The sequence below is a fragment of the Pongo abelii genome, chromosome 1 (assembly GCF_028885655.2).
Source record: "Pongo abelii isolate AG06213 chromosome 1, NHGRI_mPonAbe1-v2.0_pri, whole genome shotgun sequence".
NCBI lineage: Eukaryota > Metazoa > Chordata > Mammalia > Primates > Hominidae > Pongo > Pongo abelii.
Window position 1 is genome coordinate 57,212,466 of NC_071985.2, and position 288,358 is coordinate 57,500,823.

The window sequence follows — 288,358 nt, forward strand, 5'->3', positions numbered from 1 at the left end:
AAGCCAAAACAACACACCTAATTTATTCATCAATTCAATTGCCAAATATGCATATCCAGGCTGTCTTCGTTTTTTGGCAGACACAGAAAAATATTAACACATGATCTTAGCCTGTGAGGAATTTATAGTACAGCTGGGAAATGGATATTTAAGTGAGCTAAGTAGTTAACAACACATGATACACATGAATATAATTAATGTGTTACATTTTAACTGTAATCTGTACCAAAATAATGAAGAGATTAATTATAACTTTCACTCCAGTTAAAGTTTCCTGTTTGTTGTAAATATTGACTGAGTTACATTGAACCTGATTGGGATGAACTGATCACCAACCTGAAGTTGGATGTCTAATAAGAGTAGTCGCACACTGCCTGCGTGACCTGAGGGGTCCCCCTAATGGTTAAACAAGTCTCTGAAAGATGGCCAGGAAAAGGAATGTAGACAATGGTTAGGAGGTTAGAGTTGATATTAAGTCACTCCTAAACATCTACATATGTTTTATTCATTGTAGCTACATCTACAATGAATAAAAAACTTAACATTTGAAAAATTTATATTTGAAATATATTTGAAGTAAATATATATACGTAGTTGAAATTTAAGGTAATATGTAATTTTTTCATGTTGTTTTTTAAAGATACAATTTACACAGAATGAAATGCATAGATTCTGACTATTCAAGTCTCTGAATTTTGACAAAGGTACATATCCATGAAAACACCACTGAAAACAAGATATAGCACAATTCCATCCCTCCAGGAAGGTCCCTTTTGTCTGTTTTCAGTCAATATCTATCCTCATTCATCTACCCCAGACAGCCATTTTCTTATTTCTATCACCATAGATGAGTTTTGCCTGTTCTTGGGCTTCATATAAATGGGATGATGGAGTATGCATCCTTTTTTGTCTGGCTTTTTTTTTTTTTTCCATGCAGTATAGCATTTCTGAGCATTATCCATGTTGTATGTATGTATGAATATTTTGATCCTTTTTATGACAGTAGTTTTCCATGCATGACTGTAACATGTAGAATTCTCCAGAGAAATAGAACCAGTAAGATTGAATTTAAGAAATTGGTTGTCAGTTGTAGGGGCTTGGAAAGTATAAATCCATAGGGTAGGTCAGTGGACTGGAAACTCAAGCAACAGTTGATGTCCCTGTCTTCAGTCTGCAATATGCAGGGCAGACTAGTGAGCTGGAAACTCAGGCAGAATTTCTATGTTACAGTCTTGAGGCAGAATTCCTTTTTCTCCAGGACATCTCAACCTTTGCTTTTAAGGTATTCAACGATTGGCTGAAGGTGATGCACCTTTGAGAAGGTTGCCTCCTTTTCTCAAAGTCAACTAATTATATATGTTAACCACACCTATAAAATACCTTCATGGCAACATCCAGCCTGGTGTTTGACTAAACACCTGGGCATGGTAGTCTAGTTAACTTGTTACATAAAATGTAACCATCGCGATGACTGCCCATTCCGAAGTTAGTGGTCACTTGGGTTGTGTTATGGGCTGAATCATGTCACCAGAAAATTCTTATGTTTAAGTCCTAACTCCCAGTACCTTAGAATGTGACAGTATTTGTGACAGGTGACAGTGTGCTGGCAGCCATCACAGCCCCCGCTTGCTCCCGGAGCCTCCTCAGCCTTGGCGCCCACTCTGAAGAGCCCTTCAGCCCGCCAGTGCACTGTGGGAGCCCCTTTCTGGGCTGGCCAAGGCTGGAGCCGGCTCCCTCAGCTAGCAGGGAGGTGTGGAGGGAGAGGGAGAGGTGCCAGCGGGAACCAGGGCTGCCCGGGAGGCTTGCGGGCCAGCGCAAGTTCCGCGTGGGCGTGGGCTGGTTGGGGGGGGCCGCACTGGGAGCGCCGCCGGCCCCACCGCCAGGGGCAGTGAGGGGCTTAGCACCTGGGCCAGCAGCTGCTGTGCTCGACTTCTCGCCGGGCCTTAGCTGCCACCCCACGGGGCAGGGCTCGGGACCTGCAGCCCACCATGCCTGAGCCTCCCCCTACAGCCGTGGGCTCCTGTGCAGCCCCAGCCTCCTCGACAGTGCCACTCCCTACTCCACAGCGCCAGTCCCCAGCCCAAGGGCTGAGGAGTGCGGGAGCAGGGCACAGGACTGGCAGGCAGCTCCACCTGCGGCCCCAGTGTGGGATCCACTGGGTGAAGCCAGCTGGGCTCCTGAGTCTGGTGGGGACTTGGAGAACCTTTATGTCTAGCTAAGGGATTGTAAATACACTGATCAGTACTCTGTATCTAGCTCAAGGTTTGTAAACACACCAATCAGCACCTGTGTCTAGCTCAGGGTTTGTGAATGCACCAGTGGACACTCTGTATCTAGTTAATCTGGTGGGGACTTGGAGAACCTTTATGTCTAGCTAAGGGATTGTAAATGCACCAATCAGCACTCTGTGTCTAGCTTAGGGTTTGTGAATACACCAATAGACACTCTATCTAGCTAATCTAGTGGGGACATGGAGAACTTTTGTGTCTAGCTCAGGGATTGTAAATGGACCAATTGGCTCTCTGTAAAACAGACCAATCGGCTCTCTATAAAATGGACCAATCAGCAGGATGTGGGTGGGGCCAGATAAGAGAATAAAAGCAGGCTGCCCTAGCCAGCAGCGGCAACCAACTGGGGTCCCCTTCCACACTGTGGAAGCTTTCTTCTTTTGCTCTTTGCAATAAATCTTGCTACTGCTCACTCTTTGGGTCCACACTGCCTTTATGAGCTGTAACACTCACTGCGAATGTCTGCAGCTTCACTCCTGAAGCCAGCGAGACCATGATCCCACCAGGAGGAACGAACAACTCGCTGCCTTAAGAGCTGTACCACTCACCGCGAAGGTCTGCAGCTTCACTCCTGAAACTGGCAAAACCACGAACCGGAAGGAAGAAACTCCGAACACATCCGAACAACAGAAGGAACAAACTCCAGACGCACCGTCTTTAAGAACTGTAACACTCACTGCGAGGGTCCGCGGCTTCTTTCTTGAAGTCAGGGAGACCAAGAACCCACCAATTCCGGACACATTTGGAGATAGGGTCTTTATTTATTTATTTATTTTATTTTATTTTATTTTTTTTGCTCAATTTGCCTAACCCCTGCTAATTTATTTATTTATTTTTTTATTGTTATACTTTAAGTTTTAGGGTACATGTGCACAATGTGCAGGTTAGTTACATATGTATACACGTGCCATGATAGTGCGCTGCACCCACTAACTCATCATCTAGCATTAGGTATATCTCCCAATGCTATCCCTCCCACCTCCCGCCACCCCACAACAAAGAGATAATTTAGTTAAAGTAAAGTCATTAGGGTAGGCCCTAATGTAATACTGACCATTGCATGCACACACTAGGGGAATACCATGTAAACATACAGGGAAAAGACAGCCATCTGCAACTCAAGGAAAAAGGGCTTCGAAGAAACCAGCTCTGCTCACATCTTGATCTGGAACTTGTAGTTTTCAAAATTGTGAGGAAACAAATTTCTGTTGTTTATGGATCCTAGTCTGTGGTACATTGTTATGACTGTCCTAGAAAACTGATACAGCTTGTTTCCAGTTTTTGGCCGTAATGAATTAAGCTTCTATGAATATACACATTTGCTTAATGAACAAACTTTTTTTTTTTTTAGAATGAAATTGCTCTCTCATAGAGTAGGTGTTTGCTTTTATAATCCACTATGAAATAGTTATCTAAGGCAGTTCTAGTATTTTACAATTCCAGCAGCAATATATGAGAAGCGCAGGTGCTCTCCATCCTCAGCAATATTTGATTTTACCGATCACAGTGGGTTTGAAATATAGATCACTGTGGTTTTAATTTGCATTTACCTGATGAATAATGATGGTGAACAACTTTTCATATGCTCATTTTTACTAATACCTCCTTTATGAAGAAGATGCATTTTTGTGTGAATACATTTTTCCATTTTTTTTTGCAAAAGCTTGATAGTTTCAGCTCTTGTGATTAGGTCTGTGATTCATCTTAATATACAATATCTGGTCAAGTATTTGCTCATTTAAAAAAGTTTTAGATTTAGAGGAGTTCTTTGTGTATTCTGGATATACATCTTTTGCTAGTCATATGTGTTGCTGTTTTTGCCTTGCCTATTTATTTTCTACATGGTAACTTTTGATGAACAAAAACTTTTATGAAGTGTATATTTATGAAATACATATATTTTTTCTTTGGTGCTTTTCATATCCTGTTTAAGAAGTTTTTGCCAAAGTATATTAGTTTTATAGAGGTGCTGTAACAAAGCACTGTAAACTGGCTGGCTTACCAAAACAAAACTATTTATTCTCTTATAGTTCTGCAGGTACAAGTCTGAAATCCAGGAGTTTTCAGGGTTAGTTTATTTTGGAAGTTCTGAGGGAGAATCCATTTCATATGCTTCTCGTAACATCAGTGGTTATTGGGAATCATTGGCATTCCACTGTAATTTCTGCCTCTGTCTTCATAAGACATTCTCCCCTGTGTGTGTCTGTGTCTGTTCTCTTCATCTTATAAGGATCCAAATCATATTGGATTAGGGCCTGCCATACTCTAGTATGACCTCATTTTAACTTAACTAATTATATCTGAAAAGACTCTATTTCCGTCTAAGGTAATATTTATAAATATTTGAGGTTAGGACTTGAACATGTCCTTTTCAGAGATACATTTTAACTCACAAACTTCAGGTTACAAAAATATTTTTTCATTTTTCATAAAAGCTGATAGTTCCAGCCCTTATGAGTAGGTCTATGATTCATCTTAATAAACAAACATTTGTACTGAATGTGATTGTGATAGAAATCAAAGTTTAATGTTTTTCAAATATTTGTCGAGTAGTTGGAGGACTATTTGTTCTTATGCCCATATTAATCTGTCATGATCACAGTACCTTTGTATTAAGAACTATTTGTTCTTATGCCAATATTAAACTGTCATGATCACAGTACCTTTTTATGAAGTTTTGAAATTGAGTAGTATAAGTCCCCAACTTTATTCTTGTGTTTTAAGATCAATCAGACTAGTCTAGATCCTTTGCACTTCATATAAATTTTATAATCACTTTCATAATTTCTTCTAAAAAGCATACAGAGATTTTGATTGGGATTGTGTTGAATAGGTTAATTAGAGTAGAAAAAATGTATTAACAATAAGAAATTTTCTATGTTACATATATAAAATATCTATTTATTTAGGTCTTTATTTTTTCTCAGCAAGGTATTATTTTCAGTATAGAGATCTTTTCTATTCTTGTTAGATTTATTAATAGATATTTGATTTTTTATTTTATTATAAACAGTATTTTATTACATTTTATTATAAACAGTACTACTGTCTATAATAGTATGGACAAAATCAAATATCTACCAATAAATCTAACACAAATATAAAAGATCTCTACACAGAAATAATACTGTTTACTGCCAATATATGTCTATTTCCTCCTTTTTTTACTGCTATTGACAGCTTGTATTTTCTGTCTTTTTCATGGTCAATCTTGAGAGAGGTCAATCAATTTTATCAGTGTTTTCAAAGAACCACTTTTTGACTCTAATTATTGTTAGTTTTCTATTTAATTGGTCTGATTTAATTTTTATTATTTCCTTTCTTCTACTTTGGTTTTAATAGGGTCTTTTTTCCTAGCTTATTTAGATGAAAGGTTAAATAATTGATTCTAAATCTTTAAAAAATTCTCGTATCCATTTAAAGCTAAACATTTCTCCTAAGTACATTTTTAGCTGAATCCCACAAATTTCAACATATTATATTTTTTATTATCAGGTCCAAAATATTTTCTAATTTCCACATGATTTATTTATAATCTCTGTTATAGGATTGTTGTTTCATTTTTAAATATTTGGAGGCTTTTTTAGACTTACTGTTATTGATTCATAGTTTAATTCCATTGTGCTCAAAAAACATTCTATAAGTCTTTTAAGTTTTTGGGGTTTACTGAAATTTATTTTATAGTATTTCACGTGGTCTCTCTTGAAGAAAGTTCCATGTGCACTTGAAAAGAAAGTGTTTTATAAATGTCAGTTAAATCAAGTTGGTTGAGAGTATAGTTTAGACTGTTTATGTTGTTACTTATTTTTAAAACTCTACTTGTTCTTTTATGCACAAAAAGATTTTATAATCCCCAAGTATAGTTGTTGGTCTATTAGTACCTCTACTTCCATGATTTTTGTTTCACGTATTTTGAATTCTGTCATTAGATCCATATGCGTTTATGATTGTTAAATCTTCATGATGCACGGTCCCTTTTATTATTACCAAATATCTCTTTTAATATCTGTCTCCTTCCTTGCTTGCATTTCTTATCTGATATTAACATAGCCACACCGAATTTCATGTGCTCACCCTTTGCTTAGCACATATATATTTTTTCCTTTAAACTTTCACTTTTTATATTTATATTTAAGCTACAAGACTGGGTGTGGTGGTCGATGCCTGTAATCCCAAAACTTTGGGAGGCCAAGATGGGAGGATCACTTGAGACCAGGAGTTTGAGACCTGGTGGGATCTTGGCTCGCTGCAACCTCTGGCCCCCAGATTCCAGCGATTCTCCTGCTTCAGCCTCTCTAGTAGCTGGGATTACAGGCATGCACCACCATGCCTGGCTATTTTTTTAAATATTTAGTAGAGATGGGGTTTCACCACATTGGCCAGGCTTGTCTCAAATGCCTGATTTCAAGTGATCCACCCACCTCAGCCCCTCAAAGTGCTGGGATTATGGGCATGAGCTACTGAGCCTGGCCTCCATACTATTTTCTATAGAGGTTGAACTAATTTATATTCCCACCAACAGTATATAAGCATTCCCTTATCCCCACATCTACACCATCTTTTGTTTTTTGACTTTTTAATAGAAGCCATTCTGACTGATATAAGATGATATTTTAATGTGTTTTTAATTTGCATTTCTCTGGTGATTAGTGATATTGAGCACTTTTTCATGAGTTTGTTGGCCATTTGTATTTTTTCTTTTGAGAAACGTCTGTTCATGTCCTTTGCCCAGTTTTTAATGGGGTGGTTTGCTTTTTTCTTGAGTTATTTGAGTTCCTTGTGAATTCTGGATATTAGTCCTTTGCCAGGGACATAATTTGCAAATATTTTCCCCCGTTCTATAGGTAGTCTATTTATTTTGTTGATTATTTCTTTTGCTATCCAGAAGATTTTTAGTTTAGTTAAGTCCCATGTATCTATTTTTGTTTTTCTTGCTTTTGTTTTTGGGGTCTTTGTCATAAATTCTTTGCATAGGCTAATGCCCTGAAGAGATTTTCCTAAAATTCCTAACATTTCTTAAACTTAATTACCTCATAAATTCTTAACTCAATCTTTTGATTTGGTATTACATGTAGAGTAACATTAAAGAGGTAAATAATTATTAAAAACTTATTTTGGAACATTTTAAACATGTACTAAAGTTGACAATATAATGAATTCCTATCTACCCATCACCCAGCTCAACAATTATCAACGTTTTCCCATTCTTATTTATCTATACCCTATCTTATGTATGAGTTTTCTCTAGATTATTGTAAACCACATAACAGATATTGCATAATTTCACCTATAAATATTACAATATACATCTTTAATAGATAATTATAAAAATGGTTTAGCTTAGCAGTATTTCATCATGAATAACAACATTTTACAAATAATGTCACATCATCCGATAATTGGCTCAATGTTCTATTTTCTTCTTTTATCTAAAAACATGTCTTTTTACAGTTTTTTGAATCCAGATCCAAACACAGACCACATATTGTATTTAGTTAATATGTCTCTAAATGCCTTTTTAAAATAATGCCATATATTTGTTGAAGATACTAGTTTATTATTTTTCTACCTCTAGGTATGGTGGTTGTATCTCTATCACCCATATTTCCTGTAAGTTGATAATTTATAGACTTGATTAGATTCAGGTTCAACTTTGGAAGAAATACTTTATAGGTGGTGCTATACATAGTATCTTTCATCGCATCAGGGCATGTAGGGGGCATATTATTGAGTTTCACTTTTAGTGATGTTAAGATTGATCAGTAGGTTAATGTGTTGCTTGTTATATAGTGATGAGAGGCCAGATAATTTCATTACAGTTTGCCAATGGTGATTTACTAATTCTCTAATGTTTTTACATTTATTAGCTAGAATTCTTCCACGGAGAAGATTTTCATTAGGTATTTGGTTACTATTGCAGATTGATTTTCCCGAAAGGCAGACATTGAGACAGAGATAAGTGGAGGGCATTTAGTAAGCATTGCTTTTGGGATCAATTTTTTTAGAAGAGAGTTCAAGATGTTCAGGTACACCAACCTAGCTCTCCCTACCTCATGTGTCAAGATCATACTTTTTCCCAGACAGAAACCTGATGTTGGTGTTGCAGACCTGCCTTGGTTGGAAGTTTAACCTTTTTTGGAGTTTTGCTACTTTTATAGGCCTCGTCATCAGCTTTTACTGTACAGTCTGCCTTCCCACCTTAGGAGAAAAGACACGACTCCCCTTCCTCCAGTCTCTCTCTCTCTCGGACCAAGGTGACCTATGACTTTTACACTTAACTTTTATTTGTAAATTAATCACTCTTAGTTTTTATCTTTCTTCCCAGAGTGTTACTTGAGCTCACTCAAGTCTCCTTATCATTACTACTCCCCCATGTTTCACAGTTTCTGACACATTGCACTAGCTAATGCATTTCTCTTCAGCAGTGCACCAACCTATTGAAAATGTTACCATTTGCATTGCTATCTTGTGCCAGAGGCTATTTGTGCTCCACCTGCCATCAGCGGTAGGCTCCTCATTGCCAGGTCTGGAGCAGGTTAATTCAGCTCTAAACCCCTATTTTAGGTTTTTCTTTCTTGAACCACACATGACAATAACTGCTTGCAACAGGTTAGATTTCTTGGGATGCAAACTGTCATGGAGGTTAGCATCCAGGATACTGACTAGGGAGTGCCCTTGGGAACAGGAGTGGGCAGAGGGAGGAATTGACCTGTGATACAATTTCAGCAATGGCTTCAGCTGATCCCACAGAGAGTTTGGTGCTCTGGTAGACTTCTGAGTCATCTTCAGTTGAGAAAACAGGATTTTATACTGAACAGCTACCTTGGGAAAACAGCATGAAATACGCTACACACAGGAAAGGCAGAACAAACAATCCATAATGCTTTCTCTTTTTAAAATCAGTATTTGAAATTTTCTAGTAATTATCAAAGGTGACCAATGAGTGTGTATGTGTGTGTGTGTTTTGTTTTAGTATAATTAGTAATTTATGGATATATACGACCTTTCCAGTCATTTTTATTGTTGCTCCAACTGTTCCACAGTTTCGCCAGTGGGAGCTGCTCTAATTGGGTTCTCTGTCTCTTTGACATGTTCCCTGTAATCCTTGATTGCTTTCTTGCTTTTCAGCACAACAAGATGTTCCAGACTTATTCAACATATTGTCCAGCCAGTCCTGGAAACAATCAGTTCCCTGAGGACAGAATTAAAGTTTAGAGACCTGAATCTGGGCCCTAGAGGTGGTCATTACTACTGGTTTACCACTGCTTCTGTAGCTTTTCAGTGAAGAGGTAGTTATGTAATATGTATCTAAAAAAATAAATTCAAGTTATATATTTAAAAAATAAATTCAAGGTCTATATATTTTAGGAAAAGGAAAAATCGTGTTCATGTTGATATTTATATTTAAATATATGCTTAATTTATGTTGTTCTACCTTGATAATTCTATACCTCTATTATTTTTCTTTTATACCTTTTCTCCCCAAATTTTCTTATATTGACACTCTTGGTTCCTAATTACATGTACATACTTATTTATTTATCTTATACCATATACATATAGTAATTTCAAAATAACAATAGAAACATTATTATCATTAATAATAATGCTACCGAATAAAGCTTGTGATTTCTTTGTGGAGATTTTTATACTTGGGATATATCTCATTAGTGATAGTAAAAAAACCTGCGTTTTAAAGTCACTCGAAATAATTTTTCTCTGTGTGGTTTTGTCAACAATTTGATATGCAATTAGATCCCTTTGCTTCAAAAAATTTTGAGCGACTGCTTAGCTTTTAATTTTCAAATAATCACAGTTTTTGATTACATAGAGCATAAAGCATTTACAGGGTTCCAAAGTGTGTGTGTATGTGTATATATGTATACAGATATGTATACATGTCTATGTAAACACACACACACACACACACACATATTCCGAGACATCCATTTTCTGTCCCTGTGTCTTTTGCCATAAGTAACCATCCTAATAATTTTTATTTTATCATTCTATGGTTTCAAAATAAAAGCAAATTTATATTTATAGTCTTTATTTGAAAGTATTTCTTTAAATTCAAAAATCAGAAAAACTTTCAAACATTGTCTTATTTTGCTTGACCTGGACTTGTAATTAGACGACTATATCAGATAGAAGATTGCTTCATTTTGCAGTGTTTTAGAGCCAGAGAGTAGGACAACTTCTAATCAGAGACAGCAAGTACTATAAATCCTGAAGGAAATGTAAGTGGCATCTTATAAATGGAATATCAACTCATATTCATATAGTGATTTTCATTTTACACAGTAATTTCACTATGCATTTATTAATTTAATTTTCACAATAGCCTTATAAGTTTATCTCCATTTTAAAAATTTAAAAATGAGACATGGGATAAAAATGCCTTTCCCCAGGCCTTCCCAAGTTCACACAGCTAATTCTTGACAGAGGTAAGAGAAAAATTCAGGTCTTCTGCCTCTAACTCCACATCATATGATACTGCATCTCAAATTACTTGCAAATACATATGGAACTCCTGTGTGTCTTAAACCACATTTTCTGTAGTTGCCATAAGTTACTCCAAATGAGTGTTAGAATTAGAAAATTCTCTATTCCCTTTTAGGAGAGTCATGATACAAATTGACATTAATTAGTCTCTAAAACTTTATGTATTATTGGAATATGTTTAATTTTGTATTTCTTAATGCTTCCCAATTTTACAAGACCACAGAACATCCCTCTACCTACTCCCACCAAATCTGGACTAAACCTGAAAAGATATCAAAGGAGCATAGCTTTTTATTAAGTGTGAGTTAATCCACGAACGATAGCTTCAATCAGCAGTAATTTTCTTAACATAATTCATGCCTGAATATTATATTCAGTTTAGCTGGACATCTATGGCACACCATAAGCCAAATTTTGAAGATTATTCATGTTAGAATTGGATTCAGTCGATCCTTAGTGACTTAACAATCAGGCCTTAATTTAAACACACACACACATTGTTATTGACAGTATAGAAATACTGACTCATAGAAAAATTCACCCATATTTAGTTAGCAGATTAGCAGGAACAGCAGCAGCAGCAGCAGCAGCAGCTGGTCATGCTTCTGTGTGTTGCTAGCAACAAGAAACTATGACAGCAAGGCCCCAAACAGGAACCTTCTGCATTTTCTCATCTGTGATGAGGCACACTGATGCTGGGGATTAATGAGCCTGAAGATATAAAGCAGTGTTTACCATTGGAAAATGTCTCCTACACTAAAAGCAGAGGTAAGTATCAATGCAAACAGAGTGCAGCTATAAAGCCTTGATTTCTCTGGAAATTTATGTAGAAAGTAATACAAATAAATACTACAGTTACTTGAAATAACATGATATTCTTTATTGTCTTAATTTTTGTAATTTTTATGATGATTATTTTAAGTCAACTTGACATATTTTTAGAAAACAGAGAAAACTGTTTTGAAGAAAGAATAGGCACTTAGTAAACTGGATTTTTTTTTCTTTCTTAAATTCTAAAAATTTCCTTAAGAATTAAAAACTTTCAAGAAGTAGTTTTATAGAGAGGAAGAGAAAATCTCTGGAGAGTTACATGACACTCAGAGGGTAAAGGGTAAATTAAAAACATGTGTCATGGATGAATTCTTATAAACAATGGGGCAATTAATTACAGGATTGATTTTTTTCCTAAGGTAATTTAAATTTAGTCATCCATCAAGGACCATCAAATTATTGTTTACTGAGTACACAGGATCCTGGTGAGCTCTGTGGGAAATGAAACCCAGATGTGGGGAATTCTAGGTCCATAGTTGCTGCTCTCAGTGGGATGGCAGGCCAGCAGGATCACTAGCCATATGGTAATTATAACATTAGTATCTATACAAGTGTAACTACCAAGTCATTCATTAGATTAAAGCACTGAGTGCATGTGTTTGCTTGCTAGGGCTGCCATAACAAAGTATACCACAGACTGGGTGGCTTACACAATAGAAATTTATTTTCTCACAATTCTGGAGGCTAGAAGCCTTAGATGAAGGTGTTAGCAAGGTTGATTTCTTAAGAGGCCTCTCTCCTTGTCTTCACCTTGTGTATTCACATGGTCCTCCCTCTATACATGTTTATGCCCTAATTTTCTCTTCTGATTGGACATTAGTCATATTAGGGCCCACTTTGTTTATTTATTTTTAATTATCATCGCTTTAAAGACTCTATTTCTAAATGCATTCACATTCTGAGTTTTATAACTTCAACATGTGAATTTTGAGGGGACCTAACTCAGTTCATAATAGTGTATTTAAAAAACTAAAAGACGTTTGAAGAGGGAGATATGATGCAGCTTGAGGGAGTATAGTATCAATTCAAATATCAACCCCTTACCATAAAATATCTACGCTATGAATAGGCCAGCAGGCATGCAGGCTAGCAGGATGACAAGACATATGACATTGGCATGTTTGAAGGCCCAGACCCGTTTTCCAGAATAACAATTTGAATAGTATTCTATACAAATATGAATAGTATGCAAATATGAATATGAATAGAATACTATTTGTAGTATAGAATATTTTATGGTAAGGGGAGATATTTGAATTGAGCAGTGAACAAATGGAAGCCTTGAAAAGTTAGAGAAAAAGTGGAAAGAGGTTTTTCTAAAGGGAAGGCTGTATCATCAGAGGCCAGGGGAAATAAAGCCCCTGATGGGTCCAGGAGATGGATAATACCATAGTTTGCCTACAGGGGACATAGAAGGGAAGTAGGAGGTGAGAAACTGTTATCAGTTGCCCCTTCTGGGATATACCAGGAAAGACACACTTTCATCTGTACAGCATTCTTGTTCAGAATACATAAACTTTATCTGATCATCTAAAATATCCAAATTGTTATTCTGGGAAACAACTGGTCTGGGCCTTCAAATATGCCAATGCTGTGAAAAACAAAAGAGGCTGGGAAACTGTTCCAGGATAAAGGAGACTAAAGAGGCAACTAATTGCAGTGCATGATTAGTGATTGAATCTTAGGAAAACTTAAAAAAAATAAAAAGAGGCTGGGTACAGTGGCTCATGCCTACAATCTCAGAACTTTGGGAGGCCGATGCGGGCAGATCACTTGAGATCAGGAGTTCGAGATCAGCCTGGCCAACATGGCAAAAGCCCGTCTCTACTAAAAATACAAATATTAGCCAAGTGTGGTGGTGTGTGCCTGTAAAACCAGCTACTCGAGAGGCTGAGGCAGGAGAATCACTTGAATCCAGGAGGTGGAAGTTGCAGAGAGCCAAGGTCACACCATTGCATTCCAGCCTGGGCAACAGAATGAGATTCTGTCTAAAAAAAAAAAAAAAAGAGAGAAAGAAAGAAAGAAGCAAAAGATACAAAGGACATTATTGGCATAATTGGGAAAATTTGAAAATGAACTCTATATTACATTGTATGTTGTTTCCTCAATGAGATCATTGTATTATTGTTATATAGGAAAATGCCTTTTTTCTTAGGAGATATACACTTTGGTATTTAGGGATGAACTGCAAATAATTGTTAAATAATAAATAATAAATAACTGTAAATAATTGTTAAAGGGTTCAACACACACACACAAACACATACACACCATAAGGAAATCAAATATAGGAAAGACTTGGAACCAACCCAAATGTCCATCAATGATAGACTGGATTAAGAAAACGTGGCACATATACACCATGGAATACTATGCGGCCATAAAAAAGGATGAGTTCATGTCCTTTGTAGGGACATGGATGAAGCTGGAAACCATCATTCTTAGCAAACTATCACAAGGACAAAAAACCAAACACCATATGTTCTCACTCATAGGTGGGAATTGAACAAAGAGAACACTTGGACACAGGGTGGGGAACAACACACACTGGGGCCTGTCGTGGGGTGGGGGGAGGGAGGAGGGATAGCATTAGGAGATATACCTAATGTAAATGATGAGTTAATGTGTGCAGCACACCAACATGGCACATGTATACATATGTAACAAACCTGCACATTGTGCACATGTACCCTAGAACTTAAAGTATAATAAAAATAAAAATAAAATAAAAAAAAGGTTAACATTGAGGAATCAAGACAAGGAGTCTATGGATGTTATATTATTTTTGCATCTTTTCTGTTGATTTCAAAACTTTCAAAATAAAATGTGAAAGGAAAATGAATTTCATGCTAACATTTGTATGCTCACAGTTTTAAAGTTTACAATTTCTTGTATTTATTTGATCCTCATTGAACATCTGTTAGTAAATCACCTTATAGTCACTTCACTCTAAGTTTGTGGTGATTATTTTTGTGGAAGTATTGCTTTATGATCGTCATTAATAAATACGTTAATATAGTGTGATCTCATCATTTACCCTAAAAATGATTACTGAGTTTGGATAACTACATGCCAATTTATTTTCCTCTTAGGTAACAGTGTTGTGTAACACAGTAGTCTTCTAAAATGGTCTCAACATGTACCACCATTATAAAATATTTTCTTGCAAACTTATTTTTTAAGTTCTCATGAAACTGTGGTAGAATTTGTCATGAAGTAAAATTCAGTAAATATTCATTACATATGTATGATATGTCTATAACTCCACCAGGCATAGTTCCTGCCCTCAAGGAATTTATGCAATTACCAATATACAACTGGTCAGTTCACTCTAGGAAATATAAGGCAATAATGGGATGACATTTTTCATCTGCCTTAGGAATGAGTGATATGGTGTAATTTTCTGGTAACAGTGAGATTTGGAGAAAGACACTTTGATAAATTGCATTGAGGCCAAACATTTGAGTTGTTCCTAAGGAATATGGCTTCCAGAAACTTCTAGCAGTAGATAATTCTTTTAATTTAGAATGTAGTAAGTGTTTTAACCTTTATAATTTTATAGGAAAAGTTTTGGCCAAATCAGTTCTTTGGTAACCTATTTTCTGCTGGCATCTAGAAGGAATTCTTTTTCTAAATAAGCTTTCCACCTACTAAGTTGATTAATACCTGGTCAGACAGATATTTGTTTATTCTAGAGGAGTTAGTGGACATGCACTGACTCACTCACCCACTCATATTCTTCCCTAATGTGACCTTGAGCATGTGTTTTCAAGAGCACTGGTTGGGTCAGTGCCAGGCTAAACCATGGAATAAAACCAAGTAAAATGTTACACAATCTTAAGAGCTTGGCTGGGGAGACACCACACTCCAAATAATAAGTCTACTATTTTCTATGAAAATTATTAGAGTTTATTTAATCTAGTTTTACTTTCATGGGGACAGGGGAGAATTAGCATTAATAGAAAATTCATCTCACCATTCAATAGGGTACAAATAATGCAGCCATAAAATTGAAGCAAGATTGGCAGTAATGTAAATTCAAATCACTGTTCAACTTTCAGTGCAAACCTGTTAACCAAAGAGAATTGATCAGAAAGCAGACATAGTGGAATTATTTCTTAAAAATATTGTGGTGGCAGGCGCCTGTAGTCCTAGCTACTCAGGAGGCTGAGGCAGGAGAATCGCTTGAACCTGGGAGGTGGAGGTTGCAGTGAGCTGAGTTTATGCCACTGCACTCTAGCCTGGGCGACAGAGTGAGACTCTGTCTCAAAAATACACACACACACACACACACACACACATATATATCTAAATATATATATATATTTAGAACCCTGACCATTCCTAAATTAGAACACAGAGAAAGATAAATAATACTTACAGTTGTGAGGAGAAACTTCATAGACCGCATGAGTTTTCAGAAGCAGACTAACTGATGGGTCAAGCGTATTCTGTTGACTGCAGAGGAAGGGCTAGACCAGATGTAGCCCTGCCATGGAGAGTCCCAAAGCTAGATTGGTAGTGAAATGGGAGAGTTCCCTGATCCCCCTCACAGTACTTGCAACACGGGTGTGGCTCGCCTGTTCCATTGCCACCACTGTTCACTGCTTAAACCCCTGACAAGAGGGGGAGCATGCAGATGGGCATGTGTAGGAGCCGGGGTGAGTGCTTTGGGCTCCAGTCCCGTGGGTGGGTGCCTCCAGCTATTTTTGCCTTGCCATCTGCAGATGGCTTAAGTGTTACCAGCTCAGTGGTCCCTCTGCCTTTACAGAAGGGCAGAGGGCCAATGTGACAGCTTTCTGTATCCCAAGCTTTTGCCCAGCATCCCAGGAGAATTGAGCCTTCACAAGCCATGAATGTGGGGTTTTATTGAGTGGTGGAGGTGGCTCTCAGTAGGATGGATAGGGAGCTAGAAGGGGGATGGAGTGGAAAAATGACCTGACCCGGGAGTCTGGCCATCCAGCAGCTGAGCTCCTCTTCCACCATCCCCAGCCAAACTCCTCTCAGTGTTCAGAAATTCCTTCTCTTTTTTTCTCTGCTGTGCTGTTCCACTGTTTGTCTTTTTATCTCCTTGTCTCTTTGTCTGCTTGTCTGCTTCTGGAGCCTGGGGTTCGGAGTTTTTATGGGTACAGGATAGAGGGGCATGGCGGGCCAAAAGGCAGCTTTTTGGGTACAAAGACAGAAATGACTGTTCCCACTTAGGGCTGTGGGTCTCCAGGCTTAAGGGTGAAGCCTTTGCTGGGGAACTGCCCTCTTCTACTCAGTATTTCCCTATCTCCTGTCCATATCAGTAGCAAGTGCATCAAACGTGTTTTGAGGTGAAACATTACACACCAAGGAAGAGAACAGATATGGAAGACTAGAAAAGGCACAGTCTAAGGACATAGAAAGATGATTTTAATCTATATAATATTGAAAAATTACTAAATAATTTAATTTCAGAATGAAGATGCTGGGACTTCAGGTGGAATAATTTTAATTTATTATTTTCAACTCAGTTTTTATACTTATGTGTACCAATTATATAACTGATCTGTCCTGCTTCACCAACAACTTCTACGAAACAAGGTTATATTTATCAAGATATGCTATATAAACACATTAATATCGGACAAAATAGACTTTAAGGCAATACATATCACTAGAGATTAAGTAGACTACTTCATAATTACAAGAAGTTTAATTTAGCAAGTGGCAATATAAATTCTAATTTGGAATGGACAAACTATATGACATATATATGTATAAAAATGAGCAGAACTAGATTGAGAAATAATTAAATACACAGTGATATGGGAAGATTTCAAAGCAGCTTCCCCTAATGGTAATACAAACTTTGAAACTGCAAAATTCATATCCCTCTATCACACATAAACCATCTATAAATTTCGGTGCATTTAAAATAACAGTGTGTTCTCTGACCACAGTAAAAATAAAGTAAACCAGACCACAAAAAAGAAAACCAAACTGGAAACAGCCTGTATACTTGAAAATTAAAAAATGTGTTTATATAAAAACTATGAGAGAAAAAATCACAATGAAAATTAGGAATATCATGAAATACATAATAAAAGTACAACATGTAGAATTTGTGGGACTGTATTAAAGATGAGTTCAAAGAGAAATTTAAATTGAAAATCCTATATGTCTATATTTTACAGGAAAGTCTAAAAATCAATCACCAAGCGTCCATTTCATGGTGTTGAATGTAGGAAAAAAGAGCAAATTCAATCCAAAGGCTATAATAGAAACAAAAACAAGATAGCGGAAAAAAAGGAGTAGAACAAACACATAAACAAAGGCATCATCAAAGTTGCTAAATTTAAAATATTGATAAAATTGATAAAACTTTAATAAATATTATGTATAATTATAAATAAGTTCTCCATCTATTTCAATAAAAAGGCTAGGAGACTACTGTCATTAATTTAAGTCTTCATATACTGGAGGATATGTGGCAATGCAGTAGGAAGAAGAAATAAAAATAAAAATATAGCAAAGTAAGAAAATTGATATTATTTGCAGAACAGAGGATCATATATACAGAAAATTCAAGAGATTCTACACATAGTGAATATCAATTAATAAAAGAATTTAGCAAGTTAGATAACTTCAGCCATGTACAGAAATTGTATTTATATGTAACAGTAACAGTTAGAAATTAAAATTAGGATATTATTTAAAATAGTATAAAAATATTTACACACCTAACTCTAAATATGTTCAAGAACTCTGCATAGAAAAGTGTAAAATATCATTTAAAAGAATTAAAATAAGACTCAAATAAACAAAAAAAATAGAGGGACGTACTATATTCATAGGTTGTAAGACCCAATATTGTAAAGAGGACAGTTCTATGAAAATCATTTATTGCCATTCAATCAAAATTCCAACAGGTTCTTACTGTTTTGGGAATATTGTTTGTTAGGTTGTGTGCATATATGTGCATGTGTGAGTGTGTAAATAAAAAAAGTCTTCATTTCAAAGTCTGGAATCAATTATTTTACAAGTTTCAAACATTTTTCTAGTATCTTGAAAGTTTGTCGGCCCAAAGCACTGTGCCTACAACAACTAATAGGTAAAATGACCCATTTGGAGTTTGGGTCTTTGTATTCCCAGATTCATGATCCTCTTACTATGCTGCCTTCTCTCTCTGTTCTCATGAATATATATCATTTAATTATCTTGTTAATTTTAAAAACTAATGTATGTGTTGTTGAATGATTTTACTTTAAAATTTACATAAGTATGAGGTAGAAGATTGTGCTTACTAATTTTATATAACTATAAAGTTAAAATAAACATATAAACTTTTAACTGATATTTGTGTCCTTACATAGTAAGTATCTTTGTTCTTCTATTTTCATGTTTGAAAAATAACGGTTTCTACCCGTATTCAGAAAGCTCATTAAGAATTTACTGCTTTAGCTGGTACTGATTATTCACTGTATTTGTCTGCCCTCTAGTGATTTTAGAACAAAGTCTAAGGAAAAATTACCAGAGGTAAGAGTCAGTCGATTAGTTTTGCAGAAACTCTCATTATTTAGGTTTAACCTGGCTTCTTGTATAACACATTTCTAAATTTAGAAATCTACTACATGTCAATAACATAGACATTGGCATACAACAGTTTGATGCTGTTATAGTGTTATACTATGTGTGGATTAAGCTAAACGACTAATAAAATAATTTATATGTTGAAAAAATGAAAATGAATAAAAGGAATATATAATTATACACAAAATTTACTGGGCACCTACTCTCTGTGCTAAGCTCTTTTCATACATTATGTTATTTTATCTGTACAGCAGTTCCTCAAGAAGGTCCCTGTTTTATAGATAAGAAAATTCAGGCTTAGTGTGGTTAAGCAACTTGATTAAGGTCAAATACCAGATAATAATAATAATATTAATAGCTATATTTATCAAGCATTTTTTAGTGCCACAAAAAGGTGCTCTGTTAAGCACTTTGTATGTCTATATTAGTCAGTGCTCAGAATAGGAAACAGAAACCACTCTAGAGACTGGAAACAGAAGTGGGTTAATACTGCAAGTGAGATCTGACAATCAGTGGGAGGGCCAGAGAAGTCGGTTTTTGAGTGGATATTGTGGGATGACTGCCAAAACAATGTGGAACTGACTCATTAGGAGTGCCTGCTCTGAGGTCATTACTGCAGTGATGTCACAAATCTCAAAACACGGAAAAGTCTGAAATACGCATGCAAACTCTGTTGCACAGAAACCTGTTCCTACCACGCTGCTAGCCAGCAGGGACAGCCAAGTGTTCACGTCCAACTTCTCCCTCTGGTTGGCAGACACAATTCACACTCAGAGCCCTTGCTGCCAAGGAGTCTGCTAAATGTAGCGTTTATTTCCTCAGCTCCTATGTACAAAAAAGGAACATGGAAACGGGTGGGGTTGGCTGCTGGGAGCCAGTCAACCACACCCAGCATAACGCGTTATCCAATTTAGTCCTCATAGAGATTCATAGGATTGTTTCTCCATTTCGTAGAGGAAGAAATAGATGCACCGGCAAGTTAAATAATCTGCTAAATAAACAGGATAGGAACCTATGTCTCTCTTATTCCAAAGTGCAGCACATCTCACTATCTCAATATGACTACACTATGTTATCATTAATTCATTAATTCTATGTTAATGTTGAACATCTCTCCCTCAACCCCAACCAACACGCACACACACATTTTTTTTTTCATATGCTTCTTATCAGGATACAACCTAGATTCCAAGAAAAGTGAATTCAAGGTGCTGCTCTCCAGTTGTCTCCTGAGTGAGCTGTCCTCCTAGGCTTGGGATAAAAATATGCAGAATCAACGTACAGCCCTCCTGCATCTCATATTCTTGCGGGAATAATAAATATATTCTCTAATACATATGATTTGGCCTGAAAAAGGGAGCCAATGGCATTGCTGGCACTGGAATGTGACTGTAGCCGGCATACTTGGAGAAATCAAGGTGTATGATCTCAGCGCAGAGAAACATCATGTGGTGGTAAGGAAAGATGCCAAAACAGTAGATGCTATTCTTGTCTGTGCAGCTTGATTCACATAGCACCCCTCCGAACAGGCACATGCCACTGGCCCTCCACGACACTTGCTCACCAGACACTGTCCTTCCACTTCAGAAGGATACCGGATCCACATCAGGCCGTCTGACTTCTTACCTTGGGAATGAGAACCTTGACAGAGGAAGCCTCGGAACTGAAGGTAGTCAGATAGAAACATTTAGATGGCAGTCCTTGTAGCAGTCATATGCTTTAAGGAAATGCCACGATGCCTGCAGAGATTCCCAGAAGTGCCCTGGTTCTTGTCTTTTCTGAGATGCAATTGTTCACAACATTTTCCATCTTGAAACTGAAGCTTCGTTATCTGGGGTAAATACCCGCAGTTCATTGTCTCATACCAAGAAAATTTAGGACATAGACACACATTAGGATTTTAGGAGCGAAGGTTTAATAGGTGGAAGAAAGAGAAAGAACAGTTCTCTCTCTAGTGAGAGAGAGGGGCTTCCGAAGGGAAAAGGCCAAACCGTGGCAGAGTTTGCTGGATAAATCCAGGCTTGAGGAGGAGGTGTCTGATGTACGTAGGGCCCACAGATTGGTTTGATCAGGTGTGACATTTATGAAGTGGGCAGGGAAGGCTGGTCACCCCGCCCTAACCTTGTTATGCAAATGACCTTTCCATTTTAACCAGCGCCATCTTGGCTGCTCCTTACTGTACATTGGCTGGCAAAAAGAAGAGAAGATGGAGCCGCCATTTTGAACACGAATGGCACAACTGCTGGTATCTATGTCTGCAGCTTGATTTCACAGGCTGATTTTTGTTAGAAAAGAAAATGATTTGGGGCCTCTTTTCATTAAAAGCAAAACCTTACCAAAGACTCCAGTACCCTCACTATTTGCCTAAGTAATTTCTTCTTAACTCCTATATCAGAACTACTCTGAATTCTTCCTAGAAAACGTCTCCTTTTGTTTAAATTAGAGCCAGTTTTTAGTACCTGTTACCAAAGGTGGGAGACCATGCTGGTAAAAGAGGTAAAGAGATGAAGTGGTAACTTTTTTTTCCTGATGGTTCGCAGATGTGCTTTTCTGAGGAGTCCAATGAAAGACAGGCTATTTTATCATTATGCTTTTGAAGAGCTCACCCTCGCAGTTGGAATAACATGAAAATTGTCCAGGTATCACAGTCTACTTTTTAATATTTTCTAGCTGCCTATGGCAAAATTTAGGCCAGTTTCCTTCTCTGTGCCACCACAGCTGAGCATATTACTCTAGAAAGAGAATGTGAGCAACGGAGAGCTGCTTAAAATGCGGTGGTGAAGGTGGAAACGGGGATATAATTCTTTCCTTTACAGGGAGCTGGAACAACAAAAAGCAACCAGGAATCTAGGAAGAATAAGAACCCAGGAATGGAGTGAATACTTTTTTACTTTGTGCTCAGATTCTGTGGGTAAGCAGAAGGAGTTGTATGGATTTTGTTTTATTATTATTATTTACATGGCTGGTTGGAAACATTGGCCCTGTCCCTTGTTCTCATCCAAGTATGTATCAGAAGCACCTGGGAAGCGTTTTTAAAAAAACTCTTACACTGATGTTACGCCTTTGATGGTTGTGATTTAGTGCATCTGAGTGGATCAGAGTGGGGCTCAAAAAGGCATATTTTGATAATTCTTCCACATGATTCTGGTATTCACCCTAGTTGTTGATCATTAGCCTAAAATGGATAGTGCTGTGTTCTCTTCATGAGCGAGCAGCCAGAAGACAGAGTTGGGATAAGAAAGCTGAAAAAGATGATGCCATGAGTTAGTAATGTTGATATCTTGAATTAATAGTAGCTGATTTGAATTTTAGGAATTTGAGATTTAAGTGTCAGAATCAGGGATATAATATTAGGGAAAGTGATTTTTGCCTCTTTGAAAGGAAGCTGGCTTTTTTTTTTTTGGAGCGTTTATAAAGGAGCTAAAGTGCCCTCAAGTGGCCAATCTCTCAATTACATCTTAGTGAAAAAATTTTCTATGAAAAAGATGAGCAGAGAAGAAAAATAACCTTGGAACCCAGGATTTTTAATTTAAGATACTGGTAGTTGTGGCCTGAAAAGGAAATATGGATACAGAGAGGTGTGACTGTTATCTGAAATAACCTGCAAAAATTGGTGGTGAATTTTTTTTCCATACCCATACTTCCCGTGTGCTAGGGATATATATCACCTTAGAAGACCCACATTTTACTTTTAACTAGGTTTCTTATTGTAATCTAGACTATATTGTTACATGGACTCACATCCTTAGATTTACTTCCCATCAAAATGCACAATGATTAGATCTTCTGGGTTGATACTGAAAAGTAAGAGTCTTTATTTGTTTATAATGAAGATTATTCATTAATTTATCCAACAAGTATTAATTCAGCAGGTTTTTTTTTGTGCTAGTACAGCTCTGGACATTTGGGTAACACTGCTCAACTAGACCACAAAGACCTCTGACCTCAGTGATATGTATGGGGTGTATGTGGAGCATGTTTAGAGAGAAAACAATGCCCAATTACTGCCCAGCGTAACTCATCATCACTCCTCAATAATAAGCAAAATCAATATATATCATTTTAAATGTTTTGAAGGAAATAAAACTTGGAGAATATAGAATCTGATGTGTGTGCTGGCAACTTTAGGTAGGATTGACACAGATAGACTGAGGTGGCTTGAGTTGATATATGAAAGAAGAATGGTAGACTGTAGGGAAAATAGGGGAAAGAGCAATTCAGGTAGAGGAAAAAATCAGAGACGAAGATTTTGAGGAGGAAAATAACTGATCATGTTTATGAGAAGAGAAAAGAAACCAGAAATGCCAAGCACAGAGAAATGGGGCAAATGGATCAAGCTGAGGTAGACACGAAGAAGAGTTGCCCATTGTATTTTATTCCAAGTTATTTAGGAAGCCATTGAAGGCTTTTAAGCAGTGAGGTATGAAATGAGTCAATCAATCAGATAACATTTTTTAAAAAGTCACTCAAATACTGAGGGCAGTGTTGATTGGGGTGAAACAAGAAAAGAAACAAAGAGATCAGTTAGAAGGATATTGCACTAGTCCAGGCAAGACTAGATGCCAGTTTGAACTAGAATGGTAGAAATGGGGATGTCAAGAAATGGATATTTATCCAATATAAATATTTGAAGGAATGGATATTTGAGAAGTGGATTTGTATCCAAGATAATATTTGAGAGAAAAATTGACAGGTCTTGTTCATGAATTAAATCTAAGGGATAAGGGAAAGAGGGAATGACGATGACTGTAGTATTTAGGTAGAGCATGGTGCTGTTGATTGCTATAGGTAAAACAGAAACAGATGAGGTGGGAAAGTGAGAGTTCCCTTTTGGACTTGTTACTTTTAAGATGTATGCAGTGTATACACTAAAATGTCAACAGACAGCTAGCTCTAAGAGTTTAGCGCTCAGAACCGATTAAGAACTAGAGCTATACATTTGGCAATCAAAATCTATTCATATCATGTTATTTAACACTATGGAAACTAGTGAGATTATCTAGAAAGAGGTTAGAAAAACAAAAATAACCTGAATTGAGCCTGGGGAATTCTAACTTTTTGAAGTCTGGTGAATACAGTGAAGTCATCGAAGTAGATTGAAGTGACATATGGTTAAAAAAAACAAAAAAACCCCACGAAAAACAGAAGGTGTGATCTCTCAGAAGTAAAGGATAAAGTTTCAAGGAATGAGTGGCCACTTATGTGGATGCTACTGAATATGAAGTAAGAGAAGAATTGAAAAAGGCCCACTGAATTTGCCAACATGGGATTTTTTGAGATTTTGACAAGAACAATCTCAGAGGAGCGGTGTGGAGGAAAGGCAGACTGGAAGATGTTTGAAAACACGTTGGAACATCATCAAGAAGATAGATCAAGTACAAACTTCCGAGAATTTCGCCCTAATGGGCAGCAAAGAAATAGGTGATAACTTGACATTTTTCAAGTAATCTTTTCCCAAAAGGGAGTTACAAAAGATTGTTTTCATAGTCAGTGGACCAGCATCTCAATAAAGAAAAATATCAACAAAAAATTGATGATGTAGGAATGAAGTCATTAAGAAAGTTAAACTAGGTGATAAGCAGAGTCAAGTGGGACAGCAAGCCTTTAAACAGAAACAGGACACCTTTTACACACTACGAGCAGAAGAGACAGAGATTTGGGGTATATATGCAGATCATATTCATCTTTAGCTGATGCCACTTGACTATCTTTAAAAATCTTGTATTTTGAATTATAAGATATCACATTCTTTGCCAAAATTTCTTTATGCTATCCAAAATTTGGGAAACATTGGGCTAAACAATTTTTTTTAACTGTGGGACTCTTCGGACCCTTTAATTTGTGCGTGTGTATTGTGAATTTCCAAAAGAGAGTTTATAACATATAGCATTTCCCAAACTGATGTGATCACATAAACATTTTTTCTTGAACTATCCATTATACTTGTGGGAAGAAGTTTTCCAAGAAACATACTTTAAGAGATTCTAAATAAACAAGATGACTAGTGTTTATTTTGTTAAATTTAATTTTTTAGAGAGGAGTTTCTCTTTATATGCTTCGTCGTAAATCCTGTTTTTCTAGCACTCATACAAAATAAAGAGATTGGAGATAATATGGTGAGCTTGTAGACACATGTTATTTATAGTAATTTCTTGATCTTCCCTTAATAAACCTAACACTAATATCAAAAGGACTACTTTTAATCTGATATCAAAATATAAATAAAAATTTCTTTATTTACAAATAGAACTAAACATGTATCACAATTGCATGTCACTTATGCTTTGAATATAGTAAGATCTGGGAAAATCTCCTGCCTAATATATACTATAGCATCTTACAAAGAGAAGTCATTTTATACACATTTATTAAATAAGTAAATAAGTGTATGATTTCCCATTTACCTTGTCTATTTATTATTAAATAAAAAAGAAACCCAGTTCACATCCGCAATTTATAAATTTGAAGTATCTATCTGCTCTATTGCTATATTAAAATGGTAGCTTTTTTCTTTTTTTTTTTTTTGAGATGCTCTGTCGCCCAGGCTGTAGTGCAGTGGCGTGTTCTCGGCTCACTGCAAGCTCTGCCTCCCGGGTTCATGCCATTCTCCTGCCTCAGCCTCCCGAGTAGCCTGGCTAATTTTTTTGTATTTATTTTTAGTAGAGGTGGGGTTTTGCCGTGTTAGCCAGAACGGTCTCAATATCCTGACCTCGTGATCTGCCCGCCTTGGCCTCCTAAGGTGCTGGGATTACAGGCGTGAACCGTAGCAATTTTTTTTATGGTCAGAATATATTCCAGAATGGGTGAGAAGGAGAAAATAGCATTTTCCCTTCTCTAGATCAATCAAGAACCTTACTTCTTTTAAATGAAGAATTTAAGGAAGGCAGAAAAAGATGGCCAAATAAAACTATCCAGAAACTCCCCCCTCATACCCCTCGTAAAGGAACACCAAATTGCACAACTATCCATGCAAGAAAGCAATCTTATAAGGATAAAAATCAGATAAGTGATTATAGTGCTTGGTTTTAACATTGTATCAAAATAACAGACATTGAAGAGAGTGGGAAAGACAGTCTTGCATTGCCAACACCACCTCTCCCCAACCCCAGCAGTGCCATGGAGAGAGTATATTGAGTGCTTGGGGGAGGGAAAGTGAAGTGATTGTGGGAATTTGCGTTGGAACTTAGTTCTACCCTTTCACAGTGGAATACATATTACACATGGCAAAATTCTGCCAGTGCCCATGGAAGGAACGTTTAAAACAGCTTCAGCCAGAAGGGAAACTTCTGCCCCAAGAGTAGGGGCCTGAGCTCCAGCTAGCTCTACTACTGGCTGACTAAAGTGGCATGGGGTCTTGAATACATTTGAAAGGCAGTCAGACTACAAGGGCTGCAGTCCTTGGGCAAGTACTGGTGCTGTGCTGAGCTCAGAGCCAGTGACTTGAGGTGAACACAACCCAGTAAAACAACAGCTAGGGTGATGAGGAGAGTTTTTGTATCACCTCACCCCCAATGCTAGGCAGCACAGCATGGAAAAAGAGCTTCCTTCAGTTTGGGAGAAAGTAAGGGAGGAGAACAAGATACTCTGCCTGGTAATACAGAAAATTATCTTGTCTAAAATTCTCTTTTTTGGTTGTGTCTCGGCCAGGCTTTGGTATCAGGATGATGCTGGCCTCATAAAATGAGTTAGGGAGTATTCCCTCTTTTTCTATTGATTGGAATAGTTTCAGAAGGAATGGTACCAGCTCCTCCTTGTACCTCTGGTAGAATTCGGCTGTGAATCCATCTGGTCCTGGACTTTTTTTGGTTGGTAAGCTATTGATTATTGCCACAATTTCAGATCCTGTTATTGGTCTATTCAGAGATTCAACTTCTTCCTGGTTTAGTCTTGGGAGGGTGTATGTGTTGAGGAATTTATCCATTTCTTCTAGATTTTCTAGTTTATTTGTGTAGAGGTGTTTGTAGTATTCTCTGATGATAGTTTGTATTTCTGTGGGATCGGTGGTGATATCCCCTTTATCATTTTTTATTGCGTCTATTTGATTCTTCTCTTTTCTTTTTTATTAGTCTTGCTAGTCATCTATCAATTTTGTTGATGTTTTCAAAAAACCAGCTCCTGGATTCATTAATTTTTTGAAGGGTTTTTTGTGTCTCTATTTCCTTCAGTTCTGCTCTGATTTTAGTTATTTCTTGCCTTCTGCTAGCTTTTGAATGTGCTTGCTCTTGCTTTTCTAGTTCTTTTAATTGTGATGTTAGGGTGTCAATTTTGGATCTTTCCTGCTTTCTCTTGTAAGGCATTTCGTGCTATAAATTTCCCTCTACACACTGCTTTGAATGTGTCCCAGAGATTCTGGTATGTTGTGTCTTTGTTCTCGCTGGTTTCAAAGAACATCTTTATTTCTGCCTTCATTTCATTATGTATCCAGTAGTCATTCAGGAGCAGGTTGTTCAGTTTCCATGTAGTTGAGTGGTTTTGAGTGAGTTTCTTAATCCTGAGTTCTAGTTTGACTGTACTGTGGTCTGAGAGATAGTTTGTTATAATTTCTGTTCTTTTACATTTGCTGAGGAGAGCTTTACTTCCAAGTATGTGGTCACTTTTGGAATAGGTGTGGTGTGGTGCTGAAAAAAATGTATATTCTGTTGATTTGGGGTGGAGAGTTCTGTAGATGTCTATTAGGTCCACTTGGTGCGGAGCTGAGTTCAATTCCTGGGTATCCTTGTTAACTTTCTGTCTCGTTGATCTGTCTAACGTTGACAGTAGGGTGTTAAAGTCTCCCATCATTATTGTGTGGGAGTCTAAGTCTCTTTGTAGGTCACTAAGGACTTGCTTTATGAATCTGGGTGCTCCTGTATTGGGTGCATATATATTTAGGATAGCTAGCTCTTCTTGTTGAATTGATCCCTCTACCATTTTTAGACCAATATCCTTGATGAACATTGATGCAAAAATCCTCCATAAAATACTGGCAAACCGAATCCAGCAGCACATCAAAAAGCTTATCCACCATAATCAAGTGGGCTTCATCCCTGGGATGCAAGGCTGGTTCAACATATGTAAATCAATAAATGTAATCCATCATATAAACACAACCAAAGACAAAAACCACATGATCATCTCAATAGATGCAGAAAAGGCCTTTGACAAAATTCAACAATGCTTCATGCTAAAAACTCTCAATAAATTAGGTATTGATGGGATGTATCTCAAAATAATAAGAGCTATCTATGACAAACTCACAGCCAATATCATACTGAATGGGCAAAAACTGGAAGCATTCCCTTTGAAAACTGGCACAAGACAGGGATGCCCTGTCTCACCACTCCTATTCAACATAGTATTGGAAGTTCTGGCCAGGGCAATTAGGCAGGAGAAGGAAATAAAGGGTATTCAATTAGGAAAAGAGGAAGTCAAATTGTCCCTGTTTGCAGACGACATGATTGTATATCTAGAAAACCCAAATTTCTAGATTTTGTCTCAGCCCAAAATCTCCTTAAGCTGATAAGCAACTTCAGCAAAGTCCCAGGATACAAAATCAATGTACAAAAATCACAAGCATTCTTGTACACCAGTAACAGACAAGCAGAGAGCCAAATCATGAGTGAAATCCCATTCACAATTGCTTCAAAGAGAATAAAATACCTAGGAATCCAACTTACAAGCAACGTGAAGGACCTCTTCAAGGAGAACTACAAACCACTGCTCAATGAAATAGAAGAGGACACAAACAAATGGAAGAACATTCCATGCTCATGGGTAGGAAGAATCGATATCGTGAAAATGGCCATACTTCCCAAGGTAATTTATAGAGTCAATGCCATCCCCATCAAGCTACCAATGACTTTCTTCACAGAATTGGAAAAACCTACTTTAAAGTTCATATGGAACCAAAAGAGAGCCCACATTGCCAAGTCAATTGTAAGCCAAAAGAACAAAGCTGGAGGCATAATGCTACCCAACTTCAAACTATACTACAAGGCTACAGTAACCAAAACAGCATGGTACTGGTACCAAAACAGAGATATAGATCAATGGAACAAAACAGATCCCTCAGAAATAATGCCGCATATCTACAACCATCTGATCTTCGACAAACCTGACAAAAACAAGCAATGGGGAAAAGATTCCCTATTTAATAAATGGTGCTAGGAAACTGGGTAGCCATAAGTAGAAAGCTGAAACTGGATCCCTTCCTTACACCTTATACAAAAATTAATTCAAGATGGATTAAAGACTTACATGTTAGACCTAAAACCATAAAAACCCTAGAAGAAAACCTAGGCATTACCATTCAGGACATAGGCATGGGCAAGGACTTCATGTTTAAAACACCAAAAGCAATGGCAACAAAAGCCAAAATTGACAAATGGGATGTAATTAAACTAAAGAGCTTCTGCACAGCAGAAGAAACTACCATCAGAGTGAACAGGCAACGTACAGAATGGGAGAAAATTTTCACAACCTACTCATCTGACAAAGGGCTAATATCCAGAATCTACAATGAACTCCAAGAAATTTACAAGAAAAAAACAACCCCATCAAAAAGTGGTGAAGGATATGAACAGACTTCTCAAAAGAAGACGTTTGTGCAGCCAAAAAACACATGAAAAAATGCTCATCATCACTGGCCATCAGAGAAATGCAAATCAAAACCACAATGAGATACCATCTCACACCAGTTAGGATGGCGATCATTAAAAAGTCAGGAAACAACAGACGCTGGAGAGGATGTGGAGAAATAGGAACACTTTGACACTGTTGGTGGGACTGTAAACTAGTTCAACCCTTGTGGAAGTCAGTGTGGCGATTCCTCAGGGATCTAGAACTAGAAATACCATTTGACCCAGCCATCCCATTGCTGGGTATATACCCAAAGGATTATAAATCATGCTGCTATAAAGACACATGCACACGTATGTTTATTGCAGCACTATTCACAATAGCAAAGACTTGGGACCAACCCAAATGTCCAACAACGATAGACTGGATTAAGAAAATGTGGCACATGTATACCATGGAATACTATGCAGCCATAAAAAAAAGATGAGTTCATGTCCTTTGTAGGGACATGGATGAAACTGGAAGCCATCATTCTCAGCAAACTATCGCAAGGACAAAATACCAAACACTGCATGTTCTCACTCATAGGTGGGAATTGAACAATGAGAACACTTGGACACAGGAAGGGGAACATCACACTCTGGGGCCTGTTGTGGAGTGGGGGTAGGGGGGAGGGATAGCATTAGGAGATATACCTAATGCTAAATGACGAGTTAATGGGTGCAGCACACCAACATGGCACATGTATACATATGTAGCAAACCTGCACATTGTGCACATGTACCCTAAAACTTAAAGTATAATAATAATAAAATTAAAAAAAAGAAAATTATCTTGTATCTTACCTGAGCCCATTAAGTTGGTACAAGTCTGCAAGATTTGTAGGATTACCAGGTTTGGGGTGCACCCAGTGCAATATGGCGGCAGTGACCCAAAGACACTATGCACAATATGCAATTTCCTTTGAATACCTGGAGAACCTTCTCAAGAAGGATGGGTACAAACAAGTCCAAACATTGATGAACGTCCAGAAGTATCAAGACCATCCAGAAAACATGATCTCAATACATGAACTAAATTAGGAACCAATGACCAATCCCAGAGTGGCAGAGATATGTGATCTTTCAGACAGAGAATTCAAAGTAGCTATTTTGAGGAAGATCAGTGAACTCAGTGTAACACAGGAAAGGAATTCAGAGTTCTATCAGAGAAATTTAACAAAGAGATTAAAATATTTTTTGAAAATCAAGCAAAAATTCCAGAACTGAAAAATTCAGTTGAGAAACTAAAAAATGCATCATAGTTTATCAACAGCAGAATTAAGCAGAAGAAAGAATTAGTGAGTTTTAAGACAGACTGTATGAAGATACACAGAGAAGAAGAAAGAAAAAAGAATAAAAGGAAATGACGTGAAGCATATCGATTAGATCTGGAAAATATCCTCTAAAAACAAATCTAAGGGTTATAGATTTTAAAGACAAGGTAGAGAAAGAGATTGGGGTAGAAAGTTTATTTAAAGAAACAATAACACAGAACTTTCCAAACCTAAAGAAAGATATCAATATTCAGATACAAGAAGAGCATAGAACAACAAGGAGATTTAACCCAAATAAGACTATGATAAGGTATTTAATAATCTAACTCCCAAAGGTCAAGGATAAATAAAGGATCTAAAAGCAGCAAGAGAAAGGAAACAACATATAAAGGAGCTCCAATATGTGTGGCAACAGACTTCATAGTGGAAACCTGATGAGCCAGGAGAGATTGGCATGATATATTCAAAGTGATGAAGGAAAATAATCTTTATCTTTTATCAAATAATATTTTATCCAGTGAAAATAGCCTTCAAACATGAAGAAGAAATAAAGACTTTCATAGACAAACAAAAGCTGAGGGATTTTGTCAATACCATACCTGTCCTATAAGAAATTATAAAGAGGGTTCTTCAATCTGAAAGAGAAGGACATTAATGAGCAATAAGAAATCATCTAAAGGTACAAAAACTCACTGGTAACAGTAAGTATACAGACAAATACAAATATTCTAACACTGTAATTGTGGTGTGTAAACCACTCATATCTTGAGCAAGAAGACTAAAGACAAACTTATCAAAAATAATATCTACAACAACTTTTTAAGTGATAGTATAAAAAGATGTAAATAGAAACATAAAAAGGTAAAAAGTGGGAGGGGAGATAGAGTTAAACTATAGAGTTTCTACTAGTTTTCTCTTTGCTTCCCTGTTTGTTATCATTTTGTAATCAGAGTTATGTTGTCATCAGTTTAAAATAAGATGGTTCAATATATGCAAATCAATTATTGTGATACATCATACAAACAGAATGAACAAAAAGCATATCATCGTTTCAGTAGATGTTGAAAAAGCATTCAATAAAACTCAACATTCCTTCATGATAAAAACTCTCAAAGAACTGGGTATAGAAACAACATACCTCAAAACAATAAAAGTCATATGGACAGACCCACAGTTAGCATCATACTGAACAGGAAAGTCCAAAAGCCTTTTCTCTAAGATGTGGAACAGGACAAGAATGCTCACTTTCACCACTGTTATTTAACATAGTACTGGAATTTCTAGCTAGAGCAATTAGACAAAAGCAAGAAATGTAAGACATCCAAGTTGGAAAGTCAAATTATTCTTGTTGCAAACAATATAATCTTAATGTTTAGAAAAACCCAAAGACTCCATCAAAAAGTTATTAGCACTGATAAATTGAAATATAGCACTGATAAACAAATACTCAAATGCTACTGATTATTGTATGTTAATTTTGTTGATTAACATACAATAATCAGTAGCATTATAATATGTCAACAGTGAACACTCTGTAAAAGAAACTAAGGAAGTAATCCCACTGACAATATATACAAATAAAATTAATACCTAGGAATAAACTTAACCAGAGAAATGAAAGATACCTACAATGGAAACTATATAACATTGATGAAAGAAATTGAAGAGAACATGAAAATTGAAAAGATATTCCATGTTCATGGATTGGAATAATCAACTTTGTTAAAATGTTCATAGTACCCAAAGCAATCTACAGATTCAGTGCAATCCCTATAAAAATACCAATGACATTCATCATAGAAATAGAAAAAAATCCTAAAATTTATATGGAAACACAAAAGATCCAAAATAGCTACAGTCATCCTGAGCAAAAAGCACATTACCTCCTACTGTAATCAAATTATACTGCAGCATTATAATAACCAAAGCAGCATAATATATAAAAACAGACACAAAGTCTAGTGGAAAAGAATAGAGAATCCATAAATAAATTCAGACATTTACAGAGAACTATTTTTTTTGATAAAGATGCTAAGAACATACATCGGTGAAAGGATACATCTTCAATAAATGATGCTGGGAAAACTAGATATCCATATGCAGAGAAATGAAACTAGATCTCTATCTCTTGCCGTATATAAAAATCAAATCAAAATGGATTAAATATTTAAATCTAAGACCTTAAACTAAAGGAAAACATTGGGAAAACTCTCAAAGACATTGATCTGGGTAAAGATTTCTTGAGTAATACCTTAAAAGCACAGGAAACTACAGCAAAAATGGACAAATAGGATCATAACAATCTGAAAAGCCTCTGCACAGCAAAGGAAATAACAAAGTGAAGAGACAAGCCACAGAATGGTAGAAAATATTTGCAAACTACCCATCAGACAAGGGATTAAAACAAAAATGTCCAAGGAGTTCAAACAACTCAATAGAAAAAGAACAACTAATCAAATTTTCAAATGGGCAAAAGATCTGAAAAGACATTTCTCAAAAGAAGACATACAAATGACCAAGAGTATATAAAAAATGCTCAACATCATTAATCATCAGAGAAATACAAATTAAAACTACAATGAGATTTCATCTCACCCAGTTAAAATAGCTATTATCCAAAAGACAGGCAATAATAAATGCTGGCAAGGATGTGAAGAAACAGGAACCCGGGAACCCTTGTAAACTGTTGGTGGGAATGTAAATTAGTGCAGTCACATACAAAACAGTATAAAGCTATTTATAAGAACTAAAGCTTATAGAACTCCTTAAAGAACTAAAAATAAAGCTACCATATGATCCAGCAGTCACACTGGTAGGTATATATACAAAGAAAGGAAATCAGTATATCAAAGAGATATCTGTACTCCCACGTTTATTGCAGTATTATTCACAATAGCCAAGATTTAGAATCCACTTAAGTGTCCATCAATAGGTGAATGGATAAAGAAAATTTAGTATGCCTATGTAAATTGGAATATTATTCAGCAATTAAAAAGAATGAAAACATGTCATTTGCAACAACATGGATTGAACTGGAGGACACCATGTTAAATGAAGCCAGGCACAGAAAGACAAAATTCACATGTCTTCATTCATTTGTAGGAGCTAAAAATTAAAACAACTGAACTCACTGGGATAAAGAATTGAATGATAATTACCAGAAACTGGGAAGGGTAGTGGAGACAAGGGGTAGGGGGAAAGTGGGAATGATTGATGGGTACAAAAATATAGTTAGGTAGAATGAATAAGATCTAGTATTTGACAGCATAACAACGTTACTATAGTTAACAACAATTTATTGTGTATTTTAAAATAACTAAAAGAGTAAAATCGGAATATCCCTAACACAAAGAAATGATAAATGCTTGAGGTGATGGATACCTTAACTACCCTTATGTGATTGTTATACATTGCATGCCTGTATCAAAACAGCACATGTATCTCTTAAGTATACACATCTATTATGTACCCATAATAGTTAAAAATTAAAAATAAAAAAACTAAGAATTGAATTAATTAAATAGTAGCTGTGCAACTTGAGGTCTTGTTTTTAGATCCAAGGTAGAACCTCGCAAATTGATCTGCACATAGTAAAGAACCCAACAAATATTTGTTGAATTAATTAAACTTTTAAAAGGACCTGCCTTACATTGGCAAGGACTTCATGACTAAAGCAATGGCAACAAAAGCCAAAATAGACAAATGGGATCTAATTAAACGAGAGAGCTTCGGCATCGCAAAAGAAACCACCATCAGAGTGAACAGGCAACCTACAGAATGGGAGAAAATTTTTGCAATCTACCCATCTGAAAAAGGGCTAATATCCAGAATCTACAAAGAACTCAAACAAATGTATAAGAGAAAAACAAACAACCCCATCAAAAAATGGGCAAAGAATATGAACAGACACTTCTCAAAAGAAGACATTTATGCAGGCAACAGACACATGAAAAAAAATGCTCATCATCACTGGTCATCAGAGAAATGCAAATCAGAACCACAATGAGATACCATCTCATGCCAGTTAGAATGGCAATCATTAAAAAGTCAGGAAACAACAGATGCTGGAGAGGATGTGGAGAAATAGGAATGCTTTGACACAGTTAGTGGGAGTGTAAATTAGTTCAACCATTGTGGAAGACAGTGTGGTGATTCTTCAAGGATGTAAAACTCGAATTACCATTTGACCCAGCAATCCCATTACTGGGTATATACCTAAAGGATTATAAATCATGCTGCTATGAAGACACACGCACACATATGTTTATTGCAGCACTGTTCACAACAGCAAAGACTTGGAACCAACCCAAATGTCCATCAATGATAGACTGGATTAAGAAAATGTGGTACATATACACCATGGAATACTATGCAGCCTTAAAAAAGGATGAGTTCATGTCCTTTGCAGGGACATGGATGAAGCTGGAAACCATCATTCTCAGCAAACTATCACAAAGATAGAAAGCCAAACACCACATGTTCTCACTCATAGGTGGGAATTGAACAATGAGATCACTTGGACACAGGGTAGGGAACATCACACACTGGGGCCTGTTGGGGGCTGGGGGGCTGGGGGAGGGATAGCCATAGGAGAAATACCTAATGTAAATGATGAGTTGTTGGGTGCAGCAATCCAACATGGCACATGTATACCTATGTAACAAACCTGCACGTTGTGTACATATACCCTAAAACTTAAACTATAATAAAAAAAAGAAAAAGAAAAAAAAAGATGTAAAACCACGTCTGTGAATTTACATATCACCATGATGGGAACAACTTTTCATTAAAACGTTAAGGATACTGAAAAAAAAAAAAAAAAAAAAAGGACCTGCCTTAATTAAACTTAGCACAGAAAATTACTTATATTTCTTTCATTTCAGAAAATCCAGGAAGGCTCAATCACCCCAAGTAATATTCTCGAGAAGATCAGTAATATTTGAAATGCTACTTTAGAATCACTTATTTATTCATCAAATCTAGATGCACTATTTATTAGGTACAAGTCACTCTGCTTCGTGCTGGGAATACAAAAATAGTGGTTTACAGTCTGGTGCAGGGAGTCAGGTGTGCAGATAGCAATCACTTATTTTGTTGTATTTATTTTTTGACCAATGATCATCTGCCTTTTGTTTAGTGAATTCCTCTCCTCATCCTTCTTCTATTTCTTTCTTTATTTTCCTAAGTATTGCTCATTTTGGACAACGGGTTAGTTTTGAAGAAGAGTTGGGAGAGGTATCAGAGAGGAAGGTGGACTTGCGGTTTAAAAATTCAGACAGATTTCTCTAAGTGTTTTCTTATACTCTTCCATATTTTAGGGTAGCAGGATGGTCCCCTGGGGGGCTCTGTGAAGTCCACTGTGTCACCCACATGTGTGTTTTTCCAAATGTACACACGCAGGAGTGCTGAGATCTTTTCTTCTTTTCTAGCTGGTACAGAACTGCTTGTTATTTATATTTTATTTTCTATGCCGCCACTCTCACAGCATAGGAAGTTTTCTATATATTTCCTCTTTCAGTTCCACCTTCCCGGCCACTTCTTTGTAATACAAAGGCATCAGGGAGGCTCCCAATGCCTGTCCACCCACTGTAATCTTGCTATTCTAACAGGAGACCACTGTTTGTCTCTTAAGGTGCGATGCAACTAGAGCAAGCCCTGCCCTGAGCACTGTACCGGGGCTCTGCTCAGATCTCCTACAAGCAGTCAATGCCCTGGTCCAATTTTTACTGTACTTCAGAACTCATCTTCATATATTTACATTCAGAGTTATGAGCTTTTGTTAATTTTACTGAAGGTGTAGTGGTCTTTTCTGTTCTTCCCCTTGTTACTTTTGGATAGTTTCTAAGAAGAGAAAAGAAGAGTCAGAGACGTTGGCTCAGCCTTCTTTTCCCAGAATTTTCTCAAAAGACTTAAAATGTAGTCTTAGTGAGAGGGAGGGAAAGACGGAATGCTGAAAATTGTTGGTGATAGGAAATTAAAGTTTAAGATTTAAGAGGTGAAGGAATTTGAGATGGTGACACGTTCTAATTTCATCTCCATTCTATCAGAGGTAGAAAGGAGATGAAAAATAATGGAGATGAAGAAGTGAGGAAACTGTAGAGCAGGGATTTTTACTCCATCATTCAGGTAAAAATGGAAGGATAATTACAGTAATTGGGATTGGAGGAAAGATTGCGGATTATATAACAAAGTTTTCAGATAAAGTGCATTAACTGAAGCTAAGTGGTGAAAGAATACAAATGCAAGCATTATAATGCTGTGTTTAAGAGAGAAGCTGCAGCGCATGGCAGCTTAAGAGATGAATCGTTGTATAACAGACGTAGTGAGAAAGTGCAGGCTTAGGGTGGCAATGTCTGCATGCATCAGCAAGAGCTGGCTGGAATTTGAGAGGACAACAGATTACTGAAGATGCATCTCTGTGTTAGAAGAGATGGTTCCTGCTTTTAATTGAGTTACAAGAGCGTCAGCAGAATCTGGGTTCACGCTTTTCTAGGTATTTTTTATGATACACAGAAATTCTGCTAAAATCTGTGGGGGAATTTCTGATTTCATTAAATTTTCACAGTTGTATTTTTGCTGCTTCTTAATTAAGTAATAATAGAGTATGAAGAAAAATGCTATTGAAAGTAAAGATTGTGGCTGTTTCCTCCTCCTCATGGAATTGCTTAGTTTATCTCTGGGGAAGATGGTTCTTTTGTTAATAAAAGCACGGGGTAGGATTTGATATCATTTTTGCTTGAGAAATGCACGGCTAAGGATGCAGTTTGGATGGAGTAGCTGGGAAAAAGACAGACAATATAAAGTTAGAGGTATTTGGAGTTACTATGAGTAAATGAGAAGATAGCATTAAAAAGAAAAGTCAAAATAGAGAGGAGGAGCTCCTTAAGAGCATGTCAGAAGGAAAAGACTTATGGACACATCTAGGCGATGATGAACATGTCTGTGGCAGAGAAGTGATAACAAATATCTAGAAACAGTGATGACCTCTATTGAATTTGCAGTATTTCCTTCCTATTCAATACTTCCTCATCTGTTGCCATCAAGTTTCCACTGAACATTTTTTTTTAATTTAAAATAGGCTTGTGTTTCTTATAATTTGGGGAATTAAAAAAAAGATGTTGTTATGGTTATGACCAGATGCAGCTCTGTATGGCAGAAAGCTTGAAAGAACGTGGCTTAAATATGATGGGAAGCTTATTTGTTTCTCACATAAAGAATTCCAGGGAAAAGCAGTCCATAGCAGGTATGGTGACTCCATGGTCAGTCATCAGAAACCCATGCTCCTTCTAGATCTCCACTCTGCCACTCTGAGGGTGAAGCTCTCATCCTCGTGGCTCCCCATGTAGTCACTCCCACAGAACTTCTCATCTGCATTTCAGGGGATAAGACAGAGAAATGGAGGAAGAACATATTTTTTTCTTTCCTAATGAGGCTTTCTGGAAGTTCCACAGAACACTTCCATTTATGCAGAACTTTACACACATCTTACTGGCCAGTACGTAGAGATAAAGAAAATCGGAAAACATAGACTTTCAGCTGACTGCAATTTATGAAGGTCAAAATTAGGAGTCTATTATTTTGAAAGATAAGTTAAGAATGTGAATTTGAAAGGTGACAATGTGCCTCTGCCACAGAAAGATGAAATCCAGTATGAAGGGACATGGTGGGCCAAATGGGAACTGTGGCTGGGTGAGCTGGACAGCAGCAGGAAACCAAGCTGTGAAGTGAACTGACAGAAAATCAGCCCCACTCCAGCCCTAACCCCTCAACCCCACCCTTTAGAATGTGCAGGAATTTATTGGAGGACACTAGTACAATTGCTGTAGGATACACAGCAAGGGCTCAAGCCATTCTTCTTGAATATTCTATTTGATCTCAATAAGACTTACCTGTACCCAGGGGGCAGACATATGAATCATGGGCTAGGAAGTCCTCTTGTCCACTTCTTAGACTGTAACAGCTTAGATTTTACTTCACTGTCAGAACTCCTCTTTATACCCACCCATCCCACCTCCGATTTATACTTCTATATTCTGTCATCTGAAACATCTGTTTTGGTAAAAATATCTGATTAGGTACCTTTTAAAGTATTTCTAACAAACATCATCTCTTTTTTATTAAACAAATATATGTTATGTGAATTGAGGATTATTGCCAACACCTCGGCCAGTTATATAAGTGTTAATCTGTGAATCAAATTTCTGATTTTTATTGTTGATACCCTATTTGCAGGCTTTGCTTGGGCTATTCTGGATAAATACGAAGGGAGCATCAGGGTTTGTGTTAAGGTCTCTATATGGTTAAGGTTCCCAAAGGAAGGAGAAAAATACATGCAAAAATTATTCTCTCAGGCTCCTAAGCTGTGCTTCCGGAAAACAAAAGAAAAAAATTCTCTCTGAGGAGGGAAAAAGTCAAAAAACCTGTTTTTCAATTTGGGCCATGACAATAAAAATTGGTGTACGTGGTGGGTTGCCAGTACAATATTGGTGTAAAAGTCCCTTAGGCCTACTTCCACAAGACTTGTTTTGCAGTTTTGACAAAATGGCAGAAAAAGAGAGGGGTCCATAGATTTTTAATTTTATTACAATGAGATGTGTTTCAACTCTTTTGCAATAAAACGTGAGGGCCAGATTTTTTTTGACTGGCATAAATTGTAAATTAGTGGTACTATAACATTTAAAATTAAATAAATTTATTTATGGATATAATAGAAATCATGGTTAAAGGTAAATTTTGCTCAACAAAATCAGAAATTATCAAAACTTTTGGTTTCAGGACCCCCTTTATACTCTGAAACTCTACTAAAGACATCAAAAAAATTTATATATTTATATTTACAATAATATAAATTAATGTTTAAAAAATTTATATTAATTTATTTAAAAACAAATAATAATCCCATTACACACTAACTTAAATAATATATTTTAATGAAGTGACTGTATTTTTCAAATAAAAGTTTAGTGAGAAGAATGGCAGTGTTTTACATTTTTGCAAATCTCCTTAATATTGGGTCTAATAGACGACTGCTGGATTATTGTAACTGCTTCTGCATCCAATCTTTTTTGACATGTTGCTCTGTTTGAAGTAAATGAAGAAACTCCAGTCTTGCATACATGTATGTAGTTTAAAATGTAGGAATATTTTAATAGCTTTTAAAGATAGCTGTGAATAGTCTTCTTTGGAACTACATCCAAACTTGGCTATAGTAGTTTCTTCAAGGTTAATTGTAATGTAGAATCTAAAACTATCTCAATAAACTTCCCATGACATTAAAATCCACTGGTCTATTGTGTGATGTGAATGTTGATTCTGTAATATGATGCATTGAACACTTAGAGAATATTGTTATGCTGAGTTACACAGATCTTCCAAATGTTGATGAATTTCATTACACAATATCAAAAATTTCATCTATTAATATCACTACCAAAATTCATCAGGCAACTCTTTAAGTATTGGAAAGCTGTCAAGCTAATGGAAGCTTTCACTTGAAGCTTAAATTGTGCTATTGGCAATAAATACTGTCAGTTGTTTTCCTTAAGTGACAGGCTCATTTTGTTCATTTTTGAGGAAATGTCTGCCAAATAGCCAAGTCTGAATAACCACATTTATCTACAAGTTTTTCTTTTCAGTAAAAATTGTTTCACAAAATAGCAGCTAGTTCAGCTCATAACCTAATTGCACAAATGTTTTTTTTTTTTCTCACAACCATCATATTTCAGTATGCAACAGCAGGGCTTTATGTATACTTTCCATTTTATCACACAGAATGTTGAAAAGATAAGTACTCAAGGGTCCAGATTTAATAACACTAATACTTTTTGCTGTTTCACCAAGGACTTTTTAAAAATTTATTGTTTTATTTTTATTTTTTGGCAGAGTTTTGCTGTTGTTGCCCAGGCTGGAGTGCAATGGTGAGATCTCGGTTCACTGCAACCTCTGCCTCCCAGGTTCAAGCGATTTGCCTACCTCAGCCTCCCGAGTAGCTGGGATTGCAGGTGCCTGCCACCACACCTGGCTAATTTTTTGTATTTTTAGCAGAGACGAGGTTTCGCCATATTGGCCAGGGTGGTTTCGAACTCCTGACCTCAGGTGATCTGCCTGCCTTGGCCTCCCAAAGTGCTGGGATTACAGGTGTGAGCCACCACACCTGGCCAAGAACGTTCTTAAGTGAAAGTGGATGTATTGGCAGTGAGGAAAATAATAAACAGATTAATATCAAACCACTATACAGTTGGTACCACTGCATTGATTCATCTTAAAATGTCAGCTGTTGGACTCATCATTGTTTTGCACATTCAGTGTAAATCTCAACACAGTGAAAACAGCAAATAATCTTATTATTAAAATGGCTCTGAGGTTGCTGACCCCCTGAAATTGTCTTGGGGGACTCTCTGGGGTTTGCAGACCACATTTTGAGAACTGCTAAGCTAAAGTGTTCAAAGATATGATTCCACATAACTAGATACCATTGGATATTAGTGTTCAGTTCTTTTTTCGAACTCCTTGAAAGTTAATACAACACAAATTAATTTTTGTGTTCTTAATTGCAATCAAATAAATAGTTTAGTGAGCAAACTTATTTTGGTAATTGAAAATGTCTACTAGTGACAGAAATAGTTGAATATTATGTCTTCCCTGCTAATCCTCTTCCTTGAAGAATATAAATTATGGAGCAGCAGAAAGTAGACGATACTCTGAGTTCTGTCTTGAAAGATGATGGGTTAAGGAAAAAAATGCTGTTAATATATTATTTAAAATTATATCTGAATAACTATCACATTTTCTTCAATGACTCTTGATCTCTTATTCTTTTTAAAATTTATTTCAATCATTCATTATAACTATTAAGCCTCATTATCCAGTAAGATAGATTATTTCCATGCAGTGAGTATATATTACATATAGTAGGAATTGATTTTTTTTTCTTCTAGTTATCTGTGTTTCCCTTTTACTAGCCACAGGGCACAATTTTATCGGCGCGTCTATGGAGCTGTCTTTCAGCTTCCTTTGTTCACCTTCTCTTCTCTCCTGGAAACTTCACTTGCCATTCATTCTTCTTTGAAGTTGTCAGCTTCTTTCTGCCTCTCAGGTTTTCTCTCTCCTGAAGTGTGTTTGCAGAGCATACCCCAATCACCCGCGTCCTTTCCTGCCTAAGTAAAAATAAACCTACAGACCTTTATTTACTTCCCGATATTAACTGAAAGTCTACATGGGAGATATGAAACATTACATAGTTATCTCACTGCATCTTTCTTCTCCCCTGTTGGAGCTGAGTTGTTCCTATTCCATATGTTTTCTCGCCTCCTTGGGGTGCCATCACTTTCTCCCTTGCATTGCTGGTCTGTACTTCCTTTCTCATTCATTATAGATTCTCATGCTCCAGCTCTTGAACTTTTTATTTTTTAAATCACATATTTAATCACCATTCATTTTTTTTCCCATCTGCTATGGACTGAATTTTGAACCCCACTCCCAAATTCATATGTTGAACCCCTAATCCCTGGGGTGATGGTATTGAGAGATGTGGTCTTTGGGAGGTATTTAGGGTTAGATAACGTCATAAGGAGGGGGACCTCATGATGGGGTTAATGCCCTTATAGAAAGAAAGACCAGAGAGCTTGCTCTTCTTCTCTGTTAGCCATCTGAGGACACAGCAAGAAGGTGGCTCTCTGTAACCTAAGGAGAGAGCCTTCCCCCGAAAGTAACCGTGCCAGCAGGCTGATTGCAGACTTCCAGCCTTCAGAACTATGAGAAATAAGTACCTGTTGTTTAATCCACCAAGTTTGTGGTATTTTGTTATGGCAGCCTGGGCTGACGGAGACATCATCTATCTGGAAAATGCTCTTCCAATCTGTCAGTTCGACTGCTTACTTTTCCCGTGTCCACACTTGATCGAGCTGCTGAGCAAATCTCACATTTCCAAATGACTGGTGACACAATCTATTTCTACTCATCTTCAGCACTATCTAGCAGCCCTTGTAATCAGAATGTAGTTAGAATGGGAGAAATTAGTGGCTATTTTGATCCTTTTCTACTCTCTTCATACTTGTCTCTGTTTCCTGGTCCATTCTCAGAGCAGAGAATGGCTTCTGCCTTATTGGAGGAACCGTAAATAAACATATGGTGTGGAGAATCTGGACTGTTATCTTTGACTCTGTCACATTCTGACTGTGCAATGTTGGAAAAAGTATCTTCTCTCAAGTATTTTTTTCATCTGCAAACTGGGGAGGTATCAGTGTCAATGTCACAGGAAGTTCCGAGTATTAGATAAACTGATCACACTGATTGGGACGTAAAATATATTCAATTATTATTGATTGCTATGTTTGTTCATATTAAAAAATTGAAACCCTTTTAGGGGAATTCTCTCAAATTCTTGCCACTGCACCTTTAAATTTATCTATATCTATGTTTATTTTTTAACTTTCTCCTTCCGTTATAGTGCAATAAGAGTCCTTCCTCAACTTAAACACTCATTCTGCAGCAGTGCTGTGCCTTTGCGAGGTATTTGCTCCGTTAGTTTTACCCACTGCCTCCTCTCTTCTTCATCTTCTTCCTCAAGTGGAGCCTTCCCCTTAACCTTTAGACCTGTACAGGGTGGCTGATATTTTAATGTAAAGCTGTTTGTTTCCAACTCTCATTGCTCTATCTTGTTCTTTTTCTTAGAACCACCAATCCTCCTTCATCTGGCTAATGACTCATCACTAAAGATTCTGTTTAGATGTCACTTTATCGAGAAATACTTCTGTAATTACTGCAATTCTGCCTGGATGCCTTTCTACTGCGGTTCCTTAGAAAACTGCTCCTTCCTGTTAAAGCATGTATCATGCTGGAATTGCCTCATTGCTTGCTGGTGTCTCCAAAAATATTGCAAACTCTTTCAGGGTAAGGAACCTGTGTTTATCTCATTTACTATCATATATTCAATACCGTGCACAGTGCTTGGGATATACTAGGCATTCAATAACCATTTATTAACTGCGTAAAGAGAAACAGGTAAAGCTTATGAAACACAAGGAAGTTGAAAATGTTGGGGATATTTAAAAATCATTATTTTGACTACTTGCTAACTTACATATTATCCTGGAGCTCTGTTAGAATTTGTAAGATATATTATAAAAGTTAGCAAAATAGAGACCTGGTGGTGGAGAGGCCTAATGCTAATCCTATGTCAAATATAATTTGAGCAATTAAATGGTCAGTGCAATTTTATACTTGCTGAATTGCTTCTGCGTTTCTATCTGCAGTCAGACTTATTTCATCCAACGTAATAATGGTGAAAGGATTTGTACGAAGACTTTTCTTCTTGTTTCTGAATAATCCACAATAATATGTTTAAATTCCCCATATTCCAAATAGAACTCACCTTACTTATAAAGGGATTTTGGGATGTTCTGAGTATGATGCAGAATATATTGATGATGTTAAAAATGTTGGACCATTGAAAGAGGCAATAAGCCAAACTGTCCCACTCCTTTTGTTTTGTCATGAAAATGGGAAGAGCTTCTGACAGGGAACATCTTGAAGAACACAGTGTACTACTTTGACTCAGAAGATTTTATGAAAGCTGTGCTCTCTGAGTTAAAGTATATTGCCTGACTCCTAGGACACAGAGGATACCCTGTGACCAATAAACTGTTTTAACATTTTTTCAGTCATGGTCTCTGCTTCCTTTTTGAAATTATACCAGTCACAAAAAGCCATGATGACCATCATAAAAAAAAGTGGTGGGCTGATAGTTATATGTAGCCACAAACAAATAGCTCTCCCTGTTTTTATACATAGGGCTAGAACTTAATTATTACAACTTTCCATCATATAAATCTTAGCAACCTCAATGTTAAGGAAAGTTTTTCTTCTGGGGAAGAAGTATTGACATAGCCATTAGAGGGGAAAAAAGAGAAATGCTATAGCTTGATCAGGACCCATGAAATGCTCTCTTACTCAAGTGAGTCATTTGCAATTCAGTGATCCACATTCTGGTTTCATCCTAATATTCTTCTCCACCAGATACTCTGATAATATCACCTGTCTATCCTCCTACATGCAGGTCTTTTCTCCCCCTCCTCTTGAGAATAACAGAGAAAAGAAAGACAGATGTAATTCTCCTTATTGTGCTGTGTGTGTGAAAGTTGCAGAGGCACAGCATATAAAAAATGAAGAGGCTGGACCGATGACCATTGTCTCAGGGTACTTCCTTACAGTTCTCTGTCCTGACTTAATAATAAAATCACAGGAATATTATTTTTAATATTATCCTATTTATGATAATATATAAAAGAATGACATGTTATAGTACTTCTCTAACACTTTTTCTGAACCTAATACTTTTGCTGATTAATCAATACAAGTTTTAGTCAAAGTTCTTAATTTGCAATCCACAGATTTGGATGTGATTGTATCCCTGTAGGTAGCCTTGGTTTTTGTTTGTATACAGGTTCACTTTCCTTGGGCCACTTTATTGGATTGCCCAAGGATTTCAAGATTTGGAAAATATTAAGTATTGTTTATATCTCTTCATAAAGATTTATAAATATTGCTACAGATAAAGATATAGCTATAACTCTGCGAACTGTATGTTATATAGATATAGTATGTAGAGTATCAGTTAAATATGTGTGTATGTGTATATTGATGTGTGTGTGTTTACAGATATAAATACATTGGTACATATATGCTTACAATATCTAAACACATGCATATAATATCTATCAATATATAAAATTCTTGACATTTAGAGATGATCAAGAGTTTTACTGAAAAAGATCTTGAATATATTGAACATTTTTCTTGTAAGGAAACACAGATCAGAATAATTTTATACAGGGATCACTAGGATGAGAAATTGCTTGGAGAAAGAAAAAGAGGTACAGAAATAACTGGCAGTAAAATCAAAGCACATGAAAGAAAGAATAAAATCAACACCTTTTGTATAATTTCAATCATCTTACACTTTTCTTTGAATTTTATTCTTGGTTTGATTTTACTAAAATGACTATCAATGAATGGCCATGCCAATATTAACAATGAATGAACTAAACATAAATAATGAATTTAATTGCTGTCTTTCCATCACTCACCATGGACACATATTCATTTGGAATAAAATCAGGGCAAAACTAACTGAGATTTAATGCGATTTCTATATTTAACCCCCCCCCCACTACAACAAATACATAGAGAAAATCCTGAGAATATATTTATTCTCTGCTAGAAAATGGCAGAGAAAAATCCACCATCTTTTTATCATGAAAAATTTACTGATGAGTTCCACAAACAGTTTTGAGGGCCTAAGATGTGACAATGGAGTGCAAATTTTTTACAGATGCCTTAATTCGTTTTTTGACTGTGCTTTGGATTTATCATCTTTGTGGCTAGACAAGATAGAAATGTCCCAGGTGTTCACCAATTTTGCTCTCTATTTAGTTGGGCAAATGTTGTGTTGAACAATCCGGAGAATACATACTTTCAAAGGGTCTCTAAGCACAGTTTGTTCACAGTCAGTGATGCACTTTAGCCAGCAAGTGTTTAATTTCTAACTTAATAAAATTACCAAAATGTGGATCTTAAAATAGAGAGGTATTTAAGAAATGTCTCTTTGGGGAGTGATTGCTATCAACCGCACGTAAAGCACAACTGGATATTGCAATAGTACTTACTGTAAAAGAGCATCTGTTCCTGGGCCTATTAATCCTCTTGCTTATAAAAACCATCCACCCCTGAGTGCAAAGAGGAGAGTGGGGGTGGCAGAGCTCACTGCTGGAATCCTCAGGCGGGGAGGGCGCGGGCCATTGAGAGCATCCCTTAAAGCCACTTTAAGGCACTAAAGTCCAGCATCTGTTTGCTAATATTGTGTTTTCATTCTGCTAGGCCATGTCCAGTTTATTCAATCTAATGTAGATAATGAACATGAAATCTTTAGGGTGGCTAAGGACATTGCCTAATGAATATAAGAACCTTAGAAGGGGAAATGATGATAATGGATGGAGCAGTGTTCTTTGAATCACTAGACTAAATAAATTGGACATGACATAATAGCTTCCTGTTTTTGCCAGAGACTCACTCTGGCTCCTTAGAGAGAAATTCAATCACTTCTGTTTCGGTCAACTCTTTATCAGCTGTTAAACTATTTGATGAATAGCTCCAGCGAATATCCCCGGGCCTGGAATTTTTATGAATAGCTTAAGGTGCTTGTCTATATAACAGAAGAATTTAGAATGTTTTGGCTAAGCATATTTTCCTTGCCAAATCTTGTATCCAAAATTAATTGCAATCAACTGATGTGCCTAATTGGTGTCTTTTGAGACTTGCATTCATTTTCATTTTTATATTGCAGTGGACTAATAATGAAAACACATTGGGGGTGAAGAACACCACCAGTTTCCTCAAAGCTGAATCATCCTCTTTTAAGTAGATGATGCTTTTTAAAAATGGGAATATAATCTTCTGAAGTTCAAATTAGGTTCCCATTTAAATAACAGTAAAATAGTAAGTAGTTCTTATACAGTGCTTATTATCTGCTGAAGTTCTAAATGCTTTACATATGCTAATTCGTTTAATTTTCCACAAAACCTCTAGTCACAAAAACTCTATGAGGTAGATAAAATTAGTATCTCTGTTTTACAGATGAGGAACCAGATCCAGAGAGGTTTAGAACATATCCAAGATCACAGAGCTATCAGGTAGTGAAGTTATGATTTGAATTATAAAGCCTATGCTTTTTAACACTATGTTAGTACTTCCTCTCGAAAATTTATAATACCAGTTAGGATTATTCAGTGTTGCTGATTTACTATCTGGTAGCAGAAAGGATAAGTTGGAAAATATTAATGTCATTACTAAATAGAGGAATTAGCACGGAAATCCAGTGATATTTAACCCTGTTGATCACTTCCAATTAAAGATGTTTAATGCACATGACCTTATGCTTTTTTGAGGCTGCAAGTAACAGAGATAGGTTTGGTTACAGTGTGCGGTGAGGATTTTGATGAAGGAAGAACAAGAAATAGACTGAAAAGCTACATAGGCCCTATATTGAGAATGTAGCTGTAATTCTGTAGTCATGCCTTGAGAGAAGTGGAACTTTGTTCAGCATTCAGCATTACTCTGGTAATAACCTGGTTATCTTGTGTTGCCTCCAGGAGGATGAGTCCATCATGCTCTTCTCTTGAGCTCTGCTAGTTAATGCCTTTGTCTCTGTTTTGACTGCTTTTCCTTCTCCTGCTGCTAGCTGACTCTGTATTTATATGTTTCATATTCAAACTCCCTGAGAGAGAGAGTATTTGTTTTAGTTGAATTGTCACCATCCAGTCTAAGGGCATTTCTTATGAACAGAATCCTGTGACAATCCCCTGTAGATGGCTGCCTTAGGGTCCAACATCCACTCCTGCGTCAGACAGTTGCAGCCAAGATTGACAACCTATGCCTTAGAAATTCCTGGGGCCAATTCCCTCAGAAGAGAGCCAAGGGCAGTTAGACATTCAGCATGTTACGTCGAAACTGTGCTTACATATATTTTCACCCAAATTACTTAAATGCTAACCAGCCTAATAGCTTTTCTCAGTTAAGCTTGATATCAATTATAGTTAATAAAGTTCCTGTTTAAAATAAATGAAAGTAGTGTTTTCTAAACACATAATTCAGGTAAAATTATTAGCTAAGTATTAAACCTGAAGAAATATTCTACAGTTTGTATGAATGTAAACCTACACAGTCATCTTCCTAATCCTCACACTTATTTTCTTACAAAGATTTAAGAACAGAGAGCAGATGTGTCTCTCATTGAAGAACTAGAAGTTTAATGTTGAAGTAAATTCTTTCACATAAGCCTTAAATTATTCAATTCTGTTACTATTGGCTTCCTTTTATTTGGCTGTTAAAAAAAAGAAAGAATTACTCTGAAATTCTAGGGCACTACATGTCTTTCAAATTTTAAAGATTGCCAGCTCCAGTAAAAAGATACATTAAACAGAAAGGATTCAGTCCCTGCGGATGGTTATGTGTCCTCCTACGTGTGTTATTGCCTTGACTTAGTGATGGCACTTCCTGATGGATTATTCACCTAAGCTTCTCTCACTAGCAGGCATCTTGTATCCCCCCGTATTTTTGTGACAGTTTCATATGGCAGACCTCCGAACTGATCCTCGTGTAGTAAGGAAAATGATCAGTTGGGAAAAGAGGAGAAAACGAAAATGGGAATAAAAATGAATTGTGGTTAGCTGGAGTTTTCTCAGAAAACTGAGATACCAAGGTCAGAATTTTTTTAAAAAAACTTTACCTTCTTTTGTTAAAATTTGATATGTTTTGAAGTAACAGGTCTTCATTGATTTACTTCTTTATTCTTTACTTGATAGACAGATTCCAAACTCAATATGCCACTTCTTTTTTGTTACAAAGCATTTTATTTTTATGTTTGCCATTAAAAAATGTCTTCAGTACACTTTACCTGAATGCAAAACTGTGTTGTGCATTTCTTCCCCCTGCTGATCTCTGGCAATGTGTTGTGAATTGTCTATTGTACTAAATTCTGGCTGAACTTTGGTTCCAAGTAGCTTAGAGACAGCTCTGTGCTGCTCATTAGTGGAGATGTTTTTAAGCCCATGGTGTCAGGTAATGGAGAGGCTCGTGAAATATTTATAAGAAATAGAATAAACTGGATTAGGAGTTGGGAGTGCACCACTAAATTGAACCACAAGTTGAGGTGAGTCGCTTAACCCCTTAACCCTCAATGTCTTCATTGGTAAAAGGGGTAGATTCATATTTGTCCTCAGAGGTGGTTGTGAGTTTGAAACATTAGTACCAGCTGTTGGGGACATGATGCCATTTCTGGGCCATTTGAAAATACTGTTTTTATTAGTTGAATATAATTCCCTAAGAAAACTCTATTAGCTGAATAATGCATTGTTGGGAGAGAAATAGTCCAGTAAAACAGCTAACGTAGAGAGAATTTATCTTGAATTTAGCCGTGATACCACAGAATATCAGACTTTTATAGACAGAAAGGACTTTTGTAACTGAGTATATGCAGATTTTTATCTTAGATGCTATGGAGTTTTCATGTAGTTTCCTGAGAGACCCCAGGGATGTTATGGAAAAAAAGGAGATTGGATGTTTTCCTTCTCCATTTTAAAAAATGGAATTCAACAGTTTTCCACCAATTCTGTGTCTCCAAAAGATTTCAAATGAAGTATTTTGCCAAAAAATATGTGAAGATCCCTAATCATAGATCATGAATCATATTCAACATCCTCATTTACAGAATAAACTGATCTCCAAATCTGTCCCTAAATTATGCCAGCCTGTCATTTTAATTGACGAAAGAACTGTAGACTTTTTTAAAAATGTGCTTAAGATCCTACAGGGGTGTTTTTCAACCTTGGCTGCACATGGGAATCACCTTGAGAGATTTAAAAAAAAAAAAAAAAAAAATCTCAATGCCCAGGTGGCTTCCAGGCCAATTATATCAAGTCTCCACAGGTGATTCCAACGTGCAGCCAAAGTTGGAAACCACTGGCTTGGCAGGAGGGAGAGGTGACTCTGACTTAAGTTGGTAGGGAAGTGTTTATGGAGAAAGTAGTTTCTGAGTAGGATTTGAAAGATGGGCTGAATTTTGATAAGAAAAAACTTGGAAGCATTTAAAGTGATATAATAATTGGTTTCAGAGAGTAAAGAGTAGTTAATGTAGAGAGAGAGAGAATCAGAAGTATAGGATGACATTACGAATCAGAAATAAATTTAAATTTCAAATTCTGGCCCTATCATCTACTACCTGTATAAAGGTGGCCAAGTTACCTAATCTCTAAATCTTTTTAAATCCATCTATAAAATGAGAAATAAAAGCGCCCGCTGATAAGGTTTAATAAAGGCCAAATGAAAAAATTCACAGAAAGCGCTTCCCTCAATGTCGGGTAATAGAAAGTGCTCGATACATGGCTAATACCAAAACATTTTTACCAGCTGAATATCACTGAAAGTTAAGGAGAGCCACTAATGGAATTAAAGCATTTAGGGCCAGATTGTGGGAGCCTTGAATGCCGAGATAAGCAGATTTTTCTTTTCCCTTTTCTTTTCTCTGTCATTGAAGCCTGTTTTTGAGCACAAGGCCAAAGCAACCAAAGGAATATGTTGAGATCTGTGCAATGGCAGTGTGCAGGAATGATGCAAGAGAGCAGAAAGTGGAGGCCGGGAAACCAGCTAGGGAAGGTGTACAGTAGCCTAGGAATGGGCTCCTGAGTTATAACTGTTGAAATCTATGAGGAAAATTTGTAGATGAGATATGGTTCAGGAAAATTCAAGTAGAAGACAGTAACTGGCAGTAGGGAAATCTGAATGAAAGAAAAAAGTTAGTGACTTTAATATAGAAATAATGACAGAGAAGCCAAAACCTAGTTCAGACGAAAAGATAAGGAGTTCATTATAGACCTTTTAAGTCTGAGGTTGGGGCAGAACTGTTAAAAAGATGGGGAGCAGAGAGTGGAAATGTCATGTGAACATCAGGAGAAGGGTCAGGCATGACAAGAGAGTTTGGTATCACTCACCGTCATTGGCATTATGATTGATGGGATGAGAGTAAAATCTCACAGGAGGATTGGAAAGTCAGAGGAACACAAAAATCGTTCATATTTCACAAATGGCTCAAAATTTGCCTTTTACAACCCTCCTTTTCATTCTCTCTTCCCCTTTCCTGCCATTTAATATCTTCTCTTAATCACTCTTCCAAAACCTATTTACTGTTTCAGTCCCTCTAGAATGACACTCACTATTTCTAATTTTCTTCTATACAACTGAGATTTTGCATATTCTATTCTTCGTGACTGAAATGTTCTACCCTTCTTCTCTTGGGCTATTCTTCTAGGTCCTTCAAAACTGAGGTAATATTTTTTTCATCCTCTCTATAGCCTTATCTAATTTTACCAGTAACATTTTTCTTTTTTATTAACACTTTGTGTATATAAGTTACGTAAGTTAAAGTGTGATTTCATGTTTAGTTTGTTGTCTCTCCAACTAGATAGTAAGTTACCCCTAATATGTTAATTGATTTATAATCACAGATGTTTGACGACTTGTTGAATAAATGAATGAGTATTTCCCTCATATCTGTGTCAATACTCATGCTCTAAGCCTCTAGGGTGTCATCGGAAAATATATGAAAGTGTTTTGTTTTCTAATAAAGGCTGATAAATGCTGCTGGTATTTGACACATAAGACCCAGGAATGCTAAATATTCTGCAATGTATGAGACACTGCTTCACAGTGAATAATAATTTCTTTCTAAATGTCAAAAATGGATCACTAGGAATGCTGATCTAAGGAGTGGTAAGTAGCTACTACCAAGTAAAGCAATTGAAGTGGGCAAAGTCTTCCTCAATTGACAACATAGTCTGGTATATCCCTACTTGAGAGGCAGAAACAGGTGTGCAGTAGTTTTTAAGTACTCTGGGCAAGAGAGAAAAACACTGGGGGTAGGGAGTGATAAAGGAGTTTTAAATGAGTTCTTCTCTTGATACTATCATTAAATGACACCAGTATGCTCTTTTTTACTCTAAAATGTAAATTATACAATTTGATTAAACATTGGAAAAGATGGTACTGCAGATCTCAAAATAATCAACTGCTTGTTTAAATTCTTAGCCTCTTGACAGTTGCAAGAGGCAGTCAATATCATTTTTTAATATCCTCAGGATAGTGAAAAGTCCTCAAGAAGTGTTTTCTAATTAAAATTGTTTTGACTCCTTCTGAAATATAATTATTTAATGTATTTGTGTTGTAACAAAATTATATTGAATCAATGTCAGATGATCTCAAGAGCCAAAGAAAAATGAAAGAAAAAATGTTTTCTGTTTCATGAATTGTCTTAATTTGGATAGAATCATAGGATTATTCCATAGAATTTCATTGTCTTTTCACAGAGTTGTTTACCCAGTACCCCGTCAGACCTGCATATTTACTAAGTGGCTTTCTATGGTGCTATTTCCTATCTATTCATTAGGCATCTTCCCAAGTTCAAGGCAAAGGTTTTCCCCACTCTGAAGTCATTTAGTAAAAACACAGTATGAGCCAAAACAGCCTGTTTCTAAGAAGTCTATTATTTGGCCTCTCGCAGAAAAGACGGAACTGCTCTCAAGAGCACTATGAGAAGTGGGATATGCAGTCAGTGGTCACTCTTGTGTGCCATAGGATTTCTGAGGTGTGAATGCAGAGAAATGATCTACCTCCTAACAGTGCTGAACCATTGTTGCTGTGGCACTCTAGAAAATTCAGTGAGAAAAATAATTCATTGTATAGCCTTTTTCCAGGAACTGCTTCTAAAGCTTTCTCAAACAGATGATGTCATTCAGCTGGTCACCGAAAGGTGACTTTTTAAAAAAAAAAATCTCCTACAAAGATGATAAAATACAGACATTGTTCTCACTTCTAGAAAGGGTAATGTAACAATACATTGTGTCTGTATCTCAGCCCTAGGCTTGTCTTCAAAACACATACTAGAAATTAAGCCCCTTAAAAATGTCCACTTATTATTTGTTTTGTAAACCTAGTGGCGAATGATATTTCCGATCCCAATATAATGCTTAAGAAATAGTTCTTGAACAGATGCTGGCGTATAGTATTTTTAAAATTTTATTTTCTTTAAGTTCTGGGATACATGTGCAGAACGTGTAGGTTTGTTTCATAGGTATATGTGTGCCATGGTGGTTTGCTGCACCTATTTGACCCATTCTCTAGGTTTCCTCCCCTCATCCCCCACCCCCCAACAGGCCCAGTGTGTGTTATTCCGCTCACTGTGTCCCTGTGTTCTCATTGTTCAACTCCCACTTACGAGTGAGAACATGCAGTGTTTTGTTTTATGCTCCTGTGTTAGTTTATTGAGAATGATGGCTTCCAGCTTCATCCATGTCCCCAAAAAGAACATGATCTCATTCCTTTTTATGTCTGCGTAGTATTCCATGGTGTATATGTGCCACATTTTCTTAATCCAGTCTATCATTGATGGGCATTTGGGTTGGTTCCAAGTCTTTGCCATTGTAAATAGTGCTGCAGTAAACATATGTGTGCATATGTCTTTATAGTAGAATGATTTATAATCCTTTGGGTATATACCCAGTAATGGGATTGCTGAGTCAAATGTTATTTCTGGTTCTAGATCCTTGAGGAATTGCCACACTGTCTTCCACAATGGTTGAACTAATTTACATTCCCACCAACAGTGTAAAAGTGTTTCTTCTTCTCCACAGCCTCACCAGCATCCACTGTTTCTTGACTTTTTAATAATCAGCATTCTGACCGGCATGAGATGGTATCTCACTGTGGTTTTGATTTGCATTTCTCTAATGATCAGTGATGTTGAGCTTTTTTTCATATGTTTGATGGCTGCACAAATGTCTTCTTTCTAGAAGTGTCTGTTCATATCCCTTGCCCACTTTTTGATGAGGTTATTTTTTTCTTGTAATTTTTTTTTTAGTTCCTTGTAGATTCTGGATATAGTATTTTTAAAGTTTTCCACAGCAAATTAAAAAAATGGTATTTACCGGGACAGTGTCATATGAAAAGAAACCACAAGGTGGCGCCAGAATACCTAAAGTTACTGTGTTTACTGTTTTATTCTCTTCTAAGACAAGGATAGGGTAATGTTCTTTTAAAGGACATTTTTAGATTTTCATGTAAATGACTTAAAAACGGGATTAGAAATTTAAATTTTAAATATTTTCTGGGTCTGGGTACTATTTTGCTGTCAAATGTGAGAGCACACCTGGTAAGCATTTTAAACGACTAAACTGAGGAGCAAATCAGAAATGGAGGGCTGAAGAAGGGATGTGTGATCATAGCATTCCAGAGGCTGATGAAAATGTGACTGCTTTGCTCTAAACAACACAAAATCCATATATGTGTCTATTGACATGTGTGTATACGTGTGTATATACGTACATCCATTTATTGTGTATATTGATTTTACAAATACATTTTACACATATTATGTATAATATGTATGTCTTGTATAAAACATATAGTAGTATCTGTAATATATGTCATATGTAATGTTATCTATATATCATATAGCACACACACACATGCACCCACACAAAGCAGTAGATCATTTTCTTCAAAGGAACCTTGCTGAGTTATTTTGTGTTTCCACGCCTTTCCTGGAATTGCTGCCTGTCGCACATTCCTGTTCAGAGGCCACTCAAAAATTCCTTCCTTAGTAAAGCACTTCCTGACGCCTGCCCAGGTAAAACCTATTACTTGCTCTATAGTTTGTGCCCCATTGTTTCCTTACACAGTTTTATGTCAGCATCTATGCCTTTTCAGTGGACATATTTATTTTCTAACCTGCCATATTTTATTTAATTGTACAACCTTTGAGGAAAGAACTGTATCTTGTTTGCTTTTGCCTCTGAGAGCCTGGCACATAATGGGAATCTAAGAAATGCTTCATGAATGAATGTCAGGCATTTCATACTGACAGAGGAGAATGAAAAAAAAGCCACACAGAACACAGAATGTACTTTAAATAATGGTCCCAAAGTGAACATTTTCTAGCTAATATTGTTATGAATCACATTTAATCAATAACAGTGAGTATAAATTCATCATTAACTTGCTAATATCATGAATGTGAATATTATCATTAAATGATTACTATTCTTCCTATTTCTTGGGGTGTGGAGTAAAATAAACTAATTTTAATAGACATGAAGATTAGAGAGATAAACATTATCTTAACCACTTTGCATATTAACGTTAACTTGTACTTGCAAAACTCTCCATCTCCTCACTCACTGCATCTATAAACTGAACCAAATAAAATTAGACTCAACACTGATATTTCCATATGCTGGTTGGCACTCCCTCATCAGCTAGAAGTTTAAGTTTTAAGTTTTTTAAACCCCCTGTTTACAAACCTTCTGCTTATTTCCAAATAATGCTGCAATGCTAACATCTGAGCCAACAAGACTTACTTTTCAAGAACCAAATGCTCAGCTAAATAAAGACACAGTATCTTGGAGTTACGTGGGTTAATGAACACTTTTGTGAGTAGCTTAGTTTCTTTGAAGGAAAAGTGTTTCAGATAAATAAGTTTGTATTGTATAAAATTGGAATAATATTTTCAATGGCAACATTGTAACAAACAGTGTTTAAATTTCCATTGTAAAGCTGGAAAATGGAATTGACTAAGATCTCATTTCTGCTACATATCAATATGCTAAAATAACCCATACACACACTCACACCTGCACACACTTTCTATCTCCACTAATTAAGATCTTAAATGAGTTGAGACTAAAGACAGGTAATGATAATGCATTCTGACCAAACACAAAGTCTCCCACGATGTTCACTGGGCAAACTGAGAGGCAGCATAGAATCTGGGCACTGCAGCTCTAACTCTGCCATTTTCATGGACTTTTTCATGTTTTCTGACTTAAAAAATGAGCTATTTAACAATGAAAATCTAGAAGAGATATGAACATTTTCTGTGTCTTCAAAGGTGATCCTTATTCTTCCCAGGAATATGAGAAAAACTGTTTCTCCTTCACAATCTATGTAGATTTTGTAGAAAGAAATTTAAAAAATATAGATAGTAGACTCTTAAATCTATGCATATAAACCGTTGCTCTAAACATGGACAACACTAACTGCCACACATTTATTCTTTGCAGAAACAATCTCATGCATACTCTACTCTCTGTATCTCTCCTCTATTTCCTCTCCCATCCAGGAACATACATACATATTTTGGTTATTTCTTCCATACTTTTTGTACTTTTTTAAAATCCAGTTTTCTGTGCATGAGTCATGTATCACTTTGATGAATCATTTCCACAAAACTTTAACAATACAGATCTGTTTCTTTTATTAACAAAGTGTTTCAGATACCTTACTTCCAGAATAGAGGACAAATGGGTGATTTGTGAAAGTTCCCTCTCTTTCATTACACTACTTTTTGTTCTCTCTGCCTATACCTTTGGCTGGTTTTCAGATTAATACAATGTTAGGCACCCAGTGGCCACTTATTGAAAGTCTGATTAATGAATAAATGCACCATTTGCCCAGTTGTTGAATTAAGATTTTGAGATGAGAGCAGTTGTCACATATATGTGTTTTGACTTCTTACATTGTTTACAGAAATCTCAAAATATGGGTTATTTTATATATTCTTTTCATGTTTATTCAGTGCCTACCAGAATTTTCTTACCCAAAGGATGTATAATTACGCTGTCTTTACAATTTCTAATTCTGTAATTGTGTTTGAATGGTGACTGTATCATTTATTAGCTGTATTAATCATTTTTTTTCAGGCTGGGTTCCCTTTGTAAAATGCAGAGAATAATAACTGGCTAATAGGTTTCTCTAGAAGATTAAATGAAATTATATGATAAAAACTGTTAACAAACTTTATGCAGTCATTTATTGCTGCTTAATAAACCACTTCTAAAATTTAGTGGAATAAAATGAAAACTATTGTATTATGCTCATAGATTCTGTGGTTTAGGAACCGGGGATGTCTGGTACCTCAACCCAGAAGGCTCAAATAGCCAGGGATCCCTCAAATGCTGGTGGTGTAATCATGTGCAGAGTTCCTTATATACACACATAGTTGTAATGACTTGAATAACAAGCTCCTCTGTGGTGTCCACTGGGGATTCCACATGTGTTTCTTCCACCTGGTGTGTGCTTCTTGCAGCATGGTGACTGGGCTCCAAGAGGGAGTGTCTTCAGAGAGAGTATATGGAAAGCAAGCATTCCAAACGACGAGGTGGAAGATGTGTGGCTTTTCTGACCTAGCCTCAGACTTCACAGGAAGTCACTTTCCCTATGTTCTTTTAGTTACCAACTGTTCACTACATCCAGCCTAGATGCCAAGGAAAGGGGAACTAGACTTCATTTAAGAATGCGCAAGGTCACGTTGCAGGAGGACCTATGGGTGGAAGATATTTTTGTGGTCATCTTTGTAAAATGCAATCTGTGTAAATAGTGCTTGGCATATACTAAGTGATCAAAAACATTTTGCTATTATTGTAAAGGGTCCTATATAATTATAGTGTATACTTACAGATATATATATATATATATATATATATATATATATATATATTTGAGATGCAGTCTTGCTCTGTCGCCCAGGCTGGAGTGCAGTGGTACAATCTCTGCTCACTGTAACCTCCACCTCCCAGATTCAAATGATTCTCCTGCCTCAGTCTCCTGAGTAGCTGGGGATTACAGGTGTGTGCCACTGGGCCTGGCTAATTTTTATATTTTTAGTAGAGATGGGGTTTCACCATGTTGGTCAGGCTGGTCTTGAACTCCTGACCTTGTGATTATCCAGCCTCGGCCTCCCAAAGTGCTGGAATTACAGGCATGAGCCACCACACCTGGCCTACTTATGGATGCTTTTGTATTTGTAGTCTGAGCAATAGGCTCTGAATTTAATAACTCCGAATTCATCACCTGGGACAGTGACTTGCATACCTGGCTCTCAGTCATTATTCGTTGAATGAATATGAATGTTTTGGTGACTGAACTAGTTCTATCTCCTGATCACATATTTGAGTTATTGATCTTCAGTGCAACCTGACACCTTTTCCTGGAATGAGCTAGAAGAGTTTGTCCACTGAGATGACTAGAGCCTGTAGATTTGTGATTCTTACAAGGTGAGACAACGGTGCCCAGTTCTAGCCGGGTGCCTTCCCTTTATCTTTGGGTAACTTACGGCAACATTGTGAAGATGTTTCAGTCCTTTGAGGTTAGGAGGGACAGAACGTTTTCTTGTTTGGGCAATTTTTTGTGTATATGTGTTGTAACTTTATCTTAGTTTTCTTTGCCATTTCCTCACCTTAACTTGCCTTCCCCTATGATTCAGTCCTTGCTTTTGTTTTATTTGCTACTTAAACTTCCTGCCTTAGTAATCTTATCCAGTAACATGACCTTAAAAACCTGTCTGTGTGTATCTGCCTATCATTCTGTGAATCAATCAATCAATTGACTTATCAAAAACTGTCACATACACATAATTTCTAGTCCAGGCTGTCTACTCTACATCTTCACTTGTCCATCTTATAGCAATCTTAAATTTCATGTTTCCAGAAATAGATTTTCTGATTTTCCACTACCCTCAGGAACCCATCAACCTGCATCCAGAGACCTCCTTCCCCTTCTGTCTTTATACTTTCAGTTGCTCTGATTGAAAATTGTCTCATTATTTCTGCCTTCTCTTTTTCTCCTACTGTCTGATTCAATATGCATGGTAATTCTCTTGGCTCTGCCTTTAAAATACTTTGTCACCTTTCTCACATTCCACTGCTGTGGCTCTGATCCATTCCATTATCACCTCTCTCTCGTATTCTATTTTCTTAGTCTCCTCATTGGTCTCAGCACTTCTGCCTTTTCTTCCTGCTTTCTATTTTCAATGAAGTGGTCAGAATGATTTTTAAAAAATATAAACCAGTTCATGTTACTTCTTTATTTAAAACCCTCCTATCTTACTCAATATCTTTTTCTGTCTAACTCAGACCTCAAGTCAAAGTTCTTACAATGGCCTAAAACCCGAGAAATCCACACCTCATCCTCCACCACACACATCCCCATACGACTTTCTTCTTGGTTTTCTTCCCCATTCTTCACCGTATCTACACTGACCTTTTACCAAGCATGCTCCTGCTTCGGGGCTACTGCAATTGCTCTTTCCTCATCCTGAATTTCTCTTCTTCCAGGTAGTCCCAAGACTGGCTCTCTCATCTTCAGGCCATTGTACAAATGTCGCCTTTTCAATGAGTCCATCCTGATCATCCTATTTAAATCATAACTACTCCAACATTCTCTATCATCCCTCCCCGCTTTATTTTTCCCACAGCACTTTTTCACCATCTGACATTTATTTTAATTATTTTGTTTCTTGTTCATTCCCTTACCAGAAAGCAAATAGGATTTTCGTCTTTTTTTTTATTTAACTTAATCTCTCCCAGATCCTAGCACGATGCCTTTCTCAGGGACTCAGGAAATATTGATCAAATCAATGAGTAAATTAATAATATCCAAAATATAATTATATGTTTATATTCAAATGAAATAAACTTTGTCATCTATAAGATATTTATCAAAAGTATTACCCATCAAAAACAATATGTATTTTTTCCACAAGTTAGTTTTTTTAGTATTCTAAGTTTATTTCATGTTATTTTGCTTTCCTAAGAGTATTGACAGGCTATTGGTCCTTTATTAAATGTTTTGTGCTTATTGATGCAACTTTTCTAGTCAAATAACTTATGAATTTAAATTCCAGGAGAATCTGACTCAATTTGTATCTTCATTTAAATATATTATTATTAAAAATGAAAATGATTTGCATCATTTGGGATCTATTGTTATGTATTTTTAAAATATGATTTTGTAAGTTATTTTTTAACAAACACAGGGAAGTAGTGATTTCATCTGTAAGACAAATTGAGACCAAGTGTAGGCAATATTATAAAATTATAAATGTTCTGGTCTTATAAATATGCTTAATATAAAAATACTTGGCCAAGTGTGGATTGATTCTTCATGCTTAAAAATAAGATCAAGAAAATAATTTAGCAATCTTCTAAACCAAGGGTAGTAACAATTGTGAATTATATGTATCATGGAATTTAGATGTATAGTCTAGCTATGTGATCTGCTTTTTAAAAGCTTATATGAAGAACTGTGTAAATACTGCTATTTACTGAGCTTTCCAACGAATGAGGTGCTTTACCTCTGTGGATTTCTCTTAACAGCCAGAGAAAACATTATATGAACAAAACAAAATAAAACATTCATTTTGTTTCAAAGATGAACTGTTTTGCTATATTTAAGGGACTTATATTTGGTTCTGTCACTTTTGCTTTACTTTTAATTCAGTTATCAGTTTTGATACATTATTTGAATATGCTAAATTTAAATTTGAGTTGTAAATAAGACACAATTGGTTAAAATTTAGGAATATTGAAAACTGAGTAAACATTTATGAATTGGTTTATTATAATCACAAAGCTTGCATTAGAGAATTACAATGCATGTTTATTTCTACAATACGATTAATTTTCTGCGATGTTAGAAAAGTTTCTTAAGGTGATATACTTAATAAGGTGAATATAAGAAAAAATTTCTAATTCAGAAGGGATTATGCCCTGTTAGAGTATTCTTTAGGCAAATGATGCACTTTATAGCAGTGTATTAGTCCAGGTTCTCCAGACAGATAAAACCAATAGGATATATGGGTGGACGGGTAGATAGATGAATGGATAGACAGATGATAGGTAGATAAGAGGAGATTTATTAGGAAAATTTGCTTTTTTATTTATGGAGGCTTAGATGTCTCACAAAAACCTGTCTACAAGCTAGAGAACCAGAGAAACCAGTAGTATGGCTCAGTCCAAGTCTGAAGGCCTCAGAACTAGGGAAGTTAATGGTGTAATTCTCAGTCTGAGGCTGAAGACCTGATAACCCAGGGGAATGCTGGTACAAGTTACAGCGTCCAAAATCTGGAGAACCTGGAGTTCTGATGTGTAAGGGCAGGAAAAGAAGGATGTTCCAGCTCCAGAAGAGAGACAGAGAGAACAAATTTGTGCTCCAGAAGAGAAAGAGATAGAGAACAAATTTGCCTTTCCTTTGCCTTTTTGTTCCATCTAGGACCTCAGCTGATTGGTTGCTGTCCACCCATAGTGAGGGTGAATCTTAATCACTTAGTCCACTGATGTAAATGCCAATCTCTTCTGGAAACACCCTCATGGACAACCCAGGAATAATGCTTTAGCAGCTATGTGAGCATTCGTTAATCAAGCTGACCCCTAAAATTCACCACCACAAGCAGAATAACTAATGTTGTTGGACTACAACACAATCTAAACTGGGATTCAGACTATGTAAACATGAGCAGAGAACTGATGGGGGTGAATCATGAATGAATCACTAGGTGTTTCATTGAGCGGGGAACTCTGAAATCCCCTAGATGGTCCTAATAAGCAGAGACAAAGCCAGTCATGATGGGCTGTACTTCCCAACAAAGCCTTGGTCATTGTGGAAAGCAGTGGTCCTGAGTTCAGAGTGGTGGCTGGCATATGAGTTCACTCAAGGCTAATTGCTTGTGCCTGGGACTAGAAGGAAAAGTAAACAAAGACTTAACCACTTTTTTTACTAAAGACATTTTAAAATCTTGATAGAAAAGCAACATTGCCTTGGGATTTCTTACACAAAAGGGGATGAGAAATATTGGCCCATTTTACCAGAGCCCACTCTACAGCTTTGACATTTGAAAAGCCCAGTTGCAGATTTTGCTGCCCCATGAGAAAGAGTAAAGCAGCGTCTCAGAGCTTCTCTTTGAGTACAACCTTCAGAACTCTCAAAAGTATTTTGAAAAAGAAGCCTTGGCAATTATTTCGGATCCTGTGATGTAAGTGTTAACAACAGCATGAGAATTTGAGCTAATATTGTTTATATGACTTTGTTTGTTCCTGTGATGGTTAATTTTATTTGGCAACTTGACTGGGCTAAGGAATACCCAGACATGTGGTAAAACATTATTTCTGGGTGTGTCTATGAGGGTGTTTTCAGGAGAGATTAGCATATGAATTGATGTGCTGAGTGAAAAATCTACCCATACCAATGTTGGCAGGCATCCTCCAATCTTTTGAGGGCCTGTGTAGAAAAATAGGCAGAGAAAGGGCAAATACAGGCTTTCTCTGTTTGTTCTGGGATATCAACCTCCTCCTGCCTTTGGGCATTGGTGTTACTGGTTCTTAAGCATTTGGGCTTGAACTGGAGCTACACCACCAGCTTTCCTGGGTCTCCAGCTTGCAGTTAACAAATGGTGGAACTTCTCAGCCTCCATAATCTGGTGAGCCAATTCCTCATAATAAATCTCTTTGGATATATTTATACATATTCTATTAATTCTATTCTTCTGGAGAATCTTGACTGATACAGCCCCCATAAGCTGGTGAGGTCCAGGGAGAATCATATTGCACTAAAATCACAATAACAATTTCTGCTTTATGGGACTACACACAATAGCTGTATGGCTACTCACGTCTGGTATATAAGTTATTCAATACAAGTTTACTCAATGAGTAAATATTTAGAAATAATAGAATACTACCAGAGGGCTGAAGAACAAATCTACCTTCTTTGGAATGCAGGATTTATATTCTACGGACTGAGTGTGAAATCCATCAATGAGACTAGTTCTGTGATCTTGATAAATCATCTCCCTTCTTCATGCTTATTTTTCCTTGAGAGAGTATAAAATGGAGACCTCGTTAGGATCAGATTAGGTCATCGTTTTGCCACCATGTGATGTAATAAGAAAAATGCTGCAGAATGTTCCATGGTAACATCACTTCTCTTTTTTGTTCTTTCTTTAGGTCCTAAGTGTCAATTTTCATAAATTCAGGACTCTGACTTTGTATTTCTCTTTCCTTCAAATCCAACATTAATTTATGTATATGAATATATTCATATTTATTCAAATTTAACAGTAATATACATTTCCCCCATTTTTATGCTCTCTTTTTTAACAGCTTTATTGAAATACAATTTACATACCATAAAATTCACATTGTAAGACTACAATTCAGTGATCTTAGTAAATTTATAGTGTTGTGCAACCTTCATTACAATCCAATTTTAAAACTTTTCTATTTTTCCCAAAAGTTCCCTTGTGCCTGTTTACAGTTAATCCCCTTTTCTGCTGAGTGATATACAGTTAAGCACACGTATTACATCTTTCACAGATAATTACATTTATCCTCCACTTTAAAAAAGCTTCAGATATTAAAGAAGAGATATTGAAAGAATAAATTATTAACCAAGCAGGCTGAAATCAAGTAGCACAAGTGACTACTTAAAAAAAATGTTTCCACAGCGCAGCAGCTATAAGTATCTAATGTCTGATTTTTCTGATAATATCTAATAGGTATCTTTAACTCTCTGTCTGAGGTAGTATTCTAAGGTGTCAGTAGTGTTGGAAGAAGTGATCTACCCAGTAACAATTCTGGTGTGGATTTCTAAGAATGCTTCATATCTGCATAGAATGTCAAAAGAAACACACATATATTTTACCTCTTTCTTTGACATTTTTCTAACTATGTGATGTTGAATAAGCTATCTGAGGTCACTGAACTTGTTCCTCATCTGTAAAGTGGGAATAATATTGATTTTTCTTTTGTTGCTTCATAGGGTTGTTATAACAGTAAATAAAATGTCTATGAAAATATCTTGTAAACAATTCTACACATAGGTTAGTTTCCCCCTCATTATGAATAAGGACCAACTGTGTTTACAGTGAACTCATTTTACAAAGATCTAAAACTGAGTTGATGAATAAATGAGGTAAAGTATTTTTCATCTGTGTGTTTATAGACTCTGGTTCATTAAGTACATGGGTTGAAAGTAATTAACATCCATCAGAATTACATTTTCGCATAGCTTAAATGACTGAAATCTTAATATTAGTAGTGCATGTACAGAGTTTATTGAAATTTTAATATAATTCCATCTTTAAGTCCCAGAAATCTAATGTTTGACTTTTCTTGATGAAATTTGCCAAGAACTTTCACCTTTCCACTTGAGCAAGAATTTTAAGTTGCTAGTGGCACTCGGTGGGAAGCCTCCTACACAATGAGATTGCAGTTTCACACTCTGTCAAGGTTAAAAGCTCAATACTATCTTGTCATATAGGGCAGAAGCAAGCTATTAGAATTGTCTTTAAGTGGAAAGAAATGAAATGAGGAATTTATAAAATTCTCCAAATCCCACTTCTCAAACATCTTTTCTGTCAGATTCCTCTGCTTTTGAATGGAACCCATTGTTGATAAAACCATACAAGGCTTGTATTGCAGAGGTTTCTTTATCTTGTGCTTGACAGAGAAAAGACTCATTCTTTGCAGGCGTACATTGCACAGCTTGACAGTATTGAACATTGTAGATTTTAAGTTCTATTTAAGTATTAGTTCCCATTAGGTTGCCGTATTTAGAGGGTCAGCCGTCTTGGTATTGTTTGCAAAGAATATGATCATTCAAAAGAACTCAATTTAAAAGTACATGAAGACATCAACAAGAATTTTTCAAATACTCATTTATCACCATCATTGTCTCAGTAATTCTTTCATTAAAACTAAATCATAGATGAATAACGAATAATAAATAATTAATTATCCTTTTTGTTTGTCGATTGCTTTGATAAGAGAAACCTCCATTTTTCCCTTTTTCAGGTATTTTTAATTCTCTGGGTAAATATTTGTTTGCATGTTTTCATCTTTACTTTGGATTGATTTTTATTGATTTTTAAAATATTAATTTAAAAGTAAAATATAAATCATTTTCCATCACATTGAAAAATCAAACATTCATATCCTGGCTTACACAGCCTACATGATCTAACAGTGGCCTCCCCCAGCCTAATTTTCTGCCCTCGAGTTAAGCCATTTTTCAGCACAATTAAACTCCAGCCCTTCACTCCTTTTTTTTTTTGCTTGTCCTTCCTACTTGAAAAGCCTTAGCAGCCCTAGCACTACCAGTCTCCTCTTCCTGGAATGTTCATTGCTCTAATCATGCCATAGCTACTGTTGCAGATAAGTTTCCTAGGAAACAGGCTCTGAGGTGAAAATTAAGATGCAGAGAGTTTATCAGGGAGTGCTGTCAGGGTCAATGTTTTGCAAGACAGGAAAGCAAGATTAGGCACAAAGAGAAGTTGGGCTGCAACACAACCTCAGTAAAGTCCTTAAGTGGCCTCATAGGGAAATTGAGACCCCTAAGAGTTGTCTGGAGCTGGATCAAGGAGGTCAGGACTTTATTCTGCATCATTAATTGTTAGGGAGTGCAAGATGCTCATGGAAGGAGCGTGATTGGGCAAGAAAGCTCTTTCCAATAAAGAACATTTCCAGAGGGGCCTAATGACTGAGAGTTCTTAGTCAGCAGTACTTCCAGCAGTGAGCGGAATATCCACTCTAAGCGGATCTTCATAGGGTCCAGTCAGCTGCCTTTTTCTGTCTTTTTCAGATCTCAGCCTAAATGTCATCTATTCAGAAGGGCTTTTCATTTTCACTGTGGAAGATCCCCAGTGAGTTACACCCTGTCTGCCCCTCTCCTTAGCTGTGAGTGTTCTCATCAATAGGACATGGCAAAGGTGATGGGCTACCACTCCCATGATTATGTTAAGCCATATAAGGCTTTGCCTTAGCTGGCCAGGCAGGGTGGCTCATACCTGTAATCCCAGGTAATCAAACTGTATGTTTATTTAATCAACGACTCTTCATCCACCCTCACCCGCCACAATGAATGCACTATTCCCAGCTTCTTGTAACTATCATTCTACTCTCTACTTCTATGAGATCAATGATTGTAGCTCCTGTATGAGTAATAACATGCCTGTCTTTTTATGCCTGGCTTATTTCACTTTACATAATGACTTCCAGATCCATCCATGTTGCTGCATATGACAAGATTTCAGTGTTTTTTTTTAATGGCTGAATAGTACTTTATTGTGTATATATACTACATTTTCTTTATCCCCTTATCCATTGATGGACACTTAAGTTGATTCCATATCTTTGCCATCGTGAGGCTGCAATAAAAATGAGGGTACATGTATTACTTTGATATACTGATTTCCTTTCCTTTGGATAAATACCCAGTAGTGGAATTGCTAGATTTTATTCTAGTTCTAATTTTAGTCTTTGGAGAAATATCCATACTAGTTTCTATAATGGTGCTACTAATATACATTCCCATCAGTAGTATATGAGTTCCCTTTTTTTTGTGTCCTCATCAGTGCCTCTTATTTTGTGTATTTTCTGTAATAGTCATTCTAACTGGGTTAAGATGATACTTAATTGTGATTTTGATTTGCATTTCCCTGATGATTAGTGATGGTGAATGTTTTATCTTAAATACCTGCAGGCCATTTCTATGTCTTCTTTTAAGAAATGTCTGTTCATGTCCTTTGCTTCTTTTTAATAAGATTATTTGTTTTTATTTCTTTGCATTGTTTGAATTTCATGTATATTTGGATATTAGTCCCTTTCCAGATGAATATTTTGTAAATGTCATCTCCCATTCAACAAGTTGTCTCTTTACTTTGTTGATTGTTTGCTCTGTTGTGCAGAAAGTTTTTAGTTTAATATAATCCCATTTGTCTATTTTTGCTTTTGTTGCCTTTGTTTTTGACATGTTAGCTATAAAAATCTTTGCATAGACCAAAGTCCTGTAGTATATCACCTGTGTTTTCTTCTAGTCGTTTTATAATACCAGGTCTTATGTTTAAGTCTTTAATCCATTTTGAGTTGATTTTTGTATATGGTGAGATATAGAAGTCTAGTTCCATTCTTCTGCATATAATATCCAGTTTTTCCAACATCATTTATTGAAGAGGATATTCTTTCCTCAGTGTATGTTCTTGGCAGTTTTGTTGAAAATGAGTTGGTCATTAAGTGTGTGGATTTTTTGATGGGCTTTCTATCCTGTTCCATTGGTCTTTGTGTCTGTTTTTTTGTGCGTTTTTTTCCCTTTACTATATTGTTTTGGTTGTTCTAGTCTGTAATAAATTTTGAAGTCAGGTAGTATGATGTCTCCACCCTTGTTGTCTTTGTGCAAGATTTCTTTGGCTATTTGGGTTCTTTTTTGATTCTGTATCAATTTTAGTATTGCTTTTTCTATTGCTGTGAGAAGCGACATTGGTATTTAGATAGAGATTCAATTGAATCTGTAGATTGCTTTGTTAGTATGGTCATTTTAACAATATTAGCTCTTTTTATACATCATCATGAAAAGTTTTTCCATTTGTTTGCCTCCTCTTCAATTTTTTCATTAATGTTTTGTAGTTTTTCTTGTAGAGGTCTTTCACCTCATGATTATATTTATTCCTATTTTTTGTAGTTATTTAAAATGGGATCACTTCTTGCTTTCTTTTTCAACTATTTCATTATTGCTGTATAGAAACATTACTGATTTTTGCATGTGGACTTTTGTATTAGTCTATTTTCACACTGCTATAAAAATACTACCTGAGACTGGGTAATTAATTTATAAAGAAAAGAGGATTAATTGACTAACAGTTTTGCATGGCTGAGAAGGCCTCAAGAAACTTACAATCATGGCAGAGGTGAGTGGAAAGCAAGGCATATCTTACATGGTTGCAGGTGATAGAGAAAGCAAGCAGGGGAAAGGCTTGCTTATTAAACAATCAGATCTTATTAAACAATCAGATCTCTTGAGAACTCCTTCACTATCGTGAAACAAGCATGGGGGAACCACCCACATAATCATATCACCTCTCACCAGGTCCCTTCCTCAACATACGGGGATTACAATTAGGGATGAGTTTGGGTGGGGACACAGAGCCAAAACATATAGTTCCACCCCAACCCCTCCCAAATTTCATGTCCTTTTCACATTTCAAAACCGATTAGGTCTTCTCAACAGTTCCCCAAAGTCTTAACTCATTCCAGCATTGACTCAAAGTCCAAGTCCAAAGTCTTATTTGAGACAAGGCAAGTCCCTTTGGCCTATGCATCTGTAAAATCAAAAGCAAGTTAGTTACTTCCAAGATACAATGGGGGTACAGGTACTGGGTAAATCTTTCTATTCCAAATAGGAGAAACTGCCTAAAACAAAGGGGTCACAGGCTCCATGCAAGTCTAAAACCTGGCAGGGCAGTCATTAAATTTTAATGCTCTGAAATGGTCTCCTTTGAATCTATGTCTCACATTCAGAGCACACTGATGCAAGTTGTGGACTCCACGGCCTTGGGCAACTCTGGCCCTGTGGCTCTTGGGGGTACAGCCCTGCAGTTGCCTTCACCGGCTGGCATTGAGTGCCTGTGGCTTTTCCAGGGGCATGGTGCAAGCTGTTGGTGAATTTACCATTCTGAGGTCTGGAGGACAGTGATCCTCTTTCAAAGCTCCACTAGGCAGTGCCCCAGACAGGATTCTGTATGGGGGCTCCAACCCCACACTTTCCTTCCATACTGCCCTAGCAGAGGTTCTCCATGAGGTCTCCGCCCATGCTACTTCTGCCTGGACATCCAGGTGTTTCCATACATCCTTTGAAATTAGGCAAAGGCTCCCAAAGCTCAGCTCCTCTCCTCTGTGTACCTGCAGGCCCAACACCACGTGTAAGCCACTAAGGCTTGGGGCTTACACCCTCTGCAGGAATGGCCTGAGCTGTACATTGGCCCTTTATAGTCGCAGCTATAGCTGGAGCAGCTGGGACACACAGCACCAAGTCCTGAAGCTGCAGAGGGCAGCTGGGTCCTGGGCCTGGCCTATGAAACCATTTTTTCCTTCTAGGCTTCTGATAGGAGGGCCTGTCGTGTAAGTCTCTGGCATGCCTTGGAGAGATTTTCCCCATTGTCTTGGCTATTAATATTCAGCTCCTTAGTACTTACACAAATTTCTGCAACAGGCTTGAATTCCTCCTGAGAAAATGGATTTTTCTTTTCTACCACATGGTCAGGCTGCAAATTTACCAAATGTTTATGCTCTTCTTCCATTATAAATATAAGTTCCAATTTCAAAACAACTCTTTGTGAACATACATAACTAAACACTTTCATAATAAGCCAAGTCACCTCTTGAATGCTTTGCTGTTTAGAAATTTCTTCTGCCAGATACCCTAAATCATCTCTGTCAAGTTTAAAGTTTCATGGATCTCTAGGGTTTGGACAAAATGCTGCCAGTCTTTTCGCTAAAGCATAGCATAAGTGACCTTTACTCCAGTTCCCAGTAAGTTCTTCATCTCTATCTGAGACCACCTCAGCAGAGACTTCATTGTCCCTATCGCAATCAGCATTTTTGTCAAAACCGTTAAACAAGTCTCTAGGAAATTCCAAACTTTCCTACATCTTCCTGTCTTTTTCTGAGCCCTCCAAACTGTTCCAACCTCTGCTGTTTATCCAGTTCCAAAGTTGCTTCCACATTCTCAAGTATGAGATCTTATAGCAATGCCCCATTACCTCAGTACCAATTCTCTGTATTAGTCTGTTTATACACTGCTACAAAAATACTACCTGAGACTGGGTAATTTACAAAGGAAAGACGTTTAATTGGCTCACAATTCCTCATGGCTTGGGAGAATTCAGCAAACTTACAATCATGGTGGAAGGAAAATGGGAAGCAAGGCACATCTTACATGGTGTCAGGTGAGGGAGAGAGCAAGCAGGGGAAAGGCCAGACACTTATCGAACAACCAGATCTTGTGAGAACTCCCTCACTATCACAAGAACAGCATGGGGAAATCACTCCCATGATTCAATCACCTCCTACCTGGTCTCTCCCTTAACACATGGGGATTATAATTTGAGATGAGATTTGGGTGGGGGCACAGAGCCAAACTATATCAACTTTGTGTCCTACAACTTTCCTGAATTTGCTTATCAGCTTAAAGAGGTTTCTTTTTTGTTGAGTGTTTAGGTTTTTCTAATTAAAACATAATGTCATCTGCAAAGAGGGACAATTTGACTACAACTTTTCCAACTTGGATGCCTTTTATTTATTTCTCTAACCTGATTGCTCTGGCAAGGACGTCCAGCACTATGTTGAACAGGAGTGGTGAAAACGGGCATCCCTGATTTAGTTCCAGATCTTATAAAAAAGGCCTTTAACTTTATCCATTTGTTATACTAGCAAAGGGTTTGTCATAGATAGACTTTATTATGTTGAGATATTTTCCTTCTGTGTCTAGTTTATTGAGAGTTTTTATCTAAAATGGATATTTGATTTTATCAGTTGTTTTTTCTGCATCTATTGAGAGGGTCATAGGATCATTTTCCTTCATTCTGTTGATGTAATGTATCATGTTTATTGATTTGCGTATAGTGAATCAACCTTGCATCCCTGGCATAAATCCCACTTGATCATGGTGGAATCAAGTGGGATTAATGTCAGGGATTTATTGATAATAAATTGATAATTAAGAAAATAAATAATTATCTTATAATTACTACATTATAAATAATTCTAAGAATAAATCAAGTGGAATTTATTATCTTTTTGATGTGGTGTTTAATTTGGTTTGCTAGTATTTTGTTGAGTAATTTTGTGTCTGTATTTATCTGAGATATAATTCTGTAGTCTTTTTTTTTGTTGTTATGTTCTTGACTGGTTTTGATATCAAAGTAATGCTATACCTGCAGAATGAGTTAGGAAGAATTCTCTCCTTTCAAATTTGGAATAGTTTGAGGATAATTGGCATTTGTTCTTCACTGCATATTTGTTAGAATTCATCAGTGATGCCATCTAGTCCTGGGCTTTTCTTTGTTGGAAGACTTTTTTATTACTGATTTAATCTCATTACTCATTATTGGTCTGAACAGGTTTTCTATTTTTTCCTGATTCAATCTTGATAGGTTGTATGTGTCCAGTTATTTATCCGTTTCCTCTAGGTTTTCAAGTTTGTTAGCATGTAGTAGTTCATAATAGTCTCTGATAATCTTTTGTAATTCTCTGTTGTCAGTTGTAATATTTCCTTTTTAGTCTCTGAATTTATTTGATCCCTTTCTCCTTTTTTTCTTGGCTAGTCTAGCAGTGGTTTTCTGACTTCGTTTATCTTTTCAAAAAAACCAAGTTTTTGTTTTGTTAAATCTTCATATTTTTTTAAGTCCGTATTTCCTTTAATTCTCTTTTGATCTTTATTGTTTCTTTCTACTATTTTTTGTTTGGTTTGCTATTTCTTTTTTGTCCTTTGAGATGCATTAATCGATTGCTAATTTAAAATCTTTCTACTTTTTGGATGGGGGCATTGATTGATGTAAACTCCTGCTTCATTTTTGCTGTATCCCATAGGTTTTGGTATGCTGTGTTTTCATTTTCATTTGTTTCAATAATTTTAAAAATGTTCTTCTTAATTTCTTCATTGGATAAATGGTCATTTAGAAGTATGTTGTTTAATTTCCATGTATTTTTACAGTTAAAAAAATTTCTCTTGTTATTGATTTCTAGTTTTATTCCATGTTTGTCTGTGAAGATACTTGGTATGATTTTAATTTTTAAAAATTTGTTGAGTCTTATTTTGTAGCCTAACATATGGTCTACACTGGAGAATATTCCATGTGCTGATGAGATGATTGTGTATTCCACAGACATTGGATAAAATGTTCCATAGATGTCTGTTAGATCCATTTGGCCTAAAGTGCAATTTAAATCCAATATTTCTTTGCTAATTTTCTATCTTGATGAGCTGTCTAATTCTGAGACTGGGATGTTGAAGTCCCCAAATATTATTGTATCAGAGCCTATTTCTCCCATCAGCTCTAATATTTGTTACATATACACATACTAATATATACTTATATTACTTATATATTACTTATATATACTTATATTACTAATATATACTTATATTATATACTATATACTAGTATACTTACATATACTAATATATGTATATGTAACAAATATATTTATATATTTTGTGTGGGCACCAGTGTTGAATGTATATATTTAGAAGTGTTATATTTTCTTGCTGAATTGATCACTTTAATATTATGTAATAATATTCTTTGTTATTTTGTACTGTTTGACTTAAAAACTGTTTTATCTAAGTATAGCTACTTTTGTATATACATATAGCTGTTTCTGCATATACTCCTATACTTCAGTGTATGTGTCTTTACAGGCGAAGGAAGTTTCGTGTAGGCAGCATATAATCGGTTGGTATTTTTTTCTCTATTCAGCCAGTCTATCTTTTAAGTTGAAAATTTAATTAGTTTACATTCAAGGTTATTATAGATAGGTGAGAACTTATTCTTGTCACTTTGTTAATTGTTTTCTTGTTGTTTTTAAAAATATCCTTCGATAGACAATAACAGAAAAAATGGAACAATCATTGTGGTTTGATCATTTTGTAGTATTGACATTTGAGTCTTTTCCTGATTTGCATATTTGTTCTACCACTGAGATTTATATTTTTGTGTGTTATCAGGATGGTAGATATTTACCTTTCCTTTTCAGGTGTAGTACTTTCTTAAATATTTCTTGTAGGGCTGGTTGAGAGGTGACGAATTCCCTTAGTTTTTGCTTGTCTGGGAAAGACTTTGTTTCTTCATGTATGAAGGATAGCTTTTCTGGGTGTAGTGTTCTTGGCTGGCAGTTTTTTGTCTTTCAGCACATTGACTATATCACCCATTCTCTTGTGGCCTGTAAAATTTCTCCTGAGACATCTGCCATTGGTCTAATGAGACTTCCATCATAAGTGACCAGATGCTTTTGTCTTGCAGTTTTTAGAATTATCTCTCATTTCTGAGTTTTTACAGTTTACTTTTATGTGGAGAATAATGTTTTGGGCTGTATCTATCTTTTGGGTAGCTGTGAAGAAGACATTTTTTTTTTGGTTGCATTTATTTGGAAATTGATGAACTTCCTGTATCTGGATGTCTAAAACTTTTGCTAGAGTTGGGAAGTTTTCAGCTATTTTTTAAAAAATATTTTTTAACTTTGGGCTTCTCTTCACATTTTGGAACACCCCAAATTCAAATATTTGGTTTCTTAACATGTCCCATATGTCACTTATGCTTTGTTCTTTTTTATTCTTTATTCTTTTTTTTCTGACTAGTTTATTGCAAACAACCTGTTTTCAAATTCTGAAATTCTTTCTTCTGCTTGATATAGTCTATTGTTGAAGCTCTCAAATAAATTTTTAAAAATTTCATTTATTGAATTATTTAATTTGAGAATTTCTGTATGGTTCTTTTTTTTTTTTTTTTTTTTTCCCTGAGATAGGATCTCTCTCTGTTGCCCCGGCTGGAGAAAAATTTTCACCATGTTGGCCAGGATGGTCTAAAACCCCTGACCTCAGGTGATCCACCCATCTTGGGCTCCCAAAGTGCTAGGATTACAAGCATGAGCCACCATGCCTGGCCTGTTTGGTTCTTTATTATGATACCTGCCTCTTGGGTGAATTTCTCATTTATACCCACAATTGCTTTTTTTTATTTCTTTGCATTATTTATCTATGTCCTCTTATATCTCACCAAACTTCTTGAATATCATTATCTTGAATTCTTTTTGTGGCATTTTAGATATTTCTTTTCCATTGTAATCTGTTGCTGGAGAATTATTGTGTTCCTTCAGAGGTGTTCTGCTTTTTTATATTTCTTGTGTCCTTTATTGATACCTGCACATTTGGTGTAACAACTGCTTCTTCCTATTATTTGAACTGGCTTTCATAGGGGAAGGTTTTTCCTGAAGATGTATCTATGATATTTGTTGGATAGAGCATTTTAGCTTTGATTCTGTCTGTGCGCAGAATTGTAGTCTTTGTATGATTTCTTCAGCTGCAAACAGCATTAGTGATATCTGTTATTTCCTCAGTGGATTTTGCTATGGTGCTAGTGGAGGCTGTGGTGAGGTTTTGCTTGGAACAAGGATGCCAGGTGGTTCAGTCTTTAGGCCTCAGTGGTGGCAGTGGCAGGCTGAGTGTTCCTGTCTTTGTGCTGTTGCACAGCATATGCATGTAGCAGTATTAATGATTCCAAGCTGGCCAATTCTTGGGCCTTCAGGTAGCTTGCTTAGGAACTGGCAGTGGTAGTGGCTGGCCAAGTAGATGGTCAGGTTTTCAGGCCCCTGGGCAGTATGTGAGATGTGATCAATAGCCATAGCAGTGGAGGGAAAACCCTTTGGCTCCTAGATGGCACATGCTTACGTTAACATTGGCTGCAACAGTCTGGGTAGGCCAGTCCCTAATGGTGCATGGATGTGGGTACTGGCTGTGAAAATAGTGGTCGTCAAGGTGGGTCCATCCCTAGGTACCCGGGAGGAGTGCACAGATGCCAACAGTGGTGGACAGGGCAGGGTAATCCCCAGGCCCCTGGGTGGTGTGCTCAGGCACTGAAGATGTTGGTGCCAGCAGTGGCAGACCTGTCTTCAGGATCCGCATTGGTGGATACAAGTGCAGGCTGTGTTTGGTAGAGTGAGGCGATTCTCAAATGTCCTGGTACAGTGTTCAGGTGACAGTAGTATCAGCGTGTGATCAGGGAGAGCCCATCCTCAGAACATGTGCAAGTGTATTGTGGTCCTGCTGCTGGGGGGCTGACAGCATTCATGTTAGTGGCAGTAGCGACAGGTAGTAGTGGCAGTATCATACTTTGGGGAGCATGCACTTTAGCCCACAGCAGCAGCATCAGTGACTGTGGGCATGGAGAGCCTGTCCTAAGGGTGAGTGCAAGTGCACTTTGGACCTCCTATTGGTGGGGATGGGTTGCTGTCAGTGGTAGTGGCCACAGACAGGCAGGTTTCAAGCTCTGGGGAGCACATATTTTGACTCCATTCATTCTGGGGGCAGCCTCCTGGTTTGTCACACTATCTATTCTCTGGGGTGTAGGACACTGTGTGTGCTAAAGTGCTAGGGACCCCACTGCTCTGCTGGGTCCAACAGGCTTTGTGCCACTACAATCCTCCAGGTATATATGACGGGATGTCAGCGGGGCTTCAGGGGCATAGAGATTCAGAGGCTATTGGGCTCTGGGGCAGGATGCAGTCTGGTGGGGGCTGGGTTCTCAGATTGGCACTGTGCTGCAGCTGCTTAGGACTTGGGGTGTGTATGGGACCCAGTTTGAACTGCTTTCCTGGAGGAATGTTATTGTGCAGTCTCCAGGAAGCTCCTTGTAGTAGCCTCATGACCCACAAGGGTTGAGGGCAGTAGTCCATGGTGGGAATGTGGACCACTGGGGATTACTTACTTACCCTTTCTCCATGCTGGAGAAACTCTCTGGGTTCCTACACCATCCCAGCTGAGCTGACTGCAAGCTCCGCTTCCCGGGTTCAGGCCATTCTCCTGCCTCAGCCTCCTGAGCAGCTGGGACTACAGGTGCCCGACACCACGCCCGGCTAATTTTTTGTATTTTTAGTAGAGACGGGATTTCACCATGTTAGCCAGGATGGTCTCGATCTCCTGACCTCGTGATCTGCCCACCTCAGCCTCCCAAAGTGCTGGGAGTACAGGCGTGAGCCACCGTGCCTGGCCCCCGACAGAATGTGGGAAATCACGTAGACCCAAACAGGTATTTCCTGTCACTTTTTCATTAAATTCCCAGTGATCTCTTAGATGCTTTATTCAATGTGTGAGTATTTATTTACTATTTTGGTTCTTTGTAGAGGAGGCAGATCCTGAATGCCTCTAGTCAGCCATCTTGACGTGCCTTCTCATATACAACTTAACGTTTGTCTATTGTAACTCAATACAAGTAGGGTTTAAAAAATCAGCTCCACCAACACCTTGATTGCAGCCTTGTGAGACCTGGGTGGAGGATCCAGAAAATATGGTCATTGAACTTCTAATCCATGGAAACTGTGAAATAAGAGGTTTGTGTTGTTTTGAGCCACCATATTTGTGGCAACAGAAAACTAAAATATCAGTAAATTATTCCTTCAGTAAAATATCAGTAAATTATCACTCTGTTTTAATTCTCTGCATAATACTTATATCCATAAATATTTTATTTATCTACATATTACTTGTTATTTGTTTCTCATTACCAGAATGGAAGCAACATGAAGACAGTTATCTTGACTCTATTATGTAAAGTTTTATTTCCTTTATGTAGATCAGTGTTGACTGGCATGAATAAATGTGGAAAAAAAAAAAAAAAAGGGAAAATACTACTCGTACACCTCTCTGTACTTACACCTTTCCCAGAGTTTACCTCTACTGATATTCTGGTATGTACCTCACATTTCTAATTTTATTTATTCATGTATACATACAAAAATATATACTTAAAACATTTTATGAGATTTTTCTTTATGTCTTGATCATTGACTTTCCATTTAACACCAAAATATTTAGAAATATTTCATGTCTTAGAAATATTCCAAATATTCCATGTCACCTCACATCAGCTTAATTCTGTCTTTTTATTATGGGACAACACTGCACAGTATGGATGCACCGTAACTTACTTAACATTTCATTACAACAGGTAGTTTTTATTTTTTTAAACAAAATCATTGTTTTAAAACAGTTACACAATTTCTCTTTACATATATTTTCATGTAAATATATCCATATTTGTGTATAGTAGATCCTAGAAATGGAATTTCTAGAATAAAGGTTGTGTGCATTTTATTTTAATCAGTTTTTCTTACCTGAACTGTTTCAATAATTTATTAAGAGATCATGCCATCTTCACGTCTTCCCCACTCCTCTATTCCACAGACATTTTAGTGTTACACTAACATATCTCTGACCATGCAATCAATAACCTTTCTAAAACTTTCAGTGTTTTCTTATAGTCTACCTAATAACATCCCAACTCCTTGGTTTGGCATTCATGGCTGCTACCTTAATTTCCTAACCTTCCAGTCTCATATTTAACTCTCTACCTCACATGTTTTGTTAGTGAGCAAACGGGAAAATCTATTCTCCAAGCATTCCTGGCGATTTGTCTTCTACGTATCTCATTCTTATTCTTCCTTCCTGTAGAATTCAATTCTTTTCTTACTCACTATTGCCCCTGCCCTGCCAAGCAGCTCAAGTGCTGTCTTCTCTAGTGAAAGATTTCTTGGGTTTTTTAGTCTTTGATAATGCTTTTATATCTGTAAATTTCTCATTTGTTTATGAACATTTTACAAATATAACCCATAATCCTCAAAACAACCCCTTGAAATAGCTATTAGTTTGCAGACAAGCAAACTATCCAAGGTTGGATAATTTAAATCAGTGGTATCCAACCTTTTTGGCACCAGGGACTGGTTATGTGGGGGACCCCTGGTTTCAATCATTTACCTAAAGCCACACTTTTAATTTTCAGTGACAGAAATGTAATGCTAACCTTCTAATTCTAACTCCAGCGCATAGTCCACTGTACAATGGCTGCCTCTCCTTCTGAATCCCTGTAATTCCGCACTTGTACCAGTCTAGTCTTTGGGACTTATTCAATTCTATTATACATTTTAAACATTATTCTTGTTACGTCATGGTTCTTTCTGTATTGTAAGCTCCTTGAAGTCAGGCAACTTCTCTTAATTTAACTTAAAAAATTTCCCACAACTTCTTAATTTCTCAGTTATGCTTCATTGGTGAGTGAAGAGGATTCAATTACATATTCATTGTATTTAATGGGAAAAGTCATATTTATGTAGAAAATGTAAGGAGTCTAGTTAAGGCAAGCTCCTTTTGGGGTCGTGAGCTCAGCTTTACATACGACCAGCATCTGTGATGCACAGTGTAACCTAGCACTGTCCTTCATGTCCAGGGTCTATGTTCACTTAGTTCTCAGGTACTTATGCATGTGGCTTAACCACTGTTTCTACCAACCAGTTTACAAGTGTCATATGTATTCCATTTCTAAATAATGCCTAATTATCAGTAATCAATCTAAAGAACTCAGTAGAGTTCTTAGCCATGCTGAGACTTTGCATCACTTCCAGCAGATTGAAGGTCAAATTCTCTCTCCATTCTTGTGCCAGAGGTTTTTCTTGAGACAGGCTAGGGCTAGGTCATTCCTGGCTGCCTGGGTTTCTCCTGTTTTACATGAGAACCAACAACAATCTTGTTTATAAATAAATTTGTAAAACCACCCATGCGTACTCAGGGACAGAACCACTGATGAAAATGAAAACTGAAGATGATGTTTATATATTTGCTTGCATACATATTTTAAATATTGATTTACTTCATTCTCTTAAGAATTCTTGACACCTAAAATGTAATTAATTCTCCCTCAATACCATGCTATCAGGATGAATAATCTGATAAGAAAACTGATTCTAAGTAAAATTAAGTAATCAACTAATTACTGCTTACATCTAGACCAATATATTTTCTGTCTTTCCAGTCCCCAATGCTCTGCTTGATAATTAGATGAAATACATTGCTGGAGACCGAGACCAGGTTTCAAAGGTCAGGGCATATTAAAAATTGTCAGACAGGTCCCTCTTTTTGTCTAAAGGCAACATATGATTTTAAGCCTTCCTCATAGTGATTTTAATTATTTTATTTTAAGTACAGAAGTAGTTTTGCAAAAAACAAAAAAAGTTTAATAATAGTGAAAATGTCCATTGGTCCACTTTTATTTCCATGAATATGTCTTTCCAGGTGTGTATGTGTGTGCATGCAGATGTTTAAAATACACTCATTCTAACTCACTATTTTGCAAATTATTATTATTTTTCACACCAGAATATATAATGGATCCTTTCGGTGTTAATACATAGCCTCCATCTTCCAGATGCCTCAGGCTTCAGGCTGACTTTTTTGCAAAACTTCCTCAGCAAGACTTGCTTTGTTTATATTTATTATATGTACTTGTCAAACCGTCTGGGAAGAGTGTGGTCAAAGGTGAAGCAGTGCATGTGGCAATATCTGCATTACCTGAAGCTCCCTGGTGAAGCATCACGCATTGTCCTTTGACACATGTTGTATGAGTGCAAAATGATATTTCCTTGTGATAGAACTTATCACCTTAATATTAGAACATAAGCTGGAAAACAAACTAGAGCATTTTTCTTTTTAATTATTGATCACTGAGTCATATCAGCCTCTGAATGCTTCTCTGGTGATTTGAAAGAAAACCTCATTAGCTTGTCTGTGTATTTTCATTTTATAACAATAACTAGTAGTTTTTTTTTTACCAGCTTATATATTTTTGAAGCCACATATATAAATATAATCAAATTGATTAGAACATTTAACAAATCTTCTGGGTTGATGCTCATTTAACAGATTCAACTATTCTTCTTCTTCTTCTTTTTTTTTTTTTTTTGAGGTGGAGTCTCGCTCTGTCACCCAGGCTGGAGTGCAGTGGCGTGATCTTGGCTCACTGCAACCTCAGCCTGCTGGGTTCAAGTAATTCTCCTGCCTCAGCCTCCCAAGTAGCTGGGACTACAGGCGCACACCACCATGCCTAGCTAATGTTTTGTATTTTTAGTAGAGATGGGATTTCACCATGCTGACCAGGCTGGTCTCGAACTCCTGACCTTGTGATCCTCCCGCCTTGGCCTCCCAAAGTGCTGGGATTACAGGTGTGAGCCACTGCACCTGGCCCATAAATAATGTTAAAATTTCCTCTCCACTTGACTAATCAAGACGTGAAGATTTTTCTTTTCCTTCATATCTCCCTACCTACATATGTATATACACATAGATATTTATGTACATAAGTCATTGCTTCTTCAAATTAAATAAAATTTTCTCATGACAGCCTCCTTAAGGTGTAGAATAGAGAGAAAATAATAACATATTCTAGTATGGGTTGAGAGAAATAAAAATATCTTATAATTCAAATACACATTTCAAATTAAATGGGAAAAGGTCTTTCTGATGTGTTCATTTTCATTTGTTTTGTCAATTTACGTTTTCTGAAATACAATTTTATATATCTAGGATATAACTTTGTTATAACATTTTTTTAAAGATCCCTCATGGCTAGTTTTGGAAGATGCTCTGCCTTTCTAAGAAGGAACAAAAATACCTCCCAGATACAGAATTCATTCATACCCTGAGAAAAGGGAATAAAAAATTCTCTATGTCTGTTATTTCACATTGAATACTGCTCAGCTTCAAACCTGAACAACCAACATGATTTCTCTAGAAATATTTAACTCCTCTTGTTATCCAAGTTAGTGAGTATGATTAGAATAAATGTTTCTTCTCAAATTGGATAATGGCTTATATCTTTGGGATTCACAAAGGTGAAGCCATTCCTCCCACAAAGTCACAGAATAAATATTATGTATCTTAACATTCATATTTGAAGGTATTTTATTATTCATGTGTCTGTTTTGATGATTAGTTCTGATTTTCAGCTTCCCTTTGCAAAAGCTTGCAAGAAAGTACTCGTCCTTGAGCTTGGGGGTCAGCAAATATTTTCTGTAAAAGGCCAGATATTAAATATTTTAGGCTTTGTGGACTAGGTGGTTTCTGCTGCAAGCACTTAACTCTGCTTCTGTGGTGGGAAGTAGCCATAGACAATAAGTAAACAAATGGGCATGACTGTGTTCCAATAAAACTTTATTTACAAACACAGGTGGTTGGTCAGATTTGTCCACAGGTCTTAGTTTCCTGATACCTGCTTCAGTTCAGTGTTATTTATAGCACCTGGTTCATGGAATGTCTATTACCAGTCTAGAATGTGATAAGGAGCTTTTTCCAGAATGTAAATCTGTATAGTGTTTCTTTCATTGAGGAAGTCTTGCAATATATGTGAAAATGTGAAAAATATGACAGTCGAACTAAATACTTCTTCATGACTATGTAGGTTGATTTATATTCTGCCTCAAGCTCCTTGTCTCTCCATGTACTGAGAAAAGATTTTTTTGGCCAGCACTGGTCCCTGGAGGACACTGAGTAGCACTGCTCAAGCTTATTTTTCTGTATATCCATCTCTGAAAATGTTGCAATTCATGATTAAGTTAAATTCAAACTTTTTCTTCCCCAAATAGAGAATAATTCTTCTACTACTTATTTTGTTGCTGTGGTTGGAACTACAGCTCTGCTGAAGGGCAGAAACAGGAGTTGTGCCAGCAATCCCTTCTTTAGCAGCTGTGGAAGTGCTGTGTCTCCATTTCCTTCATTGAGCTGATATTCATGCTGTATTTGTCTTTAAGGACTACAAATGTTGAATCTTTAACTTTTATAGTAAATTGCTCATTAAAGGAGATAGTTATTGAGAGATAATTTTAACTTTTTATGTCAAATAATAACAAAAAGGATATTTAGAGAAAACGTATACACATTTGCCAATTGCTCTGTTTATTTATATCAAAACCAGAATTAAAAATGTTATGATACGTTGCCACTATAAACACATGTGAAAAGTGTTTCCCTTCACATTCTAGGTAATTTGGGGGAGTGCTGATCAGTGGATGCATAATATTTGAACAAATATGCAATTCAATACCTACAATTTAAAACTGCTTCTGTGAATGTATTTCCAGCATTCCCAGTCTTCCCAAAACAGTAACAGACATGAAGATGAGGTTTTCAATGCATGAAATTAGGAGATGATATTCTTTCTTTCTTCAGTTCTTATCTATATGTGATAGAATTTCCAACTTCTTAAAGCCTGAACCAACTGGTGTTTTTCTGTGCTGCGTAATCTTTCTTAATCATTTAAGCTTAAAATGGCTATACACACTGGCCATTTGGTTTGGAAATGTTGTCTCCATTTTTTTTAACCTATCAAATGACAATTTAAAGTTAACTATATTGCTTAACATGTCAAATGTGTAACCATTTTGAATTTTTTGTTTTACCATTATAATTAGTGAATAATTTGTGGGATGTGATGATTTCCTACTGAAAACAAATAATCTTATGACATATACTGCATTTTCGTTTATGCTTTTAAAGAACGTAGCAATATTCAAAATATGTAGGATTTCTCCTTTGAGCAATACAGCACCTTTCTTTGTCACACAAATCACTCAGAGTATGTTGCAAGTCTTGGCTTCATGTGGATTTCAGAGATGTGAGAGAAAGTATCACAAAAGATAAAGCATGGTTTGGTAGAACCATATATTCATTCCTTCGTTAAGCATTTATTGGGCCATTATTCAGTGTTCAGAATTTCTGCTTAAAGCACTTGAAGATAACAATTGAGTTTGATAGGACTTCATAAATGTGCTTTATAATTTAGGTTTAGGTTTTCCTAGCTTTTATCAATTTAGTCACATACAAGCAGAGATGTTTGATCATACTCTATTTCCTGGCTTCAACGTTTCAAGCCTCTCCAGGGCAGAAATGAAAGATTATGAGTGTGCTACATTTCTATAGCTCTTTCATTTCTACCCCAACCCTAGCTTACTTTCATGTCTACAATACAAATTTTGATCCAGATCGGATTTATGTGAACATTATTATTTTCAGATTGACCTACCCTGTGACTGAATTTTGCAGTGAAACCTTATCGGGTTGTTATATACCATTGCAACTGGGCACCTTAAAATTAGATGGAAGAAACAGAATATGTTACCAAAGGATGGGCTGACTGGGTAAAAAGTGGGTTTTACATTGTTTCATATTTTTTGAGCATATAAACCACTTTAAAAGTTTGCAAGTCTGTAAAGCATTAGCTCTAGGTATTTCAAATGTGCTAAGGTTAGAAAGTGCAGTGAAAAATATAAAACATCATGGGAAGGAAGTTCTGATATGCTATTATATTAAGGAAAGTAGATGGAAGTTCAGGAACATGTTGGAAGGAAATCAAGATAACTAGATTTTCTTGTTTTAACTTCCCTACCAACTGGTTGTGACATGAAGGATAAGTGACCTTTGTGTCATGGATGTCTACAGACGTATGATCAGAATTTGTCATCAGTTAGTGTTGTCACTCCGAACTGTTTCTCAATTTTGAAGAAAGTCAAAGAAACGGTGTTTTACTCAGTTCATCCAAAATAAATAAATGTGCAATACCTGTAGGGAAAATTTGGAAGTGAAAATAGCTCACACACACTCCATAATTATATTGAAAAGTGGTATGCATGTTGACTAAAATAGCTGGGTTGCTTGGGTTCAGATTTAAACTCAGCCATTTACCGAGTGACATTGATGAGGCTTCTTCAACTCCCCATGCTTTAATCTCCTCCTCTGTAGATTTAAGGACACTGACTTCATACTTTTGTTGTATTTAATACACGTAAGTGCATGGAAGAGTTTCCGGAACAAAGTAGGCACACAATAAATGTTACTTCTTATTATTTATCAATGCAGTCGTTAGCATCACTATAGTTACATTTGAACTCATTTTGGAGTGAACCCTGGAGTCCAGGGTTCTAGATTGAACACCATTGCTCTAAACTCATAAACTTACAGAACTGAATTTTAATTTAGAAAATAATTTAAATCAATAAAACAGGATTTATAAAATAGTATTCTCTTTGTTTATTAAAGTTATAAACTATTAGGCATTTTACATATGTGGTTAATTAAAAATTATTTGCCCCATTTTATTTTGACTTTCTACACTGAGTTGACAAAGAAAAGTTAGGTATTTGCTGACAAATACACAGAAGACGACTTTCTATCCAAGGCTGACCACAGACTGAAAGCTGAATTGTTCTTTTGATATTGATATTATTTTATCCAGAAGTCACTTTTATTCTTAATTTCTAGCAGTGCTGTTTTGCTTCTCTTTCTTCTTCTTCCTCCTCTTGTTCTTCTTATACTGACAGATATAAGTTAAATTTTTCTGTGCTACAGACTGAGGATGCTACATTTGGACTATCTATCTAAGTGCATGGAAGAGTAGAGATGTTTCTGAATTATTTATAGTCATCCATACTATATAAAATACTCTGAGTAAATAGGATTATGTATAAAAGAGTGCATAATCTAATATATTATGATGTTTTATAATATATTGAATTATTCTAAATTATAGACGGCACCATGTGATATACTTCCACAAAATATAATTCTGGTAAACAAGCACATTTAGTTTATTGTTTCACTTGTGAATGTTGGTTTTACCTGGGAAATTCTGCTTTAAAAGTAAAACAAGTCTTACCTAGTGAAGCGTCTTATCTAAATGTTGTTTGAAACCCTTTGTGTTCTATAATAACATGACATAAAACAATGTGAATTTAAACTGCTGTTTGGCTTTTCTACATGTAGTTTTGAACCATGTAGACATGTATTATCAAGCTTCAAAAGTTTACTTGACATCATATAATAGCATATCATTGGCATGAAATGTTTTATATATAAACTGCATCATTTTACATTTTATTTAAATGTGCAGGTTTGCCAAGGGCCACACTGTCACTTCCTTTTACTAAAATAGATTGCCTTAAAAATTGCTATCACAATTACCCTCTTCAAGATCCTATAGAAATCTCAGGATTTCAAAAAGTTATATTCTGACACTTCCTTCCAGTGATTAAAAAAAACAGTCTGTCTTAAGCAAGGCATATTTATAGAATATCATAGGAATTCAAATTTTTTAATTGAAAAATTATGATTATAGAAAATATTATTATAACTATTTTAAATTAATTCTTATTGTATTTTTAAAATTATACTTTAAGTTCTGGATTATATGTGCAGGACGTGCAGGTGTGTTACATAGGTATACATGTGCCATGGTGGTTTGCTGCACCAAAAAACCGCTCATCTACATTAGGTATTTCTCCTAATGCTATCCCTCCTCTAGCCCCCCACCACCTGAGAGGCCCCAGTGTGTGATGTTCCCCTCCTTGTGTCCATGTGTCCTCATTGTTCAACTCCCACTTATGAGTGAGATTATGTGGTGTCTGGTTTTCTGTTCTTGTGTTAGTTTGTTGAGAATGATGGTTTCCAGTGTCATCCATGTCCCTGTAAAGGATATGAACTCATCCTTTTATATGGCTGCATAGTATTCCTTGGTGTATATGTGCCACATTTTCTTTATCCAGTCTATCATTGATGGGCATTCCCTAGTGGAGGTTCTAAACTTCATCTTTAAGGACTTTGTACTTTCTCTTCTTCACACATTTATAGAATTTTTTTAGCTTTCTGACATTGTTGATAAGGAAAAATACCAAAATAAATATAAAAAATGAATTACTAAATAGTTATCAGTTGATAAATACTTAATTTTAATAGCAAAAAAATATATAATATACCTATTTTTATTATACTTTAAGTTCTAGGGTACATGTGCACAATGTGCAGGTTTGTTACATATGTATACATGTGCCATGTTGGTGTGCTGCACCCATTAACTCATCATTTACATTCATTAGGTATATCTCCTAATGCTATCCCCCGCCTCCACCCACCCCACAACAGGCCCCAGTGTGTGATGTTCCCCACCCTGTGTCCAAGTGTTCTCATTGTTCAATTCTCACCTATGAGTGAGAACATGCGGTGTTTGGTTTTCTGTCCTTGCCACAGTTTGCTCAGAATGATGGTTTCCAGCTTCATCCATGTCCCTACAAAGGACATGAACTCATCCTTTTTTATGGCTGTATAGTATTCCATGGTGTATATGTGCCACATTTTCTTAATCCAGTCTATCATTGTTGGACACTTGGGTTGGTTCCAAGTCTTTGCTGTTGTGAGTAGTGCCACAATAAACATACATGTACATGTGTCTTCATAGCAGCATGATTTATATTCCTTTGGGTATATACCCAGTAATGGGATGGCTGGGTCAAATGGTATTTCTAGTTCTAGATCCCTGAGGAATCGCCACACTGACTTCCACAATGGTTGAACTAGTTTACAGTCCCACCAACAGTGTAAAAGTGTTCCTATTTCTCCACATCCTCTCCAGCACCTGTTGTTTCCTGACCTTTAAATGATTGCCATTCTAACTGGTGTGAGATGGTATCTCATTGTGGTTTGGATTTGCATTTCTCTGATGGCCAGTGATGATGAGCATTTTTTCCTGTGTCTTTTGGATGCATAAATGTCTTCTTTTGAGAAGTGTCTGTTCATATCCTTCGCCCACTTGTTGATGGGTTTTTTTTTCTTGTAAATTTGTTCGAGTTCTTTGTAGATTCTGGATATTAGCCCTTGGTCAGATAAGTACATTGCAAAAATTTTTTCTCATTCTGTGGGTTGCCTGTTCACTCTGATGGTAGTTTCATTTGCTGTGCAGAAGCTCTTTAGTTTAATTAGATCCCATTTGTCAATTTTGGCTTTTGTTGCCATTGCTTTTGGTGTTTTAGACATGAAGTCCTTGCCCATGCCTATGTCCTGAATGGTATTGCCTAGGTTTTCTTCTAGGGTTTTTATGTTTTTAGGTCTAACATGTAAATCTTTAATCCATCTTGAATTAATTTTTGTATAAGGTGTAAGGAAGGGATCCAGTTTCAGTTTTCTACTTATGGCTAGCCAATTTTCGCAATACCATTTGTTAAATAGGGAATCCTTTCCCCATTTCTTGTTTTTGTGAGGTTTGTCAAAGATCAGATAGTTGTAGATGTGTGGTATTATTTCTGAGGGCTCTGTTCTGTTCCATTGGTCTATATCTCTGTTTTGGTACCAGTACCATGCTGTTGTGGTTACTGTAGCCTTGTAGTGTAGTTTGAAGTCAGGTAACATGATGCCTCCAGCTTTGTTCTTTTGGCTCATCACATCAAAAAGCATATCCACCATGATCAAGTGGGCTTCATCCCTGGGATGCAAGGCTGGTTCAACATACCCAAATCAATAAATGTAATCCAGCATATTAACAGAACCAAAGACAAAAACCATATGATTATCTCAATAGATGCAGAAAAGGCCTTTGACAAAATTCAACAGCTTTTCATGCTAAAAACTCTCAATAAATTAGGTATTGATGGGACATATCTCAAAATAATAAGAGCTATTTAATGACAAACCCACAGCCAATATCATACTGAATGGGCAAAAACTGGAAGCATTCCCTTTGAAAACTGGCACAAGACAGGGATGCCCCCTCTCACTGCTCCTATTCAACATAGTGTTGGAAGTTCTGGCCAGGGAAATCAGGCAGGAGAAAGAAATAAAGGGTATTCAGTTAGGAAAAGAGAAAGTCAAATTGTCCCTGTTTGCAGATGACATGATTATATATCTAGAAAACCCCATCGTCTTAGCCCAAAATCTCCTTAACCTGATAAGCAACTTCAGCAAATTCTGAGGTTACAAAATCATTGTGCAAAAATCACAAGCATTCTCATACACCAATAACAGACAAACAGAGAGCCAAATCATGAGTGAACTCCCATTCACAGTTTTTTCAAAGAGAATAAAATACCTAGGAATCCAACTTACAAGGGATGTGAAGGATCTCTTCAAGGAGAACTACAAACCACTGCTCAATGAAATAAAAGAGGATACAAACAAATGGAAGAACATTCCATGCTCATGGGTAGGAAGAATCAATATCATGAAAATGGCCATACTGCCCAAGGTAATTTATAGATTCAATGCCATCCCCATCAAGGTACCAATGACTTTCTTCACAGAATTGGAAAAAACTACTTTAAAGTTCATTTGGAACCAAAAAAGAGCCCGCATTGCCACGTCAATCCTTAGCAAAAATATTTTTATTCTTATATTTATGGCATGCAATTTAGTTCATAATAGTAGATTTATTTGGAAAACTCAGAATGTTTCTTTCTTTATTCTATTATAGTGTTTTTTCATTTACTTATAGTTTGTTTCAGTTAAGGTGGAAGAAAATAGAAATCATATCATAATGTAAATAGCAAATTGGTATAGATTATATAGGGGGTTTCCATATTGAAATTTGTGTGAACTTTAGAATTTTAGATTTATTGGGTTTTGATCAATGAATGTGACTTTTTTATTTATAAAGTGATCGTATATGCCGTATTTAGAAATGTATTTGTGCATGTGACTTTTCCTGTATTTGAATCATGTCAGAAAAACTTACATAGAAACTCCTTTATAAGAGTTCAACAAACCAGATTCTCACAATTGATTGTTGTTGTAATTGAATGTTTCACTTTATTTTTCTGTACATATTCTTGACAAGATGGTGCAGAGATGTAATAATTCATATTTGTTTTTTAAACAATACTTGAAAATACATGATAACAGGAATTTGTCAATTTCTTCATCATATTATTTATAAACAACACATTCATAATTATTTGAAATCTGTCTAAAATAGCTAAATACTCATTTAGTTTAAGTCTCAGGGAGAAAAGAGTAATAAAAGTGAGACTCTAATATATTTTAAAGATGATGTAGTGATAGTGCCATAATAAACACCTGAAAGAAAAGTACTGGTTCATATTTTGTATATTGGATTATGTATTTTATACATTGGATTATGTATATTGGATTATGTATTCATGTTATCCTTACTCTTCCCCTCACCATTCAAACATCAGTAAGGGTCTTTTATGTCTACTGCCTCAAGCATACAATATTCAAAAGCACTCCTACTTTTAATTGTAAGAATAAAGGGTGCTTGAAGGAGAAAAGTGTTTATTGAATTTTGTAATCTTATTTACAAACATCAACAGCCCAAACGTGAGTGACTCAGAGCATAGGGTTTATACCAGTGATAAGGAATTGGTAATGAGTCTCAATAACACAAAGCATTGGATTGTCAAAGCAGACTCAAACGAGTAAGAAGTCTTACCCAATAACAAGTGTTGCTATCATGTTGAGAAGATGTAATCATGAGGTGTAGGTAAAACATGGAGAGATCTAGGACCTTCAATGCAGTTACCCAGTTTATTTCTTGTCAGTCAGAATGTGCTCTGGGTTGGCTTACTATGTGAGACCTCTGTGTGATATTTGTGGCTGCATAAATGACACAGGAGAGAACCGTTTTTCTATGACACACTGTCATAGCAAATTATTTCAAATGGTTGTATAGCTTACGTGACATCTTCTAGAGAGCCATATTCTATAAATTCATAGATTCCTGGTTCACTTAGTGCAAACAATCCTAGACAAACTATGTATATTCTGCTAAAATCTTTTCATAGATAACAACTCTCTAGATAGATAATAGGGAGTCTCCCCATCTGCCTTGTCCGGCCGCAAGTAAGATTATGTATCGCAGACCTTGTGCTTAATTATTTTCTTTCTGGGAGAAATTCCTGAAGATACATTCAGCTACAGGACAGGAAAGAGAATGGAGGAAAGGTGCATTCAGTTAATGGCTATTGGGTCTTTGGAAATAAATCCAGTGTTTGCCATATCTTTCAGCTTGGTCCAGGGAGAATATATGACTCTGCAAATACCACATAAATTTGTAGGTATCTCAGTGCTGAATATACCGTGGAATAATTTTCCCAGGGCACAGCCAGCAAGGTAACAAGAGTCTCTTGGAATATCAGAATCATGAATTATCAATGGTTGCATGAAGGACTTAGTGGACCAGCTTGAGGGCAGTATCATAGCTTTGCACACCCAAGCATGTTGATGAAGGGATTATAAAAGTTAGTGTATCTACAATAAAAATGGGAAAACAGATGTGAATACCAGTGATCTAGAAGAGGTGTCACCATAGGAAGAAGAGGTATATTGAATGTGGACCTGTCAGCTGGATGTCATGGCAGATCGGAGACATCAGTAGCAGATGCAATAGAGGTAAATGATGATACCTAGATGAGGAAAGATCAGCTGGCCTTGATGATGGCCAGTGATGGCAGCAGACATTACATGGACAAGACATCCTTGACTCAGTGCCAGGAAAACATGTGAGGCCACTTAGAGTTTATATTATTTCAGGGATAGGAGAAGAAGGAGATAGAGAAAGGAAACTTGGTTTGACTCATGTTTATCTTGGAAGAGGCTATATTACCTTGAGTTGGTAAGATAAATTCTTTTAGTTAAAAATGAATGTTGTAAACCAAATTGCATTCAGTTTTAGAAGTAAAAATTACATTTTTTGAAAGACTGAATTCATGACTGTGACATTCAAACATGCTGTTCACCCTTTGCATGCGTTTCATCCTTTGCTGAAGAACAAATAAATAATAGAGGGAAACTGAATAAGAAAACACCTCTGCTCTTATCAGTTGTGTTACCTTGATTATGTTGCTTAATATCACTGACTTGTAGTTTTCTTATAAAGAATAACTATTCATACAGTTGCTCTAAAGAATAAATGTGATACTGGTGAAAATACCTAGTGTGTGGCCTGGCACACGTAGATTTCCAATATGTGCTTGGAAAAGCATAATCTGAAGCAATTTAATGGAGTAATATTACTTCTTACCATTTCATATGCTATTTAGCTGTTGTTTCCACACTGAAGCAAACCTTCTGTGACCCACTGAGATTTTTAAGTCATCATTTTTGTTCTTCTGTTTCTGGAGTGGAAACATTCCACCATTCAAACACAAATGAATCTGCACACCTCAGTGGATATGTTTTGAAAAGGAAGACACTGGTCGACTTTTGACTGCTGCTTTAAAAAATGCCCTGAGGAATGTCCTAAGTTTTCAACTGTTATTAGAAGTGGAAGTTTCAGTTTTGAATTAGGGAGAAAACATACCATGTACCCCGAAGTCTCTTTGTATTAGGGTAGTCCTAGATGTAAGCAATGAACCCTTGCAGGTGCTGATCTGAAATAAGCCTTGCTATTCTAGAAGTAATCCTCTATAGCATTCACCTTTATTTTTAAACCTCTGATACTTAATTATCTGAATTTATTGTGAGACTTTTATAGACTCATTATAATTTACATGAAAAGAAAAGGTGAAGGCATTTGTGATTTTTTCATTTATTATTCATGTATTCATTTTATTTTATATTATCAGTGGTTGCACTGGTATTACAGGGATGTGTGCATTTTCAAGAGGCTCTGCTCACTGCAAATGTAATAAATAATACCTGCAAGCTATTTGGGAGCTCTTGTTCTCCTATGTGATCCAGAATGTACAGGTATAAAAGATGCAACATTTCCTCAGGACATTTTTTTAAAGCAGCAATCAAAAGTCAACCAGTGTCCTCCTTTCCAAAAGATGTCCACTGAGGTTTGCAAATTCATTTGTGTTTGAATGGTGGAATGATAGGCATGAAACTAATTAGAGACCAAAGGATACACTGCCATTCTGTCTTCTTCTGGGGACAGCACACTCTAGGAGTTTTCTGACACAGAAGCTTGAGGGGGAACATATGGCTGAGATACTCATTCTTCAATAAGTCAATACAAAACAAAGCCCAACATTCTGCCCCTAGGTTTTTGAATTTTAACTAAAAGCCTGAAGAAACAAGAGGAAGTTAAAAATATTCTAAACAGAACTTTTAGAAGTGATCATGGTGGCAATCTTTAATAAAGTAATAAATATCTTGATTGGCTTAATATTTTTAAATAAGTAATATGGACTTTAAATTTCACAACACCATGTAAATTATTTGGATTTTATAATTATAATAAAATCAAATGTGATTGGTAAAATAATGATATGAAGAAGCAATCTGTCATTTTCTTCCCGAGACCCATATTTTCTTTTAGGTACAATGAAGACCTAGTATTAAAAGATCTGTAATTTCCATTGCTGCTCACACATTTTCTGAAACTACTTCATCATTTTTTGTTGTTGTTGATTTTGCTTCTGACTTTCTCAGCACTTAACATAGATGTATGATAGCTTTATCTTTTATAACCATGCTTTTGAGACTACACTCTTGTGAGACTGTGGATTAAAATGAGACTCGTGTGGAGAAAAATACTATAAGAAAATGGACACTATATAAATAGCAAATTAAAAACAAAGTGTCATCACTTGGAACCTGGAACTCCAGGTGTTCAGTGAGAAACATGGTATCTCCTATATGACATTAGGAACTTGTTAGGAAGTCAGTGACAAATTTTGCTCTTTCTTACATTTTTATGACATTATTGAAGTCAGCAGAAACTTAATATAAGTAATAGGGTTAGAAAATGACCTTTGCAATAGGTGTCATTGTTATCTGTAGCCCTGTTCTTATATCAGTCTCAAAGAGTGTTTTGTCAAATTCAATTTCAAATCAGAAGCGAGTTGTTTTTGCATCTGTGGGCTGAAACAAGCAGAAACAGAGGGATTGCTGTGCAGGATGCATTTTCTGGCCTGGAGCCACTAATTACAGAGGCTGTGTTGGAGGAAGCTGAAATGCTTAGATGAAAAAATCTGAATGCTTAGATGAAAACTCCTCTTAAAAGGATTGCAAGGAACATTTTCATCTAAGAAAACAGTCGAATTTTAAATTAAAAACAATTGGGAGATGGTTGTGTAGTAGTTTAAAGTCATCCTAGGTGTTGTGTTATATATTATCGACTCTGGAAGCAGTCATGAAAGAGTAATACTTAAATTTGATTCTATTACTCTTTTCTTTAGAAATCTAGAGATGAGAGAGATAATCTTCATTATGTTGATAACTGACATAAACTGGAGTTAGAAATGAGAATACAGTTAAAATTTTTGTAGAAAGAATAGAACAGACCTATATCCACAATGACCTGGAATATATTAACATTTTCCATCCATAGTAGATACAGCCTCTCTTAAATTTTTTTTTTTTTTTGGATCAGTGTGGCCAGTTCATAAGAAGTTTTCAAGTCTATCCAACATAATCAAAATACATAAATAAACAAAACTGGGTTTCATCTATCTGAGAAATTTAAGGAAATTCAAGATGAAACCTAAAGTTTTATGAGATAAAATGTGTTGTTTATATGTAAAATGCTTAATGACATATTTTAAGTTTGATTATTAATTTAATTCAACATAAGAAGGGATTTAGTCTCAATTCCACAGTTAATAAACTGTAAACATTTATAAACAGAAGGAAAAAATGCTAAATATTTAACAAAATGACAAATTAGAAAAAAAAAGATTATGGGATTGTTTTTACCCTTCCAATAGCAGATCATGCTAGTTTAGGTTATATAAGTGAAAAACTCACTTTATATAATCTATTTGAAATTCTTAAAAGTATCTTTGGGATTCTATGAAGAACTAGAGTCCAAATTATTATATGTGTATAACATAGACAGTTATTTTCTCAGGAAAATGGCTTAGAAGACAAAGGGCAAGGACATACTTACTTTGTATTAAGGAGACATGCCATCATTTGCATCAGTTTAAAATGGTGTTAGGTTAGTTTTATGTTTGGTAAATGGTAAAACACTATAGATTTTTTAAGCAGTTAAATATTTAATAGCTATTGACGTTAGCTCCAGAAAAGCATCGTTGATTCAGAGATAGTATTCTAAGATACTAGTATACAGTGATGCAGCAGCAAAAAGAGCTAGTGTAATTTTTGAAAACAAACCAATAAATAGTTTACTCAGAATTTTCTTAAGGCTATACAATGCATAGAGACAGGTATAAACTTTCAGGCTCAAAATACTAAAAAATAGAAAAACTGGATAGAAATAAAATCTAGATACGTAAATTCCTTAATGTCATGAATGAGGTAAAGAACTTTTTTTACAAAAAATTATCAAATGCCAGAAAAATGCACATATTTAAAATGTTATCAATAAAAAATGAACTTTTACTTGATACAGTCAACAGAATTTCATAACTCTAAAGGTTTACAGTCAATAGAGAATACAGTTTAATAAAAGGAGTTAATGATTTTTGCCTTTAATCAAAGAGCCATATATAACTCATTACAGAAGCCATGACTAGTTGTCAAGGAAAACATCATATCCTTCCACAGTGTGGCTCTTAAGGCCCCAGAATGCAAATAAATATAAAATTCACTAGGGGCCTACATATAATAGCTTTTGTTTGGATCATTTGAAAAAGTTACTTCAATAAATAAAATTAAGTTCAATAGAATACGTTTTTATAATACATGTAGGGAGAAATCATTGAAATAAATATTGGGCAAACATGATTAGTTTTGTTAAGTATTGAAAAAAACCACTAAAATATTACTGTTTATAATAAACTAAACAGTCTCAATAGCAAAATATTGTTGTTAAAATTGTTCATTGTATTTATGCATTTTAATATTTCTATATACAATTGGACAAATTTATATAACTTCATTTATTATACATGGATATTATTATCTATAAATATATGCTTTAGTTTTCAGAAAACTTCAAACATTGTTACCAAATCCATTCATATATGAACATGAACACCTGACTTTTGATTAGAAAGTTGTTATGGTTTGTCTGTGACCCTTTAAGATCCAAGGAGTGATGTAGAGTCATACATTAGCTCTCTGTCTTTCCCTCTGCTTTTAGAAAATGAATTATTTAGTAGCGACTTTGTGTATGTCATTAAGATTAAATCTCTGTCAAAATCGTCCTGTAGGAATTCTAAATGGCCTGGGAAAATAGCTTTGGCATTAACAACATTGCTGTTTTTTACATTAAAAATGTTGCTTTTTTCTGACATACTACTTTGTGTATTTATGTGGGGAGGGTGTGTGTGTGTGTGTGTGTGCGTGCGTGTGTTTGGAGGGCATAATAAAAATTAACTTAAAAGTGGGTAGACATATATTATTCCATTAGAGATATGACATTATTTTTTTGTGCATGCAAGTATTAAAAGTTTTGGAGTGCCAGAGGATGAATGGGTATGATTTGTTAAAGTTGGATATATTGAGAGATGATATATTTTTCTATTACATAAATTGAAATGGAGAAATGCTAAACTATGAAGTACTAAAGCCAGTAATATAGTTGTTTAAAATACCACAGGAATGGAATAAAACATGTGATGACTTGGGATGTTATTTTTCTATTTCAATTTACAAAATTAGTTTAAAATAATTATTTAATATATATCAGATGTTGAATATGATTATGGCTGAAAGACAACTACTTTTATCATGGATGCCCTGTGCTCACACACAATAAAAAGTCTTACATCCATAGCTGCTAGTAAACGTTTTATTTTCTTCCAGATTTGTTGTTTTCATTCTTTAGCTCATGAAAAGAAAGACAAAGTCTAAAAATTACTACTCTGAATTTCTACTTGAGAATTTTTTGTCATGATGAGAAAAACCTTTTGATCTTCATATTCTTACAGTTATGATCACACAATGTTTTCTTCTGCATTCTACTTAGTCAACCATAATAGTAGCATACCTAATCTTATTCAAGAGAACTGTAAAAATGTTAAATTATTTGCAAGCATTGCAGCTTTATTTAATTAAAATCTCACTTTACTCTTAGAATATTATAAGGAAATGTGAGGTGAAGACAGTTTATAGAAATTCAGCATACTAAATATTATCAGGGAGCGGGATCTAGTTCTTGATCTCATATCGCGATAAACTCACATTGACTGGGTTTCCATACTTTATTAATTACTATTCTCATGAAACAGTTTTTGTTTGGGCAGAGATATTAACCTGTATATTAGTTATGGCATCACACCTGTTTGTGTGTCTCATTGGTGCATAATCTTCAAATTAGTTAAAATTTAGTGTATATAATTTCTTCAAATGGTCATTGTAAAATAAGTAGAAGCCCACAGTGTGAGGATATTTGGATTGTGTAGATACTGTGAAAGCTTTCTATCTGAAAAGAAACTCTGTTCTGATAGTCTTATACAAACAAACCAAAGCTCATTTAATTTGTAAAATAATAGACAACTGATACAATTTGTAATAGTAGTAGAAGTTATAGTAATAGTTATCAAAATATCTTCTATTTTATTAATAGTTTAATATAAATATGTATATGTATGTCTTTACAGATATGAAGAATTTCATGATAATTAAGTCAATGTTTATTGATGACCCAGGTGTTCAGAAGGGGAGAGGAACCCAAGAACTGGTGAGCTGCACTGAATACTGCCATGAAGTTAATTTCCACTCTTAACTCTGATAGTACTGGTCTAATTTTGTTTTCTCACTCACATTTTTATTTACCCAATATTAATGGGGAAATTTTCACCCTGAATTTTTTGAGAGAGTATGTAGCCTAAGAATCCAGCTCTATAGCAGATGGGTCAAAAAACCAGAGGTCCCTCTGAAGGGAAAACAAACACACAAACAAAAAACAAACAAACAAACAAAACCAACAAACAAAAAACGTGTATGGTTGAAGTAACGGAATGAGGGATTCTGAAGGATAGGAAGCTGTAGAGTAGTTTATTATTTCTTAGGAAGAACTGTTAGGTTATGACGAAGTCCAGGGTGTGGTCATGGAAAAGGGTGAATAAGTAGAAAGGAAGTGAAGTTGTCTGGAAACAAGTAACCAAGACGATGAGAGATGTTGAAGAGCTATAGACATGAACACTGTAGGCACCTAAGATGATGTCACGACTGAAAGAAGAAAGGACATAAGGAACAGGGATTTGAGTCTTAAGAGCCTCAAATGCCATGCTCAAGCAAGAATTATATTCAATGTCTCTCTTTCTTCTAGATGAACACAGACTGCATTAGATACCAACCCTGACTATTTAAGTCTGTAATTTCAGTGAAATATATCAATTCTTCCTCTTAAAAAAAGAACTGGACTCTATAATATTGAAAATAATATTTACATAAAAGGAAGGCAGCAAAATAATTTAAGTTATTTATTGAGGTCAAAATGAAGTGACATATTAAAGTTTCAACATAAAATGTTAATTATTTTCTTAAAAGCCTCAGTTACATTTCATGAAAAAGACATTGTAAAAATGAGAGCCTACATCAGGATTTTCCAAGTTAAAAAAAGCACCCTTAAGACAAAAGCACCTTAGAGGCTTCACTATAGGGAGAGGGATAATTCCTATAATGTCAACATGGAATTTAGACTGTAATTGCTTTGCACTTCAAACTATGTGAACAAGTCTGATAAGGAGAGGGAAGTATATCTTATAGTTTTTTCTTGATGTGATAACAATGTGTAAATATTTTTACCGTGCTTCATTTTTTTCTGTTTAGACAAAATTAAAAAAACAAAATTAATAAGGTTTAAAGTAGTATAGGAACATAGTTTTTTAGTTCAAATAAGAAACTCTGAGTTAATAATCTGATCCGTTTTCTTACCCTCAGGTGACAAGTTAAAATAAAACCCCAAAGCCTATTCTATTTTTAGATTCTTTAAGACTATTCTGGAATTAATGTAATTTGGGGGTTACTTTTTACTCATGATTATGAAAAAAAGCTAGTAAGTTCACCCTTATCAAGTAAAATCAGGCAAGAGAGCCTGGTGAAATCCTGTTTTTACAATTATCATACATTAAGTAATTATGGTTTGGGACATAATTCTTTTCAATATTCATACCTCTTTAGAACTTGTAATGCTCAGTGCTTGCTTTGAAGTTAAGAAAGCTCTGGGTTCAGTTAAGATGCCTAAAAAGTACTGTGAAAGTGTTAAATCAGAACAAAATTGGTGATAAAAGGGAAAGTAATAATAGGAAATATTCATTTTGTTTTGAAGGGTGCCCAGACAGTCATGTCAGGACAGCTAATATGCAATTGGTTTTGTATTCATGCTGTTCAATTACATGTGGGATCATGAAGAATTCCCACTGGCTCTGCTGCATTTCTTTCCTATTATTGTTCTTATTTTAGAACTTCGGTTTCACTTTAAAAAAATGCATGAAATGCCTGCCTCAGAGCAAACTATCACACCCCATGTGTCTTCTATTGAAATAGCTGCAATTTACAGCATCTATAGATAAAGAGGTCAATTTGTTTTGTATAATGTGCTATTATTCAGGAAATACCCTTGATTTTTAGATTCAGAACTTGAGGTTTCAAATATTTGCTGTTCACCTAGTAGTGTACCCTAGATATATAACTGTCACCTGTTCCTGGAGTCACTGCTGCCTTCTGGGTCCCCTGCTCATCATCTCTTGGATTCTCTTTCGCCCATCTTCTCCCCGGAATGTCGGTCCTGTCACTCCTGCATGCCACTCTTACCTACCAAGTGGATTGGAGAGAGTGCCTTCCTTGTTAATGTGGAGATTCACACACCTTATAGAGAGATGCTAAATATAGATTAGCACCTACATTACGCTTTCTTCTTGATATAGCAGAAGAATTAAAAGTTCACAAGAGAAAATTTTCAAGAGAGAAACAAAATATGAACACTAGGCACTTATGTGAAATGTTTTGTGTCTGGAATATTTCATATTTGCAATTTTGTTCTCTCTTCTCAGGGATCTCTTGTCACTGAGATGAGTATTCTATATGAATGTTTTGTTTGAGTTAGCTAATATAATTATTTATTTACTAATTCTTATTTTATGAAAATTTCAAAGTGACATAAGTAATTAGCACAACAAATGTGAAGCATGCAGGTAGAGTGCACAACATACTAACTGTCTTAGCTGAAATTCCAGATCTTTCTGTGTAGCTGAAATTCTAGACCTTTCTGTGTCTTAAGTTTGTTTGTTTAATGTTAATGTATTGGTAACTACTAAAAAGCCTAACTAGTAATTGTTAATTAGTTAGTGACTGGATTTGTTCATATACATTTATCACATTCTCTGAATGTTAAAAATTCCTACAGCTAAAGGAAAAATCCAAGTAGCTATTCCACTATTATCCCATGGAAGATGGGATGAACCCCAATACCAAATTTGGTCTGGATGTTGAGACTAATGACACCACACACACACTACGAAGGTATGTAGAGCTGTGCTACTTTCCTAAGGAGGATTTCTGGTGAAGGCAGCAGAGGCTCCAAAGCTGGTCTGAGAGAAGGAACAGGCCAGGGTTTTTTATTTTTATTGTGCTTTGAGTGTAGGCAAGGTGAAGTTTCCCAGGTTAAGTGGGGCCTTACATAGTTGGAACTTTCTACTGTCACTAAAGGAGGGAACCCACCTGGCTTTCTTATGGTCTGCCCCGATAATGGAGCAAGAGAGAAAATGAAAGAGATGGGGTCTAAAGCTGTCTGAGGTCAAACACCAAAAATGGAGTCAAACTCTAAAATGACCTTTCTAAAACCAGTCCCTTGATAATGTCTCTTATCTCTGCCTGCACTGTCATCTTTAATTCTCTACCACCTTAGGCTGCTTTATTTATTGATTTTCATGGTGCAGGTCAAACCGACCAACATACAAGTGAGCCTTGGTTCATTATTTGCCTCTTCCAGCTGAAATTGTAGTCTCCCCAAAGCAAAGATTATGCCTGTTAGTTTACTGTTGTATCCTCAGCATCTGGATACTGTGGAAAGAAAAATAGGCACATGATAATTTTTTTAAAATGTCTATCAGGTTTACTAGACTATAAGCCCCGTGAAGGCAAGACTATGCCAGTTTCAGCCATGGTTGATTCCAGTGACTCAGAGAGATGCTTCACACCTCAGTAAATATTGGTGGAAAGAGTTCATTCTTTCAGTTACTTTAATATAGCACTTTGGCATGGCTCTCCTGTGTCTTTTACTTTCAAAAGAGACTAAGCTATCTTTAGCGAAATCTTGTCTCATTTAAGTTCCAAAACACAGCAAGAACATGTTAACTGAATCTTGTTAATTTTTAATTAAATCCTGTTGATTTGTTTAAAAGTTTGGGCAGAGCAGCAACTTTATCAAAAAAGTAAAAATTGGGAACTCACTTCCAATGATGAAGTGATGCTGAAATTATAAACAATTTAGGGGTATGTAAACAGGACTATTCTTTTGTTCACAGAAAGCAACAGGAAATGTCTTAATTCCTGAAAAACTAGGTGAATATTCAATTTAAAATCAATTATATAAACTACAGGACAGCACAACTGAAGTCAGAGAAAATCTAACAAATAACCTTCTGATAGAATATGTATGCTTATAAATAAACCCAAATCCTCCCAACATAAATGAATAAATGTATAGATGGATAGATAGAGAGATAGACAGAGAGATAAAAACAAGTAAATTAGATGTTGCCATGCTTCTCAGTGTAAGCCACATGAGAATACAAAAGTTATTGCCTTAGGACTAAACAATACTTTTTTGATTCATTAAATGTTCTGAGACCTAGGCTAGTTAATTTTAGTTCTTCTAAAACGTTCAGTTCACTCTGATTTAGTAACTGTTATTACAAAAGTGTCTGGTATTCTGCAACTGTGCAATTATTTGGCTGACAAACTCCAAGATTGACTGCAATGCTGTTCCAGCCTCGAAAAAGTGGCTTAGCTTATACTCCTTCCTGGTGTCCAAACCTTAGGTTTGCTTGCATCTGCCTGCTTTTTACTAGCAAAGGAAGGTGGAGCGCTACAGCTTTTCCAGAGTAGTCTGTTGCTCAGCAACCGGGCTTGTCCTCTTAGGAAACAGGTCAGGAAAAAGGAAGAGAGATGAGGGGGTGATTAAATGTTTGTCTGCCATCTCTGATAAAGCAGATATCCTCTGAATGGAAATTGTTACAGACATATCTCCAACTCACGGGGAAACAAATTAATCTCATTAGGCAAGGGGTTAATATCTATTTGCTAGAAATACTGTTTCACCATCACCTGGTGGGAAGTTTTAGTAGCTGTTAATATTATAGCATGGTAAGATAAACAGCATTATATTTGGTAAGTTCCAGAATTTTAGTATAGTATGACTATCATCTCAAGGTCAAAGAAAAATCATTCCAGAATGACAAGAAACAATGTTTTATTTTATATAGTAGACATTATTTAGTCATTCAGGACACTTTAAATGTCATAACAAAATCTAGCTTCTTTTTAATGACAAAAACTTACTGAAACATCTTCTATTTCTTACTTAAAAAAACTGATTGATAGTATTTCTCAGGGAATATTCTAAATACAAAACTGCATTGCAGAATCATGAATACCTCTAATTACAATTTTTGAGATAGGAAAATGCTTCTTTTAAATAAAATTTTCTTTTGTATCGTTAGGACTCTGAAAACGATACCCCAAAGTATGGTTCTTTGGCCTGATGAGGACTTTGAGCTGAAGGACATTGGAAGGGCCTCAGAAGCGAAGTCTCTTTCTGATTCTTTCTTGCCTTTCTTTCTCCTGCTCTCCTTCCTTCCCCAAGGAAGGCCATAGAAACTGGAAATATTACTCTCTCCTTCCCCCACCTTTCTGTGTAGGAGCTGGCCGTAAAGAAATTATCTGACCTACCTTGTTTGCTGGTAGATTATAAGACCCTCATTCCAGAAGGGTCTTGCCTTATACCCGGGAGCAAGAAATGCCACACAAAGAGGCCAAGAAGAATCTGAACCAAAGGCCTTGCTGGGTTTTCTGCCTCAGTCTATTCCTTTAGCTCATACCCTTTTGTCCAATCATATTTGCACATGGCTGTCCATTCTTCATCAAACCTAAGAGTAAAAATAGACATTTTTCCTTAAGTCTTTGGATCTTCATTTCAGAAGGCTTCTGTGTCAAGAAAACATTTTGAATAAATACATTTGTTATTCTTTTCTCTTGTTAATCCATCTTTTCTTACAGGAGTGTCAGCTGTGACCCCTATGATGGGTAAGGAAAGGTATCACACCTTTCTGCCCTTACAACACAACATATTCCATGTTGTGAGCTTGTGTTAACTACATAGCATTTGGCAGATTTATAACCCTGAGGAATTAAAAATAAGAACAACATATGCGAAAATAGAGACTGTGGAAAAAGGGAACTATGATTCTTTAAAAGCCCTCTCTTGATACTTTTCTTAAATCAAATTTTCTTTATGTGTACACACACACACATACACACACACACATCTCAGCTGGCATAATTATACACACTAAAAATCAATATTTCCTATATTACTTGACTGGCACACTGTTCAAAAGAGACAATATGTTACTTCAGTTATTTTTCAGTTAAGTTCTTTTTAGTGCTATTAGGAAAGCAGAGCTTATCAGTTTTAAACTCAGGGTCAGAAATTAATATGAAGTTTTAGTCAAGCAAGATGAATAAGCTCTTGAGATATGCTATATAATGTTGTAATATAGTCAAGAATAATGTATTCTACACTTAAACATTTAGGAAGGTAATCTTTTGTTGCGTTACCATAATAAAATAACAAAATAAAATAAAATGTAGGGGATAGTTAATGGAAAGTGGAGTTTCCTTACAGGGAATAGCAAAGAGTCTACCCAGGACACTGTGGGTAATTATAAATATGTCTTGATATCTCTGCCAGAATCTAAAACTAGGTCTATGCATCTCTTTGTTTACAATTCATTTATTCATTCATTTACTATTCAGCTTTTAAAAGGCTAACAAGAAATATGAATAAATTAATTTAGCAATGATTTACTGCCTTTAATCTTGTTTTCTCAGTACACAATCTATTGGCTTTGAGAATTGAAGACAGCTAAGCAATTTAAAACCAATAGAAAAATATGGAGTGAGATTCAGCCCTTTCATATTCATGATGAACTCAATATACTACAAATCCAAAAATCAACCTCAATTTTACTTTGTCTTCTATAAAATGGGGTTTTAACATCATCTTACATCTTTAATGAAGTATTGGAGTGCTATATGAGATCTTACCTTTGAAATATTTTAGACCTTAGTTATAGCTAATTATGTTATAATTAAAAAATTAAAAATAATATTGTTCCATGACCAAAAGTTAATAATTTTACTCTTTAGGTATCACTGTATAATGCACTCACATTTATATTTACATATATATTTTATGTATTTTGTAGTTTAGCTTAAGTAGTTATGATTTTTAATAATGGAAAATTTTTATCACAAACACATATTATGTGTGTTTATATCTATCTATCTATCTATCTATCTATCTATCTATCTATCTATCTGCCATGACCCTGTAGATTTAGCTCAACTGGTTACAATTGTTATACTTTTGGTTAATATCTCTATCTCTGTATTTATATTTAGAACTGGAACATTTCCAGTCACATCATTTTTACTCCCACTTTTTAGGTCTCGTACTTGCAGTAAAACCCCTGAGAATCAGAGAGCAGAGGCATTCTATCCACTTCCAAGACCATTATATGACCCCCTGTATTATTGCTTAACTTTTATCACTAAAATATAGAGAGGCCACATTCTATGTGAGGGATGGCATTCCTCATAACTCCCAAAATTTAAGACTGATTTTCCATAGATATTTATATTTTAACATGATCTGGTTGAATTTAGCTGGGGAATAAAAATGGCAAAAATATGTTATATTATTTAGGCACGATGGACTTTTTAAAAAAATAAAAAAAAACAAGGCAAAATCAGCTAACTTTTGCAGCGATTTTGAACCTATGGAATCTCTTGCTTTATAAGTTTCTTCACAACTGTAATAGACTAGCAGTGTATCAAACAATTTGCATTTAAACGTGATAATAAGGAAAAAGAGATTCTTTAAAATATAAAGCTCAGATCAAGAATAAATTGTACATGCAAATGTGCTGATTTATATGCAGAGGATGAATTCTAACAGTGGGGCAACTAAAGAAATTAAGGCTAACGCTTTTCCTGAGTGCCCAGTAATGTTGAATTACAATTGAATACCTATAGAAATGAGTGTGACATCCAAATGGTTACCAAATGAATATATTATGCTCTGTGATGTTTCACTGAATTCTAAATGAGTTCAGAATGATGACATACCAAGAAGTGCTGAAGTACTTCAGACACACTCAGTCAAATGTGTGTGTGGTTAAATAAAACTCCACGGAATGTTCCTTACATAAAATTAGTTTTTCCTATTCAGAGGGAAAGTAGAGCAATTTATTTTTTCCTTATAGTCTCATCACAAGTAGAAGTTTAATAAACTCGCTTTTGTTTTTAGAGAAACTTGCAATTTGAAAGTTATTTTGCAATGCTTTGGAACCACAATGCACTAAACTTGTGATCTTGCCTTTAGTGTGCCCTACAGCATTAAGTATGCTACCTTCTCAGTTTAATATGAGAATAAATAGTCACCTGTATAAGTGAACTAATGGCAGGACACTCTCTGCTACCAACAGGCTTTCTAGGGTACTGGGGAATTGGGACATTTTGATTAGTTATATTATTAGTTTTTTTTTTTTACCATGTTTATATAGGAAATAGTAAATGCCGTAAAATTATATTACAATAAAATACTTATATTCTAAGTTCCTACTCCTTTTGAAAACACTGAATTTATGTTGATAGAATTAATTTCAAGGAATAAACTTAGAGTGGTCCCGCTGAAGATGATTTCTCTGGGGTGGGATCTGTCCTCTAAGAGTAGTTTGGAGGAGCAGCTTCCTAGACCAGAGGTTCCCAGCGAGTTATAACTCCTCCTGTTCAATTACTGAAGCAGAAGACAGGGCTGAGTCAGAGAAGAAAGCAGAGAGGAGCCTGGAATGGAATCTACTTCTTGGGGCTCCTGGAGAGAAAGATAAGGACACATTTAGCAGGCAGAAAAGGGCTCTTATGTTCCTGTCATGTCTTTCACCAAGGAATCAAATCCAATAATTCATAAAATATTATAAATTCTGATTCTGCAATTTACATGCTATGAAGTCTTAGTGAGGTCATATCACCTCTCTAAACTCCAGTTTTTCAAGCTGTAAAATGGGGTGAAGCTTAGATTGTTAGGCAATTGAAGATATAACAAAAACATTTGTAAAGCAAGTGGTATGGGTGTTATTGAACCAATTCATGGTTGTTGTTACTCTTATTCAATTGGGTCTCCCAAGGATCCAGTGCTCTAGGACTTGGCTTCCAGACTTAGTCCATAGTACAAATGCCTTGAATTGCTGTTCTTCCCATTCTTGAACCCCTCCCATGCTCTTCCATGCCCCCATTTTATCCTACTCCCTATTTCCTTTCCATGTGTTAGCCCACTGAGATTCTTTCCATTCTTGCTACAATCAAGTCCTTTGCCTCAGAGTCTTTACACCAGCTGTCTCTTGATCTTCAAAGGGTCAAGCCCTTCTTGTGTTCTCTTTTTTTAAAAAAAAATTATTTTACTTCAGGTTCCAGAACACCTGTATAGAACGTGCAGGTTTATTACATAGGCTGGCAAGGCTGTAGAGAAAGAGGAATGCTTTTACACTGTTGGTGGGAATGTAAATTAGTTCAACCATTGTGGAAGACAGCGTGGTGACTCCTCAAGCATCTAGAATCAGAAATACCATTTTCCCAGCAATCCCATTACTGGGTATATACTCAAAGGAGCATAAATCATTCTATTATAAAGATACATGCACAGGGATGTTTATTGCAGCACTATTCACAATAGCAAAGATATGGAACCAATCCAAATGCTCATCAATGATAGACTGGATAAAGAAAATGTGGTACATATACACCATGGAATACTAGGCAGCCATAAAAAGGAATGAGATTATGTCCTTTACAGGGACATGGATGAAGCTGCAAGTGTTCTTAGTTTAAATATCTTACCCTCTGCTAGGTCTTCCCTGAGTAACCAATCTAATTATAAAATTATGAAAACATTTTCTATCAAATCATCCTGTTTTAATTGTCTTCTAGCAATTATCATTTCTTAAAATATTCTTGTTTGCTGCATTGATTGACTCTTTTTCCCTCCAATAGAATGTAAGCTCCATGAAAGCAGGGCTTGGTTAATCTTGTTCACTTCTGTGTCTATTCTACCTGCTATGGTGATGGAACATACAAGATACTCAGTACACATTTGTTGGGATGAATACATTTCTAATGTAAGGTGGCTGTGATGTTAAATTTGCGTTGTCTAAGTGTATGGAAAATTCTCTCCTCTGTGCAGACAGTAATCCCTTACCCATTTGAAGTAGGTATTTCAGTTTTCTTGATATTCTGAGGACATTTTGCTTCAACTGGAAATTGAATGCTAATACTCTTCTTTTTCTCCTCCTTCTCTTTCTTTTTCTTCATTTTCTCAGTGACCCATGACCAGATTTACTTTAGTATGTCATGAAACTCAACTGAAATTTCCCCATTCAGTGTTAGTGTAGAATATAAGTAGCTTGAGATTCCAGTCAACAAAGAATAAATTTTAAAATATGATGCTGTGACTTCAGGTTTCTGTGCAGGGCTCTTAACAAAAGTATTGAGCTTCATGTCTGTCCACTGAAGAAGACAGCATCATCGAATAAAAAGAGAAAAATCATTTTCAGCAGACCTTTAATGACCTCTCTCTTTTTAAAGGGACACATGAAAGCTGTCCAAATAAATAACGTGGGCCCTTCACCAGTCATAGTCTTCAGAATGTGGTAGTGGAAATCTGCCAAAATCCTAAAACTGAATGAGGAGAGCTGTTTACCTGAAACAAGCATTTTATTTTATTCTCTGAATTTCTACTGATTGACCTCCAAGAACAACTGATTCAGATAATCACATATTATTAAATCTTCATACTGAATATAAATTAAAAAGGATCTGGTATTTGCTAATGAGCGAAAGCAATCTCCCCACTCTTTTTCCTTTTAATGAAATGTTAGAGAGGCGCTATATGAGTGGTCTGCCCTGAGAGCCTTCTTGCTCTCTCCATTCTGCTCTCAGCCTCCACACGATTCTTAAAGAGTTTCGCCTCCCAATGAATGATAGATGCTCTGTTCTTCTTCTCTCCTGTGCTTTCTCTCCCCTGTGATATTAAAATCCTTTTTTCTTTGGATATGCTTCTTCCACTGCAGAGTGGAGGGATGTGATAGCTTCCAAAATTATGGAACTAGAATATTTCTGCCATAATCTACCCCTGCTTCCGTTAATAATTTTTTTTTTTGGTTCTTGTGCTGACAGTTAAACCCCTAAGAAACAGAAAGCAGACATGTTCTATCCCCTTCAAGAACTATTTTCTGACCCCTTGTATTATCTGCTCAGTGCCCATCACTACAATATAGAGATGCTACAATGTATATGAAGAATGGTGTTCCTCAAGACCCACCTGCTAAATAAATCACACCAAACAAGTTTAATAGTAGTAAGTTAATTTTTTCATTTTTTTTAAATTTAAGATTCAGGGGGTACATGTGCAGGTTTATTACCTGGATATACTGTGTGATGTTGAAATTTGGGCTTCTACCGATACCATCGTCCGAGTAGTGAACATAACACCTGACAAATAGCTTTTCAACTCTTCATCCCTCTGTCCCTCCCTCCCCACTTTTTGAATTCCCAGTGTTTATTTTTTCCATTTTTGTGTCTGCGTGGACTCAGTGTTTAGTACCCACTTATTAATGAGAATATGTGCTATTTGGTTCTCTGTTTCATTGTTAATTCGCCTAGGATAATGTCCTGGAGCTGCATTCATGTTGGTACAAAGGCCATGATTTTATTCTTTCTGTAGCTGCATAGTATTCCGTGGTGTATGTGTACCACATTTTCTTATCCAATCTACCGTTAATGGGTACCTGAGTTTATTCTGTGTCTTTTCTATTGTGAATAGTGCTCTGATAAACATACAAGTGCATGTGTCCTTTTGGTAGAACTATTTATTTTCCTTTGGGTATATGACCATTAATGATATTGCTGGGTGGAATAGTAATTCTATTTTTAGTTCTCTAAGAATCTCCAAACTGCTTTCTACAGTGGCTGAACTAATTTACAATCCCGCCAACAGAATCTAAGTGGTCCTTCTTTTTCTCTGCAAGCTTGCCAGCATCTGTTGTTTTTTTTTTGTTAATTTTTATTAATAGCCATCCTGACTCGTGTGAGATGGTATCTCATTGTGGTTTTGATTTGCATTTGTGTTTTTGTATGTTTGTTGTCAGCTCGTATGCCTTCTTTTGAGAAGTTACTGTTCATGTCCTTTGATGGGATTATTTTAAATGGGATAATTTGTGTTTTCTTTTATTTTCTTGTTAACTTCTTTAAGTACTTTATAAATTCTGGACATTAGTCCTTTGTCAGATGCATAGTTTGCAAATATTTTCTCCCACTCTGTACGTTGTCCGTTTACTCTGTTGATTGTTTCTTTTGGTAATATATTCTGCTAAAATAAAAAAAATGAGTTGGGCATGGTGGCATGTGCCTCTAGTCCCAGCTACTTGGGAGGCTGAGGCAGAAGTTCCTGCTTAATTAGATTCCAATTTTTTTTGTTCGTTTTTGTTGATTTGCTTTTGAGGAGTTGGTCATAAATTATTTGCCTAGGCCAATATCTGGAAGAGTATTTCCTAGATTTTATTCTAGGGCATTATAGTTTGAGGTCTTATATTTAATTATTTAATTGGTCTTGGTTCATTTTCGTATAAGGTGAGAGTTATGGGTCCAGTTTCACTCATTCTCCTTCATATGGTTAGCCAGCTTCCCAGTACCATTTGTTGAATGGTGTTATTTTTGTCAACTTTGTTAAATGGTGTTGTTTATTTTTGTCAACTTTGTTGAAGACCAGTTGGTTGTACGTGTGTGTCTTTTTTTTTTTTTTTTTTCAGGGGTCTGTATTCTGTTCCGTGCCTATCTATTTTTGTACCGGTGCTGTGCTGCTATGGTTAGCGTACCCTTGTAGTATAGTTTGAAGTTAGATAATGTGATGCCTCTGGCTTTATTCTTTTTACTTAAAATTGCCTTGGCTATTTGGGGTCTTGTTTGATTTTATATGAATGCTAGAATAGTTTAGAAATCAGGAAGAGAACACAGACCAAATCTGGATCCCCAGATCTACTGAAACAAAGGGCAGAGATTTGTTAAGAGCTAGGGTGGAGGAAGGTAAAAGTCATCTGTGTTTGCTAATTGACATTACCAAGTGGAAAATGAAGTTTTCCTTATCTTTATGATAGGAGGTAATTTTACAACTTCGAACAAGCTGCCCACCAACGTTAGGCTCCTACCCTCCCATAGAGACTGGGAGGTGAAGGTGCTATCTTCTTTGACGATTACATTTCAAAGGGATGGCTCCCAGGTCCTTGAGAAAGACATTCCTGGGTTGTAAAACTGACAAGAGGCAGCCGGGCATGGTGGCTTATGCCTGTAATCCCAGCGTTTTGGGAGGCTGTAGGCGGGCAAATCATGAGGTCAGGAAATTGAGACCATCTTGGCTAACATGGTGAAACCCCATCTCTACTAAAATACAAAAAAAAAAAATTAGTCGGGCGTGGTGTCATGCCCCTGTAGTCCCAGCTACCCGGGAGGCTGAGGCAGGGGAATCACATGAACCCAGGAGGCGGAGGTTGCAGTAAGCCGAGATCCCGCCACTGCACTCCAGCCTGGAGGCAGAGCAAAACTCCATTTTAATAATAAATAAATAAATAAATAAACCAGACAAGAGGCTTTTAAAAACATTACCTTCTCAAAGAGGCAGAGAAAGCATTTACAATTACAAGATGTTTTCCAAGTAAATGCTCTAAGAAAAGGGAAGTCAGGGTCTAGAGTCTAAAGTCAAGTAAAGCTGAGGGGAATGTTAAGGCCCTCTTGGTCATCAAACATAAAACTAATTTCCCTTAGGACCACCTAAACTTAGGGGCACTTTATAATGAGAGATTGCTTGTATTTTTCCCATTTGCCCTGCTGACATGTGGTCCTTTTGGCTAGCTTAAAGGTATGCCTGGCCTAATGCTATATTTATTTTCTCATCTTTGTCTCTAAAATGTCACAGAGTGTGCTTTCCTAAGTTAACAGCACAGTGAGTCATGCAGGCTCTTTGACCATCATTATGGTGTTTTTTTTTTTCATATTAATTTACATTCCAAAGGTATTGATTTTAATCATTTATTTTCCAGCACCAGCACTATCACTTGATGAATCCTTGCATGATATTATTAGAATTTTAAAGAAGATGTAGGTGACTTTATGATAAAATACTAGCACAGGGGTAATCAAAATCAACTGTAGAAGTTCCTATGTGTGTAAATAACAGCTTGAATCACAAGATACTGTAAAACTTTAGAAGTGGAGATTTCTGTTTACCAACAAAAGTACTTCCTCCATAAGAAGCCTACACTTTATAATTCATATGCCTGTCAGCTCTGCAGTTTTTTTATTATTAACTGAATCATAAAATTATTTCACATTTGTATCATTTCAGACTTTCTCATGAAATTGCTTAATAATATTAATCAATAGCAAATTGTGGGGCCAAACTTTAATTTGCAAATAGCATATTTGCACCTTAGTTAGACTTGGATTGAGCCACGCTACTGGCTTCCCTGTTTCTCTGGCTTGCAGGCGGCTCATCGTGGGACTTCCCAGTTTCCATAATTGGGTGAGCCAATTCCTCTAATAAATCCCTTTTCATATATATCTCTCTCTACATATAACTTATTTGTTCTGTCTTTCTGAAGAAGCCTGATTAAAACATCCCTCTTTCCAATTTCCTGCCAGCACTTCCTGGCAAACACTGTTCTACTTTCTGTTTCTAAGAGTTCGACTATTTTAGATACTTCATATAAGTAGAATCATACAGTACAGTCATAAGCCACATAACTATGTTTTAAGCAATGCCACACTGTAATCTTAAGGGACCATGTTTATATATATGCTATATATATATACACTCTCTCTCTATGTGTATATATATATATATATATATACACTCTCTCTCTATGTGTATATATATATATATATATACACTCTCTCTCTATGTGTATATATATATATATGTAAACCATGGTCCCTTAAGATTATAATGGAGCTAAAAATGAATGCCTAGTGATGTCATAGCTATCATAATTTTACAGTACAATGCATTACTTATATGTTTGCAGTGATGCTGGTGTAAATGAACCTACTGCACTGCCAGTCACATAAAATTATAGCACATATAATTAAGTACAGTGAATAATACTTGATAAAACTAATAAATGACTATGTTACTAGCATGTGTTTACTACAATACACCTTTAATGTTATTGTAGAATTACTCCTTCTACATATAAAAAGAAATTAACTATAAAACAGCAGCAGACAGGTCCTTCAGGAGGTATTCCAGAAGAGGGTACTGTTATCACGGGAGATGACAGCTCCATGCATGTTATTGCCCCAGAAGACCTTCTAGTGGAGGTGAAAGACAAGGATATTGATGATCTTGACCCTGTATAGGCCTAGGCTAATGCATGTGTTTGTGTCTCAGTTTTTAACAAAATTTTAAATAAATAAATTCAAAAATAAATACTTACAGAATAAAGATACACGGAAAGACAATGTTTTTGCACCGCTGTACAATGTATTTGTGTTTTAATGTAAGTATTATTATAAAGGAGTCAAAAAGTTTTAAAACATTAAAAAAGTTTATAAAGCCAAAAAGCTACAGTAATCTGTTCTTATTGAAGGAAGAAAACTATTTTAAAATCAATTCAGTGTAACCTACGTGTACAGTGATTATAAAGTCTACAGAGTGTACAGTAATATCCTAGACCTTCACATTCACTTGCCAATCACTCACTGATTCACACAGAGCAGCTTCCAGTCCTGCTAACTTCATTCATGGTAAGTGCCCTACACAGTTGTACCATTTTAAATCTTTCATACTGCATTTTTACCGCACTTTTCTATGTTTAGACACACAAATACTTACCAGTGTGTTACATTTGCCTACAGTATTCAGTAGAGTAACATGTTGTACAGGTTTGTAGCCTAGGAGCAATATGCTATGTCATTTTGCCTAGATGTGCACTAGGCTATAGCACTGTGTTAGCACATTTTCACACTGCTGATGAAGACATTCCCGAGACTGGGCAATTTAAAAAAGAAAGAGGTTTAATGGACTTACAGTTCCGTGTGGCTGGGGAGGCCTCACAATCATGACAGAAAGAGAAAGGTACTTCTCACATGGCAGCAGACAAGAGAAGAGAATTTGTGCAAGGAAACTCCCTTTTTTAAAAACCATCGGATCTCGTGGGACTTCTTCACTATCATGAGAACAGCATGGGAAAGACCTGCCCCCACAGTTCAATTACCTCCTACCAGGTACCGCTCACAACATATGGGAATTCAAGATGAGATTTGGGTGGGGATGCCAAACTGTATCAACCACATATAATAAGTTTGTGTAAGTACTTTCATATTGTTTGCACAAAGATTACACTGCCTAATGACATATTTCTCAGAACATATTTCCATTGGTATATGATGCATGACTGTATTTTTTCTTATGTGACTGGCTACCTCACTTCCTATCAGGATTTCTTCTTTTTAAAGATTGAATAATATTCCATTTTATGGATAAACCACATCTTCTCTATTCCTTTGTTGATGGGCATTTAGGTTTCTTTTACTTCTGGGATTTTATAAATATTGCTGCTATAATGCAATGAACATGGGTAACATGTAAATATCTGTTTGAGATCCCTTTTTCAATTGTTTTGGATACATGCCTAAAAGTGAAATTACTGGATCATATGGTAATGTTATTTTTAAATTTTTGAGAAATCTTCACACTGTTTTTCAATAGGGGCTGCACCATTTTATATTCCCAAAAAAAGTGCACAGAGATTTCAATTTCTCCATGTCTTTAGCAACACTTATTATTTTCTGTTTTGTTTTGTTTTGTTTGACAGTGACCATACTATGAGTTGTCAGGTTATATCTCATTTTGTTTTGACTTGCACTTCTTTAATGTAAGGGAGGTTGAGCATCCTTTCATTTGCTTGTTTGCCATTTGTATTTTTATTTTGGGAGAAATGTCTGTTTTTGTTCTTTGCCCATTTTTAAATTAGATTTATTTTTCTGTTGCTGTTGAGTTGTAGGAATTTCTTCCATTTTTAAAGTTGCCTTTTCACTCTGTTGGTTGTTTCTCTTTGCTGAGCAGAAGATTTTTTGATATACCCACTTGTATTTTTGCTTTTCTTGCCATATACAAGAAATTGCCAAATACAAAGTCATGAAGTTTTTATCTATTCTGTTTTCTCTTTAGAGTTTTATAATTTCAGGTCTTGTGTTTAGGTCTTTAATGTATTTTGAGTTCACTTTTGTATATGGTGTGAGGTTAGGGTCCAACTTAATTCTTTCACATGTGGATATCTGGTTTTCTCTACACGATTTGTTAAAGAGGACCCCCCCCCTTTTTTCCCCCCATCATAGCTTTTGTGTAGCTTTTTCACCTTCGTTGGAGATCATTCAACCATATGAATCAGAGTTTATTTCTGGTATCTCTATTTGGTTTTGTGGGTCTATATACCTGTCTTTATATCAGTAGCACACTGTTTTGATTACTGTAGTTTTATAATATGTTTTAAAATCAGGAAGTATGAGGCCTCAAGCTTTTCTTTTGTTTCTCAAGGTTGTTTTGGTTATTCAAGGTCCTTTGGAATTCCATATGAATTTAATGATTTGTTTTTTATTCCTGCAAAATAATGCCATTGGGATTTTGATAGGGATTTCATTGAACCTGTAGATTACTTCAGATGGTATAAATTTTTTACAAATATTAAGTCTTCTAATCCATGAACATGAAATGGCTTTCCATTTATTTGTGTCTTTAATTTTCTAGGAGCATTTTTTAGTTTTCAGTGTACAAGTCTTTTGCTTGCTTGGTTAAGCTTATTACTAGGTATTTTATTCTTTTTGATGCTATAATAAATGAAATTATTTCTGAATTTTCTTTTTGAATTGTTTGTTAGTGTATTAAAAACACACTAATTTTTGTGTATCGATTTTGCATCTGACAACTTTATTGAATACTTTTATTAGTCCTAACAATTTTCTGTTTGGGGGGTGGAATTTTTTAAAAATATATAAATAATGTAATCTGCAAACAGATAATTTTGGTTCTTCCTTTCTTATTTAGATGACTTTAATTTCTTTTTCTTCCCTAATTGTTCTGATTAGGATTTCTAGCACTTGATATGTAGAAGTGATGAGAGTGGGCATCCTTTCCTTATTGCTGACCTTTGAGGAAAAACTTTCAGTTTTCACCATGAGCGTGGTGTTAGGCCCTTTGCTTTTGATACATAGTCTTTTACTATGTTGAGGTAATTTCCTTCTGTTTCTTGTTTCATTAGTTTTCTTTTTCTTTTTTAATTCTAAAAGGGTGCCAAATTTTGTCAAATGCTTTTTCTTCATCAATTGAGATGGCATGTGATTTTTACATTTCATTCTGTTAAAGTGTTGTATTACATTGATGGATTTTTATATGTTGAAACTTGCTTGCATTCCAGGAATAATTTCCACTTGGTCATGATATATAATCCTGTTAATATGCTGTTGCGTTTGGTTTATTAGTATTTTACGGAAGATTTTTTACATCAATATTCATCAGGGATTTTGGTGTGTAATTTTCTTGTAATGTCTTTGTCTGGTTTTGGTACTATGGTATTGCTGGCCTCATAAGATGAGTTCAGAAGTGTTTAATTATCTTTACATTTTTGGAAGAGGTTGAAAAGAATTGGTGTTAATTTGCCTTTAAGTTTGGAGGAATTCTCCAGTGAAGCCACCTGATCTTCGGATTTTCTTCCTTGGGGGTTTTTGATTACTAATGCAATCTTATTAATTATAGGTCTTTTGAGACTTTTTATTTCTTCATGATTCACTCTTGGCAGGTTGTATATTTCTAGGAATTTACCCATTTCTTCTATGTTATCCAATTTGTTGGCATAAAATTGTTATTAGTATAATCATAGTAGTCTCTTATGAACTTTTTTATTTCTGTGACACCAGTCCTAATGTCTCCTCTTTCTGTTTTTATTTGAGTCTTTTGTCTTAGATAGGATGAGGGTTTTCTGATTTTATTAATCTTTTCCAAAAAAATTGGTTTTCCTCTTTCATCAGTGTTTGAAGTCAAGTCAAGTGAGACAGAAAAGAGTCCTTTGGGAAGCCCCCTGAAGAGCCAGAATATTGGACATACATTCCAATTTCTCCATCCCTCCTAAGGAGGAAACTGAGCTGGGTACTTTCTCCCAATCACGGTGGACTTTATCTGCTTCTGTCCATAGTATTACAAGTTCTGTAGTTCTCCCATGAGCCACTAGGCTCTCTTTTGTTGTCAGCACTCCCTGGGCTTCTAAAGTAAATGAGTTTCCCATCGAGTTGGGCAAGACAGACACCAATCTCTTGGGCAGCTTTCTGAAAAGCCAGAATGTTGGATATACTTTCCATCTTCTCTTTCCCTCCATAGAAAGACAATGAAAGTTGGGATTTTCCTCTCAACCATAAACTGTGCTGTCTTGGGGGACAGGCTGATGCAGTTAAAATTAAGTCACTTTTCTTACCTACTTCAATGTGATTAGCCTTGGGTTTGGACTTGCCTTGGATATTACGACGTCTTAATGGGTTTCTGAAGTTCTTAGAAAGGCTTTTCAGACTGTATATTATTGTTAAGCCTTGTTTCTATGGGTTAAGAAGGCTCAGGGTTTCCTATTCTGCTATCTTGCTGATTTCACCTTCCCATATCTGGTTTTGTACTTAAGATCAAAATGGTTCCAAGTAGAAGGTCTACAGTCCCTTGTCTGAAACCCCTAGAGCCAGGTATTTTCCATACCTTTAGATTTGAAAAAGGTAACACAGTACATATGCTGAAAAGTATATAATTTCCCAAGGGAGGATGGGGAAATCACTGAAATCAGTAGAAATAAACTTGAATCAAATCAAATTTCTACAATAACAAATGTAGCTATTCAAGTAATAATGACTATAAATATACTCTTGTTAGAGTGTATCAGGACTTTTTTTTTAATAAAAATCATTTGGATTTCAAATCACTTTGAGGTGGAGAGTGAGGATAAGTAATTGTGAACCAGTAGTACTTTATTTTCATTGACAAGGCAATAATACAGTGTCCTTAATATATAAATGATATGTACATGCAGGGGTGGTGGTAATGATTTAGTGGATGTGGTTATTGATTTATTGCCTCTAAGCTCAAAATTCGCCCTTTTATCGTATTTGTGAAAATGGACCTGAGCTTTTTAGATATTTTTCCTTTGGTAGCTGGCTCTAAAGATTTGCAAATAAAGGGTTTACAGCAACTTCAGTGCCTGGATCATTAAGTACATGACAGCAAGCAGCTTTCCCTTGATACCACCTTAGGCAGTCCTGTAGCAGAGTGTCTCTGGTCAAACATCTCTCCATGAGTAGGTTTACCTGGCATTACAAAGAATTTGTTTCTGGCAAGTTCTACTGGTACAGTACTACAGTGATTTCTTTGTTATAAAACGAGCCACAGTTCTAAGTTCTAAATATCGTTCCTGTGGGAACTTTCAGGAGCTCTGTCTCAACTCTAGAGGTAATAGATGCACCTTATATTTGTTAATTTTGGATTTTTAAAGTTCTTTTTACATCTAACTAGCAAATATGTTTTTACTCCAATCCAATACAATAGTTAGTAATTCTTTATATTAAATGTTTCCTGTCCAAATTGTTCAGTTTCTCTCTCCTGATCAGACTCAGACTGATATAGTAGTCTCTTCATACAAATGTTTAGCCATAGTTCAAATAGAGAAAGCTAGTGGAAAAATAGGGATTATCTATGCGATATACTAAAATAAAAAAAAAAATACTGTAGCTGCCAAAAGCACATTCACATTCTGAATTGTAATTTGACAACAGCAAACTAACTTTTTTTTTATCATGATAAGTTAGTGATGTTAATTTAAATTTACCTAATTTTAATATAGTTAAAATTTGGAGGGAGGTTATTTAGTATTATGGGAATTATAAAAAATAGGAATTTATTCAGGTAACATTAAAATGAAAATAATATATCAATATTGGTTATACGTTCACATATTTTTCCAATTAAAATAGGTTTTTACCCGTTATGAGTTAAATTCTATATCCTTCCAAACTGGTAAGTTGAAGTCCTAGCCCTCTAGGACTTCAGGATGTGAACTTATTTGGAAATAGTATTGTTGCAGATATAACTAGTTAAGATAAAGTCATAAAAGTGGGAGGCCCCTAATGCAATATGACTTATGTTTTTATGAAAGGGGAGAATTTGGACACAGGCATGCATACAGGGAGAACATCGTGCATATGTGAAGACAGCCATTTACCAGTCAGGGAAAGTAGCCTGGAACAGAGTCTCTCTTCAGAGCACTCAGAGGCAACCCTGTCAATATCTTGATTTCAGACTTCTGGCCTCTAAAACTCTGAGACAATAAATTTCTGTTGTTTAAGCCACCCAATTTGTGACACTTTGTTCCAGCAGCCCTGGAAAACTAATACAATATCTGATGAAGTTATAAAAAATATATAGTTTTATTCTCTTCTGCAGATTTGCGCAATATTCTTGAAGCTTTTATACACAATTAATTGCTTAGCTGAAAAAAATTTAAGGTGTATCTATTTATAAACTTCATTTTCTTTCCTAACTGTTCCAAGAATTTACTTACAATATTATTTATTGAACTAACTAGAGCTTGAAAGTATCAATTTAAAATAATCCTTATGATATCACTTTTTTTTCTGCCCCCTTTTCTCTGTTTTCATGTTTATGTAATTTTAGAGAATTAAAAAACCTTAGGACCAAATTGACCATCATACAGAAACTGTTAAGGTATAGCATATATAAATGTGATATATAATTAGACTGTAATGACACTTGAATTAAAAACATGTAAGGTAGAATGCATTGCATTCTTTATAATCATAATTAGTATAGTACTTACATAATATGCCTTTCTTTTTTTGGTCTTTACCTTTTTTCATGCTTCCTACCTGTCAAGGCATTGATGCTTCTCTTTCTCTATCACTCGTTTTTTTGGTATTACTCTTATGTAAATTTATTTTTCCTGTCTCAATTGACATACATTTTTTTCTTGAAAGATGGTAATTATTTAATTACATTTTAGTAATTTTTTTTCCCAACATTTGTGTTCTTAGAGGTAAAGAAAAATGGAAGTCAAGAAATCAGTAATACCACCAGAAAGAAGAAAATTAGCCTCCGGATTCAATCTTTTCCTATAAATCATATTTGTTTGTTTCTATGACTAATGAATGCAGTATGGAAATTATTCACACTTCAGCAGCAACCTGGATAAAAACCCATTTTCAGAATGCTTTGAATAAGAATAAAATTCAGCATTCATTTATTTTAAATGCAAATAGTGGAATCTGAGTAGGATAAGAGTGTCAGAGTGGAAGGGCGTGTTTTCAGGCATTGCAGAAAGCTGTCATGGTGACTAGGAGGCGTAGCAACTTAATTATAAAAATAAATCTAAAAGAGTGAGTCAGGCACAGGTTTGCGATTTTACTCCTGTCAAAGTTAGATGGAGACTATATCCTGAAAATCTCAGTTATCAGGATCCTGAGAAAAGCATTAGAACAGGATAACAGAAAACCATACTTTTACAAAGATAGAGATATAAAATATATTTATCTACAGGTTATTTGAGATTCCAGCAACTATTTCTGGGACATTTTCTAAATTACAGTCAAGGAGTAATGTCTTAAGTGTGAAACAAAGAAAATAGATAATATGTACTGATTTGTATTATATCACGTATCTTGGGTTTTATAATGATAATTCTACACTCATCTTTTCCCACGAGTGTATTTTTCTCTAGCATTTCTCTTGATTATCATAAACTTAAATAAGTAACAAAAACTAGGGCATGTATTGAAATTCAGGGCAGAATAATAATTGGAAATCAATCCTAAACAATATGGCATCATTCTAAGGGTACAATATGTCCTCTCTCAGCTTGAGTGTATTAGGGTAAAATATCACTGAGATTAGTTTGAGAAGTGTGGGGTTGAAACCCTGCTCTGGGCAAAGAAGTCCCTGTAGCCACTGCTGTGAGTTCTGTAGGGGCCAGACCGGAAGGCCCTGGTGAGCAGCAATTAAGCTTAATTGGCTAGCTGGACTTCTTTGGGGGATTGTGGAGGAGCCTAATTAGCAGCAAGCAGTTGATTTTTCCACCAAGGTGCTCTTTCACTTCCTCCCACATTTAGATTTTGAACTGGATGAAAGTTTAGAGGTGAATTTTCCCCCTAATGGTATGAATTTTGATGTGGAATGATCAGGTAGGAGGTTACTCTCACCATGATGGAAACATTCATTCTAATTCTATAACACATATGCAATTCCCACTGGGAATCTCATCTGGCGATTACCTGGAGAGTTTCATGTGTTTAGTTTGTGAAAAGTGGTTTTGTTAGTTGTTTCCCTACTCATGACTCCACCCTTCTAGAGAACAGGACCAAGGAAATAGGCAAGAGAGAGGCTACTGGATATATTTAAGGAACTGGTTACAGACATTTAGTCAAACTTTGATTTTTTAAAATTTAATTTCACATAGACCATGAAAGGATAACAAAATCAAGGTGCTTTTAAACATGTCAACCATGTTTGTAAGCACTTTTAGAGTTTGTGACCAACTTATATATAGTTTACAGAAAGCAAACAGACACTTCCAGCTTCAGTTTGTTGTGTTTTCTGCTTCCAGATTAGACATTACAGGAGTATTTAAAATGTGTTTACTGCATATGAAGCACTGTCAAACTGCTTTGTGAAAGAAATGTTTCATGCCCTGGAGGAGCTTATCACTCATGTAGAAAGAATGTCAAAGAAATATAATATTTTGGTCAATAGAATTTTAGATGACCATTTTATTTAACATCTGGAAGCAGAAGTTGTCTTCTTTTCTAAGGCATTTCAACATTACATACATTTATCTTTCTACAGAAAATTTTGATTTTGTTATTCTGTTGCTCAAACTCAACTCCTTCAAAGCTTGCTCCTTACCCTGTACACAGAATGTTAGATGTTTTTTGGAAAGCTTTATCCGAACCCTCCATCCCAGCCTAAGAACTTGATATATTCTTCCTTGAACCTTGCCCTTTTCTTTTCATAGCAAATGTGTCCTGGGCTTGTTTAATTTTCTCTCTGTTACTTAACTGTATTTTCCAAAGAAGCAGATATCCTACCTACCCTATGCATTTTTGTATTCCTAGAAACGAGCTCACTGTGTGCCTCATCAAGTATTCAATAAAGATTTCTGGAGTATATGAATATTAATACCTCTAACTGGTGGCACATCAGCAGGCAACAAAGCAAAACCAAAAAGAAAAGTTCTATTTCTCTTTTGTGTGGACACCTACAATCTTGATTTGTTATGTGTAGCTTGTAGAGAGGAGTGGTGGAATATCTAGGCACACCATATCTCCACATTCAGATTCAGCCGTAGTAATAAGGAGATCAATGAATACCAACAGATAAGACTAAATCATTTATTTAAACATGGAGCTGGCTGGGCATCTCTCCTTTCTTTCCCCCATATCTTTGCTTCCAAAAGTATGGGGGAAAGAAAGGAGACATCACCATGAGTTTCCCCCATTCCTTTACATGCCCTATCTATCACTCTGGTAGGTTTTTAGGAGCAGTTAAAGCATAACTTTTCCCTCATATTTCATTTGAGGCTGTTCCTATTCCAAACAAACACATAGGCACACACACCCAATCTTTCTTTCTCTCTTAAACTTCCCACTGCCCCACTTCATCAATACACATACCCACAGGGCCCTCTATCAGTGAATCCCTGTGATAATTTCCCTATAATGTGATCAGTGAAAGTAATATATTATTTAACCCATTGAAATAAGTTTCTACCTCTTATTTACTTTTCTATCCTTCACAGTTAGGAAACAACCTAATGGTTAGTTATTTCCTAGACTGCTTAATGGTTGAAAGGACCATTTAGATGATTGAGCAAATGGATGAATGGATGGATGGATACATGTACAGACTGGAGCAGTAACTCTTTTTTCATTCATTGTCTGTCAACTTGGATTATTCTTACATTCCAACATCAGATTAGGTAGGTGAGAGTAAAAACTCTGCAGGAAGAAAATAATAGCAAAATAAGCAGTAAAATAAAATACATAAAAAACTTATTGCAAGTACTCATCCTCATTCTTAGATGCTATGCATCAACATATCATTTTACTTAAGACATTTTTGTATTTTGTGGAGATTTTTGTTGGTGTTGGAGTACAGATAGTATAAATTTTAAAATTTTAACACCAAAAAATAAAACTAATTTTAATGTGTTGTTTCGGTTTTAGTTTTTCTTAAAACTTCTTACTGTAGTATATTTAGTGCATGCATAAATTATATCTGTGTACTGGATAGATTAGCAAATTGATAGGCAGCTGTCTTGTGCCACTTATAGAGGAAAAGGTGTTTAATTATTTTCAAAATTTGTATAATACTAGAATTTTGTATCATCCTCAATATACACAAAATGATTTAAACAAAGGGAATTATGGCTTTGTTATACCACAGCAAAGGGCTCTCAGGAATACAGCAACACAGTAAATGAAGCTGACTTTCAAGTGGGAAACCTTGCTGATCTGCAATGTTGCATAACTACGATATGGAACCACAAGTAGTGTGATAAAACTAAAACTATGTATGGTAAATTTAGGATTTACAATGATGACTTCTTGTTAGAAGACAGCAAACAGTAGATTTGAGAGCAGTAAAGTTTCAGTTGAGTCATCACACTTGTGACACTTATTTTAAATGCAATCTGTTTAGCCCAAAGTATTACCAACTTTAGAAAATACACGCCTCTTTCCCAGGGCATTTCTCTTAACCATTTTTAGGCAGCCTGTTGAAGAGCTTTCAAAGAGAAAAATCTCAACTCATACAATGTACTTTAATATCTTTTCATAGAGAGTATCTTCTCTAACAAAAGATGACTATTACCTTTTCCCTATCGATTATTACCTCCTGCTCTCAGGGAATGGCTTCCTGCAAGGTCAAATGCGCCTCTATAGTCACAATTCACACAACAAAATGTCTGAGGATTCTCTCCATGTTCCTTGAAATAAGACTAGTTATTTTCTACTCTTTGGGTGGTCATTAGGACACAGTTCTTTACAGGCTTCTCGCATCTTTGCCCATTTTGCAAGCAGAGGCACTGACTGCTTTGGTTTTGGTGCAATTTTTCGAGAATATTTGTATAGCAAACGACCTTGGAAAGAGGCATAGTGTCTCTCTCCAGAGCAGAAGATAGGCATGTTTACTGCCCACTATAAAAGATTCAGGTAGTCTAAGCTTAGCTTTTCTCTTCCGAAACGCAGGCTGCAGAGTTTACAAGTATCACCTGGCCCTCTGAGCATCACCCTGTGGAAACTGGGGCTTGAGTTGCTGATTCTCTGGCTACTATTATTAGTAATACATATTACTAATAGTAATGTATATTACTATTGCTGTGAACTATAATGTCTTTTTTCCAGTTCTAGGAGTCTGTATCTTCTGCTAGTATTCATGAAATTGTAGAAGGCTAACTTGTTAGCTTGAAAATAGGTTAATCTATCATTCACAGTAAGGAAGAATGGTAAGGTAAGATATATTAAGCACTGAGACGTAGAATTAATTATGCTTTGGTTTTAACACATACTTGTAACATATGTTCACTAACGTCTGAGTTGTTATATGGGAGTTTAGAATACTACTAGGAAGAAATGCTTCATTATAATATAGTATGTGCATTTATTCAGTGTTATAGCTAGGGTAAAATTATATTTACATAATGTATTGCATAGCTCTTGAAAGCCAGTACACTGCCTCTTTTTGTCAAAAAGTTGGTACTTAGAATTCTAAGTTTAACATTTTAATCTTGAGAGGAAAGTAATCTTAAATTAAATGTTTTGCATTAAAAATTTTTCAGATACTTCCTATATAAAGTTCTTCAATTACTTCCGTATATTTCATGGTCCTAAGAAATCATATTTTTCCTAAGCATCTATATGAAATGCTCATACTTAATAAAAATTTTTTCAATTCAAATAGATCATTTATATATGTTTAATTAGTGCTATATTATTTCAAATTCATGAAATATTAAAAATTATTTATAAGTTTGAGATTATTCTTTTAAAACTATTCTGAGGCCTAATTTGAACAACGATTTTAGACAACTCAAATACAGTTTTATAATGCATGCATTTCATAAAATAAAAAAATTAAATACCTAAAGATTTAAATATCTTTTATTTCATGTTTTAGATTTAATAAAGTAATTCAGCATAATCATATTGTTATTATATATTCAGAATTTTGAATTACCTGAGAAACACAAATGCAGTGGGATATAATAGTATTCTTCTTATGCAAATTTAGTACGTCTTAATGTTAATTTATAATAGTCAGTGTCTGATAATTATAATGTTAATAGTGAGAAATGTGTTTGAAATTAATGAGTTATGTGTATTTCATAGGTTTTCTTTTTTCAATGCCCTGCCTTTCATAGATTAACCTGGATGTGTTATCAGGGACTGGCTATTTTTATTGTGGGAAAATGAAATTTTACTCTGAAGAATCAATAGTTTAGTAGATTTTACTCTCAAAAATATGCTTTATTATGCATTGCGCTTTTTTCCCCCGTGATTCATCTCTGGTTTTTGTTTCCACTACTCTTTTCATATTTACTTCTTCATTTTACTTTACTCTTCATTCCAAGTTTCTTTGCTTTTTCCTTTTAGCTTTTTACTCTTAGACATTGACTTCTTAAAGAACAGCTTCTGATTGCAACTACCCAACATAACAGTGAAAAACAATAGCAACTGGACTCCTTACTAAGTATCTTTTTTTGTATAATGTAAAAGGAATAAGAAAGTGAAAAAAATTATTTGAAAAATAGTTCACCAAAACTGTATGTTTGTGAATGTGCTTGTGTGTGTGCATCAATGTGATTACGAGAAATGACAGAGTAAGCTGTTTAAAGTCAAACTCAAGTCCCAGCTATGCAGCTTGCTTTGGGACATTTAGCTACTTAACTCTTTTTTCCCTGTGCTTTCTCATTTGTATAGTTAACAAATTATCCAAAATTTGGAAATAAGGCAAGGGAAAACTGCGATTTTTTTTCAGTGTCACAATAAAACATTGTGCCACAGACTCACTCAGGGATTATTTTATTGGCTAGGGTAGGCGGTTGGCGAATTTTAACCCACAGATGAAATCCAGCCCAAATCCCATGCTTGTTCATTCTTTGAGCTAAAAATAGATTTTGCATGTTAAAAAAGTTGTTAAAAAAGGTAAAGAAACAAATATGTGACAGAGACTTGAAGTAGCTCACAAATATTAAAATATTTACTATCTGAGCCTTTACAGAAAACATTTGTCTACCCCTGCTCTAAAGGAATGAAGCATTGTTTGATTTAACTATTTACTATTGATCAGGATTCAGACTCAGTGAAAGTAGATGATAACCAGTAGATTAATAAATTACAAATGATTTTTGTCTCCTGGTGAGGCAATGATTTCTGTCTCCTGGTGAGGCAATGATTTCTGTCTGCTTTAAAAAAAAACAACAACAACCCAGCCGGGGGCTGTGGCTCATGCCTATAATCCCAGCACTTTGGGAAGCCGAGGCAGGCGGAACACCTGAGGTCAGGAGTTCGAGACCAACCTGGCGAAAACCAGTCTCTTCTAAAAATACAAAAATTAGCTGGATGTGGTGACGAGCACCTTTAGGTCCCAGCTACTTGGTAGGTGGAGGTAGGAGAATCGCTTGAACCCAGGAGGCGGAGGTTGCAGTGAGGTGAGAACTCGCCATTGCACTCTAGCCTGGGAGTCAGAGACTCCATCCAAAAACAAAAAACAAAAAACAAAAACAAAAACAAAACAAACAAAAAAACCCTAAAGGACATAATGGTATTACTCTTTAAGACATTAACCATTTTCATATATCACTTTGTAATAATATTTCAGCATCTTTTTAATTGGCCGTAACTTCTTCAGTCTCATTCTCCTTTGAAAAAGCTTTACTATCCTGCTGGTTTCCTCATTAATTAAGAAAATAATCTTATTGACATGTCTTTATTTTATATTTGTATCTGAATCATCTTTTTAACTTTTAGATATTTAAACGTCAACAATAAATGGGCAGTCTGCCACAGCTCTTGCAGGGTTTCAATACAACATGGTCTTAGACAGTAAGTGGACTTTATTTGCTCACCTTAAATATCAGTCTAGATGTTCTTTTAACAGAACTCCAATTAAGAACCTCTCAGGGTTATTCCATCCTCTCCAGATTTTTCAAAGACCATTTTTTAGACTAGTTTTAGGTTCACAGCAAAATTAACAAGAAAGTACAGAGATTTCTTGCATCTGTCCTCACACATGCATAACTTCGCATTATCGACATCCCCAACAGAGTAGTATATTTGTTACAATTGATGAACCTGTGTTGACACATCATTATCATCTAGAGTCTAGATTTTACATTATGATTCTCCATCTTTTTAATGATCATGTTTGTGGAATAGTGACTTCTTATTGCTAGTGCTCATCTGCTGATACCAGTAGAGTTGTAGGTTTATCAACGACAGTCATGTTTCTCTTTTTCCTCAAGCTTCTTTATGCAAATTTTAATTATTGTTGTTTCATGATTTAATTAAATAATATACAATGAGATGAAATCAGTGCAGGGGGAGATTTAATTCAATGAAGTTGAAATTGAATGCTTTGCTATGTCTTTGTTAAACACATAACAAAGGTGAATTGCTAAATAATTGCCATGCAATTAAGTGTGGGTGAAGCAATAGCAAGAGATTGGTGTGTTTGGCTGTGACCAGACCTCTACTTGGAAGCATCTAATTTTGAAAACACATGTGCTGCATATAAAGTAAAAGTTTGCCTATCAAATGGATAGTTTTGGAAACATAAAATAAGTCATGCTATTTTGCCTCTATTTTTAATTGTTTAAACAATATCAAAATGGAAATATCAATACAGATAAATCTGTACAAATAAAATGGAAACATGGAGGATCTGCTGAATCTTCACAGCTTCTCCTATTGACATGAAATTTTTTCCTATTTATCAAAGGATATTTATTTATAGAAAGAAACCATTTTAGAAGCATTTCAAAATAAATGTTTTTTAAATAAAATTTGTTCGCATTTCATAAATAGGTTCCAGTGATGAATGAGTACATAAATAATTGAATAGACAATGTTGCTGATTGGGGTTAATTAGTTTAAAAGCCCATTCCCAGGGAGATTCTTCTCTCCTTAATCAACCCAAAGATCCAGGGTGCACTTAGTGAGGCATTCGGAAGGCATGGGGGAGCAGGTGTACCTTTTGCTCTAAATAGCTGAACTCTTCTCCTTTCTCAAGTAAAGAATTCAGACAACTACTGTAAGATTCTGAGTGCTGACTCCACAACTAGACTGGGGTTTCATATGCTTTTTGCATGCTTTGCCCATGCTCTCTCCTTCTCTTCTTTGCATTTTTTTCAGACATCAATTTACAATTTCTCTTTGTGAAGTCTCAATTGACTCTGGTTTAACTAGTCTATGTCTTTACAATTATACATTGATACATAGTGATATGAATTACCAATATTTATATCCATGTACACTATCCTGCAATTAACATTTATGCTGTAGTTTAGTTGTATATTTTATGTGGAAATAGAATTACTTTTCTTCTGTGAAAATACTTTGAACTATGAGCTGTTATCCTAATGCTGTCTTTTCAGCTTACTGTACACTTTGGAAAGACTTATAAAAATATTTTTTTGTCTTTCCACATTGCCTACCTCAGAAGTGTTAATTCAATGAGAAATTCTTACAACTCAACTAGTCAGACAGTAGTTATTAAATGCTTAGGCATTTATAGTCATAGTCCTTCAAACTTGAGTTAAGAAATGTCCATTCACATGTCAGGGCTAATGACTGCATTTTAATCGTGGAATAAGAAGTGTGTTCTACTTATATTTAGCCTATTTTTTTAAAGTTATTGATTTAGAAAATAGATCTTCCGATTTGATTAACGCTGATTTCATTTTATGTTTTTCTGAGGCTTTAATCCTTTTTGAAATGGAGATATTATGAAACACAACTTATACAGACTTAAAAATAGCCAGGTGATATATGCCATTAACACTTTCAAAAAACAGAAATTTAAATAGAAACAGAGTCCACTAAGTAAATATATGTGTATATTCATATATGCATGTAACCTCAGATTTTTCAACAAAGTTCTAAATTTACTTTAACCTACTATGTAATAATACTATTTAATTTCCACTGGCTTCTACCACTTAAAAGCCATTTTCTCAGATGTAGTTTCTATATTATTTAATTTAAAATACAGTTAGGACTCATGGATTGAAATTTAAATCAATCTTTAACCTTCTAGTGTTAGGGTTTATTTACTCTTTTAAAAGACTGCTTCTAGATTAAAAACAAACAAACCTGCAAAGGAATCTAGAGAATCATTGGACAGCAAACAATACTTTAAAAGAAAATTTTTAGCAGGTCAGTCATAACTCCAACGGTTTAAATCTCCCTTACAGTGTTTTTGGTCTTTTACATTGGATTATGGTATGTTGTCATAAAAGATTCATGTTCAGATATTAAATATTACTTTGAGTGATTAATAATAAATTTATTTTTTTCTACCAAGTAATAGGCATTTTCTTTGTCTTTTCCTCATAATATGTAAGAAAAAACTGTTACAACTTTGAATTCATGATTATATCTTTGGGGTAAACATGATATATTTGGAAACTGCAATAAAAACAACAATTTAAAGGTATCATGACCAAAATATTTACTTCTTTAAGGCTAAAACTGACACTATAAAATAAGATATTTTAACTAAAATCTATAAGAAGTAAACACAATAATATTTAACATAATTTTAAAAATTAACTTTTTTCATATTAGTTTTTAAAAAGAGCCTGCTATTTATTATATTTTATCTCTAAGCCATCATCATTTATAATATTAATGATCTAACTATTATGGCTTATTTTCCTAAATGCACAAAAGAAATAAAAGTATTAAAACAAAGAGCTCAAATCATATTCATAAGGAATTAATTGCTTTAAAATCCTTATTTGTGAAAACAGAAATAAATGAAATTATGTTTTATGTGAAACTTCCAGGAATAATTGAACAATCATCACCCAAGAAAACAATGTGCATTGAATAAAGCAATTTTTTTTCTTAGAAATACTCATAGCTGACTTTATTCTAGATATAACACAAATCATAAATACTCAATGGCTACCCAATAATCTGATTAAACTTCATTGGACATATATATATATATATGTGTATGTGTGTATATATATACATTTTTTTTCTTTTCCAGATATCTAGCCCTGTTTTTACTTCTTAAACAAAAGAAAAAGAAAGGCTAATGTGATTTCTTAAAAACAAAAATGCATTTTTAAGTAAATGTTATTTTCCCACTTTCTGTTATACTTGGAAACACACTAATATATGTTCATTTATTATTAGAATTAATTATACATATTTCAACACACTCTATAAGTAGTATTTATACAGAACATATAAAAATTTCTCCAAAATGGCATAGCCTAGGTAAATAAGTTATCACTTAATATTCATTCCTGTTTGTTGCCCATTAAAATGCAGTGGCAAATCTGACAAAACAATAACAGGAAGCTCGCCTGTGTGACTCTTTATTCGTATAATAATTGATTACTGCTGTGACAACATCCCACCTTTTTCACAGTTATGAAATGACTTCACTTTAAATTAATTGGCATCACCCTGAAATAAATTACCTGGCCGTGTGGTTGGGAAGCAAATCAGGCCCACATCTGATATAATTGGGGTGAAACTGTTATATAGGGATTGTGTGAGTGAAAACTAAAGATATAATTTTTACGTAGGAAATAAATGTGCAGAGACTAGTGATACTGAGACCAACTTGTCTGGTTTTGTTTTTAAGGAGAATTTTCTGTTTTTAGAATAAATTTCTTAAGTTTTCCAATAATTATTTATTTATGTTAGGCATAGCCTACATGATTGGGAATATTGGCTAATTATCTTCCATATAGACAAAGAAAAGAAAATTCAATCTAAATTTCAAGTCTAGGATAATGAACCTAAACTTTTCTTGAAATTTCAGGAAAGAAATCTAGACCATTTTCCAAAATTATGGCCCAGAATGCTACTATGGTATAAAAGGCCAGGTTGATACTAAGCTTCATTAGAAGGGATATTGGAAAAGAACCTGAAAACACTTTTTTCTCTCCTTTTATTATATCAATATGTGTTTTCATCAACAATATCCTGAGTACACATAGTTGCTACACCACACAGAATTTTAAAAACTGTAGAGCAAAGTAACTAAAACAATGAAAGTGGGTAGAATGAATTCTACATATAGACAGACTGAAGAAAAACCCAAGAAATAAAAGCAAATTTGGGAAGGCAAAGTTGGAGATGAGATTATGTTTGTAATGCCCTAAAGATTTTAGATTTTTACAATATAGTATTAGAAAAAAATTTGATTATATCTTGAGGCAGAAATAGATCCTTTCTAGGCAAATATAAGAAACTACATATAAACTTAAAAGAATCATTATGGATGGAATTATTAATACTTGAAATACAAATAAATTCAAAAGGATTTTAGATAAATTCATGGATTATAGCTCCATAATTCATTGTTAAAAAGGTAAGATTAACTTAGAAATATACCATTTTACTTCTTTAGGTCTGACTAGTGGAGGGCAAGCAGAAATTTCATTAAAACACATTCTGTGGAAACTATAAGAAAGTGGAAAGCACTGTGCTTGGAAAAATCTTACAATTTGAAGGTCATTTCTATTTAAATATCTTGTAATTGTATTAATGTTTTACTGCTTACCTTAGTTTTTAATGTTAGCACCTCGTTTCTTAAAGTTGATGGAAACATTTTTAGGAAATGGCATTAAACAATCATTGAATATTTAAATACGTTTTCAGGAATGTTAATATTGTTATTCATTTCTTGCAAATTAATTTTTTTTACTTAAAATTTCATCCATAAAATTACTCATCGATGATAACTGATGAAATAAAATAACATATGGCATGAAAGAGACCACGTGTGTAAGATGTACATCTGATATTTTATTAAAAATCCTGACTGATAAGTATTCAAAAACCTGCAATTGTTTTCTTTTCTTTTATTTAATCAGAATACCTAGAATTGTCACTTAGGGTGGGAGTGAGTTGAGGAGGTAAATATTGTTATTGAGGGTCTTTGGCTGGGATTCTATTAGAGGTCATTTAACATCCAATTTTCAACAAACCATTTTGACACCAGCCGTATTTTTTTAGGTACTATCAAGCACCTACTGTTTCTAGGTAGTGAAAGTTTGATTTGTGTCTTCTTTCACATCATTAGAGAAAACTTGAGAGGCAATCATTAAACATAAAGTCTTACTCTATGGTAACGAGAAAGAACTTGCAAACTGACTGGAAAGAGAAAATTGAAATACCTGATGAAAGGGATTGTGTCTGGGTATTTGAGGATTAGTTGGAATTTAGATTCCAGACCTCAGAACAGTTCTAAATTGGAGAGGGGACTACACTGTTCTGTCAGAGCAGGGAGCCCACGTGGGAAAAGCACTGGTCAGAGCAGTGCTTTTTTTTCTGAGATTTTTTTCTTTTCATATCTAAAAGTGGGAATGTGATTTTAATTTCTAAGGTTCCTTTTATCTTCAAAAGTCAATTTTTTCTCCGAGAATAATTTTGAAGTTTCCCATTTAAATAGAGGTGAATTAAGGTTGGAATCTCTAGAATAAATGTTAAAAAGTGTAGCTATTTTCCACTAAGTGCACCTTAAGGCACATTGAATGCTTCACAACCAATTTCTATTTGTGTCTTCTTTTAAAGAATTTGCAAATGTACGGGGAATATTCCATTTGCATATGTTTAAATGTTTATTTCTTATGACGAAGGGAAGACAAAATTTTGTCTATCAAATGAGTAGTTTGTGAAAACATAAAATAAGCCATGCTATTTTTCCTCCATTTTTTAATGTTCAAACAATCTAAAAGTAGAAATATCAATACAGATAAATCTGTGCAAAGAAAATGGAAACGTGGGAGATCTGTTGAATCTTTACAGCTTCTCATATTGAAATGAAATTATTCGTATTTATCACAAGATATTTACATATAGAATGAAACAACTTTAGGGACATCTCAAAATAAATGCATTTAAAAATTGTTTGGGTTTTATAAACAAGTATCAGTGCTGAAGGAGTGAATAGATACTTCCCCACAATTGAGTAGATAATCTTGCAAATTTTTAAATTTTATGACTTGCTATATACTTCATCTTATAAGGATTTATCCATGCTCCTTAGTCTTCCACTTTCTTTTATATTTCTGTTAATATAAGAAAATCAGTATTCCCCACCCTTGAGGCCTTTTCATACATAACTCATCACATTTCATATGTGATGCCATTGAATTGAGCCAAGTGATATATTTTGAAAAACTTTGGTCCATGGTGCATTCAAGACATACATACAAATGCATATACATTCCTGTGATTTTTAAAAAAAATAATTTGAGAGGTGTAGCAGTTTTCATAACCACATTATTAGAAATAGTTGGAAAGAAATGGTAGAAGAAAAACAGTTAAATATATTAAATGAAGGCTTGTATTTTGATTCAGAAATTCTCTTTTTACAAAAGTGAGATTTTTTTGAATAAAGCAATGGTATTTAAAATTGTGTATATGATGCTCAAAAGTCATTCATTCTGCCATGTGAAGATATGTATAATTCCTTACATTATAATGTAATAAGAATATTCAGTTTTGGTTTAAGACTATATTGTATCTCTATAAACTTTCTTTGTACTCCCCCAGTAGGAGATTGAATAGCTGGTAAAGCAAATACATTCTAAACAACTGAGTTAGAAATTCAGGCTTGATGTATAAAACGTTATTCATCTGTTTGGGTAAAAAATGTTTTCTAAATCCTAAAAACAAAACAAAAGACAACGCATCGTGCTTGTATATTTAAAATATTGTAGCCCTGAAGTATAGTGATTAATTAGTTAACTTTGACCTTCCTCACAAAAAAGGGAGCCATTTTTTATGATTTGGAACCTGTTGGCTATTTACCAGTTTTTTATAAATCTCTGACTTTAGAAATCGAGGGAAAGAATCCTTGGCCATGAGACAATAGATTAATTTCTGAGCCTCATCAAAGCATTTGAGTGTTGGTTCAGCAATGTTCTTTGAGATGAGGTCTCTGGTACTGAAGTCAATGTTAATCTGTGGAAAATAAGGTTGCATATCATTGAATTAGTTTAATCAAAGAATGTACAGTTTATACATATATATTATTTAAAATTCTTTCTAAACACAAAGCTAATCTGATGCAAAACAGCAGAAAGGTCATGTATTCATTTTCTAGAATGCAGAACACATGCTTGGTTTAATTATTTTTCTTCCATGCTTGAGAGGGGTGGCATTGACAGGAAACAGTGGTGAAACCTTATTTTGAGATTTATTTTAAAAAAGGCAAAGTGAAAAAGCAAGCAAGATATTTTACGACTTTACATTTTTTTCACCTACCTTTTCTTTTCTAACACTTTGACCCGAGTACATAAAATGTAATTTTCCTAGGCAGAACTGTTTCTAGAATTTATTAGGTTTGAATATACCAACTCATTCCCACTCTCCATATTTTCCTTTGTTCCTCACAACACTGCTTTTCTTTCTAATTTGTGTTTCTTTTTATTTGATAAATGGATCAAATAACATCCCCTCTTTACTGATTCTCATCTCTCCCACAGAACATATATCTACATATAATCTCCCTGTTTCTTTGCCTTTACCACACATAGGCATTTCCAGTGAGATCTAATGGAGATCTATTACATTGAAACACACCATTCACCTGCAAATACGTAAAATGCTCCAAACCTTCTTGTGGAGACACTAAGATCCTCACATATTCCAGGATATATTTTGAGAAGCAGAAAAGTGTATATCCAAATTATCTAACTTAAACTGAAAATATGAAGTTCAAAAGAGCTTTTTTTTTTTGAGATGGAGTTTTGCTCTTGTCGCCCAGGCTGGAGTGCAATGGCACAGTCTAGGCTCACTGCAACCTTTGCCTTCCAAATTCAAACGATTCTCCTGCCTCAGCCTCCCTAGTAGCTGGGATTACAGGTGTGCTCCACCACGCCTGGCTAATTTTTGTATTATTAGTAGAGACGGGGTTTCACCACGTTGGCCAGGCTGGTCTTGAACTCCTGACCTCAGATGACCTGCCTGCCTCGGCCTTCCAAAGTGCTGGGATTATAGGGATGAGCCATCATACCTGTCCTCAAAAGAGATTTTAATCTTAAAATTAAAAGCTCACCGTAGGCGGGTTCTGTATCTGTCTTATTCATCATCCTATTTTCTAGCACTTAGCAGAATACCTACCACATAATAGTCAATCAATAAATATTTGTTAAATGGAATTTAAATGTCCCTTGGAAAAATGCAGGAGATGGTAAAAATGTTAGAATTTTGGAGTCTGGAACTATAAATGACAATTTATGGTGCACTAAATTGAGATTAAACAATAGGCACAGACACCTGCAATCAAATTCCTCCTCAGTTACTTACTTGCTGTTTGCATGAGTGCAACAGTTTTTATAATTTCCTTTAATTTTCAATTTCCATAGTGTAAAAGAGAATTGTAATAGCACCTAAGAGAATAGTAATAGCACCTATCTTAAAATGTTTTAAGGATTAAATGACACAAGAATACCAAACTATTTTAATATTATTATTCTAGGAAGAAAAGAATAAAAAAAAGTAATTTGAAAAGAATCATCAAAAGGCCACTATTTGCTCATAGATCTTTCCTTTCCTTTGGAACTTCAGCTACTCATGATCCCAGAATATACCTCCACTTTTCTTCCTTTGATTACCTTCTTGAGTCCCTCATCAAAGTTCCAGAACAAGTGCCAAAATAATCTTAAAGATCTGAAAATCTGGAATCAGTTGTCCATTTATTGTACTGGAAGATGATGCACGGCAGTGGAAACACTTGGGGATCCTTTTCAAGTCTGTCCTCTAACACTTAGGGCTTGGGTGACCTTGGGTGAGTTAGCTTAATATTTCTGAGTTTCTGCTTCTTCAGTTTTAAGCTGCTGATAGTTTTTGACCCAGTGATATAAGAATTAAAGCAGGATGATCCATATATTTATTATTTCACAAAAAATTTTGAGTGTCTGTTATGTACAAGATTCTGCTGTATTTGGGGAAACAAAACCAACAACTAAATAAATGTTGTTTTAGATTTAAAGTTGAAAGATAAGAAGAAGATGGTGCTCTAAGAATCTGGGGAAAAACACTTAGGGCAGAAAAAATAAACAAATAAACACAAAGTCCCTAATGCAAGAAAAAAATTGTTAGGTTCTAAAGAGCCACTACACCTTGAGAGCCAGAGTGTAGGGTGTAAGCAAGGAATTTTTGTTATAATGTTGTAAAAGGAGATCCAGGCTAGGTGTTGTAGAGCTTATGTGCTGTGTTCAGGACTTCTTATTTTCCTGCTAGAAGCAATAGAAAGATACTGAAAGGTTTTGTGCAGTTAAGTGGCACAACAACTTATATAATGAACCTATACAGTGTCTGCCTCATCGTGGGAATCAATAGTGGCTATTATCAAGATCTTGTAGTGGTTTTTAAACATCTACTATAGTCTGTTTCATAAACTTATCTGGTGTTGTGGGAATATGAGAATATATGTAGCCTGTTTCTTCAATTAAACTATATTGTTAAGTCTTTAACAGCATCATCTGTGATTTGTTTAACTTTGTATTTCCCCTAGTGGTTAAGCAGAGGAAACTAACCTGTTTAGACAATCATCAAGGGAGTTTTTTACTGACAGCATGGCCAAGGTGTGGCTGCCAAACAGTGCTAGCTTATTATTATTATTGTTGTTGTAACTGAACACCTATAATAATTCCCCATTTCCTACTTAAAAAGTCCAAAGCCATGATTTTGACATTCATGGCCTTTACAATGTAATACCTACTTACACATTTCTTCTCTTTTATGTCTGCCCTGTATTCCCATCAAGCTAGACAATTCCACTTACATTTCTTGTATATTTTTACTTTTAAACATTTCTCATAATATCTCAATCAAACTGAAAGTCACTCCTTTTATCCTAAGTCTTTCACAGGTCTTTTTGTCTTTAAGACTAAATTTAACTAACACCTAACATTGAAGTTTATGTGTGGATTTTTTTTCTTTCTGATCTGTTAAGGGATTTTGCATTGCTAAGATGATATTTACATTTTGAACATCCTTTACTATGCCTTGCACACTGTAAGAACTCAATAAATACATGTATAAGCGAGTGAAATAATGGTTCAATATTTGTTCAAAATCATGTCTAAATTTTAGAGAGAACTCTTCAATTTCAACATAATAATGCTAATTAATATTATTACTGAAATATATTAACCTTGTACTTCTGACTTATGCTCGTCATTTTTCTGAGTTGCCTATTTTCCTACCAAGGAACTGCCAGCATCAGCAATTGGTAGCTAAGTGATGAGCAGGTTTACTGTTCTCAGGAGATGATCAGTAGTCTTATAAAGCTGTGTCTTGGCAATTCAGCTTAATGTCAGTGACAAAACATCACACCTCCATGTTTGTGTAAATGTAATTATATTTCTTAAAGTTGTTCCAGCTAGAAACATAGGAATTGTCTCTGACACCTCTTTTTTCTCTGATCACTTATGTTGTGTGTTTGTGCGTGTGCACATGCGCATATGCATGTAAATTCTTTTTTTTATTTTCTAATTTCACAATGGTCTTTTTCATTCTCACTCTTATTTTTCCAGCTTAGGGCTTTATAACCAACATTTCCCCTAAGTTATGGAATTTATCATTTATCTGATACCTCTTTTTACAGTATCTTTCCCTTCTGAACACAATAAATAATATTACTAAGCCAGTTTTACCAAAATATAACTTTTATCATATAAAAATTCAGCTGAAAACCCATTATTTTCTATAACATAAAAGTTAAACATCTCACTGTGGCATTTGAGATTCTTCACACCCTGACTTTAATATGTTGTTTTGAAATCAACTTCTACTTTTTCCTATTGATATACATAAACTGGATTACTCTCTGTTCCCAAAGTGAATATTTTACCTAAAACTTTTGCTTACACTATTTCACCATGTAAAATTCCTTTTGCTCCCTTAATTATATCCTGTACAGATTGTCTTCCACTTTTATCATTTACCTTAAGTTGAAAATCCTCTGAGAAGCCTTCCTTGTTCACAGAAAGAAAGTTACTATAATTTCCTTTATATTATATTCAATTTTGGTTTAAAAATCTCCAGAAAATTGGCCGGGCATGGTGGCTCATGCCTGTAATCCCAGCTTTTTGGGAGGCTGAGGTGGGCAAATCACCTGAAGCCAGGAGTTAAAGACCAGCCAGATCCAACATGGTGGAACCCCGTCTATACTAAAAATACAAAAATTAGCCAGGCGTGGTGGCGGGTGTCTGTAATCCCAGCTACTCGGGAGGCTGAGGCAGGAGAATTGCTCGAACCCAGGAGTTGGAGCTTGCAGTCAGCCGAGATCGTGCCACTGCACTCCAGCCTAGGCGACAGAGCGAGACTCCGTCAAAAAAAAGAAAAAAAAATTCCAGAATTGATTTTTTAAACAGATTTGAATACAAAAGCTTCTGATAATATTAAGTATTCAATGTGATTATCAGAGAAAGATTTGTCACTATAGATGGATTCAATAGTTCATGAAGTGGAATTAAGCTGTCTTTAATTTACTATCTTCTCTCTATTTCTTTTACTAATTTTTTATTCTCCACAGGTCTTTGAAAAATACAAGCAGAGCAAGTATGTATTCTCCAAGTTCTGCCTTAAGTCTTTTCCTTCTTGACTTTTTCCTTAGTGATTTTGTCTTCTCCCATGGCAAAGTATTTTGAACAATAACATCAACTCTAAAATCATCATAAGGATACTTCAAAATGATTATTTTAACTGTATATAATGTTATTTTAATTAAACATTAGTACTGATGTGCTAAGTCTTCATATGGCTGCTTTATGCTAAATATCACACACCCATATAAGATAGATAATATTATCCTCATTTGGTGGTGGAGGGGAGAGTCTTAACATATTTTGGAAAGCTATCTACTTTATTTTTAGTAATTTTTTCAATTTATTTATTTGGAGTATTTATGGAGTAGGTGCTTAGGAACTGTGCTAGGATTTGAAGATAAAAGATGATTAAGGTAAAAAGTCAATCAAGAAATCAGATTTTGAAAAAGCAACCCAAAAGAAAAAAATTGCTTCCCTAAGGAAAAGCTTTCTGAAGGAAATGAAATTTTAAGCTGATTTTTCAAGTAATATTATGACTATGAAATATTAAAAAGGAAACTTGCACATGGAATGGTAAACTGGAAGAAGCCCTGTGGGTTTTGAGAAGAAAGATAAATCACAAAAGGCATAAAAGTGCCAAATCATGTAGGACATTGTAGGTCTTATTAAGGACTTCTTTATTTATTCTGAGGCCAATGAGAATTTTAAGTAAGGGACTAATGTAACCACATGTTTGAAAAAGTGTCTCTGGCTCACGTGTGGTGTAATAGCTGGCTGTGGGTGAAGGAAAGAAAAATTAGGATACCACGCCAGGAGATCAGGAGGACAATTGATGGTGAATTAGGTTTGGTAATGTCACAGAGAATAAAGAGAAGTACATAGATTTCAAAGCTATTCAGAAAGTAGAATGAATGGGACTTGTGATTGAATAGTTATGAGCTAGGGCAAGGGAGAATATCTTTTTAAGAATAGCTGGATATTAGAAATAGTCTAAAGAAAGAGATGACAGAAAATGCTGATGGATTGAATATAGGGTATGTGAGAAAGAGAAGAACCAAGGGATGACTACAAATTATTTAGCCAGAATAGTGGAAGAACAGAGTAGTTATTAACAGAGATAGAGAGAACTTGGGTTGGAGAAAGCTTTGAGCAGGAAATCAGGACTCAGATTTAAATTTGTTAAGTTTGAGATTCCCTTTTAAAGCCATAGAACTAGAAGAGATCATCAGGAGAGTGAGTGGAAGCAGAAAATAGATGACGAGTGTGTCTTCTCATTATAATACATGTTGGATTATGAGTAGGAACAGGAAAAGAAATGGTGAAAGAGCAGTCAGTAGGGGAGAAAGAAATCCAGTCCTAGAAGCCAATTTAAGGTATTTCCATTAAGAGGGAGTCATATGTTTTGTTAAATGCCCCAGAAGTCAATTCTGGTGATGTATGGAACTATGCTATAAAGAGTGCCTTATCTTTCCTTTTCAACTCCCTCGAAATTTTAGTAAGATAGACATATATATCTTACTAAATAATATATATAACTTAATATGTGTATATATATATATAGAGAGAGAGAGAGAGAAAGTTACATATAGAGTTATATATAACTGTCTCTCTCTATATAACTCTGAAATATTAAAGAGGAGACTTGCACCTGGAATGGTAAATAGGAATATATATATACACACACACATATAAACATATATATACATACACATACATACATATTTCTTCCTTTAATAGAGTCACTCCTTGGGACATGTCTGTGAACTGCACTCCCAACTTGGCACTCCTCTCAAATGTGATTTTTGGTTGTATTCTACCAGAAGATACTTGGATACATTTCTATCTCTAAAAGTAAGACAGATGAAATACTGAGTTTGAAGTATACTGAAGGTGGGACTCCATCAGGAGGTGACACTCTAGAAACTCATACTTGCCAGTTGCATGTTGAAGGCACTCCTGAGACGCTTGGAAGCTACAGAGAAGCTTAGACTTTGCTGAGCATCTCTAACTATGAACTACAGAGTGTGGGCTGAACATTATATCAATTAATCAAAAAAACAGTGCTGTATGTATTTTATTTACTGACATAAATAGCTACTTGTATTGTTTGTAGGATACCCTTTGGTTTCAATGACTTTCAATATTGTGTTTGTGAAACATAATATTTTATTTGCTTATTTTTCAAAAGGTCATAAATTATCTTAGATTTCTGAAACCACTACACTGCCAATCTTAGAAAACAAGACACAGGATTGTGGTTCTTAGAAAATGACAGCTGAGATGTCATCACAACCATTTAGAGGCTTTTAAATCCCATCAGTTTTGAAAAGGTCTTGACACAACTGACATTGACAACAATCCATTGCATTAAAATGACTGCTTTATGAATGATGTTTCAGGTAGTTCTGTAAAACAATTTTATTAGGAAGACCCAGGATATTTTAATACGCATGTGATTTTTGTTAACTGAAAGTGATGCAAACCAAATTTATTTTCTCTACACCAACAGTCTTAAATTCTTTTGGCTTTCAATAAATTACTTTAGCAGAAAGAATACATTTTAAAATGTACCTTTTGGCTCTCTTGTGACCCTAATCTGTGCTTTATGTATTTTTACATAATTTGAATGAAAAGTTTTCAACTGTGCTCTCATATTCAAATTAGATAGCCTTTCCTCATTTAGAATGTATAGTGTAGCAGGAGACTGTCATTATGCAAAGGGTGTGTGCATGCATAAGTAAAACGCCTTACAAAAATGTAGCCGGCAGCATCTTAGACCTCATTCACAACCGAGCTTTAAAATTACTATTCAAATTAAGGCCATCTATAATAATGTTTTTGGTTACATAATTCTTTTAATCACCACTAACACCTCAAGTATTACTTCATTTTGGCATCATTAAAAGCAAATGAATATCCTAAAATGTATTCTCAAAGGTGGCTATTAAAGTTGAATATAACAAAGTTTGTAACATCTAGAAGGAATTCATCCCTGCATAAGACTGTATCCTTTTGTTGTCATTGGCTTTGGAGGCAGAAATAGATGATACAAGGTGGGAGGTAAGATTAACACCTTAAATTGGGAAAGAGAAATGAGAGAAATATAATTCAAAAGCATCTTGATTAATTAGACAAGTAGTCAAAGCAAAGATAGAACTGAATAGAAACCAGATGCTTCTCCGATTTCTGTGGTGATAAAGGAGATGACACATATGAAATCATAACGTGTACGGATGGCTAAAAATAGATATACAAAAGCTACAGCTACACTGGAGCAGCTGAAAGGGAATCAGATTGACCTGTTTCCATCACCAATCCCAACATGCTAAACTAAGATCATTTTAAGTGGCACAGAGACACAGAAGTGTAAAGAACACCTGAGCCTTTTGTTTTTGAGTTGAAACGCAGAAATTATTTTTTGAAGCACAGAATGATTCTGCAGATTATTAGAAGAAATACTTCTGACACTTTTTTCCTTCTAATGTCATATTTGAATCTAGGCTTCATAGTCTAAGAAGTTACACAAATTGGAGAGAATATGAGAAGAGAAATAAAACTGTTGATAGGAAGATATATTGTATGTGACTAGATAATTTTATGTTTCTACTTTTATCATAAACATCAAGTATCCCAGGCTATGTCATAAACACTTCAAATTAGTGGTAGATCTAGGGGAAGAAATTTGAAACTTAAAAGTATGGGCTGAAGACCTCCCTCTCCATGGATCTTAATGACTGCAGGGCTCATCATTTTATCTCTAAGCCTCAATTTTTCACCTTAAAATGTGAATGAATGTAATACTTCCCTAAGAGAGAGAACGTGATGACCAAACGAGATAATCCATGTAAAATCTCTGTACAGATATTATAGTTTCTTTAGCTCTCCTTTTCTCTTTCTCTCTCCCTCCCTCTTTCTGTTCTCCCTTTCTTCTTTTGAAGGAGAGGTCTTTAAGAAGGAATGAATAAAAATGTGGAAATCACTGGGATCCAGAAGGTGCAGTTAACTTCAATTTATACTTGAACACACACAATAGTAGGCTTCTTTCACTGCTGGACCAGTCTTCTAGGCACTGGCTAGTCCTTTGCTTGGCTCTTCTTCCTCTTCCTCTCCTATTCTTCTCTCTTCCCATCTTGTCTTGTTTCCCTCTATAGTCAAATTTCTGGTCAAAGCTTACCAGTTACTTCTTCGAAATACATTCCCTGATCCTCTAGACTTGGATTTTCCTGTTGCAAACTACCATCTCACCTTATATTTCCTTGTTAGGACACTCATGGAAGTTTATTATAATTATTATTTTTTATCTGGTGTCTTTCTACCAGAATATGAGGAAGGATCTACTCAGAGACCATGACTGTCTTTTTCTTAGCTGCACCAGCATAATGCTTAGCAGATAGTAAGTATTCAAGTATTGATTAATGAACAAAAACCTAGAAAATTAACAAATAAGCAAGCACATTATATCCAGAGATGATTCTGTAGTTGGGGGAGCACTGTTGGCTAACAGTCACTAGTAGGGCAGAAATAAGCTATGCAAAATAACATCAACATATACAGGAAGTGGCATCTAAAAATGCAAAGAAAAAATACGAATGTAAAATGCAGATTACAAATTGGCATCACAGTAATAGGATAAAACGCTCCTAGATGCCTATTTTCATGGGCTTTTCTCTGTCAACAACTCATATCTGTTTCTTCCCTAAGACTCAGTTTAAAACTATCCTTATTTATAATGAAGGTCTTATCTCAATATGCTGCTGTCTCACTGGTATTTAATCACCATATCCTTCCAGGTAGCATAAAAATAATTTCGTCTTTGTTTTGCACTTAATCATTTGTTGCTTTGCCATTTTCTCTAGTTCTATACACTTTATTTTTTAACCCAACTATATTGAAAAGTTCTTTAGAGTCAAACTAAGGTTTCTATTTATTTTCTTACATTTCGTTATCGAGAGCTGCCTAGCACAGCAACACATTGTGTTATACTTACGTGTTTATTATCTGTTTTCCTGCCTAAACTGAGCTTCTCTTCCATGGAGGGATTTTATCTTATAAGGATGTGACTAGGCACAGAATAAAAAACATTTATTGATGTGAAAGATAATGTGACTCAATAAGCAACATTGTGCTGCATCAAAAATAAAAGTAAAAAGCCAAACACAAATGTTAAAAAGTGTCCTGCACAGACACGTGAAGATGTACTCTCCTTTATGACTATAATTTCTTCTTTGTTTTATGAGATATAGTGTCCTCATATTTGGTAGATACATTTAAGAATTAAACATTTTCTGCTGTTTTTTGGCTTAAAAAACTACCAATGTGTTTTTTCCTGGATTGTTGACAGTGTGAAATTGAATTTATATAATTTTTAAACATTACACCATGATATGATTTGATACTATTTTCTAATTTCATAGAATGACAATCAACATTAAAAATTTCCCTTTAATGACATATTTTTCATCCTCTATGACTTTCTTTTCAATATAGGGGAATGACGACATAAATATAATATAAATTTTAAATATGTTAATTTCTTAGCTGAATATGAAAATATTATTAAAATTTTCAAATATTATTTTCTCAAAGTTAAGTAATATTTTCTTGAAAATTCAATAATCTGAAATTAGCAATCCAAGCTGAAGCAAAAATAAGTACAAGTTTAAGAATTTTTTTCTTTGCCACTCCCACATTATTAGTATGTACAAAGTAGAGATACTTTAAAAATATCTATTTCTCTAATAATTTTCTTATTTTCAAGTCACTTAGTCAAAATACTTGGGTCATGATTTTTTTTTCTGCTATATTTTCTCCTGAAGCCATCTAGGTACAATTTACTCAATGAGCAACTCTTTTTATTTGGACCTGGCAATTTGCAAACCCATTTTTATAATAAGTGTTCACATTTCCACTTCTCTCAAGTCTTAACATTGCTTATCTACATATGTTCTTAGAAATAAACTAAGGGTTGTTTCAATAGTTAGTTTCAATAGCACTTATCGTGACTTGTTTAAAGAAAGAAAGGAATTAACATTCCTTAAAAACCATCCTGCATGATGTAAACCCTAGACACAATCTCATGTATCATTCTCGTTTTTCCTATGTAAATGTATCATTATGCTTTTTCAGATGAGGAAACTGAGGCAGAGAGATAAATAGCTTATGACAGAATTACACAAGTGAGGGATCAGGATTTGAACCCAGGTCTAGATAGCTCCAAAGTTTAGTTTTTGTGCTACATCATACTAACACCCTGTTAATTTGGAAACCAGAGAGAATGTAACACTTTAAAGGAGAGGACATAAAATCCAGCTGAAATTATCATCTCTCATAGAGACCTGAAAGTTCAATATATAGTCTTTCCTATTAGAGTAGGAAACTGATACCCATTAGTAAAGTCAATTTATAGTCAGGGATAATTTAGTAAATTTCATATAGTTTAATTGTAAATTGCCCAATTGCATCAGTAAATAATTATTAAGTCATGTTAGCAATGAAATAGGTGAAATAAAGGTATAAAACTTTGAAAAGAAAGTAAATGGAATATAATAGGCATATGAGTAACATGACCTTGTTGTTCTTTATTTTACCAAGGAAACTGGTTATAATTTAGATTCTTTATAAGAGTCTGTTATACAACTACAGTGTAATATAGAATATAGAAAAACGGAGAATATTCTCATATAAATCTCATTCTTGATTTAATTTTCCACTTGTGCAAATCATATTTTCCAACCATCTCAAATATGTCACCGAGTCTTGTCAAGTCTGCCTACTGAATACATCTAGAATACATTCCATCATTTCTTTATCCCCACTGCTGCCTACCTATCCAACCTCATCCCCAACTCCTCTACTCACATTAGCAATATGAATATGCCTGCAATTTCTGGAAAATGCTAGGCAGCTTTATACATTGGTGCTCTCAGTGCTGGAATAGTGTTTCTTCATTCATTCTTTTCATAAAATATGACTCATTTTTCATGTGTGAACCACACTGCAAATCTAACTTTAACTCTCCAGGTAGATTAAATCACTCTTTCCTACCGTGCTAATAATGAACTTTAAATGAAGCTTTATTATTATATCACCCATTGTGTATTTGACTAGTTTTATTATGTGTCAGTCTCTTCTTTCACTCTGTAACTTCACTGTGGGAACAGATACTCAAAAAATCAGTTTAATGAATAAACATACTAATAGTATCACTATATTTAACACATAACTGATGAACTATAGAGAAATACCTTGAAGATTGCAATTAGTATAATATATAACAAGCAAACTTCCTTTAGTAATTTGAATAGGAAACAACTAATAGAAAATGATGGGAAACAGAATAAGTATTTCATATATATATATGTATATATAAACATGGGGTATATATATTTATACTTGCATATTTTCAGTTAATTTGGTAATATCTAATAGCATTTTTAGAGACACTTCAAGGAAAGACTATAATTTATTACTTGGAAAGCAGCCATCAATTTAATTATATTTTGTTTTATCAAAATTAATTAGATGTACAATCTATAGAAAGCTGTGAAGTTTTATATCCCAAAATAATAGCTACACTATTTAGTTAAATTATTACAATATAAATTAATTTGGGAAGAAAAGGTTAGGAAAATAAATAAAACTATTTTATCAAAATTGATGGTTTATTATATATTATAACCTTAAATTCAGCTATAATTAAAAGATGGCATTTTGTGTTAGAAGATTTTTCACACACAATGTTTCAAAATATTATCCTAAAGCAACTACTATTAATTAGATGAATTCATAAAGGAGGAAAAAATATGATTTTCAGACCAATATAATAATAAGTAGGATATCTTTAGGGTTAATTTCAAAGCAAAATGACACATCAATCAACCTGACAAATCCTACATGCAACATTTTCAATTTTCCAGAATTATTTATTGATTCTTAGATGATGACTTGGAAATAAATGTTGAAATAGCTCTACAGGAGTTAAAAGTTCTTTTTCCACCCCCATGAATTCCAGGCCATGCTTCAGTGGTTCACGTGACTATTAATGTTATACTAAACTAATATAAGCTGCAGTAATTAATGTCTATCTAAAACTTGAACTATTAGTAATACGGTAACTAACTTTATGTCTCACATTTTCTGAAAGTGTTTTCATTTCATCTAGTCTATCTTTTTTTCCTATAAGAACAACCATCCTCTCATACCACGGATCCTCGTTTTGGATCAGAATACATAGTAACTGTCACTTATAAAGATGTCAGCATTTCACCTCTGTAGGAGAGATGATTGGTAATAGTAGTTGGTTTGGTACTAGTAGTTTAATGGAGCTTCCTGTTTGTAGGTTACTTATACATTAACCCTCTTTGTTCATGTAACATATTCAGCAAGAAATCCAAAGCAGTTTACAAATGTAAATTGCTTAAACTTTACAGTTAAAATTTTAAAAGGATTTGAAGATGATTATGGTTTTGGCTCTGGAAATTAAATCAACTGTAAATGAGATATTCCACATATAAAACACTTTTGCGGGGCTATTATCAGAGTCATTGCAGGTTTCTCCCCAAGGCTCTTCCTAGTTTCCTGATCTTTAAGCAGCACAGGTGAGTCCTGGTTACTTGATACAGAGCCCCACATCTTTGGCTCAATTTTACCATCAAAGAAATAAAGGCAAGCAACATATTAATTTGTTTAAATTAATCCCCACACATTAATTTGTTTTTAAATATTCAAGAATGCTATCCATATTGACTTTGTCTAATTCCTAGTTTGGCAAAATAAAAGCAAGAAACTACACTGGAAATTCAACAGCATTTTGAAGTAGGATTTATATTGGGTTGACTTTAGCGCTGTTTGAGATATTCGACGTTATTTTTCAAGGGCCTGAGTATTGTTCCAAAGAGACAGAAATATTAGTCATACCTAGCCCATAATAAGTGTTGAAAAGTACTTACTGAATCAATAAAAGAAAAGAGAGTCATCTTAAGGAATTACTCTTGGAATCTACTGACATTTTCCATTTAAACACATAGCGAGAATTTGATTATCTTTTAGATGGATTTAAGGTCTTCTAATTCGGAGCAGATCTGTTACAGGATGACTCTTCACTATTCTGAAGTAGTTCACTCACCTCTTTAGGTGCATCAGCTTCAATGAATTCAGAATAAATCATCTTGGCTTTGGAAGCAATTTTTTCTGCATTTTTCGTTTTCTTAAAGTCTTCACAGGCAAGCCAGAACTCAACATTTTCTTCACTAAACTCTGATTTTAGAAATGTTCGAAAAGCATCTAGACCAGCTATGAAATACATGAGAAAAAATTTTATATAATAGCATGCAGAGTAGTAATATGACCAAAATGAGTACATTGTATAATATGAGCATTTACTGGATATTCAGTGGCAAATATTGATCATTCCACCTAAATGTAATGTATGTTTTAGTTGCTGACTTTAACTTTATTTTCAATCAGTAATTGTTAACATATATAGAGCATATATATAACATATATAACACATATATAGCATACATATGTTATATATGTGCTATATATGTGTTATATATATTATATGTGTGATATATATTATATATGTTATATATATTATATATGTGTGATATATATTATATATGTTATATATTATATATGTGTTATATATTATATATGTGTTATATATTATATGTTATATATATGCTATATATATGTTATATATAGCATATATATTTCTACAATTAGCTTCATTAACAAAGAAAACCTGTACTTTTTTCTTTCTGTATTTGAGAAATCTCAAAGTTATGTTTACGAGATCTTGATGGTAGTTACTTCACAGGAAGCCCCATGGATTTTGCTTTTAAGATTTATTGCGCTACGCTCAGGTCAAATTAATTACGTTATACTCAACTCAGAGTAAGAATATCTTTGTTGCTATGAGTTGGTGCAGAAACAAAGTTTGATGCCAAAGTGTTAAATTGTATTGGTTTGGGCTTAAAGCAAAGAAGGAAGAGCCAGCATTTATTAGTTTTGGGTAAATATATAGGCCAACTCAATCTCAAAACCAAGAAAGTAACTGGCAACATATTTGATGTGAATGCTTCTCCCCTTTATGTGGCGATAAGCAACTTTAATTTCATAAGGTAAATACAAATACGTAGGGTTTTTCTCCAATGTTTCCTTAAGGAAAACATTGATGCTTCCCATTCTCCCTTGTAGTACCTGTTTATAGTGTTTTCCTCCTCCTCCCAGGTATTATCCTTAGCATGTACTTCTCCAGAAACTTTAGATCAGAAACTGCAATGGACTCACTTATTCACAGGCATGTTTGCTTTCACTTGATCATGATATGCTCTTTTAAATGTAATAACAACAGGCAGGTCTTGCAGTCGGTGATTCCCATGAGTCTCACTTCTTTCCCTTATCTTACTTTCAGTCAAATTTACACTTATATCCCTTGCTCCTAAAGATATTTGATATTGTGACCACTTGTTTAGACCCTTCCTTCTCTATTTTCCTCATCAAAATGGGCCAGGAAACATTCTTCTTTGGTATATCCAGAGCTTATGTGAGAAGGTAAGTGCCTCTAGTTAGACAACAGGTCAGAAAGATCATTATCACATTCCCACTGTGGACAAAACTAAACCGATACATTTAGGTCATGTTATTCAGTGTCACAGTTTGCACCCTTTTGCTGGCTGTCTCTAATTTTGAGAATGTATATCTGTCTGAGGAGTAAAACACGTCAGCACTTTTTCCACTCAGAGAAATTTGCCTTCCAAAACGTTGGTGGTTTTCTCCTCCACCTGCCAGGGAGGCCCCCTTTGCATGTGCTCCAAGCAGCTGCTCCTTTCCTGCAGGTGGAGAGAGTTAATCCTTCAAGCTCCAAAGTACAGGAGGAATAAGTTTATGGAAAAGCAGGGGATAGGCAAAATTGGCTAAAGAAATAGAAAACAATAAGAGAAAAGTGAATGAAAAGAGGCTTAAGTCCGTTGTTTATGGGTTGCTGCCCGCACAATGCAAAAGTGAAGTTTATAAAGATAAAATAGAAAAGGACTTCCTGGAGCAGAATTACAGTGTCTAAAAACACTGGATTAAAATAGATTTAACAGATTTTTTTTAAAGTTATTGGAAATAAGTTTGAAATAACAAGTAATTGCAAAAGGTTATCAGGTACCAATTAAAATTCTTGGTTGAAATACTGGAGAGTGTGGATGAAGTTAATATATGAGAACTATATAAAAATTCAATTAACTTCACGGTCCTTGCATTTAAAAATACGTTCAAGAAGTTTCTGTGACACCAATTCAGGTTATAAAAATCCTCTTAGTAACACTCAATTAAAATTTGTCCTGAATTCAGTTCAAACAATGATGAAATTTCAGAGATCTAAACAGAATTTATTCTAAGATGTATTTTTGTAGAGAGAATAAAGTGTTCTTTAATAATACAGAAAGAATATTGTAGATTCATGCCTGGCAATATTTTATATGTGCATCATCAAGGCATATGGAGCTTGTCCCTAGGAGGATTTTCTAAACGCATCCCAGAGAGATGGGAAGTTAGAGATCAAGATACAATTATTATTTTCCCTTGCTGTCCACTTTTAATGATGGGCTACTCTCAACTAAAAATTACTATCTTTCCTCCTCCTGTAGCTTGGTTTAGGACCCAATGGAACAAAGTAAACAGCTTAAAAAACTAAACCTGGGGCTAGCTATCTATATCTTGAACATGATATTTTGTTGATTTACTCTCCTATACATATCGTTTGAATGTTCAAAAGATGCCATATGATTTTAAAGTAATATGGTACATAAAATTAAACTTATTATCTGAGGGCACTCTCCATAGAATGGAATGCTTACTGGTTAGTATCAACAAAGGGTGTTAAATAGAATATGTTAGCATTATGGGGTGAAAACTAGGCTAATGCCTATGCTTAGTACATGCAAAGTATGTCTGCAAATCAACAAAAATAACTAGGTAATTTGGTGAGTCCTTTAGCTGTTTAAAGCATTAAAAAGCATTCATACTATTGCCATTTCTCTGGTATTATAAAAAGCAAAACCGAACAACTGTTCAGATGTATATGACTTTTCTATTTCATGTGGGCATGAAATATAAAATCCCAGAGGGTATGCAGAGGAACCAGTTTGCCTTCATCTTACCCTTCCTGCCTCTCCTCTGTAGTACTGTTGTATGGACATCTACCACTCTGGAGCCTTCTGAGTCACAACACACAGAGAAATAATTCAGTGAGCCTTTTAGCAAACTTGATCTGTCCCATTGGTTATACACTTAAGGAGAAAGGAAATACACCATTTAACACTTAATAAACTGCAATTCCATATTCACATCTTTTTAATATATGCTCTTAGGTGGATTCTGGAAGTTATGTGGATCCTTCGATGTTTATACTTTAAAAATTAGTCACTTAGAAATAATATGTTTATAGTATCTAAATTCATCTAAGTCAATCTAATTTTATACATAAATAAGCAGCTGTGAATTTATTCAGCTTTATTGTGTTTTATATTTTTCTAATATTCTAATTTTTTATTTATGAATTTAAAATAAAATGCCATTTGATTTATACAAATAATATTATATTATAAACATTTTCTCTCTGTGTTTCACAGTGTCATTTTTCCCCTTTCAGATGAGATAGAATTGCAGATTATTTGTAACACAAATAGAAGTTATACCTTTGTAAATGATTATTTTGTATATAAGTTGTGTTGACTAAGATATTTTATTAAAGACTAGGATGTTTTATTTATAATTGGCCAAAATTGCCTTACTGAACCATTCTATCAATTATAAATACATATTCACACATATACATATTAATACACACATATACATTTAAATATGTTTTCATATTCACTGAAAGTGAGAATAACACAGTTGATATAAAGTACTTTAAAATATTTTTTATTTTGACCAACAGTACATGTGAAACAAGTGATTTATTTAAATTTTCAAATTTTTCAACAGTTTGTATGTTTCTTTCAACTTGTACCAAAGGCAGTCATGATCAAATCATAGTGAGGCAGCTGGGCGCAGTGGCTCATGCCTGTAATCCTAGCACTTTGGGAGGTCAAGGTAGGCAGATCATCTGGGGTCAGAAGTTGGAGACCTGGCCAACGTGGCGAACTCCTGTCTCTACTAAAAATACACATATTAGCTGGGTGTCATGGCACGCTCCTGTAGTCCCAGCTACTCGGGAGGCTGAGGCAGGAGAATCCCTTGAACCCGGGAGGCAGGGGTTGCAGTAAGCAGAGATCACACCACTACACTCTACACTCCAGTCTGGGTGGTGAAGCAAGACTCCGTCTCAAAAAAAAATATATATATATGTGTATATATATATATATACACACACAAACACACACACACAGCAAGCCTAGGGCTGGCGCAGTGGCTCACACCTGAATTGAATCCCAGCACTTTGGGATGCTGAGGTGGGTGGATCACCTGAGGCCAGGGTTTGATACCAGCCTGGCCAACATGGTGAAACCCTGTCTCTACTAAAAATACAAAAATTAGCCAGGTATGGTGGTGCATGTCTGTAATCTCAGCTACTCAGGAGGCTGAGACAGGAAAATCGCTTGAACCCAGAAGGTGGAGTTTGCAGTGAGCCGAGATCATGCCACTGCACTCCAGCCTGATAGAGAGAGTGAGACTCTGTATTAAAATAAAAAATAATAAAAAATGTTAAAGTGAGTCTAAGGAAATGGAAAACATCACTTGCTAGATTGAATTTTCCTTTTGTTTCAATGTGCAGAGTTCCTATAAACTTATTTTAGCCCCATCCTGATTCTATTTAGATTTTGGATTTTTATGAATTTATGATTGTTAATAATTTTATACTTCATTGATTGAACTCATATTTTATGATGTTACCAACTTTCAGAATTTAATAATTTATATTTAATGATTGTATTTTAAGCCTATTATTAGTTAGATCTTACCTTGGTTGGCTAAAAGTGTGTCCATATTTTCAGACCATGTCATTGTTTCCGCAGTTGGTGACCTGTAGAAACAGCATCTAACCTTGACAATAGCATTGTGATCTTTTTCTTCTCTAACCAATAATAATATTCGAGTTATGTGTACTTTGAATTACGTCATTCAAATGGACTTCATGCTGTTAATCAAACAGCCAAATGTCAAAAAATTATACAATGCTATTTACAGTAGTTATAGTGACATAAAGTGGGATGTAATTTGACATCAGCAAATTATTTATTAATCTACCTGACAGTGTTAATAATATTTGAGAATTCTTAAATTCTAATAAAAGTATAAAATATATCGGTTCTGTGGATCAATGGTGAATTTCTTTTCAACTATGAGTGTATTATTTCTTAATTTATGTGACATTACTCTAGTCAAAAAGTTATGATAGCAATGGTGATAAATAAACTATTTTCTAAATTTTTATAGTGTAAAGATTATTTCATAATTATGCATCTCAAAAAAGTTAAAAAAAGTTTTAAGAATTTCTAGCATGTGATGAACTTGAAAACATTTCATTCGTAATATTTCAAAACATCTTTACCTACTCTGAGGCAGCTTTTATTTCTCTTTAGACTGGTATACTTCTAGTTCTGAGCTGATTTATTTAAATCTAGGAATCTGTCAAGACAGAGTAATATCTTTTCCAAAGCAGTCAAAAAATTTGTAGACTTAAGTCTTCTGAAGAAGGTTACTTTTGGGGATGTGATGTAGAAATAATAAATCAGGTTTAAGATATAAATTTTCTGAGATGCAAATATATCATACATTATTCCTCTTAATAAACAAAGATCCTGATGAAATAAGCCCCTATTCATAGAAAGCATCTGCTGCCCAGAAATAAAACCATGTTGGATTATGTAGCTGTGATGTGCAAATGACTTAGTTATGGAAAGAGAGGGTCCAATTTAAAGTTTGTATTGAAATTACCAATAATAAAATAGAGAAAAACTCATATATCGCAATTCTTATAAAACTTTTGTATTTGCACGGCAAGATAACTAATCTTAAATATACTAGTGTGAAGTGATTCCTATGCTTCTGTATTACTTCCTGTAATTTGCTGCAGTTTTTATAGTTTTTGCTAGGATTGATTGTACTTCTTCTACTGATGCAGTTGTAGTTGCATCTTCAGTTAATAATGGTCATCCTCATTGAAGACACATACAGAGGACAATGTAGCTAAAAATTCATTTTACTATTTTCCATTACTCACATTTCCAATCTCAAATTTCCTTCTCCTGTTGTGAAGAAAGGCTGACTTCCCTTTCTTCCTTGACTTACTAAATCTTGGGGACACAGATCACCTGGGAAACCATTTGGAAATGGTGTTTTTTTTTTTTTTTTCATTCAAATAGACACAAAAATTGGGTTGTTCAGTTTCTGTCTTTCATAAATGGAGGATGAGACACAATGCTAGATTTAATTTTACATTTAAGAGATTTTGTGTACTCTATAACCTGTTATTCAAATAAGCTTATGTTATATTTCATATAACTCAAATATTAGATTTTGTAGGAATTCTAAAGTTATACGATCATTTAAAATACACATGCTTAAAAAATATTCCTGTTTGTATACTAAAATTTGGTTGTTAGCAGGGTATTCAGATTAAAGCTACTTAGACCTGTGGAACATATGCTAATGAATAGGATAGAGAGGAACCTGGCCATGCGGGATGCCCATTTTGAATGAGGAACAGGCATCCAGGAAAAACTGAAAAATAAAATCTAGACAAATTCATTCAAAGATGAACATTTATATTCCCATTAGTATGTAAGTTATCTGATGACAGGACTAAATGTTATTTTCTAGCACCAAGAACAGTGTGCCTGGTCTATGAAATATTGAACATATTAACAAATAAACAATGGATGACCAAACCCCAAATATTGACACATATTAAAGCCTTCAATGGAAGAGGGTAAATGGCCTTCAAGATGCTGATAAATTACAGTGATAAAAAGTATTGAAAGGTATAGCTAAATTGTATTAGCTTCAAAGACATAGAGTGTTCTGGGCAAGAGAAGATGAAAAATAATGTGAAAACGTCACTGGATCATCATGGACCTCACTCTCAACTCTGAGGTATGTGAGGTTGGAGAGAATAGCTGACATCCATTCTAGAAGGCAGTGTCCTTTAAGGACAGACAGGTTTTACTTAAGCCAAAAGCAAAAAGGCATATTCCATGAAGATCTTTTTGGATATAAAGGAGTATTTATAGAATGAAGGTGTTTACATAAATAATAGCTATTTGTATTGTCTTCATTAATGTAGAGAAACAGTAAAAGAAAGAAAGCAAAGTGTGGGAGATGGTGCAGAACCAAGGATAAAATAAAAATTCCTAATGTTTTGAATTACAGAGAGATGCTAAAATGTTACAGATATTTTATAGATATAGACATGGAATGCTATGGATAATATAATAGAATTAGTTATATGGGTATATCCTAGTATTAATCAAGGTCCACAAAATGCTGACATTGTTTTAAGGAGAAAAAAATTGCCCATCGGCTCTGAAGGAGTACCTCTGCTGGTGTGTAGCAATGCCTGGAATACCCTCAGCTCATTCCTTTATAGCCTATTTCTTATCCAGAAGGTTAAATTTTGACTATCTGAGATGTTGAAAGAGTTGGAGGTAACACAGCATTTACTTTTCAGAAATTAGGTGAAATGTAACTATTTTAAGGAGTAATGCTTGTTTGTTGCCAGTTAAATTTGTAAAATTTGGAGTTTCCTGTAATTCTGTGAAAGCGCAAATTGATGGTATCTATGAATAAACTGAAATACAATATTTATAATAGCACTAAAATGCACAACTATGTATTGGATGTTTACAGTGTATACCACATTGTGCTAAGTATATCATAGACTTTACTTCATTTAATCTTGAAAATAGCAGTCTGTTTTATTCCAATATTACCAATGAGTAAAGAGGTTCAGAGATACAAATAAGTAGTGCAGTATTCCACAGACAGTAACGGCCAGAGTTAGAATTGAAACACAAGTGCGTCTGCTTTAACCCAAGTTATTTCATACTTCTTAAATGGATGAGTTAATACATATATATTTGTACTTTATTCATGTTTTGGAACATTTATAATAACTATCTAAAAAGTGTTTTTTTTTCTGCAATAGAGATTTATCATACTTCATAGAAATACTATATTTCCTCTAAATAATAGTTAAATTGTGGCAACCAGCTGCTCAACTGAAAGTTTACACGAAACAGAATTTAAGAATTCATGAACAATATTATTCATGAATTCTTAAAGCTTGTACGCTATCAAATAAAAATAGGGCATTTCTTATGGTAGATGGGAGTAAGAAATATCATCTTCTGTTTTTAAAAAATGTAACTACATAAATGTTAAGAAAGAAATCTATTGAATAAAAGTTGGAGAAAAAAGAGGGTGGTTAATTTTAAACTCTACTGAATTGGTTGACTTTTACTTGATATGTGCTCTCTGAAAAAATGGACAATGGCCACTCCCTCATTTCTTTTTTTCTTCCTTTTATTGAATTTTAACAGAAGTTTTGTCTGGCTCTTTTCATTTCTGTGTTTATTTCCTGTAAAATTGTGATGCATAATCAGAGTAAGTTTTTGTTTGTGTATGATTTGCCATGAAAAGTCACTGTGTATCTGAAGCCAAAATTACACTTAGTATTTCATGGGGTTTTGGCTGATTTCCTTTGTATTTTCTTCATTAAGCAAGTGCCATCAAGGCCAGCAGTACCCATATTATACGTCCAGAGAAGAGCCAGACCAGATGGGAACTGCGTGAAAGCTACCAGTTATCTTGCTAATTGTGCCAGCTAGAACCAGTTGTATTGCATTAAAAAATGTGGAATCCAACAACTTAGCTGTTCACACTCAATTAACAGTGTGCTGGAGAATGGAAAATGCAAGCAAGGAGTCCATGTGCTCCAGGAAGTGACAGCTGCTTCCTTACCCAGCATTTAATATCCATGTAAAATTTTTTCAATAAACGTTGTGATAATTTTTGCAAGGATCATGTATATTATGTCTCTAATTCATCTCATAATTTTAAAAAAATTACATAAAGTTCAGTGGTCTATCTCCACTTTATAACCTTTCTTTAGCCCACATAAAGAATAAAGTGCAAAAGTAAGCCACAAATTCTTGACATGTTTTCGAAAAGAAGAAATCAATAGAGAAAGGAGAAAAAATCAGGAAGAAAGACAACAATTAGCGTATTTATCATAAATGAAGGAAATAAAACATTGAGACTAAAAGAAGACTCAAGTGTTTCATTTGTACATCTTCTGAGATAAAAATAGCTGGAAACAGCACTCACTTCACTGGCATTTTTCGTTCCACTGTCTGTCACAGATGATGCCGAGTTTCTCTTTCTGACTGATCTTCAAGCTGAAGGTAATGTGACAGCAGGAACATTACAATTAGTATGCAAATACCTATCCCCTGGGTTGCAAATTGGCATTCTTTAAATCCTGCTATTCTCAGCTTTTTTCTTTTTGTTATTAACTTTTCATTGGTCAAAGCACTTAAACTTCTAAGTAATAAATAACTCTTTGAATAAATGTGACATTTCTCTGAGTCTGTGGCGTAATTGAAATAAATTCCATCTGAAAGTTTGTTTTCTGAAGTTCATATTCATCTGTTTGCAAGACAACTATTGTTCACAGGAGGTTAAATCAATATATAATGATATACATATTATAAGTATATATATTTATAATTAATATTCACCTTTAAGTCTTTAATCTGCCTAAGAGATCACTTTGTTTTCCTTTGTTCTTTGATTTTCAGAGAATCTGAGGAAGGCTCTACATTTAGTATACTTATCTTAAACAACTATATATGTTTAACTGTTTAAGCAATTTTGTTCTGAACTAAAATGTTCTAATATAAGACATTGCAGTTTTCTTTGAAATTTACGCAGTTTTTATGGCTTAATAACATACATTTCTCTCTTTTAACCATGGATCTCATGTCATTTTATGCCAATATTTCTTTATGCAATATGATGTTTAATGTAACAAGGCTAATATATTTATCAAAACAAAGACCGTATATTGGCAATTTTAATTATAGTTAAAGTTTTATAACTTCATGCTTTGTCAAGCTTTTATCTCAATGTAATACAGTTCTTTGGTAGTAAAATTCAACTGGTATGTGTTCATGACCCTCAATGTCAATTAAAAACTCTTGAAAGACTGACAATTTTTCAGGTGGGAGAAAGAAAGGAGTCAGAAGAAGGTATAAAATGTTCTTCTCCTTGACTTACCGTGGAAATGCCCTAGTTGATCTGTAGAAATGGTTAGTATCAGTGGCCCTGGACTAATGAAACTGAGAGAAGTAGAAGAAATGACCTAAAAAGTCAGTGTATCATTAAGAAGGGAAATCATCAATTAGCTCAATCCCTTTTTTAATTCAAGCACCATTAAGTAATGTTCTTATGATAAGCAAAAACTGAATCATTAAACATATTTTCACTTTTTGTTTTGCTCAGGGGGAATAATGAAGTATTAATTTTATAATATATGCTTGAAAATAGTACAGTTTGGAAAATACACTGTCAAAATTTAAAGACCCTCTTGGTTAAAAAAAAAAAAAAAAAAGAACAATGCAAAGTCTTTAAGAAATAGGAGCCAGGAATAAGCTTATTTTACATTAAAATGTTAAAACAAAAATTTAAATTTCTATTTTGAGTTTAGTGCAATTGCAAGCATGCTTTTTCTCATAAATCCTTCCACAAACCACAATTATTACTTGTTTAATGTGCACTTTCCATTCCTTTCAATCTTCTTTTCATTGTTTAGAAAAAACTAATAATTGGATTTTATTTATCAGAATGAAGCCTCATAATACAATGAGCAGGTGAGGAAATAAGCTTTCTTATTAGGCTGAATGATGCTTTATAGCATTCAATGTATCTTGACAAAAGATTGCCATATGGATACTGTTGGGACATCTAAATACCATCAGCTTTTGGTCCAATGGGTTTAGGCTCCATTATCAGAGCTTATGCCCAGTGTGATAAGCTAAGTATACAACCCTCCCTGAAAAGATGTCTGTGTCCTAATGCCTGGAACATGTGAATATATTACTTCATGTGACAAAAGAGAAGTTGATTATCCTAGATTATCCTGGTGGATGGGGTGTAATTATAAGGGACCTTTTAAGAGGGGAGAAAGGAGGATTAACGTCTAGTAGTAGGATATTTCAGGATGAAAACAAGATGTTGGAGTGATGTGAGAAAGGGGTTAAGAGCCAAGGAACGTAGGCGGCCTCTAGAACCTGAAAAAGGCAGGGAAAGAGAGAGTCTCCTCAAAGACTCCAGAAGCACGCAACCCTGCCAATACCTTGATTTTGACCCAGTGAGACTGATTTTGGACTTCTGGTCCTGATATGGTTTGGCTGTGTCCCCACCCAAATCTCATCTTGAATTGTAGCTCCCATAATTCTCACGTATTGTGGGAGGTACCTGGTGGGAGATAATTGAATCATGGGGACAGTTTCCCCCATATTATTCTTGTGGTAGTGAATAAGTCTCATGAGATCTAACAATTTCATATGGGGTTTCCCCTTTTGGTTGGCTCTTTCTCTTGTCTGCGGTCATGTAAGATGTGCCTTTCAACAGCTGTGATTGTGAGGCCTCCCCAGCCACGTGGAACTATGAGTCCATTAAACCTCTTTTTCTTTATAAATTACCTAGTCTCAGGTATGTCTTTATCAGCAGCATGAGAACAGACTAATACGCGTCCCCTGGACTCTGAGATAATAAATGTATATTGTTTAAGCAAATAAGTTGGTGGCAGTTTTTTACAACAGCAATAGAAAATGAATACATCTAGGGAACTCCCCTCTTTAAAACCCTCCATAAAAGAAGGGAGGTAAGTAATAAAACGGGCATAAATTTTGAGACAAGAATAACAAGTTCATATGCAAATATGGATTCTTCATCCTGGACAATAACCTTGACCTTTCTGAGTCTCTTTGCTACTGATAGTATTGATAATACCTATCTCACAAAGGTATTTTGTGAAATTGAAAGAAAATACAGCAAGCCAACATATCTTACATAGGTTTACTTATATGTGCTTATTTATTTTGTTTCCTTTCTCCTCATTTGACATTCAGAGAACCGTGGTAAAGATAATAATATGGGAGATCTTACGGACAATACTGTCATGCCATCAATGGGAATTTCTGTGGAAAGATATGAGATTTATTCTGCAATATTTTTAAATACTTGTACAAGAAATCATAGATAGGTGCTGGAGGAATATAAAACTTTAATCAGACAGTATAAAATTGGTCATTCTGGAGAATTAACATGATGAGAGTATGTGTGGAATAATTGGAAGACTGACAGGCAGATGGGAAAGTTAAAGATCACGTTTAACTCCATAATATATAACAATTATGTACATACATATACAATATAAATATATAAGTTTTATTTGTCAATTACAAAATTAATTAACTAATTTAAAAAGTAAAGGGGAATTAGCAGAATCATAGAAGGTATTTCTTTTCAGTTTATGGGTTAATGACACAAATTTTACTCATAAACCACTTTAGAGCTATAATATTTTTGGAAACTGGACTCTGCAGTCAACTTTCTAGTTTAAAAAGTAACATAGTTTTTTCTCCTTGAAATTGCAAAACAAAGTTTAAGAAAATGTTTTTAAAAAGTATAGTATGCTGGTCCAAACATGTGAGAACAAGGGTGGCTACAGATGGATGAGACAGTAAACATCAGTGGTATTATGTCTGTGCAGAGGAGATGGGGTTAAGAGGGTCAAAGGAACAGATTTCAAATCTGGTAGCTAGAAAGAATGGTGATTCCACTCATGATCATGGCAATCCATTAAAAAAACAGGGTTAGGAAAATCAATACATAAAACAAAGTTTAGATATGTAGAACATTTAGATATGGTTTGCTTAACCTTCCTGTCAGAGGTCATAGTAATTTCATAGGCATATTCAAAGACAATATAGAGCATTTAAATCTACATGAGACCCCTCTATTAACCTAAGAAACTACTGCTGTTTCTACTTCATCATTAAAGATAGGATAAAAAAATTAATAAGAACTTAATTCTGGTACTTGCATAATTTAATTTAAGCAAAAGTATCATATTTTATCTTGATACAAGTGCTAAACAATGTTCTTTTTTTTTTTTTTTTAAATGCTGATTTGATTGCATGACATCCAAGTGAGAATGTCATAAAAGATTTGTGGGAAAAACACCATAACAGTTAAAATAATTGAGGATTTTAACCAATAATAGTTAAAATACTTCAGACATACGTGTCAGAAACTTTCTGAGCATTATCTCCTTGGTTATTATTCTATGAGATAGTCAATATTTTTATTCATATTTTAAATATGAGGAAACTAAGACTCAAAGAGGCTAAATAACTTGCTTAGGGTTGCATAACTAGAAAGGGGAAGGGCTAGAGTAAGATAGAATGGGGGCAACTTGGTATTTAAGTGGTAGTGATAGTTAAATCTGTTAGATTTAGTTTAAGAGGTGAAATGACAGAGGAAATGGAGCTGAGAACTGAGGGCTTCAATGTTCATTTATTCAATAAATATTTAAATACTTTAGTGACTGCTGAATGTAGAGTAACACTTATATTTTAGGAATAGAAAAGGGAAATGAACTAGGGAAGAAGATTTAATGCAATAAGCCAGAGAAAAGTTAAGGGTACACTGTGGCATGGAATTTCCTTTAAAAACACTGTTCACAGCCTATTGGGAAGAAGAATGATCAAGAGGTGAGGTGACAAAGGTTAAGGAGAATGAAGAGCAATAAAATACTGTGAAATTTGTTAAGATGGTCTCTTGCACAGGTCACAGCAAAGGAGATCAACAAGAATCAGATCAGATGAGCAGAACAGTTCACCACAAAATCGCATTGATTGTTATTTACCCATATTATGTTTCTATTCAAATTATAATAGGAAAGGAAAGAGTAATTATTTTTTTACAATTGTCTTCTTAGATTTATATAATAGGGTTATATAAGTGGTTTATTTTAGGACTAAATAATTTGAAAGTTAATTTTCTTTTCATAAACAAATGGGAAGAGAAAATTATATTTTCTTGATTCTGCTTTGCCTCAAGTTACTGCTATATGAGGTTCAATTTATAAAGCAATGAGCCTGAGTTGTGTATGGTTCGTCAATTATTTCTGAGAGCGGTTCTAATGGAGAAGTTAGAAATGTTTTGAGCAATGGCAATACCACTGAAATGTGTCTGATCTCCCAAAGTGGCTGCTTGGAAATATAATGCTCATTTGGATGTATAGTTCTTAGTATGCTTGTTGACAAATTTGTCGCATTACTTGCTAGTCACACTTCATGATTGTATGTCCTAAATGTATTTCCTTTGTGTTTTCTTAGAACATGTACTATCATTGATAGTCAAAGAAATATCTGCCTTAGTAAAATAAAATATTTAGAAGTTCAAGATTTCTGATGTAAGTAAAAATGTCTTTTCTTATGTTTTTGTTTTTTTTAATTTTTTTTTTATTATTATTATTATTATTATTATTATACTTTAGGCTCTATGGTACATGTGCGCAACGTGCAGGTAAGTTATATATGTATACATGTGCCATGCTGGTGCGCTGCACCCACCAACTCGTTATCTAGCATTAGGTATATCTCCCAATGCTATCCCCCTCCCCCTCCCCCCACCCCACAACAGTCCCCGAAGTGTGATGTTCCCCTTCCTGTGTCCATGTGTTCTCATTGTTCAATTCCCACCTATGAGTGAGAATATGCGGTGTTTGGTTTTTTGTTCTTGCGATAGTTTACTGAGAATGATGATTTCCAATTTCATCCATGTCCCTACAAAGGACATGAACTCATCATTTTTTATGGCTGCATAGTATTCCATGGTGTGTATGTGCCACATTTTCTTAATCCAGTCTATCATTGATGGACATTTGGGTTGGTTCCAAGTCTTTGCTGTTGTGAATAGTGCCGCAATAAACATACGTGTGCGTGTGTCTTTAAAAGTCAGGAAACAACAGGTGCCAGAGAGGATGTGGAGAAATAGGAACACTTCTACACTGTTGGTGGGACTGTAAACTAGTTCAACCCTTGTGGAAGTCAGTGTGGCGATTCCTCAGGGATCTAGAACTAGAAATTCTATTTGACCCAGCCATCCCATTGCTGGGTATATACCCAAAGGACTATAAATCATGCTGCTTTTCTTATGTTTTAAAAGTAAATAACATTTTTTCACTTTAGTGAATTCATATACTTCAATGAATTAATTAAAATAGTATGATAGATATAAAAGTGTTGTATAAATTTAAAAATCAGCTTTTGGGAGGTAGAGAATGTTTAAATCCACATTATAATCTCATAGTCATCATCATATTTGTTATCATTTGATCTGTTGCAATTTTCTTTTACTGTAGCTGAATATTTTTAGAAAACAAAGATAAATAATCATTTAATTGACCCCTTCCCCTACATTTCTGTGTTGCCATCGTGTATACACAGCATCCATTAAACTATTCTCCTGAGCTAATCTTTCCTGTCTTTACTGTCTAGTGAAGACCTCAGTATTCAATGCAAAAATATGCAAGGCAAGAGTAGCAGTCATGGGAGATATTGATAAAGCTAAGTAATATAATTTTAAAAAGAGTATTTTAACTGAAATCTATGTACACACTTAGCCAAATTTTTAAATTAACTTTTTAATAAAAAATTTAACAAGAAATTAGCTCAATGGAATACCACAGTCTGGGTAGTAGCAGAATTCTATTCGGTAACATCACAGTCTGGGTAGTGGAATGTGACATGCTGAGAGGAATGATTCTTTGTAAATTCTAGCATTTTAAAAATGTACAATATTTGAGATGGTACTAAGAGTCTCTTAATATTTTGGGGCACTGATGCCTAATAAAAAATGGAAGTAACACAGATTTGAGCTGTATGTGTCTATTACATCCAAATACATTTTAAGTATAGCATACAAGATCGTTGACTATTTTATAAGGGAATGGCTCAGTATCTTTTATAATATATTACTAGAATAAATTGTCAAAGCCATGATATAAATTAAAGTTTATTTAATTATGTTATTGCAACTATATCCACATTTCAACTATGGATAACTTGTACCATCCTATTTATAAACTATTCTGAATAGAAAAGGAAAAAGACAAATAAAATTCTCACCAAGCCAATCACTTTTTTCCCCTCAACTCATAACAAGATTATTTTTATTTATTTTCTTCATGACCAGGTATCTCCTCCTGCATGGTCAGTTTGCGTTCATATCATTTTTTTTTAACCCTTAACTTGTAAACTTCATTTTTTTTAAATGGAGAAGGAAAAATGGCAATTAAAAACTATTCACTCTTTCTTGCAAGTATTATAAAATACCTGGCTTGATTCTTAGGGATATTCAACCACTCATTTTTTTGACAGGTTAAGTGGGTTTCTCTTAATATGTAGATTATTGCTGAAATAACTCTCTTTTTAACAGTATAAAGAAGGCAGGAAGTCATCTAATATGTGCACTGCCAGGAATCAGACAGTAACCACGTCTTGCATTGAATTTATCATTCTTTGACTACTTGAGCCTTTTATTTTATTTATTTTTTAGATGGGGTTTCACTCTTGTTGCCCATGCTGAGTGCAATAGTGCGATCTCAGCTCACTGCAACCTCCGCCTCCCGGGTTCAAGTGATTCTCCAGCGTCAGCCTTCCAACTAGCTGAGATTACAGGCCTCCGCCAGAGTGCCCAGCTAATTTTTTGTATTTTTATTAGAGATGGGGTTTCACCATGTTGGCCAGGCTGGTCTCAATCTCCTGACCTCAGGTGATCCACCCGCCTCGGTCTCTCAAAGAGCTGGGATTGCAGGTGTGAGCCACTGTGCCCAGCCTGAGCCTTTTAATCTTCTGATTAGTGGTGCTTTAGGCATGACTTATAGACTGGCTACAGGAAATTCAGAAATGTCATACATATATTAATTTTCAATTAATTGATTTTTAGATAATATGCTTTACACGGAAGAACATTACACAAGTTGTTAATCTGGATGCTATTACAACAAATATACTTTGTTCAACAGCAACTAAAAAAATTTTTTGTTGTTGATTTCCCACTGATTACCTAGAAGTCCAAAATGCTGTCCTGGTAGTAAGTAAACTGTTTTTCCAAAACACAGGTGTTTGTGTTTTTGTTTTCCCTCTCAGACACACTGACTGCCTGGTATTCCCTGAAAGTCCCACTGTTTTATAACTACTTCTGTTCATGAAATTTCTTCTACTTGGAATTCTCTACCCAGTTTTGGTCTTCTGTAATTTCTCAAGGCAGAGCTTAAAAATTATCCCCTCTTAGAAGCCTTTGGTGTTCTCCAAAGAACCAACCTATCAATAACCTTCAGTCAGTAGCATTGCGATGCTGCTGACTACGTATTTTCTACTGCAATATCCAGTGTTCCAGTCTTTTTCCTTATCTAAGGTAGAGACACAGTCTTGTACATCTCACAGCATATGGCGTAGTGCCTGGCACTATATGAATGTCCAGTGAATATTTGCAAAAAGAATAAATGAAATGGATAGGTAGAAAAACAATATGTAAAACTAACGAACACACTCAAAAAAATGAGCAACCAAAAATGAGGAAGAGGTTCTTAAGTAAATTATTAACGACAGTGATCTCTATTAGTAAGCTGCTATCACGTGCAACACACTGCATACTAGCTTTAAAGAGAGTATCTAATTTCATTCTTATAAAAATTCTAAGATCCTCATTATATATGTGAGAAAATAAGCTCAGAGAATCATTTCCTTCTTCCCAAAAGTTACTTAGTTTAGGTGGTGGAGAAAGGATTCAAACAGGTTTAACTGACTCCAAAATCCATCTTCTTTCATGATTTAAAATTTCAAATTATGTTCATCCTTTGCTGCAACAAAAGAATAAAAGTAGCAAGCTTTATCCTGATGACCCATGAAATGATTTTTTTTAGGGAAGCCAAGCTCTGTGAGAATAATACAACGAACAGGTTTATTCAGGATCATACCTTAATACTGTTATTTATAGGTCCAGATATGGTGATACGTATTTAATTAGAAGAGTATATGAAATACATGTTAAAAAGAGGATTTGTGCAAACTCATTAGGCAGGCTTTCAAGCTTTGTAATGACATAAGTGATAAGTGGATTATGGTTTATTTTAAAAGACGTGTCAACCCAATCTTGTTGGGGGAAGGGAAAGAAAGTGGAGAAAGAGAAAAAGAGAGATGGAACGCATATTCTTTTGCAAATTTAACAAATGATTTCACGTGCTTCATGCTGTTTATTCTGTGGGATTGTTCTCTTAGTAGTTAAATATACACACTCATAAATACCACATATTTCCTACTGTCTGTTTAAACTTTTGCGATTCATTATTTATTTCCAATAACTCTTTTCTCTTCAGCATCTGTGTTTTTCCGTGTTTTTGTGTCCCAAGTTTCTTACATATATTACAACACAATTCAGAGGCCGCTTTTTTATTTTATCAAGTTTTTAAGCTAGAAATAGAAACAATGTCCAGTGACCTTCCATGATATAACTTTAAAAGTATATTGTACTTATTGTCCTATGAAAAGATCTAATTCTTCGTGAAATAGAATTCAATATAGAATCCCAATATAGAATATAATTCAATTCTAAAACAAAAATGGAAGAATGATAGTAGAAAATACTTCATAAACTGTATTTGATCTTGACTGTAATAGCATGTAACTATTTATTATCTCTTCTTTAAAGGTGATAACCTAAAGTGAGCATTAAGATTTTTTACTCATAGTTACATGACAAGTACGCTTTTTAAATTAATAACTGCTGGATGTGGAATTGAAGCTCAGGTCTCTTTAAGTCCAAATATACTTTCTACTACACTTATGTTGAAAAGTTCACTATCTAGAAATGTAGCCTAGATTAGCAAAGGCATGCAGACCCAAAGACAATGCTGTATATACATCTTTTTATAATCACGATGTGTTTAGAGAGCCACATGTTAAAGTAGACTTTTTCCAAAGGATTAATAATTTTGAATTATATTTTAAGTCATAAAACATGTTTTGTTTTACTTTTTTCAGCTTTTTATTTTGACATAATTATATAGTCACAGGAAGATATAAAGACAGAACAGACAGGTTTCAGACCCTTTGCACAGTCTATCCCAGTGGTTGGCATGGTTTGCATCTTATATAATTATAGTGCAGTAAGAAACCAGTAGTTGACACTGGGGTATATGTGTTTGCCCTTTGTCATTTTATCACATTTCTAGATTTGCATAACCACCAATGAAGTCAAGACTCAGAACTATTCCATTACCTCAAAGATCTCCCTCATGTTATGCCCTTATAGTACCTTCTCTGCATCATCCCTAACCCCTGGAAACCACTCATCTCTTTTTTATTTTTTTTATCATTTTGAGACTATTATAAAAATACAATCATACCTTACATGACCTTTTGAGATGGGCTCTTTCCAATCAGCATAATGTTCTTGTGATTAATCCACATCATTTCCCATGTAACTAGCCCTTGCCTTTTTATTGCTGAGTAGTATTTCATAGTATGTGTGTATTACTGTTAATTTAATCATTCTCTACTTAAGGACACTTTGCTTGTTTAGGGGTTTTGATCTATGACACATAGAGCTGCTATGAATAGTGTGGGTATTTGTATAGACATACATTTTATTTATCTGGATTAAATGTGTAGGATTACAATTGATGGGTCCTATGGTAAGTGTGTGTTTGTGTGTATGTGTGTGTGTGTGTATTTAAGAAACTGCCAAACTATTTTCAGAGAGACTATCACTTTATATGCTACCTGCAGTGTATGAGAGGTGCACTGTTTCTTCATCCTAATGAGATTTTTGTTTTGTCATTAAACATATTTTTATCTGTTCTAATAGATCAGCAGTGATAACTCATCTTGGTCTTAATTTTAATTCCCTAACAGCTCGTGAAGTTGACCCTTTTTTCATGTGATATTTGCCATCTATGTTCTCTTCAATGAAGTGCCTCTTGTATTTTACCTTTTTTCTAATTGAATTGTTAGTTGTTATTATTTTTTTTAACAGTTGAGGTGTTTTTTTAATTTGGAACGATACAGAGAAGATTAGCATGGCCCCTGCGCAAGGATGACACGCAAATTCGTGAAGCGTTCCATATTTTTAGAAATTCTTCTGCCTTGGGATGCTGTTGATCTATGGCCTTTCCCCCAGCCCCATGCTCTCTGAAACATATGCTGTGTCAACTCAGGGTTAAATGGATTAAGGGCGGTGCAAGATGTACTTTGTTAAACAGATGCTTGAAGGCAGCATGCTCTTTAAGAGTCATCACCACTCCCTAATCTCCAGTACCCAGGGGCACAAACACTGCAGAAGGCCGCAGGGTCCTCTGCCTAGGAAAACCAGAGACCTTTGTTCATGTATTTATCTCCTGACCTTCTCTCCACTATTATCCTATGACCCTCCCATATCCCCCTCTCCGAGAAACACCCAAGAATCATCAATAAATACTTCATAAATTTAAAAAAAAAAAAAAAAAAAAAAAAAATTTTTTTTGAGACATTTGGATAGGAGGAGAGTATCTTGCTCTGTCACCCAGGCTGGAATGCAGTGGTATGACTGTAGCTCACTGACTGCAGCCTTGAACTGCTGGGCTCAATCCATCTTCCTGCCTCAGCCTCTGGAGTAGCTAGGATTACAGGTGTGAGGCACAGGCGCCATGTCTGGCTAAACTGTTGAGTTTTGAGAATTCTTTATGTATAGTAGATATGAACTCTTTATTAGATATGCAGCTTGCAAATATTACTTCCTAGTATATGGTTTGCCTTTTCATTCTCTTAGCAGGCTTTTTCACAGAACAAAGGTTTTTAATTTTGGTAAAGTTCAATTTATTGTTGTTTCTTTTATGAATTGTGCTTCTGATGTCATGTCTAATGACTCTTCCCCAGGTCCTAGATCCCAAATACTTTCTCCTGTTATATTCTAACCATTTTAGAGTTACATTTAAATCTATGACTCATTTAAAACTAATTTTTTAAGTATAAGGTGTGAAGTTTCGAACAAGGTTGACTTTTTTGCCTATTGATATTCAATTGACAGTTTGGCAGGGATTAAATTTTAGGCTGAAAAACATTTCCCTTTATAATTTCGATGGTATTGCTCCACTGTCTTTTTCTATCCAATCTTACTGATTACTGATCCCATATAATTCTCATTTCTTTGCATTTTTATTATTGGTATTATGAGATATTTTGATTCTGTTCCTTTGCATTGTTCTGCTTTCATTTACTGAGTTGATTTATCTTTTAAATATGGAGCTTTATGTTCAGATCTGGGAATTTTTATTTCATTATTTTAAAAATAATTTTCTCTTTTCAATTCTGTTTTCTTTTTCTGTACCTTAAGCTTATCAGTTAGATGAACATCCTGAATTTTTCTTCTTTATTAGTAATTTTTACCATGGTAATCCCTCAGTCTAAGATTCTACTTCATTTTCCTTGTTGTATTTTTTTTGCATCAAATAATTTTCCCCAAATTAAAAAGGATTTCTTTTTATTTAAGACCGTTCTCTAAATATCTTCATTATTGTGGATATATGCAATGTTCATTCGTTTAATATTACTTTTAAATGGTCTCAAGGGAAAAGAGATAAATACATTTTCAATCTTTTAACAAAAGTAGAGACCCTTGTATCTAAATTTTTAAAAAATATTTAAAGTAGTAAATGTTTTAAAATGTTTTATTATTTTTCTAACTCATGATTTTCATAATCTTCTAGTATTTTATCAAATCAAATACCTGTACCTTAATTTTTAAGTTACTCTCATTGTGCCACTCATTAGGTTTTCAAGTATGTCAAATTTTTTGAATAATATATTTTAAAGTCAATTTAAATTATACACAGTCTTATTTATTTATTTATTTATTTAGAGACGGAGTCTTGTTCTGTCACCAGGCTGGAGTGCAGTGGCACAATCTGGACTCACTGTAACCTCCACCTCCCGCGTTCAATTGATTCCCCTGCCTCAGCCTCCCGAGTAGCTGGGACTACAGGAGCCTGCCACCACACTAATTTTTTGTCTTTTAGTAGAGACGGGATTTCACCATGTTGGCCAGGTTGATCTCGATCTCCTGACCTCGTGATCTGCCTGCCTAGGCCTCCCAAAGTGCTGGGATTATAGGCGTGAGCCACCACACCTAGCCACAGTCATATTTATTTAAAATATAATTTTTTAAATCATATCACTTACAACTTTTTGATCCAGAAACAAGGGAGAAAATAAATTCCACAAAATTTGCATGGTGCATACAGCCAGACATTAACAAGAATGTAGAGCTATTATTTATTCAGGGATTCATATGTTCCATTATAGTCTTTCTTAAAGTAGTCTAGTTGAGTAGAGCCAGAACATATACATCAACCATAGGTTTCAGTTACTACCACATACACAAGCACTGATACAATCTACTACATTATAATCTCCTAATTAACTACAAAATACATCTCAGTGCCACATTCCCAACTATTGCACAGATACGCTTGGTTACCCCTCAGCTCATCAAACTCAAAGTGTCTAAAACTGAATTCATTTTCCATTGTCTATCATTTAATCCTTATTTTTTGTTTTGACTTAACTATACTTGTAGTCACTGAAATTAAAAGCTTCAGAGTTATCATTAACATAACTTCACATGAAGATAATGGCTTGTCAGGTCTCATTTAGATATCTCTCACATTTATCTATAACTCTCCAACTCCAGCAACATTCCCTTTGTCCATGCCTTCACTTCTTAGTGATTAATGCGTCTCTTAACTAATTGTACTGTCTCCAGATTCTTCTCCTTCCAATCCATCCTACATATCTTAGAAGAGTCTTACTGAAAAACATAAGATCTCATTTTTTTTTGCCCTAGAATCTTACATGCCTCCGTCATTTACCAAATTTTGTGTAAACCTTTTAAAATGACTTTCAATGTCTGCCAAAATCTGGTTTCAACCTGATTTTCTAGATTTTATTTCAAAGTTTAGTGGGTCAAAGTAGCTTCTACTTTAGGAAAATTCTTCCCCCCCACACTTTTCTTGAATTCTGAACCATTTCGTACATCTGTCCATATTTTAAACTCCCTCTGGAATTTATTTAACCTCACCGTCTTTAGTTGTCTAAATTCTACCCATGGATTTCAAAGCTTTGCTTACATGATTTCCCATCTCTGATCCACAGAACTGGAAATGATCTGTTGCTCCTCTGAACTTTCGTAACACCTATTATATGCTTTATCACTTTCTATCTTGTGTACTTCTAGTGTGTGACCATGTCTTATCTCTCCTTTTGACTTCTTATTCCATAAGGATAAGTTAAATATTTATTCAGCTTTAAATTCTTCTCAACACCTAACATATTACCTCATATATAACAATACCAGTTGATATATAATATTAATAACAATGTTGGATGTAGAAATATAAAATGTTTAAAAATTTATATTTTTCTTCCTCCCTCAACCTTTAGGGAGCTCTTCACCACATGATTTTAGCTTACTATAAACAAGTATAAAAGATGAAATTTATCACTGAATTAGAATACTTCTGTTTAAATCAATAAGCTCGTATACCTAATCCTACTTATAATCTGGAAAAGGTAAAGAATATCTAGTCTGTGTGTGTAGGTTTTTGGGGTTTGGAGCATGATTCAATTTTTTTTTTTTTTTTTTACTTTTCCCTGCCTATGCTGACCTCCTTTTCTCATCTGTACTATTGCCTGAGGCAGTAAGATTATAGCACACAGATTTGAGTAGAGTTTTATATTAATTGCATGACACACCTCATTTGAGAAACATCTCTCTTCTTCATAGAATCTATGAAACTGCCTTAGGACTTTAATTCCTTTGTTACAGATATTCTTTTAAGTTAGAGTAATAGGTCGTTCTATGTTTTTATTTTTCTTATGTAAGTCAATTTACATAGATGCCCCTTTTCTCTTAATAATAAGCAGAGAAATTAAAAGACACTTGCATATTCTTTTCAAAATAGAATCAGAAATAGAAAAAATGTAGCTTTGGTAGGCAGAAGTCCTGGTTAATCTCAGAGAAATGGCCTAGGGAAGCAAAATTAACAATGAAATGAAGTATATCTCTGCTCATAATGAAGCTAACATATATCCAAGGAAAAATGAATAGGTAATTGAATTTTATGCTCATACTAGTGGGATCAGTTCTGTATATTTTAGATAATGAGTATCACTGAATTCACTGAGGTGTTATCAATTTATTTCCAGTTAAACCTGACAATATTGGCCACTAACATCTATGTAGTATCTGTTAATATTAAATTTGTGATTTATTGTATCAAAAAACTTATAACCTACATCATTATTTGTGATACTAACTTCCCTGATTTTCTTCTTGTCGTTTAAAAAGAAAAAAAAATGCTCATGGAATTGTAAAGTTGATCTATGAGAAATAATTTTAAATTGTATAACATTTTAAAGGAGTGAGTTAATTGAATTTAATCATATTTACCATGTGAATGTATGAGACTTCAATATCAAGCTTTAATATTTCTATATCAATAAATATGATTCTTGAACATAATAGCTATCACCTGCAAATTATTTGTTGATTTATTTAATCAATCCCCTATTAAACTTAAGGGTTATTTCTCCTTATCCACTATTGTAATACTGTGATGAACATCCTAGCGTGCACATATTTTATACATATATAGCTATATCAATGTAAATTCTTAGAAATGAGATTGCTAGGTCGAATTTTATGCACAATGTGTATTTTGATAATTATTTCCAAACTTCCCATTAGACACACTTTACCAATTTGCTTTTGCAAGTCCTATTTCTCTAAACTTTTCCAACAATGAGTTTTTATCATTAAAAATAAAAGTCTTTGCCATTTTGATTAAAGAAAGTAATATAATGGCCTAGCATAGTTGATGGCCTGTTTTATTAAGATTCTTATCTGAAGCTTGGAAACATTTAACTTAGAAAAACATAATGAACCATAGAGACAAATTATTAATTCAATTACTAAATTATTAATTCAACTACTAAGCACTTACTCTACAAATAATAAAATCAACTAATTTCAGGTAACCATCTGTGTTTAATTTTTATCTCTAATTCTTATACCTCTTGTCCTGTAAATTGAGCTAATACATTTTACATATGAAATTAGTATTAATTCCAATAGTCTTGTATCATACGTCTGTCCCTGGCCGCCCTCAGAGCCATGCCCAGCCTGGCATGCATATGTGGTGGTTAAGGATACAGTTAAAGGATCAATCACACGTGTCCATGACAGAGACGCATGCGGCCCTGTATGCCTTCTTTTTTAAAGTTGAGAATATGGTATTCATTTTGCCTATGGGATATTGTTCACATTGCCAATTACATGGATTTTACTCCTCAAAGTAAAGACAACGTTATTGGTTTCCACTTTGATCAGACAATATGACTTAAATATAAGCATTTCATGAAAAATTATAAATCTTCAGTTGCTATAGAAGTCAGAGTTTTTATTTTTTGCCATATTAATTCATTCCTCGTGTCATCATTTCATGCATATAACGGGGGATATAACAGGCTTTCTTTATTTACTAAATGCTCAGTTTGTTACTTAATAGAACTTTGCTTTCCAGGTGGCAAATTCTTTGTAAGACTGTTTTTTGTGGCCATGAGCAGTGGCTCACGCCTGTAATCCCAGCACTTTGGAAGGCTGAGGTGGGTGGATCATGTGAGGTCAGGAGTTTGAGACCAGCCTGGCCAACATGGTGAAACCCTGTCTCTGCTAAAAATACAAAAATTAGCTGAGTATGGTGGCACATGCCTGTGATCCCAGCTACTCAGGAGGCTGAGGCAGAAGAATCGCTTGAACTTAGGAGGTGAAGGTTGCAGTGAGCTGAGATCATGACATTGCACTCCAGCCTGGGCAACAAGAGTGAACCTCTATCTCAAAAATAAATAAATAAAAAAATTTAAAAAAATAAATAAGAATGGTTTTAAAATGCAATAATTTTAAATCTTGTAGACTTTTGAAATTTAGCATTATTACTAGATTTTTACTTTCTGGATTTCTTGTATTTATATGATCTGTGTATTTTATAACCTACTTGTTGCTAGAATATTTTGTTGTCACTTCTTTTTCTGATGCTTTTTTGGAGGCTACTGTCATTTTCATGAACTCTGCACATTTTATACTGCACTTATTTTCTTTTTATTCATTGCTCTTTGCCACTTGGTAATATCCACCTCTTTATTAAGGTCACATGCTGTTTGGGTGACTTGTATAGCTTCTTAGGTCAGTTAAGTGTTTAACAATTTCTCTATTATTCGATGCACGTTGAAAGAGTGTATGTGCTTCTACACACTCTATTATTATTTTTGAAGGAAATGGCTGACTTCTCTAGGACTCATTGAAAAACCATTTTATTAGAACATAAAGTGGATTTTTCTACCATCCTTGACAATACTCTAAAACAGGATAAGAGAGCCCTAGAACTTTGTGTGTGTTAGAACTTTTTGGAGAGCTCTTTTGACTTTACTATCTATAATATTAGAATTATGCAGATCGGTACATTAATTTATTGGCATTCTTTACCTGCTGTGAACAAGTGGTTAGTACAATTTCTGTCCTTCTTGACTTAAATGATAGGCACATAAAGATGCTACTTCCAAAGTTTGGGAAGAATATTGTGTTTGAAAACAGTTGTGTGTATTATAAATACAAACTGAGTTAATACATATTGCATGTAAAATACTTTTATTTCAACAGGACTCTATCATTGTGTGCATTTCCATATTGTAAAACTGAGAAAATTGTATTTCACTTTGCATATTCAATTTCTTGAATTATACTCATCAAAATAAAGACAACTTTCTTGGCTTTCATGTTGATTAAGCAATATGACAAACATAATGAGTACACACATAAGTACTTTTCAATTTATAAAATTATTTCCTTATGTCATTCCAAGTTGTTAAAAATAATTGTGAGGTAAATATTATTAACCGTATTTTTTAGGTGTGGAATCTGTCTTACTTAAGTCATAAAATTAGCAAGCTGTAGAGTTAAAATTTGAGCACATTTTGTTTAGCCATTTTTAGAGAGTCTAATTTGGCTTCTTTCTTTCTCTATCCAGTTCAATAACACTGGATACAACACCATTGTTTATATCATAATGGCTTAATGTATTTTAAAATAACTTTTATATCATTAAGTGGTATAACATAAAAAGAAACATCATTATTTTAAAGTCATGTCAAACCTTTTTACAAATCTAGTGCCACAAAGGCTACCTAGATTTGTTAGTCCATAGAGACAAGTCATTCCATATTCCTTATATTTAAGTTGTAATATTTGCAGGATGCATAGCTTTCAAGTATCCATTATGAGTCACAGAAGAGCCATATTTTATCTTATTAATGTAAATAATTAAAATCATTCCTATAGAATACAACTTCTGTTTTGCAAGGTAACATATACAGATCCATATTCTTTCTGCAGGATCTATCTCCAGTTAATCGAATGAAAGTTTTTATTAGTATTACAAGATGATTTAAAACTAGAAAAACTCACACAAACTGCATCTGACAAAGGTCTAATGCCCAGAATCTATAAGGAACTTAAACAATTCAACAAGCAAAAAACAACCCGATTACAAATTGGGCAAAGGACATGAACAGAGACTTCTCAAAAGAGGACATACATACAGCCAACAAGCATATAAAAAGTGCGCAATATCACTAATCAGAGAAACGCAAATCAAACCACTATGAGATGCCATCTCACACCAGTCAGAATGGCTATTATTAAAAGTCAAAAAATAACAGATGTTGGCAAAGTGGCAGAGAAAAGGGAACACTTATACACTGGTGGGAATGTAAATTAGTTCAGCCTCTGTGCCATGCAGTTCGGAGATTTCTCAAAGAACTTAAAACAGAACTACCATTTGACCCAGCAGTCCCATGACTGGATATTTACCCAAAGGAATATATATTGTTCTACCAAAAAGACACATGCACCCATATGTTCATCGCAGTACTATTCACATTAGTAAAGATGGGTACTCAACTAAGATGCCCATCAACTGGGTAAAGATAATACGCTACATATATACCATAGAAAATGCCACAGCTATGAAACAAAAACAAAATCATGTCCTTTGCAGCAATGTGGATGCAGCTGGAGGTCATTATCCTAAGCAAATTAATTCAGAGACAGAAAGCCAAATACCTCCTGTTCTTAGTTATAAGTGGGAGCTAAACATTGTGTCCATGTGAACACAAAGATGGGAAAATAGACACTACCTGTTGGGTACTACGCTCACTATGTGAGTGATGAAATCATTTGTACACCAAACTCCAGCATAATGTAATAACCTAAAATAAAAGTTGAAAAACAAAACTAAAATAAGATATTCAAGCCAGATCATCCTTATTCCCAAGGATAGTGGAAGTTAAAAACGGAGAGAAGAGGCCAAGATTTAACTCTGTTATCACCAAAAGGATTTTTGTAGCTTATAGAGTCTCACCTTTCCAGCCTTCTCTTAGACTCATCAATTTCCTATTTTTCAGTTAAGCTTCTGAATGATTACCATGTTACTAAGACATTTGTTGGCCTGGGATGGACTTTGTAGGCTTACCTTTGATGAGATTCAATATAAAACTTTTTAACATCAAAGTTGAGTAGTGTTTAATAAATATGAATAAAGCAAATGTAATTTTTTTCTATGGATGGAGGTTTTCGAATGCCAAAATTTTATAATTATGTGTGTGTGTGTTTTATAATTATGTGTGTGTGTGTGAATGCCAAAATTTTATAATTATGTGTGTGTGTGTGCACGCACACACATACACAGATTCCTCTGTGAATATTTTTGGTGTTCTATGTGCAGATTTCCAAGTGCAAAGTAATCATTATTTCAGTTTTTTCCAATGTGAAATTCACATTGAAATGAAATACTATTCTTAAGGGAACAAGAAGTCATATGCTTAATACTCAGTTCAATTCTACAACTACTGCTATATGAAATCGTTGTTAAGTGTAACTGCTAATGCCTTATCTTGCTGTGAAGCAGATCTCTTTCAACAGAGGAATCTAAACAAGGAAAAATTATATGTAAATGTAGATCAGTAATCAAACTGAAGTGAAAACTTGCCTAATGAGAAAATTGTTCAAATATTTTGTAGAATTGGTCATTCAAGAGCTTTACTAACTTCATTTCAACCAAAATGTAACTAAAGATATTGTTAGTAAAAAGACCCATTGATCCTTTAATATTAAAGAAAACTCTTTATGCTGTTTTTATGAAGTTATGACTGTAGAGAAATAAACATGTGTCTGTGGAAACAGTTAAAAATGATTACATGTGTATTATTTCTATCTATATTTAGCTATTATTTGCTTTTGTTTATTAACTGTGGTATTTCTTAGGGATGAACAATGAAACATGATGTAAACATTTACATGAGGCAAAATTAGCTTTTTAACAATCAGTTTTTTTTCCTTACAAACAACTTTTTTGAATACATTTCTTAGCATAATACTTGAATCTGTATAAGGAATAGCCTGATTTATAATCTCTGGGCTGTGCATTTATATGATTTGGAACTTTAGTTTTTATTCCTTTCTGAACCTATGCATTCTACTTGGATCATCTTAGTAACTTTTTGAGTAATCTTCAGGAAATTTACCCACATCACTTTCAGGCTGATGGTTGTCCAGTCTTCACCTGCAGTTCAACCCTTCTTCTGAGCTTATTATCATTTCCATTGCCACTTAAAATCTCCATAAGCATCTAAGCATCTATATGCTCATCATCCTTGCCCTCTATCCACATGTCTCCTTCTATAACTTTTTTTTCCCGGTCAATTTTTCAATCATCTACTCAGTGACACAAGCAAATCTGGGAGTCATTTTTCATTCTTCCCTCACTCTTGCTATTATCTATTTTCTTCATGTTATATATTTTCTTCATATTTCCTGATTTATTTATTTCAGTTTCTCTTTACTTTCACTAGTCTATCACAACTTTTGCCTAACATTCCTGCAACAGAGCCTTAAGTGCTCACCTGCCAGCTTCTCTTTCCTTTCTAAAGGCCATACTCCATAATGCAACAGGATTCATCTCTCTGAAAAGCAAATCTGAGATTATGTAGTTGCCTGAGCAGATGCCATGCAAATAAATGGAATTTCCTTCACAGCCAAACTTTATGCAAAGGCAGAAAGAGGCAACTGCGTTTGTGGGGTAAAACAAGGAGTGACTACACTTTATCTCAAACTTCTCTTGTTGCAAAACTAACACTGTATCTGCAATTTCCTTCTTCCTCATCCTTTGTGTCAATACACTGAAGTCTCTTTTAAAAATACAACACTTATTTTTTAAATAAACTGTTTTGGAATAGTTTTAGTCTTACAGACAAGTTGCAAAGATGATATAAAATCCAGATAGATGCTTCATCCATCCCCGCCCCCTTAATATTTTACATCATCATGACAGGTTTTTCAAAATAGAAGTCAACAGTGGTATATCACTGATATTTAAACTCTGAAATTTATTCAGATTTCATCTGGTTTCCCACTGATTTCCTCTTTCTACTTCAGAATCCAATCCAGAATATCAGGGAATTATATAATGCTTATTTTGACAGAGAAAACTTTTTGCAGTTATTAGAATCTTAGTTTAAGACAGTTTAAGACACCCTTTTAGAAGGGTGAACAAATAGGACAATAGGCAGTGAAATTTGGGGAGATGATGTTGGGGTGTTTGAGTGGTGTGCTCTAGCATGGGATCCTGGCTGGAAGTGTCTGGCATTAGTGGAAGAACTTGGGAAACCAGGTAATGCCATGAGGAGATTTGATTTAGAAGATACAAATTAAGGGGATTGTTAGAACACAAAATGGGTTGTTAGAAACAAACATTTCAGTTGTATGTTTGAGAATGTTTATTGATTACATAGAAATGGATAAAATCATGAGTCCAGCCTCAGAATGGGAAAATAATTGTGGAAGTAAATGAAAGCATATGTGCCATTCATTAGAACTGTGAATTCATAAATTTCTTCCTAAGAGAGCCTTCCTGTGGCATTTGACGGGCCTGTTGGTCTGCGAGTGTGAAAAAATATTCTGAGGTTTGGAACAATTAATTTGATTGATTAGATTGATCCTTTCCATGATAGGATTTTTTTTCTGCTGACACAAAATTTATAATGAACTTCAGACACTTGAATGTCATGCTTCTATATTCAAATGAATCTTCTCAGGTTCTAAAGGAACTGAATATACCTTTCTTGTGAAGTCATGTACAGTTCTGAGGGGAAAGACTGGGTAGTTGTCAATTTCCCTGGAAGTTATCAGCTGCAGTCCCCTGCAAGGGGCAGGATATTAGATTAGCCGTTCCACTTGTAATTTCCTGGGAACATATTGTGTGTTTAAAAGATATTATAAGAAAAATCTGCATCAAATTACTTTTTAAAAATGAGACTTGCAGAAGATTTACTTGCTATAATCTCAGTGTGTGTGTGTTGGGGGAAATTGTGGGTGTGCATTTGTGGTTTTAGCTGTTTTTTATTTTTTAGTCAAAGTTTTCAATTCTAATATAAGGACCTACTCAAAATGAAAGATTTATTTCAAGTATTGAAAATAAAAACATACTCAAATATCATATTCTCTTCAGATCAGGGCTCTTTTTAATACATCAAAGAGTGAGTATGTCAGATTCATGAGAAAATAATTTGATTTATACTAATTGTACGTGCATATAGTACATCTTTTAACTTATGCTCATATTATAAATATACAAATGATTAATATAAGAGTAAAAATGGCATTAAAATAAAATCAATAAGAATTAGCTCCTTTTTATGAAGTGTCAATAACTTTTTAATTTATTTACTTTTGTAGTGTTTGGTACCTAAAGTTATAATCAGAAAACAGCAAGGATCAGGATGATTTTATATTAGAGTTAGATTTCATCAATATGCCTGGGGATTAGAAAATCCCCAAGTTACAAAACTTTCCACCAGTTCCAATGAAAATTCAGCCCTAATGTCAAATCATTTTAAGTTTATTAGGCACTTGTCATAACACTAATTATAAATTAGATCATTTTATATTCTCGAGATTGAGAAAAGTAATTAAATTGGTGGTTTCATTAGTTGATGGACAGTTTTAAAGAGTTTATTTCTTCTGGAAAATCAAGGTGTATTATTCTTTCTGTTTCTAAAGAAGTGCTTATTAGAAAAAATGGGGTTGAATAGAAATCTAAATCTAACAGAAAAGGGTGATTTTGTCATGAATATTGACTTAATTTTATTAATAGCTTTTAATATACATATTTTAAAGATATGAAGTCTTAGCTTTAGAATTTAAATATTAGGATATTTCTTCATTAAACTGAAAATTCAAATGCAAAATAGATATTTAATTAGATGAATTAAAAATATAGAGTCATGATAATATTACCTGTTATACAGTCAATCCTTTAAAAATATGCTAATTGCAAGGTTTATAAATGATATGGGGAGTCAAAGTTTTGTAAATCCTTAAGCATTATAATTAGTCTTTAGAATCTTTTTTTGTTGTTGCTGCCAGACATAAAAATGTACAAATGTTTAATTTAAGGTCAGCCAAACTGAAAAAATATAAAAATATTTTTAGTCAGTTAGCTAATTCTAAATTTGCTTTGTTTCTTCTCATGTTATTTCTTATTCTCTTTCTTTCTGAAACTGCTAATATAGCAGTAGGAAGTTAAATTAATAGTGTAGTAAATCATAAAAGTCATGTTCAAGCAAGGTTTTAGCTTTATCACTGGTAGCCCTGCTTTAGATTGAATGTGTTTTGTTACCATGAAATTCTGGAGAGGTTATTACAACACACCCTCACACATACACATACACATACACGTTCCTTTACATTTTACATGGTCTGTGCTAGAAGATTAGCATTTATTGAGTTTCTACTATATGAGGTGCTCTGATTCTCAACCTCCCATGCCACATTTGTGATGTTGAACATCTGTGTGCATGTATTCTTGCAAAATGTGTGTTGCAATTTTTATGCAAATATTTTAACTTAAACAAATGTCATTGTGTGATATATTTCATTTTGCTTCTTTTTAACTTTTAAGTTCAGGGGTACAAGTGCAGGTTTGTTAGGTAGGTAAACTTATGTCATGGGGGTTTGTTGAACAGATTATTTCACCCAGATATTAAGCCTAGTACCCATTGGCTGTTTTTCCTGACCGTCTTCCTCCTGCCACCCTCGATTCTCTGAAAGCCCCAGTGTGTGTTGTTACCCTTCTGTTTCTTAATGTCTTTCGTCTGGTATTGTGGTTTTAAAAAGATCTATCTATATCGCTGCGTGACCTTTGCTTCTAATTGCTATAATATACTTCACTGTGTGGACACATCGTCTTTTCCCTTTACCCAAAGGCTTCTGACTTCCAGCAACCACAGGTAAAACACAATTGAGTATCCTTCTTCAGCTCCCCTTTGTCACCATTTTTAGATGAAGAAACAGAGGCATGGAGAGTTGAATAATCTTATCAGAATTGCACAGCTGGGATTAGAACCAGTCTAATGGCAGGCACATAGAGGAAAGAGAACCATCAGTTATTAAACATCTACTATGTATCACACAATGTAGCAGAAGTTTTATGTCAAAAAATCAATTTTATCCACTTAGGTGCCTTATGTAGTAGCTAAAATGACTCAAAAAAATCAGAAAAGTAGCCTGAATAATCACAATTGATATCTGGCAGATTCAGAAGTTTACTTAACACTGGTCATCCCTTAAAGCTCATCTTGTTTTTTAATTAACCAGTGTCTCATTTCAATGAATCTAATATTTTTAAAAATATGGAGGTAAGGTTGCTTGATTACTCAGGTATTTCTCTCATTTTGGAAAATTGCATACATAGCCTTAGCAAAGAGCATGTAAAATTCTTTGCAAATATCAATTTTTATTTGCTTGTTTGTTTTCTTATTTTTGGATAATCTATAGCAGCAGAAGAAAATTATATATATGTACACACATACATATAGATTGGGGGATTAATTTTCCTAGAAAACAAACATTTTGAAACAACTGATATAAAAAAAAGTTGGAAGAGATTCTCGTGTTAAAAGCTTATTGCATTATTTTTTGGATTTTTAGAGAAAGTGTTCTGTTCTCTCACCCAGTCTGTAGTGCAGTGGTGCAATCATAGCTCACTGCAGCCTTGAATTCCTGAACTCAAGTGACACTTCCCTCCTCAGCCTCCCAAGTAGCTAGGATTACAAATGTGGACCACCACACCACACCAGGCTAATTTTTAAATTATTTTTATAGAGATGGGGGTACAGAGGGGACCTTGCTAATTTTCCTGGACTGGTCTTGAATTTCTAGCCTCAAGCAATCCTCCCATTCTGGCCTCCCCAAATGCTAGAACTACAGACATGAGCCACTGTACCCACTCTTGAACTCTTAAAATGGATTTTATTCTGCCCTTCTTTTTGTTTATTGATTTACAGATAGACACCGTGACTACATAAAATTATTCCCATCTTTCATTTATATCTAAGTAAAAATTACCAGCTGGTTTTTATGGTGATAATGACATGGATCAGCAATAGTTCTTGGAAGTGTTATTTTTCAAAAAACTGTTGAATAAAAAGGGTTTTTTATTCTTTCAATAGACATTTTTTTTTCCTCCAAGCTTGAGCAATGATGAGTATGAAGATTAATCAATATCATTTTAAGTCCTAGAATGGCCCCTGAATGATAAAACCCATCAATAAAGACAGACTAAGCCAAAATTAAAAAGTAAATGATATCTGACCTAGGAATTTCTCCTTTAGATACAACATTCTCCCTGTTTTTCTGCTGGGAGATAAATCTTGGGCGAGGACAACATCGCATAAGGGCCTGAACAGAGAGTTGAGCTCAGCGTAAAACTTCTGGCAGATTTTGCTGTTCTGGGAGGGATAGAGTCTAGCCCCAAGGAGAGGGAATGTTAGAGGCAGTCTGATGGGGTGAGATCCTGTGATGTCCTTCAAATCAAACCAGAGGAGATTGCTTTACTTCTTTCCCAATTGCTCAGAGGCAATTAGCAGAAGTAATTAATAGTGTTACTTCGAGAATGCTGTGGCTGCTTGATTTATTTTCAAATCAGATAGAAAATTATAGTGTCCCCTTAACAAATTCACAGGTGTACTTGACATTTCTAAGTTTAATGACTAGGTTTTTTTTAGATAACGCAATATTTTGACATTGTCTAAAAATAACAGGATATTATATTGATTTCTTAAAAAGGCAATTATATGATGAATATATTAATATTTACTAATATTTTAGACTATAATACATTTTAGAAAGCAGGAGAAAGGGTTGCCAGCATTTGGTGTCATAAGTGTTAGGGCATGGTACAAACCACTAATATGTTATACATAAACTATAATACATGTACTAGTAAATGCCAAAACAAGGTAACAACCATTTCATCTTGAGTTGTGAATGCACATGTTGACTAAAAATTTAATAAAATTACAAATTAAAATTATATAAACTAATTTTAGAGAACTTAATATAAGTTATAAGTTAATAAGACTTTACTTAGGGTGGTATGAAGATGCATTTTTCAAAATTATTTTAAAAATAAAATTTGAAGAATAGTGAAAGTACTAACTGAAATATATCTTTAAAACTTTAAACATTGTTGAAGTAGTGCTTTTATCCTATCAAGTTCTACTCAAGTCATTTAACCATATATAAGTAAAGACATAAAAATAGTAATATTATATTTAATGTGCTTTTGTATGCTGTATATAACATCTTTCTCACATTTTCTTTATTTATATAATTCATTACTTTCAGGTATGGTAATTGGCCACCTGATGTGTGTCCTTGAGAAAGATGTTATTATTACTTGTTCTAGTTGCTTTTCCAAAAGGATATGAGAAAAGTATGAGATATATATATTTTTTACATTTCTTCTAGCTGTAAAATTCTATGGGTTCTATAATCCTATGTCTTGTCTTTTTCTCTCCCCCCTTGTGGAGTCTGATATCCTTTGTTCATCTTTTTTACAAATTTGCATCAAACTAGTTGGCAAAGTGTCAGTTCTCTGACAATCTGTGATAATATATTATTTTGTGCAAATGTTACCAAATGAATAGCTAGTAAAATTTTTTCTTTTTATGATTCCAAACTCGGAGTTTGATGAATAGGATCTAATATTTGGCATCTTTATCTCTAAATGTCATCAATTTAATCTTTGTAACAAGTTCATTTATATAATAAACCTTAAATCTCTTTATACTCACACAAATGCAATGCAGGGGAAATCACTGTCCTTGCTCTCTTGATTCCTTCTTTGTTGACAGGATAGATGAGAAAATCTGTGCTTCTTTCAGATGAATTGTTCTCCAAGTGGTAACTTTTCTATATTAACATACTCTCTACCATATATTTTTCTTTTCTACACAATCTTCATATAACCACATTATTTTTGAGGTTAAGTTTAATATCTAAATGCCATTGAATCCATTCCATAATCAAGGTATTTAGATTTTAGTTAGTTTTAATTTGAAGAATTTTGGTGGTGTTTCTATCAAATATATAATAAATGTAACAGTAACTCTGACTATCTGAGTCTCTTTTTTTAATGACCTGGTACCTATTCTTGTCAGTGTCCTAAAATCTTCACATTGTGAAATCACATACATGTGGTATGGAAATTATTTTTTCAGTCAAAAATATGTAAATCTTTACTTTGCAATTGTACTCTGACAAAGTAGCTCAGTTTGAGGGAAAAAAATAAAACAAGCCTTTATTTTTCTTCTGAAGGCAGTATTTGCATGGCTTTCGTATGGTATGCATGTTTGCATAGGAAATTTGTCTTTAGTTTCACATCTGCCCGGATTATAGCCTTTAGTTTCAACGATTCAAAGCTTATGTGGAAGACACTTAAAATACTAAAAAGCATGAAGTCCTTGCCCATGCCTATGTCCTGAATGGTATTGCCTAGGTTTTCTTCTAGGGTTTTTATGGTTTTAGGTCTAACATGTAAGTCTTTAATCCATCTTGAATTGATTTTTGTATAAGGTGTAAGGAAGGGATCCAGTTTCAGCTTTCTACATATGGCTAGCCAGTTTTCCCAGCACCATTTATTAAATAGGGAATCCTTTCCCCATTTCTTGTTTTTGACAGGTTTGTCAAAGATCAGATACTTGTAGATATGTGGCATTATTTCTGAGGGCTCTGTTCTGTTCCATTGATCTATATCTCTGTTTTGGTACCAGTACCATGCTGTTTTGGTTACTGTAGCCTTGTAGTATAGTTTGAAGTCAGGTAGTGTGATGCCTCCAGCTTTGTTCTTTTGGCTTAGGATTGACTTGGCTATGCGGGCTCTTTTTTGGTTCCATATGAACTTTAAAGTAGTTTTTTCCAATTCTGTGAAGAAAGTCATTGGTAGCTTGGTGGGGATGGCATTGAATCTATAAATTACCTTGGGAAGGATGGCCATTTTCATGATATTGATTCTTCCTACCCATGAGCATGGAATGTTCTTCCATTTGTTTGTATCCTCTTTTATTTCCTTGAGCAGTGGTTTGTAGTTCTCCTTGAAGAGGTCTTTCACATCCCTTGTAAGTTGGATTCCTAGGTATTTTATTCTCTTTGAAGCAATTGTGAATGGGAGTTCACTCATGATTTGGCTCTCTGTTTGTCTGTTATTGATGTATAAGAATGCTTGTGATTTTTGCACATTGATTTTGTATCCTGAGACTTTGCTGAAGTTGCTTATCAGCTTAAGGAGATTTTGGGCTGAGACAATGGGGTTTTCTAGATATACTATCATGTCATCTGCAAACAGGGACAATTTGACTTCCTCTTTTCCTAATTGAATACCCTTGATTTCCTTCTCCTGCCTAATTGCCCTGGCCAGAACTTCCAACACTATGTTGAATAGAAGTGGTGAGAGAGGGCATCCCTGTCTTGTGCCAGTTTTCAAAGGGAATGCTTCCAGTTTTTGCCCATTCAGTATGATATTGGCTGTGGGTTTGTCATAAATAGCTCTTATTATTTTGAGATACGTCCCATCAATTCCTAATTTATTGAGAGTTTTTAGCATGAAGGGTTGTTGAATTTTGTCAAAGGCCTTTTCTGCATCTATTGAGATAATCATGTGGTTTTTGTCTTTGGTTCTGTTTATATGCTGGATTACATTTATTGATTTGCGTATATTGAACCAGCCTTGCATCCCAGGGATGAAGCCCACTTGATCATGGTGGATAAGCTTTTTGATGTGCTGCTGGATTTGGTTTGCCAGTATTTTATTGAGGATTTTTTGCATCAATGTTCATGAAGGATATTGGTCTAAAATTCTCTTTTTTTGTTGTGTCTCTGCAAGGACTTCATGTCTAAAACACCAAAAGCAATGGCAACAAAAGCCAAAATTGGCAAATGGGATCTAATTAAACTCAAGAGCTTCTGCACAGCAAAGGAAACTACCATCAGAGTGAACAGGCCACCTACAAAATGGGAGAAAATTTTCGCAACCTACTCATCTGACAAAGGGCTAATATCCAGAATATACAATGAACTCCAACAAATTTACAAGAAAAAAACAAACAACCCCATCAAAAAGTGGGCAAAGGACATGAACAGACACTTCTCAAAAGAAGACATTTATGCAGCCAAAAAACACATGAAAAAATGCTCACCATCACTGGCCATCAGAGAAATGCAAATCAAAACCACAATGAGATACCATCTCACACCAGTTAGAATGGCAATCATTAAAAAGTCAGGAAACAACAGGTGCTGGAGAGGATGTGGAGAAATAGGAACACTTTTACACTGTTGGTGGGACTGTAAACTAGTTCAACCCTTGTGGAAGTCAGTGTGGCGATTCCTCAGGGATCTAGAACTAGAAATTCCATTCGACCCAGCCATCCCATTACTGGGTATATACCCAAAGGACTATAAATCATGTTGCTATAAAGACACATGCACACGTATGTTTATTGCGGCATTATTCACAATAGCAAAGACTTGGAACCAACCCAAATGTCCAACAATGATAGACTGGATTAAGAAAATGTGGCACATATACACCATGGAATACTATGCAGCCATAAAAAATGATGAGTTCATGTCCTTTGTAGGGACATGGATGAAACTGGAAATCATCATTCTCAGTAAACTATCGCAAGAACAAAAAACCAAACACCGCATATTCTCACTCATAGGTGAGAATTGAACAATGAGAACACATGGACACAGGAAGGGGAACATCACACTTCGGGGACTGTTGTGGGGTGGGGGGAGGGGGGAGGGATAGCATTGGGAGATATACCTAATGCTAGATGACGAGTTGGTGGGTGCAGCGCACCAGCATGGCACATGTATACATATGTAACTTACCTGCACATTGCGCACATGTACCATAAAACCTAAAGTATAATAATAATAATAATAATAATAATAATAATAAAGAAAAAAATACTAAAAAGCTACATACTATTATTTTATGATTTCAGCTAATAAAGACATAAGTTTTAATGTATAAACAACATCTTTATCAAGTCAAGCAGATAGTGAAGGGAAATTATCAAACTATGGTCTCTTTTTTAAAGTAATGGGCCTAAAATTGGACAGATATACTTGAAGTGGTGAAGGAGGAAAATATTATACAACCACTTCATCTGTCCAGATTATTTGAGCCTTTCCTGTATCAATGAAACATCAGCTGTTGCGGTGAGATCTTTTTAATGCCCATCCTATTTTACGATCTAGATGCATTAATGATTAATTTATTGAATACGTTTTGTTTTCTATGCTGTAACACTGGCATATCAAAAACTTCAATAGATTGTCACATTTTAACTCTCGACCTTTGGGTTTTAGTGCAAATAATTAACTGTTTACTACTCACATAGCCTCAAATGTGTTTAAGTATTATTGCAGGAAGAAATATATTGCTTTACTAAGTGGTTTACTTGACATTTTACTAAACTCTGTTAAATATATGCTATGTATGTAGTATTTGAAATGTGATACATCTATAAAGGAAAATATTTAGCATAATTGTTAGCTTTACCCAAACAATTTTGAAAGTTATGTTATTTATTTTCTTTTTGTCTCAGTGTGTGTATACTTAATGTCCCTCTTGTGCTACACAAAATGACTGAAGAACAGTAAGCTTCATGAGAAGAAACATTCACATAGAAATCTTGATCAATTTCTCAGAATTAATAAATCAATGGGAAACGCTGATACTGTGTAATAAATTTGGCCATATGTAACCGACTAGCTTTCACTAATACAGATCTGTGCCTCCTAATGATGTTACAGTCAATAATGAACCACATAGATGATGATGATCCTGTAAGATTATAGTACTTTCCAATCTTACTATGCGTTTCCTATGTTTAGATATACAAGTACTTGCCTACAGTATTCAGGACAGTAGCATGGTGTACAGGCTTACAGCCTAGGAGCAATAGGCTATGCCATATTGCCTAGATGTGTAGTAGGTTATGCCACTTAGGTTTGTAAGTTCATTCCATGATGTTCATACATTGAAATCACCTAATGACATATTTCTCAGAATGTATCCCTTTTGTTAATCGATACATGACTGTATAAATATGCCATTTCATTAAGCAAAACAAAACAAAAACAAAATGGGGCATTAGATAGCTCAGGGAAAAAAATAGAAAACAAATCCTCTATGGAATAATAGCTCTTACTTCTTAAGTTCTCTGTAATGATTTTGATTTCATTTTGAAATGCATATTGAATGTAATGAATTATTTTAATTCTGATTAGAGGTAATGACTTACTTTTAAGTCTGATTTTTTTTTAACCTATGAGTAGTGGTAGTCTAGTCCAAGTAAACAGATTTTATACTACTTTTCTGAACCAGTTCAAATCTAAAGCTAAGTTACCAAATACAGTGTTTTTTATAGGCAACTGGTAAATTCTGAGAAAAAGTAATGTTGCAGGTTTTTTTAAAAACTCTCAATTTATGGTAATTGTTTAGAAAAAATGTTTACAGAAATGACAAATAGGGATGTGCTTTGGTTACTTTAGTCAAAGTCTGAGTTCGGCTACACACTATGTACATTCTTGTGCAAGATAACCTTTAAAACCCTTTATTTTTCTCTCAGTAATATATTGAAAATAGGATTGAGTTCTTATACCTATTACACTAAGAATTAAATGAGGTACCATCTAAGCATTTATCAAAGTGATCACTACGTGGTAAACATTAACACGTTAGCTATTACTGCTAAGGAAACTATTTTAATACTTAAATTTCATATGACCATAAAAATAAAATTTAGAAGATGATTCTCTTAATCGTTATTGAAAATAGAAAATACATTTAAAATACACAATCACTTCTCAGCCTTTTGGCTAAGGTCAAGTGTAAAAGGGACACAAATGTAGTTTAGAGCAAATTTAAGTGACGTAGTTAAAAAAAGGAGGTAATCACAGTATGATAATCAAGTCAGATTATTTCACTATTACGAAGAAAAAGTGAAGTTACAGAGAGAAGTATTTAGACCTTAGTAACCTAAAGCCTGCTAGCTAGCCTGTGGCAAAGTTTTGAAATAGAAATGGTGAATTCTGAGCACAGGGTTAGAAAGAAAGGTCACCTGAATGACAGAATTATGCATATTTTCTACAGATGCAGGATTCTAAAAATGTGATTTACAGAGTTTATAGGAAAGGCAGTCAAAGAAGAAAGAACTAAAGATACAGATTGAGGTTTCAACTGAAGCATAGTTTAAGCAGGGCTATGGGTGTTGTGAGAGAAATTTTAAGGATGAATGTGGTAATATATATGAAACACTCTCTGTTCCCTGGAAGAAAGGTTCTATAAAAATGTAACATATTGCTGATTCTTAGAATGAATGGTGAAGGCTGAAAGATTTTCAGATGTAGGGAAGGGGCACATTCACAAACCAGTGAGAGGCAAAGGATATTGGAAATGGAAGGTCAGAAACAAGAAAGGAAAAATGAAATTTGAATGCTTCTTTTTTTTTTCTTTTATTGTAATTATTATTATTATTATTATTATTATTATACTTTAGGTTTTATGGTACATGTGCCCAATGTGAATGCTTCTTACAAGACTACACACACATGCACATATACACTACAGTTTTAAACAATTATTTTCATAGGAAGTACTCTGTAAACTAAGTTTATTGATTTCTAAGGTAGCTTCACTTAGAATTGAATAATTTAAGCACATATAGTTAAAGTGAATATAGTGGTCGGGGTGAGGAAAGAATGAATTTGGATTGTCTAAGGAAACAATATCATAAAAGAAAAGGTATAATAAAAACAGTAAAGAGATAGATTTTTGAATAAAAATTATTTTGCCAAAAAGTTCAAGAAAATGTTTTGAAGGATAGACTTTAGAACTGTTCTAAGAAGTTCTGTGTATGGTAGATAAAGCAATAACTTGCCAGAAGATATATGGCCAATTTTAGATATATAAAAAGAGTTGGAGGAAATACAAGGAAATTAGAGTGTGCCACCCAGAGTGTCTCATGTGGAGCTGCTGATTGCATGTCCGGATCTCATAATTGATGCAGAGGTGGCTATCAGTTAACTTAGCCAACAGACACTTTTGAAATAAATCAAGCATCCAAATTACAAACAGTATTGAAATATGTTATTGAAGGTCTATACCTCCTTAGTGATTTAAATCTGGATATAGTATTGATGCTCTAATTAGAATACCATATCATATTTTTTCTAAGTAGTCTTATCAATTAGAATTTTATAGTTAATTGGGGATCTAATAATTAATGTCTTATGACTTGAGGAAGAGGCTTTGGAAAACATATTTATCAGACGCTCATGGGAAACAATTCAATACTATAGTGTTACAATAAATTCAAATCGTGTGTTTTGTAATGTATCTGAAATATACTTGAAAAGATAATGGACTTTTCCATTTGTAACACCCATGGCCATAAAAATCTTATGAAAAAGTAATTCAGTGCCTTTGAGTTCAGAATGTTACAAGATTATTTTATTATATTAACTTATCACATATGTAAGTGCAGAAAAGTAAAGAATAATCTCGGGCTTTCCCATTATGGTTTTTCTTTACTTGCAGAGAGGACATAATTTTGGCTTTGTTAACAGTCTTTTTCTTTTCTCCTTCTTTTTCTTTCATTTCCCCCTTCCATTCACTTATCAAACCTATTTGATTCTACTTTCAAAATATAATCATGTCTTTACTCACTCACCTCTATCTTCATTATATTGATTCAAGCCTAAACTGCCTCTTCCCTGGATTACTACAGTTGTCTCTGAGCTACCTCTGTGCTTTTCGGGTTTTAATCCTGTAGTGTATTCTCAGTGTGGCCAATTGCGGGATACTTTTAAAATGCAAGTCAGATCATATCACTCTTCCACTCACACCTTCCCTTGGCTTTATATCTTGCTCAGAGTTAAAGCCATGTCAGCTGGGCATGGGCTCACACCGGTAATCCCAGCACTTTGGGAGGCCGAAGTGGGTGGATCACTTGAGGTCAGGAGTATGAGACCAGCCTGGCCAACCTGGTGAAACCCTTTTTCTACTAAAAATACAAAAAAATTAGCCAAGTGTAGTGGCAGGCACCTGTAATCCCAGCCACCAGCTACTGAGGCAGGACAATTGCTTGAACCTGTGAGGTGGAGGTTGCAGTGACCCGAGATCATGCCACTGCACTCCAGCCTGGGCAGCAGAGTGAGACTCCATCTAAAAACAAACAAACAAACAAACAAAAAAAACATGTCCTGGAGTGGCCTGAGCATCCCTACAGAATATGTCCCCATCCACCTCTCTGATATGGTTTCCCATTACACAACTTTTTGCTTGCTCCACTCTTGGCACATTGGTCTACTTGCTGCCTTCCTACCTGTCCAAGCACCCTTATTCCTAAGCATCTTTACACTTGCTTTTCCTTCTTTCTGAGTATTCCTTCCCCAGCTAGCTATTCCCATGGCTTACTACAGCACCTAATTTACTTAAATGTCAAATGAAGGCTTCTCTGACCAGTACACTTAACATGGCTAACACACTGCAGCTTCTCCTTCCTAATTGTTTTTTCCCCCTTCCCCAGTTTATTTTATCCATAACATATAATAGCTCTTATTACCAACTGGTATACTATACCATTTATTTTATTTTTCTGTTTATTTTCTCTCTTACTACTTGACTACTTGAATGGAAAACTCCAGGTAAGCTTAGATTTTTGTTTGTATTGTTTACTTTTGTATCATAGCACCTAAAACAGTTTACAGCATGTAGAGATTCTTAAAAATATTTATTAAATGTATAAATGAAATATGTTACCCCCAGAAGCTGGCTAATGTAATGGCAACTTGATAATGCATTATTGTCTAGAAGTATTAAAATACTGGACAGAGGTCACTAGATAAAAAGTCAAGGAAGCAGTACTCAGTGGGAGAGGGAAGTTAGGGAGAAAGGATGGCATAAGGGGAATGAAAAGCCTGTGAATATTCATGAAAAAATGAAACTATGCCTGTATCAAAATATCTCATGTACTCCATAAATATATACATCTACTATGTTCCCACAAAAAATTAAAAAAAAAATCTTATCTGCTTTCATAAGTTAACCAAACCCTGCCTGCTTACTTTTGCCAATAGATGTCAGTGGTTGACCATATGAGGGAAATTATTGCAGATACACTTATTTTACGCCACTCTTAAAAGGCTAGTCTCTAAGGAGTGTCTCATTTCTTAAATGATCCTTTTTATTATTTTACCTTGAGAAGTAATATATATTATGATATGATAGAGTTGACAAGACGAAATGTTAATAGATTCCCTAATACACTGAAACTATTGAAATTTAAGGGCTATAGGAAGTATTCAAATTAAAATGACTTTTTTAAATGGTTGCTTTGTTTATACAGATTTATGTATATTCCTCCAACGATGCAATTTTCAAAGTGCAAAAGAAATTGTTCATACATACAGTGTTTTATTCACATTCATGCTTGCTATGGAGACTTTTATCCAGGTTTCAATCAATTTAGTTTAATGCAGTACAATTCCCAGGCAGTTTGAAAAGAGTTTTATTTTTTAAATTATAAATGGTAATTGAGTAGTCATAATCTTATATCTTTTAAGAATGATTGTGAACATTGATTTTAACATAAATATTCTTGTTCCAAAATCCTAAGTACCTCCAATGAAATACAATTGTTTTCCATTTTTATTCTACTACTTAATATTTTTTATCAATGTTTATTTCCTTAATTGTATCTTTCAGAATTAAAATTATGTTAAAAATAAACAATATATGTTATATTTACATGGATTTATAGTTTCAAAAATACCTGCGAACAGGTGTTTAAAACTTTCAAGAATGATATTATGCTTCTCTTCTTTGGTCAGTGGGAAATTCATAGACCTCTGAGATATTTAAAAATTCTCCTAATCATGATTATTTTTTCTAGAAAATTGCTGTTACTATGTTGGACAAAATAATGAGGCAAAATATTTTGATAAGGGTTTTATTGAACAGAACTAAAAGGTGTGCCATCATTTATTGATTAATTCAACATATATTTATTGAGCTCCTACTAGAGATCATTAATTTAAGATGTCTTCTTTTTTTTTTACTATGGCTATCTGTTGCCATGTAAAGAAGGTTTTTTTTTTCTCTTTTTCTACGTATAAAATAATTGAAAAAAATAAATTCAACTGGGTGTGGTGATCCCAGCACTTTGGGAGGCCAAGGTGGGAGGATTGCATTGACCCAGGAGTTTGAGACTAGCCTGGGCAACAAAGTGAAATACCACCTCACTAAAAATTTAAAAATTACCCCAGTGTGGTGGCAAGCACCTGTAGTCCCAGCTACTCAGGAGGCTGTAGTGGAAGTTTCACTCAAGCCTGAGAGATTGAGCTTGCAATGAGCCGAGGTCATGTCACTGCATTCCAGCTTGGGCAACAGAGAAAGACTCTGTCTCAAATAAATAAATAAATAAAAAAAATAAAACTCATTGGGTGAGAGGACGTACAAGACACAGAGTTGGAGAAAATATTTGCAATACTTAATCTGACTGAAGATGTGCATGCAGCATATATAGGCAATATATTAAATAGTCAGTAAACATATGAAAAAATGCTCACCAATATTCGTCATTAGAGAAATAAAAATGAAATCACTATATACCCACCATAATGTCTAAAATTTAAAAACCATACTGTGGAGCAACAGGAACCCTCACTCAGATTTGATGGAAGTGTGCATTGTTACAACCATCTTGCAAAACTGGTTGGAAGTATCTTTTAAAGCTGAACGTCTGCAAACCTTATGACCCGGTAGTTTCTTTCCTAGGTACCTATCCAAAACAATTGCATATACACGTGTATACCAAAAGATATGCATCAGAATTTCATCTACAGTGTTATTTGTAAAAACGCTATACTAGAAACAATCCAAATGTTCATTTATGAAAGAAAGAATGAATACATTGTAGAATATTCATACAAAGAATACAGCAATGAAAAAGAATGACCTCTTGCTACATGCAACAACATGAATGCATTACAGATTATATTGAGGCTGGGTGCAGTGGCTGATGCCTGTAAACCCAGCACCTTGGGATGCCAGCGTGGGAGGATTGCTTGAGGCCAGGAGTTTGACACCAGTCTGGTCAGTATGAAGAAACACTGTCTCTCCAAAAAAAGTAAATAAATAAATAAAAGAAAATAAAAGCTGGGCCATGGTGGTGCGCACCTGTAGTCCCAGCTACTCCAGAGGCTGAGGCAGGAGAATCGCTTGAACCCACGAGGTAGGTGTTGCAATGAGTCATGATGGCACCTGTTGTGGGAAGTCAGGGACCCCGAATGGAGGGACTGGCTGGAGCTGTGGCAGAGGAAGATAAACTGTAAAGATTCCATGGACATTTATCACTTCCCAAATAATACTCTTATAATTTCTTATGCCTGTCTTATTTTATTTTTATTTTTTTGAGATGGAGTCTCGCTCTTTCGCCCAGGCCAGAGTGCAGTGGTGCTATCTCGGCTCACTGCAAGGTCGGCCTCCCGGGTTCATGCCATTCTCCTGCCTCAGCCTCCCAAGTAGCTGGGACTACAGGCACCCACCACTGTGCCTGGCTGATTTTTTTGTATTTTTAGTAGAGACAGGGTTTCACTGTGTTAGCCAGGATGGTCTCGATCTCCTGACCTCGTGATCTGCCCGCCTTGGCCTCCCAAAGTGCTGGGATTACAGGTGTGAGCCACCGCACCCGGCCATGCCTGTCTTATTTTAATCTCTTAATCCTGTTATCTTCGTAAGCTGAGGATGTACGTCACCTCAGGACCACTGTGATAATTGTATCTAACTGTACAAATTGATTGTAAAACATGTGTGTTTGAACAATATGAAATCAGTGCACCTTGAAAAAGAACAGAATAACCGCGATTTTAGGGAACGAGGGAAGACAACCATAAGGTGACTGCCTGCGGGGTCGGGCAGAATAGAGCCATATTTTTCTTCTTGCAGAAAGCCTATAAACAGACATGCAAGTAGGGAAGATATCAATAAATTCTTTTCCTAGCAAAGAATATTAATAATTAAGACCCTGGGAAAGGAAGTGCATTCCTAGGGGGAGGTCTATAAATGGCTGCTCTGGGAGTGTCTGTCTTATGTGGTTGAGATAAGGACTGAAATACTCCCTGGTCTCCTGCAGTAACCTCAGGCTTATTAGGGTGGGGAAAAAACCGCTCCCTGGTAAATTTGAGGTCAGACCGGTTCTCTGCTCTTGAACCCTGTTTTCTGTTGTTTAAGATGTTTATCAAGACAATACATGCACAGCTGAACATGGACCCTTATCAGGAGTTTTTGATTTTGCCCTTTACCTTGTGATCTTTGCTTTGCCCTTTGCCTTGTGATCTTTATTGGCCTCAGAAGCATGTGATCTTTGTTCTCCTTTTTGCCCTTTGAAGCATGTGATCTTTGTGACCTACTCCCTGTTCATACACCCCCTCCCCTTTTGAAGTCCTTAATAAATCCTGCTGGTTTTGTGGCTTAGATGGGCATCACCATCCTACCGATATGTGATGTCACCCCTGGCAGCCCAGCTGTAAAATTCCTCTCTTTGTACTCTTTCTCTTTATTTCATGGACCAGCCAACACTTAGGGAAAATAGAAGGAACCTATGTTGAAATATTGGGGGCAGGTTTCCCTGATAGGCACCACTTCACTCCAGCCTGAGCAACAGAGCAACACACTGTGTAAAAATATATATACAAAAAGAAACTAAACAAGTAAATATTATAATTTAATTTTATTTATATAAAGTTCAAAAGCAGTCAAAACTAGTTTATGGAGGCAGAAACAGCAATACCTTTAGGAGAGGTATTGACTGAAGGAGGTCATGAGGGAGGCTTCTAGAAAGGTGGTAATTTTCTCTTCCTTGATCTGGATGGTTTTACACAAGAATGCGTACTTTATAAAATTATTGCAATTTGCCTACCTTTCTGTATATGTGCTATACTTCAGTAAATATTTAGTTGGAAATCGAACTGATTACTCTTTTCATAATTGTTAACAGAATAACACTAATACATTTTCTATCACTTCATAAACACTTGACTATTCCAAGTAAAAGATTCCTTGGGACTCTTTGCAAGGTAGGCAAGAATGCTTTCCTCATTCACTCATTTACATTTTTAACCAGTGTCTATATCATATTATGTGGGTGAAAGAACAGGACTGTGGTAATGAAGGCAGAAGTGAGATTATTCTATTTGAGATGCTGCACTAAACACAGCCATTTAAAGCACAAAACTAAGCTCTAAAATTTTTGAAAGAACATTATGAGAGAAACACAATGGAATACAGGCTTGTTTGTTTGTTTTTTTTTATTTTATTTTGTTTTTTACCTCATATAATAAGGCATATTAGAATATGGATCAAACTTTTTACTAGCTCTTAATTCTGAGAGAATCTTACTCTATTTTTTTCTCTTTTTCAAAAATATAAGGGTCATTAAACAATATAATGCCTGTGTTTGTGCTATATACATTTACATGTACCCTGTACCATATACATATACAACCAACCAAATCAAATCAAGAAGCATGTTACCTATGTGTTTAAATGCTGCCTTGTGATAATTCTTTATATTCAGTTTCTTGTAGATATCTGAATCCTATCATGAAAAACAACTGAAATAACCAAATTCCCTGGAAAGGAATATTTCTCTAGTTGAAAATATATCACTCCCTCTCTCTTGTCAACAATATTTTGTAAAAAAGTATTACTTAATACCACAAATACTTACTGATTGCTTATATTTTGTGTAACAAGTGCACAACATAGCATTAAATAATAATAGAAACTTCCTTATGAGGAAAACACTTTAAAGTGAGATTCTTATTGTCCTTTTTTCCTTGCTTATTTTGCTCTAATATGACATTCACTAATGACGCACACGGCTACATGGACTACATTCAGTTCATCTTCTCCCAGTTTTTTTTTTTTTTTTTTTTTTTTTAGTATATCATTTGTTTAAGTTATATGGCTAAAATAATGTGAGGAAAATAAGTACACAATTTAAGCTTAGCCAAAAATCATGTCTTCTCTTTTTCATTTGTTTTTCAAACTTGAATGAATGCAAATCATTTCCTTCACCTGTAGTCTGCAGACCTTCAGGAAATGAGCTTTAGGCTGTTCCTTCTCAGCTATGATCACCTGTGAGGAGCTTGAATATTTCTGATAAGGCTTTCTCATCATCGTTGATAACACCATAGCTAAATATATGTAGAATTTATGTGCTATAGATACTGAAAAACTTAAGTGCTCCTTTCAAAATTTTCAATATTATAGTCTGGAAACATTATTATTATCTAGAGGAATATCCTGGGTTGATGACTATACAGAAGAAAAAAGGTGAATACTGAAAAATCTTTTCAGACTTGAAGTTGTTATTGGGATTGGGATCTGAGAGACTGAGCTTATATACATTCTCTTAGTTTTCTGCACTTGAAACCTGAAAATACAATTATAATGCTGTTAGATTTTGTTCATGATGACGTATAATGACATAAGTGCAAGAAACATGATTATATATAGTACATATACATATATGTGTATATACAAATGTACATATAAAGTTTATGTGCAATTGTATATGTATAGTATACATACATTTTACATATACAAACTAGATAAATAGATATACATTTGATACTTGAACAATGCAGGTGTTAGGAGTGCTGATCAATTGCTTAGTCAAAAATTCATATATAACTCTGACTCCCCAAAACTTTAACTACTAATACCCTACTGTTGACTGAAAGACTTACCAATAACATAAACAGTTGATTAACACACATTTTGTATGTTACATGTACTGTATAATGTATTATTATAATAAATAAAATAAAATGTTATTAAGAAAATCATAAGGAAGAGAAATTATATTTTAAGAAGAGAAAATATATATTAAGTGGAAGTGAATAGTCACAAAAGTCTTCATCCTCGTGGTTGTAATGTTGAGTAGGCTGAGTAGGAGGACAAAGAGAACAGGTTGCTTTTGCTGTCTCAGGGGTGGCAGAGATGGAAGAGGTAGAGAAGGTAGGAAGGTAGGAGAAGCAGGCACATTCAGTGTAACTTTTATTGAAAAAATCTAGGTATGAGTGGATCCATGCAGTTCAAACTCATTTTACTCAAGAATTAACTGCACATATATCATGTATGTATACTATACATATATAAGCTTCTTGTCTACTATACACATTTGTGAATATTTATATAGAAATAGAAGTAAAAATTATTAGGAAAACTAATATTTTACTTGAAAATTTTATTTTCTTTTTCTCCGGGTTTGTGTGATGTTTCTCTTGAGGTTTCTTACAACAAAAAGGAAAAAATAACTGTTTAAAGCAGAAATATTTCCCTTATATTTAGCCTGGGGCAACCTCCTGAAAATTGATAAACTTGAATTTTGACAGAAGGAAAGTGAAGATAATTTAAAGGTCAAGAACCTGTCTTAGAAAATATTTCTGGAGCTCTCTGAAATTTGAGTTGATGAGTTTCTCATAGGCAAAGGCAATTGAAAGACCAAATTTAAACATCACTCTTTCAAAAAAATAAAATTTAGAGACAGGATCTCTCTTTGTCACCTAGGCTGGAGTGCAGTGGTAAAAACATAGCTCACTGCAACCTCAGACTCTTAGGCTCAAGCAATCCTCCCACCTCATCTCCTGAGTAGCTAGGACTACAGGTTCATGCCACCATGCTTGGATAATTTTAATTTTTTTTTTTATAGAGACAGAGTCTTGCTATGTTGCCTAGGCTGGTCTTGAATTTTTGGCCTCAAGTGATCATACCACCTTGGCCTCCCAATGAGAAAAGATACTCTTAAAGCTAGTGAAGGCAGAAGTTATAAAATAATAAGCAGGTTAAAAGTATTACTCTTCAGTTTTGAAAACTGAAGATTTCTCAAAGAACTTAAAACAACTACTCTTGGACCCAGCAATCCCATTACTGGGCATATACCCAAAGGAAAATAAGTTCTTCTACCAAAAAGACACATTCCCTTTTATGTTCATTGCAGTACCATTCACAATAGCAAAGACATGGAATCAACCTACATGACCATAAATAGTGAACTGGATGAAGAAAATATGGTACATACACACCATGGAATACTACACAGGCAAATAAAGAACAAAACCACGTCCTTTGCAACAACATGGATGTAGCAGAAAGCCATTATCCCAAGCGAATTAATGTAGACACAAAAAAAAACTGCATGTTCTCACTTACAGGTGTTAACTAAACATTGGGTACACATGGGTATAAAGATGGGCACAATAGGCACCACAGACTTCTAGTAGGGGGAGGAAGAGAGGAGAATAAAAGTTGAAAAACTACCTATTGGGGTCTATGATCACTACCAGCGTGATGGAATCAATCATACTCCAAACTTCAGCATCACTTAATATACCCACGTAACAAACCTGCACATATACTCCCTGATTGTAAAATAAAAGCAGTATTTTTTAAAGTACTGCTTTTTTATCATAGGCCACCTTCTATAGGAAATTCCCACCACCTTCGGGGGGTGAGAATTTCACTAGAATTGGTATTAAAATACATATGTTCAAAATTTCATTCTGCTACTTATAGCTAAATGATGTTGAAGACGACAATTATTTTTGGATCTCAGTTTATCCACTAAAATGGCTGAGTTAGGAAGAAAGATTTGGAACCTTCCTTATAGTTCCAAAGTAATGCTATACATTCTAACAAATGTGAATATCAGCAATTCAAAATAAACAAATGCTTTCCATAGAGTGTTCTAATTATCACTGCTAAAAAAAAAAAAAACAAACAAATGAAAAAGCAATATAAATCCCACACAAAACCACTCTACTCTGCTCATGAAGAACTCGCAGTCTAAAGGGGCAGACCATAAGAAATCTAGCAAGAATGCAAGTGAATTTAAAAGTTAAGCTTGAATATATATAGTTACCTTTCATACTTTTCTATCACTTGCAAAAACATATAAGAAATACAGCTTTATCATTTAATTCCAGTGAAAACTTGGGCAAGCTGAATTTTTGTTCCCTCAATTGTTAAATAGGAAAAATAATTTAGCTAATTTGTCAAGATTTGGTGACATATGTGAAGCTCCTAAAATTGCGTGCAAAACGTCTGTATCTGCACATTGTTCAAAATTGCTAGTTCCCTGCCTTATCTAACCTTACTATTTTAAACAAATTATAGTCTGTTTATTAAAAGAGGACAATAAAGAGGTCAAATATAATAATGCAGGATCATGGGAGACATAAGAACGATAATATAGGATTCTTAATTTTGTCACAGAAAACTGTCCCGTACTTCTGGATCTTTGACTCAGTATCTCTATCTCATAGCTATCTGGAAATGCATGCCACTGTTCACAAGGAATGATATTCAGGAATTTCTCAGAAGTAATTCTGATATCCCAGGAAAATGAGTCAGAGCATAATACTAATGGACTGTGAGCCACATGTATTGTAATTATTTCTAAAGAATGGTGACTTTATATTTTGTTTTAAAGAGGTTGAATATATATTAACGACAGCAACAACAAAAATATGACTTCGAGGTACAAAACTTTTGTCCTTGAACTTCACTGGAGAACTTCAGTACTTCAAATAAAATGTGTGATCATGTATATATTTCCACTAAAGGATAGATTCTTAGAAATTTCCAGATAATGTCAATTCAGTTGAGTTAGTATCATTGCTTAACACTTACGGAAGTAGTATCTTTCTAATAGATCATTAAGAGATTATTAAATTAGAGTAAGAGAAAATAAAAAAAGATTTGACTTTCCAATTACATTCTTTAGCTTACATCCATTTTGCCTGATTGTAACAGTATTGATGATACAGGCAATTACCCAAAGGGACTGTGATTTACACACTTATAATCTTTAGCTGTAGCTTTAAAAAATAAAGTCTTGGTTCATTATAATAAAGTCAGATTCTTGGTTCATTAAACCCAATGTTTATCTCTTGCACTGGTACAAATGAAATAATTTTGAAAGTTAGTATTCTTTCTAAGTCAGCTATAGCATCCTCAAAAAGCTGACTAAATTTCTCCCAAATATCTTAATGTTCTTCTAATACAGTCTGTTACAATCATATTATCAATTATTGTGTAGAGATTATAATAGAATCTATTTTTTTCTCAGATTGGAAATAAAATTTACCATCAATTTTCTCTCCTTCATGTAAAGCACTTCTTTTATCTTTTCAATTTTTCTCCCTTTTTAGATTTTAAGGTGCATCCCTATTTCTTGCACTTCAATTATTTAGTTTAAGATGTTTTATTTTGAGGGTAAAATTCTATTTCTCCTTGCTCATGGTATTATAATTTTTTTTTAGCCAGACCACACTGCACTAATATATTCAGAGAGTATGTCACAGTGAGTTCTACTTCTTTTTACCTAGTAAAAATCAATAGCCTTGGAATCCATCATTCTATTACTATTAATTGGATAGTTTTTCTCTCAAATTCCCAATGCATTTATTTTTACCATCTAAAGAGCTTTGCTCTGTATTCCTATAGCTCAGTTTGTTTTTGAGATGTCTATTTGTGTAGCAGAATCTGCAAATTACGGCAACCACTATCCCATTCTTTCCTTTGCTAATGAAATCCCTGAGTTTTAGCTAAGCTGATTTCCCAGCTATTCTTGCAACTAGGTGCAACCATGTGACCAGGATTTTGCCAAGAATAACAAATTGAAGTGATGGTCATTAATTCTAGATTGTAATTTTATGAGAAAACTTCTTGCCCTCCAGTTTCTCTCTTCTTATTGGCTGTACTGTGAATGGGACAAGGATGAGGAACAAGTGAAAGGCTAATTGGATTCCGGGATGACATGGCAAAGCAAAATACTGGACTGGTAGGTGAGAGTAAGTCAACTTCTGAGTTAGCTGAGCCATTAAATTTTGGAATATCTTTGTAAGTGTAGCTTAGCCTAATAACTGATTAATACATCAAAATTCCATTGGAAACTCTTCTAGATACGTGTAAGTGCCACAGGTACCCATATTCTTGATAATTTTCTTTTTTTAAAATTATACTTTAAGTTCTAGCGTACACCGCATAACGAGCAGGTTTGTTCCATGTGTATACATGTGCCATGTTGGTGTGCTGCATCTTCACATTTATCTTTAGTCTTTTCATCTCCCTCTAAAAGTAGTTAATAAACACTCACTGAAAGACAACAGAGGGCACACTACTGAAATATGTCTTATGGGATCACTTAATTCCATTTTGGAAGAAGGTATTTAAACAAACCAAACCACTCTAATGTTTTAAGAAGATCTACATACCCCAAATTTTTAATTTTGCTGCTGTTCCATAGGGGTTCTTGAATCTAGAGTATGAAAGAATAATGAAAATGAGATCAATTAACAAATTGCAAACAAGTAAAAAATGACATAATATTTTTACATATAAAATTTTGAAAGGTGTAATAATGTTAGTCTGAGCAGGGAAGGGGCTTGAAATAATTTTAACTTTTGTCTGGAAAGAAGAAACATTAATATTTTCAAATTAAATGTTGGAAGATGTGCAACAGTATCAAAAACTAAAGCACATGTGTGGAAACAGACATCCTTTGTCACAGTTTATTTTCACACATTTGAACACTAATTTCTTTCAATTCTGTGCCCTAGTATAACGTCACATCCTGTAGTTCTCTTTTTTGTACCCTAGGGTGTGGTCCTATGAAAGTATTTTAGTTCCAAAAATACACTATCTTTCTTTCTCCCTTCAGATTTTTCAGATGTTGTGCCTTCAAACTGCAACAATTTTTTCTGCCATGGTTTAATTACCAACTTTTCATTATCATTCGGTCTAAATAAGCCTTCCTGACCATTTTTCATGTCTTTTCCCGCTTTCCTGTTCTCCCAAAGTCTGGAATTATGTTAATCTCACATGTGCCAAAGATTTAGCTAAAAGTAACTGTTTATTTATTATGTTAGAATATTATGACAATTAGTTCTATTTTAAAAAGCTATTATGTATATTTATATTTAAATTATATCATAAATTAGATATTATGTTGTATTTGTGAGCGCAGTCTGGGTAGACGGATGCTTTTATTCCTAACATAATATGATTTTATTTCTGCCACAATCAAAATATAAATGATAACTTACTGGGATTACTTTCCTTCTTTTTTCCTTCCATTTTTTCTTCTAGACTGTGTCCCCCGTGAAGCCAACATCTTCATTGTTCAGTACTCTATCTTCAAATATGTAGAATTAACAAAAGACTGAATGCAAAAAAATACATATGTTATTTGCTGTAATGAAGATCTGCAAGGAAATCGCTTTGATTGTATTAATTCAATTATTATGTAACGGATGATTATTTAAGAAAGTTTAACCAAGCTTTATTTGCTATCTATGGTTCCATTTTGGGCACTGTGGAGGATTTAAAATTGAATCCGCAAAATTGCTATCCTCGGCTGTTTTCTAATTCTATGGAGGATAAGAAGTGTAAAAGAACTACATTAGGCTGGGTATAGTGGCTCTCATCTGTAATACCAGCAACTTTGGGAGGCTGAGCTGGGAGGATTGCTTGAGGCCAGGAGTTCAAGATCAGGATGGGCAATATAGTGAGACCTTGTCTCTACAAACAATTTAAAATAAAACCAGGCACAGTGGCATGCCTCCGTAGTCCTAGTGACTTGCGAGGCTGCAACGGGAGGATCACTTCAGTCCAGGAGTTCCAGGTTGCAGTGAGCTCTAATCATGCCACCGCACTTCAGCCTAGGTGCCATAGTGAGACCCTGTCTCAAAACAAAACAAACAACAACAACACACACACACACACACACACACTCCACAAAACTTAACTGCAAAAAGAAGGCTGAAAGTGGTATATTTCATAATCAAGTCACTGTGGGAGTTCAGAGGAAGAATCTCGTTGAGTCAGGGAAAGCATCATCAAACAGATGACATTTGAGTTGGGTCTTAAAACAAAGTAGTAAATTGGCTAAGAGAGGAAGGTCACAAGAATATGAATAGTGAATCCTATGAGCAAATATATGGAATTTTACAACTCTGGAGAAATTCTGAAAGTTAGGTTGTCCAATCGCTCCTTATATGCAAGCCTGCAATTGCACATTTTTCTTTGAGCAATGGAAAATTGATCAAGGTTTTGGAACAGAGATATGACTTGAGGATAGCTGTATTTCATAAAAATATGGCAGCTGTATATAAAATGGATCAGATATGATATAGACATGGCAGAAAGCAAGTGAAGATGCCTATCATAGTAGCCTATGGGGAAATCTGAATTCAGATAGTGGGTTTAGGAATAAGGTAATTAGTATATACAGAAATACAATGCAGAAAAGTTAGCATATTACTTGTGGGCAAGGAAAAGGGGGAGTCACAGATGAGTCTGACATTTTAAACATTTATTGCTTAGAAAAGTAATTTATATAAGAACATGATTCTCCAATATAAGAATGAATATAGTACAGACTATGAGGTATGAAAAGTTGAAAATTGAAAATGTGTCTTCTTGGGGATACAAAAGAAATATAAAGACATTTGTAGATATAGAAGAACTTTAGAAAGAACAAAAATAACATGAGAAGATATTTCTAGAAAATATCTTAGATGGTTTAATTTTCCAGGTTATGAGAACAACATCAGTCCTTGACAAGGTTGTGAAATTAGCTGATAATGCCTTTATTTTGTCCCTTGCCCTCTCTTGGACCAGATATTTAGTATGGGATTCATGTTGAAGAGGCTTAGAAAGGTTGCCCCTATTTTCTGGCCTCTGTTCTCTCACCTCTGTGCAGTTGATAGTCTCTGATCTGTCTATATCAATTCTTCAAGATCTCTTTCTCAATATTTCAAGGTAAAATGAGGTAACCAATTGAGCCAACTTGCATTAATGTTAATAGTAGCAGATTTGGTATTTTCTTTTCTCCTTCCATAAAATATTTCTATTTAGCCATTTGGGTACTATAATTCTGCTTTTATTGTTAATTTGTCATAAGGACTACATCATAGTAGTTTTAGAACAGATAAAATAAATATAGATACAAGAAAGGAATATTGGGTGGTTGTGTTTTAGCACCTCAATCCTCTAATTTCGACTATGTGTCTTTGCAGTTTACCAAGGGGTAGGCTTTTTGGGCTGGATTAAAAAGATTGAAATTACTGAATTTATTTAATCTGTAAATTTGTTACATGCATTTGACAAAAATATTGAGTGACATTATACACAGAAAACAATACAATGTGTCTCTCATATGGCATTTGGGAGGCTTCATGCCTGTTTCCTCATAATTAAAATAGCAATAATATACTCACACTACTTAGCTTCTGAAGTTGTTATATGATACTAATGAAAATAGTAAGTGTGATTTGTGAATTATAGAGTGCTATAAAATGTATAGTATTATTGTTTGCTGTTATATATACTTAGAATATAGTTATACATGAAAATTCTGGCATTTTTTTCTGGTATGACCTTTAATATGCTCAATTTCAGAATCTCACTCTTTGTTTACTGATGACTACTGAAGGTATTACTGAATGATATTAATTCCCAAATCCCACCCTACAAACCAGTTGTTTGATGAGGTATCTTTATTATCATAAAACAAAAAGTAATAGGAGTGCAAAAAAGCAAACCAAAGACCAAAAATTCCATGTGGTATAACATACAGCTGCCATTTAACTGAAAAATCCCAAAATACAGATGCTAATTGGACTATATGAATTATTAACATAAAGGTAATGAATATTCAGATATGTTGCAATCAGTAGTTCAGTAAACTATTGTTGAGAGAACCTCTAAATCCTAAATGAGTAAAAACGTAAAAGCTTAAAATTATGTCAAAACATTCCAAAATTCTTTTCTATTTCAGTACTAACTCTACAAATAATTTAATAAGTTTTTATATTTCTTAATGTTTGTGTATGAGTGTGTGTGTGTGTGTGTGTGTGTGTAAGGAATTTTGTTCTGAGGTAAATCTCTAGTCAAAAAATAAATGACATAAATTACATGTAATTTATTACACTAGACTCAGATTTTGTATACTCTTATTGTTTTATAGACTTTCATAGCCAAAGAAATATTTATTTCCTCACATGGTATCTCTAGGCATTGGGATTAATAGTCTAGAAATCTAACAGCGTAGGTATATAGCAGGGCCTATACTAGGGTAAAGGGAGTGAGGTGCTCTCAGATATAAATGTGCACATTAAACCCCTCAGTAATCAAGATAGATAATGTTTAAATGTGATATTTAAAAAATTAAAATTAGTGCAAAAAATCAATGATGAATAAAATTTTACATCTTATGTAAAAACAGGATGAGAATGACTAAATTTTACTTTTGTTTCCGGCTGTATCATGGCTCAGCACAGCAACACTGTACAGATATTTCCTAATGTCTAAGGCTATACATTATAATATTATCTTTTCAAAATTGGTTCCAAGGTCAATACTCAGAGACAGTACACATTTATTCTCTAAACTGATCAAATACACACACACATATATATATATATGCACTGTTGATGGAGCGCAAATTATTTTTTGTGACTTAAAACATAATATATATTTTTAAATAAATATAATTTTAGAAATATGTTTTTTATACAAACATAACAATCAAGAGATTTTTCTAATATATAGGTATAAAAATGATAGGAAAATATTTGTACCACACAAAGAATGTGGACCTAATAGTCAAAGATATGTATGTACTCATAACGATAATTTAAAAAATATAGTTGATTCTCGGTTGGCCTTTATTTGGCTCAAGTTTGGAAATGAATATCAATAATTTATATTTTGTATCATTCCATGAAATGTCATCATTGAAATATCAGAATTCCCCCACCAATCGTTATTTAGTAATTATATTTACATAGGTCATTTTTTTTCTTAGGAATTCAGGTATGAGTTTGCTTTCTGCCTCATGAGAGAAATTTGAAGAAGAAATGCAGCTTAGCTACAAGCAGTGAAGGGGGTGATATAGAATCTGAATTTGGAGTCACAGAAATCTGGGTATAAAGAAGACTTTCTAGTTGTGTGAATAGAAAAGTTTCTTACATTCTCTAAGGTTGATATCAGGTTTTACATCTTTATTTTCTCTAAATTAATTTATATTTACTAATATGTACCTCAATCCACTAGACTACTAAACAGTTTAATATCATTCATATTTAAGTTCTGTCAACATATTCCTACACTCACCACTAGTGGAGGTAATCAGGAGGCCTTAAATTAAATAACATCGTTGGGCGAAAGGTTAAATCCTCCAATAATTTGAATATTAATAAATTTAGGATCTTACACAAGAAAACAATAGGTCGGTAGTTTGGTAGTTTGACATTCTGTAGAATATTGACCTTAAAGAATATTTGTTGTGCTGATGAAAGGTGAGAGTTAGAGTAAAAGGAAAGGAGGGTATTATGAGATGGTGGTGGTGGTGGTAGCAGGCAATGGGTAAGCTACAGACTATCTTTACAGTAAAAAAAAAAAGATAAATTAAAATTAAAATTTTAAGTAAAAGAGAAACCACTGTTTGAAAGATACCACTAAAGGGTTTTCACAAAGACCAAAATTGGCAGCATGCCATATTATTTGATTTTTGTTTTCTGCTTGGCCATGAGCAGAAAATGGAGAAAAAAAAAATCTATGACAAGTTGTGCAGAAGTTGAAGGTTTCTTATTGTAGAAAGAAACCAAAGTCTAATTTAAAGTTGTTTTTTAATGTGCAGTTGTGTCATTTTGTCATTTTACTTTGCCCTATGTAAAATGCTATACTAAAGCATATTGCTGTTTTATTGTCTAATTAGCAGGTTAAAACGAAGCTTATTGGACAACCAAACTCTTCAGTAATTGATTATCAGAAGATACAGGCAATTAATTGAAAAGTCTTTTCTTTTTTTCCCTACCCTGACCCTGGAAAAGTATTTCCTGTCTCAAAATTGTATCAAGAAGTATGCAACATTTCTGTAGATGTTGCGATCAGGAAATATTCATTAGATATACTTAACTATTTTAATCATTTTAAAACCATTTTCTTATGGTCAAGTATGCAGAATTGGATTAAAAAGGCAAGATTTCAGCCTTACCCACATCTTACGGTGATTTCCTTGAATTTCAGTTGGGGGCATCAATATTTCAAGTCCTTTTAATAAATAAGCAGCAAAAGAATCAGAATCAACTATGATAGACAAGATTCTAAAACAAAATCTGACCATACTACTTCTAACTTAGAATCTTTTAGTGGGCTTTCATTTTCCAGGAGACAATGCCTATATCTTTTTTCTGGTCCTCTGTGACCAGTCTTCAACTTCTTCCTCTTGGAACTTACTGTCCCATTGTGCTCCTCCCACCTAATACACGAATTGTAATCACCTACTTATTCATGACAATCTGTTTCCTTGTACATTGTGGTATGGCTCTGTGTGAGAATCCTGAAAAGTCTGGCTTGAATTTGCACACATTGAGAGAAAATTTGCATTTGTGTCTGCCAGAGATTCTAGGGTCTGGTGAATCAACTTGACAGTGTACATTTGAATTGCTGACCCTTAGTAGGGTAGACCTGTGGCTAAAACCCTCAGGAACTTTTTCCACTCACACTATTTTATTTTATTTTTTTTCCTGCATCAGTGTCTTTTCTAGCCCACCCTTTCACTGAGTGAGGAGACCTCAATTGTCTCAAATTTATGTAGAGATCTAATTTCTATTTCCTACCAAAATCTTTGTCTCCTGTTATTGAACTGACCTTAAAATAATTAGCCTCCTGTGGCTGGGTGCAGTGGCTCACGCCTATAATCCCAGCATTTTGGGAGGCTGAGGCAGGCAGATCACCTGAGGTCAGGAGCTCCAGACCAGCCTGTCCAACATGAAGAAACTCTGTCTCTACTAAAAATACAAAATTATCTGGGCATGGTGGTGCATGCCTGTAATCCCAGCTACTCGGGAGGCTGAGGCAGGAGAATCACTTGAACCCGGGAGGCGGAGGTTGTGGTGAGCAGAGATCGCACCATTGCTCTTCAGCCTGGGCAACAAGAGTGAAAATCCATCCCTCCCCCTGACAAAAAAAAAAATTAGCCGCCCAGTTTCCAAGATTGGCAAAGCTTCATGTACCTTGGAGTTCTCACCTACCCATCTTTTTTTCCAAGCTCAGTTATTCATTGAAAAGAATATTTGTTATATTTGGCCAAAAGCTATGTGTCTTCAAAAAAGCAATTTTGTCATTTTTGTCTTCAGAATATATTGTCTGGCATATTTCCAAGATTGAAAACCACAAACTTATACAAGAGAATTAAATGTGAATAACTCTTCTTCCAGCAATTCAATATATTCTAGATTGATGCCACTTTTATATGTAAAAAATATGTTTAGTGCATGTTACTTAAAAGTATTTTGTAAAAAATCATGAATTTGTGATGCTCTAGTTCAGCCCTGTCCAACAGAATTTTCTACAATGATAAAAATGCTCTATATATCTATGCTGTTCAATATGGTAACCATTTGCCATATGTGACTATTGAGTATTTGAAATGTGGCTGGCATGCCTCAATTTTTAAAGCTCAATTAATTTCAATTTCAATAGTGACATGTGGCTGCTGCTACTGTATTGGACAGTGCAGTGGGTGAGAGAAATGGTTTTAATTTTACCGTATGTAGCAGAGTAAGAAAAAAAAGCAGGGGGGAGGAGCCAAGATGGCCGAATAGGAACAGCTCCAGTCTACAGCTCCCAGCGTGAGCGACGCAGAAGACGGGTGATTTCTGCATTTCCATCTGAGGTACCGTGTTCATCTCACTAGGGAGTGCCAGACAGTGGGCGCAGGTCAGTGGGTGAGCGCACCGTGTGCCAACCGAAGCAGGGGCAAGGCATTGCCTCACTCGGGAAGCACAAGGGGTAAGGGAGTTCCCTTTCCAGGGGTGACAGACGGCACCTGGAAAATCGGGCCACTCCCACCCGAATACTGTGCTTTTCCGACGGGCTTAGGAAATGGTGCCCCAGGAGAGTATAGCCCGCACCTGGCTCAGAGGGTCCTACGCCCACGGAGTCGCGCTGATTGCTAGCACAGCAGTCTGAGATCAAACAGTAAGTCGGCAGCGAGGCTGGGGGAGGGGCGCCCGCCATTGCCCAGGCTCGCTTAGGTAAACAAAGCAGCCTGGAAGCTTGAACTGGGTGGAGCCCACCACAGCTCAAGGAGGCCTGCCTGCCTCTGTAGGCTCCACCTCTGGGGGCAGGGCACAGACAAACAGAAAGACAGCAGTAACCTCTGCAGACTTAAATGTCCCTGTCTGACAGCTTTGAGGAGAGCAGTGGTTCTCCCAGCACGCAGCTGGAGATCTGAGAACGGGCTGACTGCCTCCTCAAGTGGGTCCCTGACCCCTGACCCGCGAGCAGCCTAACTGGGAGGCACCCCCCAGCAGGGGCAGACTGACACCTCACATGGCCGGCCTGGTACTCCAACAGACCTGCAGCTGAGGGTCCTGTCTGTTAGAAGGAAAACTAACAGAAAGGACATCCACACCAAAAACCCATCTGTACATCACCATCATCAAAGACCAAAAGTAGATAAAACCACAAAGATGGGGAAAAAACAGAGCAGAAAAACTGGAAACTCTAAAAAGCAGAGTACCTCTCCTCCTCCAAAGGAACGCAGTTCCTCACCAGCAACGGAACAAAGCTGGACGGAGAATGACTTTGACGAGCTGAGAGAAGAAGGCTTCAGACGATCAAATTACTCCGAGCTACGGGAGGATATTCAAACCAAAGGCAAAGAAGTTGAAAACTTTGAAAAAAATTTAGAAGAATGTATAACTAGAATAATCAATACAGAGAAGTGCTTAAAGGAGCTGATGGAGATGAAAACCAAGGCTCGAGAACTATGTGAAGAATGCAGAAGCCTCAGAAGCTGATGCGATCAAATGGAAGAAAGGGTATCAGCCCTGGAAGATGAAATGAATGAAATGAAGCGAGAAGGGAAATTTAGAGAAAAAAGAATAAAAAGAAACGAGCAAAGCCTCCAAGAAATGTGGGACTATGTGAAAAGACCAAATCTACGTCTGATTGGTGTAACTGAAAGTGACGGGGAGAATGGAAACAAGTTGGAAAACACTCTGCAGGATATTATCCAGGAGAACTTCCCCAATCTAGCAAGGCAGGCCAACATTCAGATTCAGGAAATACAGAGAACACCACAAAGATACTCCTCGAGAAGAGCAACTCCAAGACACATAATTGTCAGATTCACCAAAGTTGAAATGAAGGAAAAAATGTTAAGGGCAGCCAGAGAGAAAGGTCGGGTTACCATCAAAGGGAAGCCCATCATACTAACAGTGGATCTCTCGGCAGAAACCCTACAAGCCAGAAGAGAGTGGGGGCCAATATTCAACATTCTTAAAGAAAAGAATTTTCAACCCAGAATTTCATATCCTGCCAAACTAACCTTCATAAGTGAAGGAGAAATAAAATACTTTACAGACAAGCAAATGCTGAGAGATTTTGTCAACACCAGGCCTGCCCTAAAAGAGCTCCTGAAGGAAGCACTAAACATGGAAAGGCACAACCGGTACCAGCCACTGCAAAATCATACCGAAATGTAAAGACCATCGAGACTAGGAAGAAACTGCATCAACTAATGAGCAAAATAACCAGCTAACATCATAATGACAGGATCAAATTCACACATAACAATATTAACTTTAAATGTAAATGGACTAGATGCTCCAATTAAAAGACACAGACTGGCAAATTGGATAAAGACTCAAGACCCATCAGTATGCTGTATTCAGGAAACCCATCTCATGTGCAGAGACACACATAGGCTCAAAATAAAAGGATGGAGGAAGATCTACCAAGCAAAAGGAAAACAAAAAAAGGCAGGGGTTGCAATCCTAGTCTCTGATAAAACAGACTTTAAACCAACAAAGATCAAAAGAGACAAAGAAGGCCATTACATAATGGTAAAGGGATTAATTCAACAAGAAGAGCTAACTATCCTAAATATATATGCACCCAATACAGGAGCACCCAGATTCATAAAGCAAGTCCTGAGTGACCTACAAAGAGACTTAGACTCCCACACATTAATAATGGGAGACTTTAACACCCCACTGTCAACATTAGACAGATCAATGAGACAGAAAGTCAACAAGGATACCCAGGAATTGACCTCAGCTCTGCACCAAGCAGACCTAATAGACATCTACAGAACTCTCCACCCCAAATCAACAGAATATACATTTTTTTCAGCACCACACCACACCTATTCCAAAATTGACCATATACTTGGAAATAAAGCTCTCCTCAATAAATGTAAAAGAACAGAAATTATAACAAACTATCTCTCAGATCACAGTGCAATCAAGCTAGAACACAGGATTAAGAATCTCACTCAAAACCGCTCAACTACGTGGAAACTGAACAACCTGCTCCTGAATGACTACTGGGTACATAACGAAATGAAGGCAGAAATAAAGATGTTCTTTGAAACCAACGAGAACCAAGACACAACATACCAGAATCTCTGGGATGCATTCAAAGCAGTGTGTAGAGGGAAACTGATAGCACTAAATGCCCAGAAGAGAAAGCAGGAAAGATCCAAAATTGACACCCCAACATCACAATTAAAAGAACTAGAAAAGCAAGAGCAAACACATTAAAAAGCTAGCAGAAGGCAAGAAATAACTAAAATCAGAGCAGAACTGAAGGAAATAGAGACACAAAAAACCCTTCAAAAAATAAATGAATCCAGGAGCTGGTTTTTTGAAAGGATCAACAAAATTGATAGACCGCTAGCAAGATTAATAAAGAAAAAAAGAGAGAAGAATCAAATAGATGCAATAAAAAATGATAAAGGGGATATCACCACCGATCCCACAGAAATACAAACTACCATCAGAGAATATTACAAACACCTCTACGCAAATAAACTAGAAAATCTAGAAGAAATGGATAAATTCCTCAACACATACACCCTCCCAAGACTAAACCAGGAAGAAGTTGAATCTCTGAATAGACCAATAGCAGGAGCTGAAATTGTGGCAATAATCAATAGCTTACCAACCAAAAAAAGTCCAGGACCAGATGGGTTCACAGCCGAATTCTACCAGAGGTACAAGGAGGAGCTGGTACCATTCCTTCTGAAACTATTCCAATCAATAGAAAAAGAGGGAATCCTCCCTAACTCATTTTATGAGGCCAGCATCATCCTGATACCAAAGCCTGGCAGAGACACAACAAAAAAAGAGAATTTTAGACCAATATCCTTGATGAACATTGATGCAAAAATCCTCAATAAAATACTGGCAAACTGAATCCAGCAGCACATCAAAAAGCTTATCCACCATGATCAAGTGGGCTTCATCCCTGGGATGCAAGGCTGGTTCAATATACGCAAATCAGTAAGTGTAATCCAGCATATAAACAGAACCAAAGACAAAAACCACATGATTATCTCAATAGATGCAGAAAAGGCCTTTGACAAAATTCAACAACGCTTCATGCTAAAAACTCTCAATAAATTAGGTATTGATGGGATGTATCTCAAAATAATAAGAGCTATCTATGACAAACCCACAGCCAATATCATACTGAATAGGCAAAAACTGGAAGCATTCCCTTTGAAAACTGGCACAAGACAGGGATGCCCTCTCTCACCACTTCTATTCAACATTGTGTTGGAAGTTCTGGCCAGGGCAATTAGGCAGGAGAAGGAAATCAAGGGTATTCAATTAGGAAAAGAGGAAGTCAAATTGTCCCTGTTTGCAGATGACATGATAGTATATCTAGAATACCCCATTGTCTCAGCCCAAAATCTCCTTCAGCTGATAAGCAACTTCAGCAAAGTCTCAGGATACAAAATCAATGTACATAAATCACAAGCATTCTTATACATCAATAACAGACAAGCAGAGAGCCAAATCATGAGTGAACTCCCATTCACAATTGCTTCAAAGAGAATAAAATACCTAGGAATCCAACTTACAAGGGATGTGAAGGACCTCTTCAAGGAGAACTACAAACCACTGCTCAAGGAAATAAAAGAGGATACAAACAAATGGAAGAACATTCCATGCTCATGGGTAGGAAGAATCAATATCATGAAAAAGGCCATCCTTCCCAAGGTAATTTACAGATTCAATGCCATCCCCATCAAGCTACCAATGACTTTCTTCACAGAATTGGAAAAAACTACTTTAAAGTTCACATGGAACCAAAAAAGAGCCCGCATCACCAAGTCAATCCTAAGCCAAAAGAACAAAACTGGAGGCATCACACTACCTGACTTCAAACTATACTACAAGGCTACAGTAACCAAAACAGCATGGTACTGGTACCAAAACAGAGATATAGATCAATGGAACAGAACAGAGCCGTCAGAAATAATGCCACATATCTACAACTATCTTATCTTTGACAAACCTGAAAAAAAAAAGAAATGGGGAAAGGATTCCCTATTTAATAAATGGTGCTGGGAAAACTGGCTAGCCATATGTAGAAAGCTGAAACTGGATCCCTTCCTTACACCTTATACAAAAATCAATTCAAGATGGATTAAAGACTTAAATGTTAGACCTAAAACGATAAAAACCCTAGAAGAAAACCTAGGCATTACCATTCAGGACATAGGCATGGGCAAGGACTTCATGTCTAAAACACCAAAAGCAATGGCAACAAAAGCCAAAATTGACAAATGGGATCTAATTAAACTCAAGAGCTTCTGCACAGCAAAGGAAACTACCATCAGAGTGAACAGGCAACCTACAAAATGAGAGAAAATTTTCGCAACCTACTCATCTGACAAAGGGCTAATATCCAGAATCTACAGTGAACTCCAACAAATTTACAAGAAAAAAACAAACAACCCCATCAAAAAGTGGGCGAAGGACATGAACAGACACTTCTCAAAAGAAGACATTTATGCAGCCAAAAAACACATGAAAAAATGCTCACCGTCACTGGCCATCAGAGAAATGCAAATCAAAACCACAATGAGATACCATCTCACACCAGTTAGAATGGCAATCATTAAAAAGTCAGGAAACAACAGGTGCTGGAGAGGATGTGGAGAAATAGGAACACTTTTACACTGTTGGTGGGACTGTAAACTAGTTCAACCCTTGTGGAAGTCAGTGTGGCGATTCCTCAGGGATCTAGAACTAGAAATTCCATTCGACCCAGCCATCCCATTACTGGGTATATACCCAAAGGACTATAAATCATGTTGCTATAAAGACACATGCACACGTATGTTTATTGCAGCATTATTCACAATAGCAAAGACTTGGAACCAACCCAAATGTCCAACAATGATAGACTGGATTAAGAAAATGTGGCACATATACACCATGGAATACTATGCAGCCATAAAAAATGATGAGTTCATGTCCTTTGTAGGGACATGGATGAAATTGGAAATCATCATTCTCAGTAAACTATCGCAAGAACGAAAAACCAAACACCGCATATTCTCACTTATAGGTGGGAATTGAACAATGAGAACACATGGACACAGGAAGGGGAACATCACACTTCAGGGACTGTTGTGGGGTCGGGGGAGGGGGGAGGGATAGCATTGGGAGATATACCTAATGCTAGATGACGAGTTAGTGGGTGCAGCGCACCAGCATGGCACATGTATACATATGTAACTTTCCTGCACATTGCACACATGTACCATAAAACCTAAAGTATAATAATAATAATAATAATAATGATAGTAAAAGAAAAAAAAAAAAGAAAAAAAGCAGGCTGGGCGCGGTGGCTCAAGCCTGTAATCCCAGCACTTTGGGAGGCCGAGGCGGGCGGATCACGAGGTCAGGAAATCGAGACCATCCTGGCTAACAAGGTGAAACCCCATCTCTACTACAAATCCAAAAAAATTAGCCGGGCGTGGTGGCGGGCGTCTGTAGTCTCAGCTACTCAGGAGGCTGAGGCAGGAGAATGGCGTGAACCCGGCAGGCGGAGCTTGCAGTGAGACGAGATGGCGTCACTGCACTCCAGCCTGGGCGACAGAGCGAGACTCTGCCGTCTCAAAAAAAAAAAAAGAAAGCAAAAATACTGAAATGAAAACACTAGAACTATGGAGCTGTAGTGGGGTGGGGTGAGAGGCTTTAAATAAACTGGCACAATTGGTAAAATGAAAAATTGACAACAGAGCTGCTTCCAGTGGTTTTCAAAGGTTAATGTGGTCTGAAACCTAAGTGTCCATCAACAGATGAATGGATAAAGAAAATGTGGCACTAATGCACAATGGAGTACTCTTCAGCCATAAAAAAGAGATTCTTTTATTTGCAGCAACATGGATAGAACTGGGGGTCATTATGTTAAGTGAAATCAGCCAGGTTCAGAAAGACAAACATTACATGTTCTGGCTTATTTGTGGGGTCTAAAAATCAAGACAAATGAATTCATGGAGATAGAGAATAGAAGAATGACTACCAGGGGCTGGGAAGGGTAGTGGCAGAGGCAGGGAAGGTGGGGATGGTTAATTGGTACAAAAAATAGTCAGACAGAAAGAATAAACCCTAGTATTTGATAGCAGAACAAGGGGACTATAGTCAATAATAATTTATTTGTATATTTTAAGATAACTGAAAGGATAATTGGATTGTTTGTAACACAAAGGATATGTGCTTGAGGGGATGGATGCCCAATTTTCTATGATAATATTGTGTGTTGCATGGCTATACCCCAATATATCACATACCCCATGAATATATCCACCTACTCTGTACCCACAAAAATTAAAAAGAGTTTTAAAATGTTAACATGGTCAGAATCACCTGGAGGACTTACAAGTCCTCACAGCCAGAGTTTCTGATTTAGTAGGTCTGGGCGGGGTCCAAGAGTCTGTGTGTTCAAAAAGTTCTTAGGTGATGCTGATATTGCTGGTCTGAACAAAGCACTTTGGAAACTATCAGTCTGATTTTGTCATACAGTTGCTAGTTCAGACATGGAAGTCACTCAAAGAGCTATGGCCTGAGACCCACCATCCTATTTCTCTTGGAAAACTCTGGCTTCTAAGCAAGGTGATTGTGTGATTTCTCCAGGAAGTGATATAAAATTTAGTTGGAAATCCAGATCTTGTCATTATTTTAAACAAAGGTGACCAAGTAAACATGTTTGCCTACATGTTTATATATTTATAATCTAATTAATGTATAAAATCAGTAAACTATTATCTAAAAAATTTTGGTATTTTTTTCATGGTAGTGAAAATATGTTCAATGTAGCAAATACTGTTAGCTATCTACCCAACCCATGTTTCTTTCTAACAGAGCCTTGATTTTCTAAAAAAAAAAAAAAAAATTCTACTTCTTATATGACAAAGTTAACCTCATCTGTAGTTTCAAGATTAGATCTTAAATTTTGAAAATTGCTTAAGACTTTAAATGAATTATGGTAATCTCATTCTCCTTACCAGTGGACATCTATCCCAAACAGTGAGGAAAAGTTTATTTCATTCTAAGACAGAAGCACAAGAATAAATGCTATTTTTCTGTTTCGGATTTGCTGCATTTGGTTGTGAAACAAATGTAACTACTACATTCCATCATCTTCTTACAAGAAGTTCTTAAACTATCCCTGAGCAGAGCACAGACACTAGGGAATATCAGAGAAAGAGAAACGAGAGCATTGAGGCCTGGGGCTCATCCCACCCCTTGACTTATTTTTACATGAAATAAAACTCCAATATTTCTTATAGTTTAAGTCAGTTTGGGTTGATGTGTTCTGCCATTTAAGGCAGAAAACTGCCTAACAGCTACCTTCAGGGTGTGAGGATCAGGATTTTTCAAATCACAAAGATAATGTAGAAATTGCAGAATTATTTTTTTGTTTTAGGTGACTGTGCTGATATGCTACATCTAATTATTTCCCACTACGGCTTGTCTGTAGAACAAAATGGCAACAGACATGACCTACTTCCTTTTTCTCCCCCTAATCAGATCAAATAACAAAGTAGAATAAATGGCAACAGAAACAATAACATTGCCATAACCTCTGGTTATATTTTTCAAACAGAAGAAAGACTTCCAATATGTCCTTTGGCATCATATAACACTAACCTTTAAAATGTCCTTTTCCTTTCCTTTGACATTCTATACACCAGCAAAAAGCAAATGTGACTTGATGACATGTAATGGCCAGTGGGTGATTGGGGAATGGCAACATTGCCATTGATTAACTTGTCTCTAGTTTATAAGTAGCAGCATTTACTTTTAGATGGCAGATAAGTCATGTAATAAGCATGAGCTATTAAAAGTATAAGTGTGAAACAATCACAACTGAAAAGTCTGTTTCTCAAGTTTCTTAGATGAGTTATACATATCCATAATATTTATTATCATTTAAGATTAAATTTTATATAAATTACATACTTCTCAAAATTAAGCCTTAATTTATGAGATTGGGTAGTAAACAAAGGATGGAAAGAAAATCGCATATAAAATATTTAATAGTATAATTTGCTTAAAATTGCTAGGCAAATAAAAATATTAGCCAGATACAATTGAATATTTGTAAAGAAAAACATTCTATTTTTTTGGAATTCTTTCATTTTTAGGATTTTTTTTAAGATTATCTGTCCACTTCTGTCAATGTTATTAGTTGTTCTTTTCTTTCCTGTTTAGTGAAGATACGCAGAACAGATCATTTCCCATTACCAGTTATGTTCCTCTCTCTAGCCTTTGAGTTTGGAATTTTTTAAAGCTCAGTCCTGGGTCCTTTTTCAGTATGGACTTTCTCCAATTTGGAAACCTTTGGCTACAACTTCAATCATACAATAAGGTCAACCGAATTTCCATATCTCCTGTGTTCTAAACATGTATATTAATCTGCCCAGTTGAATATTTCATAAACATTTTAAATTTAAAATGTTCAAAACTTAATTCATGCCATCCCCCTTCAAACCAAGGACTAATTTTAGTGATTGGTACAAAAATTTACCCACTGTAACAAAGGAGATATTTAGTTATCATCATTGATCCTCCTATTTCCTACTTCCCATTCCAATTCATTTTGAAATGCTTGAGATTTTAAAAATAGTTTCATTGATACAATTCACATACCATTTAATTCATTTAAAGTGCATAATTTAATGTCTTTTAGTATTCTCAAAAGGTATACAGCTATCTCCACAATGTAATTTTAGAACAGTTTTGTCTCCTGACAAAAGAGACCCTTTACCTGTTAACATTCATCATCACTGTTCTCTCTCCCAACACTACGCAACCACTATTCTACTTTCTTTCTCTGTATTTCTTCCCATTCCAGACATTTAATGCAAATGTAATCATGCAATATGTGGTCTTTGTGACTTTTTAATTTTTTTGTTTGTTTGTTTGAGACAGAGTCCCGTTCTGTCACCCAGGCTAGAGTGCAATGGTGCAATTCCGGCTCACTGCAACCTCTGCCTCCTGGTTCAAGCGATTCTCCTACCTCAGCCTCTCAAGTGGCTGGGACTACAGGCATGCATCACTACACCCAGCTAATTTTTGTATTTTTAGCAGAGACAGAGTTTCACCATGTTGGTCAGGCTGATCTCAAACTCCTGACCTCAGGTGATCCACCTTCCTCGGCTTCCCAAAGTGCTAGGATTATAGGCGTGAGCCACTGCTCCCTGGCAACTTTTAAATTTTTAATTGATATATCATAGTAGTAAATATTTTGGGGTACATGTGATATTTTGATACATGTATACAATGTGTAATGATTGAATCAGTAATTGGAATATATATCACTCATTTATCTTTTCTTTAAATTGGGAGCATTACAGTTCTTCTAGCTATTTTGAAATATATGTTATTGTTAACAATAGTTTCCCTATAGTGGAATATGTAAGTTATTGTTAAGGATAGTTTCCCTATTGTACTATCAAATACCAGAATCTATTCCTTCAATCAAACTGTATTTTGTACCTATTAACCAACTCCTATTCATTCCCACCCTTCCCCTTCCCTTCCCAGCCTCTGGTAACTAACATTCTCTTTTCTACCTCAATGAGATCAACCTTTTTAGCTCCCACCTACAAGTGAGGACATATGCTATTTGTCTTTCTGTTCCTGACTTATTTCACTTAACATAATGATCTCTGATTCCATCCATGTTGCCACAAGTGGGAGGATTTCATCATTTTACGGATGAATAATAATCCACTGTGCATTTTCTTTATCCATTAATTTATTGATGGACAATTAAGTTGATCCCATATTTTGTCTGTTGTGAATAGTACTGCAATAAACTTACTGATTTCTTTGCTTTAGGATACATAGCCAGCAGTGGGATTACTGGATGACATGGTAGCACTATTTTTAGTTTTTTGAGGACCCTCCATACTGATTTCCACAATGGCTTTACAGCTTTACATTCCTATCAACAATGTGCAAGGATTCCTCTATCTTCATATCTTTGCCAACATTTGTTTTTTGTCTTTTTGACAAGAGCTATTCTAACTGGATTGAGGTGATAGTTCATTGTGATTTTGACTTTCATTTTCCTGATTATTAATGAGGTTGAGCATTTTTTCATATACATGTTGGCCATTTGTATGTCTTCTTTTGATAAATGACTGTTTAATTCATTTACCCATTTTTAAATAGGATTGTTATTTTTTTGCTATTGAGTTGTTTCAGTTCCTTCTATATTCTGGATATTAATTCCTGGTCAGATGCATAGTTTGCAAATATTGTCTCCCATGCCATAGATTTTCTCTTCACTTTGTTAATTTTTATTTCCTTTGCAGTGCAGAAGCTTTTTAGTTTGATGTAACCCCATTTGCCTATTTTTGCTTTGGTTGCCTGTGCTTTCGAGGTCTTACTAAAAAATTATTTTCCCAGATGAGTGTTCTGTAGCATTTCTCCAATATTTTCTTCTAGTAATTTAATAGTTTCAGATATTATATTTAAGTGTCTAATCCATTTTTAGCTGATTTGTATATAGATTGAATGATAAAGATCTAGTTTCATTCTTCTGCATGTGGCTTTCTAGTTTTTCCAGCACCATTTATCAAAGAGTCTGTCCTTTCTCCCGTGTATGTACTAGGCATTTTTGTTGAAATGAATTAGTTGTAAGTGCCTGGATTTATTCTAAGTTCTCTGTGTTCCATTTATCTACATATCTGTTTTTATGCCAGCACCATACTGTTTTGGTAGCTATAGCTTTGTAGTGTAATTTGAAATAACGTAATTTGATTCCTCCAGCTTTGTTCTTTTTACTCAGTATTGTGCTTTTATTTAGCACATTTTCAAAGTTCAGCCATGTTGTAGCATATATCATTACTTCACCTCTATTTATTGCCAAAAATATTCCATTGAAGGGATATGCCACACTTTTTATCTTTCAGTTGATAGCCATTTGAGCTGTTTCTTCTTTTGGAATAGTATTAATAAGACTTGCATAAGTATTCATATACAAGTTTTTATTTGGAATATATGTTTATTTCTCTTGGATATATAGTGATAGAATTTTTAGATCAAAAGCTAATTATATGTTTGACATTTTGAGGAACTACCAAGCTATTCTCCAAAGTAGCTGTACCATTTTACATTTCCACTGGAAATGTATGAGAGAGTTGCTATTTCTACACATTCCTGGCAACATTTACTATTATAGGTCTTTTTATTTTAGTTATCCTAATGGGTATGATGTTAGGATCTCATGGTATGGACTTGCAGTTCTCTGATGGCTAATGATGCTGTGTATCTTTTCATATACTTCTTGGTGATTTGTATATCTTCTTTGGAAACTTATGTTCAGATCCTTTGTCCTTTTAAACATTAGGCTATTTATCATTTTATTAATTAGTTACAAGTTTTTGAATATTGTGGATAAAATTCCATTATAAAATTGATAATCTGCAAAGATTACTTCTCATTCTGTACATTTTCTTGATTGAATCATTACAACACAGAAGTTTTACATTTTGTTGAAGTCCAATTTTGTAATTTTTTATTTTGTCACTTGTGTTTTGGTGTCATGCATAAGAAACCCCTGTCTTGTGCAAGTCACAAATATTTGCTCTTATATAATATTTTCTTCTAAAGGTTTTATAATTTTAGTTTATTTAGCTCTATGATCCATATGAGGTATTTTTATGTGTGTGGTGTAAGCTAGGAGTTCAGTTTTATTATTTTGCCTATGGCTAGTCCATTGTCTCAGCACCATTTATTAAACGACTATTTTTTATCCATTAAATTATCTTGGCACTTTTGTTGAAAATCAACTGAATACGATGATTTTATTTCTAGGCTATAGATCCTATTCCTTTTATTGCTGTATCTATCCTTATGCAAGTACCACAGTGTCTTGATTACTGTAGTTTTGTAGTAAGTTTTGAAATCAGGACATATGAGTGTTCCAACTTGGTTCTTTTTCAATAATGTTCTGGCCTTTTTGAGTCCCCTGTATTTCCACATAAAATTTACAATCAGCTTATCAATTTCTTTAAAAAGCCAGCTGGGATTTCTATAGGGATTACATTGAATCTGTGGATTAAGTTGAAAAATAGCTATCTTAACAATTTTATCTCTTCTGATCTATAAACACGGGCATATAGTCCTAAAATTTGTATAAAATCACAAAAAATCTGTAATAGCGAAGCAATCTTGAGCAAAAAGAGCAAAAATGAATCAATTTCGCTGAAAGATGAAGGCATCAGAATACCTGACTTCAAAATATATGACAAAGCATAGTAACTAAAACAGCATGGTACTGGCATAAAAACATAACTTGCCAAACTTGCCGATTTTTGGGTCAAAGTGTTTCCTTTTTAGTTGAAAAAATATATATATAAATGTATATATACACATATGTGTATATGTATATATGTGTATATGTGTGTGTGTGTTTGTGTATATATATTTGAGATCTTAACCCTGACTCAAATACACAGTCTGCAAATATGTTCACCTGTTCTATATGTCATCTCTTCATTCTGTTGATTGTTTCCTTTGCTGTGCAGAAGCTTTTAAGTTTGATGTATTTCCATTTGTGTATTTTTGCTTTTGTTGCCTGTGCTTTCTAGGTCTTATCAAAATGGCCTTTGCCTAGAACAATGCCATGAAGCATTCCCCACCCCATTTTTTGTTTCTAGTAATTTTATGATTTCAGTCTTACTTTTAAGTCCTTAATCCATTCTATGTTGATTATTGTATACGGTGAGAGATAGGGCTTTAGTTTTATTCTTATGCATGTCAATATTGAGCTCTTCCCACATTATTAGCCTGTTTTTTCCATTTTAAAAATCCTTTTATTTTCAGTTGATGTGTAATAATTATCCATATTTATGGGATACAGAATAAATCAGGGTAATTAGTACATCAATCACCTCAAACGTTTGTCCTTTCTCCAACATGTGTTCTTTGTGCCTTAGTCAAAAATCAGTTGACTGTAAATGTGTGGATTTAATTCTGAGTTTTCTATTCTGTTCTATTCATGTATGTTTCTGTTTTTATGCCAGCACCATGCTGTTTTAGTTACTATAGCTTTGTAGTATGTTTTGAAGTTCAGTAGTGTGATGCCTTCATCTTTGCTCTTTTTGTCCAAGATTGCTTTGGGTATTCAGGGTCTTTTCATACAAATTTTAAAATTATTATTATATTTCTGTGAGGAATGTCATTGATATTTGATAGGGATTGAATTGCATCTGTAGATCACATTGGGTAGTATGGACATTTTAAGAATATTAATATTTTCCATTCTTAAACATGCAATATCTTTCCATTTATTTGTGTCCTCTCCCATTTGTGTCGCTAATGTTGTATAGTTTTCATTGTAGAGATCTTTCACCTTCTTGGTTAAATTTACTCCTATGTGTTTTATTATTTTTGTAGTGATTATAACTGGGATTGTTTTCTTCATTTCTTTTTCAGATAGGTTGCTTTTAGCATTGTCTTAGTACATTTAGTGTTGCTGTAACAGAAATACCTGAGGCTAGATCTTTATAAAGAAAAGAGATTTATTTAACTTACAGTTTTGTAGGCAGAGAAGTAGTACAAGAAACATGGCACCAGCACCTGCTCAACTTTCTATGAGGGCTTTCTGTGCTGTCTTATAACGTGGTAGACAAGGACAAAGGGGAAGCCAGCACTCTTGTGTGGTGAGCAGGTACATGCCGACCTACCCCAAAGGCTGAGGGAGCTGAGAGGTTAAAGAAAGGAAGACAAATGCAGTTTGTCAAAAAGAAACATTTAATAGGACTTAGAACAATAGCCACGTCTCAGGTGTCTGTGAGATGGTGGGTCCCTGCACCTGCCCTACAGAAAGCTTTCTTTGTATGGCAAGCTTTTAGGGTAAAAACTGTTTTACTCTTAAAGAGATGCAGCTGTTCATATTTCCAGATTTTCTTGCCAATACTCACGACCACTGGGGAGGTTAGATAAGTATTTTTATAAGAGTCATCTATGCTACAGGCATTGTTTAATATCTTACTGCAGAACACCTTCGCATGTAGGGGTCTAACATCAGTCATAATGGCATTTTTGCTTCAAGATGGCATCACTTTTGCCGTGAAATAGGATATTTCCTACAGGCACATGTTAAAAGGACAACCCTCAGGGGTGTCCTGGCTTTGTAACAGCCTACTCTTACAGGAACTAATTTAGTTTTGCAAGGTTAAAAACTCACTCACTTTCATGAGCATGGCATGAGCCACTCATGAGGGAGCAGCCCTGAGGCTAGGTAATTTGTAAAGAAGAGGGAGAAGAGGGATTTATTGTGGGACTGTAAACTAGTTCAACCATTGTGGAAGTCAGTGTGGCGATTCCTCAGGGATCTAGAACTAGAAATACCATTTGACCCAGCCATCCCATTACTGGGTATATACCCAAAGGACTATAAATCATGCTGCTATAAAGACACATGCACACGTATGTTTATTGTGACACTATTCACAATAGCAAAGACTTGGAACCAACCCAAATGTCCAACAATGATAGACTGGATTAAGAAAATGTGGCACATATACACCATGGAATACTATGCAGCCATAAAAAATGATAAGTTCATGTCCTTTGTAGGGACATGGATGAAATTGGAAATCATCATTCTCAGTAAACTATCGCAAGGACAAAAAACCAAACACCGCATGTTCTCACTCATAGATGGGAATTGAACAATGAGAACACATGGACACAGGAAGGGGAACATCACACTCTGGGGACTGTTGCGGGGTGCGGGGAAGGGGGAGGGATAGCATTAGGAGATATACCTAATGCTAAATGATGAGTTAATGGGTGCAGCACACCAACATGGCACATGTATACATATGTAACTTACCTGCATGTAGTGCACATGTACCCTAAAACTTAAAGTATAATAATAAAAAAAAAAAAAGGAAGAGGGATTTATTTTGCTCACAGTTTCTGCAGGCTGAGAAGTTCCAAATTGGGCAGCTACATCTGGTGATGGCCTCATGCTGCTTCAACTCATAGTAGAAAGTGGAAAGGGAGTGAAAATGTGCCTAGAGATCACAGGACAAGAATGGAATCAACGGGGGAAAAAAAAGAGGAAACCAGAGACTTAATTACCTGCTCTCCTGGGAAGAAATGTATTCCTACAAGAGAATGTATTCCTACAAGAGCAAAAACTCACTCACTCTTGTGGGAAGACATTAATTTATTCATGAGGGATCCACCTTCATGACTAAAACATCTCCCACTGGGCCCCACTTCCCAATTCTACCACATTGGGGATCAAATTTCAACATAGGTTTTGGTGAGAACAAGCCAGAGCCAAACCACAGCAAATTACCACCCTTTATTCTACGTTACCTCCTCCAGTTCTATAATCCTTGGCCATAGTGATATTTTCCTGAAAATCCCCCAAAACATCTCACTGTTTATGTAACAGAGAACAAAATTATGTTAATGTTCTGAATCCCACATTGTTTGGCCTTGTCTTCAACTCCAGGGTGACATGACCACAGAATACGGCTATTCTTACTTTGATCTCCAGTCACACTTGCCTCTTGTTGGTTCCTGAGTCATACTATCCTCCCTCCTTTAGCAGGCCCTGAACAGATGTTGCCCTCTGCCAGATTGTTCTTCCCTTCACTCTCACCTGGATAACTCCACACCACCCCTCAGATGTTGGAGAAACTCTCTGTGACTTCTGTGTTAGGCCAGTTTCCTTACTTTTAACCTTCATAATACCACATACCTTTTCTTCATAACAATTTCTCTTTTTATAATTGAACACTTACTGGTTTTAGTACTTAATTAATGACTGCATCATCTATAAGACAATAACAAAATGTTAGAGATTATATCTATTTTGCTCCAATGTATCCTCAGTGCCTGACACCTAGACATGTTTCAAATAACAACGTGTTGAGCAAATGAGTCCTTATTGTAGTTTCTGGCAAGTAGTTTATACCTGGAGTGCATTTTGCTTTGTGATTATTAGTCATGAATAGGGGTGAATGTTGTTTTTCTTGTTAAGCCCTAAATATGATAGTATTTTTCTCTCTGATTAAAGAAATTTAATCAGGAGTTTTCAGGTTCAGGAACTTTCAATTGTAACTATCTGATGTGTTTTTAGAAACATTCTCTCTTATCAAAGATACCTTATTAAACATAACAGTTTTGTATTTAGAAAGTTCCACCTTCTTTAACAGAGTCACTAATGAGGATGGAACTTCCAAAAGAGCATGGTCCTAAAGTTCTTAATAACAGTGTGGCTTTTTGTAAGCTACTTAATGTCTTTGAACCTCATGTTTCTAATCAGTGAAACAGCTACCTTATTGGTTGCAAGCAAAATGCCTAATCCATAAAAATGTTAAGTTTCTTTCTCTTTTCTGCTTCTACATGCCTCTTATGATCTCTGTCTTAAGCGTTTTCAGCCTAATAGTACATGTTAAACGAATTTATAACCATTTGAACCAGAGGTCTTCAAAATGAAATGCATGTGTACAGGATTCATAAAGATGATCTATTGGAGCTAAGAAGAAAATATTGGAACTTTAACCTAGGGCTGGGAACCATGGGTCACATCTGTAATCCCAGTACTTTGGAAGGCTGAGACAGGAGGATTGCTTGAACCTGGGAGTTTGAGACCAGTCTGGACAACATAGCAAGACCTTGTCTCTACAAAAAAAAAATAATTAAAAATTAGCTGGGCGTGATGTTGCATACCTCCAATCCAAGCTACTTAGGAGGCTGAGGTGGAAGGATCACTTGAGCCCAGGAGTTTGAGGCTGATTGGATGACTGTACTCTAACCTGGGCAACATAGCAAGACTTTCTGTCGGGAAAAAAAAAAAAACCCTTCGGCTTATAGGTATACTTGTTTTGTTGCACTTTGCTTTATTGCACTTCACAGATATTGCATTTTTTACACTTTGAAGGTTTGTGGCAACCCTGTGTCAAACAAGCCTTTTGGCACCATCTTTCTGACAGCATCTGCTCATTTCATGTTTCTGGCACATTTTGGTAATTCTTCCAAAGTTTCAAAGGTTTCATTATTATTATATCTGTTATAGTGATCTGTGATCAGTGATCTTTGATGTTCCTACTGTAATTGTTTTAGGGTGCCATGAACCACACTCGTATAAGACAATAAACTTAATAAATAGTGTGTGTGTCCTGCTGCTCCACTGACGAATCATTCTCCAGTCTCTGTCACCCTCCTCAGGCCTCCCTATTACCTAACACACAATAATATTGATATTAAGCCAGTTAGTAAACCACCATGGCCTCTACATGTTCAAGAGAAAGGAAGAGTCACAGGCCTCTCGCTTTAAATCAAAAGCTAGAAATGATTCAACTCCATGAGGAAGGCATGTTGAAAGCTGAGACAGGCCAAAAGCTAGGCCTCTTCTGCCAAACGGTTAGCCAAATTGTGAGCACAAAGAAAAGGTTATTGAAGGATATTAAAAGTGCCAATCCAGTGAATACACGAATGATAAGAAAGCAAAACAACCTTATTGCTGATTTGGAGAAAGTTTTAGTGGTTTGGGTAGATGATCAAAACAGACATACCATTCCCTTAACCCAAAACAAAGCCCTAACTTTCTTCAATTCTCTGAAGGCTGAGAGGGGTGAGGAAGGTAAAGGAGAAAAGTGTGAAGCTAGCAGAAGTGGGCTCATGAAGTTTAAGAAATAAGTCACCTCCATAACATAAAAGTTTCAGGTGAAGCAACAAGTTCAGATGTAAAAGTCGTAACAAGTTATCCTGAAGATCTAGCTAAGATCACTGAAGAAGGTGACTACACTAAACAACAGATCTTCAATGTAGACAAAATAGTTTTGTACTGAAAGGCAATACCATCTAGCACTTTCCTAGCTAGAGTGCAGAAGTCAATGCCTGGCTTCAAAGCTTTAAAGGACAGGTTGAATCTCTTGTTAGGGGCTAATACAGCTGGTAGCTTTAAGTTTAAGCCAATGCTCATTTACCATTGTGAAAAATCCCCAAAATTTCCTAAATCTACTCTGACTATGCTCTAAAAATGAAACAACAAAGTCTGAATGACCCGTTTACAGCATGGCTTACTGAATATTTTAAGACTAATGTTGAGACCTCCTCCTCAGAAAAAATATTCCTTTCAAAATATTACTGATCATTGACAATGCATCTGGTCACCCAAGAGTTCTGACAGAATCCTACAAAGGAATGAGTGTTGTTTTCATGTCTGTGAACTCAACATTTTCTGCAGCCCATGGATCAAAGTGTAATTTTGGATTTCAAGACTCATTATTTAAAACATAAATTTTATAAGGCTATAGCTGCCATAGATAGTGATTCCTCTGATGGATTTGGGCAAAGCAAATTGAAAACCTTCGGGAAAACAGTCATCATTCTAGATGACTTCAAGAATATTTGTGATTCATGTGAAGATATCAAAATATCAACATTAGCAGGAGATTGGAAGAAGTTGATTTCAACCTTCCTTGGATAACTGAGGGATTCAAGATTTCAGTGGAAGAAGTCACTGCAGATGGGATGGAAATAGCAAAAGAACTAGAATTAGAAATGGAGCCTGAAGGTGTGTCTGAATTGCTACAATCTCATGACAAAACTTGAAGGGATGAGAAGTTGATTCTTATGGATAGACAAAGAATGTGGTTTCCTGTGGTTTCACTAATCTTAGTGAAGATACTGTGAACATTGTTGGAATGACAACAAAGGATTTAGAATATTACATGAACTTAGTTGATAAAGCAGCAGCAAGGTTTAAGAGAACTGACTTCAGTTCTGAAAGAAGATCTGTGGGTAAAATGCTGTCAAACAGCACTGCATATTCAATATATTTCTAAAGAGGAAATATTTTATGAAAGAAAAAGTCAGTTGATGGGGCAAATGTATTGCTGCAGGTACCCAACTGTCAGCAACCACTATCCTAATCAGTCAGCAGCCATCAACATCAAGGCAAGACCCTCCACCAGCAAGATTGCAACTTGTTGAAGGCTCAGATAATTGTTAGCATTATTTAGCAACAAAGTATTTTTAAATTAAGTTATGCACTTTTTTAGACACAATGCTATTGTACACTTACTAGACTCTAGTGTAGTATAGACATAACTTTTATATGCACTGGGAAACCAAAAATTTGGTGTGACTTGCTTTACTTTATTGTGGTGATCTGAAACTGAACCCACAATGTCTTTGAGGTATGCCTGTGATTATTTTTATTCATAAGTGAAGACATATATAAAGCTTATTGTATAAATAATAAAGATTGATGCTGGTGGCCTCAGTTTGTGTTTAGTAAATTTAAAAATTTTGTGATTTAATTCCAACAAAGCCAACCTTCACCAAATGAACAAGTTGCATAAAAGGATTTCTGCAAAATACTCTCTGGTTGAAGATAACTGTCAAAGTTAATACCTCAGTGCTTTGTCAGGCACGTATTGGGTAGATTGGTAAAAACAAGAGCATCCTAACCTAATCAAACCATTGCATACCACCTAAAGTTTATTTTTAAAAATAATTACGTTTAATTAGACCCTGAAAGGTAAATATTGCTGTTTTCCCCGCCTTGAGAAGGAAACTCATCCCATGGAGGTAGCGTTTAATAGATAGGAATTTGGAATTGTTTTGTTGCAAATATGTTACCCATAAAGATTCTCATTGCTATTCACATTTTTAAAAATCTAGAAATCGTTTTTAAGCAGTTCCTAAGAACAACCAGCTGAAGGACTACAGAAATTTAATGCAAAGCCTAATTTCAACAAAATCTTTGCCAAACTATATATATATATATAACTATATCTATAACTATATATCTATAACTATATATCTATAACTATATATATAAAACTATATATCTATAACTATATCTATAACTATATATATAACTCTATATCTATAACTATATATATAACTCTATATAACTATATATAACTATATGTATAACTATATATATAACTACATATAACTATATATATAACTATATATAACTATATATAACTATATATAACTATATGTAACTATATATATAACTATATATAACTATATATAACTATATATATAACTATATATAACTATATATATAACTATACATATAACTATATATATAACTATACATATAACTATATATATAACTATATATATAACTATATATATAACTATATATAACTATATATATAACTATATATATAACTATATATAACTATATATATAACTATATATATAACTATATATAACTATATATATAACTATATATATAACTATATATATAACTATATATATAATTATATATATAAAACTATATATATAACTATATATATAACTATATATAACTATATATAACTATATATATAACTATATATAACTATATATATAACTATATATATATAACCATATATATAACTATATAACTATATATATAACTATATATATAACTATATACAACTATATATATAACTATATACAACTATATATATAACTATATATAACTATATATAACAATATATATAACTATATATAACTATATATAACTATATATAACTATATATATAACTATATATATAACTATATATAACTATATATAAGTATATATAACTATATATAAAACTATATATATAACTATATATAACTATATATAACTATATATAACTATATATAACTATACATAACTATATATATAACTATATATATAACTATATATACAACTATATATATAACTATATATAACTATATATAACTATATATAAAACTATATATATAACTATATATAAAACTATATATATAACTGTATATATAACTATATATAACTATATATAACTATATATATAACTATATATAACTATATATAACTATATATAGTTATATATATAGTTATATATAAATATTATTTATTTATATGTATATATATAACTATATATATATATAAAACTCTTTGTCTTGATTATTATTGAAGCCAATGGTGCACTTTTTTTCTATTTTATTTAGATGTTTTCTGGGTACTTTATTTAGCTGAAATGGTAATGTCAACTCTTAAAACCAAGTACTAAAATACATTCTATTTGGAAAGAAACTTTGGATGCTGTAACAAAAGATATTGAAGCACTTACAGTGAGAAAGTTTTTGTACACTTTGCCAATAATTTTTTAATAAAAATATTGTCCCATTTGTGAAGAATTATATTTTGTGTGTATGTTAACATATATGCAATGTCAGCACAGTAGTATGTGAATATAATTTTAAATAAATAATTAAGCATATACTGAAAGTACATGTTCAGTTTCTTTTTTATTTTTAATATAATAATTTTAAAATTACTTGCTGGATACTTAACTTCATTGAAACTTTTTCCCCACACTCTGATTAGCTCTTCATATAACAATTTAAATTTCTTTTAACTTGATATAAATTAGTCTTCAGAAAAGTTTGGAGATCCCTAGAAATAACATCTACAAAAAAACTCTTAATTACACAGCTTTGGGAATACACATTTCTCCTCCTCCTTTTCTGCAACATATTCTTGAATTCATCAGCCTTATACTTTTGTTTTGTTCTATTCTATTCTTTCAGAACCATGTTTTCTTTCTTTTTCATTTCCTCACTAGGTTACTCCTTCCATCCTTTTTGGAAATGCCTCATTATCACTAAGTTTGAAAAGTATTTTTACACCATTTCATCTTCTTCTCTAGTTGGAGACTGGCTCATAGTCACAGAGCACATAATTGGCAAATCCCTCAGGCAGTGAGACAAACATAGCCCATACCTGCAGGTCACTGGAACAGGGCCCCTTGGTATCCATTCCCCTGAGAATCTAGTTGAACTCCCTTTTCTTCTTCACCTTCTGTGAAGGCTGCTCTTAAAATACTGTAATTTATTTTCTACCCCTCATCATGTAATATCTGCATTAGTAAACCATACAAATTCACACAAATGTATCAAACTCAATCCCCTTAGGTAATTGCAGCACACACACTGAGATGCCAGGGATCTGTCAGAATCTCTCAAAATAAGCTGCTCTCTCTTATTTTGCGAGGTTTGTTTGCAGCTGGACTGCTAAGAAATTTGTGGGTTTTTTTCTGTTGTTGTTGTTGTTTGTTTTGTTTTCTTTTGAGACAGAGCCTCTGTCTGTCACCCAGGCTAGAGGATAGTGGCACAATCTTGGCTCACTGCAACCTCTGCCCCCAGGTTCAAGCGATTCTCCTACCTCAGCCTCTGGAGAGGCTGGCATTACAGGCACATGCCACCACACCTGGCTGATTTTTTGTATTTTTTTTTTTTAGTAGAGACAAGGTTTCACCATGTTGGCCAGGATGGTCTCGAACTCCTGACCTCAGGTGATCCACCCACCTCAGCCTCTCAAAGTGCTGGGATTACAGGCGTGAGCCACTGTGCCCAGCCAGAAATTTGTGTGTTTTTAAAACCTGTTGCAATAACATTTTATTGAGAAAAACTTGGTCTTTATATTTTGCCATTTTATCTATGATTTAAAAAGTTTGTATCACATACACACACACACACACACACACAGACTGCTTTAACTAAAATAATTTAAATAAAGTAAAAAGGAATCAATAGGGAAAAAATGCCTCCTTTGTCTTTTTCTCCATCAAAATATCATATTATTCAGCAGAAATGAGAAACAGAGGTCCAAGAAATTGGAGGGTATGTTCTACCTGTGAATCTAAGACATGCAGAAGGGGTTACCAGCCTTGCTTGTCGAAGATTAGTAAAAGGGCTGGGGCTCCAGCTACAGTCTGTAAAGGGACTCCAATATCAGAAATGAAAAAACATGTCAAAGCCTTGGGAGAAAAGAAGGGGTTCAGACGCGTTTGCTCATGCCTGTAATCCCAGCACTTTGGGAGGCCTGGATGGGAGGATTGCTTGAGGCCAAAAGTTCCAGACCAAAAAAAAAAAAAAAAGCGGACAGAGTTGAGAAACTGATTTTATTAATTTTACAGAATTAGTTTCTCAACTGGGCTCTCTTTAGGGTTTTTTTTTCCAAATGTGCTATGATTTTGAAAGAGGTAAAAATGTTTCTGATATATCTTGCTACTAGAAAACAGGAGAGAAATGAAAATCCAATTATTAGACTTATTTATTGTTATAGTGCCAAAACCCATTTTTTAAAAAAATCCATGTTCTAATGAAATGTTTTTTATATTTATAAAATTGGTTGCTGTCATGTTTACATAGCTTTCTATTAGCACATTTCCATAAACATTTATAGAAAAATCTATTTCCATGTAGAATACCTCAAAGTTATCAAAATGCAAAAAAGGTACATTTCCATTCACCTTGTAAGTCATCAGATAATGGCCACTGCTAGAGGTAAGATTTTGACACAGAAAAACCAGAGGTTTGATCTCATAAAACAATCTCCCTCTTCCTATCTTTTCCATTCAGCTACTAACTTTAAAAATATGTTTAGGTTGTTGGCAGTTTATTATATCCAGAAGGAAACTTGACTTACTTTTTAGAGGTGAAAAATTCTGAAAGTGCAAAACACTCAAAATAGCACTTACCTTTAAGATAAGTGAAATAGATTCAAATTTAAAGCATAGTTACCCTTTTGATTAGTAACTTACAGTCTATAAAACATGTGGTGCTGCTTGGAGAAAAGGTGCCACATAAAAAACAACTATAGCTATGAGGAAGTGTGGTGTGAAAATTATAACTTAGTTTTAAATGTCTTTTAATGCCGATTTAACCATTTGAGGAAAAAAATCATGATTCTTTTCTTTTAAAAGCTTTCAAATAAACTAGAAAGTTTTTTTTTTTTTAACTTTCATTACAGAGTTGAAATAAGATAACTTTAAATCAGTGAACTGGTCTATATAAAGGCAGAAGAATAAGTTAAAACTTTATTTTTTGTTCTCTCACTGTAATGTAAAATGTCATTAAATTAAATAAATAAAAATATAAAATTATTCCCTCATCAGTTATGTTCTAGGTTTATAAGACAATAGATCATGATTAGCAGCTTTTTTATTATTAGTGGACAACAAAAGTGGGTAGAAAACACCACATGTTTTCACTTACAAGTGGGAGCTGAACGACAAGAACACGTGGACACAGTGGGGAACATCACACACTGGGACCTGTCAGGGGTGGGTGGGGAGAGGGAGAGCAGGGCTTCATACCCAGGTGATGGGTTGGTCTGTGTAGCAAACCACCATGGCACACCTCTACCTATGTAACAAACCTGCACATTCTGCATAAAATAGAAGTTGAAGAAAAAAGCAGGTTGAAGAGGAATTGGGAATTGGGAATTGGGACTACATTTAGATATGTGTCTCTTCTTTCTTTTTTTTCAGTCTAGTCTAAAAATATGTCCCCCAAAATCATTTTGCTGTGAAGCACTGTCTCAGATTAAGTGAAGAGAGAAGGGATTTAGCTTAGGTAAATGAGATTTTGGGGTGTATAACTAGATTCTAAACAAAGCAATAACTCAGTTGATACTGCGATAAATTTGGGAACAATTAGAAGCAAACTCTAGGATAGTCTAGAGAGAGAAAGCGTAGAACTGTGTTTGGAAGTTGTGGCAGTCATGTACGTGCCCAGGCCCAGAATCCCTACCCATTAAATTTATCAATTGGTTAACAGTTATTGAATGCAGATGAGCACATGCATTCATAATGTGGTTCAGGTGTCTTAATGGTTAAGGAACGCTTAATGGGGCTGAGGGGTATTTAATGGCTATTGAGTCCTGAGGGTTTTTGAGTCACCCGTGTCAGCACAACCCCTCTCACTGGTTACATTTAGCCAAGTGATAGGTAAAGTTTCCTTAGTACTTCCAATGTAAGCTATAGCAGTTTAAAGAGTAGAATTCTCCTGCTTAATAAAATATAATTTATCCCATTTAGGATTGTAAAATATACTGCTTTTATTTCTTTCTTTTTAAGAAAATCTATATAATTTCAATTTGAACTTATTAACCTGATTTAAATCATCAGAGTAAAAAAATAGCTAACTTTATAATTGAAGTAAATATTATTTAAGTATAAGTTGGCTTAAGTTCTGCATAGAATGTCTGATGACTGACAATTTATTATTCAAAGTGGGGGAGTGCTTAAGAAAAATATTAAAAGAATTAGTGGTAATATATTAATATATTAAGTAGACAACATAGGGAAGAGATTTACACAGGAAGAGATGCAATGGAGTCTTCTGGAAGCTCCACTGGTTTTCCCAGTGGAGGCTTTTGGTAATACTGGACATCTCTTTCTAATGGAAATGTCAAATAGACAATGTCAGAAATGTGTGCCTCTCAGCAAAATAATATAGGATTTATTTCCATCTTTCAGCTATGAGACCCGTCACTTTCTACAAGGAAGTAGCCTCCAATTAGAGAATATTGCTAGGTCTCAAATTCCTCAACTTCTGCTGTATTCCTTTGGTTTATCCATTTACACCTAATTTATTTTCATATATGGTTATTCTGCTTCATAGTTCAGGCTCTGGGTGTTATTTGGGATTCTTAAAAAACTTATATTTACCTTTCATTTGAATTTTCCTATGGACAAATAAAGTCAAGTGATACATATTTTGTAAATAGCCTCAACATTTTGTTAGACATGCACAGATTTTTCATAAAGTCACAGCATCAGATTGGATGGCATACTTGATAAAATTCAACAAAAGCAATCAGGTGTGATTCAATGTAGTTGGGGAAACCAGGTGAAGATATTAGTAATGAAGATCAATGGGTACACTTGGGTCAAATGAGAGATCCTTGCTTTGTGAAACAGGAAGTATTGCTAATATGTTAGGTACTACTTTTTTTAGGTTTAAATATGGCTTAAGAGATTTTTCAATGTACAACAACTTCACCAGCACTGCCGAAGCTGGTTTATTTATAGATGAGACTGGAAACAGGAAAGTTAGGTTAAACACAATTACAGTGGTATAGGAGAAATATGTTGAGAGCTGGAAATAATGTAGTGAGAATACACAAGGGGGGCCAGATTCTAGGGATATTTAAGATATAGTATACAAGAATGTTTCATGGTATTTGGATTGAGGAATGAGAAGGTGGGATAAATTACGTTATATTATTTTAATAGACCATCCAATATTTATAATTACAAATACTAAAATAAAATGTGAGACATTTATACAGCAAGTCAAGATCAAAAATAAAATTAAAAGGTTGTGTACAAACTATTACTACAAATGTGTGTGCACGTGGGCAGAGGAAAAGAATGCCAAACATTACATACTTTGTAAAGCTAATTTCTACCTCTCAATCACTCTGGCCCCTTCAGACACAGTATGAGCGGGATGCAGCCCCTCTGGCCATTGGCCATATGTCCATATAGATTACCCTTGAAATCTCCATTGACTAGTGGCCATTTGCTCTTGAAACCAGTGGCTTTCTGCTTATTCCAGGGCTTGGAGTTTCAGTAAGGATACCTCTGGTGCCATCTTCCTGTGGCATACATTCAGCCAATTCATGCTGGGTTCTTTCTGTTGTTCTGGTATGCTGTTAGGTGGCCAGATCTTTTTACTATTAAGACATCTGGCCTCTTCTATCTTTCTCTCTGTAGTCTAGTGATAGTGGAGATGATGGAAGTAGAGGAGAAGGTGCGTATGTGTTTGTGTGGTTTATGTGACTGGAATGGAAGAAGTGTTCTTTCCCCTGCTTCTGGCAGAGATTATCTCTTTTTGTAGCCCCAACATATTTCTCTCTTACAGCAATGAGCATATAAGAGAGAAAAAGAAAAAAAAAACCTGCCTAATATCTCAACATTCTGCAATTTCACTGCCAAATCCACATAAATCTTTGAGAGTAAGATATTTTTCTAAAAAATCATGTTTTCAATTTCAGCCCCTAGCACAGTATAAAAACAGTGTTGTTAAATAAATATCTTATTTGTGCTAAATAAATATCTTATTTCCCTCTTACAGCAATGAGCATAAGAGAGAGAAAAAGAAAAAAGAAACAACACTCCCTAATATCTCAGTATTCTGATATTTTGCTGCCAAATTCACATAAATCTTTGAGAGCAAGATATTTTTCTAAAAAATTACGTTTTCAATTTCAGCCCCTAGCACAGTACAAAAACATAGTGTTGTTAATAAATATCTCATTTGTCTAAAGATAAAATGAGGTCCTCCATTAAAAAATCTTAAGAAAGGATCCTCTATAACTAAGCCCTTAAAAATATCTCAGACTAGTTTTTTGAAATAAGATGTTCTATTCAGAAGAAAAATATTAGCATAAAACTATTTCAGTTAATGCTAGTTTTTGATGCATAGAGAGATCATTTAACAGAAAAACTAGCAAAGGAGGCAAACACATTTAATAGAGATTTTATATCTTGGCGTATGGTCTCAGGATTGTAAATGTGAAATGTCAGTGTCATTGTAATCTGTTTAAAGGCAATTGAAAAACAGAAATCATTTTTGTTAGATTTTGGAGTTTATAAGTATAAAAAGTAGGATCAACTCCCTCTGTGTTATAAAAACTTGAACTTCTGTTAAAATCTCCAGTGAGCATTATACATGTTATATTAGTCAGCTACTGCTTGCAGTAATGCTGCATGAAAATATAGACCCCAATGGTGAACAGCATTAAGGGTTTATTTATCTCATTGACATGTCTGTGGGTTGGATAGGGTGCCTTTGCTTCAGACTTCGGGTTGAGCAGAGATCTGCTCTGTCAGTCTTCTCATTCTCCTTGGATCAGCAGCTACCTGAGGAGAAACCCAGGACAAGCAGACTTTTGGAGAAAGCCCATCCCTGCCAGCAGATTTAAAACCTCTTCTTGCTTCAGGTCCGCTAGCATTCTATTTATTAATGCAAATCAACAACTGAGCCCAGAGCTAATGGAGTGATCGAATATTATTCTCTCATGGAGAAAGGGGGAACCATGATAACAGAAGAGGGGAGAGGAGGAAAGGAATAATCGTTAGCTGATAACATGAACTCTAAATGTTTTTGTCCAAAACATTTCACTTGGAAGTTAAGATAACGCTAATGTCAAAGAAGCATGTGAGCTTTTAACAAAATTACATTATGACTTGTAAGAATTATTTTATTCCAAAATCAACATAATATTTAATACACTATATAGATTTTAAATGTATATACACAATGTTTTAAAAGTTCAAAAATTAATATATAATGCATTTGATAATTTTCTCAACATATCTAGTTAAACTGTTGTGATGGTAAACCTCTAAAATGTAGTGGATTATATAAAACAAAATTTATTAAATTATCACATAACAGTCCAGGGTAATTGTCCCAAGTCAGCAGTATAGTAGTGTTCCACACAGTTATTAAGAAACCTGAGGTAATGGAGGCTCTGCCATCCTCCAGGTCATTGTGGTTTTCCCCATCCAACTTAGAAGGCCTAGGAATGGTCCACATCACTTAAACATTCAATCCATAGAAACATCTAATAGCAATGCAGTCTAAGCGTGCACCTAGGGGAAAAAAGAGCAGGCTTAGTGAACAGCTTAGTAGTCTCCACAAAAATTGCTAAAAGTCAATAAACTCAAATTACTTAAAAATGTTTGGCTATTCTAGTCAGGAATATGGTAGAAAAACTTTTTAGCATGAATTGCTTTATATTGGGGTACATATAGTATTTGTCAAATATTGAATAAAATATAATTATGTTAAAGAAAATATGCTATCAATTAATTAATTTCTTTGACAAGAATCATCTAAAATGTGAGAGGGACAAGGAAAAGTAACAAGCAACAAGGTTCCTATAGTTTTTACTTTTTCAGGCACAATGCCTTGAATATGATACATGATGGCAAATGTTTGTTGAATGGATTGGATTTCTTTAATAGAAACACAGTGACTTCATAACACATCACATATTTTTTAAATAAAAAAAGAAAGTTTCACTTGATGGAGTTCTAAGCTTAGATTGCCATGGCAAATTATTTTAGCATGTAAAGAAACCTAAATCATTAGACAACCTTTCTTCCTTTTATTTCCTTTCATTTTCTTTTTTTTTAACCTTTAAAAAATTATGAAAAGCAATGGCAGTTTATCTCAGGGCATTGAAATATATACTCTTTAATTACTTACATTTCAATGATGACTGATTACATGGGCCTTTTCTTTACAAAATCTGGGACATTTATACTGTTTGTTTTGTGTATGTTTGAATTTTGGTGCAATATAATATTTGGTAATGACAAGATTTTGAATGACACCCTAGTTCTAAACAAATAGAGTTAAAGTTTTTATATCTCATACACTTCAAAAGTTGTGTCTAGATTTAACTGACATAAATAAAATGGTATGTTTTCTAAAGCTGTGTAACATACCAAATTTCTATTCATAGCGAAGAAGCGGTGCTTCAGTTTCAAATATAAGAGGGCAAACATTTTTTTTTCTAACTTAGTTGCTTTAATTTTACTGCAAAATAACAAGATTTAAAACAATTTTTCCCAAATGTAGCCATTCTAAAATATTCAGTGTTAGCTATGTTTTTCTCCTCTATTTTAAAATACTGTCGCATGTAAATTCTTTCAGAAATGAAAACGACATCCAACAATGCAAAAAAAGAGCAAAATGAGTCATGTTTTACACAGAAAGATTATAAATTTATTTTAAGCTTTAAAATAGATATGAAGTTGATATATAAATTTAATTATATAAGTATTTTCCTCTATGGAATTACCTTTGAATTAACTTTCAATATATTAAGTAGTAACTGAGCAAGAAGATTTTTAATGTAGCAAATATACTAGCATATTCAAACACATTCAAATGGGACAATTTGCAAAATGTTTATTTTCAGATACCCCTTTTTAGATATTTCATATTTCATGCATGTTTTACCTGGAGGAAGGGAAAAAGGCATTATCTAAAACTATAAAGTGACTATTCAAAAGTGCAGCCTACTCCTAGAAAGATATTGACGTTCCTCAAGAATTGTGCAGCCATAATGGAATCAAGAGCAGAATAATTTCCTGGTGACCACCCTCCTTCCCGCTTTGCCCTGAATGAGTCATATTCATTGCACCCTGTATTTTATTTATTGCACCCTGTATTTATTCTCCATCATCAGGCAACTCTTATTGACTGAGTCATCACAACATGCCTCACTGTATAATAATATTTTTATACATTATTATATTTCAGTATATAATTATCTTTTAGTAACCTTAATTGGTCATGCAGTTCAATTAAGATTATATTATTATAATAGGACGAACTTACTCTCCAAGAATGTACAATAATTCAATCAAATTGTTAGCCATTTTTTAGCCCCTTTCATACACACTTAACACATTGTTGAAAGTATTTATTCATGTCCTTAACACACTAAGCCTAAGCCTGCCTTAAATATAATGTCACACACACACACACGCACAAACTTGTCTTGTTCTTCTTCGCATCTCTGTTATTAAAACTCTCTCTAAGCCTCATTTTACTCATCTGTAAAACAAAAACTCCCAGCTTGATTTTTCTCATATAGTTCATGTATTCATTCATAATATATTGCTAGAATATCTGTTTAGTTAGGATTAACATGTAGGAGGGAAGAAAAACAAATGCATATACTGAAAAAAGTCACAGAGAAAGGAAAAATTGCTTGATTGTGGTTTGGAATGGGCATATTTTTCTAATTCAATTCTTCAACTATTTGAGTGCCCATTCTATGAAAATCTCCAAGTTTCCTTCTTTTTTTTTCTTTTTTTAACAATACTTTTCTTCCTTCCTAATTATATCACAATATATGCAGTGTTAGCCAGAAAATCTACAATTATCCTAGACTTCACTTTCTGTCTTACCTTTTCTTTCTAGTTAGACTCTATTTAAAACACAATTCTCTTCTTGGTGTCTCATCTCCGTGTCTACCCACCTTATCCTCATTACTCACAGTGTTTCAGTTGGACTGTCAATGAATTTCCTAACGGGGTTCCTCATCACCAGACTCTTTCAAGAATTATAAACACTGCCTACCAATCCTTATAAATCTTTGTTGGTGTTTTATCGACTCTATGAAAAAAAAAATGTGTCCTCTTTAACGTGAGGACCTTAAAACATGGTTCCTATGTAGTTCCAGTGTGCCTTTCCAGTATCATTCCTTGCCATTCTCTAACTCAACATCTCTCTCCCATCCTCCACATTGTTGGGTGACATAAGATTCCAAACTTTTAAATTTCAGATCCCATCCACTGCTTGGAATAGTATCCACATCGCTTTGAGTACTAATTATCTATATTCGGCTTTCACCTCTCATCCACATAGAGTTAATTTGAGATCAAACAGTTTATGTACATTATCAGAAATTCACAATACCTGAGAAAGCCAGAGTGTGTTTCAGATTATATCACGTTTCTCTGGCAAACTGTTAACCTCCAAGAAATATGTCTTGTTTGAAGAAGGTTTTTAAAAGAAAAATTTAAAAGTTTATTTCCCAACACTGCATCATTGGCAGCTGTTCAAGAACACAGTTTTGTTGCCCTTTTTGTTGTTTGGGTTGCATACCTGATACATAAATATAGTAATAAAAAATTGTCATTGCTAAAATAAAATGTAACTGAGAAAGAGCTGAGATGTGCTTGGATTGGAAGATATTGCACAAGGATGCGACTTGATGCAATTCTTCTGGGTTTGCATGGAGAATGCTATTTTGACAGAGAAATTAAGTCATCATTTACTACACAATGATCCGAAGAAAAACGCACGTTAGATCTCTAAAATGCAGGTTGCTGTAGGAAATGTTGATGGAATCAATGAATCACCTCCCTAATATGTATTTGCAACTTCAGCATAGATCATTAACCTAATGAATTATGTTTTGTAGTTGATGTATCTTTTTTTGTCTATGTACTAAAATGACATACGGAACTTTCCCATTTTAATGGTCACTTAACCTTCACAGTGTGAAAGGCTTAAGTGAATTTCAACATTTGTATTAAATCCATACCATCTATCTCAGACACTAAGTAGCTAGAAGCTGCAGTTTGCTCCCCGACACAAATAGCAACCACTGTTGGCTGGTGCGGTAAAGTTGAACATGCCTTTGCCTTAACTTTAAGGGCACCTTTATTTTTGGAGAAATTAAAAATTAGAAAAGGACCAGACATGGAGGTTCATACCTAAAATGTCAAGCACTTTGAGGGGCCAGGGTGGGAAGATCGCTTGAGTCCAGGAGTTTGAGACCAGCCTGGGCAACATGGTGAAATCCCTTCTCTAAAAAATAAATAATTAGCTGGGCGTAGTGGCGCATGCCTGTGGTCCCAGCTACTAGGGAGGCTGAGGTGGGAGGATCACTTGAGCCTGAGAGTCATGACACTGTACCCCAGCATAGGCAACAGAGAGGGACCCCGTCTCAAAAAGAAAAGGTTTGTTCTCAGCATGCTATATAGAATTTTGCATTTATTCTTCTTCTTTAAGTCCTACTTACTCCAATCTTAGAGAAACATTACAATAATGGTACTTACAGCAATATATTAAAAACTTATGTGCTACTTACCAAAAATGCATTTATATTTTTAAAAAAGATTGTAGTGAAAAGCTGGGTGTGGTGGCTCATGCCCGTAATCTCAGCACTTTAGGAGGCTGAGGTGGGTGGATCACCTGAGATCGGGAGTTTGAGACCATCCTGCCCAAAATGGTGAAACCCCATCTCTACTGAAAATATTTAAAAATTAGCCATGCGTGGTGGTGACCATCTGTAATCCTAGCTACTCAGGAGGCTGAGGCAGGAGAATCACTTGAACCTGGGAGGTGGAAGTTGCAGTGAGCCAAGATTGCGCCACTGCACTCCAGCCTGGGCGACAAGAGTGAAACTCTGTCTCAAAAAAAAAAAAAAAAAATTGTAGTGAAAGGATAGTGGTTATATACAGATAAATGAATAATTAATATAACATTTTTATTTAGTATGCAAGTTATTTTAGGGAAAACAGGTAATTAGTTAATTCAAAAAACATTTATAGATCACTTATTTAATGCTAGATATTTTCTGGGTTTTGAGGTTAAAAAAAAATTAAAAGAAGTCCCCTCACATCCAAGAGCTCAGAGACTAACAACATCTATAGGTAAATAATTATACAATTGAGAACTTATATGATGGAAGAAATATGGATAGCAGAGATGACTATTTTACCAAAACACAGGTCTTGTACAGAATTAATCTAGGAGAAAGCCTGTACTAAATTGTAAATGATAAGAAGGAGAGTCAGAAATGGTGAATAATACAGTAGAGTGACTTGGAGGTAGAGAACTGCAGTGCTAGGTGTGAGCTGAGAACAGAGGCACTGGAATCGTGTTTCATATACAAGAAGTGATATTTGGGGTCTTCTTCTAAACCCTATTTCAAATATGTAGCTGATGATAGAGAACCCGACCTGGGATTGTGAATGGAAGAAAAGAACAGGAGGAAGAGCCTAAGAAGACATTGAAGAGAACTGCCCAGGCCTCTGCCAGAACAGCAGGTTTTATGGAAGGTGTTGATCCCAAATTCAACTCAGTATCTAGGTTGTTTTTAGAAAGCCTGCTCCACTCTAGAGTGGAAAATAGGTAGGATAGTTGTGGGGGTAGAGCATGCAGAAGAACCCATAAAATCAAATCAAGTGGACAACTGCTTATATAAGACTGACCCATCCCAGAGGGACCTTGCAGATCTAGATGGCAGGACCCTCAATGGGGAAGTTCCACAAGCCTTTCCTTGAATTCACAAGCTTTTCTGCATTGGGTTTTGTATCTGCACTCTGACAAATACGTGCTCACTGATACAGCTCTGAAAGATCAAGGAAGGAGGTCACAGCCCAGAGTACTTGGAAACAGCAGTATTGAAATCATTATCTGGGCTGATGAAGCCCAGTTCTGTCGAGACAGCTTCACTCAGACTTCCTAATGGATGCTGAAGTTCAGTTTAAGTCAGCACTTTCACCAGAAACTTGTGGGGTTTTTAAAAAACTCTTAAGTAAAAAAAAAAAAAAAATCTCTGTGACTTGGCCAAAATTTTTTTTGTCTGCTTGACTCAAAGAGGTTAATTTTTTTACTAATGGAGAAATTTTAAATAGAGAAAAATAGAAAAATTGAGCAAAGAAAGGGAGGCACAGGGATTTTCTATTATTTTCTCATTTGTTTTAGTGCCATCATTACAAAGAAAATAAAATCATTAATCAAAAAGTGATGTTTATTTTTAAATATCCTTTCCAATTACCAAGACTATATGATATTTTCAAAGTGTGACATGCACTTTCATAACTCCTTACCTTTTTATTCCATTCTCTAAGCCTATTTTCATATATATATATATAAATGTATTCTTCAACACTCAACTGAAAAGACCTCTCATTTATTTGGCTTTCTCTGAGACGACTTATTCAGGCAGGTTTAAATGTACTCTAACATTGCTTGTAAATTTATTGTGCCCCTTATTTTTAGTTTTATTATTATTATAATTAGATTTTTGCATTTCTCTTTTCTGTTGTAGATTAAACTACTTTAATAGCTTACATTTATTGAACTCTCACCAGGTGTATTGTTTCATTTAATTCTTATGATACTCCTACGTGGGAGATACTATTAATAGCCCCAGTTTACAGATGATGAAAATGAGACACAGAAGGATTATATTCAAGGTCGGTCTAGTAGGTTGCTGAGCATGTTTCTAAACTCAAAAAGTCTAACTACAGAAACTATTGTGTCCACTAAGCTCTAAATGACAGATTTTTAAATAAAAATTAAAGTTTATCTCTATGTAAGGACAGAAAAGCAAAAGGCCAATGTTTTAGGTATAACATAGCAAAAGAGAGGACAATCTGCTAATGCTGAAATATAATCATGCATTTCCTCCAGTGTTATCAAAATGCAGCAGCACTGTTAACTAGCCATCTGTATCAATGACACTTAGACACAGAACATGCTTTATGGTAATTTTTCTTCTGTACCTGCATTTTGTCACTTTCCTTGAAAGAAGGTCACAAATATACATTAAAAACAGTCTCAACACAAGGAATATAACTTTTGGAAAATGAATTTCTTAATCCAAATATTTTCTGGGAATTTACATTAAATTCAAGGTATATTCATTTAAGGAAGCATCCTAATATGTGTCTTCTGAGACCTAAAATTTGAGGTTTTTTTCCCTCATTATCTCTATGTGGATGAAAAGAAGCCAATCTTTTTTAATTGCACTATTTTCTGGATTTTTTAACATTGCATTGTGCAGTATATCTTTTTATTGTATTATGTGTGTTGTTTCTGAGGAATGGATTTATTCTATTTCATTCATTTTTAATTTGTGCTCTGGAAGAAGTAACACAGAAAAATGCTAGGCATTTTATAAGACATGTAAAGTGAATATGAAGATTAGTACTAAAAAATAAGGAAGATTAAAGACTAAAAAGTCTGTTTAATTATGTATAGAAACATCTGCTTTCACTTGAAGGAGAAAAATGTTCCCCAGAAGTAGCAGCTATTTGTAGAATAATGTCACCCTTATTGCCTGATGTTCTTAGTGTCAGAACTAAGGTATAGTTTTTTTCCATGGTGTTAGATGGTCATGGTTAACATGTATATATAGTAATTACCTTTAAGAAATACACGTGGATTAGGAAATGGATTAAAAATGGATTATATTAGTGCAAAAGTTGCTTCTCTTTAAAAAGTTTGTAACTGAAGTTAAGGGTGTGGTCATCAAATAGCAACATAAGAAAGGCCTCCATGCTTCCACTTTTGATTGGGATAACTGAAGAAAAAATAATTATGTATTAAAAGAAGATCTCATATATATATATATATATATATATATATATACACACACACACACATACAGAGAGAGAGAGAGACTATATAAAGCATTACATAATTTCTGTAATTTTTAATAATTCTGTTACTAATCTTCCTGTGAGTAAAGAAGGAAAACTGCTAAAGGTGAGAATATGCTCAGAATATTCTGAACCAAATACCAAGGTATTCAAACAAATCTACTAGAATACACTTTTATGCTCAAGTCTCTAATTTGGTTATGTTATTGCTTGCCATTTTTGGTGATGCAAATCAATTACTTTTCAGAAGAAATAAATACAGAAAATAATGTTTAATGATAACATACAAATATCTAGGGGCTACTAGATAGGATGAGAAAAGTATTGATTGAAATGAAGATAAAATAGAATTTGGTATCAAATGGATATATATTAGGTATGAATAGTTTTGGTTTCAGAATTCTGACACTAAATTAAAGGCTGTATGTTTAAATTTAATGTTGAACAAGACACAAATAAGAATGGATTTTATGGAAAAAGAAATAAGTCGTGATGTTTTGTCAGCAATATATTGCCTGTAGGAAAAAAATGAGAGACAAATGATTAAAAAAGGGGATTTGTAATGTGCTCCTGAATATTGCTATTGCAATAAGCAATTGAAGACATGAAATGGTAATTATAGAGTTTACATTTCAAGTTAAATTCCTACATTATCTGTGTTATTTTAAATATAGAATCTATTATGTCTTCAGAACACTTAAAAATGTTCTGTGACACCAGTAAGTACTCTTCTATTTCCTAAGCTTAGAACTTGCCTTATGTAACATTAATAGCTCTATTTGTCCTCTTACTCCTCACAGTGAATTATTGTATTTTTATTTTGACATAAAATGTATCCTGTTACATGTTAAACTTTGGTTCCTCTTGAGTGTGTTCTTCCCTTTTTCTTTATCACATAAAATTGACTAGCGATGTCCTGTGAAATACAATCACTCTATGAACATTTATCCAAAGGACAACTCTGAATTGTTGCAACTTACATTCATTTTTCCAGACCTCCTGTGCTAGCAAAGGCCACACTTTCTCCCCAGAACTGCCAATTCTTCCTGGAGTCAACCGGTCTCACTGGTGCTGGTCACAGGAAATGTGAATCACTCCCTCCCACATAGATTCTCTTTGTTTTCTTGATGTCTATCCAATTCGCATTTTTTAAAATGCAGTTGGTAAAACACGTCAGACTTAATCTAGCTCTCCATTCCTGGAGTAATGGTTCATTAATAGATACATACACATTTAGACACACAAATCACTTATATCCAGGCAGCCTGCAGAACTGTATGTAGAGGTTCATCTCAGTCATTTCTTCCTGTCTTTGTGTATATAATTTTTAGTAAATGATGTAGGTGTTTGCATATATCTCAGCACTTTACAACAACATAGTAAGAATGCAAAATCATAGCTGAAGTTATTTTTCATATTCTTGTTGCTTATATCTATTATCCTTAACACCAATCATAGGGCTATATTCTATTAGAATGAGTGAACTAATGTTTGAGGGATAAGCAGAACAGGCAGATAGCAGTGAAAGGAGGAAGTAAATAAAATTTGAGAGTGGGCATGGCAAAGTTTTGGTTTTAAATTAAAAAATCTTTTTACAATACACATATAAGTTTAAGATGTCTTGTGAAATTCCACATTGAATTCTGGAGGCACTTTGGAATTCATACATACAAATTATTCTGATAACACCTGGATCAAACTGGTTTGCCCATCACAATTATAACACAGGCATATATCACTGTAACATATTTTTATTTCTCCATCTTAGATGTTTTATATAGATCATTAAAACTAGTCTCAAATTGTTAATTTGACAAATGACATTTCTTGTTGGTTTTGGTAGCATACATAGTTCTCAATTTGCAAATAGTCAACATTTGAAAACCAACAGTATTTTTTCCTTTTTTTATTTGCCTGTTTATTATTTTCTATCTCTATACCTGACTCCCATTCTTCCCAAACACAGTCAACCGTTTTTGTTGTGCTTATTGCATATTTAGCATTTAATTATATTCTTTCTCAAATGATTATTTTGTCTGCAGACATTTAGTATACATAACTGGAATTATATGATATAATATAGTTTCCATTTTAAAATAATCATTTTATTTCTGAGATCATTCACATTCCTAGGTTTTTGTCTAATATGTTGCTTCCAACTGCCTTACAGTACTCATGGCCTCTACCAGAATTTGCGCATCTATCCTCCCCATCTCTATCAACAATTCTTCAGTGAACAGCTGTTTGCATGTCCTGTAGACTACCTTTGTGTTGTGTTATTAGGAGGAGAATTGTGTATATTTTATTGAACTAAATAAACCAAGACTGTTCTCCAGTGTGATCCAATCAATTTTATCCTTCCATAGCAAGGAATGAGGGATTCTATGTCCTCTACACTTAGAATTATACAACTTTCTAAAAGAAGTAATACAGCATTATTGCTTTAATTTGCATTTCTTTGACCACTATACTTTTGAGCATCTCATCTTCTATTTGTCAATGTTTTTGGTTCTCTGCTGGAAAGTGACTGATGTGTCCTTTATTTTTGTTTTGAGATTGCAGGCTTTTTCTGATTGATTTCCAGGTTTATTTTTATACTTTTTGCTTCTTGGCTTGTGTTATGAAATTTTTACTTAATAAGTGATTTTTTTGGTCATAATAATTTTTCAACATTTCTTCTACTGAACATTTCTTCTAAATTTGGCTTTTAATCCACCACCTAGGCTTCCCGTTTTTTGTGTGGTCTTAAGTAGACATCAAGTTTTATATTCATCCATGTAGTGAACAAGTTTTCCCACACCAAACAATTGTTTTCTTCTAGATTTGTAGTGTACCCTGTTCATACAGTGTTTGTCTGTGAGCTATCCATTTTATTCTATTGGTCCATTAGTCTTTTTTTGCACCAACGGCTTTTCAATAAGTCAGAGCAGGCTATGTTATGCTGTAGTAATAAACAACTTGAAAACATCAGTGGCTTAGAATGAGAGGTTTACTTTTCACTCATGCTGCAGATCCACTGAAGGTCTGCAAGATACTCCAGTTGTCTTAGTAACTCAGGAACAGTGATTTTTACTGAAACCTGAAACTCTGTGTTGCCATTCACAAGCCAGAGGGAAGAACAGACTGGAAGTTTTCAAGCTGATAATTAAATGAATGCTCCAGTCCAGAAGTGACATACCTAGGTTTGGCTTATAATTTATCATCCAAAACAAAAATCCAGGAAGTTACATCTTAACATGTGATCACAGCATGAAAATTAGTGTTCAGTAAACAGCATTAATGACTGCTATAACTTAGTATAATAATAGTATCTCTTTCTTTCTTGTAGGTTAACTTAGATATTCGAGTACATTTTTATTCCATATACATTTTAAATTAAATCACTCAAAAACACAATTAGAGTTTTGAATTGGATTTCTTGGAATTTATAAATTGATTTAGGTTGGTTTACTTAACCAACAAAGTGTCTTTGAGATTGATCAATATTGCTAGATTTAGCTGTAGTTCTTTAAGGCTGCATATTATTCCACTGTGTGAGGAATTTACAATACAGTGATCATTTGACTTTGGATGAATATTCGATGGGTTATTTCTTGCTTGGAGCTATTACAGCTAATACTGGAATTGACACTAGTACATGCCTTTTTGTGTCCATGTGCATGAATTTTGGTTAGGAACATATCTAGGAGTAGAATTGTTTCAAGCCCAGTTTAGTCAATCAAAGGCAGTTGTCTTCTTTTTACAATTTCAGGGAAAGGATTATGACTAATCCATCTTTGGTCAGGATTGTAGATTTTGTCCAATTATTTATAGTTAGGATGTCGATTATCCTGCCCACTTAACAGACTATGGAAAGTTACTTTTCAATGAATAGGCACAGGCATGGAAAGAAAATGAATTATATTTTCACTATACTGATCACAAATTAACCTAATAACTTTTTCTTCTTTAGAATTCCTTATTCTAGTTGACCATACAACCATAAAAATAGTCCTATAATCATAAATTATATCCAAAAGAATGCTTTATCCAATAGGATGGTTTATCCAATAGGATGCTTTTCCCTTACAATGTGTAACTAACCAGTTATATTTTCTGAACCACTGCCCCCTATCTCATCTCTATTTCTTTTCCCTCCAGCCATTTGTTTAATTCAGATATTTGACCCAAAATTTTGGTAGCCTCCTATGTCATGCTTACCCTTCAATTTTCTTGAAATTATGTTTTCTATAATTTCACCTGATATATTTTGGATGTCTTCTTCAAATCTCATGTTGAGAAGATATCCCCAGTGTTGGTGCTAGGGCCTGTTGGGCAGTGACTGGATCACTGGGGTGGATTTCTCATGAATGGTTTAGCACCATTCCCTTAGCGCTGTCCTAGCAATAGTGAGTGAGTTCTCATAAGACATGGTTGTTTAAAAAAGTATGGCACTTTGCCCTTTTCTCTCTTATCACCTTCTGCCATGAGTAAGTTTCCTGAGGCCCTCACCAGAAGCAGATGCCAGCACCATGCTTCCTGTAAAGCCTACAAAACTGTAAGCCAATTAAACCTCTTATCTTATAAATTACTCAGCCTTAGGTATTTCTTTATAACAGTACAAAAATGGCCTAACAAACACACCACTCAAATAATCTTTTAATTAATCTTTCTAATATTCATATCCTAGCATGCTTAAAACTCTCCCATGGATATATAATTACAGGTTAGAGTCCAATTTTTTTAACATTAGAATGTAAAAATTTCTGTAATATAACTCATACCTCTTCATCTCATTTGGGTCTGCTTACCTCCCTCAGTTTAAACCCGCCTGCATTTACTTCCTCCTCTTTCTCCTTTCTCCTGTGTGTTTGTACTGTGCAATGTGGTTATTCCACTAAAATGCTTGTACAGTGTTTCATTTAGTTGTTTTCATATTTGTTTTATGTTTACATGTTCAGTTCCTTAATGGCTGGGTTTGGACTTGTTTATTCATCTTTATATCTCCAACACCTAGTACAGTGCTTGATAATAAAAGGTCTTAGTTGAATTAATGAAATCTGGGACTAAAACTAAAAGGTTATTTCTGCTATTCACCAACTAATATTATTTCTTATCAAGTTTTCTAAATTACATATTTTTAATATACCTCTTCTTCATTCTCTCCCCTCCAAACATGGGACTACTAAGTCCAGTTGTTCTTGCTTTCTTAAACTCTTAATTAGGTCAGTTAATTGTCTCTGAATATTTCTAAATTGCTCTCCAAACTGGTTTCTCTGATTACAGTCTTACTTTAATCCCCTCTGTCTCCAATTCCAATTCATCACTTATACTATTGCTAATGTAATTATCCTAAATTCAATACTGATATTTTCAATAACCAGCTCAAAGTTTATTACTTGCTCTCATTGCCATTAGGCATGCTACAGCATATGAGATCTTTCTCCTACCTGCTGTTCTCTCTCTTAAATTCCTCTCCAGCTGCAGTATAATCCTGTGTTTACCCAAATGCATAAGATCAATTTATGTTTATGTGTCTATATTCAGTAGCTTTTTTTTCTGTTTGTGTCCTCTCATTTGGCACCCTGTGAAATGTTTAGGATTCTCTTTATAATCTATTACCTTAATCAGATTTTTATTAAAGCAATCATGATACTTATTATCCTTATTAGTTTATAAATATATGCAAACCTATATTAAGTGTCTTGAAGATATTAAATGATATTTGTCTTGTGTCACCTAGCATGTAGTTAGCTTTCAGCAAATCTTTTATTGAATTTACGAATGCATGAAAGAATAAATCATGATCTTATGTGATTGGCAATCTTCACTTACAGATTTCTATAATGTTCAGTTCTGGGGACTTAGAACTATTGAGACTTAAGAATTATTCTAATTTTCGAGGCCCTCTTGAAATTTTAGAACACATTGAGAGGTTTATCTGCCTAGATGAAACTTCTGTGATTGATAAGTTGGTCTAACTGTGTAGTAGAAAGGCTTTAGCATAGAATTGGAGAAAGAATATATGGCCATCATGGCAAGGGTTAAGGAGAACCCTTGTGTTAGCTACAGTTTCAGGTGTTCTTCCTGTAAATCACTTGGGATTTGACATATAGACAATTCAGACATTTCACATCTAGTACTAATGCACATGTAAAAATAGTGTGGTCATATATATACATAAAAACATAAATACACTATTTTTCACATAATGTAGTTGGAGAAGTAAACATTTCTAAGATATGTTTCAAATTAGTTTCACTGGATGACCCTAAAGCCAGGTGTTCTAGCAGCATTTTAGATATTTTGCATTTAGGAAAATACAATATAAATGAACTGTTAAATATAGCTTTTTCCAAAGGATACAAGACCCTTAGGAGCCATTGATTTGCAAATTACTTAGCAACATAATCATAATATTTTTAAAATTTAGAGATCAATTATGCAAAGGATATAACCCTATAGTTATTTCCCTGTCTTGTGTGAGGTATGGAGATAATTTTTCTATTATATGCAATACACAACTTAAAAATACAGTCCAAGCAACCCATTAGTATATAGTTTTGTTAAAGACTCTTTTTAAGAATAATTTTGAGGGTTTCTCTGTATCTCTTATTAGAATTGCAGTGACCTCATGATGAGAAAAGTGGCTAAAAATCTGAGAGGAGGAAAAAAAAAGAATTTAAAGTGACTATGAATATCTGAGAAATAATAGTAATAGTTTGTGTTACTTTCATTCTGCAATACAGTGCTTGATCTGACTGCTAAAAACAGAAGGAAGGAAATTCATTTAAATTTGAGCAAGAGTAATTTGTATCAAGCATAAGAAAAGTCTTTCTGGTTCAAAGAGAAGTTAGACATAAAAGTGCATTTTGATGAAAGCTGTATTTTCCCATTCAATGAAAATAATTAAATATGCACAAACTATGATTTGGAGCAAAAAGTTGAGATACAGATAGTGGAGTAAAATTGATGACCAAACTGTAAATGACTGTTTCTTCATTCTACTGCTTTAAATATCAATGTTTTATCTTCATTATATATGTAAAAGAACTGACTGTAGGCAAATAATGAATATATATTATGTCTATAGGCAATGATTATTTTAAGAAAATTGTTGTAGTTGCAGTTTATTATGAACTAGAGCGGTTTGGGGAAGTCATTTATGTAAAATCTCCACACTATCCACATGATAGGGGCAAACCAATCAGTCTTCTCTCTTGGGAAGTGTATTAGTCCATTTTGCATTGCTACAAACAATACTTAGACTGGATATATACATATGTGTATATATGTATATATATATACACACATATATATTTATATATATATAAATACATATATAAAAATATATATATTTGCTACAAATAATACTTAGACTGGATATATACATATGTGTATATATGTATATATCCAGTCTAAGTATTATTTGTAGCAATTTGTACATATATATTCTTTTCTGGATAAACACATATGTGTGTATAGTACAAATTGCTACAAATAATACTTAGATTGGATATATACACACATACACATATATGTGTGTATATATATACATATATACACGTGTATATACATACATATATACACGTGTATATACATACATATATACACGTGTATATACATATACACGTGTATATATATACACATATATACATATGTGTATATACATATACACATATGTATATATCTAGTCTAAGTATTTGTAGCAATTTGTACATATATATTCGTTTCTGGATATATACACATATGTGTGTATATATACACATATATACACATATGTGTATATGTGTATATACACACACATATGTGCATATATATACACACATACACACATATGTGCGTATATATATACGCACATACACACATGTGTGCGTATATATACATGCACATACACACACATGTGTGTGTATATATACACGCACATACACACATGTGTGTGTATATATACACGCACATACACACATGTGTGTGTATATATACACGCACATACACACATGTGTGTGTATATATACACGCACATACACACATGTGTGTGTATATATACACGCACATACACACATGTGTGTGTATATATACACGCACATACACATGTGTGTATATATATACACACATATATACACATATGTATATATCCAGAAAAGAATATATATATATGTGTGTGCATATATATATATAGAGAGAGAGAGGGAGAGAGAGAGAGTTTATTATTTGGCTTACAGTTCTGCAGGCTGTACAAGCCTGGCAGCAGCAGCTGCTCAGTTTCTGATAAGGCTTCAGGAAGCTTTTACTCATGATGGAAGGCAAAGTGGGAGCAAGTGTGTAATGTGGCAAGCGAGGCAACAATGTGAGGCATTCCACAGACCTACTCTCCAGTAAAACCAACAAAGCTGGTGAAAACTGTTCTAGAAATAACTATATTCTCTTAAAATAGTTCTAAGAGCATAAAGCAAATTAAGAAATGTTTATTCAAGACAATCCACTAAATGTGATAAGAGCAGCAACGATCTGTGGCATTGGAATAAACATCCACTTCCTCCTTTCACCCTTCCTGCTCAGCTTGATGGAAGCTCCACTTGATAGGTTGTGGCTGAAAATATGGGCTTCTCTCTCTTTATCTCCCAATTATAAGTTAGCATACCTCATCGGAAGGAACAGGCCAACAGCATTTATTATGCCCTCTAACTTCGAGTTGAAAAAGTTAAATTCCTGGTGAGTATTCTCTGGAAGTCAGGGGCTCCCTTCCTACATCAGTCACCTACCTGTAGAATGGAGATTCTGTCCTAGGCATAATAGCATGAGAATCCTGTGTCCCTGAGTATATTCATCTCAACTTTCTTGTAGGGCAGAAGTTCCATCCCGAAGAGGTAATCCACGAAAGACAAAAAATTTTGCTACACCAACTTTCAAGAGCAGTGGCTTAGAATTTTGATCAGGGGGTAAAGCAATCACTAAAAAATAGCTCTGGAGCTTTCCCTAGAGCTGACTTTATTTGAAACAGAGGAAGTTCAAGCCTAAGGGTGCTCCCAAATGTTCTTTAAGAACAACAAGTTAAATTATAAGCCAGATAGTTCAATAGATAGAAAGAAAATTAGTCAGTTGAGAAGAGATCTCCTGGGATCAGGACAAACCTTAAACTGGTGTCAAAAATTACCCCTGCATAAATGTAGTTGAATCAGACTGCTGAGAAATTTGTGTATCAGACATTATTGAAAATAATAAAGCAACCAGTCAGTAATCAGTGGAGACTAACTTTCAGCTGTGATGCCAAATGAGATAGAGAGCTTACCAGAGAAATTAAGAAAAGAAAGGTCAAAAGACATCCCTGCTACTACTACTATAATCACAGATGGCTGTATACAAGCCCAGTAATATGCCCTATGAGGAGTGACACCAAAGGCTTCATAGCATGGGAGAAATAGACTTCACTGAAAGATGATAACTAAGTCCCAAAACAAATACTAGTAAACAACCACAAACCCAGAGAGGAGAGAGGCAAATCAGTATTCAGAATTGCTGCAATATATGACTTAAACCGTACAGTTTTCAACAAAAAATTATGAGACAAGCAAAGAGACAGAAAATTGTGAAACATATAGGAAAAAGCTGGCTACAGAAACTGTGAGAAGGATGATATGACAAATTCAACAGAAAAAGATTTCAAAATAACCACTCTTAACATGTTCAGAGGACTAATGGAACTACGCTTAGAGAAAGAAGGGTATGAAGACAATGTCTTGTTAAAAAATAATATAAATTAGGAACTAGAAATTATAAAAAAGCAAGAACTAAGTTGAAATTATGAGTTTAAAACTACAATACATGAAATAAGAAAATCCATTAAAGGGTTAAACAGAAGATGTGAATTGACAAGAGAAAGAATTAGTGAACTTGAAAATAGATCAAGAGATTATGCAATCTAAAGAACAGAGGGAAAATAAAATAAACAGACCTTAAGAGAAATGTGAGACCCATTAAATGAATTAATACATGCATAATGGAAATACTGAAAGAAAAATAGGAAAAAAGAGCAAAAAAAATTTTAAAAAACTCCTAACTTTTCCCAGATTTGCTGAAAAACATTGTATATATCCAAGAATTTCAACAAACTCCAAGTAGGATATATGCAAAGAGATCCACAGTTAGACGTATGAGTAAAAATGCTGAAAGTCAAAACAAAGAGAAAATGTTAAAGGCAACAAGAGAAAAACAACTTACACAGTGGGCCACAATAAAATTTAGAGTTGAGTCATTATAAGAAACAATGGCCAGAATGCAGTGAGATGGCAGTCAAACTTCATAAAACATATTCTCAACCAAAGATCTTACATCTAGAAAAACTATCTTTCCAAACTCAGGCCAAACCAAAGACATTCCTAGATAAATAAAACTGGGATAATTAATGTCTAGCAAATCCACTTTAAAAATACTAAAGTATTTTTTGAAAACTGTAAGCAAATAAACCCAAATGCAAACAAATCTACTCAAAAGCCAGACCATCAGTGTAGACAATTATGTAATTGCAAAAGATAATATAAATACATATTTCCTTTTTCATCTCTCAGCTGACGTAAAAAATTGTATATAACAGTATCTATATACTTTGTTTTCAGCTTATAACATGTAGAAATATAATATATTTAATAAAAGCAACACCAAGTGGGTGGGTGGGAGCAAAGTTGTATTGGAGTAGAAAAAATGATGCCATATGGTAACTTGAATCCATAGGAAAAAATAAGAAGAACAGAAATGATATAGAAAACATACAGCATGGAATACTATGCAGCCATATAAAAGGATGAATTCTTGTCCTTTGCAGGGACATGGATGAAGCTGGAAACCATCATTCTCAGCAAACTATCACAGGAACAGAAAACCAAACACCACATGTTCTCACTCGTAAGTGGGAGGTGAACAATGAGAACGCATAGACACAGGGAGGGGAACATCACACACTGGGGCCTGTCAGTGTGTGGGAGGCTAGGGGAGGGATAGCATTAGGAGAAATACCTAATGTAGATGATGGGTTGATGGGTGCAACAAACTACCATGGCACGTGTATATCTATGTAACAAACCTGCACGTTCTGTACATGTATCCCAGAACTTAAAGTATAATTTAAAAAAATCTATAGACTGAATGTGGTGGCTCATGCCTGTAATCCCAGCTGTTGGGGAGGCTAAGGTAGGTGAATCACTGTGCCCAGGAATTCAAGACCAGCCTGGGCAACATGTTAAAACCGAATCTGTACAAAAAATACAAAAATTAGCCGGGCATGGTGGCACATGCCTGTGGTCCCAGCTACTCAGGAGGCTGAAGTGGGGGGACTGCTTGAGCCCATGAAGCAGAGGTTGCCATTAGTCGAGGTTGTGCCACTGCACTGTGTGCACTCACTCTGTTGCACAGCTTGGGCAACAGAGTGAGACTTTGTCTCAAGGAGAAAAAAAAAACAAGTAAAGAGGAATGGGAAAACAAAAATACATGAGACATATGGAAAGCAAAAAGTAAAAGAACTAAACATGTAGTTGCTGTTTTTCAGCTTTTAACATATACACTAATTATGTAAAGTAATAATTATAACAATGTGTTATTGGATTTGTAACATATATAAATGCAATATGTACAACAATAATGGCACAAAAAGAGGGATGAGGGAATAGAGCTACATAAAAATATTGTTTCTATATCTCACTGGAATTAAGTTAGTATAAATCTGAAGTAAAATCAGATAACATACATATTGTAAATTCTAAAGCAACCACTAAAAAGGCAACTCGAAACTATCAAGTGAATAAATAATTAGAAAACTTAGCCCTTTGTCAGATGAGTAGGTTGCGAAAATTTTCTCTCATTTTGTAGGTTGCCTGTTCACTCTGATGGTAGTTTCTTTTGCTGTGCAGAAGCTCTTTAGTTTAATTAGATCCCATTTGTCAATTTCAGCTTTTGTTGCCATTGCTTTTGGTGTTTTAGACATGAAGTCCTTGCCCATGCCTATGTCCTGAATGGTAATGCCTAGGTTTTCTTCTAGGGTTTTTATGGTTTTAGGTCTTACGTTTAAGTCTTTAATCCATCTTGAACTGATTTTTGTATAAGGTGTAAGGAAGGGATCCAGTTTCAGCTTTCTACATACGGCTAGCCAGTTTTCCCAGCACCATTTATTAAATAGGGAATCCTTTCCCCATTTCTTGTTTTTCTCAGGTTTGTCAAAGATCAGATAGTTGTAGATATGTGGCGTTATTTCTGAGGGCTCTGTTCTGTTCCATTGATCTATATCTCTGTTTTGGTACCAGTACCATGCTGTTTTGGTTACTGTAGCCTTGTAGTATAGTTTGAAGTCAGGTAGTGTGATGCCTCCACCTTTGTTCTTTTGGCTTAGGATTGACTTGGCGATGTGGGCTCTTTTTTGGTTCCATATGAACTTTAAAGTAGTTTTTTCCAATTCTGTGAAGAAAGTCATTGGTAGCTTGATGGGGATGGCATTGAATCTGTAAATTACCTTGGTCAGTATGGCCATTTTCACGATATTGATTCTTCCTACCCATGAGCATGGAATGTTCTTCCATTTGTTTGTATCCTCTTTTATTTCCTTGAGGAGTGGTTTGTAGTTCTCCTTGAAGAGGTCCTTCACATCCCTTGTAAGTTGGATTCCTAGGTATTTTATTCTCTTTGAAGCAATTGTGAATGGGAGTTCACTCATGATTTGGCTCTCTGTTTGTCTGTTATTGGTATATAAGAATGCTTGTGATTTTTGTACATTGATTTTGTATCCTGAGACTTTGCTGAAGTTGCTTATCAGCTTAAGGAGATTTTGGGCTGAGACAATGGGGTTTTCTAGATATACAATCATGTCGTCTGCAAACAGGGACAATTTGACTTCCTCTTTTCCTAATTGAATACCCATTATTTCCTTCTCCTGCCTAATTGCCCTGGCCAGAACTTCCAACACTATGTTGAATAGAAGTGGTAAGAGAGGGCATCCCTGTCTTGTGCCAGTTTTCAAAGGGAATGCTTCCAGTTTTTGCCCATTCAGTATGATATTGGCTGTGGGTTTGTCATAGATAGCTCTTATTATTTTGAGATACATCCCATCAATACCTAATTTATTGAGAGTTTTTAGCATGAAGCGTTGTTGAATTTTGTCAAAGGCCTTTTCTGCATCTATTGAGATAATCATGTGGTTTTTGTCTTTGGTTCTGTTTATATGCTGGATTACATTTATTGATTTGCGTATATTGAACCAGCCTTGCATCCCAGGGATGAAGCCCACTTGATCATGGTGGATAAGCTTTTTGATGTGCTGCTGGATTTGGTTTGCCAGTATTTTATTGAGGATTTTTGCATCAATGTTCATCAAGGATATTGGTCTAAAATTCTCTTCTTTGGTTGTGTCTCTGCCCAGCTTTGGTATCAGGATGATGCTGGAATTGAACAATGAGAACACATGGACACAGGAAGGGGAACATCACACTTTGGGGACAGTTGTGCGGTGGGGGGAGGGGTGAGGGATAGCATTAGGAGATATACCTAATGCTAGATGACGAGTTGGTGGGTGCTGCGCACCAGCATGGCACATGTATACATATGTAACTAACCTGCACATTGTGCACATGTACCATAAAACCTAAAGTATAATAATAATAAATAAATAAATAAATAAAAAGAAAACTTAAAATGTTTGACTAGAAAATATTCACTTAATGCAAAAGAAACAAGTAAAGAGGGATGGGAAACAAAAATACATGAGACATATGGAAAACAAAAAGTAAATTGGCAGGCATAAGTCCAACTATATCATTAATGACATTAGATGTGAGTAGAATAAACAATCATAAGGCAGAAGACATTAGACTGGATTTAGAAAACATTATTCATATATGCCATCTACAAGAGATGCCCTATAGATTCAAAGATACGAATAGTTTCAAAGCAAAAGGACAGAAAGCAATACATTTTGCAAAGAGCAGCCCTAAGAAAGATAGAGTGGCTACAGTAATATCAAAAAAAAAAAAAACACACACACACAACTAGACTTTAAAACAAAAAAATGTTACTAAAGATAAAGAGGAGCAGAAGTGCCAATTTATGAGTAAGCCATAACAGTTATAAGCATATATGCACCTAAAAACAAAGCTGCAAAATATGGACAGCAACAAGTGCAAAAAATACACAATTTAACAATAATAGTGGAAATTTAATGCTATACTTTCAATAATGGATAGAACAACTAGGCAGAAAATCCACCAGGAAACAGAAGACTTGAGCAACACTACACACATACTAGATCTAACGGACATATCTAGAACACTCTGCTCATGATGGTGAAATACACATTCTTCTCAAGTGTACATGAAAAATTCCCCACCATATGTTAGGCCATAAACAAGTTTCAATATTTAAAAGGATTAAAATCATAAAAGGTATGTTCTCTCATTATAATGTAATACAATTGGAGAATATTGACAAAAAGAAATTTAAGAAATCTCTAATACATGGAAACTACATAACACTATTAAATAACCAATGGGTCAAAGAAGATATCAAAAGAGGAATTAGAAAATATTTTGAGCTGAGTGAAAATGAAAACACTATGAATTAAAATTAATAAAATGCAGGCAAGGCAGTGCTTAGAGAAAAATGTATAGCTGTAAATACCTACATCAAAAAGGAAAAGAGGGCGCAGGGCCAAGATGGCCAACTAGAAACAGTGGCATTCGGAGGCCCCCATCCAAAAGAACCATAATTAGCATGTGAATCCTTCACTGGCAACCAAGGTATCTGGGTTCTCTCCTCAGAACTGACTAGGTGGCTGGAGTGATCCACAGAGAGGAAGGAAGAACAGAGTGGTGTTGCAGCCCACCTGAGAGCCACACAGGGCAGGAGAACCCACACCCCTCCAGCCATGGGAGGTGGTGAGTGAGTGTGCTACCCACCTGAGGAAACCATGCTTTTTCCATGGATCTGTGCAACCCATGGATTGGAAGATCCCACTTGTGAACCCATGCCACTGGGGCCTAGGATCTCAACCCTAGAGCTGCACAGATTCTCAACAGCCTCTTAGATGAAATCTGCTTAAGCCTGCCTAGCTCCTGGGTGAGGGGCAACCAGCACCACAGCTGCTGCTGCCTGCTGTGGAAGCCATTTGAGCCCCTTGTGTGAGGGCAGCAGCCAGCACTGGGACTCACAACTGCCTAACAGGCTAAGCTCCCTGGGCGGGGGAAGGGCGGCATCCATCTCTATGGCTCCAGTCAGTGCTTTTCCCCTGCTGCAGCCAGGGAGGCTGGACAGCTTGGTTCCAAGAGGTGTCCCCCACAGCCCAACACACCAGCTGTGACAGACTGCAGCCAGAGTGCCTCTCCAGAACTGACCCTAACCCATTATTCCTCACTGCGTGGGGCTTCCCAGTAGGAACTCCAACAACTTCCGCTAGGGTCTCAGGGACAGAACCTGGATTTCCCTGGGCCTGAGCCCCCAGGGGGAGGAGTGGCCACAGTATCTGTGGACAGGCAGACTTAGCCTTCCCTCCTGGTAGTTCTGAGAAATCTGGGCAGCCCAGGCAAGTAGGTTTTCCCCCAGCAAACCACACCCCCTCCACCAAGGGACAATCAAAATACTTCATTGAACTGGTTCTGTTCCCTGTGCCACCCAACTGGGTGAGATCCTCCAACTGGGGTTGTCAGACACCCTATACAAGAGCAATCCTACTGGCATCAGGTTGGTGCCCCTTGAGGTCAGAGATCCCAGAAGAAGGAGTAGGCACCCATCTTTGCTGTTCCCCAGTCTCTTTGAGTGAAATCTCCAGGCGAGGGAGCAAACCAGATGAATAGGGCCTGAAGTGAACCCCTAGCAAACTGCAGCAGCCCTACGGAAGAGGGACTTGACCAATGAAAGAAAAGCAAACAAACAGAAAGCCACAACAACAACAAAAAAATAGTCCCCACAAAAACCACATCCAAGGTTCAGCAGCCTCAAAGATCAAAACTAGACAAACTCATGAAGATGAGAAAGAACCAACAACAACAACAACAAAAATGCTGAAAACCCAAAAGGCCAGAGTGCCCCTTCTCCTCCTAATGATGACAACACCTCTCCAGCAAGGGTGCAGAACTGGACAGAGGATGAGATGGACGAATTGTCAGAAGTAGGCTTCAGAAAATGGGTAATAAAAAACACCACTGAGCTAAAGGACCATGTTCTAACCCAATGCAAAGAAACTAAAAACCTTGATAAAAGCTTAAAGGAGCTGCTAACTAGAATAATCCGTTTAGAGAGGAACATAAATGATCTAATGGAGCTGAAAAACACCGCACAAGAACTTTGTGAAGCCTACACAATTATCAATAGCCAAATCAACCAAGCAAAAGAAAGGATATCGGAGTTTTAAGACCACCTTGCTGAAATAAGGCATGCAGACAAGATTAGAGAAAAAAGAATGAAAAGGAATGAACAAAGCCTCCAAGAAATATGGGACTTTGTAAAAAAAAAAAAAACAAAAACAAATCTATAATTCATTGGAGTACCTGAAGGAGACAGGGAGAACAGAAACAAGCTGGAAAACACAATTCAGGATATTAACCAGGAGAACTTCCCCAACCTAGGAAGGCAGGCCAACATGCAAATTTAGGAAATACAGAGAACACCGATAAGATACTCCATGAGAAGCTCAACCCCAAGACACATAATCATCAGATTCTCCAAGGTTGAAATGAAGGAAAAAATGTTAGGGGCAGCCAGAGAGAAAGGTCAGGTCACCTACAAAGGGAAGCTGATCAGACTCATAGTGGACCTCTCAACAGAAACTCTGCAAGCCAGAAGATATTGGGGGCCAATATTCAACATTCTTTTTTTTTTTCCAGCAAAAAGAGGAGCTTTATTTTCAGGCTCATATAATTGGGGAGAAGGTCTTCTCCAGCAACTGCCCTACCCGTAGACCCCTCAGTCTTCCATTTATGGGGTTTTGGCTAAGACTTGATGAATGGTGCTATACAGGTCACTTAGAGTATAGGTATGGAACAATACATATTTGCCTTGTTTTGTTTTTCAAAGGCATTCAGATTACTTGCAGACAATAGCCACCTAGCATATGAGGACAATTATCCTGAAATCACACTGCACCAATTAACAACACAGGTCCCAGAAAAGGGCTTAAAACAGTTGGTCAGTTCTGGAACTACTGAATCCCTTAAATATCTCTCTAGAATTCTTATCTGCATGGTATTAATTTGTTTAGCAGATTTTTCTTCACAAGCAGATGAAAAGATTTTACACATAATGTTTGAATGACTCTGGGTTCTTAGTGGGATCTGATTCAGTAAGATATTCATTGGTATACATGTTCTTTCAGGTATTTTTCATGTAGGTTCTTTGCAAACTTGCAGAATTCATTCCACAGAAGACAGGTTCTGCATTAGGCTTAATTCTAAGAAATTTGAACTTCCTGTGTTTATAAGTAAACACTGGGAATTTGAGATCACAGGGCTCTTTGCCAGTCTCCTGATGAATGGCTTTGAGAAGGTGAAAGGATCCAAATATAAGATAAGGCCAGGAGAACCGGATTGGTTTTCAAGTTGCCTACACTTTGTCCATTTGTGACATTTAACTGTAAAGTTTATTCACAGTTAAGTAAGTAATCAACAGCTCACAGTAACTTGTTGGTCTTGGATTTGAAAAGTTCAATTAAGAAAATAAAGTCTTGTCAGATTTTAATATCTCCTCTTTCATTCTTAATGCAGTTTCAAAAGAACAGAATCTTTTTTTTTGAGCTATAAATTTTATTTATTGGTATTTTTTTCAGAAACTTTAAGAGCAAATCCTTTATTTGCCATTTTATTTCATTTTTTATTATACTTTAAGTTCTAGGGTACATCAACGTGCAGCTTTGTTACATATGTATACATGTGCCATGTTGGTGTGCTGCACCCATTAACTCGTCATTTACATTAGGTATATTTCCTAATGCTATCTCTTCCCCCTCCACCCACCCCACCACAGGCCCTGGTGTGTGATGTTCCCTACTCTGTGTCCAAGTGTTCTCATTGTTCAATTCCCACCTATGAGTGAGAACATGCGGTGTTTGGTTTTCTGTCCTTGCGATAGTTTGCTGAGAATGATGGTTTCCAGCTTCATCCATGCCCCTACAAAGGACATGAACTCATCCTTTTCTATGGCTGCATAGTATTCCATGGTGTATGTGTGCCACATATTCTTAATCCAGTCTATTATTGATGGACATTTGGGCTGGTTCCAAGTCTTTGCTCTTGTGAATAGTGCCACAATAAACATACGTGTGCATGTGTCTTTATAGCAGTGTGATTTATACTCCTTTCAACGTTCTTAAAGAAAAACATTTTGAACCCAGAATTTCATATCCAGCCAAACTAAGCTTCATAAGCAAAGGAGAAATAAAATCCTTTCCAGACAAGCAAATACTGAGGGATTTTGTTACCACCAGGCCTGCCCTGCAAGAGCCTCTGAAAGAAGCACTAAATATGGAAAGGAAAACCTGGTACAGCCACTGCAAAAGCACACCAAAATATAAAGACCAATGACACCATGAAGAAACTGCATGCACTAGTGTGCAAAATAACCAGATAGCATCATGATGACAGGAAAAAATTCACAAATAACAATATTAATCTTAAATGTAAATGGGCTAAATGCTTCAATTAAAAGACACAGACTGGCGAATTGGATAAAGAGTCAAGACCCTTTGGTGTGCTACATTCAGGAGACCCATCTCATGAGCAAAGACACACATAGGCTCAAAATAAAGGGATGGAGGAAAATTTACCGAGGAAAATTTACCAAGAAAATGGAAAGCAAAAAAAAAAAAAAAAAAAAAAAAAAAGCGGGCGTTTCAATCCTAGTCTCTGACAAAACAGAGTTTAAACCAACAAAGATCAGAAAAGGCAAAGAAGGGCATTAAATAATGGTAAAGAAAACAATTCAACAAGAAGAGCTAACTATCCTAAATATATATGCACCCAATACAGGAGCACCCAGATTCATAAAACAAGTTCTTAGAGATCTACAAAGAGACTTAGACTCCCACACAATAATAGTGGGAGATTTTAACACCCCACTGTCAACATTTGACAGATCATTGAGACAGAAAATCGACAAGGATTTTCAGGACTAGAACTCAGCTCTGGAGTGGACCTAATAGAAGTACACAGAACTCTCCACCACAAATCAACAGAATATACATTCTTCTCAGTGCCATATGATGCTTATTCAAAAATCAATCATATAATTGGAAGTAAAAAACTCCTCAGAAAATACAAAAGAACTGAAATTATAATAAACAGTCTATCAGGCCCCAGTACAATCAAATTGGAACTCAGGATTAAGAAACTCACTCAAAACCACACAATTACATGGAAACTGAACAACCTGCTCCTGAATGACTCCTGGGTAAATAATGAAATTAAGGCAGAAATCAAGAAGTTCTTTGAAAACAATGAGAACAAAGAGAAAATATACTGGAATCTCTGGGACACAGCTAAAGCAGTGTTAAGAGGGACATTTATAGCACTAAATTCCCACATCAGAAAGGTAGAAAGAATTCAAATCAGCACCCTAACATCACAATTAAGAGAGCTAGAGAGGCAAGAGCAAACTAATCCAAAAGCTATCAGAAGACAAGGAACAACTAAGATCAGAGTAGAATGGAAGGAGATAGGAGATAGAGACATGAAAAACCCTCCAAAAAATCATTGAATCTGGGAGCTGTTTTTTAGAAAAAATTAACAAAATAGGTAGACTGCTAGCTAGACTAATAAAGAAGAAAAGAGAGAAAAATCAAATAGACACAATAACAAATGATAAAGGGAATATCACCTCTGACCCCACAGAAATGCAAACTACTATCAGAAAATACTACAAATGTCTCTACACAAATAAACTAGAAAGTCTAGAAGAAATTGATAAATTCCTGCACACATACACCCTCCCAAGACTAAACGAAAGAAGTTGAATCCCTGAATAGACCAATAACAAGTTCTGAAATTGAGGCAGTAATTAATAGCCTACCAGCCAAAAAATGCCCAGAAGCAGACGGATTAACAGCTGAATTCTACCAGAGGTACAAAGAGGAGCTGGTACCATTCCTTCTGAAACTATTCCAAACAATTGAAAAGAGGGACTCCTCCCTAACTCATTTTATGAAGCCGGCATCATTCTGATACCAAAGCCTGGTAGAGAAACAACAAAAAAAGAAAACTTCAGGCCAATATCCCTGATGAACATCGACACAAAAATCCTCAATAAAATAATGGCAAACCAAGTCCAGCAGCACATCAAAAAACTTATCCACCATGATAAAATCGGCTTCACCCCTGGGATGCAAGGCTGGTTCTACATATGCAAATCAGTAAATGTAATCCATCACATTAAACAGAACCAAAGACAAAAACCACATGTTTATCTCAACAGATGCAGAAAAGGCCTTTGATAAAATTCAACGTACCTTCGTGTTAAAAACTCTCAATAAACTAGGTATTGATGGAACATATCTCAAAATAATAAGATTTATGACAAACCCACAGTCATTATTATATTGAATGGGCAAAAGCTGGAAGCATTCCTTTTGAAAACCAGTACAAGACAAAGATGCCCTCTCTCGCCACTCCTTTTCAAATAGTATTGGAAATTCTGGCCAGGACAATTATTGTTTTACCTAAAATATTGCTACTTTGAAAAAACCCCACTTTAATTATTGAGGGTGGTTGTGTTAATCAGGGTCAATTGAGTTATGGGATAAGAAAACTGTTGGCAATCTACTGCTATATAACTAATCACCCCAGAATTTAGTGACATAAAACAACAATCTGTTATTTACCTCATGAGATGCATTTTAGGTAAGAGTCAGAGAGGATATTTTGTCTCTAATTCATGGAGTATCATTTACAGTGGATTGAGAGTGAAAAAGTCTTTCAGGATGATTTACTTGCATGGCAGACGAATTGTTGCTGGCTTTTATTTGGGAGACTAGGTCTTAAGTTTATTTTCTTCTGGCATTTTTACATTATGCTTTGTCTTCTGATCACTGTAGTTACTTAATTCAAAGGAAAAGTATAAATTATCACAAGAGGAGAAAGCAGAAGTCCGTAGCATTTTAATAATTTAACCTCAAGAGTTATACATCATAACTTTTGTCATACTGCATTATTAAAGCAGTCACAAAATCCTATGTCTCCCTACATTTAAGGGGGGAGGATGTAAATACTACCCCTGAATAGAAGTATTAATGCCATATTGTAAGCAGAGTGTGTGGGATTGGAGATATTATTGAGGACTTTTTATTTTTTGGGGAATGTAAGAAGAATTCTAGTTTTTAATCTTTCATAATTGACCTTTAGGCACAACAATCCACATTGTTCTTACCTGAGAAATTCATGTATCTTTTCTTCTAATAACCAAGTTATATCTCATTAGGTCATCAGTTCAAAGCCTAGAATCTCTTTACAAAACTCAGGTCCATGTTTAGATGAGCATTATCAGGTATAGTTCTGTAGACACAGCTTGTTGAATATTATTATTCTCCATTTGAAGCACTGTGAACAAATGATACCAAGTTATCCTCCTACATTCCTAACATATAACGTAGACAGGCAAAGGATAACCACAATAGACACTCCCATTTACAAAAAGGAAAGATGAGAAGCACATAGCAGTGACTAGTTCATAAGAGTTCTGAAATCTAGGTTGGCTTTATGTTGCTACTCTGAGAATTACTTCCTATGGCTATTATCTCTAACTCTTGAGATCTTGATTTGACTACTGAGTCCTTCTTTCTTTTCAATAAAAAGGGCTTCTTTTGTAACTGAGTATTCTTTTTAAACTGCTATTTACTTGTAAATGTCTGGGGGTTGAAAATATTTTTTAATTTTTTTCTCTATTTCTTTTTTTTCAAGCTGGCAACAATTTTACCATTACAATTCTCTTAGTAGTTTTGTATGTTTTCCATGAATCTTACTAGATTTAACCCATTAAATGAAAGTCACATCCAATATTTATTTTATATTAAATATTTAATACTTAGTATATATTAAACATTAATTTATTAATTTAAAATTTATTAAATATTAAATTTATTAAATATAATATATTTAATTTATTAATATATTTAATATATTTAATATATTTATTTATTTATATATTTAATATATTTAATATATTATATATTTATATATTTATATTATTTTATATATTTATATTATATTTTTTATATTTTATATTTTATATTATATTTATATATTATTTTATATTATATTTATATATATTATATAGAAATATATATTATATTTATATATTATATATAAATATATAATATATTTATATATTTTTTATATTATATTATATAATATAATATATTTATATATTTATATATATTTATATATTTATATATATTTTTATAAAATTATATACATTTATATAAATTTATATAAATTTATATTTATAAATATATATTTATATATTTATATTATATTTATATATTTATATTTATATTAAATATTTATATATTAAATATTTAATATATTTAATATAATAATTAATAATAATTAATTATTAAATATAATATATTTAATAAAATAAATTTATTAAATATAAAATTTATTAAATAATTAAAAATTTATTAAATATTTAATACTAAGTATTAAATATTTAATATAATTTTTACATTATCTTTAACTTAGGCTCCCTGTGAGATTCTCTGAAGCCTTATTGTTTAACAGAGATAAATTTTAAGGAATATTTTTAAGGTCTTTAGGAGCCCTTTAACTATCAGGAGGGTAACATGAAGCACCAAAGATCTTTAAAACAGATATTAAAACATCTCTCCCTCTAAATTTGGTCTTTTCCCAGAATCCATTTCCTAATTTGAGAATTTTTTGCTATCTGCAAAGGCTAAAAATAAGGAAGAATTTCAGTTTTTAACCCACCAAGCCTCAGTTCCACTATATTTCACAACTTATTGTTTAGCTCATCTCTTTTCTTTTACATTTTATCCTAGGCAGTGGGAATACAGTTGGCACTTTCAATGTTCTTCCTGGAAATTTATTTTCCTGATACCAAAATCTGTACTTATTACCTATTACTGTTTAACAAACCACCCAAACTGAGTGGCTTAAACAATAACAAACTTTTTTTTACCTCCTCATGATTCTTCAATTTGGGAGGGCTTAATGTAGATGGCTCTTTACATATAATTTTCATGTGAAGTCAGCTAGGGTGACTCAATAGAGATTGTAGGACTTACTTTAAAAAAGCTGGCTCACTGACCTGGCTACAAGTTAGTACTGGCTGTCAACTGGGAGCTTACATACGGCTTTAGGCAAAGACCTTAGTTCCTCTCCATGTAGCCTTCTGCATAATATGCTTGAGCTTCATCACAGTGCAGGGCAGTTCTGGGTGACCGTGAACTGACCTAGTTCTGCCCCCTTTTTTGCTTGTAGTTCTCAAGAATAGCTGTAAATTGTGATGTGAATGCAGCATTCTGAGATAAGGAGGTACTGGCTATAACAACCTGACCATTATTCCAGTGTCTCCTAGAAACAGGACGTCCTTCAGTGCTTTAGCCTATTGTGTCATGTGACACCTGAGGTAGAAAATCCGGAGCAGGCTGCTTTCCAGGGTCCCTCAGCTGCAGTGCAAGGGGGACATGTGCAGATACGGCCTCCTCAGGCAGCTTTCCTGAGCCTTGAAGGAATGGCTCACAATCAATCCTAGGCTTGTGTTGTCCCTTGCTGCCTATGTGTAAAAATAATAAACCTGCTTCAGGTAACTTGTGTGTGTGGGTGTTCTGTTTCACTGAACTTAGACAAGTTGCTAACCAGTCCACAGTGAATCTGTGTCACGGACTGCATGGTATGTGCTTGAAGAGTGAGCATTCCAAAAAAGCAAGGTGGAAATATAAGGCAACCTAATGATATGCCTCAGAAATCATGTAGCATCAACACAATCACAGTCTATTGCTTGGGGTTGTCATAATGCTTTCCCAGATTCAATAGCTTAGGAAGAGTAATAGATTCCAGAACTTTGGGAGGAGTGTCATTGTCAAAGTCACATTGGAAGAAGATCATGTAGTATGAGAAATATTTTTATGGTTATCTTTAGAAAATACAATCTGCCACAGGAAATAGAGAAATTACAACTTCAATAGTAGGGGAAAGAACTCAGAAGCGAAGCTCTGAAAGTGGGAATTGGATGGTCACAGTTTTCATTGACCGGTCAATCTGAGAAGCTAAGTATGTGTCTTCATGGGTTTAGGACGATCTATGGGAAGCTAATGTTGTTACACTACTGAACATTTGATGGTGGGCTTTTCTATGTTCTTGGTCTATTGGCTAGCAGTCCGGGATAAGAGCTGTTTGAAGAACAGAGGAGAGTGAGGACAAGCTGGAACATGCAGGCAGCCATGAGTCTGTTTGTCACTCTATCTAACCATGATGACCTTCAGACAGTACTATCATCTGCTTTTCTTCCATCTCAAAAGACTTCCACAATTTGCTCTTATAAATTCTGAGAAATATAGTTTCATCTTAACAAATGTGCCACTGTACGGTGAACCACACTGACAATTCACTGGGCAGAATATAATACAAGTGAAGCTGTCAATTCTAAATAAGGTCTCAGAAAATTTTCTTCTCATACTGCCCTAGCTAAGCAGGGTTGGGTAAGTCTGAGGATATTGAGACAGAAGAATTATTAATTGTTGATATGAATAAAGTTCTGGGAGTTTTCTTCAGAGATGACAGCTATAAAAAATAACCCAACACATATTTAAAAGGTAACAGATAAATACTCTTTTTAAGCCCATATTATTTGATGTAAAACACATAGAGCACCTCTCTTTTCTTAATGTTGTTAAATGTGCTTATATAACATTTCACATTTTTTAGATTTGAGCTTAGCTTTGGAATCCCTAAGAACATTGATGAACTCCATTAGAAAGAGATCACAAGTTAATGTTTGTGTGTAAAGATTCTCAGGTTATTATTTAGTTTAAAGATGTGTTAAATTTTTTATAAATGCATTTTTAATGCTTAGTAATGAAATGTAATATTTAAAGTCTTTTTTTGGCAATACAAACTAAGTTATCTAATTTATTAGGGATTACTTCTTTTGATTTCTGTTTCAATATTGAGATGTAAAGTCTCAGAGTTTGAAAAAATTTAACTTAATGCATTTTGCTTAATTATTCCACAAATAAAAATTTTTGATTGTTCAATATATCAACAAATATTTTTGGTCCCTTATTTTGTGATGAGTATGCATCAAAGTATGCAGAGATAAAAGGCATGGAATTTGTCTTGAAATAACTAACATTATTTTCAAGGAGAAAAATTAGACACAAGTGAGAAAGAGAATCAGACAGTGACTAACAGGTTATTATTAAATGCTAATATATATGGTACAGACATTAGTGCAATAACAATTTTAAGAATATGTTTGTGTATTAATTTAGAAGGCTTTCTTGCAAGGGAGATAGGTCTGGGGTTTGAAGATCAGATAAGATTTGGAGAGGTGAAAAGGATGGAGAAATACATTCCTCAAATGATAAAAGTAATCAATGGTTTGTACAACTAAATGGTGAATATAGTCTTTTTCTTTTAAGATTCTGAAATCTGTGTAGCAGTGTGCCAGTAAGGTTATGAAAGCCACCTCCATGCTTTTGAGAGGGTAACCAAAATTGTTCATGACTTCTTGTAAGTCCTGAGAAACTAATATTGGAGGAGATGGCAATGCATAATACTGATAATTTTTAAACAAATTTATGGGACTTATTTCCTGTTAAAATTCTTTTTATAAGCCTATATACACAAACCCCAATTATAATCTGTGAGTAGATAATTGAAGCTTTTGGCTTCTTTTATTGAAGATAAGTTTGCTAGTTTTCAATAACATCACAATAGTCTCAGCACTGCATAATTATACTAAGCCTTAGCATTTAAAGCACTTTATGTAACATAATTTTACTACAGAACAAATTAATGTTTAAAAGTATTTTCCAACAAGTATATAAAATATATTAGGATGCAGTACTATGTAGAAAGAGCAGGGGTGATGTAACCATCAAGACTCATTTTTTGTTTAATGTTCTGGTTCTCTTCAAATTACATCTACTCACAATTTGAATTACCTTGGTTGTTTTCCTGAGCTACTTGAACTAGTAAGCCATTAAACAAATTTCCTTTTATTCAAGAGAAGCACTTATTTCTAATATCTGTGCTGAGGTTTCCAGTTTTTAATATATTCTTCTTTGGGTTTGTCTTAAACAATACATTAAGCTAATAATCATATTAATGATTTGTTCTCCCTTCTGCTTTGCAGACATGTGGCAGGCAAGTTAATCTTCAGTGGAATATGCAAATAGGATTTCTGAATTTGGCATGCAAATGAATTTGAGAGGTAAATGTGAAAGTTAACTTTACTAAGAAAATCAATGCCTGCAGAAGCTTTCATATTTTGGGATTTGTGTGTTGAATCCATATCAGTTGCATTTAAGAAACACTATTCAATTCAGACTTTCATTTATTTATTTATTTTTAGTGCTTAAATATCTGTTTTGAATCTGGGTCTCTAAAAAGACACAGTATTTTCAAAGAGCCTTCAAAATACTTCCAATAGTGATTAAATAAATTTATGAGTTTTACATTTTTACTGCCAGATTGTGAGAGAAGTGAGGAGAATTTTATGAAAAAAAACAAAACATCCTAGATTAGCGTTCTTTCTTTATTAGCTAACTTTCAAGGAAATTTGCCCTTTTTAGGACCTTAGTCATAACCATGCAAATTATTAATGAAACCTCTTGTCAAATCAAAATAGACATTTAAAAAATATTTATTAATGGATTTGCTCCCATAGCAACTACAAAGAAAGAAAGCAAGCATTCTCTATAATACTAATTATAATATTTTTTGAAGTTTAAAACTGTCAGACAACTTTAAAGGTTAGTTTTACAGATAATAAGTTCTTAAATAGTAATTATTCATTCTACCAATGTAATGCAATTGCCCACAAAACAAATAAATTTTTCTTTGACTTCTCAGAGATAAAAATGGGGATGGCATAAACCTTTGATGACATTATGCTAAATATAGCCTGTAAAATCAATTTTATTGACTGCATACCTGGTGTTACAGGATTGGATTTTCTGAAAAGCAAATTCTGAGATGGAGATTAATATTTAGGGATTTTATTAAGAAGAATTTTTGGGATGGAGGCTTGTGGAAGGGCGAATAAGAAGTGGAAATAGATGTTCATTCCATGGCTTTTTCCCAATAAAGACCTTCATGACCCTTCACAAGGACCACAGAACTGAGATTCAGAATTGTATTAAGTTGAATTGAGGGGTCCAGGACTTTTCTACTCTCATACTGATCAATCATTAAGTGTAGAATGCCTGTGGATGGAGGTGTGACCTTAGAGAGGCAATTTTTTCATTCAGGGCAATCCTCAAGGAGTTCTGACAGTGAGAACTGTCTTTTCGCAGGACTTCCAGCAGATGGGGGAATATTCACTTCATTCTGAAAGACCTGCAAGGTATATTAAATTCTCCACCACAATTTTCCTTCTTACAGCTTCTGGGAGAATCTCTTCCAAGATTCTGGTGAGCCTTTCTTCCTGGGGGAAACTTAGCAGAGGAAGGTAAGTAGGACAAACCATGACCCCCACTATTGTGGCTGGATTTGATGCTTATTCTTTCCATCCTCTACTACCCATTTTGATCCCCGTCACTCAACATAATCCCTGCTAGTCACAATGATTTATTGGTGTCACAACACAGACTTTCATCTTTGAGGGATCTGAGTCCTTGGTCTCAATGTTCCTCTCACTTGGGATTGCTCTTCTTGTCCATTTACCATCACACTTGGGAAAGGGAGTGATGCAAAGAGGTAGAGAAGAACATTTCATAGGTGCCAAAGTATTCCTTCCTGCTATTCTTGTGTATCACAGCTCTACTACCTCCTGGTCAGGGTCAAATATATGTGTTAAGATGATGACTCCCTTTCTTCCTGCTGAACCCTTGGCATAAGGAACCCCAAATGCCCAGGTGTAGCCATGAGATATAGTTCAGTGGGATTCTGATTGTGTCTTCTGGGAAAAAGAGTTTACCCCTTCTTGAACTATGGCCTTTAAACTGATGGAGTCTATATTTGTGGGTACAGGGAACACAAATTTCCTAAATTGGTCACGGGAATTGATGACTGCTCAAACTGATTTTTCTCTTTCCCAGTTACTATAGGGATTATGGAATTTCTCTCTCAACAAACAACATTTCTGTGTTCTCTGTTACTCAATCTGGACACACTCCTTTTAAATCTCCCTCCTTTCTTTTTCCTCTTTCCAACTTATTCTCTTCACCAGGGAAACATTTTAAATTATAATTTGCCTTCTACTTGCTACAGGCCAGTAATTCCGGCCATTTTGTGTTTCTACAAAACATCACGTATGTCACTATTTTTGGTGCTTTTACTTATTGGAGTATTCTACTGTTCAGGTCACCACATGATTATTTATTCCTTCTCTAATCTAATCTTATGCCCAGAAACGTCACCTCATGGAGACTTCTTTGGACATCACATACTAAAAGAACATTCCACATCTAGTCATTATTTGTTATATATTCTTCATTTTCCTCAAAGTGGTTAATATATTTGCTTGTTTATTATAATGTCCTTTTTTATTGTTGTTTTTATATTGAGGCAGTGATCCTCCTACCTCAATTTTTGACTTTTTGTAGAGGTCTCACCATGTTACCTAGGCTTGTCTCAAACTCCTGGACTCAAGCCATCCTCCTGCCTTGGCCTCCCAAAGTGCTACCATTATAGGCATGAGCCACTACACCCAGCTAATTTTCCTTTTTCTAGACTGCAAAGTCCATGAGGGAAATAAACTTTTCTGACTTGCTCATGATGGTATCTACATGATCTGGATAATTGCCTGCCACTTAGTAGGTGCCCATTCAATTTTTGTTAAAGAAATAAAAACATGACAGTCTGAGATGAAAAATTTTCTCTTTCCCAGTTATTTTAACTTAGCATAGGAATAAAAGAGAAGGAAAAATGAATAAAATGAATTTATAATATTGGAAATATTGGTAAAATTAACTGAATAAAATCAACTATCTCAATGACTAGTTAAAGATATGAAGAAGATGACTACATTTTAATAGATAACCCGGAAATGAACCTAAAGTCTAACACTAAGTATGTGCCTTGGTCAATAACTAGAAACATGAAGGTCAATTTTCCTTTGGCAGCTTAGAGGAGCCTTGTATAGATGGCGGTGACAAATTATTACAGTGATGGAAAGAGAAAGAACAAAATGGCCCTCTAAGCCAATTTCCTCTGGTATTTTTGTCCTTGAGCAGTGATTTTAATTGATTATGGTTGTCCTGTACTACCTGTTCAGCAATTTTCCAGGTCATTTCTCCCCTAAAGTTTGTGGTACAGACACACTAATATAGTGTCTCCAACACCCAAGCCATTTGATCAAGGCATCCTATTTGCATGTAGGAGAGAAATAAGGACTATTTAATGGTAGCTGCTGCAATAATTATAGTTATTATTGTTTTTGGCTATGATCTGGTCTCTAAATGATGCATTTCTTAATTTGAGAGTTTTCTCTCCTTATTTATGAGACTGAAGTGTAGAAATCATGATTATGCTCAATGAACTTATGTTACTGGATACATTTGCTATTTGCAGGTATAGAGAAGACCTAAGAAAGACCAAGGAGAATTTGTGTCACTAAAATTTGAAGCTTTGATTCTGAAATTTTACTCAGCCTGAGTTGGTCATTTGACTTTTATTGCTATCAACTTGGTAATTAAGGTGGTTATGGTATGGGGGTGGGTTTTAGGGCTATATGTATGCTGAAGACTGAAAATCAAGTTTGCAGAAAGAAAAAAAAACAAAATAAAAATTAAATAAATTATCAGGGAAAGAGAGATGAGGGACTAAGATGTGAATAAGAGAGAAAAGACCAATGTGATTTCTAATGGTTTTGCAGTTTTTGGTTCCAGTCCTCTGGGAAGCCTAGCTGTATTCTCTGATGATAGTTTTCATAAAATATTCATCTATGTTATTTAAAAAGGCTATTTTCTTTGGCCTCAGAAGTATAACTGCATGATTAATGTAATAGCGATGATATTAATTTTATAATAATATGCTCTTTATCTTTATAAACACGATTCCCAAATAAACTTTCTACCATTTCAGTCTTAAGGAAGAGGAACAGTGCTGTTTATTAAAAGGATCAGGCAAGGAGTAAATGTGGAATGATCACTCTTCCCAGACCTAATTGACTGCAGGAGGAACAGTCTGAAATTGGAGAAAACATCACACTACACCTACACCTTAACTTCTCTCTCCAGACCTAAGCCCCAGAAATAGGATATACATTACCCTGTATTGAAATAAAAGCAAAAATGAAGGTATCTTTGCCCTACTCACATTTGAGACTCTGAAAGGAGACTACCTTGAAGAATGATGCTGCTATAACCATGGGTGACCACATAAGAAAAAAACAAAAACAGAAACAGAGGTGTCAAGTGTTTAGATAGAGAGATAGCCTAGAGTCTCTCATATATTCCAAATGGTGTGAAATGTATTGAAGTCATTGGTTTGGGAGTTTGAGAGAGAAGTGAGCCTACTTTTATCAACGCAAAATAATTCTTATATTGAGGATTGCAGGGAGACAACCTGGGCAATAACTAAATTGGATTCATGCCCAGACCTTAGGAGAATCCACAGAGAGGCCTTAAGGGAAAGGGCTGAGCTCACTAGAGTTTGCTGCTCCCAAGAGATTGCTCATCTTGTGGTCCCCTGACAGCAGGAGACACTGAACAGGCAGATATGAAATATCATCTCTGCAGGAGCTAGCAAGGATCCAGAGAGCAGATTTACTGCTGGAGTAGATTTGGGGCCTGCAATCCCTCATGACCATGATGCTAGAGGAAATTCTGCAGTCTATGAATGCACCCAAAAGAAACCAACCAACCAAACAAACAAAAAATTAGTTAAACTTAAATGAACTAGATATCGTTAGGTGGCAGGGTTTTTAATTTTTTTAACGTTTTATTTTTACTACCTAACACAGTGGGAGCTTTGAGGAAGATCAAATACATTACAGAAACTGAAGATGTCCTCTTTGTATAACTGCAGAGTAATACTGAGTAAATTCATTTATTAATACTTTTTTTTGTTGTGATAACAAAGGATTCTAAGATATCCATCACTTAATAGCAAAATGGCTTATTTTTAAATTATCCAACCACGTCTACCAGGGGTCAGCAGAGGTATTTCCTTCACATAGTCACCCAGGTACACTGAGGCACCCAGCATCACAAACACTGCTGCTTTCCTGCCAGAGGGAAGAGGTTCTCATACTGACAATTAAATGCTCCTGCTCAAAACTGACATGTACAGCTCACTACTCATTTTTCAATACCAGTTACACCATTCCATCTAATCACAAAAGGGCCAGCAGGTACAACCCACTCATGTGCCCAGAAGGAAGGGAAATCAGACATATATCAGGGACAGCACTGATGACTACCTTTCAATGAGTACTAGCGATATCAGTGAGAAGGTAAATTATCATGTTGCTACTTTCCATTTAAGACACGGATAGAAATAAGTCATAGGTGGCTGTGCTTTATCAGGGCACATTTATACAAAGGTAAGCCCTAGAGCTGAGTGGAAGGTACTGAGCTCAATTATTCTGCTTAATGAAGTAAGGGAAATACGAAGGTGAGAAAGTCTTGAGGGAGAGAAGCTGGGCCTCATGCTTGTGTGACTAACTGACTTTTATGTGTAGAGGCATCTAATATTTATAACTGTTAGTGTTGCTGTGAAGTTAACCCCTAATGCAGCCCCAAACTTCTATAAAGTCTACCACATCATAAAATGCCTTTTATGAATGCCTGGCTTGTTTGTTTGTCTGTTTTGAGAAAATTAAAGGGGTGAAGTTAAACATCTGTGTGAGCCCTGAGGAGGGTGTGGGTGCGGGGGAGAGAGGAAGAGAGAAACTGTGAGTTACATTGAGAATTAAATAGATGCAAGGACATGGAGTCTATTTAAACTTTAAAAATTCTTATATATTGGTGAGGATGTTGGATTGCCCACAGATTATGGGATACAGTACTCAGAAAAATTTTATTTAAAATTCAAAGGTTTGAGTAACTTTAGCTGGCATCTTAGTAACAGTCCAATATATTATCTCCTTGTTTATGCCAGCCCCAAATACATGCCTGTTACTTGAAATCGAAGTAAATGTGAATAAGACAGTTTACAGCATATTTAGTAACCAAGGAAAACTGCATAGATTTTCTATATTCATAACACAAAAAGCATAACAATTATGTGAAAAAAATTAAAGTGTATTTTGCACACTTATGTTTTTTCAGACTAATTTTGCTGCATAACCAAGGTAATGATATTTGTTATATATGGTTTATGTGTACTTTGGACGAGAGGAAAATGGATCATTTTAGCTTCAAACACTTTTTTTTTTTTTTGCACCGTCCTTTAAATTCACAATACTCGGTATTGTTACAAAAAAGCTACTATCAGCCTAGAGAATTATCTTCTTTAAGAAGAGAATGATATTCTTCAGCTAAATTACTTCACACATGGAGGATCTTAATCCTATTTTTCAACAGTATTGCATGAAGCTTAAAGGCGGTCTTATATTTTAAAGAACATCAAGTTGTATTATTTAATTTTCCAGATTACTCACAATAACAAACAAACTGAAAATTACTTTAAAAGATAATAATAAATAAATGTGGCCGTTAGAGAAATGTTTCATGAGAAATGTAATTCCTTTAGCCAGGCTTTCAGCATGTGGAAAGGCCAGATGCTTGCACAAATGAAACAGTGAGACAGCCAGCCCTTAAGGTACTCCCTCTGCCAACATCTTCACCTCAGCCCTCCTGACAAGCGTATAAATCTAGGCATGGCCGCTGTGTATCACAGGCTCCTGCCTGCATGCTGTTCACCTATTTTCTTAAGTTGTGTAGTCTATCCCTTTCCTGAAAGTGCAGCATGGAGGGAGATAGCTCCTGCACCTTATGCAGCTCAGGGCACTTAGGCTACGCACTGGAGAAACTGAAGCTTGTAATGTCTAAATAAGTATTCTAAGTGGGCAATTTCAGTAAATTGAATGGCAGTCAATGGACCTTTCTGCTACTTTCTTCCTTTCATCCATTACCATTACTTCTATGTGGGAGGTTTTAGCTCGGAGCAGATGTTACAGTAGAGCTCGTGAATAACAGAAATTTTGAACTGTCTTCCTCCTACAGCCCTGAACATTCCGGGGACCACATTCTCTGCAAGAATTTGACAAGGAAACTACATTTTACTGTGTGCAACTTTAGTAATGAGATTCAAACTTTTAAAACATTTCTAAAGTAGCACACATATGTGGCTTTATAAAAAAATGATTTAGTGTTAGATCAAATGCTACAGTCAATCTTTTTACAAGCAGAGCTAAGTTAAAAGTCCAATGATATTTTCATGTGAATGTGTAGGTCATATAATCATGCTAAAATTTATAAATACGAATAAAAATATGTAAAATTACCAACATTATAAAGCTAATTATCTGTTTTTATTCTGAGCTCAATATATCTCTCTCATATATTTAAGACATGAATATTCTTAATTTTTCTAATTATTTATCAAATACCTTATATCACCAAGTTATTTCACTGTGATGATTTTATGAGCTATGTATTATCAGTTCTGAGAGAGATTTGTAGGTAATTACACAAATTCCTAAAAATCAAAAGAGACCAATTTATTATACTGTTAGTAACTTTTTTCTTAAATGGGCTGTAACAAGTTTCATAAACCTTTAAGAAAGATCTCTTATCCCTTTGGCCAGGCACGATGGCTCACACCTGTAATCTCAACACTGGGACTCTGAGGCAGGCAAATCACTTGAGCCCAGGAGTTTGAGATCAGCCTGGGCAACATGGCAAAACCCTGTCTTTACAAAAAATTTTCAAAAAATAGCCGGCGTGGTGGCACATGCCTCAGGCTATAGCCCCAGCTACTTGGGAGACTGAGGCAGAAGGATCACCTGAGTTCAGGAGTTTGAGCTGCAGTAAGCCAAGACTACACCACTGCACTCCAGCTGGGGTGAAAAAATGGGATTCGTATTAAAAAAAAAAAGATAACTTTGTATCTTAGTTTGCTGTTGTTTTGTGTATCTATAATTTACCATTCCCTGCAACATTTAAGACAAATGCTGTAGTTTGCTGTAGTTTAGCAATCTCAAATTCAATTAGACATTAAAATATAAAATATCAGGCTGGGTGCTGTGGCTTATGCCTGTAATCCCAGCACTTTGGGAGGCTGAGGCAGGCAGATCACGAGGTGAAGAGAATGAGCCCATCCTGGCAAACATGGTGAAACTCCATCTCTACTAAAAATACAAAAATTAGCTGGGCATGGTGGCGCGCACGTGTAGTGCCAGCTACTCGGGAGGCTGAGGCAGGAGAATCGCTTGAACCCAGGAGGCAGAGGTTGCAGAGAGCCAAGATCATGCCACTGTACTTCAGCCTGGTGACAGAGTGAGACTCCGTCTCAAAAAAAAAAAAAAAAAAAAAAATCAGTACACCTAAATAATTGAACCAGCCTTTTATGAGCTTCAGTGTGTGCCTCAGAACAATTTGAAAGTTTTAGTATTAATATTATACGTATAACTCTATTTATAAATATAGACATAATTGAATTAAATCCAATGTGATTTGGCTTTAGCCACAGTGATGAAATAGAGAAAATATTATATCTCTTTTACTAAAGTTTCCTCCCAATTTAATATTTTATACATACATATATACACGTATGCACACATGTAAGCATTCTTTTTTTTTTGATTCACTGCTACTTGTAATTCAATGGTTGTTTAGTTCTTCTCTGACATCTGTTATGTCCTTTTTCCTGAGGATATAAAAAAGAAAATAAAAATAATGACTTTTTCTAATTTGTTTTTGGTTGTGATTAAAAAATAAAAAAATAAACTGCCCTTATTCCTTTTGCCAGGTGGCAATTAAAGGTTCTTTTCAGTTTTTGCTTACCTACTATTTCTAGTTAAGGAGATATCTGAATTTTAAGAGAAGTGTTGGCATTATCTCCTTTATCAACTGCAATAGAGACAGCTTGAAGAAAGCAACATTTGATGGACTTGAAGAAAGGGCTTGAGAATAAAGCAGAGAAGGTCCCAAGTACCCTAGAAAAGAGGCTGTTTACATAATCCTAATTTGGAAACAATCTTTACTGGAACCAAGAGAAAAGACAGATGGGAGTTTGGTAAAACAATTTGTTTCTTTAAAAATTACCTAAGTTTAGATCTAGAATGAGACTCTTAAGGAAAACTGCTTTTATTCCTTTGAGAAATTTAGGGTTTGCAGATAATAGCATGTTTTGTGTCACCAATGATATTATCTGCCCTAATTTTTCTAGGCCATATTAATATAGAAATAAGTTGTATCTCAATTAAACATCTTTTCTGAGAAGCAAATAGTGAAACAAGTTAAGATGCAGTAGTTGAAAGTCTGAAGCCAAAAAGAATCATATCAATGTGGGAGATTAATAATTCTTATGGGTAGTGTCTTTTTCTTTCACAATCTATTGAGTCATACTTTTAGAATCCCACACTATTAAGGGGCAACGGCATTTAACATTGCTTTAGATTTTCATGAACATTTTAATCATCTTTAATTTTTTTTCACAGATTACTTTTAGGATTGCTTAAAAATCATGCTCAGGAAAGCAAAATAATACTTTATAGTTGTTTGTCGAATGTGGATGGTTCTGGAATTTTGAAGCACCTCTACTAAAAAAAAAAAAAATAGAAAGTATGTCCTACGCATGAAAAATGATACCTTCTTATTCAATTAATGTTACTCCCTGCCTATTTGGAATCAGAAACTATTACTGTCTGATATACAAACCCTGATTGTTTTCTACATTTAAGGCAGTAAGGTTGGAAGGATTTGAGAAACGTCTTGTCTAGTATTCACTTTTCTACTACTTAGTTAAGAATTGTCATTAAATGCCTCCAAAGGCAGGTTTCCTCCTTTGCAAAACAAGGAGGTGGGGCAGAGTATCTCTAGGGCACTTCATTTAAGACATAATTCTTGTAAGAATTACGTCATTTGTAGACACATTGTTTTTTATTAGTAGTGAAAATGTTTGCTTCTTTATAAAATTTAATATTCAGCAATAATTCTATACTTCTTTTCTGAGGTTGCCTAATCCCTCTCCAATATGAAACATAAGGTGATATTAATAACTTGATAATTTATGGAGATGTATATTAGCCAAAACATTAACTCTGGACAGTAGCTTAAAACAAAGTCCGGATAACTTTTTTTTTATAATTTCTTATTCTGCAAGTAACATAAAAGATAACTTTCTTTCTATAAAGTTTGCTTACTTGGTGCAAACTATTGGGTTTTAATAAAAATATAATAGCACTTTAAATGATTGGGAGACCACAAGTATAATGATTCTGTTATGTTTTTACTACAAGTAATTTAATCTGATTCCCTAAATTGTTATAAAATATAAATTAAATCAAAGACTAGATACAAAGAAAGGTACAGATTTCAATATTTCTTTCATTTTCTTCCCTTTGCCTTATTACTATAGCATTTGCATCCTAAAAAAGTTATTCATCTAAACCCCTTTTCTACTCCCACTTCCAGCCACCCAATATCTGCCATCAAAGGAAAGTACTTAGAGCTAAACGACAACAATAATTTTAAAAGAAACCAATTAACTTAAAAATGTAGTAGATTGTTTTTTTAACATCATGGTTGTAGAAAAGGGAATCACAAGAATGAGAATCGGTGCAAAGAAAAAAGACAGGTAAAATAAAATAGTTAAGTAAATTCCAAATAAAATTGGACCAAACAACTTGAAAATATCACATATTTAAATCATTTTCTTGACTTTTCTAAGCTCCTCATTTCTATCATTTTTTATTTCCTCTCTATTTTAATTAACAGTACGTTTTTGACATTTGTTTTACTGCGAATTATTTTGAAATTAATTTTCAAATGTCAAAAGCTTGACAACTGGAGAAGTTTTAGGCTTTTATAAAGCGTGTATATAGGTAGAAAATAGAAATTTATTGGGTTTTGTGTTTCCACAAAATGTGGAAAGACTTAGTTTTTCCCACATTATTTCAGTTCATGTGCACATGTACAAGCATTTAACTTATTCCTGGTGCCTAGTAAACCATGTACATCTAAGTTAACATTTCAGATCTTTTAAAATTTATAAACAAATTATTTTCTGCTTAAACCGAAGGAGCCAGTTTTTCACTGTTTAATTTTGTAGGTTCAATTTTCCTCTCTTAAAAGCTCTTCCAAGAACATGTTGGTGAATATGATATGGGTCAGACTATGCAGGCTGTTTGCCCTTTTATCTCATAACAGTCCTTGCAATGCCAAGTGCTGTCTAGGATCAGTTTCTCAGCATGAATAATGTGAGCCATTTTAATTGTCTTCCATTTACAACTTAAATTCTCTGCTTGATTTGCTGATCTAATTATATCATGTCTATATTCATTATGGATTGGAAGAGTTTTAGTATGTTTCCTATTGTGAGGATCAGAGGAAGATTCACATATTGCTTTAATACACACTTCTGGGCAAGACCTGGCTTTGAGAAGAGGCCATATACTCAGTATCCATATAAAGTGATGTAACTGGCTTTGTTATATGTATGTATACATTCATATTACTACATGCATTTAACTTGTACTTTATATATTTTGAGATACTCTCTGATATAGGGTTTTGTCAAAAGCAAATCTTGAAACAAAGGTTTTAACACAGGTAATTCACTTAGAAAATAATCTTAAGAAGTATCTCTCCGGGGGCCGGGCGAGGTGGCTCACGCCTGTAATCCCAGCACTTTGGGAGGCCGAGGCGGGCGGATCACGAGGTCAGGAGAACTAGACCATCCTGGCTAACACGGTGAAAGACCCGTCTCTACTAAAAATACAAAAAAATTAGCCGGGCGTGGTGGTGGGCACCTGTAGTCCCAGCTACTTGGGAGGCTGAGGCAGGAGAATGCCGTGAACCCGGGAGGCAGAGCTTGCAGTGAGCCTAGATCACGCCACTGCACTCCAGCCTGGGCGACAGAGTGAGACTGTCTCAAAAAAAAAAAAAAAAAAAAAGCATCTCCCCACAAAAAAAGAGGGAAAATGAAAAGAGGCTCAGGAGAGAAAAGCCAATAAAATGTGCATTAATTAATGATGTATCACTGTTACCAACTGTAACTCAATCTCTTTGGGGGAATTTCTGAGAAACTGTAACATGCCTCCGAATTACCTTACCAGGCAATGGGAGCTTGGGACATGCACAGACTTCCATCCGTGGTAGATTGTTCTGGGCACATCTTCTCCATCCCTGCCACTCTAGGCTGTATCACATTACTGTGAAACAAGCTCTTGTCGGTCCGAGAATGAGTGTTTCTGTGTCAGAAACCACAACTTCAGGTAAACTCAGGTATATCAAGGGAAGATGATATGAGGCATCTAAAGAACTGCTGCTGTCCAACACTCGTACCTCCTAAATTTGCTCATGCCTCACAATGAACATACTTGTTGCTGGTACTCCATGCAGATGGCTAGCTACAATCTATATATTTTTAAAAAATCTTAAACTATAAGGCTGGTAGAGACAATTAATCATGTTGTTGCCACTAATCTAAAATATATAATTGGTATTCTTCATATTAACCCTTTATCACCTATTCTAGATTACCTTCATCCGCAGGAGCATGTTTTCTGGCCTAGATTGCTTGCCTTGGGGACTCAAACCTTTATCCCTCAGGGCTATGAATCTCAGTCACCTTGCTTTTATCTGGCTATGGTGGCTATAATTGCATTTTAACTGTTGTTAGTGGGCAATGCTCCAGTGTATCCCTCAAGTTCCAAGACATATCTCTCTTTGCTCTTCTTATAAAGCATCAACCCGACCTACTATGACAGTAGTTCATTACTTTATCTGATGGCCTGCTGGCATGAGGTGCCCAAAATGATTTGGTATCAGTTATATCATTAGGTTTAACGGAACCCTTGCTGTGTCTTTTGGTGGACGCATCCCCTGATTCCCCATTGTATGACACTACCTTTACAGCCCAATGTTTCATGTACCTTTAGAGCCTAATGTTGCATGGAAGATAAATAAAAGTTCTCTAAGTAGATCGCTGAGAGTGAGGATAGCAGCCATTTCTATTTCTATCCTGTGGTTCTTGGTTTCACATGTTTTAGCTACTGGATGCAAAACAGCATCTAATTGTTATTGACTCAATGTTAATACCTTATCCTGGAGGAGATTTTTCCAACCTGGCAAGATATCTCTTCCAAGTTTTCATCTTAGGTGAGTGAACCTTTGAATATTTATTCCAAAATTCAGGGTGTGAATTTTTGGGCAATATACTATATGACAGGATTGGTGAATCCCATGAGTGCATGTTTATTGTTACAGCTCCTTTGCTATATACAATTACTTCATTAGTTAAGGGCAGTATCATTTAGTATGGAACATTAGTAAATCTGTCAGAAATTAGATAGTAGTGCTGAGGCAAGGAAGAAAAACATTATTTCAGAGTGAAAAACTGTTGCACTAACGATGAATCACTGATTTGTTCATGATAGAAGAGATTTGATGTATACAACGTAGCACCAAGTGGTTCTCCACTGCTGAAAAGTTCAGACATTCAGTAATGTTTGGAACAATAAAAGCCTTGGTACAAGGGAGTCTACACCTTTTGTGCCCATATAACTTTTGTCCCTGCCACCATGATACTCTTCTTTTTAGTTAATTGAGCCAGCAATAGAATGACCAAAGACAGAGGCTGGATGACATCTACTGGACAAGTCTTTTTTATCTATCTAGTTGTTCAGTATCTTCTCTGCAGCTGATGTTTTCTTGTAGGCATTGATGTGATATACAAAATACTTCATACTTCAGGTCCACTCACACTCAGGTCCCATTCACATTACTCTCCAGCATAACTCCTTTACTATACTTTTCAATCTTGTCCATTCTAGTCTGTTAACAAACTAACTAGGCCATTCACCATTGCCAAACAATCTGTATATTCATCTCAACTACTTTTTCCTCTGTAAAAGGAAATGACTAAGCATATTGCTTAAATTCTTACTACTGGGAAGATTTCTCTTTTCTGTGTCTTTAGGACCACCCCCTATGGAGCTGTGTGTAAAAATATTCATTTCTGGCTTCCATTCAAATACCAGGATAATTCGTCTGTAAACTAGGCTCAGGATTTTTTTTTCCTTTATTTTCAGTTGAATAGGAAACATCGACAAGACCATTGGTTTGCTCTGAGGGAGGGACAACTGTGTAATAGAGACCAGTAATTTGTCCATGTAAGCTACCTCTTCAAGTAACAAGTAAATTATTAGTGACTTCTGGATCTCCTTTGGTTTGATCTCAAGTATACCATTTTCATCATATGCATATCCTATCTTACATTGTGGTGGTAGTGACAATATCTAGCTTATATTGACAGTTCTAGTTTTAGTGCAGCTTGATGTCTGTAGTCAGGCACTCAGTCTCTACTAGGCACAAGGAACACACCAGGATCTCCTTTTCATATGATAAGTAGTTTTCTCCTTGAGGTTCACACTCCAACCTCTATTGAGACATATTAGAAACACCATATAAGTTTCCTATGTACCATGGAAATCTCTAGTTTCAGTGAGATAGTATTCAAAAAGTAAAAACGATTAATATTTTTTTATAGAGAGCAGGAAAGGGAAAATAGCCCTGGGAAAGATAATGATTTGCTTCATCATTTAGAGAAATATGAACATCTTTACTAACAGAAATTGAAAAGCCATATTTTCCAGATCAGGGTTTGTCAAACTATGGCCAATAGGACAAACCTGACTCATCATCTATTTTTTCAAATAAAGGTTTATTGGTATACAGCCACATGCATTCATTTACATATTGCCTATGGCTAATTTTGTGCTACAATGACAGAGTTGACACAGACCATATGGCTTGCAAAGCCTGAAATATTTACTAAGTGGCCCTTTACAGAAAAAGATTGTTGATTGCAGCCCTTGATCTAGAGCTGCATGACAAGTGCCAGAACAGTGTGGATCTGCACCATCATTTATAGCACATCAGCTGCAACTTTTCTACTCTTCATTTAAGTTAATAATAATGTATTATCACACCATGATTCATCTTTTTCAGCAACCATATTGATATGATGAATGGGGATATTGTGGGAATCACTCATTACTCCTACCACTTTTAAGACTTTGAGGGTTGAACTAACATTTTTAATTCCACTAATGATGCATTATTGTCCCTGATTTACTAGTGGCTGGAGCTTTAGGAACTTTGACTTGACTCTTCTCCACTAACCAGAGCGGTTTTGTTAGCTGATAAGTATATCCATCTTAATTGTGTGCTCTGAATACAGGGAAGCAAACACAGCATGGGTCCACAGACTCATATGAACCCTCACCCAGTGGACAGGAGCCAGAGCTCTATTTCTCAGTGGCCTCCCTAACAGAAGATCTATGCTGATATTTGCTTCAGCTCTGTCCAATACCTCTCAAAATACTAGGTAATTCCCTTTTCCCATTGTTCTGTTACTCTGGTAGATAGTCAAGGTTGGGATATATTCACTATATACACTTGTGAATTTAAAATTAATGCTCTCTGCCTTAGATTTCCATAAAGTGAAGAATATTATCTCTTACAGGGGTTCACAATGTTATCTCCATTCTAATTAAGTTGGTCTTTCTAAATTTTTGTCACAGCCCTTAGTCAGACAAATATTTCCCCCACTGGCAATATTTTTTTACATTTATTTTTCTAAATCTCACATATTCGCTCAAATCCAGATAAAGTACTCTTTGTTTATTTATTTATTTATTTTTGTTGTTGTTGTTGTTTTGGAAGCCTTTGCTTTGGAAATGCTCCCTCTAACATCAACTAGGTGACTGCCTTGAGTTGTTCTTCAACTCTTGAATTATTTAAGTCTTCATACCTCAGTCAAACAATGCAACAAGCAAGCAGGAAAACCTTAATATGAGCTAGTAATTTCATATATATCTATATTTAATCTTCAAAAAATCACGAGATATGTGTAATTATTTTTATCGTTATTGTAAGGGAATAAACATTCTCTCATAGGTTAAATTAATTTCCCAATGTCACACAACTGATTAAATGTTACAGAATATATGTAATTCCCAGAATTCTGAATCTAATTATAGTGTGCTCTTTTTGTATTATATGTACCATTTTTTCCCAATAGATTTTAAGTTACTAAAAAAAGGGCTTGTATCTAGTATATTTTTATGATTCCCAGCAATTTTATGAGAACCTTGCACACAATAGTAATGCAATGTATATCTACTGGTTGATAAATTAAACATACAAATCTTCTTCCTTGAATATCTACATTTCTGACCAACTCTTAACTAAATTCTATGCATTTTCCAGAAGAATCATTTAACCTATGTAATGAGACCACAAGCATATACTACATTTCAAGTCTCTGTTCTCTGTTGGGAACTTGATCATGTAACACCTTATTACCTGTTTCATATTTCATATGTCAAATATGTTATGACTTTGATAGTCAATCATTATTTCCAGTTTGTCATTCAAGATAGTTAATATCTGAGAACAATCAAAGGCATTGCTATGAGATAAGAAATACATATATTTTATATACACACTACATCTATATGTGTATATAGATGTAGTGTGTATGTGTGTGTGTGTGTGTATACACACACAAACATGGATATCCGACTGAGCAGTGGTGTGTGCACATATATATATGCAGGGGTATATGTATGCAGGATGTATATATATGCAGGGTGTATATATATGTGTATATACACAAACACTATATATATATACACATATATACATATATACATACATATATACACATATACATACATATATATACATATATACACGTATATGTATATATGCAGGGGAATGTGTGTGTGTGTGTATATATATATATATATCTCCTGCTCAGTCAACTATCCATGTATAACTTTTGGCTCCCCTAAAACTTTACTATTAAAAACCTCTTTTGACCAGAAGCCTTACCAATAATGTAAACAATTAACCTATATTTATATACTATACTCTTATAATAAAATAATCTAGAGAAAAGAAAATGTTATTAAGAAAATCATAAAGTAGAGAAAACGTTTTTACTATTTATTAAGTGAAAGTGGATCATCACAAAGGTCTTTATCTTCATCATCTTCACCTTAAGTAAGCTAAGGAGGATGGTGAAGAAGAGGGCTTGGTCTTTCCATCTCAAGAGTGGCAGAGTCGAAAGAGGTGGAAAAGGTCGAAGGTGAGGTAGGAGAGGTAGATACATTTGGTGTAACTTTATGAAAATACATAGTAATCTTGGTCTGACTGTTTTGCTTTTTTGTTTCTCTAAAAATGTTTCTAAACAATACTAGTTTTTCTCCCGCCATTTGCTTTAGTTTCAGTAACTTTATCATAGATGGGTCCATGTCATAACAGAAGTCAAAAGCAGTCTTGAGTACTTAAGAGTCCTTCTGCCAGATATTCGAATGCCAATTTGTTTTCTGAGCATTCATCTTCATCAAGTCATCTTCTATTAATTCCTCTGTTGTGGTGTCTATTAGCTCTTGAATTTCTCCAAGATCTATAACTTGAAACCCTTCATCCCTCACCCTTTTTGCCATATGCACAATCTCTTTCATGGCTGCCTTGACTGGCTCTGTTGTGAATCCTGTGAAGTCAAGCAGAACATTTGAACACAGGTTTTCTCCAGCAAGAATTAATTTTTTTCAGGCTTGATGGCCTTCACAACTGCTTCTATAAAAGTGATGGCATCTTCAATGGTGTAATCTTTCCAGACTTCC

General features: G+C 35.0%; 1 protein-coding gene, 3 long non-coding RNA genes and 1 other non-coding gene across 7 annotated transcripts; 2 read left to right on the top strand and 3 right to left on the bottom strand.

The window, feature by feature from the left end:
* The first annotated feature begins 20,526 nt into the window (after positions 1 to 20,526).
* LOC129048553 (uncharacterized) lies at positions 20,527 to 154,673 on the top strand. Its single transcript, XR_010140923.1, has 6 exons — positions 20,527 to 20,850; positions 21,722 to 21,820; positions 21,998 to 22,092; positions 43,726 to 43,944; positions 96,090 to 96,169; positions 154,382 to 154,673. It is a non-coding gene; the product is annotated as an uncharacterized LOC129048553 (long non-coding RNA).
* On the bottom strand, positions 130,703 to 182,131 carry RGS21 (regulator of G protein signaling 21). The gene is made up of 5 exons (XM_002809683.2): positions 182,018 to 182,131; positions 154,989 to 155,059; positions 150,623 to 150,699; positions 145,789 to 145,955; positions 130,703 to 132,069 (listed from the first exon to the last, which is right to left on the bottom strand). The coding sequence occupies exons 2-5, from the start codon at positions 154,997 to 154,999 to the stop codon at positions 131,866 to 131,868; spliced, it is 459 nt and encodes a 152-aa protein (XP_002809729.1). The 5' UTR covers positions 155,000 to 155,059; positions 182,018 to 182,131; the 3' UTR covers positions 130,703 to 131,865.
* LOC129052765 (U6 spliceosomal RNA) lies at positions 165,760 to 165,868 on the top strand. The gene has a single exon (XR_008517926.1). It is a non-coding gene; the product is annotated as a U6 spliceosomal RNA (small nuclear RNA).
* Positions 182,132 to 194,125: 11,994 nt separating the features above from the next.
* LOC134761789 (uncharacterized) lies at positions 194,126 to 225,863 on the bottom strand. The gene is made up of 4 exons (XR_010140924.1): positions 223,627 to 225,863; positions 201,417 to 201,532; positions 200,586 to 200,629; positions 194,126 to 195,739 (listed from the first exon to the last, which is right to left on the bottom strand). It is a non-coding gene; the product is annotated as an uncharacterized LOC134761789 (long non-coding RNA).
* Positions 225,864 to 236,689: 10,826 nt separating this feature from the next.
* LOC129048556 (uncharacterized) lies at positions 236,690 to 267,906 on the bottom strand. 3 transcript variants are annotated; one of them, XR_008510969.1, is made up of 5 exons: positions 267,689 to 267,906; positions 265,790 to 265,959; positions 265,245 to 265,460; positions 244,193 to 244,350; positions 236,869 to 237,100 (listed from the first exon to the last, which is right to left on the bottom strand). It is a non-coding gene; the product is annotated as an uncharacterized LOC129048556 (long non-coding RNA). The 3 variants fall into 3 exon arrangements; XR_008510974.2 differs by lacking the exon at positions 244,193 to 244,350 and having other exon boundaries at positions 236,695 to 237,100; positions 267,689 to 267,903; XR_008510972.2 differs by lacking the exons at positions 244,193 to 244,350; positions 265,245 to 265,460 and having other exon boundaries at positions 236,690 to 237,100; positions 267,689 to 267,899.
* Positions 267,907 to 288,358: the final 20,452 nt, after the last annotated feature.

Bases quoted from the DNA above. Each gene is read 5' to 3' on its own strand.
- RGS21 (XM_002809683.2), bottom strand. The intron at 145,956-150,622 runs GTAAGATCTAAC...TGTATTTCATAG, and splicing joins CACACTTTTAGCCAACCAAG to CTGGTCTAGATGCTTTTCGA. The intron at 132,070-145,788 runs GTGAGTGAACTA...TATTTTCCACAG, and splicing joins AAGCTGATGCACCTAAAGAG to ATTAACATTGACTTCAGTAC.